The sequence below is a fragment of the Schistocerca piceifrons genome, chromosome 2 (genome assembly GCF_021461385.2).
Source record: "Schistocerca piceifrons isolate TAMUIC-IGC-003096 chromosome 2, iqSchPice1.1, whole genome shotgun sequence".
In the NCBI taxonomy this organism is placed as follows: domain Eukaryota; kingdom Metazoa; phylum Arthropoda; class Insecta; order Orthoptera; family Acrididae; genus Schistocerca; species Schistocerca piceifrons.
Window position 1 is genome coordinate 924,556,079 of NC_060139.1, and position 288,358 is coordinate 924,844,436.

The 288,358-nt window shown below is 41.8% G+C and overlaps 1 protein-coding gene across 1 annotated transcript; it reads right to left on the reverse strand.

Annotated features, from left to right (window-relative positions):
* Window positions 1–10,634: 10,634 nt before the first annotated feature.
* Window positions 10,635–27,525, reverse strand: LOC124775992. The gene is made up of 2 exons (XM_047250834.1): window positions 27,416–27,525; window positions 10,635–11,196 (listed from the first exon to the last, which is right to left on the reverse strand). Exons 1-2 carry the CDS (start codon window positions 27,523–27,525, stop codon window positions 10,635–10,637), a joined length of 672 nt encoding a protein of 223 aa, XP_047106790.1.
* Window positions 27,526–288,358: the final 260,833 nt, after the last annotated feature.

A 288,358-nucleotide genomic window follows, 5' to 3' on the forward strand; every position in this document is an offset into this window, starting at 1 on the left:
GAGGTTCTGGATAAAGATTTTATAGTTAGAATCTGTACCCACCGTCTATGAATATCGGGCGTATGAACACTGAACAACAGTGCCATCTTTGGCTGAATTCTACATGCCTCCAACCTGGCAATGATCTTTCAGTACACTTCATGATGTATTAACAGTATCGTATCAACTTCGTCAACCTACTTTTCTCCTCCTGCTCCTTCAGATAAAGTTGTAACCCTTACTCCCAATAGTCAGGTTTTCTTTATTCTTATACGATGGACGTACTGCTATGGATGTAACATGCTCGGCTTTCTACGGTTTTTGGGTAATCTTTCTTCATAATTTAACACGAGCAATGTGTTTGTGCCTTATGAGTTAACACTCGCGAACAGTTCTGTGGACTGAGATCAGTGCGCTGGATTGAAGGACTGGATATTCAATTGTAAAGACAAACTTAAGTTTCTTGTGTGTCAATATGTACATATGTATATGTAATTTCATGATATGTCTGTATAAGCCACACGCTAAATGAAATAAATAAATAAGACTGCCTCACTTCTGTCACCTCATGCAATATATGTACAATTTAAGTAAAACCGATTAACACTTAAATTACTGTCTTACTGCGGTGATATGACCCTTAACTCTCCAGCAAAAGGAATACTTCATATGACACGAATCATGTGCTGAGCGTGTAGTCAGGCTCAATGTGTAGAATGTATACTCCCTGACTAAAAAGATAAGGAACCAAAAAGGGAGGAGGAAACGGAATGAAATTTAAGTCTTGAGAAGGTGTGTGATGTTATTTCGATGAATACAAAAAGGAGTCAAATATACAAATGACTCGGCAGCATGAGACCACTTATCATTATGATGTATCCATCTCGTCTGGATGCCAGCAACTATTCTAATTGGTCCTTTATATCCTGGATACTGGCGATGGGACAGACTTTCAACCTGGCTTCACACGTTCTAGCAGATGAGCAGATTTGCGAAGCTTGCTCGCCATGGCAGTACCTCAACATCACACAGACACTTCATTTAGATACATGCAATTTGTGGATGAGCATTGTCCTGTAGAAAAATGTGGCATGATCTATATCTATATATATACAGGGTGTTACAAAAAGGTACGGCCAAACATTCAGGAAACATTCCTCGCGCACAAGGAAAGAAAATATTTTATGTGGATATGTGTCCGAAAACGCTTACTTTCCATGTTAGAGCTCATTTTATTACTTCTCTTCAAATCACATTAATCATGGAATGGAAACACACAGCAACAGAACGTACCAGCGTGACTTCAAACACTTTGTTACAGGAAATGTTCAAAATGTCCTCCGTTAGCGAGGATACATGCATCCACCCTCCGTCGCATGGAATCCCTGATGCGCTGATGCAGCCCTGGAGAATGGCGTATTGTATCACAGGCGTCCACAATACGAGCACGAAGAGTCTCTACATTTGGTACCGGGGTTGCGTAGACAAGAGCTTTCAAATGCCACCATAAATGAAAGTCAAGAGGGTTGAGGTCAGGAGAGCGTGGAGGCCATGGAATTGGTCCGCCTCTACCAATCCATAAGTCACCGAATCTGTTGTTGAGAAGTGTACGAACACTTCGACTGAAATGTGCAGGAGCTCCATCGTGCATGAACCAAATGTTGTGTCGTACTTGTAAAGGCACATGTTCTAGCAGTACAGGTAGGGTATCCCGTATGAAATCATGATAACGTGCTCCATTGAGCGTTGGTGGAAGAACATGGGGCCCAATCAAGACATCACCAACAATGCCTGCCCAAACGTTCACAGAAAATCTGTGTTGATGACGTGATTGCACAATTGCGTGCGGATTCTCGTCAGCCCACACATGTTGATTGTGAAAATTTACAACTTGATCACGTTGGAATGAAGCCTCATCCATAAAGAGAACATTTGCACTGAAATGAAGATTGACACATTGTTGGATGAACCATTCGCAGAAGCGTGCCCGTGGAGGCCAATCAGCTGCTGATAGTGCCTGCACACGCTGTACATGGTACGAGCGGTTCTGGCGCTTCAGTCTGGAGCCGCGAGACCGCTACGGTCGCAGGTTCGAATCCTGCCTCGGGCATGGATGTGTGTGATGTCCTTAGGTTAGTTAGGTTTAATTAGTTCTAAGTTCTAGGGGACTGATGAACTCAGAAGTTAAGTCCCATAGTGCTCAGAGCCATTTGAACCCATTTTTTGTACATGGTACGGAAACAACTGGTTATCCCGCAGCACTCTACATACAGTGACGTGGACAACGTTACCTTGTACAGGGTTATCGTCAACTGCACGAAGAATTGCCTCGTCCATTGCAGGTTTCCTTGTCGTTCTAGGTCTTCCCCAGTCGCGAGTCATAGGCTGGAATGTTCCGTGCTCCCTAAGATGCCGATCAATTGCTTCGAACGTCTTCCTGTTGGGACACCTTCGTTCTGGAAATTGTCTCGATACAAACGTACCGCACCACGGCTATTGCCCCGTGCTTATCCATACATCAAATGGGCATCTGCCAACTCCGCATTTGTAAACATTGCACTGACTGCAAAACCACGTTCGTGATGAACACTAACCTGTTGATGCTACGTACTGATGTGCTTGATGCTAGTAGTGTAGAGCAATGAGTCACATGTCAACACAAGCACCGAAGTCAACATTACCTTCCTTCAATTGGGCCAACTGACGGTGAATCGAGGAAATACAGTACATACTGACGAAACTAAAATGAGCTCTAACATGGAAATTAAGCGTTTCCGGACACATGTCCACATAACATCTTTTCTTTATTTGCGTGTGAAGAATGTTTCCTGAAAGTTTGGCCGTACCTTTTTGTAACACCCTGTATATTGCTGCCCAAACTTCCCTCACTCGCTCGCTGTGTTTCCCATGATTCTTCTCGGCTTCGTGTCTTCGGCTTTATCTTGGTTGCCTTTTTGTTTGCCCATATTTCTTTCATATTCACGCTGTGATCTTGTTTGGGTTCTTCGGTTCATTTTATGCCTGTTCGTTTGTCACAGTGTATCTCACGTAGTTTAGCTTTCTAAATTATGGTTCTGAATTTTATTCTGTCATTTATTGTGTCTGGTTTGATGTTCAGTTGCTTCATGTCGTTTTTTTACCACTGCCACCCATTTGTTGTTTCTAGTGGCTTTCCAGTCAAAGATCTGTTTGGTCAGTCTGTATGATGGCATCCTGTATAGGCGTCCATTGAGTTCTAGTCTGCGTTTTCTAACCTTTCCTGTGATTGTCTCCGTATTTTGGTATAGTTGCTCTACAGGTTTCTTGATCCATATTCCATTGCTGTTTGTTGCGCCAAATATTTTGCTAAGTATTTTCCGTTCTACTTTTTCTAGTTGTCTGATACGTGTATGCCCTAGGATTAGTGTGGTCTCTGCTGCATACAGTGCTTCGGGGAGCACCACCGTGTGATAGTGGCGTAATTTGGCTTTTTGTGAGATAGACTTCTTGTTGTACTGATTCCACACTACTTTGTATCCCTTGTCCAGTTTCGTTTTTGTTTCTTCGTTTGAGTCTCTGTTATGTCCGCTCGTATGTACTGTTTTACCGAGGTATTTGAAGTTCGCAATTTTGTAAATCGTGCTACACTTTGTGTTCAGTGATGAGATTTTCTTTGTTCTCCTAAACTGTGTCTTTTCGTGAGAGATCTGTAATCCAGATTTGGAAGCAAATTCGTGTACTTTTTCAATAGCTTCTTTTGTTTCGTTTATACCTTTCGTGACAATCCCCAAATCGTCTGCAAAAGCCAGGCACTTACTCTGTAGGTTTCCTGAGGCCTGTTGTGATATTCCCCATTCTTTTATTACCTTACCTAACACTAGATTGAAAAGGAGAAGTGAGAGGCTATCGCTTTGTCAGACACCTGTGCGAATTTCAAAGGGCTCTGATAGATCCCCACAGAACTTTATTTGGAGGTCTAATTTGTTCCGCACAAGACCGTCCTTTACGGAAGCCTGTTTGGTATTCCCCAATCAAGTGGTCGGTGTGGGATTCTAGTCTGTTTAGTAAAGCTATAGAGAGGATCTTGTATGTGACCGGTAGTAGGGATATTCCTCTGTAGTTGTTCGGGACAGTCTTGTCATCTTTTTTGTGTAGTGGGTGTATCAGGGCAGTTTTCCAGCCGTCAGGAATTTTCATGGTCTCCCAGATATCTTCCAAGGTCCTGTGGATGTCTTCTGTGAGTTCTGGATCTTCTAACTTCCAGATCCGCGATGATGCCGTCTTTTCCTGGTGTTCTACGATTCTGGAATGACTTGATTATTTCTTCTTCTAGAGTTGGAGGTTCACTATGTGGATTGTACGTACTCGTTTCTCTCGTAAGTTCTTCAATAGGAGGGGGGGGGGGGGGGCGTGTTGAGGAGTTTTCCAAAGTACTTTGCCAGAATCTCGCAATTGTCTTTTATATTGGTTTCTAGGGTTCCATCCGGTCTTCTGAAGCATAAGTTGGGTGGTTGATAACCAGTCATATTTTCTCTGAACGTTCTGTAGAAGTTTATTGTTTTGTTCTTCGTGTTGTCCGATTCGATCTCCGTCAGTCGCCGTTTATCATACTGTCGTTTTTCACTGCGAATGATTTTGCTTGATTATGACTGTTTTTTCAGGAATTCCATCCAATTCTCTGGGGATTTATGGCTACAAAATTTTTTTCCATGCACTGATTCGTTGGTCAATAGCTTGGTCACATGTGTAGTTCTACCAACGGTGTTTCCTTGTGCGTGGTGCTTGTGCAAGTTTTATGGCCTCTCTGATTCTTCCTGAAAGTTGTGTCCAGTCTGTCACTTTCTCCGTTTAAATTTTGTCTAATATTTGTGTCTGGTTTAAAGTAAGGTATTATGGATCTGGTCTAACAATTTTGTTCTCCTTGAGATTTTTCTTGGGCAAAAGACGAACTCTGATCTGTAGTACGTTGTGGTCTGAACCGAAGTAGCCCTTACGTATGTCTGTGTTCCAAATTTCTTTTTGTGAGTCTTTCTGGACTTTTACGTGGTCCATTTGTAGTTCTTGCTTTCCAATGGGGTATTTCCATGCGGTAAGTTTCCGTGATGGTTTCTTGAATTTTGTTAACATAATGGCGAGGTCGTGGCTTTTGCAAAAGTCTATCGGGTGTTTTCCATTTTTGTTTGTGTTCTCGTGTGGTGTATGTTTTCCTTTCTTCCGAGTTTAGCGTTGAAGTCTCCCAGTATTATTTAGACTCCATGTGCAGTAATTTTCCTGATAGTTTCTTCCATTGTCGTCCAGAAGTCATCAATTTCGTCCGGGTTTTTCCTGTTGTAGTCATTAGTAGGTGCATGTGCGTTGATTATTGTGTAGGATTTGTTGGTTGATTTCACTGTGATGGTGCTGAGTCTTTCGTTTGCTGACGAAAAGTCGATTATGCCGTCCGTGATGGACCTGTGTACTGCTAAAACCTGTGCCAAAAATCTGTAGGTTTTTCAGTTGTCTCGATGGTTTTCCTTTGTGTATTCTAAAGTTCTCCGCGTTAAATGCTCTTCGTCTGTGAACAGTGTTTCTTACAGTGCACATATTTTGATTAGAAATTTTTCGAGAGTGTCTGTGAGTTATTTCATCTTTACTGTCTTCATCGAGTGTGCCGATGTAGTGTTTGAGTTTGGTCTTGAGGGAGTTTGAGAAGCTCCGATTGTTCTCATGATGTCGGAATCCGATACTCACGACGATCCCTGTCTACTGACTGGGCCTGGGTTAATGAGATTTTTCTCGTTGTACCATCATGATGTTTAGTAGTTGGATATATGTCATGCTGCCGAGTACAACCTGACTTTCCAGATCAGGAGGTAGGTTGAGGTCGCCACTGACATGTGGAATAGACACTTTTGTAGCCGCCCATTGTGGGAACAGACGCTACAAGCAGTTTTGGACCACTCCTAGTATTTCATTACCACGGTGCCACCTGCATCTAGGAGGCATTCTCCTATACAGTACCAGTATGAGCAATTCTTGAGTACTGTTCGAGTGCTCGGGATCACCATCGATATCAAACAATTTAGAGGCGTACTGCTAGATTTTTTTACCCGTAGATTCAATCAGTACGAATTATGGAGATGATCCTTCTCTCTGATGACATTTCACCGCCGAGGACAACGTACTGAATCCTAGTACATAAGCAGTCTTCGAATCACTCACATATCTGGGAACCTAATCCGTATGCTTGACTTGCCGTTAACAGTTCGCGGTGGGGCGCCGTGTTAAATACTTCCCGGATATCTAAGGATGCCTGTTGCCATCCATCCACGGTTTGCAGGATAACTGGCAGGAGTCACTTGGGCTGTGTTCCAGCGCTAGAGAGTTGTCGCTGAGCGAGAGACTCGCGATAAATGCAGGTGAAGTAAGGGGCTAATGCCGAAGACTACTCGCTGTAAAATCGAGTTGGAATTCCATCTGGACCTGGCGATATACTTGTTTTCAACTGTAATGGGAATCCCTGTATGTAAGATGACGTTCTTTTCGCGGAACACCATTGAAAAAACGTAGAGAGCCGGGATCTGTAGTTAACTGATGAACGATTCAACTGCTGCCAGTAAACTTTCCGTTTAAGGGCCACGAAGGTAAGAAGGTCGCTCATCTCTCGCTCTGTTTGTGAGTGGAATAGGGAATGAAATGACTAGCTATGGTAAACGGTCCCCTTCGTCATCGCCTACGAAGTAATTATGTAGAAGTAGAACATATACAGGAAACACGAGAGCAACAAAATGATGGAAGACGAAAAACGGAGACAAAAGATAGATTCTGGTGTGGGATTGAAATTCAGGTTGAGAAGATGTCACTCATAATATTCTCTGAAGACATTGCTATACTAAGTAAGGAAGAGATGTAGGGTCTGTCACGTGGAAAAAATCATCTAATGATGTCATGTTTTACTTTTAAAACGTCAAATGAAGCACCCGATTTAAGTTAGACTGTGATAGTGATCCCGTACGTTGAAGGGAAAATCGTTCTTCAATACTATTGCTCCGAAAACGCAATGTTAGTTGTCATACTCCAAAAATATCTATCATCACTGACAGTGGATTTAAATCAGAACAGAGTTTACTTTCTGTAAGGATGATATCAAACAGGAAAACCATACGTTAAACTTAATTTAACTACTGTTATGTAAGAAAAGTTTGCCAACAGTGCTTTACAGGAAATGTTCCTACAGTAGACGGCATGCCCTTTGCAATCAAACTTGAACTGACTTACCCTACCAATTATACTATTACTTAAAGTTGAATTTTGATTGTGAACGATGAGAAAAATGGTCTTTTTCACGTCAGAAAAACGTTGGCAAAAATGACAGAAACGGTAAGTTACGGAAAAATTCCTGGGGCAGATTGAGGAACAAACCGCAGACGTCTGGAATTGCGTTCAGAAACTTTCGATCTTTTCTGGTTTTCCTAGTTATTATATTTTTGTGTTCGTTGCTCCCTTAAGAATCTCGTTTCTCACCTACAGCTCTTCCTTTTGGTCACCAATTTTTCGGTTTTACACTGGGTTTGTTTGCCATATTCATATGCACCTGGAAACTTAGTACTTTAGAAACGTACCTTCCACTCCTAAGGGAATTAACCTCTCTGCCACTACACCAAAATTTAGTAACACTGTATTTTGAAAATTTTTTATGGAAATCAATAACAGAGAAATGGTAAAATTTCTTTAATTCTAGTTTCTTCATGTTTTGCAACTGAAGTATGCTAAATACAAAACGTAAATAATGGAACGAACTGTTAACAGGTTATTAACAGTGAGTCCTTATTGTATTACTTAGCTACACAGATTATAATGAAAACGCGAAAGACTTTATGAGATATCATGTTGGCATATCGTCAATGTACAATTCGTGCGGTTTTATTATAGCCATTACGGTCATTTCAGGTTCACTTGACTGTTACTGAACCTCTCAGTTGATGTGAGGCATGTGCAATTGTGCGAGTGCTTTAAGTAAATTTTTTTATGCTGGCAATTGTAACAAATTATTAAGTGTAAAACAGAGAATCTTAATCAAATTTGTCTGTTAAACATTGTTACATATTGCTGTTCTGTCAGATACTAGTTTTGCTTTCGAAGTTGAAGTGATCTAATACATCTCAGTGGGATTACTGCATCTAATTGCAGTGTTACATGATTTTTCATCAGTGTTCCATGACTTTTTTAAACATTTAATTAGTATACTACAGTATGTAACTTGAATACATTTTGCAGTTGATACAAACGTAGTTAACAAAGTTTAAAGGGAATTCACAGTTAAAAGGGTACATATCGAGAAGTCCATCTCGATCTTTGATGCGGCGTAGGTGTAGTGACAAAAGTATGTTGTCTTTCATCCAAGGAGCTGGCGGGCAGGGTGTATGAACGAACAGTCCATCTTCCTGGATGACAATCGCTCAGTCCATCCAGACGACAACACCTCTGCAAATGGTGTCCAAGAGCTCTTATGTTGCAGTGTCAGGTGGCGCATTTGAAATGTGTCACTCAACTGAGGGCACTAGCTGGTCATACGGGAATGAACATGTTATTTAATCACAATTATGATCAGCAGCCAATCAGCATAAAACATGGTCATGAACCAGACGTTTGTGGTGACTTACAACTGAGTTGTTCGAAACAAGCTATTCCAAACTTTGAAGGATATGGATTTACTTTATAGAAGAAAAGTGATCATCCAACAGACCTTGACTGACACCACCTGTAAACTCAAATGCAGAGGACAACATTCAGCGGCATTAGAGATCAGGGTTGCTATTAGACTGAGAAATGGACTCTCCTCCCTGCTTTTCTATAGCATCCTGGTGAAAGGCAAAACGGTGTAAATAACTGTGTAAGGAAGGGGTAAAAAGCAAGGTCCTTATGAGCTATGAAATCTAAAAACGGTTATCGCAGTTTTGGTGATTGGGACAAGAATATAATTCAGTCAAGAAACCGACTAATAATAAACAAGAAATGTGTTAATAATGGTATAATATATTTGATACAATAAAATATAAATTTGTTAAGCAAAATCAAGAATTTCATCTTACATATTATATTTTTAAACAGAAAATAAATAAACCAAATAAAATATCACGGAAAGCTCATTAAAAGTGAGTAAAATAGTGTATATGAACGCAGCTGTCAAGGTGCAAAAATTAGCTTATAAAACATAGAAAACGATCTGTAATTAAGTAACGGGGCGACAGTTGCAATTAATTATAAAAGAAATTTAATGCACAATTCACTACTACAATCTGTGGTATGAAGTTACCTACAATAAAAACAAAACTGAGGGGATGAATGCTTGATTTTGTTACAGAAATGACAAAAAAGCTGCAGAAATAGAAAACATTACAGGCATAAGTGTGTCATCTAACGGTCTTTAAGAAAGTGGCATTTTGATATTACATTTATTTCCTACAATTATTTAAGTTTAATTTTCTAAAAGGAAGATCGAGGAGAAAAGGAGTCACCGATGAAAGATATTGAAGGATTAGCCTGTGTAAATTCTGATGATATGATTTGGCAAAATATACTGAAAACAACGCCTTAACACTTCTTGCTTGAATTAAAAACAGACTACAGAAAATGAAGACGTATAGTAGATGCTGTAAATATGTTAAATGATTGGAAGATAACTGCATTCAAAATCCTTATAATGCTTGTAACAATTTTAATAACAAAAGAACTGTGGAATGTATTGTGGAAAGGAGGTTATCCTTCGTATTTCATAGATGATGCGGAAAGCATGCAAAAAGATAGTATCATCGGCTGAAAAGGGAATAGTAAGTTGATGCAGACTCTACTGAGAAGAGGGCACATACCTCAGTAGTTCATCACCTTCTCTTTCTGATATACATCAGTCAAGATACAGCAAAATGGAAAGCTGAATTTCATGTCGGTCTTCTGACAGGTAGGCACACTTTCATAACACAGCTCTTTCACATTGCGCTTCCACATAGATGGCGTTGCTCTTAAGGCAGAAAAATATATTGTAAAAGCAGGCTTTCCTTGCAGATCACAGTGAAAGTAAAATAAAGCTTAACCGCATAAGGGGGGGGGGGGAGGACTGAACGACTGGTATTATTGTAAATAACAACGTTGTAAAACGTAATATAACAAAGAAATATTACAACACATTTAGTATTCAGGAGTTTGCCTTTTGTATATTGTATGTGATTATGATAAGAACAGGTGAATGATACAAAATCAATTCCAAAACATATGGGGCACAAGAGATACATGCCTGAAAGCGAAAGATGCAAAGAGATAAGAATGATGTTTAATAGAAAAAATCGGTGTTCCATTACTATCAGCTGGATATGAGTAATGGGTCACAAGAAAGCATAATTACTTCAGCAGATATGTAAAACTACTGGATATGTGGAAGAGTATTGTATGCAATCCGGAATTCGGAACGAAATTTGGAATGAACTGCAAATTTACAGGCTAAGATGTAAAATTCATGAAACAGGAAGAAGTTATATCAATAATATAGGAGATGGTATGGTCTTAGATAGTGTTTCAAAATACTAAGACAGAAATATGCAAAAAGTTGAAGTAAAGAAAATCTATTTAAAATATTGGTATTAAAATAGGCAAGTATGTGAAGCTCGAAGTGTAGAAGAAAAGAAATAGAAATTTACACTTGTTCACTGCTTTGGGGTGAGCTGTCCCAGGATGATTAAATAAGTAACGACAATAGCTAGTGCTGAGACCAGTAGGCGGCGGTTGACGATGAAGAATCCGGCTGCGGAGAAATGCAATGGTGGCCCGTGTGTGACGAGAACGAGCAAAGACTCCAGGTCAGCACAGCGGCCCTCAGACGCCACGGCAGCCCTCAGGACGAGTTCGCTGGTATTCGCCGCCGCGTGCTCGACTGAACCGCAGGCCCGCGACACCGTGGTCAGCCGGAGCCAGTGGTAGGTGAGCCACAAGAGCGAGTTGCCCACCGAGGGACTTAGTGGCAACTGCTCTGCCCACTGAGGCCGCAGCTGTGTCAGTAGCACTTCGTAGGCGCTGCAAGTGGAACAGCACACCGACTGCGCCACGCTGACAGCCACGGGAGCACCGAAGTGGCTCTGCAGCAGCTGTGTGGCGCGTCTGACGGAAGTGTACGCCTCCAACAGCTGGTGCAGTCTGAAAGGAGATGTCGATGTTGAAACTCCTTCGAGGGACGCTGGCGTGAGTGGCACTGGAGCAGCCTTCGTAAGTCTATCGTTTAGGTAACAGAATCTCACTCACAGCTCTAGTTGCAATATACCGAACTGCAGCGTCGTCAGAGAATCGAAGAAATGGGAGAATATGAGTTTTGTATGTTCATACAGACTGTTAGATTTGGATGCAATAGTCGCGATGACGGCTACCATTAACTGTCATGTGAGTAGCTAGTAGGAAACCACCCATCATCTTCATATTTACTTTTATATTAGACAGTAGTTGGGTATCTGCATACCTCATTGTTTCAGTGTAGTGATGTATAACCTGAACGCCAGTGACAGTGCATATACCCAATGTCAACAGCGCTTTCAGTGCTGATAGAAAATCTGTGACAACGTATGCGAGTGTCATCAGCTCTGAAATGGATCGATATAATGTAATATTTGAGTATGCAGTCTCTGTTTTGACAAGCAGGAAAATGATGAACCACAGGGTAGATGGAGACAATATTTTCTTCACCGTAATGTTCTCCTGAAACTTACAGAAGATCTTCTTTTAGCCTTCTACTGAAAATGGTGCTAATCCAAATGCCACAAACAACAAATGCGCCAGATTGAAGCCAATGTGAAACTGCATCCTCTTATTCTCGTGAAGTACTGGCATAGTTTTCAGTGTTGTATCTTAAATGAAAGCTTGACAAGTGTCATCGTTAGACTGCCTTGCTAACGAAGATTTAGCAGAACGTATCAGATTTCGCTATAATTTCCAATTGGTGTCAAGTCTGTGAGCCAGGAAAATACCAGCGTGCAATTAAAATTGATTGAGTTGGCGTTTGTTGATATGGATCTCACGTAAGTGAATAGGTGCATAGTCCACAACAGGTGAGATATTTCGACGCTTGCTAATGTCCAGCAGGCATTTAAGTGAATTAAAAATGAATTTTTCGATGTCAGTATCATTATGCTGAAATATTTATAGGTGGATAGCAACAAGAGACAAACAATAATACTCAAGACATTCTTTTCTACCTGGTTCCACCAGCAAATCCTCATTATCACTAAAATATGTTATTGATAGTACATCCATATTTGCTGTGGCTGCCCCATGCAGCCTTTCAAATGAGAAAGGTAGTAATTTGCTGGTATACTGTAGATTATTTTCTTTCTCATTTTGTTTCTGAAAGAATCAGAAATTAACGCAAAGCAGCCGTATATGTAACATTGCTTTTGTCATTCACTTACTTCATGTCACTGCTGAAGGTTTTTCACTTAAAATTAAAATATTGTACTGAGCTATCCAATACAATGCCATAAAAAACCATAGACTATTTAGTTCCAATAAGGCATTTCATTACGAGTGCCGATCATAATTTGCTTAATATTTTTCTCGAGTGGCAATCACGTAACGAAACAGCCTGGCCATGTCAGTATGTTACAGAAGAACTACACTCGATACTATTTCTTGATTGTCACATGGTGTAGCAATATAAACTTCTGTAGAATGTGCAATGTATATAAGTACCTTCGAAACAAACTTTAGCCTAATATGTGAAGTGATCTCTTATTTAACTGCTCTATTTGTTTCCAAAATTATGATCATACGTATTGTATGAGATCTGATACAGTAGAAAAGTAATTATATTCTAAAAGAAACTGTTGCTCATTTAACAGAACTGAGAACAACGCTATTATTGACACCTCGAAGGAGATTTTAAGGCACTATCTTGAAACGTGTGTATCAATTTCCATACTAACATTCCACACATGATGTGCAGTTTTTTTACCCCATCATTTAAACAGTTCTTCTGATTTCTTTTCAACTGTGTACAGCATGTTGCACCTGTGTAGTTCTACTTTTTCAATTGCAGATTAGTAAATCGAATCCGAATTCATAAAAAGATTTACTCAACTGCTTGCATCAATGAAGGTACATAAGGAATAGTTTTTAATACAGCAACAACTAGGGAAATAAATGTTTCAGATTTGTCTGATCTCAAGTATTCCAATTACAGTATGAAAAGATTTATCATTTACCTCAGATCAGCACACTTCAAGGATGAACTGTAAGCTCCAACTTAGAACTGGCTCCTCCCATTCCTTCCAAACGCAATAATTACCCTGAGAGGCCAGCAGTATAATACTCAGGCCCCTATGCACTGTAATGCTTGAAACACTTTCCACCGAAAACTGCCACTGTCAGTCTTGTTCCATTCAGTAATGAAATGAGGGGGATACGGCTATTTTCATATCTCTGTAAGTGCTATTAACAGTAGTTTCTCGTGGCTCGACGCTCTGGTGCATGTCCTTCAATTTGACGTCCATTTTGGTGCCTTTGATATCTGTAGCTTACCCCAGAAACAGTGCCAGAAAAGATGACTGACAGATTAACATGGAATCAGAACCACGTGCCGTTCTTAGTGACTCTTTACATCACTGAAAATTTAAGAATAGATTAAATTCGGGTTAAATTATTCCTTGGTCCGGTTAGGATATGATTCCACGTACTTTCGGTTTACGGGTAGGCACTTTATCCTTAGCTCACCAGACCCACGCCGTAAGTGTCAATCTGTCTCTTCGTATTCTCAAAAAGCCTACATGAGACATGTAATGTTACTTAAAATCCGTCTTGATTGCAAATTTTTTATTCATATGACCAGTTTCGGTTCATTCAGAACCATCTTCAGATCCGATATTTCAGTTACAGGAGTAACCCGTCCAAATCCAGCAACTTTCACATGCTACATACACTACATCGGCACACTCGACGTGAACACACTGATGAAGACAGTAAAGATGAAATAACTCACAGACACTCTCGAAAAATTTCAAATCAAAATATGTGCACTGCAAGAAACACTGTTCACAGACGAAGAGCATTTAACACGGAGAACTTTAGAATGCTACATAGCATGTGAAAGTTGCTGGATTTGGACGGGTTACTCCTGTAACTGAAATATCAGATCTGAAGATGGTTCTGAATGAACCGAAACCGGTCATATGAATAAAAAATTTGCAATCAAGACGGATTTTAAGTAACATTATAAATTCACTGATTGCTGTTATCCCATAAGACATTATGTCTGTTTTTGCAAAACGAGACATGTAGTTGTATGTCATGGAGACAGATGGATTACGATCGAATACACTCAAGTTACGACTTCTCTCTAAATACAAAGATCATGATTTACCTTCCATACCACTGGCGTCATGTGTTTATTCCACTTTATACGACGTCACACTGGTTGTTCTAGTAACTTAAACGATGTTACTAACTAAGAATCTGTATAATGTTTTAATTCTGTCCTCAGTGTGCCACACTTTGAAACACACTGCATGCAGTAAATAAAATTCTGCCTTGGCACAACGGTCCTTTACAGTAATATTACCGCTTTCGGAGGATTGAACTTTAAAGTTCAGGTAAATATACATGGGAAAACAGTGCCACATGGCAAAAAGATACGAAACTCCAATTTATATTGTCACAGAAGTTAGTTAAAATTTCTGAAGACTGGCCAATGCTACAAACCTAATGGCAGTATGTAGCAAAAGGGAAGCTAAAACAGAAGTGCAGGGGAAAAACTATCCTCCCACCTTCAAATATAGTGTTAGTGGCGGGCTACCTGGCACAGTCAATCGATTAGATATCTAGGGGTAGCGTTTTAAAGCGATATTAAATGGAAATGGGTCATGAGGTCAGTTTTTGGGGAGGCGACCTGTCGACCTCGGTTAGCTAGGGGAAAGTATGACCGATCTGCATTGAGGAAGAATGTGCATTACATTCGGTTCCATTTCGTCCATCTTAATTTTATCGCTGTTTTGTCGACACATTATAGTCTGGCCACAAGGTGTAGAAGCTCTTGAGCACATCTAGAAACATATGAAACGCATGCAACCAAACATCCAGTTCCCTATCGAGACAGACAAAGAGGCAAGGCTGCCATTTTTGATGTTCTGGTACAAGTCGGACGTCTAGACCAAACAGTGTACCGCGCAAGCCGACGCATACTGAGTTATATCTTAGTGCCCGGAGTCTTCACCATCACTCTAGAATAGAGCAGCTTTAAATACACTGGTGCACAGAACAAAAACCGTTTCTGACGAGGACCACTTGGATTCAAAAATTAATCAGCTACAGTATGTCTTCCGAAAGAGCGGCTATGGGTCACGTGACACGAATTCAGTGTCTTCCAAGAAAAGGAAACCTGAAAATGTTGAACATTCAGGTGATGAGCCACCGATTGCATTCATTCCCTTCTGTGGTGCTCAAATGGTTCAAATGGCTCCGAGCACTATGGGACTCAACTGCTGAGGTCATTAGTCCCCTAGAACTTAGAACTAGTTAAACCTAACTAACCTAAGGACATCACAAACATCCATGCCCGAGGCAGGATTCGAACCTGCGACCGTAGCGGTCTTGCGGTTCCAGACTGCAGCGCCTTTAACCGCACGGCCACTGCGGCCGGCCTGTGGTGCTACATCGAGCAAAACAGACAGAATCCTGGGAATACGAGATATCAGATCTACTTTCCGACCTCAAGAGAAGATAAAACAGATGCTATACCCTATTAAGGACAATCTCGGCCTCAGCATTCCTGGTATTTACAACTTCAAGTGTTAGTGCGGAAGCAGTTACATCCATCAGTCCCTCCGCAACGTTTTGGATAGCCGTGCGGAACATCAACGTCGTATTAAAAATCTAGAACTAGAGAATTCTGCAGTTTCTGAACACAGCCTCGCAAACCAACAAAAAATACTGTTTGAAGAAACGGAAGTTTCCATAGGTTCCCACATATCGGAGCTCTATAATTAGACTATAGGAATAGGAATGTGTGAGACAACCTTCAACCGTGGCGGCGGATATAATCTTAGCGGTGCATGGAAGCGAGCTCTCGATGCAGAGAAGAGCCAGAGATATTTGTCGCAACGGATCGAGCGGTGACGCCACCAGCGCAAACGTCGACACCATCTGCGACAGCATGACGTAATGACCGACCAATCAGAAGCTGTCTTTTGGTTGTACGAAGTGTTAAAAAGCTATCCAATATTTCAGGGGATGACTGTACGCATCAAAACAACAACAAAAATTTTCATAACCTTAAGTCCTGCACAGCATTCATTCTGTCGTATGACCACTTGTTCAGAGGAGGGGCTCAGTCCATGCCTCTGCCCATCGGTGACTCACGCACTCTTTGGAATCGCCCGGGTGGATTCTGAATGTGCTGAGATCCACGGAAGTCGCGTTTGTGCAGTGTCTGTACATGACTTATTGGAGTGGCAAAGACCAATTGCTTCACGTATCCCCATAACCAGAAGTCTACTGGATTTAGGTCCACGGAACGAGCACTCAAGGTATGAGACCTCCCTGGCCAATCCACTGATATTGAATTTTCCTCGTCAGGCGCCGGCGCATGGTGCTCAGAGAATGTGCTGGTGCGCCATCATTCATGAACCACATCTGTAGTCTGTCCTGACGTGGACCATGCTCCAGCACCATAGGCAGTATGTTCTTCAGAAAGCGGTGATAACGAGCCCAGTTAATTTCTGTGGTAGCACATATGGCCCTAGTAATGTATTGTCAATAACCCCTGTCCATATATGAATTACTAATCGATCCTGATGCCTTGTTTCTTGAATCGCATGGGGATTGTCATCGGCCATCTCGTGTAAACCCTGCCTCATCAATAAACAAAGTCTTGGATGCAAATTGTAGATCTGCACCACACTGCCGCAAGAACCACTGGCAGAACTGCACTGAGGCAGGATGATCTTGTGTCCTAAGGGCCTGGGAACATGGTTGCGGGTACAACAATTGCTTTTGAAGTACCACCCAGACCAGAGGATGCCTAACATCTTCAGCTGCTGCTACTAGTCCTACATCGGTTCCAGGATTGTCGTCCACAGTACCTAGAACATTGTCCTCCATTTCGGGCATGGGAACTGAACGAGGCCATCCATCGTCAACTTTTTGGATGCTACGAACCTGTTTCCCCAAGACGCTGGAGCATATGTGCACCCTGCGTGCTGTAAATCGTTCAGTGTACAGATTATGTGCTCTCATATTAACTCAGTCTGTCAAACCATAGCAGTTGTACCACGCTGCAAACATCACAGTAACACGTACTTCAAACTAGAACTTCAAGTAGGCCGAACATCTCGGTAAGCACCTGGAGTTAGTAGGAAAGTACGGGAACGCAAACAGACTCAACGAGAGTACAGACAATCACACAACATAAACGGAACAATTCGAGGCAGATCACTGAACGAACTAATGTTTACATCGATAATGTACGGCTGTAGCCCAGCATGTTGTCGATCCTGGTATGACCCACAGCGCCAATGCAACATCAGTGCTCACATCCGCAACCAAATGTTCGTGATGGCTTGCTACCTCGCAGTATTCCATGCCAGGGGCTGTGAACGTTAATCATCGGGTAGCTGTCTCCAGCAGGACAAATAATGCATTCCCATGGATGACATCGCAAGAGCACCTCCTATGAACATGTGTACATATGCCGCATGTCAGTATGTATGCTTTGTAGGACCCATGGTCGTAAGACACTTTCGTCTTGTTCTGAAGCACACTGTCATCCCCTGAAACACTGGATAGTTTTTTTAGCACCCCATATAAGGCCACTACAGCAGCAGCATAGTCAGTTGCTCCTGATGAAGTCGATGGAGGTAACCGTCTAAAGCTCGAGATTTCACCCTGTATTGATGCTCAAGAGGTCCAAGAATGTTCTCACAAGAACGGCCATTAATTTGTAATTATCAGTTTAAGGGGGACATATCATCGTGCATTTGCTATGGTTACTTACAAAAATAACGGGTCTCGGACAACAGTTCAGCGACTCTTTCGTCGCCATCTCGATTTGAAACGACATGATAAAGTTGATGAAGTCTGCGATCACAGGACGAATGGATGCAACAATTCAGGACTGCTGCATCTTGTGCAGGGAAGTCGAAGGACACAGCGCACCAAGTGGCGAGTGGGGCAGACGCAACAAGTACTCATCTGAAGACCTCAGCATTCTGCAGCCACACTTGCCTAGGAAGTAACAACTCCACATCGTTTCTTGTGGCGCTGCATCCGTGGTAATTTACACGGTCACCTATACAAATTGCAGATCATACAGTAAGTAACCAAAAAGATAATGCAAGCCGATTAACCTTCGTCTTACTGTTCTGTGCACTTATATCATTCTAACATATCGTTATATTGAAAACTAAGGTAAGGGAATGTGTGATATACACTACTGGACATTAAAATTGCTACGAAACGAAGATGACGTGCTGCAGACGCGAAATTTAACCGACAGGAGGACGATGCTGTGTTATGTAAATGATAAGCTTTTCAGAGCATTCACACAAGGTTGGCGCCGGTGGCGACACCTACAACGTGCTGACATGAGGAAAGTTTCCAACCGATTTCTCATACACAAACAGAGGTTGACCGGCGTTGCCTGGTGAAACATTGTTGTGATGCCTCGTGTAAGGAGGAGAAATGCGTACCATCACGTTTCCGATTTTGATAAAGGTCGGATTGTAGACTATCGTGATTGCGGTTTATAGAATCGCGACTTTACTGCTCTCGTTGGTCGAGATCCAATGACTGTTAGCAGAATATGGAATCGGTGGGTTCAGGAGGGTAATACGGAACACCATGCTGGATCCCAATGGCCTCGTATCACTAGCAGTCGAGATGACAGGCATCTTATCCACATGGCTGTAACGGATCGTGCAGCCACGTCTCGATCCCTGAGTCAACAGATGGGGACGTCTGCAAGACAACAACCATCTGCACGAACAGTTAGACGACTTTGGCAGCAGCATGGACTATCACCTCGGAGACCAAGGCTGCGGTTACCCTTCACGCTGCATGACAGCCAGGAGCGCCTGCGATGGTGTACTCAACGACGAACCTGGCAGCACGAATGGCAAAACGTCATTTTTTCGGATGAATCCAGGTTCTGTTCACAGCATCATGATGGTCGCATCGGTGTTTGGCGACATCGCGGTGAACGCACATTGGAAGCATGTATTCGTCATCGCCATATTGGCGTATCACCCGGCGTGATGGTATAGGGTGCCACTGGTCACACGTCTCGGTCACCTCTTGTTCGCATTGACGGCACTTTGAACAGTGGACGTTACATTTCTGGTGTGTTACGACCCGTGGCTCTAACCTTCATTCTATCCCTGCGAAACCCTACATTTTAGCAGGATAATGCACGACCACAAGTTGCAGGTCCCGTACGGTCCTTTCTGGATACAGAAAATGTTCGACTCCTGTCCTGGCCAGCACATTCTCCAGATCTCTCACGAATTGAAAACGTCTGGTCAATAGTGGCCGAGCAACTGGCTCGTCACAATACGCCAGTCACGACTCTCGATGAACTGTGGTATTGTGTTGAAGCTGCATGGGCAACTGTACCTGTACGCGCCATCCAAGCTCTATTTGTCTCAATACCCAGGCGTATCAAGGCCATTATTACGGCCAGAGGTGATTGTTCTGTGTACTGTTTTCTCAGGATCTATGCACCCAAATTGCATGAAACTGTAATCACATGTCAGTTCCAGTATAATATATTTATCCAATGAATATCCGTTTATCTGCATTTCTTCTTGGTATAGCAATTTTAATGGCTAGTAGTGTATAATGGCATATATTTTTCTCTGTAATAATAAATGGCTCTAAGCACTATGGGACTTAACAGCTGAGGTCATCAGTCCCCTAAACTTAGAACTACTTAAACGTAACTAACCTAAGGACATCACACACATTCATGCCAGAGGCAGGATTCGAACCTGCGACTGTAGCAGGCACATGGTTCCCGACTGAAGCACCTAGAACTACTCGGCCATCGCGACCAGCTCTTTGTCATCCATGACTATTTTTTCTCAATATGTTTCGAAGTTCTGCTCTTTTTATACCCTACTATTCATTCTGTCGAACTATGTGTAAGATGAGTGTGTACAGAACGCTCGTGCAAAACCTTCGTGAATATTACTTGAGTGTTTGGAATTCCCAATATGTCCATTTAATGGCAGACATCGAAAAGGTTCAGCGGTGTGTGGTAAATTAATTACAGGTAGGTCTGTTTACGCAATCTCTCCGTGAACAGAAATGGGAATCCTCAAATGGAAGACGCCGTTGTCATAGCGAAACATTATAGAGAAAGTTTAAACAACTGGCGTTTGTAATTGACTGCAGGGTGGTCTTACTCCCACATACATACATCTCGTAGAATGACTTTAAGGACAAGGTAAGATAAACTGGTGCTCACACGAAGGCAAAGAGACAGTTCTTCAACTGTCAGTGCATTTGGGAGTGGAACAGGAAACGGAATGACCAGCTGTGGGACAAGATGCTCTTCGCCGTATAGTGTGTGTGAGCTTGTGGACTATGTACAGTGCACACAGACTATGAAATGTACAGAGCGTGGATCAAAGGAAACATCGGTAAACCTAAAAGACTCCAGACAGCAAATTCAAATTTACGCGCCATGCGCTTCCGTTATCGGCCGTTTGTTCTTTGCACTGTAGCTCTTCTCCTCTCCCTGCCAACAATCAGCAACCATGTACTTGACATCGAGCCTCCACTTGTCACTCGTCAGCTGCGTGTGAGTCTTCTCTTGTAACATCGTGCTGTAGTTCTACCGTTCGTAATAGCGAATAAACGTGAAGGCATTGCCCACTTAAAATAATAAACCAATTGAAGAAGGATGTTAGTGGAGCGCGGTAACGTAGGAAATATGGAGTTGAGGATGTCACAATATCGGATATTAAAAAGTAGAGATACACTATTGCAGTCGTCGTGACAGTGAACACGAAACCTCATACTGAAAACGTTCCAAAAGGTAGAAAACCAGGATTTCAACACAGCTGTCTGCATATGGTTCATGTTGATGCATAGCCAAGGGTAACCAATAAGTGGCCCTTTGATTTGTAAAAAAGGGCATGGGATGAACCATTGATTCTAAGGGATTACCTGCAGCCTTATGCTTTTCAACTCTAGCCACAGAACTAGGATATTTGACACCTAAGGCGAAAAACTGTCTGCTTACACTGAAGCAGTTGAACGTTTTAAAGCATGTTTTAAGAAATCGATAGGTAATGTGAGCTACAACAAAACTCTAAAATGTAGACGAAACTGGTTTGTACTGGAAGAAAATGCTAACAAAATCCCTAGTATACGAGAATGAAATGTCAGTATCTTGTCATAAAACGAGCAAATTTCGCGTTACAGCTATGTTGTCCGGAAAAGTTACTGAAACGGATAGGCTACCCTGTTTATAAAACGTAAGTCTAGGTATGTGCGGTACTTTACGAGATTAAAAAACTGCCCGTCACTTACAAGAATCAAAAGGATTCACGGATGGATAAAAGCATTTCCAGCTTACATCTGGTGATTCCAGAAATGTATCCTAGTTGATTAATAATGTCCCAAGTCATTATTCAGAACTTTCAATGGAAAGAGAAACTGCCAAATTTAAAGTTTTTTTTTTTTTTTTTTTTTTGCCTGTCATTGTTACTTCAGTCCTCCAACCCATGGATAAGGGATCACTGAAAGCTTCAAACGATATTACAGTAAGGCGTTTCTGCTTGTGGTTCTGACGGTGGAATGATGCGAAAAAACAATTCAGGGACGTGTACGCCGAAATTATTTCTAAGGACTCTGTGTACAGAGCAACACAGGTTTGGGGTACTGTGAACGACACTAACTTCTAATCAGATGATCTCAGCATTGAACCTGAAGGCCTATCAAACAAAAACTTGTAACACAGCAGGCTGGGCTGATTAAACAACCAACAGGACCCAAAGACTGTGACCAGTAAAACTTTCAAGACTGACTGGAATGTGATACCTATGATCCCAGTCGCCAGTTACTGGCGGATGATGAAGTCACTGCTAGCGTCATCGACGTCTAAGACACTTGCGGCGACTTGGAAGAGCCCAGAGACCACCGTACTGTAAAAGGACCAACCAGTCACTGCCCTGAGACAGCTATTAAGTGATTCTAAAAACAAGACGAGCATGATCTTCCCCATTTGCTGTACTTAAGATGTGTTTGATTTTTACTGCCAAAAAACAAATTCTCTGTTCTGAAACAGAATTCAGTTTGGGACTTGTTTTGATAAATTTTAGTGCTATTTTAATAGTAAATGACTGCTTTTTGTAAGGTATGTACACTAATTCCAACACATGGGAAACATACGTACACTGATGAACCAAACCTTGTTGCAGTAAAGTATCACACTTACCGTGAAGAATGTCTGGAATATTTGAGTAAGGCCGGAATAATAGAATAGTGCATATCTTTAGGTGTTTCAGCCCACGTCGATATGTAAATATGGGGTTGCGTCGCCTCCAGGCGGAGTTAAACCTGTTGAAATAAAGAAAGGATTCAATAGTTATTTTGATGTATGGATTCACAAATTATTTAGGAAAACACTAACGCAGCTCGCTGGGGAGGGATAGCTAGGCATTGCTGCTTCAAATTGTACAACGTCGTTAGTGTCGTTTCTTATTAGCTGTGTCCCTACCCGACTATGTTTTTAAATTTATTGTTCAGCTGTGCTAAACAACAGGAAAACGATTTAGAATTTTCTACTCCATAAATTTAAATGCTTTGTGATTAGGAGCCTATGAATTGGTCTGACTGCAGTGAGCCTTAGTGAATATGCAAGTTACAGTTACAAACCAACTCAAGATTTTCGAACGGTTTGCTTTGCACTCGTTGGGTAAGCTTTATGTCGTTTGAAATATTATTTGTATTCCAAGTGGCACTTAGAGACGTTAATAATTTTTGTCACTACAAAAATTCTCCCAAATTTAAGCAGCTTCATTTCACCATGGAGGGGGCCTAAGATGCTATTAATTCATGACGCTGTTTACAAGGTGTGCAAGACTTTTCATTATTAGATTATAGTTGTTCCGATGTAAGAGGCTGAAGATGAACGAAAGAAATTAGAGTAATCGTAAGTGAAATTTGAAACACTGCATTTCAAAAGGATCGCCGATAAATTTGAATAAACTTCTACTACAGAAAGTGATATTATATGATCATACAATGTGCCGTGCAAAGTTTTTAATTTATAGTATGAATATTAATTTAAACTAGAGTTTTACGTGAAATTAAGAACCTTTTAAACTGTACTACATACAATAAATCGACAAACGTCATTCGTTTCCGACAGCTGTAATAAGTGGAAACTCCTTACAGAATGTACGCTTTGCATTTAGAACATTTCAGTGAGCTATTTGGTGACATTTAATTCAAGCAAGAGGCAGCCGAATTTTGGCATTATTTCTCCTGGATAAGAAGAGGTGAGTTTATGTCGTGGTCTCATGTTCACATGTGACTATGCACCTTCTCTTAATCATGAATTTATTTTATTGACAAATTTTTAATCGAGTCAAAGAACCATTAACTTCGATAAAAATGAAGGCGAATTATGAAAGTATGGTACATCAAGTACAAAATTTCTTCTTGACTTGATCTGGCCCGAGGTTTAGTAAACAGTCTTCAGTTGTACCTCATCTTAAAGGCATTTTGCTAACAAATCTTCTACCGTGCAGTAATCTGGTTTTAAAGAAGAATCATAACATTCGAAAATAATTCTGGGTGATCTACCAAACATTAGTATATCTTTGCACAAAATCATCAAGTATGGTTCATCTGGAGAAAATTTTTGTTTAAACACAGTTTTTACTCTGCACCACCCTGGCTTTTGTTACGTGTTTTAATTTGTTGGTTGAAAATGTGAAGATGGAATTAGGTCAAAAGGTTCAAAGCAGTTTGAGTCATCGGGGTTTTGCCTTTCTTAATATTCTGTGGCGGTAGCAAACGTGATGTGTAGTAGAATGAGATTTTCACTCTGCAGCGGAGTGTGCGCTGATATGAAACTTCCTGGCAGATTAAAACTGTGTGCCCGACCGAGACTCGAACTCAGGACCTTTGCCTTTCGCAGGCAAGTGCTCTACCATCTTTTTTTTTTCTTTTTTTTTTTACCGAGACTCGAACTTTTTTTTTAAGATACCAATTAAACATATACAAATGAGTATTAGGTAAACAAATTATTAGAATAACATTAAATACAACAAAATAGAACATATCCTGTTTTCCTTTTTTTGTTCTTTTTTTTGTTTTTGTTTAAAAATTTGTATTGAACAAACTAAAAGTACATATATATTCACTATGCAAGAGTTCTTGAAGGTACCATTTAAAAATATACAAATGACTGTTAGTTAAACAAAAAAAAATATGAAAAAAGAAAAACATTAAATACAACAAAATATAACATATTCTGTCTTCTTCCTTTTTTTTTAAAAAAAAAATTGTGTTTGTTTTTGGTCGATGCATGAAAACGTGGATATGGGTGTTGCATCATGTGACAGGTAGGCATGGTACACCCCAACTTTGAGGGGGGTTAAGAAAGACGCTGCGGAGATAACCGGCAAAAGTTTGTCGGTAAGATGGTTTTCGGGTGAGGGTGCTATGCGCGGTCACAACTTTGTACCAGAAGTCAAGGATTGTATGCGGACCACTCTGAAAGAGATATTCTAAAGCTTGTCCTCGAAACCAGATTAGGGTATGGTGCTTAGCAAGAAGGTAGTGAAATGTCTGCGGCAACAACAGGAAATCCGGGGTTACCGTCGTTGGCGGGGCACGGAGGTAAAAGCCCACGATTCGTTGGATGAGGAGCCATACGTTTTGTTTCAGGGAGCACGTAAGACGGTGCTCGTCGGTGTCTTCGAGCTGACAGTCAGGGCAGAGTGGGGAGGTGTCCAGTCCTATGCGATAAAGTCGACTATTAGTCGGGAATTTTCCATAGACTAAAACATACCAGAGTGCAGACACAGACGACGGTAAAAAGGGTGCATGCACACACCCCCAAACCGTGCGCCAGTTAATGTCAGGATGCTGTAGCACCATGGGGTCGCAAGGGTTGGACAGCATAAACAAACGATAATAATCTTTTGTACGGGGAGGACGGGTGACTGGAAGATCGGCCCGAACGTAGCTGAGTACTATGAAACAATTGGCGACGTAGTACAATAATGGACAAATAGGTGCCACATTGATCGGTGGATCGAGAGAAGCTGGGTCGGAGGATATCTAAGAGACTGCGTGTTAAGGACGGGACCGGCCCCTGCCAGTGCCGCAACAGAGTGTGGACAAAGAGTGGAGAAGAGTGTGCCCGCACGTTAATGAGTCCGAGGCCACCTTTTGCAGGAGGCAGTGTTAGAGTGTTGTAGCGGACTTTGAAAAGTACCCCTGCTGACACGAAATATCCAAAGGCTGATTGGATGCGGCGGCCAAGGAGTAACGGCATTGGGAGAATCTGGGCGACGTGTACCAGTTTAGGGGCGACATAGATGTTGACATAGGACACACGTTGGAGTTGGTTTAAGTTACGGTGCACTTGACCGCGGACATGGTGCCGAATCGACCGCAAAAACCGCCGGTAAGCCAGGGCCACTGTGCGGTGTGTGGAGCTCGTAAATTCGATACCCAAGTAACGAAGGGTGGCACTGACTGGGAGTGGGGTCGGCACCATAGCCGGGAGGCCGCGCCCAATGTGCATCGTAGTCGATTTACGGACATTAAGAATGCTACCAGAAAGACGTCCATACTGGTGGATCCATTGGATGGCGTCATTGAGCTCTGTGGAGGAGCAGGTGAGAAAGAGGAGATCGTCCGCATAAGCCCTACAGTGAAAGGTGTGGTCACGCAAAGTGAGGCCCTGCAGTCTAGAGGTAAGTCCAGTGATGAGGGGCTCAAGTGCAATGGCATATAGTAAACCAGACATAGGGCATCCTTGATACACAGAGCGGCGTATAGGAATCGGTCCTACAAGCCTCCCATTGACTTGTACCATCGAGACCGCGGGAAGTAGTAACCGGCGAATGGCGTCGACAAAAAGCAATGGGAACCCCATACGTGTCGCCACCATGAGGAGGAATGGGTGTCGAACGCGATCAAAGGCACTCGTGAAATGGACGGATACCAGTGCTGCACGAAGGCGACAAACCGACGCCAGTGCAATGAGGGCATTCTCCTAGGGCTGTTTGTAAGGTGGCCCCACAACCACGTGCAGTCTGCTCAGGTGAAAGGACCGTAGGTAAGACGGTGCGTATGCGCGCTGCTAAGAGGCGTGCATAGATTTTATAGTCCGCATTCAAGAGTGTAAGGGGGCGATATGCAGAGACATGAGACCCTCCCTTCGGTTTAGGCACAGGTAGAAGAATGCCAGTGACGAATTCAGGTGGAATTGGGAAGGACGGAGTAAAGAGTTCCTGAATCATTTCCGTCCAGCGAGGAAGCATTAACATGGTGAACGCCCGGTAAAACTCCACTGGGAGACCATCTGGTCCGGGTGATTTGTTCTTGGCCCCTTTGTTGATCGCATCTACCACCTCTTCTGCGGTGATTGCAGACATCATGGACGTTGACTCCGCTACGGTGAGGGTCCGATCACGGGAAGGACGGAGATCATCAGGAATGGGCGTCGCCATCGGTTCATCATCATAAAATTGGCGATAATGTTCAGCAAAGGCAGACACAACTGCCGCCTGTGTTGTGTGGTGAACACCATCGGAGGTCATGATGTTGGGGACGAAAAGCCGACGTCGACGACTATGGTCGGATGCGGCATGGATTGTGGATGGGGTTTCGTCGTGGAGGAGGCCTTGTCGTCGGGAACGCACCACGACACCATGCAGTCGTGCACGTTGAAGAGAGAGGAGACGAGCTTTAGTACGTTGTCGTTCCCTGTGGGTGTCTGATGATGGAGGGAGCGCATCGAGCTGAGGACGGCGTAGTGAAAATTTGTGGTGTCTCGATGCCATGCTGCTGCTTCCTTGCCACATTGTATGAAGGTCTTTCTGATCGCAGGTTTGGCACATTTGAGCCACCAATGGAACGTGGATGTGTACTGCGGAAGGCGTCTTTCGCAAGACGCCCATGTAGTGGCAATACATTGTCGGCAGTGTGGATCATTAAGGAGGGAGGTATTAAGCTTCCAGTAACCTCTGCTGCGCCACACTGACTGAGGTGGCAGAGCCAGGGAGCAAATGACGGCGCAATGGTCCGAAAATGCAAGGGTCCATCGTTCAGCTTGGGCGACTTCATTGCCGAGGTGAGCAGAGACATAAAACCGGTCCAGTCTGCTCGCAGAATGTGCTGTATAATGGGTAAAACCGGGGGTATTGCCATGAATTTTCTCCTAAACGTCCACTAGATGAAAATCTTTGATTAAGGTGAGCAGCACCGTGCATGGCGAATAACCAGGCACTTGGTCCTGCGGATGGAGGACACAGTTGAAATCGCCTCCCATGATAAGGCGATCATAGCGTCCAGAAAACAGGGGCGCCACGTCATGTCCGAAGAAAGTGGAGCGCTGCCGACGGTTCGTGGAGCCAGACGGAGCGTAGATATTGATGACGCGCGTGTCGAAGATGGTAACAGCCATGCCTCTTCCACAGGGAAGGATTGTCGTGTCCGTGAGTGGGATTCCTTCGCGTATGTAGAAAGCCGCTCCACGCCCTGATGGATCACACGTGGACGTGTATGAGTCGTAGCCGTAGAGTGGTGGTAGTGTGGCAACGCGTACTTCCTGAAGAAGGGCGACGTCGACGTCAGAGGCCCGAATCATGTCACATAGGAGTTGCAGCTTGGGTGCAGTGCCGATCATGTTGATGTTCAGTGTGGCAAACCGGTACGTTTGTTTCAGTGGTGGTGGACGCGCATCTACCATCACCAAGGGAAGTAAGAGGAGGGCACCGACAGGAAGTCCCGTCCCATCAGCTGAAATGCCTCGCTTTTGATGTTAACAGGCAGCCTCGTCCGGCGGAGGCAACTCATCCGGAGGAGGGGGCGTACCTTCCTCAATGTCGTCGGCCCATGCTCCTGTGCCGTGGGTCTGTCCAATGTCCATGGGACTTGCGTCGTGGTGAGAGAGATCTGGAGTTGTCGGCGGGGAGACAGGCGTCTCAACCGGCGCACCGATCGTTACATGGTGCGTGGCGACCTCCATAGTGCTCCCGTCCTGCGAAACGTCTTGTTCATCGTGAAAGTTGTCCGCCGACCTCTGCGTGGAAATGTCGGCTGCTTGGGTGTCGTCTTCGTCGTCGCGGGTGGCAACGCTCTGAGAGCCCGTGGGTGAACGGCGACAGCGTTTGCGCCTACGTGGCGAGCGTTGTTTGCGCACGTGTTCCTCAGTGTCGGACGACGGCAAGGAGGAGCGTCGATCTGATTCGAAGGCGTCGGTGGGTACAATGAAATTGTCAAACAGGTGTTGTGAAGATGTACTGGTCTCCTCAGCGTCCGGTGCGGGAGCCTGTTCGGCGGCAAGGTTGTCAGGTGGGACGTCTGCACCGTCCGTTGGTGACTGGGACGGTGGGACGTGCCGATCGGAAGGACCGGGCGACGGACTGGACGAAACTGTAGACGTGGCAAGAGCCGCTGCGTAAGTGACCGTTAGGGCGGTCATCGTGGGTGTGACGGACGCTTCCGACAACGGGAGCTGCCCGACACGTCGTTGAATGCATTCAGACCGTAGGTGATCTTCTTTCCCGCAACCGGAAAAGGTCCGAGGTTGGCCGTCGTACATTATAATGGCACGGCAGCCTCCGATACGTAGATAGGAATGCACGTGTTTCTGCAACTCGATGCGGACCTGTCTAACACCGTTTAAAACTGGATAGGTCTGAAATTGGACCCATCGTTCGGCAACATATTCCAGAACGTTGCCATAGGGACGGAGCGCCTCGATGACGACGTCTGCAGGTAGTTCGAACGGTGGTTCGAAGATCCTTATCGTCCGTGTGCCGAGACCTGCGTGATCGATGGTAACGGGTCCGACGTTGCCGTCGGAATGACAGAAGCACAGTCCACGTTTTGCCTCTTGAAGCACCTTGTCGCACGCCGCATCGTTGATCATTTTGACGTAGACGGTACTGCTAACTATGGACAAGTGGATACCAATTAGATTCGTTGGTGGTATTTTAACTTCATCGCGTATAAATCGTTCTACCTCCAGGGCCTTGGGTCGGGCGAAGTCGGAACAAAAGTTGAAACGTAATGTCTTCTTCCGATAGTTGTGCGCCATGGTGGTCTAGAAGGAAAACGGCACTTACAGCGGCCGAAGTATACACAAACACACCGTGCGCGCCTCGCCCGCAGCGCTCTGGCGCGTGACCGCCTCGCAGCACTGCCGGCGGCAGACTGCCATCTGAGCTACCGAAGCACGACTCACGGCCGGTCCTCACAGCTTTACTTCTGCCAGTATCTCGTCTCGTACCTTCCAAACTTTACAGAAGCTCTTGCCCACGAAAGGCAAAGGTCCAGAGTTCGAGTCTCGGTCGGGCACACAGTTTTAATCTGCCAAGAAGTTTCGTGATTTGTAGTGTTATGTAATACGCAACCTTGAGCAGTTGCTAAACGTAATATGCAATCTAGGTGAATCTGTTAGTATATTTGATTCCGATGAGTTACGGCAGCCAGTAGTTTCATGTAAACAGGCTCACAAGAATTACTGTACAAAGTTATGCTCAGACTTGAAAGAAAAATAATGCAAACTTATTGTCCTCATTATGAAATTCAGATTCTCAAGTCGGTGCCGCAGTTTCTCTTGTCTCTCAGTGAGTGATTAAAACAGCGGAATGATGTGTAATGTAAAAGATGTGCTTTCAGCATCAAGGAAAAGCAGCACGAAGTTAATCCTGAATGAATGAAGAATCAAGTACTTGATGAGTTCAGCATGCTCAAATCTGGCATGAATGACTATTTCTATCGGAATTGATGGAGAAAAAGTTCAGAAACTTGAACACCGTTTGCTAAGAAATTTCAAAGGGATGTCCATTGCTAATCAGAAAGGGATGGGGAGAATTTGGGTTTTTAAATTCTGTATTGTGTCACAGCAAGGCTCAGGCGTCCGCTAGTGGTTTGTGTTCACAATTCACCAAATAGTGAAACAAATTCTTGCTACAAACATCACCGATGAGAACTGTACGATTTTCATTTGATTGACCACTTGCAGTAATAAAATTAAAGTTTTCGTGTTGCGCGATTGTGAGGAGAGATACCCTGGAAGAAAAGTAATTGAAGCATACCGTTCAGCTCGGCAGAGGGACATAAATTCTGATAACACTGTTAATCACAAAGAGAGGAACGAAACAGATGGTGTGCAACTGAAAGTTAGTAGCTGCCAGTAGATGTTCATGTCACAATTCTGGAATCCCTCCATGACCACCCACAAAGTCTCGAAAAAAATTTCTGAGTGTCTTGTAACAGTGAACAAAAGCCGCATGCTTGGCGATGTGCATTGTTTTCACTCCTCTGGCCTTCAGGGCGATGTCCAAAGCTTTCATTGAGCTAACAGCCAAACTACTGTGCATCACCACCATTCATATGTAAGGTATCTGCAGTCACTGTAGAAATGTTAGTTTCTTTAACCTACTTACAGAGGTCTAAAGAAAAACAAAGTCTACCATTTTTGGGTATTTTAGGCATCAACAATTTTTGCACATGATAAATTCACCCGTTTGTACTAACTGATTGGAAACGAAAAATGAGTAGTACTTCACTGGAGTTTTAAATGTTGCGAAATCTACAAAATTAACTATGAACTCCAAAAGAATTTGAATTTACAACAAAGCAGCTTGTGTAGTATTTTTCATTTAAGTGTATTTGACGATGGTAGTGGATTGGCTATACTCGCAAAATTTCGTCTGGCGAAACTGACGAACTAAATGCTGAGTAGTTCGAAGTTATATCTCTGATCAACATGTTAAGAATCTATCGGTACCTACTGAAGCATCATTGGAACCTCAGTACAGTTTCACAGAAGCAGTTGTTACAAAATGTTATGAAAAATTTAGCCATTACACAGCAAACACAGCTTTTACTGTTGCAAATGCCAGTTTTTAGGCTTCGGAGGCAAAAAATGCCAAAGCAATATTCTTTGTAACGTCATTTAACTACCCCAGAAATCCCGCTTAAGATACACACGATACTTGGGATCTTTACTCAAATGCCCCAAAATAGTCTATGTTTTATAGTGTTCGAAATGTTGAATGAATTAAGAAATGTGTACTGAATAAAATGAATCGTTTATTTTTGTAGCATATTTTTAAGTCAACGAGAACTTGGTGTATCTCCAAAACGATAACTCGTAATTGAAAGAAGTAGCCGGTTCAATAAACAAACTAGTAGATAAAGAGGTTACAGAAGGTGAGTTCCTAAACCATTTACAAGAAGAAATGAAACTATGTACATTTGGCAGATTTTTGATCCCGATAAAATTTACTGTCGATTTTGAGGTCTGCTTCGAGCGAAGGCTGTGACCCAGATGACATTAAATTTTCCGATCATGCAAAATGCAATCTGCCCAAAGACCATGCAGACTTTTAAAACTCTACCATAATAATTCATTGAAGTACAATATTTCAAAGTGAACAAACTATTATCCAGAGAGAAAGTGACGCCCTTTGCTGCACTGTATGGAGCCGTAATGAGACAGTAGATTTGTGTTTATGTAGTTGCACACTGGAATATAGTACAATTATAACCTTCATCATATATGGATGGGAGCACATTTGGCTTGATACAATAATAATTTCCAGTATGTAACTGCAGAAAGATGGTATATTAATACTGCTTGGAGATAAGACACATACCACTTGGATGGGAAGCAGCAGAAATGTAGCTTGAAGACGTTTTCTCTGGTATGTATGTGCAACGATTGGAGTGGAAGCGGCAGGAAAATTTATAAGAACGAAATCAAACCTTTTTGTTGGTTTGCTTCTGCATCGAATAGTTAACAATATTTCGGTGAGTAAACAAACGTGTGAATGCAGAAGAACTCATGCTAGATGAACGGGACTGATCTCTAAAACATTTCCACGATTATTTATGAAATAATTAATATTGTTGTTTGAGTGGTTAACCAATGTGATACTGTAATTTTAAAACATACGCTGATGAACTTTGAACTGTTACCGAGGTTATACTGCAATTTACACTTCAGTTAAGATAGGATAGAGTTCCGGTTTCCCTTAATTTTGATGCTTCCACACAGTCGGTACGTTGATTTGACGTAAAAAAAGAGAACAATAACATTCATTTGATTTAATTCAAAAGTACTGATAGATGTTGGCTTAATTCTTTTCACCGCCTAATCTTGCCTGTGTATTTAACTACTGAACTTTTGCCAGCAATTATCACGGTTGACTGGGACAAATGGGATCAGGTGGCCCCTAGACAGCAGTGTAGCCAAAAAGGAAACAGCGCATTCTTAGACCCAGTAACAGTGTTTTAGACCAGTATCCATCGATTCAGTCTTCGTTATCACGGTTAATAATCAGTAGAGTCGCATTTGTGGGCTGAAGGGACAGAAACTATGGGGGCACGGACATTTTAAAGATTACTACCTCATACTACATGGCCCATTTAACCTATCAGATGATAGGTAGTAATGGAGAGAAATTAGTGAAATCATTTAATATAGTATACGAGGACATATGAAAGAAATAGTCGCCCCTTCGATTTGAGGAAGAAATTTTCATAAGTGGATACCTCACACGTATCAGTGTTTCTTACTTCAAGCCTCATCTGTATACATGTGGTGAACACCTTGTGTAATATCCTCCTATTGTTTTCAGAAGAGTGAAGGTGTTGCGACGCATCAGGCATTCCCCGCATGTTACTCATAACACTGTGTGAGCAGATGAGACATGCCCTAGAACTGTCTCCATGTACACTCCTGGAAATGGAAAAAAGAACACATTGACACCGGTGTGTCAGACCCACCATACTTGCTCCGGACACTGCGAGAGGGCTGTACAAGCAATGATCACACGCACGGCACAGCGGACACACCAGGAACCGCGGTGTTGGCCGTCGAATGGCGCTAGCTGCGCAGCATTTGTGCACCGCCGCCGTCAGTGTCAGCCAGTTTGCCGTGGCATACGGAGCTCCATCGCAGTCTTTAACACTGGTAGCATGCTGTGACAGCGTGGACGTGAACCGTATGTGCAGTTGACGGACTTCGAGCGAGGGCGTATAGTGGGCATGCGGGAGGCCGGGTGGACGTACCGCCGAATTGCTCAACACGTGGGGCGTGAGGTCTCCACAGTACATCGATGTTGTCGCCAGTGGTCGGCGGAAGGTGCACGTGCCCGTCGACCTGGGACCGGACCGCAGCGACGCACGGATGCACGCCAAGACCGTAGGATCCTACGCAGTGCCGTAGGGGACTGTACCGCCACTTCCCAGCAAATTAGGGACACTGTTGCTCCTGGAGTAACGGCGAGGACCATTCGCAACCGTCTCCATGAAGCTGGGCTACGGTCCCGCACACCGTTAGGCCGTCTTCCGCTCACGCCCCAACATCGTGCAGCCCGCCTCCAGTGGTGTCGCGACAGGCGTGAATGGAGGGACGAATGGAGACGTGTCGTCTTCAGCGATGAGAGTCGCTTCTGCCTTGGTGCCAATGATGGTCGTATGCGTGTTTGGCGCCGTGCAGGTGAGCGCCACAATCAGGACTGCATACGACCGAGGCACACAGGGCCAACACCCGGCATCATGGTGTGGGGAGCGATCTCCTACACTGGCCGTACACCACTGGTGATCGTCGAGGGGACACTGAATAGTGCACGGTACATCCAAACCGTCATCGAACCCATCGTTCTACCATTCCTAGACTGGTAAGGGAACTTGCTGTTCCAACAGGACAATGCACGTCCGCATGTATCCCGTGCCACCCAACGTGCTCTAGAAGGTGTAAGTCAACTACCCTGGCCAGCAAGATCTCCGGATCTGTCCCCCATTGAGCATGTTTGGGACTGGATGAAGCGTCGTCTCACGCGGTCTGCACGTCCAGCACGAACGCTGGTCCAACTGAGGCGCCAGGTGGAAATGGCATGGCAAGCCGTTCCACAGGACTACATCCAGCACCTCTACGATCGTCTCCATGGGAGAATAGCAGCCTGCATTGCTGCGAAAGGTGGATATACACTGTACTAGTGCCGACATTGTACATGCTCTGTTGCCTGTGTCTATGTGCCTGTGGTTCTGTCAGTGTGATCATGTGATGTATCTGACCCCAGGAATGTGTCAATAAAGTTTCCCCTTCCTGGGACAATGAATTCACGGTGTTCTTATTTCAATTTCCAGGAGTGTATTTGGTATACAAGCTCCCGAGGCATCATCAAAGGAAGCTACTAAAATATCTATATGCTGGTGTTACGGAGCGTAAAGGGACCTATTTTCCGTGCAATATAAGCCCAACATACGCTCAAAAGCCTAATTTAATAGGCTTCCAACATATTTCCACACTATTGACTGCTTTCTGTTAGCACTCGAAATGTAGCTCACCTTGACGCTGACTGCTCTTTACTTTAGTTTCCAGTATTTGAAATTTTGCTGTTCAGGCAAGATTTCCATCTGCTGTATCAACCAACGTTCCACCATCAAGATGAAAGGAAACGGCGAATGAATGTCTAGAATTCATACTTACGCGCTGCTGGCGAACGTCGACCACCTGACGGTTTGGAAATGCAGAATTCTGTAATCTTATTACTGACTGGCTTTAACAGAATAGGTTATCTGCCTTATATCGAGACATGTTGAATGCGTTCTCATCGCACCTTATCATCTCATATCGGTCATAGTGCTCTACACAGGAAATGAAGCTATCTGAATCCATGCAAACCAATTTTGGGTCTTCAAAATGAGTATCCGTAAGGGAATATTAGAACCTTAGAACACTAGTCAGTACTTTGTCTGTAGCCAGCCCTGTAACGAAAGTTTTATATAAATTCTTACTTCATTTTGAAATAATATCATTCATTCTGAACGTGCTCTGAACGGGGTAAAGAAGTTCATTTTGAGAAATAAACTGCTCTCATGTGTACTGAGAACGCGGTACACCCGAAGTGCCTAGTTGCTTTTACTGCTCTGAGCGAAATGTTGCAGTTTCCAAAGTTCACCTACCTGCAGTCATCTACAGATCTACAGATGTCCCCTGCACAGAAAACGTCACGCAGGTTGCAGATCCGTTGTCATGAGGCTGTAATGAAATGTTAGCGATGAACTCATACTACTTAAATGACCGATTCTTCCACTTTTTGGATGCCACTTGTATTTATTCAAATAGAACAAAAGCTACTGCGATTATGTTCTGCGAATTAAAATCTGTATTCACCGTCTACTTAACAATTCATACGTCATTAATAATTACCAAATTTCTCTCTACAAATATCGAAAATAGATCATTGTTCTAGTCTTAACATTGCTTTGCAGAACTGAAATACATGCGATCGCACAAAGAGCTCATCTGTGTCTCACGACTGCTCACCCCGGAGTCATTATGCAGCGAAAATCAGTTCGCTAGTGTGTGCAGTTTAGACGCTACCTGAAGTGCTTCGTCTGCCTTTTAGTACAACATATGTTCTCAGTTTTGCTTATCACTATGACTCGCAATAAAAGGGCGATAGCTTGAAATTTAGAAATGCCTATATTTAAATGTCAACGAAATTTAATGCATAGCTTTTATAATATTATCTTTAGACAATTAGCGATTTACTCGCTGCTTTCAAACACAGCAGCTAATCACAGTGACGAAACACAATTTGTTCCGAAAGGGTTTATTGTTACTCTGTACGCTGCAAGTATCACTAATACTACCATAACGAACAATGGCAACAGTCAATCATTCGCTACCATGCGTAAAAGTATCAGCTTTATTAATACAAAAGTTAAGCGCTCTTACAAAAACACCATGTCCATCCATATCAGTGAAATAGCTACTGGTACCTCACACTACTCAGTACGTCACCTGCTTAATGCTGCAGTCTCAACTGCTCACAGGACACACTCTGGGAGCTAGACATGTTGGCTGCAAAACCATGAAATATTGCACATCCCCTTCCTTCAGAAAATTTCCTATAATTAGGATCTTCCCGCAGACAACGCTCAATTTGGAAGTAAGTAAACACAATCGATTTTGAATAAAGTTAAAGGCGAGCATGAATCAACAGCCCTGCTATTCCACTAACATTAATTTTGGTATTAGTTGTTCAAATATAATTTTATTTTATAGATGTTCATCTACATCGATTACTCTGTAATTCATAATTAAATTTCTGGCAGAGGGTACTTCGAACCATCTTTAAGCCACTTCTCTGCCGTTCCACTCTTGCGCAGTGCGTGGGGATAACGAACACTTAAATACTTCCGTGCCAGTTCTGATTTTCCTCATTTTATTAGGATGGTCATTTCTCCCTACGTTGGTGAACCCCAACAAAATATTTTCACAAAATAAAGGGACACTTAGTGACTGAAATTTCGTCAGAAGATCCTGCCGCAGCGAAAATCTCCTTTGTTTTAACGATTGCCACTCTAGTTTGTGTAGCATATCTGTGGCACTCTTTCCGCTATTTCGTGATAACACAATACTACCCGACTTTCTTTGAGCTTTTCTGATGTCCTCCGTTCAATCCGATGTGATGTGGATTCCACACAACACAGCAATACTCCAGAAGAGGGCAGACAAGCACATTGTAAGCAGACTTTAGTAAATCTACATCTACATACACATCCCGCAAGCCACCGTTGGGTGCGTTTCGGAGGGTACCCTGTATCATAGGTAGTCGTTTCTTTTCCTGTTCCATCCCCACAAAAAGCGAGAGAGAATCGACCGTCTATACAGTGTGGTCCACTGATCGTAACCGGACCAAATATCTCACGAAATAAGCGTCAAACGAAAAAACTACAAATAACGAAACTTGTCTAACTTGAAGGGGGAGCCGGCCGAAGTGGCCGTGCGGTTAAAGGCGCTGCAGTCTGGAACCGCAAGACCGCTACGGTGGCAGGTTCGAATCCTGCCTCGGGCATGGATGTTTGTGATGTCTTTAGGTTAGTTAGGTTTAAGTAGTTCTAAGTTCTAGGGGACTAATGACCTCAGCAGTTGAGTCCCATAGTGCTCAGAGCCATTTGAACCACCTTGAAGAGGGAAACCAGATAACGCTATGACTGGTCCGCTAGATGGCGCTGCCATAGGTCAAATGGATATCAGCAGCGTTTTTTTTAAGTAGGAACCCACATTTTTATTACATATTCGAGTAGTACGTAAAGAAATAAGAATGTTTTAGTTGGACCACTATTTTCGCTTTGTGATAGATGGCGCTGTAATAGTCACTAACATATGCCTCACAATTATAGACGAACAGTTGGTAACAGGTAGGTTTTTTAAATTAAAATACAGAACGTAGGTACGTTTGAACATTTTATTTCGGTTGTTCCAATGTGATACATGTACCTTTGTAAACTTATCATTTCTGAGAACGCATGTTGTTACAGCGTGATTACCTGTAAATACCACATTACTGCAATAATTGCTCAAAATGATGTCCGTCAACCTCAATGCATTTGGCAATACGTGTAAGGACATTTCTCTCAACAGCGAGTAGTTCGCCTTCGGTAATGTTCGCACATGCATTGACAATGCGCTGACGCATGTTGTCGGGTGTTGTCGGTGGATCACGATAGCAAATATCCTTCAACTTTCCCCACAGAAAGAAATCCGGGAACGTCAGATCTGGTGAACGTGCGGGCTATGGTATGGTTTCTCGACGACCAATCCACCTGTCATGAAATATGCTATTCAATACCGCTTCAACCGCACGCGAGCTATGTGCCGGACATCCATCATGTTGGAAGTACATCGCCACCCTGTCATGCAGTGAAACATCTTGTAGTAACATCGTTAGAACAATACGTAGAAAATCATCATACATTGCAACATTTAGATTTCCATCGATAAAATGGGGGCCAATTATCCTTCCTCCGATAATGCCGCACCATACATTAACCCGCCAAGGTCGCTGATGTTCCACTTGTCGTAGCCATCGCGGATTTTCCGTATTCCAATAGCGCATATTATCCCGGTTTACGTTACCGCTGTTGGTGAATGACGCTTCGTCGCCAAGTAGAACGCGTGCAAAAAATCTATCATCGTCCCGTAATTTCTCTTGTGCCCAGTGGCAGAACTGTACACGACGTTCAAAGTCGTCGCCATGCAATTCCTGGTGCATAGAAATATGGTACGGGTGCACTCGATGTTGATGTAGCATTCTCAACACCGACGTTTTTGAGATTCCCGATTCTAGCGCAGTTTGTCTGCTACTGATGTGCAGATTAGCCGCGACAGCAGCTAAAACACCTACTTGGACATCATCATTTCTTGCAGGTCGTGGTTGACGTTTCACATGTGGCTGAACACTTGCTGTTTCCTTAAATAAGGTAACTATCCGGAGAACGGTCCGGACACTTGGATGATGTCGTCCAGGATACCGAGCAGCATACATAGGAGACGCATGTCGGGTATTTTTATCACAATATCCACACATCAACACGATATCGACCTTTTCCGAAATTGGTAAACGGTCCATTTTAGCACGGGTAATCTATCACGAAGCAAATACCGTCCGCACTGGCGGAATGTTACATGATACCACATACTTATACGTTTGTGACTATTACAGCCCCATCTATCACAAAGCGAAAAAGGTGGTCCGACCAAAACATTCATATTTATTTACGTACTACACGAATATGTAATTAAAAATTTGGGTTCCTGTTTTAAAAAACGCAGTTGATATCCGTTTGACCTGTGGTAGCGCCATCTAGCGGGCCAACCATAGCGCCATCTGGTTTCCTGCTTGTAAGAGGTCCGAGCAGAAGTAATTTCGATGTACTGCTCATGCACTGCCTGCGATATGCAAGGTCTCTGACCAGAGAGCAGTGTTGACTGCAGTAGGCACTGTGTAGCTGTAGCAGTAAGTTGTTGCTAGTCTGGAGTCTGCCCTGGTCTGGTCTGGTGTATCGTGTTGGCTGGCCCGGTCGCAGTGCAGCGATGCCGGAGCCTGAGTATTATTGTATAAGGTAAAAAAGCAGCCTCGCGCATATGTAGTAATGTTATCTCAAGTCGCACGTAAATGTTTTAAAACTCTCGTAATAATAATCTTCCTCATAAAAAGTAACTTTTAACAACCATTCCTTTCACTTTAAAGAATTTACTAATTTCTCCCATCCATGATCATCCCGATTATTGCAATAGAAAAATCAGTTGCTTTCTTTCATAAATGACAGATAGGTCGGCCATCATTGCACAGAGCTGTGCCGGAAAAATTTATTGTAATAGCAGACATATCCGGCGACTTCATTGAGGTAAGAATTTTTCCTTTTTTTATTCAGAATGATCTTTCAGGGCCATGACGCAGCACTGCCTGTCGTCGAAAATTTACCAGGTTAAATTCACAGAGAATTATTGAAAAGTCATAAGTGAGCGACAATTTAATTGAGAGGTTAGTTACATTGTTTTATTACCAGGTTACTGAATTTATTTTTTTAATGTTACGTTACACTGAATGTGAACGACATAATTATAATTTTTACTGTTGAGAGGTTTAGGAATTTATCTGTTGTGAGGTTACGCTAAATGTGAATGAATTTTGAGCTTAGATTAAATGAGAAAGAATTTTGTAGGGAGGTTACAAATCAGAAAGAATTTTGTGTGGAGGTTAAATGTGAATGAATTTCTGTAGGGAGGTTATAAATGGGAACGAATTTTGTGGGGAGGTTACACTGTGAAATGTTGTGGCGTAACAAGACAGCCACGCCACTCGGAAGTAGCCGAAAGGCACGCGCTAAACTCACGCAGGCTAGAGAGAGGTCTGAAACAGGATACGTAATGAATGCTATAAAGAAAAGTGCGTAGCTGCTGGAATACTTAACTTTAATCCATCATTGTTGTACATCGCTCTTGACGATACAAGTGAGACTCTGTAGATTCAGGCAATGTTACTAATGGCGCCTTGCTAGGTCGGAGCCATTGACTTAGCTGAAGGCTATTCTAACTATCTGCTCTGCAAATGAGCGAGGCTTCGTCAGTGTGCATCGCTAGCTACGTCGTCCGTACAACTGGGGCGAGTGCTAGTAAGTCTCTCGAGACCTGCCGTGTGGTGGCGCTCGGTCTGCGATCACTGACAGTGGCGACACGCGGGTCCGACATGTACTAATGGATCGCGGCCGATTTAAAGGCTACCACCTAGCAAGTGTGGTGTCTGGCGGTGACACCACATGAAAGAATTTTGTTTTGAGGTTACACTAAATTAGAATCATACTTATATTTTTTTTTTTTTATTTTGTGGGGAGGTTACACTTGCCGACAACCGGCTAGGATCGTATTTCTTTGTGAATCTCTGTGAAGTAGTCATATATCTGCTCTTATTTACTTAAATGTAGTTTGTATCTGGCGCAACGCATTTACTAATTTGTCACTCTTTCTTTCACAGATCATCGCAATTTATTGCTCTTTGTTGTAATTGATTTGTTCCATTTTTGCTTTGACTTTGTTTCATTTTGTGCTTAATTTTGATTTGTGAAAAATGCCGCGAAAAAAAAATAAAGAAAATAATAGGAATAAGATTCTAATTTAGTGTAACCTCAAAACAAAATTCTAATATTAGCAACTGACATTATAGTGTTCTGAAAAAGTTGGTAGACATGTTCACAACGTAACATGATTTCAGTTCCACTAGCAATGTTTGTAACAACAACAATTACACTAGAGTAGAAAAGGAATGAAAAGTCTTGTTCCCGAGTGAAGCAATGTGTTTATAAACGAGTATTAGATTATATTCAACGGAAACAATCATCATAAGTGTTACCTAGCGTATCTCTAAATCACAGTTGTACGTCTAAGACAAGCAAAGGAACATACTACGGTCAGATCTATAAACATTTAGTCAGTACTGAAAATACTCGTCTGCGTATCTGAGTGGTAACGTGCTTGCCTACCATGCAAAAGGCCCTTCTTCGATTCCCGGCCAAGTTGGAGCTTTCCTCCTCCTTTGGAGTGGGCGTTGTTTGTGCTCAACATTTCCTTATCACCAACGCGCAAGTCGCCCAGTCTGGCGTAACCTCAAATAAAACTTGATACCTGGCGATCGAACTTCTCCAGTTGGGGCCTCCAGAGGAACAATACCATACGATCATTTTTTTTCAGGACGTGAGACAATATGACGAAATAATGCGAAAAGAGACGATAAAACGCGAGAAAAGATACTTTAGAGATGATTAGCAAAGCAGACACGTAAAGCTGTATGAGATAAAACTTAAAATTAGAAATAAAAAAAGCCCAACACAGAAAAGCATATATATGGCCACTTGAAATGTAATATAGGTAGTAATATTTAGATCAAGCATCGTCGTTCCAGGGAACCACTAAGTAAATAATGAAAAGAGAAGTTAACAGCAACCATCCTTTCTAGAACAGCATACTTTCGTTGTTGCAGGGTATAAGCCTGTTTTGTTTGGCGCCATCTCCAGTCATGCGCGTCCCACATCCACACCTAAAATACCTAATGAAGTTATAATTACTTATTACGTAAAGTTCGAAAACCAATCTGTCTTTAATTAACTTAAAATTGTGAAAGAATAGAGCTACCTTTTTTATATCATATTTTTTACATCATAGTTTCATGCACTAATCTATCGTACGAGGCCAGACTATATCGATGGCATCAGCCATCAGACGAGGATTAGGGGTCATGATGTCATCATAACGACTATGGTTACGAAAGTTAATAAATCAGTCAAGGGGGCTACGACACTTTTCTGGAAAGAGCAGTTAATCAGTTATTAGAATGACATCAGGGAATGAACTGCAATTACTAGGTTCCAGAGTGATGACCACAGAAGAATTATTCGCAACGTCTTATCAGACTGTAAATCGTGGCCTGGACAAGTATGTGCCAGGTTAGTGTATTACGGACGGAAAAGACCCACCGTGGTTTAACAACGAAATTCGGAAAATGCTGAGGAAGCAAAGTCTTTTTCACTCTCGGTTCAGAAGAGGATGTGCAACTGACGACAGGCAAAGATTAGTACATAATCGTTAGTCTGTAAAAAGCTCTATGCGCGAAGCATACAACAACTACCACCATCATACCTTGGCTAAAGATTTGGCAGAGAACACGGAAATATTCTGGTCCTATGTAAAATTGCTAAGCAAGTATAAGGCTTCCACTGAGTCAGTAGTTCGGCAGTAGAAAATTACAAGAGAAAGGCCGAAGTTTTAAATTCCACGTTTAATAAATCGTACATTCAGGAGAATCGTACAAACGTACAGACGTTTGACTATCGCCCAGAGCCCCGTATGGATGAGATAGTAATAAGCGTCCCTAGCGTAGAGGAACAACTGAAAGAGTTGAAAACAAATAAGTCTCCTCGTCCGGAGGGAATACCAGCTCGGTTTTAAAAAGAGCACTCTACGTCCCTGGTCACTTACTTAGTTTGCATTCATCCCGAATGTCTCGACCAGCGCAAAGTGTCAAGCAGCTGGAAAAAAGCGCGGGTGACTCCTTCGCATAAGAAGGAGAAGAGAACGGCCCCGCAACATTACAGACCAGTATCCTTAACATCGGTTTTATAGAATTCTAGAGCATATTTTGAGCTCAAAAACAGTAAATTTCCTAGAGACCGAAAAGTTCGTGATCACAAATCAGCACGGCTTTAGAAAGCATCTCTCGTTCGAAACCCAATTTGCTCTACTTTTACATGATATACTGTGAACTGTTGACGAAAGGCAACGAGCTGGTACCATATTTCTAGATTTCCGAAAAGCATTGGACGCGGTGTCCCACTGCAGACTGTTAATGAAGGTACGGCTTCCAGATATGTGACTGGCTCGAACCTTTCTTAACTACCAGAATCCAGTTTGTTGTCCTTGGAGGCGACTGTTCATCAGAGACAGGGGTAACACCAGGAGTGCCCCACTGGAGTGTGATAGAACGGTTGCTATTTTCTATGTACATAAATGATTTGGCAGACAGGGTTGGCATCTATCTGCGCTTATTCGATGATGATGCTGTGGTGTACAGGAAGGTGTCAAAGATAAGAAGATACGTGACTGTATGTTGATATAAGGTGGTGTAGACAAATTGTCTAGTTGGTGTGGTGAATAACGGCTGGCTCGTAATGCAGAGAAATGTAAGTTAATGGGAATGAGTGGGGAAAAATACCCTGTAAATTTCGAATACACCATTAGTGGAGTCCTGCTTGACACCGTCAAGTCGTTTAAATATCTAGCGCATAGGAAACGGAACGAACAAGTGATGGCTGTGGTAAGGAAGGCGAATTGTCGACTTCAGTTAATTGGGAGAATTTTAGGAAAGTGTGGTTAATCTTCAAAAGGAGAACGTATGTAGGGCAGTACTGCAGCCTGTTCTTTAGTACTGCCCCAGTGTTTGGGATCTGCGCCAGATCGGATTAAAGAAAGGCACCGAAGCATTCAGTGGCGAACTGTTAGATTTGTTACCGGTAGTTTCGATCAACATGCAAGTGTTACGGACAATCCTCGGGAGCTTCAGTGGGAATCCCTGGAGGGAAGAAGGCATTCATTTCGAAGAACACTACTGAGAAAGTTTAGAGAACCGACATTTGAAATCGATTGCAGAACGATCCTACTGCCGCTAACATACATTTTGCGTAGTGACTACGAGGATACGAGAATTTAGGGCTCATACGGAGGCATACATGGTGGTCCATTGATAATGACCGGGCCAAATATCTCACGAAATAAGCATCAATAGAAAAAACTACAGAGAACGAAACTCATCTAGCTTGAAGGATGTAAGAGGTTCGAGCAGAAGTAATTTCGATGTATTGCTCATGCGCTGCCTGCGATATGCAAGGTCTCTGACCAGAGAGCAGTGTTGACTGCAGTAGGCACTGTGTAGCTGTAGCAGTAAGTTGTTGCTAGTCTGGAGTCTGCCCTGGTCTGGTCTGGTGTATCGTGTTGGCTGGCCCGGTCGCGGTGCAGCGATGCCGGAGCCTGAGTATTATTGTACAAGGTAAAAAAGCAGCCTCGCGCAACACAATTTCTCATTTCTCGTAAATAATTGGCCGATTTACACGTCGCCTTATACTGTATATTTCCTTCATCATTTGTGTGTGTGTGTGTATGTGTGTATTTAACACTCACATCCCATATTCACAGAGATACAATCAGGTGTCACAACAACAATGTTCGAATACAAAAAGAGCATGAGTATTGGGGACGGAATTCTTCTCGGAACATCTTAGAGGTCAGCTACTAGCATATTTCTTCTGTTCATTGTGTATGCATCACAGTACACGCCCTCGAATGAGCTGGGATATAATTCATAGTATTGTGTGTGAGGGGCGTCGTTGAGTTTAGTCTGCGAGATTCTTGGAGGTATTTTGGAGGATGGTCGTGTAATGCCCACGCTAAATGGGTGTAGACTTCCTTGTGTGTTTCGCTGTGGTTTGTGGCTAGTGCCCAATGCAATGTGTCTTTGCTGTGGGTTTTTTATTGTTATCGCCAGTGGCGCGATGTATTTGTGGGATGTTTCTGTCTGTTGATGCCGCCTTTGGTTCAAATGGTTCAAATGGCTCTGAGCACTATCGGACTTAACACCTGTGCTCATCAGTCCCCTACAACTTAGAACTACTTAAACCTAACTAACCTAAGGACATCACACACATCCATGCCCAAGGCAGGATTCGAACCTGCGACCGTAGCGGTCACGCGGTTGCAGACTGAAGCGCCTAGAACCGCACGGCCACACTGGCCGGCCCGACTTTGGTGCGATGCTTCTCGAGAATTGGATATTTTATTCGAGTGTGGTTACACAGATGATCACTCGCGTCTAATGCTGTTGTGGTTCACTGTGATTTTTTTGCGCTTGTGGTTTTCGCATGTGGTTTCCGCACTATTGTGCGATGTTTTCGTATAGGTTTTTTCGAGTAAGTTTGCGAAAGCCTGAGTGGTTGATCTTGGGCGATAGTTTGTACTACGTGGCGTGAGCACGAAATGTGCAAGGCACGTTGGTATGTTTACGTAGAGTGAGCGAGGCACAGATCAATTTGTGAGAAAGAGATGAACGGAAGATATGTAGCTTGGTATTTTCAGTTGTCGTTAATATCTTGTGCTTTATGTTGTTTCAGGAACTGGAGCGGAAAATGTTGTACACCTACCTGAGAAAAATTTGTGTCAGTTTCAGCAAAAGAGTAAAAATGAGAATTTCGCAGCCACTGTTTCAGGAAAGAACAGCGAGCAGATTGGTGACATCGGTTCTCATCCACATTCATGCCATACACCAGCGTTAGTGCCACCTTAACATCCACAAGAACGGGAGTACCCTAATTTGTTTATCTTTAGCAGTAATTGGGTAGCATGAATAAGTAGCAGACTTAGATGGAATGAGTATGACTGAAGTGAATGTGTAGTGTAAGCTGGCTTAGTATTTTTGTGCATGAAAGGTTATAGGAAATTAACACTACACTATCATACAGTGCCGGCCGGAGTGGCCGTGCGGTTCTGGGCGCTGCAGTCTAGAGCCGAGCGACCGCTCCGGTCGCAGGTTCGAATCCTGCCTCGGGCATGGATGTGTGTGATGTCCTTAGGTTAGTTAGGTTTAAGTAGTTCTAAGTTCTAGGCGACTGATGACCTCAGAAGTTAAGTCGTATAGTGCTCAGAGCCATTTCAACCATTTTTATCATACAGTATCGTGATGACTGGGTGTTGTGTGATGTCCTTAGGTTAGTTAGGTTTAAGTAGTTCTAAGTTCTAGGGGACTGATGACCATAGATGTTAAGTCCCATAGTGCTCAGAGCCATTTGAACCATTTTATCACACAGTAAAACACCTCACCACTACTTAAGATTATAAAGAAATTTTATCATTTAAAATTATCGCTGTAATAATATCAGTGTTCTGTCAAGGAATGAATGTAGCCATGTGTATAATTGGGCAGGGGTAGTAATTTTTCCAAGCGACAGAGAATCCTCAAGACCACAATATTATATTCAGCTTAGGGAATAACCTTCTCTGACCCCAAATTCAGGATGAATGAGTAGATAAATGTCTGCATAGCCCTGTAACCATTTAATAATTGTTATTTATATCTGGGTCTTCAAGAATGTGAGCCGATGGTATACCCATCACATTTTGGTTTTCATAACAAGCTGTTTATGGAGGGCTGTGCTTCCACCCTGTATTGTGTTAGCAAAAGACATGGCAAACGTGTGGGAAAGAGGCCGCGAAGCTGAATTTTTTTCCGTTTTCTGCCAATTAACTTTAAGTCTCTGATTGGTCAAATCGGTTTGCAGTGCAAAGACCATTCACCGAGCTGAGAAAGCCGGGATCCAGCTCGTGATTGGCTTGTGCGAAACTGAGGGAAGTCAAAAAGAGAAATTTGCTTTTGGAACCGAGCTGAGGAGGCAACACAGAGAAAGGGAGATCGTCTCTGTTGTACAAGTTTCTTGTACTGGCGCTTTGCGTGTAAAGAACTGCAGGTCTCTACCTAAACGGTGAGACTTGTGTCCTTCAATAGGGCGCGACTTAGAGTCTGTGCCAATCACCTTCTGAACCATCAGAGGTACTGCTTATATCATCACGGTCACAACGAGTGACGCGTGGGTGTACTTATTTGTCTTGAGTCGGCCGTCTAAACATTTGACGTATTCCGACACGCACAGTCGTGGCACGGAGTCAAATTGGTTTGGCAGGCCAACAAATGGGTCCACCTGCACACTGGAATCTGTCGGGGTTTCAGAGGCTCTTAGGGAAGTACCTGCGTTCTGAATTAACCGAACTCGAGACCGCGTACTTGCATTTCTCGGGAACGTGCATTTGATAACAGATCTCCTCCGTCCATGACTTCAGTCGCCGAACGCATCGTAGTGTGGCGCCTTGACCAGTAGGATGGTAAAGTTTCGCTCCTGTGAAGTAGGACTATAATATCTATTTCTCAGCACCCTGTTCTTTAGAACCATATTCTTCCTTTTTTCTTTGTATGGTAGACTATAGATGCTTGGTGGTGGCTTAGTATGATGCCATAACCTGGATTCACGTGTATGAAGTGACATAAAGCGAGTAGTGTCGTGTGTCGATCCCCAGCAGATCACTTTGTCCACCATAGATCCCATTTTAGTAAGGCTTTTGTTAAATAAATATTTTTTTGTATGATGATTCTTTATAATTTTGTTGTCTTGTCTTGTTTAAGATCAATAAATCGATTGTGAATTAGACTGCAACTTCTCCCTGAGTTCTGATTAACTGTTCTTTCGCATTTTTATGGCAGTCTAGATCAGAAACATAAGGAGTAGCTTTTTCATTTGGTGTCCACTGTGTGGATTTTTAATTCATTAACCGCAATCTTCTTTCAAGGCAACCGGTAACGCGATATCAGCGAGAGTGGAGAAACATTATTTTATACAGGTGTGTAATCCAAAGCTGGTGCCATCAGAAAACGGACCGCAATTTATATCAAAGGAGTCGAAGGAGATGTTGCAGACGAATGGTGTGGAACAGGTTCTGATAGCTAAATATAGGCCTACCTCAAATGCAGCTAAGAGAGTCATGAAAAAGGTGAACCACATGTGCAGAACATATTGCAGTGGGAAACATAACAAGTGGAAAGGATATATAACAGATTTTGAGGGTGTAATCAATAGCCTATGTCATGCCACAACAGATTTTGCACTGTGTGAAATTATGCTGAACTAACCTCCTGAAAATATATTCTGTAATATCTTGAGCGATTCTCCCACTATAGGTCAATCGTGGACAGGAAAATTCAATTGGCCATGGAGCATTTACGTGATGAGGTCAGCGGCGGAAGAAAGGACATTATATGATTGTGCCATCAATTGAGTATGAACTCAGTGATCTTGTGTTAAACAAGGCCCACACATGTTCTAGCAAGCTGTACCAAGAAATTAAGAACTCCTTTTATGAATACCAGGGTTCATATCGTATGATTGATATCGAATGGCCTGAAACTGTTAAAATTTTTGGTGTGAAGTCAGGTAAACATGAGGGCAAACAGTATGTGGGAAACATTATACCGTGCCATAGTGAGCAAGTTCACTGACTGTGTAATATATGTGATACGTCTCAATCAGTATGTATGTCAGCTGCTATTGTCCTTAATTACAAACATTCATTTCTGATTATTTATAAGGCTTTATGAGGAGTGAAATTTAAATAGGATGTGTTACCACCACATTCAATATTATACTCTTTTAACTTTCTATCTGTTCAATCTAGAGTATATCTATAATATTTCTTCCTTCCCATACAGTGATATGGTTTGAGTGATTACTAATGTCTATAGGTTGTGCTATCCGAAAATTTTTCATTTAAAATTTTCTTATTACTCCTGCGTCGTGATTGTGTGTGTCTCTTTTTTTTTACTTTTTAATTACTTAGTAACGTAATTGAGGAATTGAGCTTAGAGGAGTTCCATATATTCCTTTTTTATTAACCTATGTGTTTATTATGTAAGATAGATTGTTGTTATGTCCACTGTAGCAGCAACACACTTTGAGTAGGTTGAATAGACATTGTTAGGATAACACCGAGACTGTCATTAACCTGTTTCATGTATTCCAATGGATGGATTACCGCGAGTTAAGGATAGCGAGCAGACTACTATACTGCACGTCTGCCTGTCGGCTCAGCATCGACGTTACAACCACTCCTCACACTCTTTCAGTGCAAAGAACGCTCCCTTGTGATGCAGAGTAATGAGTAGTAAAATAATATAACTTTTTTTGCTGGATTCTGATTCTGGCGGCTTAGTGCTGATGGAGGATTTTTCGTTTTTTTTTTTTTTTTTTTTTTTGTGTCATCAGCGATAGTGTCTACCTGGAGTAGTAGCGCACGAGTGTGTTTTCCTACTATTTTTTTGTTTTCTTTTTCTCTCTTTCTTTCAGGGACCAGTATATCATATCTAACTTCTTGTACTGTATTTGTAAACCTTTCTATTTCAGGGACTTAATATTCTTGCGTCGTATTATATTAACTCTGCGTTTATCGATTGTATTGTAATTGTGTTTTCCTGTACAGGTTGCACTGTAGGTAGGGTCTCTTTGTTATATTTCTTCACTATTTGATACCTGTTTACTTACTGTTCTTTACGTTTCTATATTTGTAACTCACGTCTGGACCACAATGTGGCAATGGGTCTATACCTGTGGGATGGAGCAGTACACCGCCAGCGCCATTTGTTTAATCCAATGAGGGGGAGGGGGGGGATTACCTAGATTTCAATATTCTCTTCGACAATTTTGCGTATTGGCATTTCGCTGGCTTGGTTGCGTAATATCTTTGCGAGCGGCTGCATAGCACAGTCGAGCATGGGACACGGAGCTGCTATGTTGTGTTGTGGGTAGCTCTGCGTGGGAAAGGGATTGTTGTGGAATTTAAGTGTGGCTGCAAGTACTGTTATTGTGGAGCAATGAGATATGGGAGTGGATTCAGGGAAAAATGTGGGAAGAAGTAATTAACTATGAGCAGTGCTGCTGATAACGTATTTAAGTATCCGCCCATCTGCGCATCGTACCGTACCACATCAATAACCCACGTCGTGTTCGGCCTCCCAGGCTGAAACTAATAAGAATCAGTAAAATAGTTTACCACAAAGGAGAGCAATCAAGTGCCAGTGTCTTGTAGTGAGCGTGAGAACATGCATTCGGTCATCGCGTTTCCGCTTCATCAATAGTCAGCCGCGTCGCGACGGTTACACCCACGCTAGTACAAGTGAGAACTATGAACTGTAAATTAACTTTTATTAACAGTGTTACATTATTACAAGTGTCAAGACGGACTGGTACCCGATATCTGTGTGTACGTGACGAGCGTAATAATTTTGGTTTGACCATTTAGCTTCTACATCATCAACAATCACCGGCGTAGTGTCAGTTACGCGTAGACTCGTCCAAATGATAATTGTGGACAGATAATTATCATCATTCCCTTTGTATCTGTAACCAGAGATTGGGCCAGAGTAAGACTGTGAAACACGTGTGACGGCGTGAAGTACAATAGTGACAGACATTAACATCGTCAAGAATGCTGTACTGTAATAAGGGAATAATAATTATGACTTCTCATCAAATTATCAAGAATGTTAATTCGTATCAACACTTACGACTCTGTGTGCAAACATTGCAACCTGCGATTTTCTTATTGTCTCAGAATATAGAAGTTCATACCAGACGTAAAACGGTGTTGTTTTTAGTGTTGTGTGTCTCCCCTAAGCCCACTTGCATTTTTATATACAGTACATAATTTCAGGCAAGCCAGCAGCACTGAGGAGCAGAAATAACACGACCACCGAGGGAGTACCAGGTACATGGCGTGGACAAAGTGAGAAAAGTTTAAGGGTTCCTCACCAGTTGCCCCCGAATATATTACATGCTGCAGTACTTTCTTTATATAAACGAGCTAAAGCTGCATATCATGCTGCGTTCTACACTGTGCATAAATTATCGAAAACCACATGTTTTGACTCACTTGTCGCGCCGGGTTGCCGAGCGGTCTGAGGCGTCTTGTCACTGGTCGCGCAGCTTCCCCCGTCGGAGGTTCTAGTCCTCCCTCGAGCATGAGTGTGTGTGTTGTCCTTAGAGTAAGTTAGTTTAAGTTAGATTAAGTAGTGTGTAAGCTTAGGTACCGAGGACCTCAGCAGTTTGGTCCCATAAGACTTCACCACAAATTTCCAAGTTGGACTCACATGTTCTTTCGCTGTGGATTTTTTCTAAAATGATTGCAATGAATTGGATGTAACTTAGGAGATTTGCATGACTCTAACCAGTTATTAAAGCGAAGAAAGGGAAGCTACAGTATAGCGTGTAATCCAGGCCACGTATATCATTCCTGGTGAACCTCCACATCGCTGGGAGGTGAATTCTATGTTTAGAGGCAGAATGAAAAGAAGTAGTACTGCTGGGACTTTATCCTACAACCTTTCGGTCTCCATCAAAATGCTGAACCACTGAATAACCAAAGAGTCCGATATTGTTCACATTTTCCGCTTCCCGAAAGCACTGCAGCCCTCTCGAGTTACGGCGTCTCTTCGCTAGGAGACTCTTTTTCCTAAATTAATTTTAACTAATCACCATTCAGCAATTTCTATGGAATATTTATTTGTTATGTACAAAAACATCTGTTGAATCAGTGTATCGATTCGTTAAAACCGGATGAAAACAACTACAACATTTTCTGAGATGAGCCTGCACACAGACGAGGAAGAGCAGGATGCATCAGTGTATATATTTATATAAAGATTAAAGTTAAGATGTATCATGAGTTACACATCTAGACGAGGAAACAAAAGCATAAGTTTCTCAAAGGTGTGCGGTGTTTGTTCTTGTACTTATTTTATTAAGTGGGAATTTTTACAAGAATAATGACAGGTAGAATGTTAAAATTTCACTGGTAAGTAATTTACAATTACTATAATTGAGCACACAGAGATCTGATATTTCATGATGACACAGCATTGTTTCAGCTTACACAGATTTCGTGGGTAGTTCGATTAGTTATCGCCACAAGTAGTAAATTCGTTATACGTTCGTGCACAAACAATAGCCAAATGTTATTATGTATGTGGTAATACTGCAAACGGTTTGTGTAATAAACAGCAAAATTATATATATTCCAGCAAAATTATATATATTCGATTATTTTTAAATTCATCACTCTTAAATATCATCTATTTGAAACTTACTTATTGGTTTAACACCACACATTGGATTGGCTTATGCAAAGCATTTAAATGTGCGAAGTAACCACACGGGGGAATAATAGCTCATTTACAAGCACAGACTATTATTTCCGGTTCCAGGCTGTACTAGCCCTGTAATTTCTATTTCTAGTTTAAAGTCCCATCTCCGTCACATCAATACCAAACCCTACATTTTCTCCATATAAATAAATCAGAACATTTACAGCTACCGTTTCTGGGAAATAATTAGTTTCCCCTTTACCTACAGTAATGATGTAGTCTGAAACGAATGGGAAAGCGATGTACACATTTAAAGAAGGTGGTAGCATCGTGTACATAAGGTATTAAAGAGCGGTGCATTGACGGAGCTGTCGGTTGTTCTCATGTGATTCATGTCAAAGACTTTCCGGCACGATTATGGCCGCCGGACGGGAATTAAGACTTACCGCGGAATGATAGTTGGAGGAAGACGCACGAGACATTGAGTTTCGGGAATCATTAGGGAATTCAATATTCTGAGGTCCACAGTCTCAATAGTGAGCCGAGAATACCACATTTCAGGCAGTACCCCTCACCAAGGACAACGCAGTTGCCGACACTTTTCACATAACGGCCGAGAGCAGTGGCTTTTGTGAAGAGTTGTCTGTGTTAACAGAGAAGCAACACTGCGTAAAATTATCGCAGAAATCGATACGGGACATACGACGAACGCATCCGTTAGGACACTGCAGCAAAATTTGGCGTTAATGGGCTATCGCAGTAGACATCTGACCGCACTAACAGTACATCGCCTGCAGTGTCTCTTCTGAGCTAGTTACCATATCGACAGGACCCTAAACGACTGGAAAACCGTGGCCTGGTCAGATGGGTCCTGATTTCATTTGGTAAGAGCTGATGGCAAGGTTCGAGAGAGGTTCAGGCGCCACGAAGCCATGGGCCTTAAATTGTCAATGAGGCCTTGTGTAAACGGATGGAGTTTCCATAATGGTGTGGGTTGTGTTTACATGTAATGGACCGTGTCCTCTTGTTCAAATAAACCTGTCACTGAGTAAAAATGGTTACGTTCGGCTACACAGATACCATTTGCGGCCATCCGCGAACTTCATAGTCCAAAATAACTATGGAATTTTTATGGATGGCAATGCGCCATATCGCCAGGCCGAAGTTGTTCGCGATTGGTATGAAGAACATTCTGGACAACGCTATCGAATGGTTTGACCACTCAAATCAGTCGACTTCAATTAAATCGAACATTTATGAGACATAACCAAGAGGTCAGTTCGTGTCCTCGCAACACTTTCAGAATTATGGACGGTTATAGAAGCAGCATGTCCCTATATTTCTGTAGGGGCCTCCAGACGACTGGTTGAGTTCATATCAAGTCAATACTCTGCAATACACTGGACGAAATAAGGTCTGAAACGATATTAGGAGCTAGCCAATGACTTTTTCCACCTTAGTGTGAAATTTGCGCCAGTGCCAGGATTCAAACACAGGTCTCCTATTTTCTAGGCAGATGTGTTATCTGATGTGGCACCCTGGCACTCCAACTACCGTAGCTGCGCGGGAGAGAGTACTTGGCCACCTACACAGAACACGCATGCTCGAATCCTGGTCTCGTGCCAGATATTAATTCACTGCTTCAGCATGCAGCATTATCGTATTCACAGTACCACAAATGACTGTAATTAAGTCACTGAGCAGTTTTGATGAACAATCTCGTGTAGCTCTACGTTTTTATCCAATAAAGAAGGATGATTTGTGTTCATCTCCTCAATGGAAGTGCATGGTGGAGTCATGTACCCTCGAAGTGGCACACATAATACTAGATTGGATGAAGCTCAGAAAATATATAGTAATCATGAAACTAATTATCGGTCGATGGTTCTCATATCTAAGATACATTCATGTTGAACCACATGTCTTCCCAGTTTTTTCTCATATTCATGAAAGACCACTGTCATAGTTTATTCTAAATTCCCTGTCAGTCGATCTAATACTATGTAGCATATTCGCAACTGGGATTCCGGAATAACTCGTTTCTCCATTATTCTCTGTGGTCACTATAAACTGATCTACGTTTTTGTCCATGCCAGTATGTGATGAGCTGAACTCCCTTGTTGAGGCTATACTTCTGTATTTTATACGCCTTCTTCGGCTCCTGAAGGTGTGATAAAGAGGGCACACTACTCCATAGCAAACTGCAGCAGGACGACAGCGTACGTGACGACTGCAACCACGTAGCCTGTGAGTAGCCGGCCGTCCACCCTGAACAGGGAGCATGCGTTGAACGAGACAGGACTGCAGCGAACCTGGTGCGACAGCTGCCACAGCTGCCGGGTCAGCTGTTCGCTGCCACCACCTGCAGGAAACGTTCATCATGTACAGTAACAACTAGGTGAAGCAGCCTTGTAAATAAAGTTTACATATGCATGGTTTTCATTGACGTTGTTACTGCAGAACAAAATTTATTAATAGTAATTGAGGGGCTGAGAGTACAAGTGGCACAAGTGACATTTCACAAGAAAGTGATCTGTGGCAAATGCACATTTCGAAAGTTGAAATGCGGATCTCTTCTAAGTAAAAGAAGTGCAAACGACTTCCTGCATTATCGCCGCATTCTATGATGAGGAAGCTTAAGCTCCAAGTCAATGCCTGGAGTTCATTTAGAATATAACTAGTACAGGTGAAATGACAGAAAGAAGGAGAATTGCTAGTTTCTTTAATTAAGGATCCAGTACATATTTTCTGAAAGTACAGCAGTAGTGTAACGTGTATGCTATGAAGAGTACTTACAGCAGTTTTTAATGCATGTTCAAATTGACCATGTTTCATTTACCGTTTCTTCATCTTGAGGAAAAATAAGCATACTGACACATTAGGTGATAAAGCCTCTGAACCTGATCGTATCATATTTGAAATGTATTAAATATTTCTGTATATCTGTAAGGCCAAGGGAACACTTCCAATACGAGATATAATGGAAGCAGTGAAGCATTTCGGCAAAATCTTTCCAAAGTGGATACAAAAGCCAGTTATGCCCTAGCAAAGGACAAAGGAGCTAAAGACAGGAAAGGAAACGGAATTAAATGGAGAACGGCAGGTGTATCTGAATCAGCAAAAAAAAAAAAAAAAATCCTCTAACTATGCAGTTCAAGTATTCACTAAACTATTGTGATCAGTTTTTGGAAGCGGGTTGTAGGGAGCCCAGTACTAGTCCCCTTTTATGCAGCTTTACAAGATGATCTTGAAATAAAATTGGGGAGACGAAAAATTCAGCATATCAAGACAGTAGTTAACATGGGTGTAAGAAGATTGAGTGGAGAAAGAAGAAGATGTGGTCGAAGAACGGGACGAGGAAGAATGAAAAATGTACAACGCAATCGTTCTGTGTCACAAGTATTGCCTCTGCAAGGACAGTCTTCAAGAGATGCCAAAGAAGGAAATACTACGATTCTATAGCAAATGACTGTCAGGTAATTATACAATGTAACTGAAAAATCCCTCACATGTATTAGAAATAATATATTTTCCTTTATGTAATTCAGTTTTATTTGCTATTGGCCAATCGTTTTTCAGCTTATTATGTTAATTTCATTTGAGTTAGTCATTTTGCCTTGTTTTATAGTGAACATGTCTTGTAGTACGTATATCACATATATTGTACCAAAAAGCTAACGAAAATATAGCACAATAAATCAAATGTGTTTGCACTTGTACCTGTTTTCCTCTAGAACATTTTAGATGCAAGGAGTATAGGTATTTTTAATATATTATAAAAATAATGCAGGGACACTACAATCTCTAACTACACAGACAACAACATACAATTAGGAAAAAATATCTGTGAACTTTCAGTTATACACAGGTGCCTCTGTAACTTTGCTTAATCGCGCCACGTACAAACAGTTAGGCCCACCACGCCTTTCTAAATGTAGCAAGCACCTCACTAATTACAAGAGAAAGGGAATTCCATTGTTTTGACAGTGAAGGTGGCCTGCCACTTACAAAAATCACACAAGGACAGTGAATTTTACTGTGTTGAAATCAAGAGCCAGTGAGGACATATTCTGTATAGATACCTTTGATTTCTTTGGACTTAGCGTCCAAGACAATGTACTTTCAGTATCAGTCTTTGCACCAAAAGACAGTGTCGATAGCTTGCTTAAAGAATTTCCTCAACTATTCTCAGAAGGAATGGGAAATAACTTCGTAACGCAGATACATTGAAATAAAATGAACAGCGTAAGTTTTTCCGGGCCAGCCCTGTTCCAATTGCTTTAATAGGGAAAGTAGCTAGTGAATTGAAAGAATTACAAGATAATGGTGTAAGTGCTCCAGTTCAAACTAGTCGATGGGCAAGTCCTCTCGTTTTGTTGCCTAAGCCTTCTGGCCGCATTCGCATTTGTGTTGACTTCAAGTCTACAGTCAATCCACAGACGGTAAGTGACACTTATCCGTTACCTCCCTCTGAGGAACTCGTGGAGAGGCTTGGTGCAGGATGTTACTTTTCTAAGACAGATTTGCGTGACGCGTACTTGCAAATTCCATTGGATGAGGAATTACAGAAAGAGTTTGTTGCAAATACACACTTATGAATATTCAAGTATTTGCGTTTGCCCTTCGGCAGTGCTTGCGCTTGTGCCATTTTCTAACGTTACTTGGAACAGCCGACTGTAAAAGTGCCATTTTACTCAAATTACAATATTTTCGTCTCGGGTCTTGCACCACAGGAACACATTGCCAAATTGCATACTCTTTTTCGAGTGTTGTCAGAAGCAGAACAAGTGTTGCCTCGAAAATTGTGATTTTTTTCCGGACTGAACTACAGTACTTAGGTCATGTGATAAACTGTCGGGGTGTGCACCCCCTGTAATCTCACTTGCTGGCAATCCGTGACCTGCGTGATCCTCGCAATGTGTCTGAACTGCAGTCATCACTAGCCAAGATAACATACTACATTCGGTTCATATCGAATGCCGCTCAGATCGCGGCTCCATTGCATCGCTTGCGTCGCAAAAATGTAACTTTTTTGTGGACCGAAGACTGTCCAGACGCATTTCTGAAACTCAAAAATGCTTTGCTTAGTGTCAGATGTTCAGTGCATTTTGACCCTGCCAAATCAGTAGTTTTGCAAGTCGATGCTTTTCCAGACGGAATCGGCGTTGTGTTTTCGCACAGAATTGGTGCACAAGACAGAAATATTAGTATTGGCTCGAAGTTTTTAACTCAAACGCAGTGTCATTATTCACAAATTGAAAAAGGAGCCCTCGCTATAGTGTATGGTGTGACCAAATTTCATTACTATTTGTATGGTCGCGAGTTCTATTAGTGACAGATCCCAAGCCTTTGCAGTCCATTTTTCAAAGAACTGAGCAAAAATTGCAACTTTGTGCTTTGTTGCTCTCGCAGTATCAGTATGAAATTGTGTACAGACTTACAGCAAAGCATGCCATTGCAAAGGCCTTATCTCGCCTTCCGATGGACTCTGATTTTGATGCATTTGTCGCATCTCGTGAGATCGATGCGCAAGACTCTGAATTTGTGGTATCCTTTCCCTTGTACTACAGAAAAATTGCACAGGCCACGGGAGCGGACCCAGATCTCAAGATTTTGTTGCATTACATTCGTATGTCATTGGATAGTACCCACAACTCAGTTGGGCGCCGATATTTAGCACGTCGGGATAACCTTTCAGATCAACAAAGTGTGAATCTGGTTCAAAATGACAATGGACAATCGCGTGTGCTTGTACCCAAAGTATTTCAAAAGGATGTTTTTCGATTGCTCCACATAGGATATTGGAGAACTGTTCGCAATAAACAGCGCGACAGCACTATACTAGGCAGGGCACTGACGCCCATATTAAACAGATGACGTCACAGTGTCGCGCTTGCGCGGAAAACCAATCCGCCCCGCCAGAGACATTCCCGGCTTGGCCTAAGACTTAATCACCATGACAGCGAGTGCACATTGACTTTGCAGGACTTTTCTTGAACACTCGTTCGCTCCTAGTGATAGAATCTTTTAGCAAGTTCCTATTTGCGGTGCCTATGGCTTGTACCATATCACGTAGCACCATTTCAGCGTTGTCCTCCAGAAGTACTTGCGTCGGACAACGGACCACAGTTCACTTCACATGATTTTGAACAGCTTTGTGAACAAAATAGCATTCGTCATCTAACAAGTGCTCCGGTTGCAACAGACAAGCAGAACACTTCGTACGTGATTTTAAACAACAGATGGCCAAGCGTCGCATCACCCACACACGGGAACAAGCTCTGCTGCTCTTTCTCGCCACCTATCGCTCCCACCCACGAGTCGGAGCATCACGGACGGAACTTGTTCATGTCCACTGCCATCGGACGCTGCTACATTTGTTACACCCACCGCAGCATCCGGCGCCGCGAATGGTCCCCAAGTATCGCTTTGCGCCTCGCGATCTTATTCTTTTCAAGTGTTATGGCAATCGGGGGCCGGAAAAGGAACGTGATCCAGAACGCTTTGGCACTTTTATGTGCTTGATTGTAAGTCCCGATGATTTGCAGCGCCAGCACCTGAACCAAATTAATTAGTGTCATTTGCCCAGCGGTTTTGCTGCTTTTCTTCCCCCAGACTCACGGTCTCACAGGACAGCGCGGCCTTTGAAGCCGTACACTGGTGCCACCAGGGCATATCAGGAGGAGTGGATGGACGATAAGTCCTCGCCTCGTCGTCCCCTCTCGCCGACCCGATGGACCTGGACCCGCCAGCGCCGTCGCCATCGCTGGTGTGGCCCCAGGACACACCCTCAGGCCGGGACGCGTGCCCTGGCAGCAGTTTCCCGGAGGATGTTCCTGTTGTCCTGAAAGCCAGATGACGAGGACCGGCCAGGAGTACACCGTCCTCCACTGTCATTATTCCCAGCTCATCTCTCCGTCCAGCGTCCCACGTCCCTCCCCATTGTCATTCGTTTCTTCCCTAGATGACAATAGTGCGGCATTTTGGGGGTAGGAATGTCCTGGCGTAAGCGGTCGCGCCAACACGCCGGACAGCAAAGACGCAGCAAGAAGATCGATAGCAGGTGCTGGATCAAACGTGCCAGGCCAGGAGAGACCAGACTCGCAACGAGCAAGCCACCAATGACCTCTCGACTGCAGGTATTCAGATCGCCGCTGTGGACTGGAGGGCTCAGTGTCAGTTACTAGCTCACAGTCTAAGTCACTAGCGCAGCCGCTCAGTCGCTAGCTCAGTCACTGACGCACCAACTCGCACTCCGGTTCGGCCTCTGTCTTTCATTCCATAGCAGGACTCGTGGTTCACCAGCAGTGAGGCTACCGTGGACTATTATGGAAGAACTCTTACCGCAACACATGGACTCTTTTTAAAAATAAGTAGCTTCCTGTGCATGTAAATGAAGAAGCCTGTGGAAATACCCTGAGACATGAAGCAGAATGTCATAATTCCAGTTCTAAGAAGGCAGGTGCTGACAAGTGCGAAAGATACAGTTCAGTCTGTTTAATAACTCATGGTTGAGTAATACTGATACAATACTCGTAGACGATTACCTCAGGGAAGAACATTTGACGAACATGTGAATTAATATGTAGTGTCCTGCGGTCGGCAGAAAAGAACTAACGATCAAGCACGAACACACTTTACTTAACCAAAGGCCATCTTGGCATGTACTAATTTCCAAACGCCAGAACAACCAGAAACTCAACAGCTTTTGTGGTGGCAAAAGCCACATAAGAATACAAGACAATGAAAAGAAACTGGTATCGTAAATACTACGCCACACAATTACAATGTGGCGTTACGCCCAACGAGGTACAAATCCCTACTGACAGCTACAGCGAGTGTCTACTATGCTAAACCTGGCATAGGCACTGGGTGGAGCTGTCCTAGCTGTAGCTACACACTGCTGGTCTGACTCTCCTGTAGTGCTTGTAACACGATTTCGGTGAAGTGCTACACATAGTCACATTAGTTCCGTTGTGGATCTCTGTCAAATGGCTTGTCACGAAGTAGTGCCGCGTATATGCAGAAAGTCTGTTGATTTTTACATCCACTGGCGAGCCCCTGAAAGGAGGTCGGCAGCCCAACTTACTTGTCTGTTGTGCTGGATCTCTAACAGATAATGGGCCTCTACGACATTTCTCCCCGTGAAAAAAGAATGCACAGCGCCTCAAACGTCTATAGGAGTAGGGGCGTCTTGGTCGACGTCAGTAGGTTAGTGGCTGGCAGGGACTGGAGGTGGCGACGCAGTAGGGGCAGCCGGTAGCCGGCGGAGGCGGAAGTGAGGGTTCCGTCACAGAGTGGCCGGCGACAGGCACTGGCAGCTCCCCCTGGAGCGTCGTGGTCCACCAGATGGGAGCAGAGCCGGTTGAGGTGCAGCTGGCGGCAGAACCATCGGCCCACCAGAGAGACACAATCACCTGGCTGGAGAGCTTGGTGATGACAGCAGGTGCCCAGTGTGCCTGTGGATTAGAGAAGATCCGCTCCCAGAACTCCTGCCTGATGTGGAAGGAGTGCACTGGAGTGTGGGCGGGAGGGAGAGAAGTCTCAGGAACGAAGACAAATAAGGGAGAGCAGAATGTAGCACCACAAAGAATCTCCACTGGACTTTTACCAGCATTGGTGGTGGCACCATATGTAGCCAAAAAAGAAGCACGGCCTCCTCCAGTGGGTGGGGGCTCAGCAGCTTATCGATCTGGGTCTTGAGCCTCCACTCTAAACGTTCTGCATGGCCGTTTGACGCCAGGAGAAACGGGGTGATGTGGATGAGGAAAATCTCATTCGTCGCACAGACTTGCTTATACTCACTCGAAATAAACTGTGGACCATTATCTGTAACGATCGTTTTGGGGAGTCCCTAGACAGCAAAGAGGCGTTGGAGAACTTCGATAGTGTCAGCAGAAATGTTGTTCATCATGCGGGATAAATAAGGATATCCCGACCTGGAGTCGACTGGGATGAGCCACTAGGAACCAAGAAATGGCCCTGCAAAATCCAAGTGGAGGCGTTCTCAGGGAGCAACTGCACTTGGCCACAAATTGCTGGCCCAGGGCTGGTGCCTGACGTCTTTGGCGTGTGCTGAAGGCTGTCATGAGGGAGGCAATGTCTTTATCTAATCCGCGCCAGTAAAGATGATGGCGGGCCAGCTGTTTGGAGAGGACGATTCCCCAATGGCCAGCATGGTGGAGATCAAGGACATGGCGGCGTAATGCATGCCGTATGACCACCTGGTGAACGTGAAGATCACTTTGCAAAAGGAGGACGCCACTGCAGAAAACCACACTGTGCCAATGATCGCAAAAATGCTGGTTTTCCGCATCGTGGACGCTACGATGGCTGGTCGGCCAACCAGCAGTGATTTGGCGGCAAAGAACTTGCAATGTCTGGTACTGATTGGGAGCCCGCCGGATGGCATTGGCATTCAACGCAAGCCCGTCCAGAGCTGCGTCCACGTTCGGTTCCACAATGAGACAAACCATGGAGGGAGTGGGCGGGGGGGGGGGGGGGGGGCGTCAAACTCACGGTCCGCTCCGGTAGGCAGCTGGGAAAGGAAATCGGCGTTTGCGTGCTGTTCAGAGGTGTGACAGACAATACCAAAGGAAGAGCGCCCAATGCTGGAGATGGCGCACTGTCTGGGTGGGCACTGCAGCACCTGGGTGAAACAAAGAAACCAAAGGTTTGTGGTCGGTCTGCAGCTTGAAATGACGACCATACACGAAGTCGTAGAACTTCGTCAGGGCAAAAACCAGCGCCAAAGCTTCCTTTTCAATTACTTTTGGTTTGAGCTTCGGACAATTTTTTGGATGTGAAAGACACTGGCCTCTCAACACCGTTGACAACTTGCGAGACGACCATACCCAATCCATAGTTCGATACCTCGGCGGCGACGATGAAAGGCAGGGAAGAATCGTAAGCGGCCACACAAGGTGGGTGGGAGTAAACCGACTTGAGACTTGTGAAAGCCTGCTCACACTCTGCGTCCCAAACCCAACCCACACCCTTGCGCAACAACGCGGTCATGGCCGCCAAAATCTTGGCGGCGTGGGGTATAAAACGCCGTTAATAGTTAGTTTGACCCAGGACGGATTTCAGTTGCTTCACATTGATGGGAGAAGGCAGGTTTTGAATCACCTCGACATACTCCTTAGAGGCATGTAGGCCGCAGGCATCAATTGCGAACCCGAGATAACTTACCTCGCGCGCAAGAAAGCCCCACTTTTCTTTCCGGCAATGCAGGTTAGCCTCGGAAAAACCTGAAACAGCCTATCCAGGTAGTCCACGAGGTCCACTGTGAACGAGCCATCGACGATGATATCGAGATGTTCCAAATAACGTTGGAAAATGGCAGCTGCGCTGGCAATGCCAAACAGGAGGTGGTTGTACCGGAAAAGGCCACACTGGGTATTGCTGTCTAGGACCTGCTACGATTCCTCGCCCAACGGCAGCGGCAAATAAGCGTCACGCAAACCAGTTTTTGTGAAAACGTTTGAGCCCGCAAGACGGGTGAGTATGTCATTCAGTGATGGGACATGTTATACATTGATGATGGTCTGAGAATTGACCTCCCTTTAAAATCACCACAGATGCGTAAAGTATCGTTCGGCTTCTCGACTAACGCTATAGGCGTCGCCCAGCGACTGTGTGCGACGGGAGAAAGGATGCCTTCGTCTTGTATGCGGCAAAGTTCCACCTGGAGCCTGTCTCGGAGAGCAAAGGGGACCGGGCGGGCCTTAAAAAAAAACGAAGGACAACAGGGTGAAGAAGCTGAACATGTGCAGTGGAACCCGTCATCCCTGGTGGGGAGGATGAAAACCACATATCGTATTTGCCGAGGAGGTATTCGAGGAGGAGATCCAAACCATCTGTACCTCATCCTACACTGGCAAACCCAGACAACTACTAATCTCCACACCCAGAAGGTTAATAGCGCCGGGGCAGCCGAACACCGAAAACTGAGCGGTGAAGGAACGACCGTTGTAGAAGACTTGTGTTGGTAAAAACGCCTTCGACTAATATATGGTGTTTATTTAAATTACCCAAGGTGCAAGCGTACGGAGACGAAGGCTGGCGAGCCCAAGCGTTGGTATGTTGCACCATCCACAATATAAACTGAAGATGCCGTGTCAATTTGGAATACTACAGGAATATGCGCGGCCTCTAAGATAGGCCAGCAGCGACGATTCGTGACGAACCTGTGCGACCGCAGGAAGCGTGGCATCTACGGGATGTTTTTGTGAAGCCAGACGCACGACGACGATATGGCCCGTTCGGCTGCACCTTGCTCGCCGATGGGGCACTCCGACCGTTGGTGAGTCCGGAAACAGTCTTGACATGATGGTAAACGGACAAAAGACTTTCTGTCGCGGGATGTACCAACGGACCGATGAGACTTCCGCTCCGCGCTAGGCAATTGGGGAGCCGCGAAAACAGCCGAATCAAGACGCGGTGGTTGTAGCCGGTGAGACTGTTCAAACGCGCGAATGATCGGCAGACTGGTGTCGAGGGACGGGTCCTGTAACTTCAGAATGTTGCCCGAAGACCCTGGCCTGATGCGTGAAACACCACCATATCGCGAATCAACGAAGAGGCATAAGACTACTTGCAGGCAACGTCTGTGTACCGGAATTTGCAATCGCTCGAGGGACCCTGGAGCATCGTAACCAGTTCCCGACACGTTTCACCTGGGTACTTTCGACAAGAAAGAAGAAGAAGAGGTGACGTGTATTTGTGCGTCAAAGCACTCAAAAAGGCAGCCCTTGTTATGGATAAACGAGAGATGTCGAGGGGACTGCTTAGGGTTCAACTGCCGAATTAAACGATACACCTATTGAATGACTGATGTTAAAAAAAAGAAAAAAAAAGCTCGACCTCGATTTTCGTCGACGGACCTATCGGAAGCTGGAAACGTCCGTGGAGCCACGTGCAGAGTGTTCAATTTACCAGTGATGGAATCAACTCTACGAGCTACCTCTTGCAATGCTGGGAGGGGGGGGGGGGGGGGGGGGGGGTTAAGGGCGATGTTCTGGCCTTCTGAGCGCTGCCTGAATCTGCTGTAGAGTTTCCGTCAGGGACTGAACAAATTTATCTAAGGAACCCAAAGTTTTATCCTAGTCTCCAATAACTTAGTGTCCTGCGGGCGGCAGGAAAGAACTAATGATCAAGATTGAACACATTTATTTAACGAAAACGCCTTCTTGACTTGCACTAATTTCCAAACGCAAGAACAACAAGAAACCCAACTGGTTTCGTGGTGGCAAAAGCCAGATAAAAGTACAAGAGAGTGAAACGAAAATATTAACGAAAATACTACGCTACACAATTACAAAGCGTGCTTACATCCAAAAAGATACAACTTTCTACCGACAGCTACGGCGAGTGTCTATTACGCTAGAGCCGACGTAGCTATTGGCCGTAGCTATTGTAACTACACACTGCTGGTCTGACTCTGCCGGCGTGCTTCTAACACCGATTAGGGATAGTGCTACACGTAGTCACATTAGTTCCGATTGGTGGATCTCTGTGACATGGCTTTTCGTGAAGTAGTGCTGTGTTTATGGTCTGTTGATGTTTACATCCACTGATGACTCTTGAAAGGAGGTCGGCAGCCCCCCAATCTTGTCTGTTGTACGGGCCCTCTAACTGATACAACATAACACTGGCGCAAAAATTAATGTCGGAAGAGCGACGAAAATAAGTGAACCTATGTTTGTAGAATTTGGAGTCTACAGAAAGCATTGAACGACTGGGACTGGAACATACTTATCAAATTTCTGAATGTATCAGAAATATAATCAAGGTTCAAAACAATGGTTCAAATGGCCCTGAGCACTATGAGACTTAACTTTTGAGGTCATCAGTCCCCTAGAACTTAGAACTACTTAAACCTAACTAACCTAAGGACATCACACACCCGTGGCAGGATTCGAACCTGCGACCGTAGAGATCGCGGGGTTCCAGACTGAAGTGCCTAGAACCGCTCGGCCACCCCTGCCGACTAAGTTCAAGGAAGCCACTACAGACACCCAAAAGGAAATTAAAGTATTAGTTGAGGAGAGAGTGAGCGATGGTTGGAATCCACCATGTTATTTAATCTGAACACTGAGCAAGCAGTAAGCGGAACCAAGGGAATTAAACTTCAGAGGCTCACTACAATTACTTACTTGACAAAGTGAGTAATACTCAGTTACTTCCTGAATAGGAAATAAACAGTATTAAAAGAGTCTCGTCTCAAGTAGTGACATAACAGTAATATAACAGCCACTTTTTGCAACAATAAATAAACACCAATTTTGTCTGAAGGCTGAATGCCTTTAAGAAGGAAAAAAAATCTTTTCTAGAAAACATCACTAACTTGTATATACAGAATGCACTACGCTAGCTGAAGTTCAATCCGTGATGGGAGATTCCAAATCTAAAATTTTTTAACCTTGGACACAGTAAGAGCTAAGGTCTCAGAATGAATGTTCAGTTGCAAATTCCCAGTATGATGAAACACAGTAAAGTCCGGGGAAGAAACAACGACAAGACACGTTACAGGTTCACTACCCGATCACTGACAGGAAATTCTGATACCGTCGTAGCGGCGGCTCCTAAGTGAGTTCCTGATTGATGGAGGTGCAGCATTCAGCGTCTGTCCAACAGTTCCTCTCTATCTGCTCATTGTGGCTCGAGTGACATCCTGATTATAGCCCAGGGGTTAGGATAACATAGGCATACATTCAGTCCAATGGCTTCCAAAGGAGAATAGGTCCGTGGAGCCAGGGAGCTCTGGCGGTACCTGAGATGCCGCCTGCTGGCTAGGAGGATCATGGCTGAGTTGTCTCTCTCTTTGGGAAGGCTGGTCCCTACGATTTATGTGACCGCTTCACACAGATGTATTGTTGGTAGCTAACTGAGTAGTCACTAGGCTTACCCACAACAGCTAATTAAGTCATAGATGGAAAACGACCTCTGCCAACAGTTGACAGTTGAAAAGAGGTTGTAAGATTGACAGCAGCCTAACTATGATAAGAGTACTTTCAATATAGTCGGATACGAATCATTAGGCAGACAAATACGAATGCGACCGCAAATTAATTTCCAAAAAACAAAAATCACCAAGAATGCAGAGGCGATTAGATTAGAACATGAGATGCCAAACGTAACTCATGAGTTTTTCCATTATGACAGCAAAGTCACTGACGATGATCCAAGTAGAGTCTATATAAAATGCAGATTGGCGACAGAAAGGAAAGTGTTTCTGAATAAATAGTTAGCACCGAAAGCAAATCGAAGAGTGCGACCTTCATTCCCGAAGGTATTTTTATGGAGTGTAGCTTTGTATGATGGTTAAACGTGGGTGACTAACAGTTCATATGGTTTGCTGCACTCTTACTGCAAAAACAACAACACTGTAATCATCTGCTTTTAAAATAAACGTATTTTAATGTTGGTGCAGAAATCAGACAATACTGTCTGCTAAGCCAGTGCATGTTTTCAACATCTCTGTATCGCTTAAACTCTTGAGTTTCTTTTCTCAAATCAACGTTGTCAGAATTACAAGAACATCTACTAGTAGCAAGTAATTGTAGATGAAATCATTATGATCATATTTGACAAAAGGCAGTACACTGAAGAGCCAAATAAACTTGTACATTACTACGTGACACATGCTAATGTCGTGTAACCCCCCCCCCCCCCCCTCCGAGCACGCACAAGTGTCGCAACACCATGTGGTATGGACTCGACTAACGTCTGACATGGTGCTGGAGGGAACTGACACCACGAATGCTACAGTGCTGTCCATAAATCCGTAAGAGTACGAGGGGGTGGAAATCTCTTCTGAACAGCATGTTGCAAGGCATACCAGATAAGCTCAATATTGTACGTGTCTTGACAGTTTAGCGACCAGCGGAAGTGTTTAAACTCAGAAGAGTAATCATTGAGCCACTCTGTAGCAATCCCAGACTTGCAGAGTGTCGTATGGACCTGCTGGAATTGCCAAAGTCCGTCAGAATGCACAATGGACATGAATGAATGCAGGTGATCACACAGGATGCTTAGGAACGTGTCACCTGTCAGAGTCGTATCTAGACATTTCAGGGGTCCCATATAACTCCAACTGCATACTCCCCACACCATTACAGAGCCTCCACCAACTTCAACAGTGCTCCGCTGACATGCAGGGTCTATGGATTCATGAGGTTGTCTCCATTCCTGTACTCATTCATCAGCTCGATACAATTTGAAACGAGACTCGTTCGACCACGCAACGTGTTTTCAGTCATTAACAGTCGAATGTCGGTGTTGACAGGCCCTGGCGAGGCACAAATCTTTGTGTCGTCCATTAGTTCGAAAATTCCCGTACGCCCAAAAATGCAGAAAATTATCTTAAGAAACAATGCCGCATCATAAACATTCATAGGTTCTCATGTATTTGACATTGATTTTGCTATAGCTATGCAGGAACTCAGCGCAAAATATCTGCATCAACTTACAGCAGCAATGCTATTCAGTACATTGTAGCGACAGAATAATTCACTAACAAAGCATTGGAATTCGTTCTTTGAAGATGCACACATCAACCATTAGACGATATGGGTATGACTGACTTTATTAGTTTTCTCGAAGTTCCATGGCCAACCGGAAAACGATTTACTTTTCAGTGGTTTGGTTTTTCATAGTTTGCTTATCGGGTACGTGATTGAAATATTTTAGAAAAGGAAAGAATATCTTCTCCGCTGGAACTGTTGTAGTATTTTAATTAAAATCGGGATTTAAACAGATTCGTTCCAGGAGTTGGAAAGGTCGCCCGTCATGCAAAGTGCTTTAAATAACTAAAGGAGGACCTCTGTCGGCTGCGGACCCAATTGTTTGAACACCCCGTACGTTATCAGGTCGTGACTGGCCGCAATAAAACGAGCTACTTGACAGTGCAGTTTGCAGGTCCCAAGGGGAGTGAGTCTGGTTGTTGATCGAGCAGAAATTAAAACTAACCCTCCCCTATGTCTCTCGATAGCGAAGGAAAGCTGGATTCTGGTTATAATCGGCAGTGGTAGTCTCATACCTCTGAAGAAGCCTCTGCTCTCATACAGCTGCTATTTGTGGTCGTGAGTTCCACCTGGAAATCCTGCCAATGGCTCCCGTACTTTCTTTCCGTGTGTATTGAAGGACTTCAGGAACGGATGACAAAACGTCTGTCTACCTTCACGAATTATTTCATTTGTGTTTGCTCTCTCCATTTGAAAAGATGCAAGTTTCGTTTCTATCGGCATCTGTAGCGACCGACTGAACTGTCGCAAAGCTGCCCTTCTGTCCCTGATTGCAGAACGATACTCATTATTTTACTAAGAGACAGGCTGCCTCCCAATTTATACTGATGACCTGGGGATGGGTGCAACTCCCGATTGGTGAATCACGGCTGTAATGTGACCGATCCAGTCCTGGACGCCTTCCACTTCCCTAAAACAGCAATCTGCCTGCATGGCGTTAACGTAGAATTTCTGAGAAGCCAGGGATCGAACTAACTCCATTAGCTATCGTAGCGTCAGTCTCACAAGGTGCATAGGAAAGACACTGGAGAATGCCTAGCGTGTGTTCTTGGTACCAGGTAATTACTCAATGGCTCCCTGTGCAGTTTCAGGAGATGTTTCTTCACACACGGTAACCTAACCTCGCAATTCAACAAGCTTTCCTTAGTAAGTATTATTTGATTAGAAAAAACGCTTACGATCGTGCCTGGAGGCACAGTATTTTGTGGCAGCTCTACGAGCTGGGTTTCTGTGGACGTTTCCTTACAGTCATACAGTCCATCCTATCCGAGAGGACTGGTAATGCCACATCTGAGGGTTTCTACTCTAAGGCCTCCTGTAGAGCGACCATCGTTCGAGAACAGCTTCTCTGTCCTCTGTACCGCCTCCAACATTGCAACGGCTACTCGGCAACTGAATTTGAAGATGAGGCGGCTGGAGGATTGGCGAAACACCAGTGATTTTAAATTCTCTTTGGAGACATCTGTGTATGTTGCTTTTAATCGCATGCACACACTTCCACACTGTTCTCACTTTGAAGGAAACGGTGAAATACGTGAACCTCAGTTTTGATGAGATTCTAACTTAGCTGCCTCATGGCTGAAGGTCCAGAGCCAGGGGTGGAGCAAAGGATTCCTCTGGATCCTCAAAAGGCTCAGGTTACTTTCCGCTTTGACTAAATACTGGAAGAATTGTAGCCGAGGCTATATCTTTAGAATTAAATTTAACGTGATTTCATGTCAGCTAGATTTTATTAGTGTATACCCAGGTGGATCGAAGCAGAGTGATTTTATCAGCTGCTCCGTGGTGTTTCCTGACATTCCCCTCAAGATAGGGCTCCCTTATCAGTTTTCTGTGTAGATCGCGGAATTCATCGCAGTCTTGAAGGCAGTGGACCGGATGAGACCCCTACGACGTGACAAGAAATTCCTCATCTGGTCGGATTCTCGAAGTGCCCTTGTTGCAGCTGGTCAGTACCCAGCACATGTGATGCTGCAAGAAACGCCAGAATATTTCAGAACGGCTGATGAATATCTTCTATAATCGTCACATATGAGAGGCGTAGTGTGCTAGACAACTATAAAACAGTGATCCCTCTCTTATTGTAAGTTAGTTGCAGTTGTAGATATCAAACACCACCCAATAAGAGTCTTATTTTCAAAGTACACTACTGACCATTAAAATTGCTACACCACGAAGATGACGTGCTACAGACGCGAAATTTAACCGACAGGAAATGCAAATGACTAGCTTTTCAGAGCATTCACACAAGGTTGGCGCCGGTGGCGAAACCTACAACGTGCTGACATGAGGAACGTTTCCAACCGATTTCTCATACACAAACAGCCGTTGACCGGCATTGCCTGGTGAAACGTTGTTGTGATGCCTCGTGTAAGGGGGAGAAATGCGTACCGTTTCCGACTTTGAAAAAGGTCAGATTGTAGCCTATCGCGATTGCGGTTTATCGTATCGCAACATTGCTGCTCGCGTTGGTCGATATCCAATGACTGTTAGCAGAATATGGAATCGGTGGGTTCAGGAGGGTAACACGGAACGCCGTGCTGGATCCCAACGGACTCGTATCACTAGCAGTCGAGATGACAGGCATCTTATCCGCATGGCTGTAACGGATCGTGCAGCCACGTCTCGATCCCTGAGTCAACAGATGGGGATGTTTGCAGGACAACAACCATCTGCACGAACAGCATGGACTATCAGCTCGGAGACCATGCTTGCGGTTACCCTTCATGCTGCATCACAGACAGGAGCGCTTGCGATGGTGTACTCAACGACGAACCTGGCAGCACGAATGGCAAAACGTCATTTTTTCGGATGAATCCAGGTTCTGTTTACAGCATCATGATGGTTTCATCCGTGTTTGACGCCATCGCGGTGAACGCACATTGGAAGCGTCTATTCGTCATCGTCATACTGGCGTATCACCCGGCGTTATGGTATGGGTTGCCAATGGTTACACGTCTCGGTCACCTCTTGTTCGCATTGACGGCACTTTGAACAGTGGATGTTACATATCAGATGTGTTACAACCCGAGGCTCTACCCTTCATTCGATCCTTGCGAAACCCTACGTTTCAGCAGAATAATGCACGACTGCATGTTGCAGGTCCTGTACGGGCCTATCTGGATACAGAAAATGTCGACTGCTGCCCTGGCCAGCACATTCTCCAGATCTCTCACCAATTGAAAACGTCTGGTCAATGGTAACCGAACAACTGGCTCGTCACAATACGCCAGTCACTACTCTTGATGAACTGTGGTATCGTGTTGAAGCTGCGTAGGCAGCTGTACCTGTACACGCCATCGAAGCTCTGTTTGACTCAATGCCTAGGCGTATCAAGGCCGTTATTACGGCCAGAGGTGGTTGTTCTGGTACTGATTTCTCAGTATCTATGCACCCAAATTGCGTGACAATGTAATCACATGTCAGTTCTAGTATAATATATTTGTCCAATGAATACCCGTTTATCATCTGCGTTTCTTCTTGGTGTAGCAATTTTAATGGCCAGGAGTGTAATAAACAGAAGCAGTTTCAATACTAATTTGTACAAAATAGTAAAATTGGCTTTCATACTGTCTGTGTCTAATTTGTTAGTTATGGGAAGCTTACATTAGACACAATGCAGAACAGCCAGCAGGCCGCTGTTGCCGAGCGGTTCTAGGCGCTTCAGTCCGGAACCGCGCTGCTGCTATGGTCGCAGGCTCGAATTCTGCCTCGGGCATGGATTTGTGTGATGACCTTAGGTTAGTTAGGTTTAACTAGTTCTAAGTCTAGGGAGCTGATGACCTCAGATGTTAAGTCTCATAGTGCTTAGAGCCATTTGAACCATTTGCAAAGCAGTGCAGCCAGTAACAAGGATAACTTGAAATTCAGTTATAATAGAGAAGCACACGTCACAAACCTGCACAATTCAGTGTGAACAACTCTTCAGCGATTACTGCTGTTCTCCTTGCTTCTGAAGATGTAGACTGACAGGTAACCACTACAGACGCTATTTGTAGAACTAATGCAGTTATGTTGAACATACAAGTTATTTTTTCTGTCATTGTTACATTAGCGTTATACAAAACAAATGTAATGGCACAGAACACACATTGTATTGTAACTGCGAGATTTTGTACTACAATCATTGCAATGATCGGACCGTATACATCATTCAGAGATGAAGCTAATTTTCTTAATTTCAAGTGAAATACTTGAATCTCCACAATTCGATCGCTTGCGGATGTTAATATTACGTTTGTAGGGCGTACGTGGCTCATTGTGAAAAAAGAATGAGCATTACATTTGCAGAGCAGTGTTGTTAAATCTTGTGATCCGATCTCTAAGAACTCATAACGGAAGTTGGCCCTCACTGATTCGTTAACTGAATTGAATCTTCGCCCTAGCATCAAACAAAGTGCTATGAACTGTAGCAAGGCCATAAATGTTATGAAATTGTCAATGGCGACAGCTAAGAAGTATTTATCTTGATAATACAGAGAATGAGTAGCACAGGCAATCGTAAGAGTAACATAGAATGCTGGCATTACAGTGAGGAAAAGCCTTACTTTCTCATCACCGCGCCCTGGGCAACGTCTAAGCATTCTGTCCACACGCTGTATGTCATCAATAAATTCCACAAACGCTTTCTTGCGTTGACTAAGCAAGAGGAGGACGGACCCAGCTGTCATGAAAGTCATCAATGCGCTGATAACGACACATGGCACTATAAGGCGGTGCCAAAATTTGTCATTGATAATAGAAATCGCTTGTTGCAGTGCTCTGAAACCTAGGTAGAGAACCCCCATCATGACGGCTAGGCTGTAGGCGCATCTGCAGGTAGCGAGTGGGGAGCTGCGCCAGTGACACAGCGGAACCCCGGAAACAGCAGACAGCAGCAGCACCGGCCTCAGGTTCTTAGCGGCGGCGCTCTGTCCCCACACCCGCAGAGGCGGAGCCATGAGACTCGGTTGCCTAATGCGGACTGTCGTGGACCCAGGCGATTTAGCAGCACTGTCACTCGAGTTGGTAAATATGTTTAATGAAAGACTCTGCGTTGGTTATGTATGATGAGCAGTCGTTGCCAGAACTACGACCAGCAGGTTGTTAAGTTACATTAACACACTGTCCTTGGTATAACTTCTTGTGAAGCACGCGAATGCTTCCACTTTACTTAATCACTTACTGCTTCCTTCATTAGTTGATGACAAAATCGATTTGTGGAGGTATAATTCTTGTAATGGCCTTCTATTTCTTACTCTGTCACTGGAATTCAGAAGTCCGTTGAAATATTGTGGTAGTAACTGTCGTAACAAGTTATAAACAGATTTCAGTGCTCAATATAAATCACCAAAATAGCCATTATCTGTGTCTTTCGTGTTTCTAGATAATTTTTTGTGTATGAAAACATGGCAAGAGAGGTACTAAACCCAGCAGAACATTATGAGCTTTTAAAAACTCTAAAGAAGTTTAATGTCATATGGTATAATATTTTGGGGTAACTCTTCAAGTCAAACAAAAGTTTTCAGAGTCGAAAAGCGTGTAATACGTATTATTTGTTGAGTAAATTCACGGACATCCTGTAGAAACCTCTTCAAAGAACTGGGTGTACTAACTACTGCCTCTCAGTATATTTACTCCTTAATGAAATTTGTCCTAAATAATATATCTCTTTTTCCAACAAACAGCTCAGTTCATACATACAATACCAGGAACAAAAATGATCTGCACAAGGACTTCAGAGCACTTATTTACTTAAAAAAGGGGTCCACTACTCAGGAACACTCATCTTCAATAATTTGCCAGCAAACATAAAAAAATTTGTTACAAATAAAGATCAGTTTAAAAGGAGCCTGAAAGACTTACTAGTGGCCAACTCCTTCTACTCCATCGACGAATTTTTTAAGAGAAACAAATTATGTATTGTATATATTCATACTATTAGTATTGTTATTTCAGCTTTAAAAAAAAAAGAAAAAGAATTGACATATTCCACATCCACGAGGATCTCCTCAGCACGGATCTATGGAACGAAAAAGTAATCTAATCTAATCTGTAATTGCAATATCAGACATGATATCAGCGAATAACATACTGTGCTCCTTTTAAAAAAAGTACTATACTTTTTTTTGGAAGATGGATGAAGTGTCTCTTTGCCTTAAATCGACGCAACGTGCACCGTGACGGATGTGGAGTGGAAGGCTGGATGAGAAAAATGCGCAAGGGGACCAGTGTTCATAGTCACATACACTGACTTCATTTTGAGTCAGATTAAAATTAACGAACAAACTTCCCAGTTCATTAGAAGGCAGGTTTATAGCGCAAAAAAGTTTTTTCTATCTCCAAGACAATGAAATTTCGACTACAGTTATCGAACTGCAAAATAGTTAATAAGGAGGTAGTCAGACAATCAGCCATTTTAACTAGCCCGCCGGCCGGAGTGGCCGTGCGGTTCTGGGCGCTGCAGTCTGGAACCGAGCGCCCGCTACGGTCGCAGGTTCGAATCCTGCCTCGGGCATGGATGTGTGTACTGTCCTTAGGTTAGTTAGGTTCAATTAGTTCTAAGTTCTAGGCGACTGATGACCTCAGCAGTTAAGTCGCATAGTGCTTAGAGCCATTTGAACCATTTCTAAATAGCCCGAGGTTATCGCCACAGTAAACTGTTAGTGATTCTGTCCCACAACAAGAAATGACTCACCTTACTCAAATTACTAGGTTTTAAAGTTATCCAAAAACAATAATAATTATAAGGCTACAATTAAACAGTGTGGCTGAAGTAATTCATTATTTTACATAACACAATTGCGCTGACAATAGCTTAGGCAAAATCACTTTTTTAAATAGTTAGAAATGTTATCCCAGAACAATAATACTAAGAAAGCCGCACTTGAACAGCAGGGCTCAAATAATAATTGATCTTAGCCGCACATAATAGTAATGACAAAAGCTTCTGCAAATCAGGTTTTAAATAGTTGAAATTATTTATCCCAGAACAGTAATAACAACAAGCTGCACTAACCAGCAAGGCTCAAATAATTAATGATCTTACCCGACAAAATAAAAGGTAGGTGAATGTGAACATGGCCCGTGGCCCCGCTGAATGGCACACCAAGACCCTCGCCCACAGACGAGATACACGACGAAGCGCCACTAAACAGGATATTTGACGGAAATTTCAAGTAAAACCATATCTATAGCACATTAAGATCGGCCATGAGCGACTGATAATGGAACAGATACAATCACAGCTCCATCTAATACCACGGCAGGTTTTCCCCGACGTCTTAACAGACGTCCTATCATCCTGTCCCTTCGTCTTGTCAGTGTTTTTCTTTCGCCGGCGATTCCGCGGGAAACCTCCTCATTTATCTGTCCACCTATTTTTCAACATTCCTGTGTAGCACCACATCACAAACCCTTTGATTGTCTTCTCTTACGACTTCCCCACGATCCAAGTTTCACTTCATATTATCGTGCACTCCAACGCACACTTCAGAAATTTCTGATGTGTGTTGATGTAAAAGTAGGGTTAGTGTGATATCTTGGCTGTTGAGAGATTACCTATCAAAATTTGGTTCAGTTTATTTATATATTTCCAAAATTGTGTGTTGTCTTCGAGAACATCCCATTTTTTGGAAATCTCAGAAGTGAGGGGATGTGTAATACTTCTGGCTTAGTCAGCCATCATATTAGGCTCCAAGAAGCTGTTCCGAGAGCAGTGGAGATGCAAGAAGTATATAGATGACGGAATGTGGTGTGAGGTACCTCTGACAGATGTTAGATTCGGTACCATTCCCGTGAGAAAGACCGCCTGCATAATGCTACTGCTCTGTGATTGGCTGCTGTGTTCGGAGCAAGAGCGCCAAAACGTTAAAGTATAGTTATTATTATTAGTTACACTACTCATTGGGATGACTTCACTTTTCAATATAAATATCTCGCAACAGCTGACTATCAATCAGTCATTTTAGAATTATTAAAAACAATATAAATCAAAAACAAAGGACTGACGAAAGTGCAGACGAAGCAGTTCGGGTCACGCCTTTTCTGGTATGGCACGTGCAGTGGTTCGGGCTGTTCGTCACTCTGGATTAGGCAGTCGAGATGTTGTGGCAGGTTGTGCTTACCAGTATTCAGTATTGACACGTTCACTCTGGTAGTCATGAGGCACAGACACGTGCCACAAATAGTGTAAAGATACATTTTCGTAAACAATGTGTTTGATCATGTACTTTGCTGTATCAGAAGGTGTTGTATTAAGATCATGTAGGCTTCTCGTGTGGCTATATTAAAAAACGCGAGTGGCATCCCAAAGAAGTGATACATCATTTCAGAACAGAACCTCGCTAAAAGTCAGTTTCAGCCTCAAGATACAGAACCTACGACCTGCGTGCTGTTTTCTGCGCTGGGGACATCAACTTGAAGACAGCTGGTTAGTGAACTATAACAGAACCTTCGTATTCCACACAGTGCAGTGGAAACAACTAGGCGCCTCACGTGTACTGCATGCACAGAACAAATGTGCTCAGTGACACGTCATCTGCAGTAATGCAGAGGAAGTAAAGGAGGATGATCGTTATTAACACCAACAATCAATTCATTCACCATTTCTTGCCGTACCTTGTTCCAAGTAAAACATAAACTTTTGGAGCTTAGCCTCCAGCTCGTCTAATGAACACTTAGCCTCTGCTGGGGACAGGGAACTTGATGCGCAAGGCACCTGGCCACGATCACCGCTCTTCTCCAGCGGCGGTATGGCCGGTGCACCAGATCTCGAAGCCTCAGATGGAACAATAAACCCTCAAAGTCCGGGACCATTACGAGAGCGGTATTACTCAGTACCGAATTCAAGGCGTTGAAAGCAGCTGGTTAGTACACTCCTGGAAATGGAAAAAAGAACACATTGACACCGGTGTGTCAGACCCACCATACTTGCTCCGGACACTGCGAGAGGGCTGTACAAGCAATGATCACACGCACGGCACAGCGGACACACCAGGAACCGCGGTGTTGGCCGTCGAATGGCGCTAGCTGCGCAGCATTTGTGCACCGCCGCCGTCAGTGTCAGCCAGTTTGCCGTGGCATACGGAGCTCCATCGCAGTCTTTAACACTGGTAGCATGCCGCGACAGCGTGGACGTGAACCGTATGTGCAGTTGACGGACTTTGAGCGAGGGCGTATAGTGGGCATGCGGGAGGCCGGGTGGACGTACCGCCGAATTGCTCAACACGTGGGGCGTGAGGTCTCCACAGTACATCGATGTTGTCGCCAGTGGTCGGCGGAAGGTGCACGTGCCCGTCGACCTGGGACCGGACCGCAGCGACGCACGGATGCACGCCAAGACCGTAGGATCCTACGCAGTGCCCTAGGGGATCGCACCGCCACTTCCCAGCAAATTAGGGACACTGTTGCTCCTGGGGTATCGGCGAGGACCATTCGCAACCGTCTCCATGAAGCTGGGCTACGGTGCCGCACACCGTTAGGCCGTCTTCCGCTCACGCCCCAACATCGTGCAGCCCGCCTCCAGTGGTGTCGCGACAGGCGTGAATGGAGGGACAAATGGAGACGTGTCGTCTTCAGCGATGAGAGTCGCTTCTGCCTTGGTGCCAATGATGGTCGTATGCGTGTTTGGCGCCGTGCAGGTGAGCGCCACAATCAGGACTGCATACGACCGAGGCACACAGGGCCAACACCCGGCATCATGGTGTGGGGAGCGATCTCCTACACTGGCCGTACACCACTGGTGATCGTCGAGGGGACACTGAATAGTGCACGGTACATCCAAACCGTCATCGAACCCATCGTTCTACCATTCCTAGACCGGCAAGGGAACTTGCTGTTCCAACAGGACAATGCACGTCCGCATGTATCCCGTGCCACCCAACGTGCTCTAGAAGGTGTAAGTCAACTACCCTGGCCAGCAAGATCTCCGGATCTGTCCCCCATTGAGCATGTTTGGGACTGGATGAAGCGTCGTCTCACGCGGTCTGCACGTCCAGCACGAACGCTGGTCCAACTGAGGCGCCAGGTGGAAATGGCATGGCAAGCCGTTCCACAGGACTACATCCAGCATCTCTACGATCGTCTCCATGGGAGAATAGCAGCCTGCATTGCTGCGAAAGGTGGATATACACTGTACTAGTGCCGACATTGTCTCCATGGGAGAATAGCAGCCTGCATTGCTGCGAAAGGTGGATATACACTGTACTAGTGCCGACATTCTGCATGCTCTATGTGCCTGTGGTTCTGTCAGTGTCATCATGTGATGTATCTGACCCCAGGAATGTGTCAATAAAGTTTCCCCTTCCTGGGACAATGAATTCACGGTGTTCTTATTTCAATTTCCAGGAGTGTATGAGCCCACCTAAACGGATCGCCCTTCATGAGCTGCTTGTTTAAGAAAGCAGTAAGCTCTCCATAACTTGTGGACAAATTCCCTAAAACAGTTTCACATGCCGACAAAGCGAACTGTGCCCTTTTTTTGCCTTAGGTGGTCGTAATATGCGGATGACCTGGGAGTATGACTGATCGATCTTAATACCAGCAGCAGAGACTAGTTAGCCTTAGAAAGAAAATCCCAAGTTAGCAAAACTGACCCTAAAGTTTTTGGTGGTAAGGTCGGTCTCCTATAACCTTGCCATGACTTACCGTAAGTGTTCAACGTGTTCAGAGAAGATATACTACAGAGGATCACATCATCAAGATGGCTATAAACGAAGTTGATTTTGACATCAAGCAAAGCAAACTCCAGAAGCCTGGACAAAACTGCGGCACTAGCTCATAACGAGGAAGGGCTCCGTGTTATATTCGTTCAAATTCCAGTACATCGAAAAAGCTGTCAGCGCCTTGGAGTCTGCATGTGGAATCTGATAATATGCCTGCTCTAACTGAAGCATGGTGAAATATGATGGCCGGTGAACTAAGTAAAACGACGGTACATTCCGGAAAGAGACACTCATTCCAAAATGACTTTATGGTTGAAAGCACGGTAGATGACACCAACCTGTAGCCTGACTCATTCCCCTTAGCTTCGAAGAAGATCAGAGAGAGGTGTGGCGAAGTGAATGGTCTAATTAACCCGTCGCATAATGTTTTCTCAACAAGGTCTTCAGTTTGGGAGGGGAGATTCTGAAAGGCGACTGCGTCGATAGTCACCTTGTGAATTAAGCTTTTCCTCTCCCATGTTATCTAGACGAATCCTTGCCGTCCAATAACTGTGAATAAAGCACTTGACTGAACATTGCAATTTACATGGTTAGATCAGCCTTCTGACACTGTGAAATTGTTACTTCAACTGTGAAATTCAAGTCGACCTGTCAACACAGACACTGTTCTGGGTCTTCGTGGCACAGTTATATCATTCACACATTCAACAGGGTAATATAACAGCTATTTTTTTTATTTTCCCTTCTTTTATGTAAAGCATATTATTATACATTTTATAGATTTACTCAGTTTACTTTCTGTAACTTTGTTATAATGTTTAATTTTTTTTTTTGTAATTTTAGTCACTCATCCTGATACTTATGATGGCTAAGTTTTTACAAATATCTGTTATTTCTTTCCCCCCCCCCCCCCCCCCTACTGATCCGAAATAGTTTATAGAGATTTATGTTAACTTTAAACTTTGATTTCTCCCTTTTAGTAGTCTAGACAATGCATACATGACACAATTGTTAGATCCCTTTACTTATGTAAGGAGTGTATGTTTATGCTTCACAGTCATTTCTCTCATATCGGTGCCTTCTTGGGACTGATGACCTCAGATGTTAAGCCCCATAGTGCTCAGAGCCATTTGATCTCTCTTCAAGTGTCTTAAAACTGCCTGTGTTTGGGTCACAGGTCCGACTGGATTGAAAAAGCGTACGTCCAGTTCACTTGACCCTGTGAGAAAATACTGCTCCATCAGCACGACTTCGGTCAACAATTTGTAATTATGGGTCGTCACCCACCAACCATTAGCTGTTGTAGGATTTCAGTCAACATATTTCACGTCAACAAATTGCAGGCTTGTTCACGTCAAGCTGACAGGAGTTTCTACAAAAAATACCTTGACTTCCTCCACTGCTGAAAGTAGGAACACGTATTCATCACTTCTCAGTGTTCTGCAAGGTATTATCATCCATAAGCTGCAGTTTGCTAATCTCAAGGACGACTACCAGTACTGTATTGAAGTTCTTATAGGTGCAGACTAATATTGGCAAAAAATAATAGAGGATGACCCAGAAATACGCCTTTCTGATTCGTCAGTTCTTCTTCCTTCTAGATTTTAATGGATTTTCAGTGTATGCAGGTCAAATATTGTTTTTGTTACTGTTCGCCATGTGCACTTCAAGAAAGATTCTGCGTCCTTAGACAAGGACACTCTTCGCTTCTGGGACTTGAAATTTATGGGGATTCAAGAACAACAAGAAGGATCACTCTCACCAAAACATGCCTCCGTTTTGTAGAACTTCCTTGATGCTGGGAGGGAAGAGGATACTAAGAAAGAAAGATATGATCCTTTCTTCAAATCGTTGCAACGCGGAAAGACGTTTTACGTCGTTACAAAGAAAATTTTCTAGTATTGATAATTTTAGGGAGATGTATTAATCACAGATGTTGCCTTATATTTAGAATGAGCACGTTAAAAGGATCAACGTACCACAACACATCGAATGGTATATTCTTTCTTCTTCATAACGGAGTTCAAAAGGAGAGATCGGGAATTTCAAAATGGAGAATTTTATTAGATGTTCTTCACGATAAAACGATTCACCGTCAGTTAATGACGCACTCGATTCAGGGACGAATTTGTAGCCTGAAATACTGATAACTTCGAATTGTTTCAGGATGTATCAAAAGGCCATTGCTGGAGATGGCACTCAAGGATTCTTACAACTGCCACTGCTGTCACTGAATGAAAGGGATAGAGATGTAACGCAATTTTTCTGGTTTCGTGTCGAGAAGAAAGAAGGTGCAATTTGGCAAACTACAAATGACGTCGTCATCTATAGATGTACACGTTTAACACAAAAACTAGTACTGAGTGAATAACTTTGGGTAATCACGTCAGACATTTTGTCAGACATAATATGCTTAATCGTTTTCGTCGCAATATTTGTGCTTTTTTTCATCCTCAATATTCTAACCCAAGTATCAAATTTATCAACCGTTTTGGGCACGCTCCCACGCTATCCATCATCGATCCCTTCACTGCTACTGCTAGACCGACTCTGAAATGACGTCACTCCCCTCAGGTGTGTCCACCTGCGTTGCAAAATGGTTCAAATGGCTCTGAGCACTATGGGACTTAACATCTATGGTCCTCAGTCCCCTAGAACTTATAACTACTTAAACCCAACTAACCTACGGACATCATACAACACCCAGTCATCACGAGGCAGAGAAAACCCCTGACCGCGCCGGGAATCGAACCCGGGAACCCGGACGCGGGAAGCGAGAACGCTACCACACGACCACGAGCTGCGGACACCAGCGTTGCACGCTGTAATCATGTGAACATATCTCAGAGGTTGGCGCCAAGCAGCAGGAAAACATACCCCTCTCACGTAATCAACCGAGGTGTTTGACATTCCTCTGAACCATTTATTTTCTTTATGGTGCTTTTATAATCGAACAACTTCAACAAAGGAGAACTGAGTTCAAGGGAAATGTAGATATTCATTCATTCACATGTAAATAATTTTAGTATTGGTACATTACAAGAAACGTAAGATATACATGCTCTACAAGAATATTGTCACCTTACTTATCCCTCCCCTTATAACTAAAGGAAATTATCTTTAAAAATTAAGATTGTTTATAGACATTTGTGACAGTTCAAGTTCTGAAACAAACGAAACCTTTTATTCTGAACTTCACACAACATGATGGAAAAACCGGAAAACTCAATTAAATTACACTTGAAAGAAACCGTAGAAATCATTAAAATTACACATATTTCAGTGACTGTGCCTGACCAGAAACTATTCTATATAACCTAACTTCTGTACCCAAAGAACTCGTGCACTAGAGTAAAACTTCCATTGTAGTTGTAAACACAAAATTCGTGATTTGAGGCTAGCTTACTTAATCATCAATAAACATGGCGCAAACTATTTGATAAAAAATTAACACTTACAAAATCTTCATGAAAATGCTGTTGATTCTGAGGCGTAGGTACTCATGATTTATGCAATCTGGTGGTAATGTTATGGCCTTCAGCTAAATCCTCGTCCCAAATGTTTATAAACTCTTCATAATTTGTGTTTAAAACTGGATATGCTCACGCATCCACTGCAGGTAAAGCAGGAAACAGAAGAAACGGAATTAGAAAAAAAGAAAAATGGTTCAAATGGCTCTAAGACTATGGGACTTAACATCCGAGGTCATCAGTTCCCTAGAACTTAGAACTACTTAAACCTAACTAACCTAAGGACATCACACACATCCATGCCCGAGGCAGGATTCGAACCTGCGACCGTAGCAGTCGCGTGGTTCCGGACTGAAGCGCCTACAACCGCTCGGCCACCGCGGCCGGCCGGAATTAGTAAAAACCCAACTATACAAAGTGGTGTACACTATATCATAATTCTCATTAATTATAACATGTTCAATTTCGCATATTCATACACTGCAAGCAGCAGGAATTTTTAACAAAACTATCACTCCCACAAAAATATAAGTATATTTAAGATAAAACCCAAATACTGCAAAATTCCCACATCATGGGGCAAAAGGACGTAATGTTAATCAAAAATTTGAAAAATGTAAACATGTAAACATTCTCCACAGGCACTACTATACCGTTGGTATCGACTGACCGTTGTGCCATCCTCTGCAAATAATGTCACTAGACGTAGTATGGAGGGGCGTGTGGTCAGAACACCCTTCATCTGCGCGTTGTCAGTTTTAGTGACCTTGGGGCTACCCTGGCAAGTAGCTCCTTACTTGCCTCACGAAGTTGAGTTCACCCCATTCCAGTCCTTCCACGATGGAGAAATCCCTGGCTCTGCTGGGAATGGAACCTGGGGCCTCTGCAGGGCAACCATCCACGCTGACCGCTCATCCAGTGAAGATATATATCGAGATTGCAGCTCAAAACTGCCGTTCCAAATTTTACTCCTGAAATGAAATGACGTCAGAAGTATGGTATTTACTTATATCATCAGGGAACATAGCGCTTCCATTTCCACAAAATTTGGAGGAGGAATACTTTGCACTTGTACAGGATCTTTACATATGCTACAGAAATTCATATTTTTAATTGTAAGTTTATTGGAAAAGTTATGGGTTTTCAGTAAATACACAAATAACGAAACCCTCTTGTTCTTCCCTTCATAGGCCTTGCAGCGACGACACACTGATGCCGTCACGTCAATAGTAGGGCCGACATTCAGTGAAGTCATCCAAAGACCTTGTTGAAGAAAGTTTTTGATATGAAGATTTCCGTTCCTCTATCGTCATCTTAACTGTTCGCTATCCTCTTTCCACAGTAGCACATTTAAATTTCAAACGTTAGTTGAATTTTTTTAGTTTTCAGATTTCATCTTCCCCTTTGGCTCAGCTCCAGCATAACTTGTAAATCGATGATAAAGTGCGATGCATATCCTGACGTTTTGAGACTTCTTCTGGATCACTGTGATCACATAGCTCAGTTTCTACTCGTTTCTGTTAGACTCGCATATCCTCTCAATACAAATGTTCTGGCGCTACTGTTTTCACAATATTGGCGATTTTCAAACTTGCTACTCGTCCTTGTAAATCTGTTTTGTGCTGAACCAAAAAAACTACCAATTTCTTCAGATAAATATTCAAAGTCTTCTTATCCATACCACAAAAATGAACACTTCAGTTTGCTGTTCTGGTATTCCTTAATCCAAAACACCATTTTTTACCATTGATCCAAAACACGACGCTTTCACTGCTTACATCTATTCTTCCTTTATGTATGTGGTGTCTCTTATTTCGGACAACACTTTTCTGTACTTAACACTCCATGTTGTTGTTGTTGTTGTAGTCTTCAGTCCAAAGACAGATGTGATGCAGCTCTCCATGCTACTCTGTCCTGTGCAAGCCTCTTAATCTCCTAGTACCTACTGCAACCTACATCCTTCTGAATATGCTTAATGTATTCATCTCTTGGTCTTCCTCTGCAATTTTTACTCTCGACGCTTCCCTCCAATACTAAATTCGTGATCCCTTGATGCCTCAGAATTTGCTCTACCAACCGATCCCTTCTTCTAGTCAGGTTGTGCCACATAGCTCTCTTCTCCCCAATTCTATGTGGTACCTCCTCATTACTTACGTGATCTACCCATCTAACCTGCAGCACTCTTCTGTAGCACCAAATTTCAGAAGTTTCTCTTCTCTTCATGACTAAATTGCGCATCAACCAGGTTTCACTTCCACACATGGCTACACTCCGTACAAATACTTTCAAAAAGTACTTAACGACACTTAAATCTATACTCGGTGTTAATAAATCCCTCTCCTTCAGAAGAGCATTTCTTGCCATATCCAGTCTTCATTTTATATCCTCCCTACGTCGACCAACATCAGATATTCCGCTTCCCAGATATCAAAACCCATCTACTACTTCAAGTGTCTTGTTTCCTAATCTGACACCCTCAGCATAGATTGTTTTAATTCGACTACATTCCATTATTCTCGTTTTGATTTTGTTGATAATGATCTTGTATGCTCCGTGGTCTAGGGGTAGCGTCTTTGATTCATAATCAAAACTCCTTCGGTCCCGGGTTCGATCCCCACCACTGCTTAAATTCTGATAAGTAATCAGCATTGGCGGCCGAAGACTTCCGGCATAAGAAGTCAGCATCATTCTGCCAACGGCCTTGTCAAAGAGGGCGGAGGAGCGGATAGAGGTTCAGGGCACTCTCTTGTCCTAGGGGTGGGAAATTGCCCCTAAAGGAGGAAGAATCAGCAATGATCAACGACATGAGGATGCAGAAGGCAATGGAAAACACTGCATTAAAGACACGTAACGTGTATCCACAGGACATGTGGCCTGTAATTGAAGAAGTGTCATGATGATCTCTCCATTGGCAAAAGATTCCGGAATAGTCCCCCATTCGGACCTCCGGGAGGGGACTGCCAAGGGGGAGGTTACCATGAGAAAAAGATTGAATAATCAGCGAAAGGATAACGTTCTACGAGTCGGGGCGTGGAATGTCAGAAGCTTGAACGTGGTAGGGAAACTAGAAAATCTGAAAAGGGAAATGCAAAGGCTCAATCTAGATATAGTAGGGGTCAGTGAAGTGAAGTGGAAGGAGGACAAGGATTTCTGGTCAGATGAGTATCGGGTAATATCAACAGCAGCAGAAAATGGTATAACAGGTGTAGGATTCGTTATGAATAGGAAGGTAGGGCAGAGGGTGTGTTACTGTGAACAGTACAGTGACGTGGTTGTTCTAATCAGAATCGACAGCAGACCAACACCGACAACGATAGTTCAGGTATACATGCCGACATCGCAGGCTGAAGATCAACAGATATAGAAAGTGTATGAGGATATTGAAAGGGTAATGCAGTATGTAAAGGGGGACGAAAATCTGATAGTCATGGGCGACTGGATTGCAGTTGTAGGGCAAGGAGTAGAAGAAAAGGTTACAGGAGGATATGGGCTTGGGACAAGGAATGAAAGAGGAGAAAGACTAATTGAGTTCTGTAACAAGTTTCAGCTAGTAATAGTGATTACCCTGTTCAAGAATCACAAGAGGAGGAGGTATACTTGGAAAAGGCCGGCAGATACGGGAAGATTTCAATTACATTACATCATGGTCAGACAGAGATTCCGAAATCAGATACTGGATTGTAAGGCGTACCCAGAAGCAGATATAGACTCAGATCACAATATAGTAGTGATGAAGAGTAGGCTGAAGTTAAAGACATTAGTTAGGAAGAATCAATACGCAAAGAAGTGGGATACGGAAGTACTAAGGAATGACGAGATACGTTTGAAGTTCTCTAACGCTGTAGATACAGCAATAAGGAACAGCGCAGTAGGCAGTACAGTTGAAGAGGAATGGACATCTCTAAGAAGTTCCATCCCAGAAGTTGGGAAGGAAAACATAGGTACAAAGAAGGTAGCTGCGAAGAAACCATAGGTAACAGAAGAAATACTTCAGTTGATTGATGAAAGGAGGAAGTACAAACATGTTCCGGGAAAATCAGGAATACAGAAATACAAGTCGCTGAGGAATGAAATAAATAGGAAGTGCAGGGAAGCTAAAACGAAATGGCTGCAGGAAAAATGTGAAAACATCGAAAAAGATATCATTGTCGGAAGGACAGACTCAGCATACAGGAAAGTCAAAACAACCTTTGGTGACATTAAAAGCAACGGTGGTAACATTAAGAGTGCAACGGAAATTCCACTGTTAAATGCAGAGGAGAGAGCAGATAGGTGGAAAGAATACATTGAAAGCCTCTATGAGGGTGAAGATTTGTCTGATGTGTTAGAAGAAGAAACAGGAGTCAATTTAGAAGAGATAGGGGATCCAGTATTATAATCGGAATTTAAAAGAGCTTTGGAGGACTTACGGTCAAATAAGGCAGAAGGGATAGATAACATTCCATCAGAATTTCTAAAATCATTGGGGGAAGTGGCAACAAAACGACTATTCACGTTGGTGTGTAGAATATATGAGTCTGGCGACATACCATCTGACTTTCGGAAAAGCATCATCCACACAGTTCCGAAGACGGCAAGAGCTGACAAGTGCGAGAATTATCGCACAATCAGCTTAACAGCTCATGCATCGAAGCTGCTTACAAGGATAATATACAGAAGAATGGAAAAGAAAATTGAGAATGCGCTAGGTGACGATCAGTTTGGCTTTAGGAAAAGTAAAGGGACGAGAGAGGCAATTCTGACGTAACGGCTAATAATGGAAGCAAGGCTAAAGAAAAATCAAGACACTTTCATAGGATTTGTTGACCTGGAAAAAGCGTTCGACATTATAAAATGGTGCAAGCTGTTTGAGATTCTGAAAAAAGTAGGGGTAAGCTATAGGGAGAGACGTGTCATATACAATATGTACAACAACCAAGAGGGAATAATAAGAGTGGACGATCAAGAACGAAGTGCTCGTATTAAGAAGGGTGTAAGACAAGGCTGCAGCCTTTCACCCCTACTCTTCAATCTGTACATCGAGGAAGCAATGATGGAAACAAAAGAAATGTTCAGGAGTGGAATTAAAATACAAGGTGAAAGGATATCAATGATACGATTCGCTGATGACATTGCTATCCTGAGTGAAAGTGAAGAAGAGTTGAATGATCTGCTGAACGGAATGAACAGTCTAATGAGTACACAGTATGGTTTCAGAGTAAATCGGAGAAAGACGAAGGTAATGAGAAGTAGTAAAAATGAGAACAGCGAGAAACTTAACATCAGGATTGATGGTCACGAAGTGGTTGAAGTTAAGGAATTCTGCTACCTAGGCAGTAAAATAACCAATGACGGACGGAGCAAGGACGACATCAAAAGCAGACTCGCTATGGCAAAAAAGGCATTTCTGGCCAAGAGAAGTCTACTAATATCAAATACATTGTATGGTAGTGAAACATGGACTGTGGGAAAACCGGAACAGAAGAGAATCGAAGCATTTGAGATGTGGTGCTATAGACGAATGTTGAAAATTAGGTGGACTGATAAGGTAAGGAATGAGGAGGTTCTATGCAGAATCGGAGAGGAAAGGAATGTGTGGAAAACACTGATAAGGAGAAGGGACAGAATGATAGGACATCTGCTAAGACATGAGGGAATGACTTCCATGGTACTAGAGAGAGCTGTAGAGGGCAAAAACTGTAGAGGAAGACAGAGATTGGAATACGTCAAGCAAATAATTGAGGACGTAGGTTGCAAGTGCTACTCTGAGATGAAGAGGTTAGCACAGGAAAGGAATTCGTGGCGGGCCGCATCAAACCAGTCAGTAGACTGATGACCAAAAAAAAAAAAAATCCTCTTTTCACGACACTGTCCATTTCGTTCAACTACTCTTCCAAGTTCTCTGCTGTCCCTGCCAGAATTAAAATGTCACTGCGAAACCTCGATGTTTTTATTTACTCTTCCTAGGCTTTAATTGCTGCTCCAAATTTTTCTTTTGTTACTGCTTGATCAATACATCAGGGATAAGCTACAATCCTGTCTCACTCCCTTCTCAACAACTGCTTCCCTTCCGTGCTCCTCGACTCTTACATTTAGTTTCTGCACAAATTGTAAATAGCCTTTCGCTCCCTGTATTTTATCCCTGCCATCTTTAGAATATGAAAGAGAGTATTCCAGTGAACATTGTCAAAAGCTTTCTCTATCTCTACAAATGCCATAAACGTAGGTTGGAATTTAGTAACCTATCTTCTAAGAGAAGATGTGGGTCAGTATTGCATCACGTGTCCCTACATTTCTCCAGAATCCAAACTGATCCTCCTCGTAGTCGGCTTCTACCAGTTTTTCCATTCTTCTGGAAATGATACGTTTTAGTGTTTTGCAGCCATGACGTATTAAACTGCTCGGTAACTTACACAACTTTCAACACCTGCTTTCTTTGGTATTGGAATTATTTTATTCTTCATAAAGGCTGATGGTATTTTGTCTGTCTAGTACACTTTGCTCAACAGATAGACGACTTGTGCCATGGCTGACTCTCCAAAGGCTATCAGTAGCCCTAACGGAATGCTGTCTACTCCTGGGGCCTTATTTCGACTTACGTCTTTCAGTATTTTGGGAAATTCCTCACACAGCATCATATCTACCTTCTTATCTTCATCTGCATCCTTTACCATTTCCATAATATTGCCCTCAGATACGTCTCCATTGTATAGATCCTCTGTGTACTCCTTCCACTTTTCTGCTTTCCCTTCCTTGCTTAGGTCCGGTTTTCCATCTGATCTCTGGAATTCATGCAGTTAGTTCTCTTTTCTCAAAGATCTCTCTAATTTCCCTGTTGGCAGTTTCTATCTTATCCCTACAGATATGTGCTTCTATATACTTACATTTGTCCTCCAGCCACTCCTGATTAGTCATTTTGCACTTCCTTTCTATTCCATTTTTAGGCATTTGTATTCCCTTTCACCTGCTTCATTTGTTGTATTTTTATATTTTCTCCTTTCATTGATTAAATTCAATATCTCTTGTGTAACCCAAGGATTTGTACTAGGTCTTGTCTTTTTGTCTACTTGATGTTATCCTGCCTTCACTATTTAACCTCTTAATGCTGTTATTCCTTTGATCTGTTCTTGTCGATCGTTCTCTAATGCTCCATTTGAAACCCTCTACAACCTCTGGTTCATTCATTTTATCTACGTTCCATCTCCTTAAAATCCTGCTTCTTTTTAGTTTCTTCAGTTTAATCTGCAGTTCAGAACCAATAAATTGTGGTCAGACTACACATCAGTCCCTGGAAATGTCTTACAATTTAGAACCTACTTCCGAAATCTCTGAATTACCGCTATATAATCAATCTGAAAACTTGCAGTGCCTCCAAGTCTCTTCCACGTATATAACATTCTCTCTTGATTCTTAAACCATGTGTTCCCTGTGATTTAATTATGCTCTGTGCAAAATTCTACTTGATAGCTCTTCTTTCATTTTTTCCCTCTTCTGTACAAATTCACCTACTACTTTTCCTTCTCTTCCTTTTCCTTCTATGAAATTCCAATCTCTCATAACTATTAAATTTTCATCTGCCTTAACTCTCTGAATAATTTCTTTCATATCATCATACATCTTCTCAATCTCTTCCTCATCTGCGGAACTAGTTGGCATATAAACTTGTACTACTGTGGTGGATGTGGTCTCCATGTCTATCTTGGCTAGAATAATGCGTTCACTCTGCTGTTCATAGTAACTTATCCGCCTTACTATTTTTTATTCATTATTAATACTGCTCCTGCGTAATCCGTATTAGATTTTGTATTTATAGACCTCTGTTCACCTGACCAGAAGTCCTGTTCCTCCTGCCATCGAATATCAATTATTCTCACTGTATCCAACTATAACCTATCGATTTCTTTTTTAAATTTTCTAACCTACCTGCCTGATTAAGGAATGTGACGTTCCTCGTTCCAATCAGTAGACCTGCAGTTTTGTTTCTCCTGATAACGACGTCTTCCTGAGTAGTCCGGCCTGGAGATCCAAATGGGGGGGACTATTTTACCTTCAGAATATTTTCCCCAATAGGATGCCATCATCAGTTAACCATACAGTAAAGCTGCATGCCCTCGGGAAAATTACTTCTATAGCTTACCCTTGCTCTCAGCGTTGTATTGTATTGTACTGTATGTTAACCGTTGGCCTAGAAACGACGGAGAGGCTCCGTTCCCGCCGCAGCCTCAGTGGTCCACAACCCCACGAAGACTACAGAAGTCCTCTTCAACCCTCCGCCGCCCACACCAAACCACTCTTTCCGGGTTATTGTGTGGTTCGCCCCTCCCCCCCCCCCCCCTCCCCGCCTGCCCAGGGAACGTCTCACACCAGACGAGTGTAGCCCCTATGTTTGCGTGGTAGAGTAATGGTGGTGTACGTGTACGTGGAGAACTTGTTTGCGCAGCAATCGCCAACATAATGTAGCTGAGGCGGAATAAGAAGAACCAGCTTGTATTCGCCAAAGCAGATGGAGAACCGCCTAAAAACCATCCACAGACTAGCCGGCTCACTAGACCTCGGGCGGACGGATTCGTGCCGGGGACCAGGCGCTCCTTCCCAGTCCGGAAAGCCGTGTGTTAGACCGAATGGCTAACTGGGCGGGCTTGCTTTCAGCATACTATGCTCGGATCTCTATAAACTTTTCTTTCTCCTTTCAGTACTTCCATTACAAGGCTGGTGTGATGTGGCTCTATTTCAAAGTTTACTGCACACATGACTGGATCAGTTATTGAAATGGGGGATAGTGTTTTATCTGCACGTAGCACAGGAGGTTGCATTCCAACATTACTGAGTTTTGGATCTTACCTTGTCCACTTTTCAGGCCTGTTGTAAAAATGATCGTCTCCTCGATAACCGTTCCGATTCCTAATCTAATCGTCACTAAATCTATTCCACTTATTCTTTTTACCTGTGATATAATTATTTCACAACTTTAAATTCTGGTGTGACTGTTCAGAAATTCTTTCAGGCGGAAAGTGGTCCCTGTTATCGGTACAGTTACCGTCAGTTTGACTACGATTCTACAAATCCTCCAATGTGGAAATTAATCGTTCTCTTCTGCATGTGATGGCAGTTGCCTGTACGTGCTGTGGCTGCTTGGAACCAATAAGCGATTCAAATTCTTCACTTGCAGTGTCTGGGACGAAAGCAATTTTCTTTAATGGCATTTAAAGAATTCAGCCATGGTTTCATATTTGTCCCCGTAAGGATAATTACAAACATTGAATATCTCAGCCTTCTCTTCAGACTGTCGACTTCGTGAACAGAATCTTACTAGAAATTTCACTCGGAATTCCTCTGAAGTATGGAAATTTTGATCCACGGATTATTTTGGAGCGTCGTGGATCCATCTATATGGTATCAGATAAGATCAAGCTTTCTACCTTCCATCTGATTTGATGTAAGTACACTGTCGACCTGACTCAGTCCTAGTACTGGATGAATCATTCCCTCACTGCTGCATGTAAACATCACTGATGTTACCAAGATTTGTACCTGTCAATTTGTTGATCATCACATGCATTATCTGCATATTTAGTTCAGCGGTGGTATTGAAAAAAAATTCTTTCTGTCTGAATGGCGTCCACATCAGGAACTTGACTCAACTTATTCCTGAAATTCGCAGAACTGTTCTCACTATATAATTCGATCTAGAATCTTACAACCGAGGTTAAGTGTTTATATCTTCCTGTCTGGCTCCTTAACGTGTTGCTGTCTCCTCTGATATTCAGCATTGTCTGCAAATGCTCCTGTTTCCACAGGAGTGTGTGCCAAATGGTATTCTCGACCTGTGTTGGAACTTCCTTTGCACGCTTTGTAGTTCTTTCGTTGAACCAGAGAACTGAAATATTAATAGAGTCTACCAAATAGTAAAAGTAATACAGAATTTTGTTTGCTGTAGATGCCGCGTCAGTTGCTAACAACAGATGTGAGTGTTGAAATACATACAGATACAATGTCGTATAGTTCAGTCAGTCTTTAACACGACTATTCCGTAGATAACGAGCGCCGGCCGCTACGAAAGTCTGTGAATCTTATTAAATTGGAACCACACAAAATGGCCTCTGTGCATCGACGTTTGAACACCGGAGAGGGGATGCTTGCACTTCATTGGCTACGGCGTGTGTGTTCGTGGCAGCGCCGTCAGGCGTCATTAGAAGTTGCGGCGTGACTGGCGACGCACGTATTTTGAAGTGCGGGCTGCAGGATAACGGCTGATACCTCATTCTGGTCCCGCATATCGCACAGTTTCTGCAATTATTCGCTGACGTCAGTGAATTGCTGCTTTACATTACCTTCAGCAATCTTAAGAAATTTCTCTAATGAAGTAGATCATCCTTCATGTTTAGCACCTTATACTACTTAATGCTGAATTTTACTGTCTATTTGACTTATATTTTCACTTTGTCATTTTTGTAATGGAAAGTTCAATCGTATTTTGCTATTCAGTAAAATTTGTCCTGAATCAATTTTGTTCGAGAAATCTTTCGTCTAAAGTTGCTTTTGTGCAGTTTCGCATCGTCTGTCACACTGTTCATACTGTCTTTGTGGAAATTCACCTTGTCTGTCACCCTGTTTTTAAGTTATTTGTAAAAGTAACTGGAACTGGTCAGCTGTAAATTGTCTACCTGGCGTGTCATGCACCTTGTACATCAATGGATGTATTTGCATGGCACACCGACTGAGAAAAGACGTCTGTACTCTTCACCAACACCAGCCTTATAAATAAACAGTTCTGCACCCGAAGATGTTGGTGTGATGCATCGAAACACGTCGTGGCAAAATAAACAACTGATTCTCGTAGAAACTGTTTTATATGTCTTGATCAACTAGTGCAACCCTCATAATACAGTCCCTTGTGGAAGAAATATTCATTCGTTTCAGCACGTTACAATCCTCATGAAACACTTCTGGTTTATAATGATCTGGGTACTTAAAATGATTTTGCAATTTATGATGCTTGTGCTGTTTTCCATTGCAGGATGTCTGTAATTAATTTATGACCTTCAATTACAAGAAGCAAAGATAGCTTCTCAGATTATAAATAAAAACCTATAGCGTATTCACATTGTCTTCCTTCACTAGCAATTAATACTTGCAATAAACTTAAACGAAAAATAGACTGACACTATCACTTTTGTTTTTTTGCTATGACATGAGATACACATCTTGCCAATTCTCACAACGTGGTTTATATCTGAGGTTTTCGTCGATGTACTTACTGCAGAAAGTTGATCGTACCGTTACATAGTTTTTGCTTGGGAATTGCTCTCTGCCCCTTAGAGGTTTTCAGAGACATCGCTCGCATATGAAACTGGTGAAACATTTGGTCGGGACCCGCTGGGTCCCCGAGGCACACTCCGTCAGCGGTCAGTACCTGTCACACGCGTAATAAACTTGGTTCTGAAATAAATTCAAACATCATGCCTTGTTACGCGAAAGCTTTGTGTAACACGACGACGGAAATGTTAGTTTCCGTGATACGCTACACTCCTAGCGGGAAGTGTATTCTAGCTAAGCGATCCGGGTTTCATGAATGGTTATAAATGTGTAACTCAGAACAGTAACGAAGTAACTTTGAATCACTAGATTCGATATCACAGACTGTGATATATCTCATTTTAGCAGTCTTCGTATCTACCTCCAAGATTCTTTCTTTAGAGTAAGAGCTTACAGCATTACATGTATGACGTAATCAGCTGCGTGACGTACCAGTAGCAGATGGTATCTTTCTCGTGGAGAAGACCGCCAGAATTGTAGTCTGTTAATGTGACCGGCTAATATGTCTGGAGGCTGGGAGCAAAAATGATTACTTTCTTTCATTAACATTTTAATGACAGTGAATTAAACTTGCTTAACAGGTTTCTCTAACAAGGGGAGGCCGCCAATTGTGAAATTCAGATTCGATTCATACTGTGCATAATAAAAGCTCATGGCCAGAGGTGTAATATGGCAAAGCACCAATATGCACTTCTCAGCCGTTGTCGAGAAAATCGACAGTTAAAAGAAAGCGTTGCGGTGAAATACTCTCTACGATTAATAGTTTGACACAGCGTCGTGGCGCAGCGGTATGCGCTCGAGTTCGTATTCCGAAGGTTGCCGGATCGAATCTCGTGCCATGCAACTCTTTTTTATTATTTGCTTTTTGTAATTCAAATGTACACACACACACCCGGCAATCAGTTGTAACAATTATGCATATAATAAGTTGTTGAAGGTCGTTTGTCGTGGAAAAATAAAACTTGAAATAAAACACAATATCACAAATAATATTCAAGTGGATACAATTTATTGATAAGTTCGGTATACACTCGCACATAATTAACAATTAGTGACCAGAAGTAGCTGGAGTATCGCACGAACCAGAGTGATAGTCATCATAGAAACATGGAGAGCAGAAAACAGCACGACATCGAGCACATCTGATAAACGGTGCGTTTTTGCAAGAACAATTGTTTTTTTAAATTATCTGTTGGGAAGCACACCTGATTGACATTCGTATCGTGTCGTATCGTATCGTATCGTATCATATCGGCAAAAATCGGAGAAGACAATTGGTGGTGGACGATGGATTGGATATATATATATATATATATATATATATATATATATATATATATATATATATATATATATATATATATGTATAATGTGTGTGTGTATATACATTTGAATTACAAAAAAACAAATAATTAAAAAAAAGTTGCATGGCGCGAAATTCGAGCCGGCTACCTTCGGATTACGAACCCGAGCGCTTACCGCTGCGCCACGACACTGTAGCAAACTATTAATCGTAGAGAGTATTTCACCGCAACGGTTTCTTTTAACTGTCGATTTTCTCAACAACGGCTGAGAAGTGCATCTAGGTGCTTTGCCACATTACACCTCTGGCCATGAGCTTTTATTATGCACAGTATGAATCGAATCTGAATTTCACAATTGGCGGCCTCCCCTTGTAAGTAGAAAACTGTTCTCTACTTATTTCTAAAATCAGAATTACATGGGAAAATAAAAACAAGAGGTTAATGAAAAGTCAGATGAAGCTATTCTGTGCCTTTTGAGCCCCGCCTAGACTACGTTTCCAAGCCAAGTAGCGCCGCTGCCCAATCAGATCGGAAAGCGTAGTCGTTGGAGACAGACGTGTTGTCCAAGGGCGTGGACAGTTATATTACAATTTTATTGCACTTCGGTAAAGCGTTAACGACGTCGGAAGGGTCAGTAATGATGGACAGACGTGTTATCGGGCACCGACAGTTACATTGTAATTTACGAAAATACAGTAAAGTGTTAACCAGATCAAAAGTGGCGGTCATGGGGCACGGACGCTTTGTCTGGTGCTGTCGGTTGCATCTCACATTTTAACAAAAATGTCAAGTCTCGATCAATTTAAATACAAGTAAACTGTAATCAAGTATTTGTGCTGAGAAAGAAAGTTTGTGAATTTATAAATAGCTTCTGAAGTGTTGAAAACACGGTGCTTCAGTTTGTAATTTGCAGTAGCTCCTGTTCTGATAAAATAAATAAGTGTAGAACACATTATTTATATAACATCAGTTTCTCACTAACAGTCCACTACAGCCTAAAGACAACGGATCTATGACCTACGTCTTGCTGTCTGCTCAGGAGACACATTTAGAGGAATGCAGGTTGGTCAAACTTAACAGAACTCTGTACATTTCACTCAGGATGGTGAAAGCAACTAGGCACGTAGTGTGTCATGCATTCTCAAAACAAATGGGATTATTAACACATCGTCTGCGGCAACACATAAGAGGTTTATATGACATTCATAAACATATTATTAAGCTGTAAATTATTGTAAAAGTCACATTAGCATTTTGTTAACAAACCTCCAAAAAATATAAATCATGAAAATCCCATGAATACCTTTGAAAAATAAGCCAAACAAGTTGTAATATTGCTCATAAATAATTGCGAAGTTAAGTAAGTTTACTCGAGACTTCTGAAATGATGCAGTATGAGGAGTTCCAGAACGCGAATAAGAGATCCTGTCATCAAACAACTGTTAAATTTGAAATTGCCAATAAATTCTGATACAGCTCCACTGACAAAATAAATACTTTCTTCCGATTGGTCGGAGCCAGAAACACAGCGGCGGCCGCCACAACTTACGCATGTTTTATGAATTTCAGCTTCTGCACCGTGAAATGCTCTAACAACGAAATACACGTATACAGCAACCTCCAGAAAAGACATAAAGGTGCACATAATGGCAAACAAAAGCAAAAATTGTCGAAGTGGAGAATAGGTGGTTTCTATGAAATCCTAAAACTAACAGTGTAAACACAGGAACTTGAATTTAGCTTCTTCAAGTCGACATTTTTTGAAAACGTATCTGATGAATTAAATGAAAATAAAATCCTATTGAAAATGGTTCGAACTGCTTTCAGTCTTTCATGAGAGTCAGTTTTATAGTAATGTGGAAATACGTTACATATCTGAACGTGACATAAAGGGTACTTATATTCAAACTCGCTACTAGAGCCAGTGTGGACGGACAACAATTTACGGTAAAGATACCAAACATTGAATGAATGATGTACAGATAGTGTGCTGCATAATTTGAATTTTTAATAGTGTTATACTAGCGTTAGTATCGTGACTTGCAATTACACGCCCGTGCCGGTTCGGCGACGTAAGGACAAAAGGCAAGAACCGGTGTGCTGTACAGTTTTAGGCAGGTAACATGGATCTGCACAAGGTGAGATGGATTTTACCTATAAAGCTCTTTTATCAAAACAACAGCGATAGTGCTACTGCTGTTCGTGAGTTCCGACGCGTTAAAGGAATACAGAGAGGTCCTCTTTCCGCACCGGGAAAGAACATGATTCGCAAGTTTGAAATAACTCGCGTGTTGGGAGAGGCCGACAGGCAATTGCACAATAAATAGTTGAAGTTACTGTTGCCATGGGTGAGAATGCTGGACGCACTGTCCGATCTCGAAGCAGTACATAAGCTGCGTCATGACAGCCGAATGGTCCATATTCCACCGTTGTTTCGGGCAGCTGTGGAACAACCTCTTCTTCAGTTCCAGGCTGTCGCGGACGTAGATGGTCGTCACACTGAACAACGTTTGTAACCTGTAACGTAACATGGTATGCAATAAAAAAACGTTACCCTCACATGCAGGCATTACATAATGTTACTTACAGGAGTTTATTCGTTATTTCTCTTCTGCATGTCCTCATCAATTTTCTACAAAGTTTCATTATCATACGATTACTCTCGTTTTTTATGGGGGCCCTCTCAAGCAGAAAAAGTATAATAACTGTAACCGGGCTGCGTCATTTACGGCGGGGAAGTAGTGGTGAAGCTGTAGCGAGTCCGTTAATATGGAAATAAAAATGTTCCTGTTAAGGTATGTGTAATTCGTACAGTGACGATAACATTCGTCTGCTGACTCCCGATGGATATGGGCTAGCTGGAAGCAGTTAGTAGTATACTTCATTTGTGTTCGCATCTGTACTGCGACGGCATTTTTAGCACACGACGGAATTATTCCTGCCGTGTTCAATTTTTTAAGTGTGAAAATCACACCAGCCCGCGGAATACGAAAATGCGGTAGGTCCGTTTTTGTCTCACGCGTCACATTCTCACATTAATACAGTATTCGAAATGTAAGTGTACGCCAGTATTTAGCATATTTTGCGTTCCCACACATACACACCCACACCCACCCACCCACCCACACACACACACACACACACACACACACACACACACACACACACACGCTCGACTCCCTCACTGCGGTACCATTAGTTAGTCTCTCCTTCGCTTTCTCCTACGATTCCCATTTTCGTCATTACATTTACCGCAGTTATCATAAAAAATTTTGTAAAGTCAATGTATTACATACCCAAAAAACAACAAAAACGTATTATAACGTAATAATAGCCATTCACAGTTATACATTTTACTGTAAAACTAACACGTGAAACTGCAAAGACTTTATAATTTAGCCATATTCCAGTTTCGCAAAAAGTGAAGAGAAAGTAGCACTCTTAACAATGTCTTCCCATGCACATCTAGCTGCAAACCCAGTGACAATCGGTATAACGATGAAAGTGAAACCTGTCACAGTTCCTTCATCTCCACGACGAACTAGCCTTATGTCAGTGGGACAGTTAAAAACAACAGTGGGTTACATAATTGGGCATAGCGAAAAACCCCTTTGTTCACCTAGTCTAAGGAAAGAATAGAAATCTAGGACAAGGAACGATTGTCTTGAGCTTATATAGTGAGTATTTAGAGAGTTACTTACTTTCTCGCTTCCCCGATGGTTCTCGATTCTGTTGTACAGACTACTATATGACCTTTTCGGCATGCGTTAAACACTAGTAAAACGAATGTCTCAATACAGTCTCCCGGTTACTACGCTGGAGAATTCATTTCAGGCAAGATGTGTGAAGTACTAGAAAACGCAAAGACTTGCCACTGTTCGTGCATTATTATGGTAAGGAATATGTTTGGTGCTTGCGAGAATAAGACAACTGAAGGAAGTAAACAAATCAACTCGTCTAAATGCAATCTGTGTTCTGTAGGTGTAATGAACAACTACTGCCTCAGCGGAGTAGGAGCTACCTATATACCTACATCCCTGCCGCCTACATCGCGAATCATTGTCTTACGTATCAGCTGGTTTGGTGTAAGGGATTCGGGCAATAGCTTGGAAACAACTTATAGCTCTTATAAATTAAGCACGAGACATATGCGACTTGAAATGAACACTAACGGCACATGTAAATAACGTTATCACTTCTCCTTGTCACTTTTGATGTAAATGGAAAAAGATGGAACGACCAGTATCTCAGAACAGAATAGTAATTGTTAGTACAAAAATATTTATAATAGTGCCACAATAAGACTGAAACTTACAGTGAACAACATGTCCCAGTGTTGGGTTGTAGTAGTGACAACAAGAAAGTGAGGGATGTGTCGGTCAAATGGCAGCGATGAAGCCGAGTGAAGGCTGTTAGAAACATTAACGTTGGACGTGTATTGATTAATGTAGCTGCAGAACTGAAAGCTTAGTTTGCATTTCACTGTAGACATCAATAGGCCATTAGTAAATGAGACTGCGGCATACTGATAAGTCTGTTGTCGATTGCAAATTTACACGCCAATGTTAGGGCTATTTACACATACCCTAGCGTGCGTTGAATTTACGGATTCAGTGATGTTCCTCCGATTAGAAAACGTTTCACTGGCAGGGAGGAGCAACGACGTCCTACAAAGTCGTTTCTTGCTAACACTTGGTTCAAGAATCATAAAAGAAGGTTGTACACATGGAAGAATCCTGGAAATACTAGAAGGTATCAAATAGATTATATAATGATAAGACAGAGATTTAGGAACCAAGTATTAAATTGTAAGACATTTCCAGGGGCAGATGTGGACTCTGACCACAATCTATTGGTTATGAGCTGTAGATTCAAACTGCAGAAACTTCAAAAAGGTGGGAATTTAAGGAGATGGGATCTGGACAAACTGAAAGAACCAGAGGTTGTACAGAGTTTCAGAGAGAGCATAAGGGAACAATTGTCACAAATGGGGGAAAGAAATACAGTAAAGGAAGAATGGGTAGCTCTGAGGGATGAAGTAGTGAAGGCAGCAGAGGATCAAGTACGTAAAAAGACGAGGGCTAGTAGAAATCCTTGGGTAACAGAAGAAATATTGAATTTAATTGACGAAAGGAGATAATATAAAAATGCAGTAAATGAAGCAGGCGAAAAGGAATACAAACTTCTCAAAAATGAGATCGACAGGAAGTGCAAAATGGCTAAGCAGGGATGGCTAGAGGACAAATGTAAGGATGTAGAGGCTTATCTCATTACGGGTAAGATAGATACTGCCAACAGGAAAATTAAAGAGACCTTTGCAGAAAAGAGAAACACTTGCATGAATATCAAGAACTCAGATGGAAATCCAGTTCTAAGCAAAGAAGGGAAAGCCGAAAGGTGGAAAGAGTATATAGAGGGTATATACAGGGGCGATGTTCTTGAGGACAATATTATGGAAATGGAAGAGGATGTAGATGAAGATGAAATGGGAGATGTGATACTACGTGAAGAGTTTGACAGAGCACTGAAAGACGTGAGTCGAAACAAGGCCCCGGGAGTAGACAATATTCAATTAGAGCTACTGACGGCCTTGGGAGTCACAGTCCTGGCAAAACTCTACCATCTGGTGAGCAAGATGTATGAGACAGGCGAAATATCCTCAGACTTCAAGAAGAATATAATAATTCCAATCCCAAAGAAAGCATGTGTTGACAGATGTGAAAATTAACGAACTATCAGTTTAATAGGCCACAGCTGCAAAATACTAACGCGAATTCTTTACACACGAATGGAAAAACTAGTAGAAGCCGACCTCGGGGAAGATCAGTTTGGATTCCGTAGAAATATTGGAACACATGAGTCAATACTGACCTTACGACTTATCTTAGAAGAAAAATTAAGGAAAGGCAAACCTATGTTTCTAGCATTTGCAGACTAGAGATAGCTTTTGACAATGTTGACTGGAATACTCTCTTTCAAATTCTAAAGGTGGCAGGGGTAAAATACAGGGAGCGAAAGGCTACTTACAATTTGTACAGAAACCAGATGGCAGTTATAAGAGTCGAGGGACATGAAAGGGAAGCAGCGGTTGGGAAGGGAGTGAGACAGGGTTGTAGCCTCTCCCCGATGTTATTCAATCTGTATATTGAGCAAGCAGTAAAGGAAACAAAAGAAAAATTCGGTGTAGGTATTAAAATCCATGGAGAAGAAATAAAAACTTTGAGGTTCGCCGATGACATTGTAATTCTGTCAGAGACAGCATAGTACTTGGAAGAGCAGTTGAATGGAATGGACAGTGTCTTGATAGGAGGATATAAGATGAACATCAACAAAAGCAAAACTAGGGTAATGGCATGTAGTCGAATTAAGTCGGGTGATGCTGAGGGAATTAGATTAGGAAATGAGGCACTTAAAGTAGTAAAGGAGTTTTGCTATTTGGGGTGGAAAATAACTGATGATAGTCGAAGTAGAGAGGATATAAAATGTAGACTAGCAATGGCAAGAAAAGCGTTTCTGAAGAAGAGAAATTTGTTAACATCGAGTATAGATTTAAGTGTCAGGAAGTCGTTTCTGAATGTATTTGTATGGAGTGTAGCCACGTATGGAAGTGAAACATGGACGATAAATAGTTTAGACAAGAAGAGAATAGAAGCTTTCGAAATGTGGTGCTACAGAAGAATGCTGAAGATTAGATGGGTAGATCACATAACTAATGAGGAGGTATTGAATAAAATTGGGGAGAAGAGGAGTTTGTGGCACAACTTGACAAGAAGAAGGGACTGGTTGCTAGGACATGTTCTGAGGCATCAGGGGATCACAAATTTAGCATTGGAGGGCAGCGTGGAGGGTAAAAATCATAGAGGGAGAGCAAGAGATGAATACACTAAGCAGATCCAAAAGGACTTAGGTTGCAGTAAGTACTGGGAGATGAAGAAGCTTGCTCAGGACAGAGTAGCATGGAGAGCTGCATCAAACCATTCTCAGGACTGAAGACCACAACAACAACAACATGACTAAAGTTTTTTCTTAAGGACTATAGAACCTACTTCTTAATGCAGACACATAGTGCATCAGTCCCGAAACGCTTCAGTATGTAAATATACTTACCTATAGTCACAAAGAACTGTATTGTGGCCCATAGTTTGCCTTAAAACACAAATTCTGTGATGCAAAACATGAGGTGTAGATTACTTCATATAGACGAAATTTAATAAAAATAACGTAAACTCTGTGATGTAAAACATGAGGTGCAGATTACTTCACACAGACGAGAAATAATATAATAATGTTATTACTTATTGACACTTCATTGCTAGTGTAATACACATAATTTGCTACAGTGTATGACCTTTAGAATGTAAATTTTTTTATGTCTGACTGTCAGAAATGCTTCAGTTCACCGATACACAACATGTACAACCCCAAGGAACTACTGGAATCGTAGCGGAAATATCGACTTTCTTTACACTACACTGTATCTTATCTGGTTGGATCCGTAAACATGTATTATCTGTATAGTCTCCAGTATGTAAAAAGCCTCTACGAGAAATGTTGGAACCCGATGGTAATTAGATCAAGGTTAAGAGTAGTGGTTCCTTTCATTACTGACGATATAGTACATTTTACGACTTGACTTATACAAATGCATTGGTTTTACGTTTTTAGTTATATATATGTACGCTGTCAGTCACATTTCGTTACGTTTTGTACTTTTAATTTGAATTATGTAGTATAGATTTTAAGTTCTTTGACGACACACTTTCAAGAGTGCCGCATAAATTGTTACAATAACGATGTGAGTATGCGATTTCTGCGTTATTTTTTGTGCTCACTGAATTTGGAATTTTATAAGCTACACATTAATTAAAACTATGTATATGGAGGCACATCCATTTTCATACCACGAGTTACACAGATACATATTATTCACAGTCAGACAAATCACAACTTCTTATTCCGGCCGTTACAATTTAAAAAAGATACAGCAAACACTGCTTCTTATAAAATTATTCAATGTTTTCAAATTCCAGTCCACCCACAAAATACACTGTTTTCCTTAAATCTATGTCAAATGTTTCACATTTTTAATGACACAGTAATCATTTATCCCTTAATATTATTCAGAAAAATGTATTATGGTAATTGATTCATAACAGCGTTTCTAACTTTCTCAAACCTAAAACTCAGCAGAGCTTTGGTAAGTATGCCACTTGCTTTGCAGTACATTACCTCAAGAGGACCTTCTCTGTATTGTTCACGAACATAATGGGTTTTTGCATCCATATACGCTCTTCTTTCCTTTTCTGGACAGCTCTTGTAATAGGGCCTTACTGTGTACTATTTCTTGGTCACACTCTCCCGTTGGCAGGTATTCTGCTTCAGTTGAAGAAGTAGCTGTTACGTTTTATTTCCCAGAACATCAACCAATGAGAACATTATTATAAAGAATATAAGTATAAGTAGCATCACAGTAGACATTTAGATGAGTAGTGTCTCCTTTATATTATTTCTTCTTTTAGGAAAGGCCATAATACTTGGAATCTTGTAGTCATGTCAGAGTTCTTTTGATATTGTAGTGATCCCTTTTATTTTGGTTTTTGTGAAGCGGCTCACACGATTGACAGTGAATCCAAGACATGGCCAGGATTTACATGACAAGTACAGAAGACTTCCTACGGCTTCATGATATGGAATTCTAACGTGTTCAGCCTACTGATCTTCGTAACTTCTCTTCCTCTCTGGAACTAAAGGAGTCATCACAGCCTTGCAGTCAGTCATATTGAGTTTTCACAGTACTTTCTTCATACACTGTTTTAATGCAAATGTAATCCATTCTTTGACTCGATTTAATGTATGTCAATGTACATATTGGGACTTTCTGCTAAACACATTTCAAATTTTTCCTAAAGTTTCTTCAAGACGGTTCCAGCTATGTCTAAGGCTTTTCCTGTTATGATTGCATCATCAACATGTATAGCAATAAATATTTCTTTAACTACATCTTTAAATATGTACTGACATGAATACAATTAAATTAGTCCTCACGTTTCTAGGAAACCTCGCAGAGTTTTATTCCATCTGAATGGAGGTTGATATGGCCACACAGAGGTGAGTTCTCCAAGGTAGCTTCATAAAAGTCGTCATCCAGTTTCCTATAAAGAAAGGCCGTTTTCTACACACAACGCTCTCGTATGTAAATGTTTCTCTGTTGCCAGAACAGACAAGAAGCTTTTGTTTCTTCATTCCACCTTCCACCATACTGACTTTGTTCTTGTCATTTTCAAAATTTTGAATTTTATTGACGTGTTGTTAGTATCATTTGATACTTCACCAGTAAAAAAATTTTTCTCTACAGTTCCCTTAGCAAAAACTTTTTGGCCAAAAATATGAAGTTTGACAGATTTGTCCTTCTCCCAAATCACTTTACTGGAGGTGTAGCACTTTGATTGATATCTGAGCTCCTACTGAATTAATACATACCTGTGAGCAGTGCTTCTACTAATAGCTCTTTCTTTAGTTGGTTATCAAAGATTGTATCTCTTGTCTTGTTCATTAATGGTAGAAGTAATCTCTCTACTTTTCCTCTGAGTTGAGCACCAGAAAGGAATATTATATTCTAGTGCAGCTCGTTTTCCTCCACACCACTTCTTGGCCTATGACTGGCATACTAACCATATTGTTTTTGATGCTTTAAGGCTGAACTAATTTTCGCTGTGTAACACATATTTTCTTACAAATCTTGCAGCCTCTGGAGTAAAAGCTTAACAACTCTGTTAGAAAAAACGATTGAAATAAACTAATACTATTATGTAGCCTCTGTGTCCATTAAAGAGTGGAGGTGAGAGGTCTATCTCTCTAAAGAGATCAGTGTGTGTTACTTCAAGTGGTTCTGTCTGTGTTTCTCTCACAGTAGAAAATCTCTTTCTTGTTAGATAAGCTCTCACTAAAGCTTCACCCGACTTTTCTTCTAAGCGCATTCTGTAGATGTTTGAAGTACAGTTTATGCCTTGAGGGTCCAAGCTTTTTATACTACTGTTGTTTTTGTTATAGTATCAGAACCACATTCCTGGTTCAATGTTTTCTAGTTCTTCTTTTTCATCATTTAAAAATGAGTCTTTTATTTTTCCTGATTTTAACGCGATGTTAACTAAACATAACCGCGCAACCAGTTTCAGTGACTGTATTCACAGACCACAATGGTTCTTGTTGCTACTTATTTCATTGATCGACGTTGTTTGGCGGTTTTCACAGCACTATCCTACTCTTTCATATTTATTAACTTGTCGACTTCTTTACACACATGTCCAATACATACAGTATCAACAACCATGGCCATTGCTTTCTTCTCGTTAGCTTATGTGATACCTTATATTTGTTGTATTCATAAGCAATAAATTCTTGTTTTCTTCACTGATATCTTGTCTTGTTCTCTACAGTGATGACTTCTCTCTTATTTTCTTCATTGACGACCACTGTTTTTTTCTTTTTCATGAGTGAAGTCTTGTTTGTTGTATCTTTTCCAATATGTGGATCTTCTTTGATGAATTCTAATTCCAAAAATGCCCTTTTTATGCTGTCCTAGTTCTTAACACAACAATCATCTTCTTTGTGGTTTACTCTTTTGCAATGAGGACAGAACGTGAAGCGTGTCTGTTTCAGTTTTCGAATTCCATTTTTGTTTTTGGAGTAGCCAGCTCCATCTCTGAGTATATTTTTATTACATACAGGATAGTGGTCACCTTCTTAGGCTTCTTGTGCGTTATTTCAAAATTTACACGTCCATCACAGTTGTTACAAATTAGATCAAGATGGTTCAAAAGGCTCTGAGCACTACGGGACTTAACATCTGAGGTCATCAGTCCCCTAGAACTTAGAACTACTTAAACCTAACTAACCTAAGGACATCAAACACATCCATGCCCAAGGCAGGATATGAACCTGCGACCGTAGCTGTCACGCGGTTCCAGACTGAAGTACAAATTAGATCCTTTCTTATATTTTTGTTAAAATGAACAACTAAAACAATTCTCCCTTCTTGATTATTATCTTTCAGTTGTCCCTCTTCTCATATGAGCCTTACAATTAGATTTTTCACCATGCTCTCAGAATTGGGATGACAAATCCCATGATGGGGAAAAGTGTTTGACACCATCTTCCAAAATAGGCAGTCTCTTGAGTGTAGTATCTGACAGAATTTCTGACTAGAGACGATTCTGTTCTGAACTGTACTCCTAAGTGCACTTTTGATGCTTGCTACGTTTTTAGTTTTATCGTATTTGAAACTACAAACTCCTTGAAGCAACTGCTGAGAACCTGAGAACATTCTCTTTTGTATGTTGCTTTAATTTCTCAAATATAGCCTTGGATGAAACTTCCTGGCAGATTAAAACTGTGAGCCGGATCGAGACTCGAACTCGGGACCTTGGCCTTTCGCTGGAAAGTGCTCTACCGACTGAGCTACCCAAGCACGACTCACGCCCCGTCCTCACAGCTTTACTTCCACCAGTACCTCGTCTCCTACCTTCTAAACTTTACAGAAGCTATCCTGCGAACCTTGCAGAACTAGCACTCCTGAAAGAAAGGATATTGCGGAGTCATGGCTTAGCCACAGCCTGGGGAATGTTTGCAGAATGATATTTTCACTATGCAGCGGAGTGTACGCTGATATGAAACTTCCTGACAGATTAAAACTGTGTGCTGCACCGAGACTCGAACTCGGGACCTTATGGCCTTGAATGTTCTGCAACACAACACTCGCGGCTGTACCTTTATTTCAGTTGTACTCATGATATAATGATTCATCATGTTGTCAAGTTCCTGGCATTGCTTCTTTGTTTTCTACAGATTCATATTTTTCTAGTGATTCAACACCATCCAAAACATCACAGAGATCTAGCGCGTTCAACAGTATTTTAATGCTGACTTCCCACATACCGAAAGTAATGTTGGGTTTGAACACTTGCATGCCACGATATTCCTATCTATCTTGAATCTTTTCGAGTGTTTCCCTGCCTTTCATCTTGATTATTTTTAAGACACCTCTTTTTTTATTCACTTCCTCTGATTTCACCTTCTTACTTTTTGAACTTTTGGAAAATATCCTGTTGTACTTTTGCTTTTCTGTGTTTACTTTATTTCAAATAGCATAATATATAAGCTTTATAAAACTACTTGTGAGACCACAGATGTATATTATTCACAGTCTTGCATATCCCACATTCTGATTGTTATTCTAGTTTCCAATATTTCAAAAACAATAGCAAACTTTGCGTCTTACCAACCCTTGAACTGTTTCAAAAGTGACTTTGTAGTATGAGAGTTTTCGTGTACATGTACATCGTATAGCATTGCACTAACAGTTATAAATTAAATTGTTGTTGTGGTCTTCAGTCCTGAGACTGCTATGATGCAGCTCTCCGTGCTACTATATCCTGTGCAAGCTTCTTCATCTCCCAGTACCAACTGCAGCCTACATCCTTATGAATCTGCTTAGTGTATTCGTCTCTTGGTCTCCCTCAACGATTTTTACCCACCACACTGCCCTCCAATACTAAACTGGTGATCCCTTGATGCCTTAGAACATGTCCTACCAACCGATCCCTTCATCAAGTCAAGTTGTGCCACAAACTTCTCTTCTCCCCAATCCTATTCAACACTTCCTCATTAGTTATGTGATCTACCCATCTAATCTTCAGCATTAACCTGGAGCACCACATTTCGAAAGATTCTATTCTCTTCTTTTCCAACATATTTATCGCGCATGTTTCACTTCCACACATGGCTACACTCCATACAGATACTTCCAGAAACGACTTCCTGACACTTCTATGCTCGATGTTAACAAATTTCTCTTCTTCAGAAATGCTTTCCTTGCCATTGCCAGTCTACATTTTATATCCTCTGTACTTCTACCATCATCAGTTGTTTTGCTCCCCAAATAGCAAAACTCCTTTACTACTTTAAGTGTCTCATTTCCTAATCTAATTCCCTCAGCATCACCTGACTTAATTCGACTACATTCCATTATCCTCGTTTTAATTTTGTTGATGATCATCTTATATCCTCCTTTCAAGGCACTATCCATTCCGTTCAACTGCTGTTTCCAGTCCTTTGCTGTCTCTGACAGAATTACAATGTCATCGGCGAACCTCAAAGTTTTTATTTCTTCTCCATGGATTTTAATACCTACTCCGAATTTTTCTTTTGTTTCTTTCACTGCTTGCTCAATATACAGGTTGAATAACATTTGGGAGAGGCTACAACCCTGTCTCACTCCCTTCCCAACCACTTCTTCCCTTTGATGTACCTCGACTCTTACAACTGCCATCTGGTTTCTGTACAAATTGTAAATAGCTTTTCGCTCCCTGTATTTTACCCCTGTCACCTTTAGAATTTGAAATAGAGTATTCCAGTCAACACTGTCAAAAGCTTTCTCTAAGTCTACAAATGCTAGAAACGTAGGTTTCCCTTTCCTTAATCTAGCTTCTAAGATAAGTCGTAGGGTCAGTAATGCCTCACGTGTTCCGATATTTCTACGGAATTCAAACTGATCTTCCCCGAGGTCGGCTTCTACTAGTTTTTCCATTCGTGTGTAAAGAATTCGCGTTAGTATTTTGCAGCCGTGACTTATTATACTGATAGTTCGTTAATTTTAACATCTGTCAACACCTGCTTTCTTTGGGATTGGAATTATTATATTCTTCTTGAAGTCTGAGGGTATTTCGCCTGTCTCAAACATCTTGCTCACCAGATGGTAGAGTTTTGTCAGGATTGGCTCTCCCAAGGCTGTCAGTAGTTCTAATGGAATGTTGTCTACTACCGGGGCTTTGTTTCGACTCAGCTCTTACAGTGCTCTGTCGAACTCTTCGCGCAGTATCATATCTCCCATTTCATCTTCATTTACATCCTCTTCCATTTCCAAAATATTGTCCTCAAGTAAATCGCCCTTATATAGACCATCTATACACTCCTTCCACCTTTCTGCTTTCCCTTTTTTGTTTAGATCTGGGTTTCCATCTGAGTTCTTGATATTCATACAAGAGGTTCTCTTTTCTCCAAAGGCCTCTTTAATTTTCCTGTAGGCAGTATCTATCTGGCCCCTGGTGAGATAAGCCTCTACATCCCTACATTTGTCCACTAGCCATCCCTGCTTAGCCATTTTGCACTTCCTGTCGATCTCATTTTTGAGACGTTTGTATTCCTTTTTGCCTGCTTCATTTACTGCATTTTTATATTTTCTCCTTTCATCAATTAAATTCAGTATTTCTTCTGTCACCCAAGGATTTCTACTAGCCCTCGTCTTTTTTCCTACTTGATCCTCTGCTGCCTTCCCTACGTCATCCCTCAGAGCTACCGATTCTTCTTCTACTGCATTTCTTTCACCCATTCTTGTCAATTGTTCCCTTAAGCTCTCCCTGAAACTCTCTACAACCTCTGGTGCTTTCAGTTTATCCAGGTCCCATCTCCTTAAAATCCCACATTTTTGCAGTTTCTTCAGTTTTATTCTGCAGTCCATAACCAACAGATTGTGGTCAGAGTCCACATCTGCCCCTGGAAATGCTTACAGTTTAAAACCTGGTTCCTAAATCTCTGTCTTACCATTATATAATCTATCTGAAACCTGTCAGTATCTCCAGTCTTGTTTTATGATTCTTGAACCAAGTGTTAGCTATGATTAAGTTGTGCTCTGCGCAAAATTCTACCAGGTGGCTTCCTCTTTCGTTTCTTACCCCCAATCCACATTCACCTACTACGTTTCCTTCTCTCCCTTTTCCTACTGACGAATTCCAGTCACCCATGACTATTAAATTTTCGTCTCCCTTCACTATCTGAATAATTTCTTTTATTTCATCATACATTTCTTCAATTTCTTCGTCATCTGCAGAGCTAGTTATCGTATAAACTTGTACTACTGTGGTAGGCGTGGGCTTCGTATCTATCTTGGCCACAATAATGCATTCACTATGCTGTTTGTAGTAGCTTACCTGCATTCCTATTTTCCTATTCATTATTTAACCTACTCCTGCATTACCTCTATTTGATTTGGTGTTTATAACCCTGTAGTCACCTGACCAAAAGCCGTGTCCTCCTGTCACCGAAGTTCACTAATTCCCACTATATCTAACTTTAACCTATCCATTTCCCTTTTTAAATTTTCTAACCTACCTGCCCGATTAAGGGATCTGACATTCCACGCTCCGATCCGTAGAACGCCAGTTTTGTTTCTCGTGATAACGACATCCTCTTGAGCAGTACCCGCCTGGAGATCCGAATGGGGGACTATTTTACCTCCGGAATATTTTACCCAAGAGCCATCATCATTTAATCATACAGTAAAGCTGCATGCCCTGGGGAAAAATTAGGACTGCAGTTTCCCCTTGCTTTCAGCTGTTCGTAGTACCAGCACGGCAAGGCCGTTTTGGTTAGTGTTACAAGGCCAAATCAGTCAGTCATCCAGACTGTTGCCCCTGCAACTACTGAAAAGGCTGCTGCCCCTCTTCAGGAACCACACGTTTGTCTGGCCTCTCAACAGATACCCCTCCGTTGCGGCTGCACCTACGGTACGGCTATCTGTATCGCTGAGGCACGCAAGCCTCCCCACCAACGGCAAGATCCATGGTTCATGGGGGGGGGGGGGGGGCATATACATATATATAATTTTTTTATAAATTAAATATATACACAAAATCGTATACATAATATCCGACGATATTCTGGAGGTTGAACTCGGTTATGAGTAAAAACGTGTGTGTGTTGGCAGGTGTTGACCTTTAAAATATGTAATATACAGCCCTTTTTTAATACTTAGGATACCTGCAGTACCATCTTCACAAAAATATGTTAAAGAATTTATTTTATAAATTTGCGCTTCGATCCATGCTACTACTTCCCTTGTGTGTTACTATCGGCCAATAAATTGGACGCACTGGTGTACAGAACATCTTGGTATATTGGCCTCATCACTTTCTAATAAAGGTAAATATGTTTGGTGAAAAATATATCCCAAAGAGAAGCATGGAGTTTAGCATAAGACTCCAGGGAACGTATTACATAAAATGGAGTACAAAATGGGGTGCATTTGTGACTTGATTTCTTTGTAATACAAGTGCACGTTTATGCAAAAAAATAGATAAGAAGCTGAACAGAGTTCAACTGAATACTCCATTAAACGTACAGAGTGTAATATCCCATTTCACATGGTCTTCATAGACTGTCAGACTACGTTCATATCTATCGAAACCTGGACAGTATTGAAGACGATGAACAGTACCGGCTCAACATGCGACACTAAACAAAGGCTAGGTCAATGGAATGGTTCCCTATAGAAGAGGCGTCACACAGAGAGACACACTTATTTATTCATCTTAGTACTGGAGAATGTGTACAGCTGTGTGTCCAGAAGACAGAAAGGTATCAACATATCGGGTGATCAAAAAGTCAGTATAAATTTGAAAATATAGTAAACCACGGAATAATGTAGATTGAGAGGTAAAAATTGACACACATGCTTGGAATGACATGGGGTTTTTATTAGAACAAAAACAAAACAAAGTTCATAAAATGTCCCACAGATGGCGCTGGATACCAAAACGTCAGTGACTGCGTATGACAATCGTGTATAAAAAGAGCTGTAATGAGAGAGAGAATCAGATGAGCCAGCAGTCGCAGCATGTTGACGTTACCTGAAAAGGCGCTTTTAGTGAAGCTGTATTATCAGAATGGGAAATGTGGCTAGTTCAGCGTTACGACTCTATCGCCATAGGAAGGGGATTCGAACGGGTAAAGGTCCGTTGGCGAGAATGATTTCGAAGTTCGAAGCCACGGGTTGTTCAGACGATAGACACCGTAGTGGGCGACCGAGCACAAGGCGTAATGCTGCTGAGACAGTTCAGGAAGAAATGGAGACTGTGGCGGGTTCGTCTACGTACGAGGAAGTCAGCGCTCGTGCAGTCGCACGTCGCACCGGCATTCCGTACACTACTGTTTGGTTGGCACTTAGGCGTATCCTCCTATGCTATCCGTACAAAATCCATCGGCATCATGAACTGTTACCTGGCGATTTGGTGAAGCGGAGAGCATTTGCGGTGTGGGCGTTTCAAAAGATGGCGGAAGATGACGATTGGTTGAGTAACGTGTTGTGGACCGACGAAGCTCATTTCACGCTCCGAGGGTCTGTCAACGCCCACAACTGTAGAATTTGGGCTACCGAAAGTCCTGGAACTGTCGTGGAAACTCCATTGCACGACGAGAAAGTCACGGTATGGGTTGGATTTACCACACCTTATCGGGCCTTTTCTCTTCGAGGAAATGGGTGATTCTGGTTTTGTAACTGCTACCGAGACGAGTGAGAGGTACGCCGATATGTTACAGTATCGCATCATCCCCATCCTGGCTGGAACGTACGATGTTTATGCAGGATGGCGCTGCACCCCATATTGCTAAACGCGTGAAAGATCTCTTGCGCCCGTAGTTTGGTGATGATCGTGTGCTCAGCCGCCACTTTCGTCATGCTTGGCCTCCCAGGTCCCCAGACCTAGGGCCGTGTGATTATTGGCTTTGGGGTTACCTGAAGTGGCAAGTGTATCGTGATCGACCGACATCTCTAGGGATGCTGAAAGACAAAATCCGATGCCAAAGCCCCACAATAACTCCGGACATGCTTTACAGTGCTCTTCATAACATTATTTCTCGACTACAGCTATTGTTGAGGAATGATGGTGGACATATTGAGCATTTCCTGTAAAGAACATCATCTTTGCTTTGTCTCACTTTTTTATGCTAATTATTGCTATTCTGATCAGATGAAGCTCCATCTGTTGGAAATTTTTTGAACTTTTGCATTTTTTGGTTTTAATTAAACCCCATGTCATTCCAAGCATTTGTGTCAATTTGTACCTCTCCATCTACATTATTCCGTGATTCATTCAGTTTTCAAATTTATACTGACTTTTTGATCACCCGGTAGTTGAAAAAAGTCTTGACCATCTTCACTTTGCAAATAATATCATCTTCTTTAGCAGTGAAATAAATGGTCAAAAGTGATACGAGGACTCATAGATGCTTCCCAAAGTATAGCCCTCAAAAATAACCTTCAAAAAATAAGAGTCACAAGCACTGTCAATATTACGGTTTCCATCGAGAACTATGCTCTGGAAGTAGTAAATAAATACAGTTAAGTGGAAGAAAAAATCCAACTTGGAAAAGACAACCAGACAACGGAGATCTCCAGGTGAAATGGACTAGCCTCGATGACATTCGGCAACTTTGGTTACATAATCCGTAATCCGAGGATCCACATAATTTCGAAAAGGAAGGTTTATGACTCATACATCTACCCAGTAACAACAAATGGGCTCGAAACAGAGACACTTACAACAATCAGCGCAAATCGGTTCTGGTCCGTCCGTGGACAATAGTGACAGTAATGCTTGGAGTGAGCCTGAAAGACAGGACCGAAAATAATAGATGAAAAGAAGGACGGGATTCTATAACGCTGTCGGCCACACAGCGAGACATAAGTGGCGTTGTGCAGGAACTGTGACCAGGAAAAATTTAAAATGGACCAAACCCTTATGAAGTGGCGTCGGATGGGGTCAAAGGAAGCGTCGGATATCCTATAATCCATCCAAAGACACGTGGGAAGACCCTGCATCCAGGATCCTCAATAAATATTGACTTGGATATGTTTGGAAGCAGCCTATGTCCAGCAGTGGTTAGGTAGAGACTGGAAAAGAAGCGAGACGTCCTCCAGGTTAGAGAACATTAAAGTTAATCTGAAAATAGGAGCCCCGATAAATATAATGATGTTATTAATGTAAGGAGTTTCCAAAACACTCACGTTTATTTAGTGATAAAATAGCGTTTCGAGAAAGCAATTCTTCAGTTGGTTTATAACCAATTTCATCGTCATGAAGTTCCCTGGGGTCTGTTCTCATTTTAACGGAGACATGTGATAAGTAATTATTACAATAAACGTGACTTTGAAATAGACGGACGAGGTTTAATATGGTGTATTTAGTACAGTGAATACTTTAGATATTCATGAGGTAACAATTAAATTTGGTCACACAACATGACGTCTTTAAGAATTCAACACCAACAAGTGCCACAAACAAATTCTACAGTTTCGAAAAAAAAAAAAAAAAAAAGATCGAAATTCACAACTGAAGAAACAAACACGTCATGAACTCCGGTACCAAAAATAATCCTAAACACAAGAATATCAGACTTTTTGAATAATCCTATAAGTTCTTCACATTTCTCATGCAGCCATTTCGTCTTAGCTTCCCTGAACTTGCTATTTATTTCGTTCCCCAGCGACTAGTATTTCTGTATTTCTGAATTTCAATTAAAATTTTTGTACTTCCTTCTTCCATCGATTAACTGAAGTATTATTTCTTTTGTTCTCCACAGTTTCTTCGCACTTACCTTCTTTGTGTCTATGTTTTTCTTTCAGACTTCTGTGATTTCCCTTTTCATAGATGCCCATAATTCTTCAACTGTACTGCCTACTGAGCTTTTCCCTATTGCTGTTTCTGTATCCCTAGAGAACTTCAAGCGATCTCGTTTTTCTTTAGTAATTCCGTATCCCACTACTTTGCGTATTGATTTTTCCTGACTAACCTCTTCAACTCCAGCCTACTCTTCATTACTACTATATTGCGATCTGAGTCTATATTTGTTCCTGGGTTCGTCTTACACTCCAGTATCTGTTTTCGGAATCTGTGTCTGTCCATGATGTAATCTAACTGAAATTTGCGGAATCACCCGTCCTTTTACAAGTATATGAGCTCCTCCTGTAATTCTTGAACAGAGTATTCTCTATTACTAGGTGAAGTTTATTACAAAACTCAGTTAGACTTTCCCCTCTCTCATTCATTATCCTAAGTCCATGTTCTCCTGTACCCGTATCTGCTACTCCATCCCCTACAACTGCATTCCATTTCCCATGACTGTTACATTTTCATCTCCCTTTCAGTATCCTCATATACCTCCTCTATCTCTTCATCTTCAGTTTGCGAGATCGATATGTACACCTGAACCATCGTTGACCGTGTTTCTTTGCTGTCGATTCAAATAAGAACAACCCTATCACTGAACTGTTCACAGTAACACACTCTCTCCACTAGTTTCCTGTTCATAGCGAATCCTACTCCCATTATACCATTCTCTGCTGCTTTTGATATTATCCTACACTCATCTGACCAAAAATTCTTGTCTTCTTTCCATTTCACTTCGCTGACCCCTGCTAGATCTAGATTGAGCCTTTACGTTTCCCGTTTCAGATTTTCTAGCTTCCCTACCACGTTCAAGCTCCAGACATTCCAACCCCCAACTCGTAGAACGTTATGCTTTCGCTGGTTATTCAATCTTTTTCTCATAGTCAGCTCCCCCTTGGCAGCCCCCTAACGGTAATCCGAAGGGGGGACTATTCGGGAATGTTTCGCCAGTGGAGAGATCGACATGACACTATTTCAATCACAGGCCATATTATGGGTACACGATACCATAATATGGATACACGTTATGCCTCTTTAATGCAGTTGTTCCCGTTGCCTCCTGCATGCTCATGCCGTTGATCATTCCTGATTCTTCCGCCTTTTGGAGCTGTTTCCCATCCCAAGAACAAGAGAGTGCCCTGGACCTGATCCACTCCTCCACACTCTTTACAAGACCGGTGGTCGAATAAGGGTGACATCTTATGCCGGAAGTCTTAGGCCGCCAATGCAATTAATCAAAATTTAAGCGGTGGCGGCTTTTGAACCGGGATCAACGACGTTTTGATTGTTATTCAAAGACGTTATCTCGAGACTATGAGTGCTCTGCATTTATGGCCCCACATTTATCTAGATCGCTGTTCTTTTTCACCTCCGCTACGAGTCCCTGGTTACAAGCTCCCTTCAGGGTATAAAAGCGGTTACAAGAACCTTCTTTCCACAGTTTCCTCATGTAGAAAAAGTCATTAATCACAAATAGGAAGTGTAGTACCGGGAGAAGTGAGACCATGTCCTATAATATTAATGTTAATCTTACTGGCCACGTTTTTAAAGCTAGAAACTGGTGTGCTATCTCTGAAGCCAAAAATGGTAGTCAGTGATAACTGACATAAACTATAGTATTCCTCGACTTAACGTTTCAAATATCTGATGGAGCATATCTATTGACTGACGCTAAACAAATCAACTAACCATGAAACAAAGAACGCAAGTGATTCTTAATGTGGAATAACAAACGTAAGTAGCAAAAAAACTGTTGTCTCAAATTTATTAGTTCAACAAGTGGTGCATGGATAGATGGAAGTATTTGTGAAGATTTGCGTCTTTGCGTAGACATCATATATTTTCTTTTCCTATGAATAGTGTAAATTAATATAAATAATTATAAACCTCAGGAAGAACATGCGTAAAAGTGAATATAGCTTAAACTTAGAAACATGGACATACATCATGGAGACTATAAACGCTATAATTGAGCTAAAGAAACAAACAATGTTCTTTTTCTTTCGACCCATGTGCAAAAATGGTTTTTTCTTTTTTTTACGAGAGGTCGATCTCGTTTGTTGAAGCACTTCCGGAGATTCCGTTTAAATCTAATATGTCTTGATAACACGCATATGCAGTATAATAGTTCTATTAATTCACACACGGAAGAACACAAAACTGATTGTAATTGGAAATGCCAGTGTGGACAATGGAATTCAGGGAAGAGTGTCTGGGAAAAGACGTACCACAGAAGTAAAGTCATTGTGGGCAGATACGACATATTCATGTACTGTTAGCAACTCAGACCCTTAGGTGCAAGAAGATCTCGTAGTCGGCTCGTAGTTACAGCTGTTGTGGCTGTGACTGAGTTGACCTAGCAGGGTATCTGCGGCTCTCTGTGTTTATCTTAAGGTTGTTTTCAGGCAAAATGTATATACGGTCATCAAAATATTTGTGCTCTCCATTTTGGAGATTGGGCACGTATAAACTATTTGCTTTTTTAACTTTTACTTCGAAAGTGAAAGAATACGCAGTAAGTACGATATTAAGAGCGTCCTCTTGCCGCTGGGTAAAACTAGAGCCCTTCCTGGATCTGTTAAGATGATTTCGGACTCAGGAAGCTGGAGTATATAAAATTCCGTGGCATTACACAAAGCTGATATCGGACTGATTATTCGTATAGTTCATGACTGACGCGTGGAACATGAGTGTCACGCACGTTTGCTCAAGTCTGAAAAATCTGCCGTCCCTCTGCATTGTCTCCATGAAGGGCATATAACACTTCCGTCCGCTACTGCTATACCATAACCTTTAAGTTGGAGGCAGTTCGCGAAATAAAATTATGTTGTTAAAGCAATTATGGTATAAAACAACAGAGCAGTGTTAGCCTCTGAGAGGAATTTTGTTATGTTGGCCGTGTCGGAAGTGAAAGTCGGAGTTACGTAAACATTTAAACAGTAATAAACAATATTTTACCTATCTACATAGTTCAAAGAATAAAGAAAACGGTCGCCAGCCTAATTAGGCAAGAGAATGATTGACATTGTTGTTCAAAAAAAATAGGTATGCGTAATTTTACCGGACAAACACAACCTATACTTTGCCACCCGAGAGTGCAATGAACTCTGGCACCTGCATACAGTATCTTCACGTTAAGGTTGGAGCTAACAGACCAGAACAAACAATTTGCATAAATATAACACATAACAAAACACACTATTACGTTGAGGACTTAGTCAAACTAAATGGTCTCAATAATGTTACTATTAATATTCACTGCAGAATCGTAAATTGGACATAGGTTCAATATCACTTTTCAAACATAGTCCTATCTGACATGAAATATGGATATGGTTCAGAGCAAAATTAGTTATTGTGCATAGATTAAGTCTCTCAATACTAAACACCTTTCTGCTTAGAATGAAAATTAAATGGAATTCACTAACAGATTACTTCTCACTGTCTTTTAAATAAAGAAAGTATTGTTTTCATAGATAGTGGTCTTTCTGTTAATCGTTATCTAGCAAGAGCACAATAGACAAACTGTTGATCCTGTTACACCATTAATATTCACTTTTAATACACAAGAGGACCCAATATTGCACAGAATTTCACTTCAAAATCAAGAGTAATTAAAATTTCCTATAATTAAGTAACTTTGTGCATTTGAACTACTATCAATAGAGGGGGCCCCTTAATCTTGACCACTCTAGCCGAGAAAACTAGACACACTTTCAATACACTAAAGAAACAAGCCCTGAACAAGCATGAACATATAACTTTCGACAGTAATAGTTATCAACTTTTACTGCAGTAGAACACAACTTGATGTGGTTATAAGACAATAGCTCACCTTAGTGTGATTTTCAGCAGACTGTACTGTGATCCTTTAATTTGCAAAACTCTGTAAGCCACATTTTTCAGAACAGTCACTTTAGAAAGTTGGCATTAAAATGTTAATAAACAGTTTTAATAGAAAAAATTATTTTCAACAAGCATCACTTACTATATTACTCAGTTCTGCTCCATAAACTTTAACTCTCTTTTTACTATGTTCAAGTGGCATTAATTAGTAAAACACTGGGCTTTCCTATTTTCACAATATGGACACTCGGTAAGCATTTTTGACATGGGAAGGATCCTAAGTGGTTGTGTGACTAGGGATAAAAAATCAAGGTAGGTATAAGAGTTCTAGTATAAGTTACCTTATATTTGCGCACACTAAAACATCCAATGAGCTGATCCTTCACATTACATATTTACAGTTCCTTGGTTCCTTTTTCGGCGATTGCGCAACGTGGTGGCGAGTGCATGTCGGTGGGTGGATTAGCAGGCGGAAATGCTGGACCATGTCATTTCTTGGTGGCGATAATACAGGGTTATTACAAATGATGGAAGCGATTTCACAGCTCTACAATAACTTTATTATTTGAGATATTTTCACAATGCTTTGCACACACATACAAACACTCAAAAAGTTTTTTTAGGCATTCACAAATGTTCGATATGTGCCCCTTTAGTGATTCGGCAGACATCAAGTCGATAATCAAGTTCCTCCCACACTCGGCGCAGCATGTCCCCATCAATGAGTTCGAAAGCATCGTTCATGCGAGCTCGCAGTTCTGGCACGTTTCTTGGTAGAGGAGGTTTAAACACTGAATCTTTCACATAACCCCACAGAAAGAAATCGCATGGGGTCAAGTCGGGAGAGCGTGGAGGCCATGACATGAATTGCTGATCATGATCTCCAGCACGACCGATCCATCGGTTTTCCAATCTCCTGTTTTAGAAATGCCGAACATCATGATGGAAGTGCGGTGGAGCACCATCCTGTTGAAAGATGAAGTCGGCGCTGTCGGTCTCCACTTGTGGCATGAGCCAGTTTTCCAGCATGTCCAGATACACGTGTCTTGTAACGTTTTTTTCGCAGAAGAAAAAGGGGCCTTAAACTTTAAGCCGTGAGATTGCACAAAACACGTTAACTTTTGGTGAAATGCGAATTTGCTGCACGAATGCGTGAGGATTCTCTACCGCCCAGATTCGCACATTGTGTCTGTTCACTTCACCATTAAGAAAAAATGTTGCTTCATCCCTGAAAACAAGTTTCGCACTGAACGCAACCTCTTCCATGAGCTGTTGCAACAGCGCCGAAAATTCAAAGCGTTTGACTTTGTCATCTGGTGTCAGCACTTGTAGCAATTGTAAACGGCAAGGCTTCTGCTTTAGCCTTTTCCGTAAGATTTTCCAAACCGTCGGCTGTGGTACGTTTAGCTCCCTGCTTGCTTTATTCGTCGACTTCCGCGGGCTACGCGTGAAACTTGCCCAAACGCGTTCAACCGTTTCTTCGCTCACTGTAGGCCGACCCGTTGATTTCCCTTACAGAGGCATCCAGAGGCTGCGCATACCAATGCCGAATGGAGTTAGCAGTTGGTGGATCTTTGTTCAACTTCGTCCTGAAGTGTCGTTGCACTGTTATGACTGACTGATGTGAGTGCATTTCAAGCACGACATACGCTTTCTCGGCTCCTGTCGCCATTTTGTCTCACTGCGCTCTCGAGCGCTCTGGCGGCAGAAACCTGAAGTGCGGCTTCAGCCGAACAAAACTTTATGAGTTTTTCTATGTATCTGTAGTGTGTCGTGACCATATGTCAATGAATGGAGCTACAGTGAATTTATGAAATCGCTTCAATCATTTGTAATAGCCCCGTAGATACCAATTCCAGAATAGTTCAAGCTCTTTATCCGTCCATCCGAGACACTGGAAAGTGGCACGGAAAGCCTCTCTTGGCAGCAGCACAATACACAACTTTTACGTTAGCAGTTGATAGTTTGGTAGCTCGTCTCCAACTGACTCTTAATTCCACATTTTCTACATAGGCCAACCACAATTTGCGCGCGCTGGATGCTTCCGTTCCCAAGGCGAACCACAACACCTTTTACATACAGAATAACTAAGAACCTTAAGTGAGGCTCAGCAATTACATAATAACCACCAAACATGTTAATTAAACAGAACCTTTTCACATATTAGTATTTCTACAAAAAATTATTTAAACAAAATTACAATTATATGCAGTAACTTTTGTCTCCCTCCAAATGAGACAAAGAATTTCAATGATAAGAGTGTATACATTACGTTGCATAGAATCAAACCAAATTTTTTATACAGAAAGGAATAACCACTCTCATGGTATCGATTCAATCCAACAACATTTACAGCAACTCAACTATGTATCATTAAATAAAACAAAAGGCAAAATAAATCAGTAGAGCATTAGAGCTATGGTGTTACAGGCATTATATGTCAGTTAAAGGAACACATATTTACTACAGCTTCCTGTTATTGGGATTATATGTTTGAGGTACCCATAGAAACATGATTATGTTATTACATTATGAACAGTGATAAAGGTTTTCCTTCAAGGAAGGTGTGGGATCCCATTTTGTTACATGTAAAATAATGTCTGTTTTTTGACCAGCTGCATCTTAATATACGACGTGCACGGAAAGCTGCCTATTCCCATGGTATAAATGTACCTCTGATTAGGCGTGACTGTGCACTTGCAGTCTAACCTGAAGATGAAGGCCAGTTGGACCATCGAAATATCGTATCGTAAGGACGATGAGTTCCGGCTCCATACTTGTGAAGAGTGAAGAGCATCAACATTCATTACGCAGGTTAAAATCTACTCAGCCACGTGATTAAACGAAGCTGTGCAATCGGCCGTAGTTTTATATACTGGCAGCTAGTGCCGACAAATGAAGTGAAAAGTAATATGTACGAATCCTAAACGAGAAGTTGTGGGTCTCTTCCTTCACTTTATTATTTTCTCTAAAACTGTCACCATGCAATGAGTAATGCGAACATCTTGAACGTAAAACAGACCGCATTATTGGCATGCTTCAGAAACCATCTTTTCAAGTATAGAAAACGGATCACACTGGACTTCTGGCATAAAGGCTGTGTGAGTCAGTGCTCTCGCGTATAAGTGTTGCATATCGCAGACTCTTTCAACATCGTTTCATTTTGCTGTCAGATGAGAACATACAAAAAGTAAAACCATGGCACAGATAGAAGAAGTAAGTGTCACCGACAGGACCATAAAGTTTAACAGACAGTTCTCATATGACAGAAAAATGTAACTATTGTGTAGTTAGCTGGTGGGGTGAGGCATTACTCCTTTAATCTTGTACACAGTTAATTGATAGTCATAGAACAGTTCATTAACTATTATGAGATTAGAGGGTTTACAGCATATGTGTCTCATCCTGCCAGCAAACTGTATAGTAGTTGGATTACAACCTAGAGCTCTATTTGACTTCCAGTCTACACGAAAGACATTAACAAGTTTGGGCAATTCTGTATTATACTCCTCCTTTCTTCATTACAAATGATTTTGATTTTTATATGTACCTTTAGCTGCTAAGACAATACCATGTATTAGAAACACCACAGTAACAGTTTCAGGGACACAGATCATGGCAAATAGTTGTACACTCCACACATGCGATGCTTCAGTTTAATGGAGAGGAGCTTGTTAGCATATAGTTAGAATGACATATGAAGTGTCTTCTTGATACAGAGAGCAATGACTCGAATATTGTGAGTGAAACGTTGGAAATGACAGATTCTGTTTGAAATTTGCAGAGATTTATAATGCCACATATTTAATCAAGTTTGGAGTTATCCCTGTCAAAAGAAAGAAGGTAAGTCAAGTAACATCAAGTTACTCGTTAATAATCAATGTTCAGGTTATATGTGAAGCGTAAATCAGAAACATCAGTTTGGAACTTGATCTTGGAGGTAAATTATACGAATCTTACCTTCGAACTGACGATCCAACGAGGAATCACTGCTAAATTGCTTTTTCTGTTGTTTTTACGAGATTTTAATGCACATCAAGAACAGTACAGTTTATTCAATGCCATTTATAATTTACTGTAATGATGTTCCTATTAGCGAAGTACAATTAAACTGTTGTGTCACTATAAGTTTTCTTCGGATAAAGTACGATTGTTACTTTTATTTCTCGCTTGTCAGGTCATCCAAGTGCAAGGCTGAGGCATCACAGAAAAACACTGACTTGTTTTGGGTTATCTGATGATTCCTATAAAGCTTTGGTAAGTGTTGTGTTGACGTAACCAATGTAGCGTTAGTTTTTTAGTGAATATGTTAATTTCTACTGAAGATTAAAAATCTCTAATCTCTGATCAGAGCGTTTCTTTGCACTGAAATTTCTTCATGCACCTTTAAGGAAGTATTACACCTCCAAATCTGATTCTTTCGCTTTTTCAGTATTCCTCACCACTATAACGGAACTCCATAGATGTAATTAATCGTATTTAATTTCAAGAGTTTGCAGTAAAATAAACGCCCATAATCAGTGGATACTTTACGTTTTTCTGCTTTCTATATTATACATTGACTTTTTGTAGAAATAACTAACATGTTGAAACGAAGATTAAATCTGGATTTACACTTACAGCTTTCTCCGGTCTTGGGTAATGCACTGTTCTAATGTCAGCCCCAACGTGCTATGTTGATTTTAGTGAAGTCGCTGTGTGATTCGCTTTAATACAAATTTTAATAATTCAGTTTATACCACCATCAGCGATTATATTAAATTAAAATTTGTTTTCATTTCGTTTTGAAGTTACAGTATCTTGTATACAGAAACATAATCACCTTGTTACGTTATTCCATTTGGTCTATCCAGGAAAAGCTTTATCCACTTAACTACATTCAGTGACTGTTACATATAGAGCTTGCTTTTTTTAATTGCGGATTCTGGAAAACACACTATATTATTATCTCTATTTACCCGGACATATTTCGGTACCTGTGAGTAATCTTACCTATGTCGCCATTTATTACCTCAAAAATATTACACAAAGTTCGTGGTTGTGTTTCTATTTTAGACCCAAAACTACAGCGCAAGCGAGTTTTGACTTTGGCTTTCATCGCTCATTGTCCATAAGATTATCGGTGATTGTGAAATTCAATTTGTACAGAAAAACATGAATTTATTCTGTTTATGGTTTGACAGCACATAATCCGCAAGGTTGTTGGGAGAGTTTGCTTATAGAGTTATAAATCGCGATTTTTTTTCTTAGAGCAATAATGGTGCATATACCGTAATGGGTTTTCCGGCCTGCTTCATATCACTGGTGGGTTCCATTTTTGTTAATTTTTTACTGTCATACTTAGTGTTTTTTCACACATTTACATGTCTCCCTAATCTGCCACACGTTTTCTTATAGAAAACAGTATTTAGAACTAGCTTAAGAAGCCCTACTCAGCGAGAGACGCTGTGTTGTTGTTGCCATTCAGATGTTTATCGCTTCTTTATGTCCAGGGAGGCACAAATTTAGAATATTTCTATGAGATTCTGTTGTGCATCTCATGTGGGATGAACTTAAAAATGGTTCAAATGGCTCTGAGTACTATGGGACATCTGAGGCCATCAGTCCCCTGGACTTATAACTACTTAAACCTAACTAACCTAAGGATATCACACACATCCATGCCCGAAGCAGGATTCGAACCTGTGACCGTAGCAGCAACGCGGTTTCGGTCTGAAGTGCCTAGAACCGCTCGGTCACAACGGCCGGCGGATGAACTTATTTCAGTGGTGATTGTACGAGCGTGTGTGTGTGTGTGTGTGTGTGTGTGTGTGTGTGTGTGTGTGTGTGTGTGTGTGCAGGAGTGTCGAAGAGAAAAGGATCGGAAGGGTGTTGAGAAATATGGGGTCTTTGATAATCGAAGTTGTTTAATGTACTATATTTCATTTTAGGAAGTGACTTTGTATAACTGGTTAATCATTGCACAAAGTGTGTTTCATTGTGTTCTATTTCGGATTAGTCCAAGACTTTCTTATCCTGTATCACTCATTTCTGTATGCGGTAGTTCCACTCTACTGTATCTCAACTCTACTGTAATAGAGACCATTTCCGTCTTGTAGAATCTTGAGACGAGTTTCAAATAATCTGCTTGACGGGTTTCCTCAGTGATGCCATCTTTAATAGACAAGTTTGTACTATCGCTTTTTAAGGGGCTGAGTTGTTCAGAATAGCTAGGTTTAAAACTATTTGGGCAATATTGACAGATTTGCATGAACTTTAAGATTCCCACACTTTAAACTTGCCTGTGGAGTTTTTCTTAGTTTTGAGATTTCTATGTACTGTGTTGTATGTGTGGAACGATATTTGTAGTTCCTGTTTCTGCCGTAACCCCCCCCCCCCCCCCATACTTTTTGTTTCTGTATTTTAGTATGTGCCAACAATGTATTCGTAATGTGTACCTCTTTCCTGTGTACATATTGGACAGGTGTTCTTGCCTTTTTATTACAGCTGGTGATATATCTTTGGTTTATTGTTTCTTAATGCTTACTGGCTTAGCTGCTACTAAAGAAAACGCTAATCTAGAAGACGTAATAATGACAGAACTAAGGAGGTGAATCGTGTTTCTTATTTACAGAAGAAAGTCGCAGTTCACATAAGCGATTGCTGTAGGAATGTAATAGCGGTGTCTTAGTTTCGCAACAAAATATTTACTTACTCTGTCTCCTTGAATGTCCGTGACACTATTGGCATCAATGTAGAAACACCCATTCAAAGGTAATCTCTTGGGGTTTAATTTCACATAATACGGCACATACGAGTTGTAGTAGTTGTTACATTGTCACGTTCCATTCATTGCGGAGCTACACTGTCTTTTATGTTACTTGTATTAATGCGAAAATTCTAAGACGGCTGCTACTGTCAATACCATAGCTTTGTTTGATAATTGTTTTCAAGGCATTCATTACTACGTACAGTTCAGGATTCCAACCAGAAACATATTTTCCTTGAAGACTAGAATTTAAAATATTTCTGACAGTTTAAACAAATGGTGAGTAGAGAAGAATAGTTATTGAAACAAATTGCGATTTAAGTAAAGTTCATTGATTTTAGCAGTTCTCGTAATTGTTGTATCATAACGTGGGTGATTACAATGGTTACATAACATGAATTTTATTCTTGATTTACAACACTGAAGTTTAACTGTCTGGGTTGTTTATGCTATTGTTGTAGGTTGAAGATTTGACAGGATGAGCAGATGCGACAGGCCGAGGCTTCAGTAGAGGTTGCGTTGTCGGATGAGATAGGTCCCAAGGTGAACGATAAGATAAGGGGAATTGACCACCGAACATTAGGCTGAATAATTAACACAAAGATTCTAGTCTCTCATATTGTCTCTTTCGGGAAAGCAAAGTTGGAACACATGAAACAGTTTTATTATTGGGTTACTGCTACGTAGAGGATAACTTTCACAGGTTATTTTAAAATAATGTTTAATTAGAATGTAAATAATAAGTTTTTCCGTATATGATACACTATAATAACATGAATTCCTGGTACATGGAATTGGTGCCTTCATGTATCCATAGAGACAATTCGGATGAGAGCTTAACACAGCGGTGGTTAGACGCAGCCCAGGTTGCATCTACTGCATATCCTAACAGTACGTCCTTCAGTATGGGCATTTATGAACCATGCGATTACACGTCGCATTCCAGTCATAATCAACAGTTACAACAAGTACTAAACACTAATTCAATAAGGATAAGCGCTATTCTCATTTCAGAAAGTATTTCTGCAGATCGTGACGGGGATGTAGCTCCTTAATCTCATTGGTTCTAAGTTTCACCAGAAGATGGCTCACTTCATGTGGAATTCTCCTTAATTTGTAGGGACCTGTGTATAAAAGTTGCCAATTGCTGTTGTTCTCTCTAAGAAGAGAGTTGAGTTTTCAGCAAAATAAATTCTCCACCCAGATATTTGTGAGTTCGTCGTAATTTTTTATCGTAATATTTCATCCTCAGACATGCTTGGTCGGTAAGAAAAACTATAATTCTCCATACCTAATAGACAACCTATGCTCTCTTGTCGTTCTGGGAGATGGTGTGTATGCTATGGCAAAAGATTTGGGGAGAGGAACAGACTTCCATGTTATAGTCGTACATTTTAACTGCACCACATTTACTTACAAATATAAGAACATAGTTTTACTACAAAACTCTCAGTTATTCTTGTTACAGTTGTGGAGGCAGTGGTCTTACCTTTCACTAAACCGTCTTTATCTTCATCTAGATCGGCGTATAGATGTGTCTCTGGGACACTGTGTCTTTGTCTTAAGTAGACTGTTTCTCAAAGCCTTGTAATATTCACCATGTGCTATCTTGGTTTTTACCAGATCAACTATGATTTCTTGGCCATCAATGTTCAAAGCTCATCATGCCTTACAGAATTCGTAATTGCATCTTTCTCACGCAAGAAATCTATGCCAAAATATAATCGACTAGCATTTTATTCATGAATAGGGGCGAGGATTTCATTATTCCATTTGCTAATTTCATGTCCATATGTGCCTGCATCATGATACTTTGTCGTTTCTCACCAGTAGGCTCAGTAATCCTGCGGTTTTGCGATGGCAGTGTTGATGCTTTACTAATCTCACGTATTTCATTCAATAAATAGCACCTGTCTCGAATATTAATGTGTTCGGTATTTCACCCACTACTGTCGCCTGTGCAACGCTTTTGTTAATTCCCTCGGATGTCTACATCGTCTTTATAACGTAACAAGTTTAATTCATTGTGTTGGTTTCCCCCACCACACCCTTCGGTTTAATCTTCATGGTCACACTTAACGTCGTGAGGTACTTTGTCAGTTCGCTTTAAAAGATGCCATATCGAATAGATTTCTCAGTAAATTTCAGCTATGTGCATGTTCGTTTGTGTTTGTCACTACGACATTCTTTATTTCTGTCAAATCTTATCTTATTAACATCCGGAGGACCACAGTCCGCGTGTCACGTGTAACACAGCGGTGGCATCTTCATCAGTTGCGTCACTGGACTGATGTTTTCATCTTGTGATATGCCATGACAACAAAACTCTAAATGCTACGGGACGTTGTGCATCACAGTTGTTATTACAATTCTTGCTGTTGCTGTTAATTTTTGTAAGTTCGAAGAGTAGAAACTGTTCTTCGCCTGACGAGTGTGAACGAATTAAAATTAAATGTAACTGTGTGCCAGCCCCTCCCCTAAAACTCACATGTGTGTACCAGACCTGCGGTTTCCATCCTGCTACTGAATGTTACTGCGTCGCCTTACCAAAAGGTAATGATAATATATTTTTCAAGTGAAGTGAGACATAGAAAAATTATGTAAAGAAGGTTGTACTACTATGAAGTGTGGGAAGACAGTGTTCTTTGTGAACAATTACGAAAATATTAGTTTGAAAAACAAAGACAATAGTAATGTATTTGAAAAATAAACAGAATCATAGTAGTGATGAGTGTTCATCTGTAGTCTTCAACCGATCTACATCCATAAAAGTTCTCTCTGTCTCTCTGTCTCTCTCTTTCTCTCTCTCGCACTCTCCCCGGTTGTGTTCCGAAACGTTATTTGTATACGGCTTATTTAGGTCTGAAATATAATGTAATATAATCTACCGAGCTGATGTCAAATACACTCCTGGAAATGGAAAAAAGAACACATTGACACCGGTGTGTCAGACCCACCATACTTGCTCCGGACACTGCGAGAGGGCTCTACAAGCAATGATCACACGCACGGCACAGCGGACACACCAGGAACCGCGGTGTTGGCCGTCGAATGGCGATAGCTGCGCAGCATTTGTGCACCGCCGCCGTCAGTGTCAGCCAGTTTGCCGTGGCATACGGAGCTCCATCGCAGTCTTTAACACTGGTAGCATGCCGCGACAGCGTGGACGTGAACCGTATGTGCAGTTGACGGACTTTGAGCGAGGGCGTATAGTGGGCATGCGGGAGGCCGGGTGGACGTACCGCCGAATTGCTCAACACTTGGGGCGTGAGGTCTCCACAGTACATCGATGTTGTCGCCAGTGGTCGGCGGAAGGTGCACGTGCCCGTCGACCTGGGACCGGACCGCAGCGACGCACGGATGCACGCCAAGACCGTAGGATCCTACGCAGTGCCGTAGGGGACCGCACCGCCACTTCCCAACAAATTAGGGACACTGTTGCTCCTGGGGTATCGGCGAGGACCATTCGCAACCGTCTCCATGAAGCTGGGCTACGGTCCCGCACACCGTTAGGCCGTCTTCCGCTCACGCCCCAACATCGTGCAGCCCGCCTCCAGTGGTGTCGCGACAGGCGTGAATGGAGGGACGAATGGAGACGTGTCGTCTTCAGCGATGAGAGTCGCTTCTGCCTTGGTGCCAATGATGGTCGTATGCGTGTTTGGCGCCGTGCAGATGAGCGCCACAATCAGGACTGCATACGACCGAGGCACACAGGGCCAACACCCGGCATCATGGTGTGGGGAGCGATCTCCTACACTGGCCGTACACCACTGGTGATCGTCGAGGGGACACTGAATAGTGCACGGTACATCCAAACCGTCATCGAACCCATCGTTCTACCATTCCTAGACCGGCAAGGGAACTTGCTTTTCCAACAGGACAATGCACGTCCGCATGTATCCCGTGCCACCCAACGTGCTCTAGAAGGTGTAAGTCAACTACCCTGGCCAGCAAGATCTCCGGATCTGTCCCCCATTGATCATGTTTGGGACTGGATGAAGCGTCGTCTCACGCGGTCTGCACGTCCAGCACGAACGCTGGTCCAACTGAGGCGCCAGGTGGAAATGGCATGGCAAGCCGTTCCACAGGACTACATCCAGCATCGCTACGATCGTCTCCATGGGAGAATAGCAGCCTGCATTGCTGCGAAAGGTGGATATACACTGTACTAGTGCCGACATTGTGCATGCTCTGTTGCCTGTGTCTATGTGCCTGTGGTTCTGTCAGTGTGATCATGTGATGTATCTGACCCCAGGAATGTGTCAATAAAGTTTCCCCTTCCTGGGACAATGAATTCACGGTGTTCTTATTTCAATTTCCAGGAGTGTAGATAATAAGTTAAAGTTTGAGTAATTTTTATAGGTAGAAGTGTTAAACCTAAGTCAACTATCCCCAGTTTTCAGAATTACAGCATTGTGCAGCGAAAACAGCGTCGCCGGAGCGCTGCAGCCCGCCGCCATGACGCGGTATATTTAAAATTTATATTACTGTACTACACGCGCGTTACCTCAGAGCAGATTATTAAATAATTTTTCTTCTAGAATGGAGGAGACCTGGACCAGGGAGGTTAATGAGGAATTTGCCAGTCTTTTTAATATGCTGTGTGGAATTATTCACTGGCTTGTACTACGTATAAAGGAGGACGACTTTCATCACAAAGAGAGAACATCATATTTAACATAGCACATTGAAAAGGAAAGTGCCCACTAAAAGTATATTTATTTTCACGAATAATTATCAAGATGCCTGTGGCTGTGTTTTAACGTGTTCGTAAGATATCGATTATATGTAGCTTACAATTAGCAAAGCCTTGCTGTATTGTTTTTACGGTTTTATCAACTGTAGTAATATTACGCCCCATGCAGACAATTTCACTGAAATAATAATATCAGTCTTTAACCAACATAATAGTAACAAGCTAAAGTATTATCAAATTTTCAAAGAATGCATGAAACATAATTTTAACACACTATGGGCACATTGAAAGGTTTTTTTCAGGTAGTATGTTACCTACATTTTCACTGCGAGCAGGAACGGTAGATGACACTGTGTCTGATGTTACTTGTTTTTCGACAGATAGCTCTGGCTGCGCATTGCTTGTTTGCATTGTACTGTACACAGAGAAGAATTTCTGTGCGTTACATTTATTAAAACTGTTTCAGAATGGCATAACTGCTCGGACAGCACTGCCACTGATGTCACTGGTGCAGCGACAGTAGATGATTGTTGGTAGTGAGCAACACTTAACTGCTATTGCGAATTGTTAGAAGTACTTGATTAATTTGTAAAAACTCAGCCTTGTACGATATCTTGTCTTGTACTCTATCATATGTACGTATCAGAGCAGAAATGTTTTATAGAAATTGAAATGTGTTTGATTCTCATTAATTTTAGCCAGGAAATCAATGCCAAAACATTTGTGTGACTAAAAGAGGAATATATCTCTACTGATTGATGCTTTGACTCTATTGAAGTGGTTTCATTAATGGGCTCGTTTTATTCAAGTTTTACCTTTAGAAGTGAAAATATTTACGTCAAATTTACAGACTCTTATTCCTTGAAGCAACTATAGGCTCCGGGGAAGGTTAAACTTTTGCGTAATATTCATTTCATAACACTTTCTGCATACACGACGTCATTTTGACGTCACGCCCAATAGCGACAACCAAAGGATTTCTTAGTTCCTTAAATTTGGGACATGCACCCGCGCAAATATAATTTCTTCCACTGATGATGTTCCGGGCGCGTATCGTCCGGCCAACTTCAGAGTAAGGCGGCAGTCTTACTCTGAAGATGGCTGGACGACACGCGGCCGAAATATGATCAGTGGAAGAAATTTTATTTGCGCGGATACATGACCGAAATTTAAGGAAATACTCATTACTCCACGAAAGGAATTCTCATCTACTTTCGTTAGTGTTCGATGTAGGCCTCTCACAAGACCTGATGCACACATCTCGGAGATTTATAAAAACACGTCGTTCTTGGTACGACTGATTTTACTTATCCTTGTAATTAAATGGTTCAAAAATGGTTCAATTGGCTCTGAGCACTATGGGATTTAACTGCTAAGGTCATCAGTCCCCTAGAACTTAGAACTACTTAAACCTAACTAACCTAAGGACGTCACACACATCCATGCCCGAGGCAGGATTCGAACCTGCGACCGTAGCGATCTCGCGGTTCCAGACTGTAGCGCCTAGAACAGCTCGGCCACTCCGGTCGGCTATAATTAAATGTCGTTCATGGAGGCAAAGGACATAATTTTACATACCACTACATCAATTTTTTTCATCTTAACGTTGTTAATCTACAGTGTTCGATGACATTTACATCTCTGTGTGATTAGAGAACAAGGGCGAAGTAAATACGAGTGTCTGGCTATATCCGAGTTTGTGGCGCTAATAGGACAGCTTAAATTGCTGCAAGTGAAACGAGGAGCAATAACATTGATATTCTCCCTTGTCACAAAGTCGATAGTAGTTCTTGCGATTGTCGATACCGCGCATGACGTCAAAATGACGCCATGATAGAAAAAAAAACCTTACGAAATAAGTGCTGGTCACAGTTTTTAACAGTCAATATAATTTTGCTCCCTCCCCACATTGAGCACGAAGTCAGGTAATTGGAAAGAATATCCAAGGGTAATTACCTGAGATACATAGCACATTATTAGGGGATTATGTTTCTAGGACTCTCCTCGTAGCGTCCACTTGAATCGATGATTGTGACAAACTTAATCCAATTTCGTATGGGCTGTTAGAGAACTAAGAATAAGACCTAATCACTCAAGACGAATTAAAACCCATTCATAGGAGGAACGCCACTAGAGTTACTGCATTTCGTTTGGTTTGTTGCCCATGTTAGCTTAGTATCTGTATTGCGCTGAAAATGATGCACAACTATGAAAACGTCGACAGTATGCGCTGTATTTCTTTTTTAGGAAACCGATTGTTCCATTGGCTCATGGTGCTAGTTGTTGACAATAACAACGCCCTCTGTACTCTCCGGCCTCAAGTTTGCTTTCAGAATATCTATATTTGCTCTCGGAATTGTTTTTGTGCAGAATTAGTTATACGTTCACGGTGATACACAGCACTATGAATAGGTTTACTGATGAAGAATTGACGGTGTGCACATCGTGGAAGAGCAAAGTCTATGTTGTTGATGATGTTTGGTTTGCGGAGCGCTGAACTGCGCGCCCATCAGCTCACATACGAAGTCCCAATTTTTTCAAAGTCCAATTTTTTTCACAGTCCAACCTATCCACTGTCACAGATGATGATGATGATGAAATGATGAGGGCAACACAAAAACCCAGTCCCCAGGCAGGGAAGATCCCCAACCCAGCCAGGAGTCGAACTCGGGACCCCATGATCCAGGGCTAGCAACGCTAGCCCCTAGTTCACGAGCTGCGGATGATTCTATGTTGAGCTGAGCCAGCAGTGGCAAAAAACCAAGTCAATGTAGTCCTTTTGCATTTGTAAGTAGGCTTCTACGAGAAACTGGATGTGTTCTACGTTTTGGTGATTGCATGTTACAGTCTCATTCTTTATTTCGACGGTACTTGCCCAGAAACGAAGGCAAATAGGGTAAAAAATTGAGCAAATCATAATTACGTTATTGCTCTGTATTGAGAGCCCAGAGAGCACCGGTCTCATACAAAAATAGTGAGATAGTGAGAAGGTTTCCCAAACAAGCTCTGAGAGCTTGTCTGTAGACTCGGGGGTATATGCAAGAACATTCAGGTTTTGAATGTGAAATGTTATTCTTCTAAGTTTTGAATGTTAAATATTATTATAATTTGCTTTGGAACGGGCATTTACTGTCTATTGTGGTGAGGTAAGGTGGTAGGGATTGATTCCTTCCTTGCTGTTTGATTCGAAAATTTAGTTTAGTTACTGGGCAACAATCATGAATCCAACCCCAGCTGATGGAATCACAATTTAGTTAAGTGGATTGGTAGTCAAACGAGTCGGCAGTGTAAGAATGAATTGTGCAGTAACATCCAGAAAATATTCGTAACATGTGACTAAGGTAGGTGACGAAGTATTGAGCTAGCTGGATTGGGAAGGACCGAGGATCAGATCCCCATCTGACCATCTGGATTCAGATTGCACATTTTTTTGGATGGTACCGTTGAGAAGGATACTCCCCATCCCTTTCCCTATCCTCATTCCAGTGTGAGCTCAGACCCGTCTCTAATGTCCTCTTCGGCTATGGAACGCTAAATCCTAAACGTCCTCGTGCATCATGTGGAGCATCTAGGTTCTGCAGTAGCCTTAACCCATTTGTCGCTGTTGAGAATTATCGAAAATTGTGGCAGCGCACATTTTCTATCCTGCCCAACAGCACCATGCTGTATAAAGCACTATTGAGCAAGCAAAGTGTGTTCAAAGAAGAAGTGAGACATCCGGAAATAAATATAACACAATAATTGTCTATCAGTTTACAAATATCTGCACTGTTAAACCTCGTATTGCCAGACACATTTCTACTTTGACATGAAGGGCGTGCTGTGCAAAAGATTATATTTCACATAGCGGCCAATGCTGTAGAAATATGGGAGCAAAATCCATACAAAACTATTAGCTTGTGCGCCCTCTGATATTTGTAAGTATTTTTCACTGTTTCGTGGCGTTGCATATTTTTCTGCAATGTTGGCTACATTATTCCGTGATTTATTCAGTTTTCAAATTTATACTGACTTTTGATCACCCGGTATAGTTCAACACATCGGTGAATATATATATATATATATATATATATATATATATATATATTGTCCACTGCAATCTGTTTTTCTCTTGTTATGGCAGCCACCAGTAAAATATATCAAGTGACTTCTGAATTTCACAGTTGACTGAGGACGTAACGAATAGAAGGCCATTACCAGGATTACACTGCCACGATTCAATGTTATTAACAATGCATGAAGTAGTAAGTCATTAACTAGAGTGGAAGTACTGACGTATTTCCCAACAAGCTGTATGAGAAATATTAGAGTTAACAGAGCTTAACATTTTACCAGTCATAATGCCCCTCACAAATTACTGATAAACAAGCCTTCATCAGACAGTTTCATCGGCTTTAGTGAGACTACTGATCAACTGGTTCCAAGTCAGTTCACGCTATCCAGCTGAGTTCGATAGCTCAGCCTCTACAAATGTGGTTACAGAGCGGCGTTTCTAAGAGCCTGCGGCCAGTGCTGCTGCTGTCTGCTGTTTTTGGAGTTTCGCTGTGTCGCTGGCGCCGTTCCCTGCTCGCTACCTGCGCACGTGCTTACAGCGTAGCTATATTGACAGGAGTCTTGTACCTAGGTTTTGCTGCGGGACACGAATCGATTGTTATCAGTAAAAACCAATTTTGGCACCGCTGGTTCGTGCCAGGTGTGTTTATCAGCACGTTGACCACCTTTATGACAGCTGGGTCCATCCTTCTAATGTTCACTTACTGCAAGAAGACATTCGAGGAATTCGTTGAAGACATCCACCATATGGACAGCTTGCTTAGTTTTGCAAAGCGACGTGATGAGAAAGTAAGACTTTTCCTGTCTATAATACCAACATTTATTCTTATTCTAACCTTTGCTAGTGCCACTCATTATGTGTACTCTCAACAGAAATTCCTCTTATCTGTCACCATTGACAATCTCTTAATATTTATGGTCTTGCTACAGTTCGTTGCACTTTGTCTGATATTAGGGCAAAGATGCAGATCAGTGAACGAATCAATGAGGGCTGATTTATGCTGTGAGTACTTCGACAATACATCACAAGATTTAGTGATGCTGTTCCGGGGAAGTACTCGTAATGTCCACTCTGTTTGTGTAATGAATCAACTATACACTACCAACAGGACCTTAATATTCTTACGTAATCGGATTTCCGAGCTTCAGGTACTTCATATGAAGTTAAGGAAGTTAGCTTCATCCTTGAATGATGTATATGGACCAATCATTGCAATGCTACTAATACAAAACCTGGTGGTTACCATACAGTTTGCGTCCTACGTCATTACACTTTTTTTATATGACTTAGAAGATTCAGTGATAGATAAAATAATTTGCATACTCAGCATTGTTGTATCAGTTGCACAAATAGCTTCTCTAGTGATTACCTGCCAGTCCACATCTTCAGAAGCAAAGAGAACAGGAGAAATCGCTGAAGAGCTCTTCACATTACATGTTGCAGGTTTGTAGCATGTACTTCTTTATTTTAACTGAATAGAATATGTCTTTTGTTGCTGAACCGTATTACAAGAAGCCCGAAGTAAATTGTTCAGAGCCAACAAATTAGAGATTAATCATGTGCAAGGGACTTCTATTCATTTTCATAAGTCAGTCCTCCAACTACTTTGGCTCGTTTTTTTTTAGAGTATAAGACTTCTATTGGACAGCACTTGGATTTTTGGACTGTAGCTGATTTACAAGAAAAGTGACAGCCGTGTGTAATCGTTATCCAGTATGCTTCATTTCTCTTTGTAATCATGGCAGAATGTATTAACCGGTCTTTGCTAAGTATTCTGCAAAACGTTAAATGCTTTAACAGCCATCATTATTCTTATTATTTTCTCATATTACCAAAATGGAAGTCATAGTAATATAAACCAATATCAGGAGGAATATTCGTCATATTGTATGTCGTGAACATAAATCTCTGTAACTGTATCGTCCTTACCTGCATATTTGTCATACGCAATTTGAAACATGCTCTTAATACTAGTGCTGTTTGCTTTGGGAATACACATACCTTCTTAATAAGTCTGTTATCGATCCTGACGTGGAGGATAAAGGGCGTTTATTCTGACTTTGATGTTGCATTGTGTTTTTTTGATGTCCAGTTTTTCGCTATTCGAGAAAATTGTTTACGACATATTAGAGAACCGATTTAGCATATGCAGCTGACCATCTACATCGACATATATACTCCGCTAGCCACCAAGCGGTGTGTGGTGGAGGGCACTATTCGCGCCAAAGTCATATTCCCCCCACCCTGTTCCACTCGCGGATCGCGTGAGGGATAAACGAGTCTGAAGGCCTCAGTACGAGCTCTGGATTCCCTTATCTTTCAGTGGTCATCACTGCGTGATTTGAAAGTTGATGGTAATGATATATGCTCTACATCCTCGGTGAAGATCGGATTTTGGAATTTAGTAAGCAGCCCCTTCCGTTTAGCGCGCGGTCTATCTGCAAGTGTGTCCCACTTCAAACTTTCTATGAGATTTGTAACGCTCTTGCGATGGCTAAATGTACCAATCACGAATCTTGCCGCTCTTCTTTGGACCTTCTCAATCTCTTGAACCAGACCCAACTGGTGAGGGTCCCATACAGATGAACAATAAGACTGGACGAACTAAAGTATTGTAAGTTATTTCCTTTGTTGAAGGGATGCATCTCTTCGGGGTTCTACCAATAAACCGCAATCTAGAGTTTGCCTTACCCGTTACTTGTGTAATCTGATCATTCCAGTTGAGATAATTTCGAATAGTCACACCCAGGTACTTGACGGATATTACCGCTTCCAAAGACTGGGCATTTATTTTGTACTCGTACATTAATGGGGATTTTCGCTTTGTTATACGCAATAGGTTACACTTACTAATATTGAGAGATAACTGGCAGTCATTACACCACGCATTTATTTTCTGGAAATCCTCATTGATTTGTTCACAACTTTCGTGCGATTCTACTTTCTTGTAGACTACAGCATCATTGGCAAACAGTCTAATGCCGCTGTCAATACCATCAACCAGATCGTTTAAGTAAATCGTAAAATGTGGCGGACCTATTACGCTGCCCTGAGGCACACCTGAAGTTACGCTTGTTTCTGTTGAAGTCACCCCGTTTAGGACGACATACTGCTCCCTGTCTGTTAGAAAACTTTCCATCCAACCGCATATGTCATCGGATAGACCGTAAGTGCGCACTTTTTGGAGCAAGCGACAGTGCGGAACTGAGCCGAACGCCTTTCTTCCAGTGCCTCGGAACTTTCCGCTATTCCAGTGATCTCTAATAAATGATGGATGAGAATGGTGCTATATTTGTAGCATAGTCAACATATAATCTTACGGGGATACCGTCTGGGTCAGATGCCTTCCTGGCATCTAAGGATATTAACTGTTTTACAATCCCAGATACACCAAACACTATGTCAGCCATCCTTGCGTTTGTTCGATAATTGAAAGGGGGAATGGTGCTGCAGTCGTCTATCTTAAACGAGTTTTTGAAAGCTACATTTAGAATTTCGGCCTTCTGTTTATCATCATCAGTTACAGTACCCTTACTGTCTGCAAGAGAAGGTACTGAAATATTTGTAGCGTTCATAAATTTTACGTACCACCAATGTTTTTTGCGTTTATTTTTAGAATCTCAAGATAAAATATTGCTTTCAAATTCGTTAAAAGAATGTCTCATTGTCCTTTTGACAGCTGCTTTCATTTCACATGATTTCTGTTTGTCAACGGGGCAGTGACTACGTTTAATACGACTGTGCAAAATTCTCTGCTTTCTCAGCAACTTCCTAATATGGGTGTTGTACCAAGGTGGATCCTTTCCCTCCCCTATATTTTTGCTAGGCACATACTCCTCTAGCACATGGTGCACAATACCTTTAAATTCCGACCAAAGATGCTCAACAACTTTGTGTCCCGCGGTGAATGCTTGGAGCTGAGTATGAAAATATTCATTAATGACACTTTTAATTGCTTTCCCAAACAAGAAAACTCTACGCTGTTTCTTTGGGTCTTTTTTCTACTAGATTAACTTCCTCAAAATGATCTGCTCTGTTTGTCACCAAGATATGTAATATGTTCCCATATCGAGTTGGTTTTCTAACCAATTGCTCAAGGTTGTATGTTGAGAGTGCTCTTAGAATAACTTCACTCGAGTCTTTCATCTGCCCCCTGTGATAAACGTGTAATTTTCCCAGTCAATGTATGCCAGATTAAAGTCTCCACCTATAACTAATAGATAATTTGGATATTTATTTCCTACGTACTCAAGAGTTTCCCTGAAACGTTCAGCGACGTTCGTTGCGGATGCCGGTAGTCTATAAAAACATCCTAATACAATGGTCAATCCTTGTCTAATTGACAGCTTTATCCAGACTAACTTACAGTCCGACCCAGTATCGATCTCAATTGCGTTTAGACAGCTTTTAACTGCAACGAACACACCACCTCCCATAGCATCAGCCCTACCCTTCCTAAACATTGTCCAATCCGAGTTCAAAATTTCACTGCCATTTATATCTGGTTTCAACAAGCTGTCATTACCTAATACAATAATGGCATTACTACTGTTTATTTCGGAGAGTAACTCGGGGATCTTGCTACAGACACTTCGACAATTTCCTAACATGAGATTAAGCATATTTAAATCCTTTGGAATGATCTGTTTAGGCGAACTAACAATTTTTACGGTAGGCACACCCACATCAGTGACATGAACTGGTTTTTTTTTTTTTCAGGCAAACGGTTTGTTTCCCGTGGGGAGGAACCTAATCTATAAAAACCATGTGCATGCCACAATTACTGTGGTACCCATGTAGCTGCTTCCTGTGTGTAGTGCAACCCTGATCTATAGAGGGGCGTCCTACAACCTTCCACCCCATAGCGTAGGTCGAGGAATCTACAACCATTTTCGTCACAGAGTCGACGTAGCCTCTAGTTTACATTCTCCACTCGACTCCAACCCAGAGGACCCCGTTCCACCCAGGGTATGGTGCTGCAGATCGTCAGCGTGGCTTCCACGCCTGGAGGGAGGAGGCCGCCTTCGCCAGTTTAGCTAGCCGTCGAAAGGACCCAAGAATTTCCTCGGACCCCGACGACAGGCATCGTTGGTACCGACATGGGAAAAGAAATATCCTATAAACAGTTTCTGTGGAGAATATTTTCATTTTCTACCTAAAATGTTTCAGTTACAAATCAAACAATCATTTTCTGAAGAAAATATCTTTACAAGATAAATAGTGTTTTGGATGATCGTAGATCTGCAAGAAAACTAGTATTGACACTTACGTCTGTATTCTCTAATGATCGAGCTGTACATCTTCAGTTAGTGAATTCAGATGCCTATTCAGTGAAGTATTTCATCACTCTAATTCATCTGTATATTGAGCAAGCAGTAAAGGAAACAAAAGAAAAATTCGGAGTAGGTATTAAAATCCATGGAGAAGAAATAAAAACTTTGAGGTTCGCCGATGACATTGTAATTCTGTCAGAGACAGCAAAGGAATTGGAAGAGCTGTTGAACGGAATGGACAATGTGTTGAAGCAAGGATATAAGATGAACAGCAAAAAAGCAAAACGAGGATAATGGAATACAGCCGAATTAAGTCGGGTGATGCTGAGGGAATTAGATTAGGAAATGAGACTCTTAAAGTAGTAAAGGAGTTTTGCTATTTGGGGAGCAAAATAACTGATGATGGTCAAAGTAGAGAGGATATAAAATGCAGACTGGCAACGGCAAGGAAAGCGTTTCTGAAGAAGAGAAATTTGTTAACATCGAGTACAGATTTAGGTGTCAGGAAATCTTTTCTGAAAGTATTTGTATGGAGTGTAGCCATGTATGGAAGTGAAATATGGGCAATAAATAGTTTCGACAAAAAGAGAATAGAAGCTTTCGAAATGTGGTGCTACAGAAGAATGCTGAAGATTAGATGGGTAGATCACATAACTAATGAGGAGGTATTGAGTAGAATTGGGGAGAAGAGGAGTTTGTGGCACAACTTGACAAGAAGAAGGGACCGGTTGGTAGGCATGTTCTGACGCATCAAGAGATCACAAATTTAGCACTGGAGGGCAGCGTGGAGGGTAAAAATCGTAGAGGGAGACCAAAAGGTGAATACACTAAGCAGATTCAGAAGGATGTAGGCTGCAGTAGGTACTGGGAGATGAAGAAGCTTGCACAGGATAGAGTAGCATGGAGAGCTGCATCAAACCAGTCTCAGGACTGAAGACCACAACAACAACAACAATTCATTTATTAGGACTGATATTTTTGGTGGATCCTGCTCACTGCTATTGAGATCCTGCATAGCATTTGCAAACTTGGTGCCAAAACCAAAGATATTTCTGATGCAACATTTATTTCTTACAGTAATTCTATGGATGTTAAAATGTGCAAGAATTTTTTGACATTATAGGCAATAATTGTCTTTAGTACTGGGAAAGTGACGTATTTCTTTACATACTGTTCTGGGTCGGGGATGCAAAGTCAACACCAGTACCAGTACCTGCAGGACAGCCGCTACAAGAGTGCCTACTCAGTAATAACGTTCTTTATTGAGCGTTGCTTCCAGCGAGGGGTGTGCCAGGTGCTGAAGCCAAGTCAGCACAACAACGGATGCCTGTGTCCGCGATCTTTCTGATGCAGGACAGTAACGTGTTTTGCAGAAGCCTGGTGCGTCTGCCGAGAGTTGTACACTGCATGCGACCTGAAAAGGCAGCTTTTCACAGGCAAATGCTCTGGCGACTGCACTTCCCAATAGAGTCAAAAGTTCCAGGATACAGTCCAGGCCCTTCATAAAACACACACGTATCTCAGACAGCTGGATGAATGGGAGAGAATTCCTTGAAAACTTCAGCATTGCTTATAACTGACACATATACAAAGGCCTTGTCGAATCTGTGGTAAGGCGTTTGGTTTCACGGTTCACCTTCGCAGCTGCAGGTAATGCGTAAGAGGAAATGCCTTTGACCAGACACTGTTGTGCCTTTACAGTAAGATGGAAACAGCTCCTTATTGAAAAACTGCATTATTTTATGATTCATCACGATCATTACTCACTCATGCTCAAGATGTAGAAATATCCCAAAAGCCCAAGTTGTGCTGTCTTGCAGGAAATAGTTAGCTATCAGCAGACTAAATTTGAGATCTGATACACATTTAAAGCTACGACAACCCGATTTGGAATATTTGTGTTAGGGATGTAAAAATACCAACAAACTCAAAATATTTCGCTCTTGCAATCTATAATACGGAATTTATAAGAAGTTCAAAGCTGTTTAGATGAAACTGAATTCGGATATACAATTAAAGTTACACCCGCCAATTTGGTATGAGGTTTCAACAATTGGAAAATTTTCAATGCCCCATTATGACAGTTGGCGTTGAATGTTTTAATGAAGTACCAAATAACAGTTTCAGACTTCCGCCGTCTAATATTCTACTGATACGTATATCTTATAATTGGTTCGATCTACGATTTCCTCTGCTGTGACTATGTATTCATCTCAGGCGACTTCTTACTGTTTTACAAAATCTAATTTGTGGTATGAAGTATTTAGTTCTTCCTAAAATATCCACCAATAAAAATTATACATTTTTGCGCGTGTCCATTGTCAAATTCTAGAAATACCTTAAATGCGTGTGTTGTCCTTGCAATCGTATTTTAACGCTTTGGTTTGAAGTTATTCTACTAATTTAAGTATCCAGAATGAGATTTTCACTCTGGAGCGGAGTGTGCGCTGATATGAAACTTCCTGGCAGATTAAAACTGTGGGCCACGCCGAGACTCGAATTCGGGACCTTTGCCTTTCGCTGGCAAGTGCTCTACCAACTGAGCTACCCAAGCACGACTGACGTCCCGTCCTCACAGCTTTACTTCTGCCAGTACCTCGCCTCCTACTTTCCAGACTTCACAGAAGCTCTCCTGCGAACCTTGCAGAACTAGCACTCCTGAAAGAAAGGATGTACGGAGACATGGCTTAGCCACAGCCTGGGGGATGTTTCCAGAATGAGATTTTCACGCTTCAGAGGAGTGTGCGCTGATATGAAACTTCCTGGCAGATTAAAACTGTGTGCCGGTCCGAGTTCGAGTCTCGGTTCGCAGGAGAGCTTCTGTAAAGTTTGGAAGGTAGGAGGCAGAAGTAAAGTTGTGAGGACGGGGAGTGAGTCCTGCTTGGGTAGCTCAGTTGGTAGAGCACTTGCCTGCTATAGGCATAGGTGCCGAGTTCGAGTTTTAATCTGCCAGGAAGTTTCACTAATTTAATTAATCTGATAACTGACTGACAATGTTCTCAAGGATAATACAAATCAAGTTGTACATACATATAATTAGCAAATACTGGCTGAATTACCTTGACGATCTGTTAAAACTTATGACAAAATTATAGTTAAGCATGAAAAAAACAGTGTACGCAGTATTATTGGTGACCGTTATGAAAGATTACAAATATTCGGATAACAATGAAGTAGCAGGAAATGGGAAGAAGACCCGGTACTGCTAGATGACCAATGTTACGCTCACCGTCTCCAGCACGATTTTATTAAAATCACAGCATAAAATTAATTGTACACAGTGCAGCTACCCCCTCTCCCTTCGCAAACAGCAAAGAACACTTCCTCTGCTGAGAGCAGGCAGTGATCCACCGGCCTACGGGTGGTGAATGATATGAGCCTGTTATCCGAGTGCAAGGCTTCCTTATCACTATGGACTGCTACGTCAGGGAGCATGAGTCAATTTTCGGTGAGAAATTGTAGTTATTGCTATGTAACCAGTCAATGTAGGAATTTTTGTGTGTTATGCTGCATACAAGTGAAGAGGTTATACAAGTTGCATTTTAGACTGAGTTACCAGTTTCTGGAATGTGTGTGCTTGTGTGTGTATGTGTGTGTGTGCTGAGGGCTACACTTGCATCTGAGATTGGGTTTTCCGTTTCTTGACTGAGTCCTGGAAGTATACGAGCATTGAAATTGGTTCAGCGTACAATTACGATTTCCTCGATTGAAGATGTTGACAAGTCAGGACTTGTTCCACATGTCAAAACTTTCTGATTAATAGCTTTTGCTTCTTGGAAGAATTTTTAACTAGTTGTAACTAACCAGAACTTCTTGATACAGCCGGAAGGGAAGTGTTAAAAGTAAGTTTGACACTTGTCGTGCGGTACTGATGTTGTGTCATTATAGGCATCATTGTTTTTCAACACCTCTCTTCTTCTTAGACATGAGTACATCAAGAAATGTAAGTCTGTCATAAATAATTATTATCTGTTTTACGTCTTTCATCTATTGATTATTTGCTGTAACTCGCAAATGCTTTTGTCTGATTGAGTTACCGAATGTGCATGCAACTGATAGTAATGACATTTAGCTTCTTGAAATGTGAAACTCTTGGAAGAAATGTCAGTCTGACTTGTATTAGTATTAATAATTCTACATCTTGCTGCTAGTGATTGCTTCCTGTAACTCAGTCAAGTGTTATAGATTCAGCAAACAGAAGAGGGGGAAGGGGGAGAGCGGCAGCAGGAACTGTCATCTTCCAAACAATATTCGATCATAACCACCGGAGGTAGGAGGAGCAGCGGTCAGAGACCGAAGACTGACTAGAAAGACTCTGTGGGTTGAATAACGTGGACATCCTCGACTGTTTACATGAATATTAACCTTGCAATATTATTGCCTAGTGATACGTCTAGCAAAAATTAGGGAAAGGGCACTGAATTTGTGTTAGTAGACTGTCAAGACTACATTTTGGTTGTTGTTTTAATAATGGCTGAAGTGCCTTCAAAGCACATTAAATTGAATCCAGTCAATGGTTTGCAATGAGCTGGAGCTGAATGTTCTGTTAAAAGTTGAGTACATACATATATAGCAGCGATTCAGGTAGGAATTAAAGAGCCTAGACATTACATGGATGAGTGCTTTTGAGACTTTCAGAACACCGTGTGTCAAATTAACCAACTTCTTAAAATAAATTTTCCACTGCTCTGCAACTTTCCGTTGGCCAAGTCAACTAAAGTAAATCTTATACACTAAAATACAAAAAATGTAAGTTTCATCCATCTCAAATTAGTGGTAAGTGGCACTCAGTTAATGTTACTGACAAGTTTTCAAAGAAGCCGGATACTTTTCAAGACAGAGATTCCAGCTGGGAACACAACGCAATGAAAAGCGGTAACAAACGAACATGCAATAATAAAAGTTCACTCACATAATAATTCCTCTTTCGACCAGTTCATTCTGCCAGCTTTCTATCCCGTAAATCAGAATACAGAATGCACGTCTAAATATTTTCCATGCACAAGAAAATTAAACTTCTCTAAGATACAATTTGTACTCAGCTGTGAAGGCTGTTGACATACACAAAAAGTAAAACGAAGATATCTCTGTCAACACCTGTGGTATCCAGTAGTCTCCTCATTATTAGTGGATGAGTGTGCAAGAAAATAAAGATGAGGAAGAATTTTGGGTTGTACAGTTATATGCAGCACGAAGCACCATTGCAAGAAACATAAATTTATTAATTTTGCATTGTAATTCAGACACATGTTACGTCTATTACAGAAAAAGGTTTTCTAGGCCAGCATGAATTAGCATTACTGCTCTTTCTAGGTCAATCACAATCTGTGTCTGTAGTCTAAATCATTTCTATTCTGAAGAAAAGTTAGATGCACACACAGTTGACTGTATAGCTTCAAAGCAATCAACAATACGATGCTTAGTGATCAGAACACGTTTGCAAAACTTATACCAACCTTATATTATTTATAGTGACATGGAATATATTTTAGAACCAGTGGTCACCTGCAGTCATAGTACTATGGCCTGGCAATCTGATCAAGTACGTTGGCATAACCAATCAGCAGGTGTTATAACATACAATGATTTTTTGATGGAAGATATTCTGAGTTCAAATTGTACGCAGCCAGTGATTGCATGAATGAGTTTTTATTGCAAAATCGAAAGATGCATACAAACCTCCAAACACTACTACTTCACTCTACATGGGGCTGTCATTTTTACTGAGAACTCTTTGTAGAAGCAGAAATTGAAGATAAACACCACTGCCGTCTCACAGGTGCAGCGTGAGCTGTAGGCCATAATTTACAGCGTCAGTTGTATTTCACAGGTGGAACAATTCAAATGCTCATTTCTTGATCACAAACATAAGTGAGCAAACAATGATAGGCAGTGCTGAACAAGTTAAATGAAATCTGGTCACATTCCTTTGGTCCAATCAAAAATGGAGAAATATAAATCATTCATCAAGAGAAAGGATATAATACAAATGTCCAATTCATAGATTTGCTTCATATTTTGACATCTTCCCTCGAAAAGTGTACATGGTACCTGAAATCAGATGATCTCAAGATGGTATAGGCCTATTTTCATGACTATAACGAATTTAATTTACTTAAATGGGAAGGCATTTCTCTTTGTGCGTACGTGATTAATGAATCACTTTTACTTATAGATCATTTCACTCCAACTGAGAAGCTTACGAATTTATGAACTGGTGAAACATAAAAGGAAGTGAGTACCAAAGAGCTTGCAGTATATGGAACTTCTTTCAGTGTAAGCCAGTTGGACAATATTTTGATTGCGCTTTGAAAGCTGCTTATGTGTTTGAAAGCTTCATAGTCTATGCCTTGAAACATTTGAACTGCCTCATGCTTGTTGTACACTCCTGGAAATTGAAATAAGAACACCGTGAATTCATTGTCCCAGGAAGGGGAAACTTTATTGACACATTCCTGGGGTCAGATACATCACATGATCACACTGACAGAACCACAGGCACATAGACACAGGCAACAGAGCGTGCACAATGTCGGCACTAGTACAGTGTATATCCACCTTTCGCAGCAATGCAGGCTGCTATTCTCCCATGGAGACGATCGTAGCGATGCTGGATGTAGTCCTGTGGAACGGCTTGCCATGCCATTTCCACCTGGCGCCTCAGTTGGACCAGCGTTCGTGCTGGACGTGCAGACCGCGTGAGACGACGCTTCATCCAGTCCCAAACATGATCAATGGGGGACAGATCCGGAGATCTTGCTGGCCAGGGTAGTTGACTTACACCTTCTAGAGCACGTTGGGTGGCACGGGATACATGCGGACGTGCATTGTCCTGTTGGAAAAGCAAGTTCCCTTGCCGGTCTAGGAATGGTAGAACGATGGGTTCGATGACGGTTTGGATGTACCGTGCACTATTCAGTGTCCCCTCGACGATCACCAGTGGTGTACGGCCAGTGTAGGAGATCGCTCCCCACACCATGATGCCGGGTGTTGGCCCTGTGTGCCTCGGTCGTATGCAGTCCTGATTGTGGCGCTCACCTGCACGGCGCCAAACACGCATACGACCATCATTGGCACCAAGGCAGAAGCGACTCTGATCGCTGAAGACGACACGTCTCCATTCGTCCCTCCATTCACGCCTGTCGCGACACCACTGGAGGCGGGCTGCACGATGTTGGGGCGTGAGCGGAAGACGGCCTAACGGTGTGCGGGACCGTAGCCCAGCTTCATGGAGACGGTTGCGAATGGTCCTCGCCGATACCCCAGGAGCAACAGTGTCCCTAATTTGCTGGGAAGTGGCGGTGCGGTCCCCTACGGCACTGCGTAGGATCCTACGGTCTTGGCGTGCATCCGTGCGTCGCTGCGGTCCGGTCCCAGGTCGACGGGCACGTGCACCTTCCGCCGACCACTGGCGACAACATCGATGTACTGTGGAGACCTCACGCCCCACGTGTTGAGCAATTCGGCGGTACGTCCACCCGGCCTCCCGCATGCCCACTATACGCCCTCGCTCAAAGTCCGTCAACTGCACATACGGTTCACGTCCACGCTGTCGCGGCATGCTACCAGTGTTAAAGACTGCGATGGAGCTCCGTATGCCACGGCAAACTGGCTGACACTGACGGCGGCGGTGCACAAATGCTGCGCAGCTAGCGCCGTTCGACGGCCAACACCGCGGTTCCTGGTGTGTCCGCTGTGCCGTGCGTGTGATCATTGCTTGTACGGCCCTCTCGTAGTGTCCGGAGCAAGTATGGTGGGTCTGACACACCGGTGTCAATGTGTTCTTTTTTCCATTTCCAGGAGTGTATGATTTCACCTGGCTTGGCATAGGATGCTCTACTTAAAACTACTACAAAGAACTGCAGCTTATTACCAGGCCATATTGTTCATTGCTCATACAGACTTGCCATTGCAACCAACAGGTTCGTGGATAGTTATGGTGATGAAAATAACGGATCTAACATTATATATGTTAATGTAAATAGCCTTCACGGTTGGGCAATATCACAGTATGTTCCAGTGTAAAATTTTGTGTGAGCACTTACTGCGATATCAGAAGATGTATTCACACAGCAAGAGCACTTACTCAAGTTGCTTACTAAGTGGAAGAAGGTAGTCATTTTGGCAAATTTACTGGTCTGGAAACGTTACTTCAGGAGCTGACTAAACAAGAAGGAAAGAATGAATGAAGTCACCAATACTCAACGGTGACGCCCATCTGCTACGACCTGTTGTCTCCTCGGGGATGGCGTGATGTTGTTGGAGAAGTATTGGCCAGCATACTATCACAAATACAACCCTAGGTCACACCCTCAGTCTCTGATGTACTCAGTTGTTCTAAGATGTTCGCCAATGTTCTCATATACGGCTATATGGAGGTATGTCCATAATGTCATCTCAATTTTGAAATAGACTATTTCAGCACCTTATGGGATATCCAGTCATCAATCATTGACTTTGCGAGATTAATGCACAGACACAAATGAGTGGAAGAAACGATTTTCTGAAAAAATTTAAAACCGATCATCTTTGTGTTTCGTAAAACCATGCAAAATGTGTGAAAGATGAGAGACACACAACTTGCGACATTCTGCGAAGATACTTACAGAGGGGCTGCATTGATAGGAACACCTAATTTTCAGAAGAGTGTAATTTTTTACGAAAATTTAGCTGCTATTGAAATAAATAAACAATGTAATGTATGATAAGCCCATAGCTGTTGGATCAGCTATTTTGGATATTGCAAAGGACCTCCTTAAATACTTTCATTATGAGTAGATAATAAAGAGATTCCAGCAAAGCATCAAACATTGTATTACAGAGATACTGTTAAATTATCATAAGAAAACTTCAAATTTTTACGAGGGTTATCAGGAGATGTGCATACATGGATTAATACTTCATATTCGTCTGTAAAAAACAGCTATAACCTTCTACCTTTAAATGCAGAATAGGTGGGATTTATGAAAGACGAGTTGTGTGGTGAACCTACTTCTTTGTCTAGGAGATAAGATGTATGCACTCGAGACTGGGTAAGGACACGTAATGCACTGGGCAAAGAGTGTGAAATAGTCTTTCATTAAGGAGTTAAGCATCGATGATTGCTGCAAATATGTGTTCATTTCTGGAGTTGAGGCATCTGTACAATACATAATTCGGTGAAAATTCCATGTAATTTCTACTGTCAAACAGCACAAGCTATGTTTATCAGCACAAGATGACAAATGCTCTATACTTCCAGGTGTAAAAATAAAAACAAAAAATGTGATTAGTAACTGATTTTATTGTATGTGTAGGCAATGTAAAATCTTTAATAGTGATTTGTAACTGTTTGTAGTGTATGTGTGGAAATGTAAGTGATGTGGTTTGTACTTTATGTCACTACTAACTGAAAAATGAAAAAAAAAACATTAAATATAGTTTGTAACGCATTTTAGTACATATGTGTGAAAAATGTAAAGACATTAAATGTGATTTGTAACTGATTTTAGTGAATATCTGAAGATATAAAGAAAATTGTGTAACAATAGCCAGAGCTGCTAGTATGACTGCAAGTAGCAGCCACTTCTATATGTCAAGTATTTTTGTTCAGTTTTATCTCTTTTGTTCTCTAATATTTGTATGGAAGGCTTATTCCAGAAATCATTAGGGAGAGATAAAGGGACATAGATGAAATTTTACATAAACACTTCTTTTGTGGAGTACAGACAGTAAGATCCATGTAATTTACTGATGGGGCTGGAAGTGACACTAGTAACGGCAATTAGGTCGACTACTTCAGTAACAAAACATATGGCAAAGGACTGTATCCTAAAATCATTGACTGGATGATCCAGCAGTCATCAACAGATCTTGGAGAATGTACTTTCATTCACCACATCCTGAAACACCTTAGAATAGTAAGATCATATAAAATATGGAAGAAATAGATGTTGTAAAAGAGGTTACACTATAGTAGATCGTGATGAATACATTAAAATTTCCAAGTCATCCGATGGTTCTTCTAATTACTTTCTTGCTTTTTTTTAAAAAAAAATTCCGTCACTACCATCATGGACTAATGAACTACCGTTTTGGAAAATTGCAACTTTCACCACATCATCTTATATACTTGGACAACCGTAGTTCTAACTTCAGCTACGCAGCAGAACAAACATACCACTTCTATCACGCAGAGGTATCATTTTCTCCATTTAAAGTCTCTAACATGTCATCCGAACTGAGTGATATAATAATCCATGGTCTGATTCTGGAACATCAGATTTATTATGTTTGATGACTATATCTATCTTATAAGCTTCACACTAAAGACCAGAGCGAGTACCTTTTTTATCTTCGAAATGTTAGACCGAAAATGAAGTTTTTTCATTAGATTATAGAGCGGAACAGCATTTCTTTGTGAAGTGAAATGAGTGTAGTATCTCGTGTCCTACAGTTGTTTACATTGTCAACTTAGCAAGCCCAAGTTGTCTACTGTTATAACATTAATTAATCATCTATGCTGTTTCCCCTGCAACTAGTGAGAAACCTACTGCTTCTCTTCAGGAACTGTATTATGTTCTCATGTGGGATTGGGATATCTCTATTGTTGAGGCATACAAGCTATTTAGTTTAAAATAGTTAAAGGAAAGAGGTATTATCACTACCACATTGCAGGGAGATGTCACGGAATCGTGGTGCAACAAATTATGGCAGCAAACATTAAATATAGCCCTAGTTTTTTTTCATTTAATATTCCACCACTTGGCAAATGATTATGGCACCACCTGCAGCGTCATAAAAAATATGTACAAGTGATAGTGGTAGAAGAGACAGAAAAGAAGAAGAAGTAGAGGTGTATGAGTGGCCTTAGAGGATGAAAAGAAGTTCCCCAGTACCTGCAACTGCATCGACCACTTCAGAGACAATGCATACGGCAAAAGATTGTATCCAATGCTGGGCGATTGGGTGATCGAAAAGTCATCAACAGATCTTGGAGAATATACTTTCAATAATCACAACGTCATACACCGTAGAATAATTAGATCACATAAACTATCGCAGAATTAGAATTGTAAAAGAAATTACACTACGCTAGATCGCGATAAATGCGTTAAAATTTTCAATACAACCATTGATTTTCGACAGAACTACTTTCCTCCTTTACTGTAGATGTATGTGTTGCTGTTATGGTTTTCAGTCCAAAGGCAGCTTTGCTGCACCTCTTCACACAACTCCCTCCTGTGCAGGCTCCTTCGTTTTCCAACTACTACTGCAACCTGCATCTCTCTGTAGCTGCTCACTTCATTCTACAGTTTTTATCCCCCACTCTTCCCTCCAATACTAAATCGATAATTCTTTTATGTCTCAAAAATTTGTTACGCGATCTATCTATGTAATTTTCAGCATTCTTCTGCAGCACCATATTTTTTAAGGTTTCTGTTCCCTTCTTGTCTGAAGTCATCGTCCACTTTTCACTCCCATAAAAGGCTACGCTTCAGACAAGCGCTGTCAGAAATGATTCCCAAACTTTAAATTTATACTCACTGTTAAGAAATTACTATCCTTCAGAACTATTTTTGTTGCCATTGCCAGACTATGTATTTCATTGCTTCTATTTCGTCCATTAGCAGTTATTTTTCTACCCACATATCTAAATTCTTCTACCTCTTTTACTGTCTTATTTCTTAATCTGACTCCATCAGCATCCTTGGCCTTATTTGTAGTACATTCAATACCCCACTGTTTTGCTTTTGTTATTGTTTACCTTATAACCCCCTTTCAAAACATTTCCATTCCATTAAATCCCTCTTCAAAGGTCTTTGCTACCTCAAAAAGGCCTAAAATTACGTCGTCAAACTTCAAAATGTTTGTTTCTTCCCCGTGAAATTCAGTTCCTTCACATTTTTCTTCTGTTTACTTTACTGCTTTCTTATATCCAGATTTACTTACATATTGGATAGGCTTCAATGATGTATTTTAACCCTGCAAACCGTGCAGGACGCTCAGCTGGCTATCCGCTCTTAAGGAAAGCGTATACAATCTTATTGGTGTGACTCGGTGATGAGAACTGATAGAATGTATTTTTGTGATGGCATGTAAACAAAGGCAAAAGTCTGTCGTGGAGCATATCGTGAAAGTGCCCATCCTTCAATATATAGCTGCGGATAGTGCGATTAGATGTTTTATAGACACGGAAAGTAACAAAAACCAAGAGACTGAATTTTTCCAGTGGTTCCATATGGTTTAAATTACAGTGTCACACACTTTTCAGGAGGGATAGTTTGTTGAAAAGGCGTACGATATATTTGCTCAGATCAGGAATAAAGAAAAAGCAATTTATTTTGACCACATATTGGCATAAATCAGTGCTCATAACATATGTGTTTTTCCAATGTTGCTTGCTATGACTTAAATATCGCGTACTGTCCTAACAAAATCATGCACATCTACATCTACATGGATACTCTGCAAATCACATTTAAGTGTCTGGAAGAGGGTTTATCGAACCACCTTCACAATTCTCTTATTATTCTAATCTCGCATAGCGCGCGCAAAGAACGAAAGTACGAGAGAAAATAGTAGGGGACAGAGTACCTCCAAGCACAATAAATACCCTTCCGGCCAGTTTACTATCTTTCCTGACAAAAATTCAATTTTAGCAGATGTTTTTTGTAGATAGAATGCAATGTGTTTTGTTTCTCGTTGTCATTGCTCTGCTTTGTATCAATATGACTAGCAGTGTAGCTCTCTTGTGAGTTATTCGTCGACTGGCATTTCACCTGCGCCCTGTAGCCTCATGCTGTGCTCCTATTGGATACGTACAGGTCCACCTCCTGTTGCCATCGGCAGCCAATATTGTGGTTCCATGATACACAATATGTGGGGCGTCACATACCGTAAATATCATTTGTCTTGTGCGATCTCATATTCAGAGGGTTCCTAGATAGTATGTCAGTGCTCTGTTCGATAATTCTACCAATGTCACACCTCCCATCTCTTTCCTTTCTATACTGCTGTCATAATGTAAATTTCTCTCTTGTATCCTCTTTATGTGGGGTGTAATGCGTGTAAGTTCAGATATTTTTGTATGTGGTACGTAAATGTGCGCGCACGTCAATATTTGCTTGATTCTTTTCTGTGTCGAGCAGTCTTCCCACAACACGTCACAAACTTTATGATCTGAAGTTTTCTGCGTGGTCATAACTGCACCATTGCACTACACGTGTCAGTATAAACTAACCATTTTTCATAAAAGTGATCACTCTACAACACCTCACCTAATGCCCAGGGAAAATAAGCATTAATGGCTTGCTACTGACTTACAAACTTGTAGGTACCAACCAAAATAAAACATATCATTTGTAATATCGATAGGCATATTTATTGGCTGCAAATGTCATAAATACTGATGAAATGTTGTTCAATACATCATCCTCAGTCTCCAACAAAATCACCTGCACTTTTAAGCATTACACTCTATATAACGCTTCCTTCTTTCATGTTTCCCTTCTTTACATAGCACAGGTTTTTCATCTGAGCTCTTCACATTCACACAGCCGCTTCCCTTTCCTCCAAAGACCTCTTTACATTTCCCTTAGGTGAAATCTATCTTTCCCTTAATTACTCATCCTTTTACACCACCTTCAGTGGTCTTCTAACCATTCCTGCTTAGCCATTTTGACTTTCTGTCAGTCTCTTTTTCTATAGGTATATATTCCCTTTGCATGTTTCACTTGTTACAGTTCTATATTTTATGTGTTGAAAAAACAAACTGAATACCTCCTGTATTAATGAAGGATGTCTATTAGGCCTCTTTTTCTTCACCTACTTGCTTCTCTGCTACCTTCAGTATTTCATCTCAGAGTTACCAAAACGTCTTTCTTTCCCCTGTTTCACTCATTTGTAGCTAAAAGCTGCGTTAGTAATTCTTAATATCCTCAGGTTGTTTTAACTTACACAGCACCCATCGCCTTTATTTCTTATCTTTTTACAGCTTCTTCAGTTTCAACCAACAAATTATTGCCCCTGAGAATGCATTAGAGTTTAAAATCTCATTCCCAAGTATCTGTCTTACTGTTACGTAAACAATCTGAAACCGTCCAGAACCTCCATTCTCTTCCATGTATACGATTAAAAATAAGTGTAAACGATGCTCTGTCCAAAATTCTAATAGGTCGATTCTTGTTTCATTCCTCTGCCGAAGTCCATATTTTCCTACTATTTTTCATTCTCTTCCTTTTCTCACTATCAATTTACACATCTATCGCAACAGAAGTTCGCTGTATTTTATCTATCTGAACAATTTCTTTTACTTCATCACACATTCTTTCAACATCCCCAACGCTTGTGGTGATTGTTAACCTATTAACTTGTATGACTTAGGTGAGTGTTCGTTTTGTGTGTATGTTAGCTATGATAACGCATTCAGAACACTGTACATAGTAGCGTACCCGTAGTTCTACTTCCATATTGGTTATTAGACATCTTCCTTCTGTACACGTATTTGAGTTTTCCTTATAACCCTGTACACATATGTCCAGACGTCCTGTTCATCCTTTCACCAAACTCGCTAATTCACACTATACCTAACCATGGTTTGAGTTGTACAGTGGGAGGGACTGCACATAGAGTATACAAATAGCATGTAACATTACGACAGGACATTTCACATCAGAAATTTTAGTCTTATAATTGTCATTTACATAAGGAGGAGATGATAGTAACAGTAACAAGAGTGTAATGTACTCTAGCAGTAGTAAGGACGAACCAAACCTTAGAAAAATAATGGATAGATCCATAGAGGGAAATGCTAAAGAAAAATTGTTGAAGATGAGATGAATATATCAGGTCATACATTTTCATCAGCTCTACCTCTGTACTCCACTCCACTCATATGTATATAAAATGTGTGTGTGTGTGTGTGTGTGTGTGTGTGTGTGTGTGTGTGTGTGTGTGTGTGTGCATGCATGTGTGTGTGTGTGTGTGTGTGTGTGTGTGTGTGTGTCTGTGTGTGTGGTTCAGTGCTACAATACACTGATGTGCTGTTCTGACCTACTGAGTGAGTGGAGTGAACTACAGAGGTAGAGCAAATGAAACAGTATGACCTGCAATGATGCCATATCTCATGATAAAATGCTGAGCTGTGATTCGAGATAGCGAGTGGTAGATGAACATCAGCTGCTCCCTGTCATATTTTTCATTAGTTGCATTGCATTTTTATAAATTTCCACTTTTGTCATTTATGTGATTCTTGTTGTAAGAAGTCTTGGTCCCTGCCTTATGCTGAGGTCTGCAGTTTAGAGAGAAAAATGTGGTTCGAGGTCTTGCCATACTTAACATTGCCTTCTTACATAAGCTACGTATGTTTCCACTGATGTTTTTTGTTTACAGTGTTGAGTTGTTTTACCACATCGATCTATACCGGAAGTATATAGCATGAAGTTCATGTTACACATAAAAGTATATGTACTTGCAAAACAGGTAGGCTGAAGACTTAATGTGTAATAGATGGACGACACAGTTCGAATGATTCATTTCTGCTGTATACTGAAGTTAAGTGAAAGGCAACATGACTCATGAGTCCTTGTAGTATTATATTTGAGAAAGCTCTAACTATGATTAACTATTGACTAAAGTAGACATATATGAACATTACTACACATTCTAGTGCCAATAAACATTTTCTTCCTGGATGCTAATTTACCCATGGTGGATTTCACTGAAGAGTTACAACAAAAGCCCAGATGCATCAGTGAGTTGACTTAGAACAAACAAAACATCACTTTGCCATTAGCACATCACTAAATTATAAGTCAGAAAAAGATATTAATTTCCAATAGGATTCCATTAACTGAATCTGCTTTGTAAGAAATGTTAAAGCAAAATATGAAAATAAAACTGGAAATCCAGAAGTTTAAAAATAGCTGAAAATAATTAGAAGAGAGATTAGCATCTGATAATGCATGTCTTGAGATAGGCTTACCTTAGAATAAAATTTATATTTGTAGTATGCTAACGTTACTTTAACGGTTTAAGAGTTCTAAGCATTATCCTGCACCTTTCAGATCCAACAGAGGGCAGTTACAGTTACATTGTGAGCCCTCACCTGCCCTGTACAGATGTACTTTTCCCAGTCATCTATACCTCAAAAGAACGATATAAAACACACCATTGTTTAAGTTTGTTACCAATACTATCGAAAATTTTGTGACCAGCATGTATGTAGAGAAAGAAATCGTCAGCTAAAAAAACTGTCAGTCTCTATCTCGAAATGTTCTGAAGTGATTTACTTCAAATTTGTAATGGTTCTCCGATAAACTTTTGATTGGACAGAGAGTAAGTATTTTTTCATGTATATATATCCTGCTCTAAAGCCAAGAGGTTGTTGCCAAAACTCTCGAAAACTTCTTTGCCAATTTACTGTAGATTTTCAAGATGCACTAGTAAACTTTTGGAAAGACGTAGCTGTATATGTTTTAAGAAATATTAGTGTATATTATATAAAGGGAAAAAGTTGTTTCCAAAAGTGTCTACAGGTTTTGAGTGATTTATTTCAAATTTTTAAACATTACTATAATAAATATATGTACAGACATAGGTTATATTTTTACTACATGTAATATATAAATATAGGTATAAATATATAGAAGGTAAATGTTCTTAGTAAAGATGATGAGAAGATTAATTCATATTTTCCATGATAGCCTAATAAACGTTCAGACACATAGAATCCACATATTTTAATATACACCTTATATTTTCAGGGGAAACGTTGTTAGCAAAAATCTTGAGCATTTATTGATCAACGTAACTCTAATTTTTACGCAATGCTCAATTAACTATTCAGACAGACTAGACCTAAGTATTTAAATACATACATCACATAAATATTCACAGATTGTGATGGATATAAGTGCAAATATTGTTGTATGTAGTACATTAATATCTAAACAGGTCAATGTGTTGATTTTTTTCTCAGCATCTAACGGTCCATACAGAAACACATCACAGACTTTACGACCTGATGTTTTCTGCATTATTGTAACTGCATTAAAATATGGACTACCCCTGTCCATATAGAAGCGGCGTTTTGCGTTCACACATCCACGTCACGTTACATGGCCCTATCCGCAGAGAAAATAAACATTAATAGCTTCCTCTTGCCACACGCAATTGGAGGTACTAAAAAACCTAAAAACATATGAGCTGTAACAGCTATAGTCAATAGTCTGCAAGTGTCGTAAATAGTGAAGTAATATTGTTCAGGACACCATCCTCAGTCAGCAAAAGACATATCTGCACTTATAACCGTTAAACCCTGTATATGTAATATAAATCAGAAATGTTGTTAGCAAAAAGGCTCGCAAAGTTCTTGGCCAATTCACATCCAAATTCCAAATTTTACATGATGACCTAATGAAAATTCATTCAGACATAGACTATATACCTCTGGATGGAATGTTATCTATCACTTCTGCCTTATTTGACGTTAAGTCCTCCAAAGCTCTGTAAAATTCTGATTCTAATACTGGACCACATATATCATCTAAATCGACTCCTGTTTCTTCTTCTATCACGTAGACAAATTTTACACCTCATAGAGTCTTTCAATGTATTCTTTAAAATAGTTTCTCTCAAATTTAGTCTTCGTCTTTATATATAATTTTAAACAAAAACTATGTACACAACAGTGAGCTGTTGCGTTTTCTACCTCACAAACGATTTTAACACAAAATTCTAAAACAGCTTTAATGGCTTATTGAGAATACTACTATGGACTCTGAATCTTCCAAATCATTGTAATCCTACCCGTTTACAGACTAAAACTATGCGAAATATAGTCACTGAAGCTGATGTCCTCACAGATCCAGCAGCTGGACAGGTTCCCCGTGTACCAATGACACCTACCATTTTCCCATTACATGGAGAGGGGAAAGTAGACAGAGAAGAAGGGAGAACGAAATGGAGGCAAAAGGGGGAGGAGTTTAGGGATACAGAAGAAGGAGTTAGAGGGGTGAGGAGGACATTCACAGAGAGAGGGGGAAGAAGGAGATTTGGATACAGATCCAACTCGCTTACATATTTAACAATTCCAATGAATTACTGGTTGCGCTAGTTGTATAATGTTTTCAAGTGCATGTAGCTTTCTGTAGAAGTATGTTTGAGACGTTAAATTTATTTGCTGGCAATTTACTACTTTTATTTGTCTTTCTTTTGAAACAGATTATCTGGCGATGATTCCCTCAATAGGAGAAATTAGCTGATCTGAGGCTACAAAAATAAAAATAAACAAAATAAATGGGGAAAATGAAATACATATTAATCAAAATTAACGAATTATGCTCTGTAGCCACAGCCGAAATGAAAATCTTCTTTAATATAATGTCTATATAACAGCCTGTGCCGTGTTGATACTCACATACCTGACAACCGTTTGCCACAGGTGGCGGCAGCGAACAGCTGACCCAGCAGCTGCGGCAGCTGTCGCACCAGGTTCGCTGCAGTCCTGTCTCGTTCAGCGCGTGCTCCCTGTTCACGGTGGACGGCCGGCTGCTCACAGGATACCTGGTTGCCGTCGTCACGTACGCCATCATCCTGCTGCAGTTCACTGTGGAGTAGTGTGACCATTACAGTACACCTCGAAGTGTTGCAAAAAGCATGTGAAATTAGGAGTATAGCCTCAAAGAAGGAGTTCATATTTTCGTAGCATAATTGTATGACTAATAAAAGAAGACCATTATGTAGTGACTATAGAAATCAGTGGAGCAATGGGTACTTCAGAATCCCAATTAGCAAATTTCTACAAATAGGGGAGTGGGGTGTTCAGCAGGTAATGAAACACATTCTTTTTTTCTGAAAGCAAGCTGTTTTTCATGTTAACAGAATCTTCCGTCGGTTCTTGGTAGAACAACATTATAATAAATGAAAAGCACCAGTTTGCTTTTTTTCTACAATAATACTCTTATCGTTAACCGGTTTTCGGCTTACAAGGCCTTCTTCAGATATTTCAGTCCGTTTTTCTTAAGGATTTCTATTTACCATATTATTCCCTACACTTTTGCCTACAAAACCCTAGTTTTCAACGTAATCTCAATGCGACGGCCATTCGCCACCTTACTTTGATTGTGTGTATACCCGCTTGGTATCACTCTACTAGCCAATGTTGGTGTGAACGTCTTGCTGCATCAGTAATCTCCCGTCATCTACGTTCTGTTGCCCATGGATTCCATCCTTCACTGGGTCACAGAGAGGGAAAGCGGAAGGTGTGCGATCCAGGCTGTCCAACGAAGTATTCTGAGCTCCTTTCAGGTGCACAGACTCCTTTGAGGCCTTGTGTTGCCGTGGGGAAGGAGAAATTCGTTTGCTTTCTTGTGGCGACAAAGATGCTGAAGTCATCTGTTGAATTTCCTTTGGATAGCGCGAAAAATTTCAGAGCAGTTCGTTGCACTGTGGGGAAGGACGTCAAGCAGAGTATCCCCTACACATTCGTAGAATGCCATCTCCATGACTTTACGAGCACAGGGCGCGGCTTTGAACTATTTCTTCGGAGGAGAAGCAGAATGGCTCCACTCCATGGATTGCCGCGTTTCTACAGTTCAAAGTGATAAAGCCATGTTTCGTCGCATGTGACGACGTTCGACAAAAAATTGCCACGATCAAACTCTCAATGCGTAAGAGATCATCCACAGATGGTCCTTTATTGCTCTTTATGGTCATTTTTTAGGTAGCGAAGAACGCGTCAGGTACACACCTTTGAGTACCACAACTGGTGGACGAGTGTGTCAGCGCTGCGAACAGAGAGATCCAGTTCAGCAGTGAATCGTTTGATTTTGATCCGTCGATCGTTTCGATGAAGAGCGTCAACACGTTTCAGCATTTCAGGAGTCACAACTGTGTGCGGTCAGCTGGCTAGTGAGATGTCTGGCTGGTTTGTGCGACCTTATTCTGGTGATGACCTCGCCCAAAGACTCACTGTGCTTTTGTTTATTTCCAAATGTCCATATTTAGCAAGCGCAGTGCTCTGTTTCTCCTCCAAGAGGGCTCTGCTTTGAATGCTCTTCCGTCGCAGATGTCATTTTGAGTGCTACGTATAGCGCAACCACCGGTCGGAAATTTATGGCGCTATAGAGGTTGAAGCATAAATATTCCACGATAACTCCCAACAAATTACGCATTTCTCTTAACCGAAACTGTCTCAGAAAAAGTGTGTTGCATTTCCAATTCAAGGCCCCTGGTAGAATTAGAACGGCTGACAGTGAATTGTCCTTCATTGATAATCCATCACCGATTTGAAAACTATCGGTCTTCATTTAGTTTCAAAACTACCCTTTCACTCGTAAGCTTCGTTAGTAGCCGAAGCGGTATCTTCCTCATCGAGGATACATCATCCTGCTTTGTATTTGCGATGAGGAGGAGAACACTAGTCGTACTATTTTATTTTATGTTTTATAAGTCTACTGAACAATTAACTGAGCAGTGCAGTGTCTATTTTATTAAACTAGGTATCAGTTAAAAATTAAGAGGTACAGAAAATAAAGGAACATTAGGTTTTATCTTCGTGTCAACATCGAAATCATTAGAGTTGGAAGAGATACATGAGGTGGTTCTCCATAAGTCCTTAGTTTCTTAATTCCTGTATAGTGTGATATTAATGCGTTGCGTTCTGTTTATATGAGTGCAATGTAATATTCAGTATCGATGTAATTGTATCTGCCAGCCTATATGAGAAACAGAAATTACACAGGTAACACAACTTCCAAATCATATGCTGTACATCTAAAAGAATTGTCATCTCATGTAATTAGTAAATTTTAAATGCTGTATACAAACTTATCCAGTTACAGGAAACTAAAAAGAAATAAACTGAAAGTATCGGAATATAGAAAACTGTGCTGTTTATAAGACACAATTACCACTAGTGCGCATTTGCCCATAAACGCTCCTTAAGCGCACGCTAGCCCAACAAGAAATTATGTTACTTAAAAATTAGGATGTAAGTTTTTAAAAAACCTTTTATAAATATCTAACATCTTTATTTTTATCACATTTACACATAAAATTAATGACACTTTGCTTTTTAACTATCGTAAACGACGAAATAAAAAACTTTGTATTAAACAATGTTCAAGCAATGATTATGATGATGTTCACATAATTTTAATTTCAAAAATACTACGTATTAGTTTCCTGTATTCAGATCTTCTAGCGGAACCGATAAACAACTCTTCGCGATCATCATAATTCAGCTGGTGTACATGCGGGGCTCACCATAGCCTGATGATCGCTACAGATGTATCTCGCACATCTGCTGCACTGCTTATGCGTTCTACGATCGCGAGCCTTACTACAAAAAGAACAAAGGCCAACTCCTCCATAAGTAAGTGTAACAGGGTGCATTGGTTATTGTGTAAGTTCAAGAAGTGGTCTGGTCTTTCAGTTTCATACCTCTGGGTACGTTTTGCTACGACATTTGACTCTCAGTAGAAGGTTCTCCTAGCGCGAATTCAACTTCTTGTAGTAGTGACGGCGGACGACTTTCCTTTCAGAGTTGTTCGTCTGATACATCACAAGCCATTAATGCCCACCATAACGACAAAATTTTAAAACAGTGTGAGGGCCATCGGCCACTGTTTCGAGTAAGTCGTGTTGTCTGCACACTTCATCAAAAATATCGACGCCACACTCTGTTTGCTAATAAACTGTGTTGATTTCTGATTTTCTAGCATGACCACTAGCAGCATCGTTTTTGCCATAATTCTAAAGTGTAGATAGCAATAAAACTACTTTACTTCGCTTTGGCATACAACTGACTAGCGTACAATCAGGTTGAATCTTGAAAATGGATTCGTTTATTTCTCGGTTTTGTGTTGTTTTGAAAAATTCTGTTATCTCTGCTTTATTCTTTCCTAGTGTTCCTACGCCGTAATCTTGTGAGGCAACAGTTAGCAAACAAGTTGTAAATAGTGTTATTGTGTCCCAGGCAATATAATTTTTTTTTTTTTTTTTGTCGTCAGTCTACTGACTGGTTTGATGCGGCCCGCCACGAATTTCTTTCCTGTGCTAACGTCTACATCTCAGAGTAGCGCTTGCAACCTACGTCCTCAATTATTTGCTTGACGTATTCCAATCTCTGTCCTCCTCTACAGTTTTTGCCCTCTACAGCTCCCTCTAGTACCATGGAAGACATTCCCTCATGTCTTAGCAGATGTCCTATCATCCTGTCCCTTCTCCTTATCAGTGTTTTATACATGTTCCTTTCCTCTCCGATTCTGCGTAGAACCTCCTCATTCCTTACCTTATCAGTCCACCTAATTTTCAACATTCGCCTATAGCACCACATCTCAAATGCTTCGATTCTCTTCTGTTCCGGTTTTCCCACAGTCCATGTTTCACTACCATACAATGCTGTAGTCCAGACGTACATCCTCAGAAATTTCTTCCTCAAATTAAGGCCGGTATTTGATATTAGTAGACTTCTCTTGGCCAGAAATGCCTTTTTTGCCATAGCGAGTCTGCTTTTGATGTCCGTCCGTCATTGGTTATTTTACTGCCTAGGTAGCAGAATGCATTAACTTCATTGACTTCGTGACCATCAATCCTGATGTTAAGTTTCTCACTGTTCTCATTTCTACTACTTCTCATTACCTTCGTCTTTCTCCGATTTACTCTCAAACCATACTGTGTACTCATTAGACTGTTCATTCCGTTCAGCAGATCATTTAATTCTTCTTCACTTTCGCTCAGGATAGCAATGTCATCAGCGAATCGTATCATTGATATCCTTTCACCTTGTATTTTAATTACACTCCTGAACCTTTCTTTTATTTCCATCACTGCTTCCTCGATGTACAGATTGAAGAGTAGGGGCGAAAGGCTACAGCCTTGTCTTACACCCTTCTTAATACAAGCACTTCGTTCTTGATCGTCCACTCCTCTTATTCCCTCTTGGTTGTTGTACATATTGTATAGGACCCGTCTCTCCCTATAGCTTACCCCTACTTTTTTCAGAATCTCAAACAGCTTGCACCATTTTATATTGTCGAACGCTTTTTCCAGGTCGACAAATCCTATGAAAGAGTCTTGATTTTTCTTTAGCCTTGCTTCCATTATTAGCCGTAACGTCAGAATTGCCTCTCTCGTCCCTTTACTTTTCCTAAAGCCAAACTGATCGTCACCTAGCGCATTTTCAATTTTCTTTTCCATTCTTCTATATATTATTCTTGTAAGCAGCTTCGATGCATGAGCTGTTAAGCTGATTGTGCGATAATTCTCGCACTTGTCAGCTCTTGCCGTCTTCGGAATTGTGTGGATGATGCTTTTCCGAAAGTCAGATGGCATATCGCCAGACTCATATATTCTACACACCAACGTGAATAGTCGTTTTGTTGCCACTTCCCCCAATGATTTTAGAAATTCTGATGGAATGTTATCTATCCCTTCTGCCTTATTTGACCGTAAGTCCTCCAAAGCTCTTTTAAATTCCGATTCTAATACTTGATACTCTATCTCTTCTAAACCGACTCCTGTTTCTTCTTCTATCACATCAGACAAATCTTCACCCTCATAGAGGCTTTCAATGTATTCTTTCCACCTATCTGCTCTCTCCTCTGCATTTAACAGTGGAATTCCCGTTGCACTCTTAATGTTACCACCATTGCTTTTAATGTCATCAAAGGTTGTTTTGACTTTCCTGTATGCTAAGTCTGTCCTTCCGACAATCATATCTTTTTCGATGTCTTCACATTTTTTCTGCAGCCGTTTCGTCTTAGCTTCCCTGCACTTCCTATTTATTTCATTCCTCAGCGACTTGTATTTCTGTATTCCTGATTTTCCCGGAACATGTTTGTACTTCCTTTCATCAATCAACTGAAGTATTTCTTCTGTTACCTATGGTTTCTTCGCAGCTACCTTCTTTGTACCTATCTTTTCCTTCCCAACTTCTGTGATGGCCCTTTTTAGAGATGTCCATTCCTCTTCAACTGTACTGCCTACTGCGCTATTCCTTATTGCTGTATCTATAGCGTTAGAGAACTTCAAACGTATCTCGTCATTCCTTAGTACTTCCGTATTCCATTTCTTTGCGTATTGATTCTTCCTGACTAATGTCTTGAACTTCAGCCTACTCTTCATCACTACTATATTGTGATCTGAGTCTATATCTGCTCTTGGGTACGCCTTACAATCCAGTATCTGACTTAGGAATCTCTGTCTGACCATGATGTAATCTAATTGAAATCTTCCCGTATCTCCCGGCCTTTTCCAAGTATACCTCCTCCTCTTGTGATTCTTGAACAGGGTATTCGCTATTACTAGCTGGAACGTGTTACAGAACTCAATTAGTCTTTCTCCTCTTTCATTCCTTGTCCCAAGCCCATATTCTCCTGTAACCTTTCCTTCTACTCCTTCCCCTACAACTGCATTCCAGTCGCCCATGACTATTAGATTTTCGTCCCCCTTTACATACTGCATTACCCTTTCAATATCCTCATACACTTTCTCTATCTTTTCCTCCTCAGCTTGCGACGTCGGCATGTATACCTGAACTATCGTTGTCGGTGTTGGTCTGCTGTCGATTCTGATTAGAATAACCCGGTCACTGAACTCTTCACAGTAACACACCCTCTGCCCTTCCTTCCTATTCATAACGAATCCTACCCCTGTTATACCATTTTCTACTGCTATTGATATTACCCGATACTAATCTGACCAGAAATCCTTGTCTTCCTTCCACTTCACTTCACTGACCCCTACTATATCTAGATTGAGCCTTCGCATTTCCCTTTTCAGATTTTCTAGTTTCCCTACCGCGTTCAAGCTTCTGACATTCCGCGCCCCGACTCGTAGAACGTTATCCTTTCGTTGATTATTCAATCATGGTAACCTCCCCCTTGGCAGTCCCCTCCCACAGATCCGAATGGGGGACTATTCCGGAATCTTTTGCCAATGGAGAGATCATCATGACACTTCTTCAATTACAGGCCACATGTCCTGTGGATACACGTTACGTGTCTTTAATGCAGTGGTTTCCATTGCCTTCTGCATCCTCATGTCGTTGATCATTGCTGATTCTTCCGCCTTTAAGGGCAATTTCCCACCCCTAGGACAAGAGAGTGCCCTGAACCTCTATCCGCTCCTCCGCCCTCTTGGACAAGGCCGTTGGCAGAATGAGGATGACTTCTTATGTCGGAAGTCTTCGGCCGCCAATGCTGATTATTTATCAAAATTTAGGCAGTGGCGGGGATCGAACCCCGGACCGAAAACGTCTTGATTATGAATCGAATACGCTACCCCTAGACCACGGGTATAATACGGACTTACAATTCGATGGACAATATCAGGCTCTCTATTTGATTCTCTAAATGCTCCCTCTGGTTGCATGCCTATGTAAATCTCAAAATTATAGGCATATGGATACTTGACGTCCTCCACCACAATGATCTTTATATAGAACTTTGCTGGTTCGTTTGACATGTACATCACGAAACCGCAACATCCCTTGAAAGCGACTAACTGTTCGTCAGCCGTAAGATTTTCGCTTGGAGCGTAATACTTCTTAAAGATCTGAAGCATTCTGTTAGTAATTTGGAGTACTGCAGCCAGTTCTTTCCCTTTCGGAGTATTTGAACAGACGCAAAATCCCCAAGATTGGCGATCTTTTACAGAAGCTTGAAATTTAGCGCGGACTTCAATGTGAGATGCCGATAACAGTTTCCACAACGAAACTTTGTCTCGAAACCTGGCTGAATATCCAAAGAGATTCTGGTCGTATGTGAAGTATGTTAGCGGCAAGAAGCAATCAGTGCCTTCTCTGCACGATAACAATGGAGATACTATCGAAGACAGTGCTGCCAAAGCAGAGTTACTAAACACAGCCTTCCGAAATGCCTTCACACAACAAGACGAAGCAAATATTCCAGAATTCGAATCGAGAACAGCTGCCAACATGAGTAACGGAGAAGTAAATATCCTAGGAGAAGTGAAGCCACTTAAATCACTTAATAAAAGAAAGTCTTTTTTTGGTCCAGACTGTATACCAATTAGGTTCCTTTCGGAGTATGCTGACGCATCAGTTCCATTCTTAACAATCATATACAACCGTTCGCTCCACGAAAGATCCATGCCCGAAGACTGGAAAGTTGACAGGTCACATCAATATTCAAGAAAGGTAGTAGGAGTAATCCACTAAATTACAGGCCCATATCATTAACGTCGATATGCAGCAATATTTTGGAACATAAATTGTGTTCAAACATTATGAATTACCTCGAAGAAACTGTCTATTGACACACAGTCAACATGGCTTTAGAAAACATCGCTCCTCTGAAACACGACTAGTTCTTTATTCACATGAAGTGATGAGTGCTATTGACAATGGATTTCAGATCGATTCCGTATTTCTGGATTTACGGAACGCTTTTGACACTGTACCACACAAGCGGCTTGTAGTGAAATTGCGTGCTTATGGAATATCGTCTCAGTTATGTTAATGGACTTGTGATTTTCTGTCAGAGAGGTCACAGTTCGTAGTAATTGACGGGAAATCATCGAGTAAAGCAGAAGTGATTTATGGCGTTCCCCAAGGTAGTGTCATAGGCCCTTTGCTGTTCCTTATCTATATAAACGATTTGGGAGACAATCTGAGCAGCCTTCTTAGGTTGTTTGCAGATGACGCTGTCGTTTATCGACTAACAAAGTCATCAGAAGATCAAAACAAATTGCAAAACGATTTAGAAAAGATATCAGAATGGTGTGAAAATTGGCGGTTTTTCCTAAATAACGAAATATTAGAGGTCATCCACATGAGTGCTAAAAGGAACTCGCTAAACTTCGGTTACGCGATGAATCGGTCTAATCTAAAAGCCGTAAATTCAATTACATACCTAGGAATTACAGTTACGAACAACATAAACTGGAAGGATCACATAGAAAATTTTGTGGGGAAGGCTAACCAAAGACTGCCTTTTGTTTGCAGGAAACTTAGGAAATATAACAGATCTACTAAAGAGACTGCCTACACTACGCTTGTCCGTCCTCTTTTTGAATACTGCTGCGGGGTGTGGGATCCCTACCAGATAGGACTGACGGAGTACATCGAAAAAGTTCGAAGAAGGGCAGCACGTTTTGTATTATCGCGAAATACGGAAGAGAGTGTCACAGAAATGATACAGGATTTGGTCAGGACATCATTAATAGAAATGCGTTTTTCGTTGCGACGAAATCTTATCTCGAAATTCCAGTCACCAACTTTGTCCTCCGAATGCGAAAATATTTTGTTGACACCAACCTACATCGGGAGAAATGACCACCATGATAAAATAAGGGAAATCAGAGCTCGTACGGAAAGATATAGGTGTTCGTTCTTTCCGCACGCTATAAGAGATTGAAATAATAGAGAATTCTGAAGGTGGTTCGATGAACCCTCTGCCAGGCACTTAAATGTGATTTGCAAAGTATCCATGTAGTAGTAGCAGTAGTAGTAGTAGATTCAGTAGTGGTAATAGTAGAATCGGTCGTTTTCTTGAATAGTCTGCCTGTCTCTTACATCACCAAAGCGGAGAGCACGCAGTACGAATCGGGACCTACTCTATGACATAGTTGTATATACTAATCCAATGCCAGCATCTTTCAGGTTATGTAAAAGTCATTTAGATTTCTTCGCCCAGCACGTACAGCTCCAGTTATTAATAAAATGTCTGTAAGCGCCGTAATATCTATCAAATCCCTATGAGATGCATCTCTGTCTCTTGGATATATGCTTTTTATGGTGTCATTGTAAATGTCTGTCGAATCAACTACAACGTTCAAAACATAACCATCTAAAAATAGCAGGTACGATAGGAGAGCTGTTTTAGCCTCTACAGCCAAACCTATTGGTGTGGTGGAAGAGCCAAAATGTTGTGAGATCTGGTTCTTGAAGTGAATGGTAGGAACTAGGTCCATTTCGTGCCATTACGGCACTGAAAGGTGGGCAAAGCCGACAAAGGCAAATCTTCATCACCATCGTCTTCCTCGCCTTCGCGTTCCGTACCATAGTTGTGAGGAGACACAGACGGGAAATTCTGTTCCACGAGCCATTCATCCTCCTCACTTTCGCTCAAAACGTCACCATTTTTGTCATCCTCCAATAGCCATCTCTGAAACTGTTCATCCATCTTATTTATTTAGCCCCCATTTAAAAATACAACACAAAGAATAAGAAATGACTAACTGCAAAAAAGTGTGCACACGACAACATTATAAAATGCGCAATGCTTTTGTAGTATTAATTACAGCATCATATTTACCTCAGTTTCTCGACTCATGCAATCAGAAATTTAACAGGAACGGTCGCGCGGGATATAGATGTAGCCCACAAACTTCAGTGACAAATTATATACACATCATTGCGCCGCGAGAGTCGGCAAGCTACGGGCGACAACTGGGTTTCATACTTGAGGAATACACGAAACGGCCTCATTATATCGTGCTAATTGTTAGAAATAAACGACTGTTTTCCTCGCTGGACTACACATGTAGCCCGCGCGTGAGGTCTAGTATTATATATCCTATAAAGCGAACTGTCTATAATTTATTGTTGTTTGTGTAGCATCATAGGAGAAACAACTAAAGGAACTGCTTGTGAAACCATTAGAAACCGAAACACGCCAAGTTATCTTGTAATATTACGTATCTCTATGCACTATAACAGACTTGCAAACAATTTATCAGTGACGTTAGACGATTTTCAAGCTCATTTCCATTGGTAAGAATTCACGCGTATTGAAATCTGTGCAAGAATATGCCAACATACCTTCGGCAGACTAGTACTTTGGTTTCCTTGTCCATGAAAACCTCACAAATTTTTAAAAAATGAATGCCACTAACGTTTCTCGCTCTTTCACATTAGGAATCATTTGTTGTAGTCACTGAGCTCCAGCAAGCCTGATTAACAGGAGCGCATGGAAGGGCTAGATCCCACGCTATGACATAAACATTTGTCAGAGGATGCATATGTATTAAACAATTTTTTAAAGAAAACAACGGTAATAGAATACAATGAAATAATCTTTTAGAAATCAGCACTTCTTAGAACAGTGAGCGGAATTCTCTGAATTCAGAGGACACAATGGCTTAACCAATTTAACAACGAGAGCTAAATGATACAAGGCTACCACAATGGTTTTAAATTACAGATCGCCGCGCGGAGTGACCACGCGGTTTGAGCCGGAGCAGATGGCTTACCAGTCGACTTCTATGCAAAATTTTGGAATGTGACTGGATAGGAACTAACAATAATGTACAACTAATTTTGGCAGACAAGGGCTTTCCGGCAAATTTCGCCAAAGGTATGATTGTGCCCATCCCAAAAAACACCACAATGGATGACTTTCGCAGCGTGGAGTGGCCGCGGGGTTTGAGGCGCCATGTCACAGATTGCGCGACCCCTCCCGCCGGAGATTCGAGTCCTCCCTCAGCCATGGGTGTGTGTTTTGTTCTTAGCATAGGTTGGTTTAAGTAGTGTGCAAGTCTAGAGACCGATGACCTCAGCAGTTTGGTCCCTCAGGAATTCACACACATTTGAACGTTTTAAATTACAGATGCATGATTTAGCGCAGCCCTTTAACAGACTAACAAAATTCAAAGCAAAATTTTTGAAGGTCAGCTGTAGCAACGACTATCACAAAATTAATAAACTAAACTTAGAATTTCAAGAATAGTACAATTTAAACATTGGCGAGATCAATAATAAATATATAAATATAACCAAGCTACAAACACAGTTCAATCAGATTTAAAAAAAACTATTTTCAACTTGGCTTCCGGGTTCAATCCCTGGTTCTGTTACTAATACCATGGTCAGACAGAAGAGCAAAATGGCCTGCAGACCCAGTCAGGCTCCGAGAATCATCCAAGTGCGCCCAAGCAGAAAATTTCACAGCAACTGGTGTACTAATTAATCTGGTCATAACAAAACCTAACACACAATTAAAAGAGCACATTCATCATAAATGTTCATGACAGCAACAGTAGCATGAGGGACCGCCGTCACATTAGCACCTTTGCACAGACGGTGCCGATAATAAAGTTAGGCATTATTTGGCAAGGAGAAACGCTAATAAAACCAATGAATAAAAAACTGTCACCACAATCGAAGACCCGACGATCACAACAGAGTTACTTTCAGAAAAGCAACACAGGGCGCTCAGCGAACATAGAGTTAGGCAGGCTCAGTCACTATGGTCGATAGAGACAACACTAGCGGCGGATCCAAACTTCCCAGAAAGCACAAATTCACAAGAATCACATGGGCAGGGCAGTAACAACAGAGCCTCTCGACGCCACCAACTAGATCACATAACACGAATCGACAACAGGAAAGAGGAATGAAATTACAATGAAATCCAGACCATTAGCTGCTTACAGGCGTTGATAAATATCAACGACGACAGTCGAAAATGTGTACCCCGACCGGGACTCGTACCCGAGATCTCCTGCTTACATGGCGGACGCTCTATCAGACGGAGCCATCGAGGACACAGAGGATAGTGCGAATGCAGGGACTTATCTCTGACACACTCCCCGTGAGACTCACTTTTCCAACTAATTGTCCACACACTACATTTGTAGTGCCCCTGCCCACTATACTCATTACTCACGACAGTCAGTCTACCGATTCCCGTAAGAGTTTGAGCAATGTCAGTGCATCCACACGAATTTCATTGGCCGGTAAGCCTTATCTATATGAAGATGACATCTGTTCTTTCGGACATGTCCAGCACGACGTATCCTTTAAGTGCCTTGTGATCCTCAACCGCTCTGTAATCCTTGTACTGTCTCTGAGGATCCAGAAATATAAGTACAATAGAATGTGAAATCTGTAAGGCGTCGGCATGGAGTTTAAAACAATCAACCACAACATCTTCTCAACTAGAGCCAACTGATTGATGAATAGTTCCGACAAACCTTGAAGCAAATGCGTAATTGGATTTGGTAACTTGTCAAACAAGTCGGGGATTGACCTATTCAGAACCTGAATATTTATGTCCTCGACAGCTTGATCAAACCGACTCGCAGTGGAACTGCCGTAAGTCCATGCCGCTCGATTTCTCATCTGAACCCGACGTACTTGTGATAACTTGTAGTCCTTCACCTGACCGAGCAATTCATTGAGCTCATCTTCTAGTTTCTTATCACGTTGTAGATACCTCAAAGTGGCGAGACGTATGTCCCAATGACAAAGTTTGGCCTGAACACATCTTGTTACGGATATGTTGATTACCCTCTAGAAACTGCGAAACAGTTTGCCCAAAGCAGATGATCAAGTGGCACCTACCTCGCCAATGGTATCGTGGGATATATGAACAGGACTGTTCAACGATGCGCATAACTTTGGTACCAACTCCGCAATGCCACCCTCAATTGGGTACCGTAGAGTTGCTTCACACAAGACAACATCTGCTCCATCCCCCTGCATTGTTTCCCTGTAACAAATCCGTTGAAATTTAGAAACAGGCAAATAATAATTAAGACAATTCAGATTCGAATAATTAATGATGTCGCCTATGGAAGAAAACTCTACGACTCCTCTGTTAGCCAGTAAGACTTAACCACGCTCTGGGTTACCAATTGAACTCCAACAAGCCAGGTTAACAACAGGTCATGGAGGAGCTAGGTCCCTGGTTACGACATCAGTCATTATTTGTCAAATGATTCACATTAAATTTTTTTTCGAACAACAGTAATAAAACACAAGTGAGTAGACTTCTCAGAATTCAAAGGAGCGCAATTGCTTAACTAATTTAAAAATAATAGCAAAATATTACCACGCTAATATAATGGTTATAAATTACAGACCCAAGATTTAAGGTGGTCTTTTAAGAGGCTTGCGGTATTTAAAGTAAACTTTTGAAGGTCAGGGATACCGTCTATTAGCAAAAGTTTAGTAACGGAGGAAATGTTTAAAATTTACCTATCTCCAGCTAACGAAATGGTTTTAAATTACAAACTAAGATTTAACACGTTCCTTTCAGAGATCTGACCATTTTAAACAATAAGCGAATGGCCCGACTGACTAGTGAAAACTTGATACACTAGCAGTACAGCACCAAAAGGAAACCAAGCCAAAAATACGCTGATTCTGAGAAGATTTAGCTCCACATGAATCAGGAGAAGCTTGAGAACCAGTCGCCGTACCGTAGGGTTGCTTCACACAAGGTAATGGCCAAAGCGAATTGCAAATGCTGCCAGAAACATTGTGCACTGACCCTTGTCGAGCTGGACCAAACGCACGCATAGACTGCAGAAGCACTCGCTGACCCATCAGGGAACAGCATGACGATTGTAAAATAAGAGTCATGCGTGAAATGATGCTTAGAAGCACCAACAGTTCAGTTAGTACGATAACACACTAGCAGTAAATAGCTGTCTGAACAAGGTATCTAGGCTGGCCGAAATGGCCGTGCGGTTCTAGGCGCTGCAGTCTGGAACCGCGAGACCGCAACGGTCGCAGGTTCGAATCCTGCCTCGGGCATTGATGTGTGTGATGTCCTTAGGTTAGTTAGGTTTAACTAGTTCTAAGTTCTAGGGGACTAATGACATCAAAAGTTGAGTCCCATAGTGCTCAGAGCCACTTCAACCATTTGAACCAAGAAATCTAGAATAACATACAACAACAGCCGATAAAAAGCGATTAATGGACTAAAATATAAATTTCAAGAATAGTAAAATTTAAACTCTGAAGAAAACCAAGAAAAAATATATTACTGTAACTAAGATACAATCATAGTTCAAGCTGATTTTAAAAAAGCAGTTTTAATTTTTCAATCTGGGTGGTATCCGGGTTCTGCTAACAATATAATGGTCAGATACCAGTACAAAAAAGGCCTGCAGACCCAATCAGGTTGCAAGAATCAGGTAAGGAATCTAACGTTACAACATCCAAGGGAGCTACTACGGAAAATTTCACAGCTCTCCGGCAACACACACGGTTTTCCAATAGATCTGGACGGAACAAAACCTAAAACATAATTAAAACGCCACATTAGTCACAAATGTTCACGACAACACCATTAGCAACCGCAACAGTCGTCACATTCCCACGTCTTTCACAGACCGGGACGGTAATAGTGTTAGGCATCATTTGGCAAGGAAAAACACTATTAAAACCAAACAGCAAAAATCCTTTTACCACGATCGTCAGAAGTGGGGATCATAATTAAGTTACCTTTCAGGAAAGGAACACTGGCCGCTCAGCGAACACCGTGTTGGGCAGGCTCTAACAGTCACTATATTACACTCCTGGAAATGGAAAAAAGAACACATTGACACCGGTATGTCAGACCCACCATACTTGCTCCGGACACTGCGAGAGGGCTGTACAAGCAATGATCACACGCACGGCACAGCGGACACACCAGGAACCGCGGTGTTGGCCGTCGAATGGCGCTTGCTGCGCAGCATTTGTGCACCGCCGCCGTCAGTGTCAGCCAGTTTGCCGTGGCATACGGAGCTCCATCGCAGTCTTTAACACTGGTAGCATGCCGCGACAGCGTGGACGTGAACCGTATGTGCAGTTGACGGACTTTGAGCGAGGGCGTATAGTGGGCATGCGGGAGGCCGGGTGGACGTACCGCCGAATTGCTCAACACGTGGGGCGTGAGGTCTCCACAGTACATCGATGTTGTCGCCAGTGGTCGGCGGAAGGTGCACGTGCCCGTCGACCTGGGACCGGACCGCAGCGACGCACGGATGCACGCCAAGACCGTAGGATCCTACGCAGTGCCGTAGGGGACCGCACCGCCACTTCCCAGCAAATTAGGGACACTGTTGCTCCTGGGGTATCGGCGAGGACCATTCGCAACCGTCTCCATGAAGCTGGGCTACGGTCCCGCACACCGTTAGGCCGTCATCCGCTCACGCCCCAACATCGTGCAGCCCGCCTCCAGTGGTGTCGCGACAGGCGTGAATGGAGGGACGAATGGAGACGTGTCGTCTTCAGCGATGAGAGTCGCTTCTGCCTTGGTGCCAATGATGGTCGTATGCGTGTTTGGCGCCGTGCAGGTGAGCGCCACAATCAGGACTGCATACGACCGAGGCACACAGGGCCAACACCCGGCATCATGGTGTGGGGAGCGATCTCCTACACTGGCCGTACACCACTGGTGATCGTCGAGGGGACACTGAATAGTGCACGGTACATCCAAACCGTCATCGAACCCATCGTTCTACCATTCCTAGACCAGCAAGGGAACTTGTTGTTCCAACAGGACAATGCACGTCCGCATGTATCCCGTGCCACCCAACGTGCTCTAGAAGGTGTAAGTCAACTACCCTGGCCAGCAAGATCTCCGGATCTGTCCCCCATTGAGCATGTTTGGGACTGGATGAAGCGTCGTCTCACGCGGTCTGCACGTCCAGCACGAACGCTGGTCCAACTGAGGCGCCAGGTGGAAATGGCATGGCAAGCCGTTCCACAGGACTACATCCAGCATCTCTACGATCGTCTCCATGGGAGAATAGCAGCCTGCATTGCTGCGAAAGGTGGATATACACTGTACTAGTGCCGACATTGTGCATGCTCTGTTGCCTGTGTCTATGTGCCTGTGGTTCTGTCAGTGTGATCATGTGATGTATCTGACCCCAGGAATGTGTCAATAAAGTTTCCCCTTCCTGGGACAATGAATTCACGGTGTTCTTATTTCAATTTCCAGGAGTGTAGATAACCGGGTACTCGTTCCCTGGCCAACAGACGTCATTTAATGGATCCCAAAAGTATGTCCTGGTCCTGTTTAGACTTCAGGTCGGTAAAAAGCTCTATTACCTCGGCCAAGACACCACAAACACGAATAATGGACGACGAGTGACTACTCCTTCGGCAGCTTCCTCGAACATGCGAGTAAGTGCGTCGGCCACATTACTTTCAGACCCCTCACTGTGCCGAAATCAGAAACGGAGTGCAAATATCCGTACCGCTCATCTGGCGATCATACCGGTATTGTCCGTCCTCAAATGGTACTCCATTTGCTCGAGGTAGAATTGAAATTTCTGAAGGGGGAAGAAGACGGTCAAGTCCTAACACTCGTAAACGCAATACTTTTATCCATCAGCAGTTAAACTGCTAAGGGCGTAAGCGATTTGACGCCTTTCCCCGGAACATTCCTGCAAGAGGTCGGCCGCGACGCCAGTATTAGACTCGTGAGTCTGGACAATGATGGGATGGCCAAGACTGGGAGATTACTCAATGTGGCTTTGGTAGCCCCAAAAGCAGCCTGCTAGCTCCCTCTCAAACAAAGGCCTCTACCTTGTTATGCCAACTGTTAATCGGGTGGGGAGGAGGGAGGTTGGTTCACGGGGAGTGGGGTGGTGGGGAGGGGCTGAGCAAAATTAGAAACCCTAAAATAATTAGCCTCATCTATATCCTAGCTATTCGCTTTTTATTCCTTGGGGCAGTACCCCAAGGTAGCGTAGTCAGTGTAACCATAGAGAAGCTAACGGTTAATCCAACTGCCCGAATCTGTAACAACACTTCCTTGAGATGACATAAATGTTTCTCAAATGAACGGCTGTATACAAGAAATTCATCAAAGTAGTTATAGACGGAGTTGCACAGAACATAATCAAACACCCAAAACAGCACTGCGGCCCCAGTAGAGCCAAAGGGTACCCGCTTGAATTGAGGAGGGCGTCAAATTAAACGGTATATGGATGCCGGTGTTAAAGAAGATGTGTACCACTCGTCCACTACTGGGTGACGGCAACGGCGATGGACGGCGACGGACAGCGGCCAATTGCACTGACGTTTTCAAAACACGTGACGTCACACCGCGGCGCGGGGGCGCGCGGACACGGAATTTAGCGGCAGTCAGTAGCGAGCCAGTGTGTGTGTTGGACCTTCCGTCAAGCTACGGACCCCCTTGACGATGTCTCCCGCAGTCGAAGACGAAACTTTGGGAATCACCACAGAATTCATCAACCGACCACGGCATAACAGCCCGGATGATTATAATGGACATAAAATCAGCTTGTAGGCTTCGTCAAATTTTTTTTTATTTTTTTTATTTTGTTTTTTGTTTTCTGTTGTTTTTCTGTATTTTTTAAGATTGACATTTACATTTCATAAATTTTTTATTTATATACATATTCTGATACATTAGTTAGACTATGTTTTGAAGTAGGAGATAGCCTTCAAGCAAGCCCTTATCTCGCCGGCCTCCTCGTACGTTTTCAATATTTTCTCCAACCTTTCATCCCGTTTGATGTACACTGTTTTCTTTCTTTTACCTTCCATACTCAGCTCTGTTCTCATTAACGCGTACGCTGAATTTTCTGCTTCTGTTTTCATGCAAGTAATTACACCACTAATTTCAGGATTTGGTTTGGAAAGCATATTACTAATTTCGTTATGTCTGCCCTCTACGGAGTTAGTTGTCCGATTGAGCCGTTTGTAACAGCTCTAAAGGCTGATAGGGTTTTCTTCATTTTCCAACCATCTCTCTACGAAATAGTCGAAAAAGTCAGAAAGCCTAGGAACATACGGTGCCTGTGAATGTATCTCCAGCCAGCCATCACATACATCTTCAGGCCGTAGAAACGCCAGAGCAGCACAAATGCGAATTTGTTGTCTCACTTCTTCAATGTCCTTTATATTTGCGAGTGAGTCCAAGACCCTGTAGTTTCCTCCAGAGAGACTTTCTCATGTGGAAATAGCATCCATGCACTGAGGAAGTTGGTAACATATGTATAATTGTAGAAATCGTTGTTGACTCAAATTCTACAGTCACACTTGCACGTTCCATTCTGGAATATTTTCCAGCACATTTCTGAAAAGTCGGATGTAGGGCTCTTTCCTTTTATTTGGTAATAATGCAAATGCAACTGAGTAGATATTAATCTCATTTTTATTACTTCCTGAATCTCCATGAACTGTATATGGCTGTGAAAACTGTTTGCTGCCACACTTTAACGTACCATCCTTAAAAAATTGTCGTTTACTTCTTAGAGCCTCTCTCCCTGCTTTTCCACAAAAAACTAGTATGCTGTCTCCTGATTTATCGTCGCTGAACACGAAACTGCTACCATCATTCATAGTTAATAGCTCTGCCTTAAGTTCAATCTCTTCTCTTGTCTCTGGATCCCTCTCACTTCCCTGCGACTTTGCCCATTGCTTATATAACGTCCTCTTCGTTGTTTGCTGCTCTGGCATTTCTGTCAGAAAGTCGTACCCTCTATTATGTAGTCTAACTAGCTCCTCTGAATAGATTTTAGAAATAGACGTATTTTCCTCTCGTGCCCTCTCCTTTGCCTGGTTCAGAGTCCTCTGTACTTCCAACCTAGTGTCATCCGGAGCTCCACATCGATGCTCGTGCGAAAAGAGCACTGTAGAATCTCTTTCTGTTTTGAACAGCGCCAAATCACAGTCCCATCTTCCTTCGTTTTCTTCACTATGTAAGAATAACCTTCATTGTGGAAACTAGGCTTAACACGAATTGTTGTTGAAACTTCCATATCACAACTACTGAGATGGTAATATCCAAGTGGCACGATGTGAATTCTACGAAAACTAGAACAATACAAACAGGCAGACGGGACTGTGCGGGCGGAGTTCGGCCGAGTCCAGGGAACAGGTGGAGCAAGGTGATTAGGACGGTCCGGCTGCAGATAGGACGGGACACAATAGATGCAGGTACGAGGCGCAGAGTTCGCAGATTTCTAGTGGGGTGGAAAGTTCGCAGGGCGGAGAATTCATATATTCCAATTCTAGCCTTTGCACCGGTCACGCTGCTCGCCGGTGTACCTAAACTTCTCCACAGAGGAATTCAATTCAATCAACTCAAGAAAGGTGGTGGACTTTCAAGCGAATGTGAAGCGCGAGCGATCTTCTGGCCTCATTCCCTGCAAAATATGTAAAACACTATCATATTCCGTGATTTCAATCTGTAAATTGGAGACAGCTGTGCGGACACGCTCGATATTCTCGACCAAGATCTCGGTAAGTGGTTGTACCTGCCGAAAATGTTCATGCTCCAGTTTATTCCGAATGCAGGACATTAATTTCAGTTGTATTATGCGACTCCTCAAGTCACCCATGGCGCCTTGGCTCATAAGTACTCAACAACTCCCGAGTCAAGAGTTGTCATATATGAAATGTAACAGAATGTGAAATCTTAAAGGCGTCGACATGGAGTTGCAAACAATAAATCACAACATCTTCTCAACCTGGGTCACTTGATCGATGGATGGTTCTGAAATACCCTGAAGCAAATGAGTAATGGGAACTGGTAACATAGAAAACAAGTCGGGGACTGACCTATTCTAAACCTGAACATTTGTGTCTATAGACTGATCCAACTGACTCGTAGTGAGACTACTGTCCTCCAAAGCACAAATTAAGTAACGGGTAATATTTCTAAACAAATTTAAATGTCCAAGCTAACTGAATAGTTTTAAATTACAGGCCACAGCGATATGACTGAGAACTTCATTCTGAATGCGAAAAAAAGGTTTTTAAAGAAACGTGGCCGTGCACCATTTCTCCCTTCTTATAGTCGACCTGCCAATCTACTGTCACTTAAAAAACTTCTGCCAACCACATTTAGATTCCTTCCCCACTCCTACTCGATAGGTAGCGATGCTACGGTATATTATATCAACGAACTCCCAGTTTGGTATCAACAACGTTCAGATGAAAGCTAAACTTCACTGGTAATCCTATTGTGACCAACAACAATAGTGTTTTACGTCACTTGGCCCCACCCTCCGTCCTTTCGTTGGTAGAGGGCTGATATAGTAGCATTCTAACCTTGTGTCGACCCACTAACGTTGCATTTCGCAGGAGTAGGTATCAAGCTTCTTGCCTCTGCTAAGAGGTGGCTTTTCGTGCCCTCTTCTCCGTGAGGCCTTACAACAGCGTCTGGACGGTGGATGGAGTGACCAGTTAGTTATCTGAAGTGAAACCTCTCCCCTGAGACAGCTGCCCAGAACGTCTGCAATATGAAGGTGTCTGGTGCTGCTGTATAGCTTCGGTAACCTAAACGCCACCACTTTTACCTGCTCCCTGCATTGCGTCTCTGATTTCCTATTTTGGAGAGGCATTGATACCTGCCAACAGTCTTAGGCGTAACAACATACAAGTGATTAAGTTGTCAATGTATGACATGTCCCACCATGGGAAAAATTTGTTTACAGTTATTTGGCAACAAATCTGTAATCTAGCTCTAGGAATGAAATTATTGACATTCTCAAACATTTAGCACTTTTTTCGGTTCATACTTCACTTAACTTTTGCAGGCATGTAAACATCAATGTAAAAAACTGATTCATTTGTCATTGCACATACATATCCATAGACACATGCGTATAGAAGCATCATTGTAAAACACTGGTCTATTTTTCATTAAGACATACATTACATATAACACAAATTTAAATCACTGGATAAATAACTTTTCCATTGTTTCATTATTCATACAAATACACAACAAATTCAAGTAATTTTCTCTCCTGCTTTTTTTTCGTTACATACACACGTCCATATTTATTTGTTTATCTCTCACCATATCACCTGTACATGAATACTTCAATACGTCGTATTACATATCATCATTACAATAATGAATCAGAAAGAGAATACACAATCTTGCAAAATTCTTCTTTGTATTTCACTTATGTGCTTCACAACAGTAATTTCTTTCGTACTAAGGATGTTTTGCAGTGCCCTGCATCATCTTTATGGTGGAGGCAGAAGTGATGCAGCTCTTTCCTCATTGCGTTCAGAAGTAACGGAGACTTCATCACGCTTTTCGCTATTTCCCCTGCTTGACCGAAGAGGCCGTCTAGTAGGAATATGTGTCATTTCCAACACTTCCCTTGTGTTTACAATGGTCGTCCTCACACACAATCTCCCACAACAATCATCGTCTGTGCCTTTCCATAAGTACCTAAAGCAATCTCCAAAACATTTGCAGTACCTGTACAAACAACATATAAACCCAACGGTAAGTATGACAACACATAGGTAAGACCAGTACGAATAGTGACACTAAGGTATTTCCAAGAAACTACGCTGCTCTAGGAAAGTTGTTTTCTCTTCTATTTATGTTATTTTATGACCTGCTGCTTTCAAATCATCCAAATGCCGTATTACACGTTCCAACGGCAAGTCCAACTGTAATTTAGAAGTGTTTCTCTTTTTCTTATTTATAATTCAGTCATCAATCTCCATATTTAAAATTGGCACCATGTCTTCACTGATCACATTAATTCTTATGGTTTGTTTGCACTGTATGAACACTTGTGTTCCATACCCTTTACATTTTTCAAAAAATGTTATTTTCCCTTTGACAGAATTGTCAGGCCTCCTTATTCTCCAGAAAATTGTTAAAAAACAATCCTTTCATTTTTGGAATGAAAATTAACGGGAAGTCAGAGAGAGTTCGTAAAAAATTATTTATGAGTATTCATGGCCTACAAAATCACGGAGACAGTACAACAATATAACATCGAGAATACAAATTAAAGATGGGACACCTCCTTCTGATAAACGAGGTAAACGTGTCAAAAGGCCTGGTGCTTACACTAGTGATGCAGTGAACGGTGTCCATGGCCACATTAAATCCATTCCCAGGTACTGCTCTCATTACAGTAAGTCAGAAAACCCTGAAAGAGTCTACTTAGTGATACGAATATCACACAGCTGTATGTAAATTTCTGTCAGTACTGGAAGGATACAAACAGACACTCAGTATCACAAAGTAAGTACAGAAAAATATTCTGTGAAGAATATAATATAGGCTTTAAATTACCAGCAGCAGATACATGTAAAACACGTGAGTCCTTCCAGATAAAGATAGAAAATGGGATAGAAGAAGAGAAGTCAGCTACACACATAAAAAACTAAATGCACTTGAATTATGCTGAATCTTTTAAGTCCAAACTTCAGAGTTGTCCAAGCAGAATCCTAATGTACATGTCATCCCCATAGATTTGCAGCAAATATTGTCCACTCCCAAGCTCAGTTCCTCTGTTCCCTTCTACTCCAGAAAACTGCGGACGTACAATGTTGGAATACATGATTGTGGCCAGAATATTGGACATTTGCTTGAATGGGATGAAAGTACAGCAGGCAGAGGTTGGGATGAGACTGGTAGCTGTGTCATCAAATATTTGAAAACAACACCCATCTCTGCAAAAATGTTATTGTACTTTCTGACAACTGTGGGGATCAGAATAAGAATGGGAATGTAATGGCAGTTTGGAGTTATCTGACACACACAAAGCGTTTTGAAGAAGTTGAGCATTATTTTCTTATTCCTGGACAAACTTTCCCTCTGATAGAGACTTTGCTAAAATTGAGACATATCAGAGGGGACAACCTAACTTATACTCTCCGCCACAATGGAGAGAAATAATTGCTGCTTGTGGCCATAAACGCAACTTCAGTATCATAAATATGGAAAGTAGTAATTTCAAATGGTTCAAATGGCTCTAAGCACTATGGGACTTAACATCTGAGGTCATCAGTCCCCTAGACTTAGAACTACTTAAACCTAACTAACCTAAGGAAATCACACACATCCATGCCCGAGGCAGGATTCGAACCCGCGCCCGTAGCAGCAGCGCGGTTCCGGACTAAAGCGCCTAGAACTGCTCGGCCCATGATTAACATTTCTTAAGAGTTGTCTTCAATAAACTAAAAAAAAAAAAAATTAAATATGCACTGCGCTTATGCAAATGAATTACAACTGGCCAATATAACTTTACAATTAAAGACTATGCTAACAAAACATGAATCAAAGGCAAAGGTCCCGAGTTCGAGTCTCGGTCGGGCACACAGTTTTAATCTGCCAGGAAGTTTCATATCAGCGCACACTCCGCTGCAGAGTGAAAATCTCATTCTGGAAACATCTCCCAGGCTGTGGCTAACCCATGTCTCCGCTATATCCTTTCTTTCAGGAGTGCTAGTTCTGCAAGGTTCGCAGGAGAGCTTCTGTAAAGTTTGGAAGGTAGGAGACGAGATACTGGCAGAAGTAAAGCTGTGAGTGCCGGGCGTGAGTCGTGCTTCGATAGCTCAGATGGTAGAGCACTTGCCCGCGAAAGGCAAAGGTCCCGATTTCGAGTCTCGGTCGGGCACACAGTTTTAATCTGCTAGGAAGTTTCATATCAGCGCACACTCCGCTGCAGAGTGAAAATCTCATTCTGAAAATATGAATCTGTAACAGGCGCATGACTAAATCGATACGAATTAGCCAGATATTAAGTGATTTTAACTTCAAAATGATCTTTGTTTTTATGCCGCCCTGTGTAATGTATAATAAGCATGGGAGACGTCTCTATTGAGGTCGAAGTTGAGCGTGACAGTGACGTCGTCTGACGCTCATAACAGGTGTAAGTGAAACTGAATTAATTGTTGGATGTTTTTACCGGCCACCCGATTCTGCTGTAGCAGTTCTAGACTCATTCAAGGAAAACAGACAGTCAGTAGCACGCAAATACTTAGATCATGCAATACTAGTTGGCCGTGATTTTAACCTGCCGAGAGTATAGACTGCGATGTCTATGAATTCATTGCGGGGAGGGGGGGGGGGAGGGGCGGGGAGGGGGTGCAGTCAGACAGTCATATGAAATAATTTTGAACACGTTTTCTGAAAACTGTCTTTAGCTAGTTCGGCAACCCGCACGCAATGGGAATATATTAGACCTTATAGCTACAAGTAGGCGAGACCTTATCAACAATGTCAGTATAGAAACTGGGATTAGCGAGCATGATGTTGTTATAGCAACTGTGATTACGAAAGTTAATAAGTCAATCAAGAACGACAGCAGGGTGTTTCTGCTAGGTACAGCAGATAATCAGTTCTTAACGTTTAAGCTAGGCAGTGAACTGGCACCACTTAGTACCAGTAAGATGGATTTAGAAGAATTATGGGCAGAATTGTGGGCAAGGTTTAAGCAGACTGTAAATCGTGGTCTAGAGAGTTACGTGCCTAGTAAGTGGATAAAGGATGGTTCAATAACGAAATTCGTAAGTTGCTGAGGAAGCAGGGGATGTTGCACTCTGGTTCAAAAGAGGACACACAATTGGCAACAAGCGAAGGTTAGTTGACATTCGTGCGTCTGTGAAAACATTTATGAGCGAAGCATGCAAACTACCACCGTCACACCGTAGCAAAAGATCTGGCAGACAACCCCAGAAAATTCTAATAATATGTAAAATCGCTAAGCGGGTATATGGCTTTCATTCAGTCCCTCGTTGGCAAGTCTGGTGTGACAGTTGAAGACAGCAAAACGAAAGCCGAACTTTTAAATTTCACGTCCAAGAAAGCGTTTACGCAGGAGAATCGTACACACAAACCGTCATTTGACCATCGGACAGATTAACGTATGGAGAACTAGTAAAAAGGATACCTGGCGAAGAGAAGCAACTTAAAGATGTGAAAATAAATAAATCACCAGGTCCGGATGGTATACCAGTTCGATTTTACAAAGAGAACTCTACGGCGTTGGCCACTTACCTAGCCTGCATTTATCTTGAAGCTCTCGCCCAGCACAATGACCCAAACGACTGGAAAAAACAGTACGTGACTCCAGTATATAAGAAGGCTAAAAGAAAGGACCCACAAAATTACTATCGAATATTCTAAACTTCTGTTTGCTGCAGAACCCTGAACACATTCTCAGTTCGAATATAATAGACTTTCAAGAAAGTTAAGCAGCTTATGTCCACTAATCAGCATGGTTTTAGAAAACATCGATAGTTCGAAACTCGACTTGCCCTTTTCTCATATGATATATTGAGAACTGTGGATGAATGGCAACAGGCAGATTCCATATAAGTACATTTCCGGAAAGCATTTGACACGGTGCCCCATCGCAGGCTGTTAACGAAGGTACGAGCATATGGAACAGGATGACAGAAATGTGAGTGGCTCGAAGGCTTCTTAAATAGCAGAACTCAGTATGTTGTCCTCGACGGCGAGTGTTCGTAAGAGACAAGAGTATCGTCAGCAGTGCGCAAGAGAAGTGTGGTAGGACCGCTGTAGTTCTCTGTATTCATAAATGATTTGACGGACTGGGTGGGCAGCAGCCTGCATTTGTTTACTGATGATGCCGTGGTGTACGGTAAGATGTTCCAGTTAGTCTGATGAATGGCAGCTAGCCCTAAATGTGGAAAAATTTAAGTTAAGCGGATGAGTAGGAAGAATAAACCAGTAATGTTCGGATGCAGTATTATTAGTGACCTCCTTTACACAGTCGAGTAGTTTAAATATGTTGGCGTAACTTTACAAAGCGATTTCGGGTGGAACGAGCATGTGAAAACAGTGGTAGGAAAGGCAAGTGGTCGACTTCGACTCACTGGGAGGATTTTAGGAACGAGTGATTCACCTGTAAAGGAGACCGCATATAGGAAGCTGGTGCGACATATTCTAGAGTGTTTTGGATCCTGACATTGACGGAAGCATACAACCAATTCAGAGGAGGGCTGTTAGATTTGTTACCGGTAGATTCGAACAAAACGTGTTACGGAGATGCTTCGGGAACTCAAAAGGGAGCTCCGGAGGGAAGGCGGCGTTGTCGTGAAACCCTATTAAGGAAATTTAGAGAACCGCCATTTGAAGCTGACTGTCAAACGATTCTGCTGCTACCAAAGTACATTACGCGTAAGGACCACGGAGGCGTCCAGACAGTCATATTTCGCTCGCTCTATTTGCGAGTGGAACAGGAGGGGAAATGACAAGTAGTGGTACAGAGTACCCTCCGCCACGCACCTTACGGTGGCTTGCAGAGTATGTGTGTAGCTCAGAATGCAGATCTACATTTCTACAGCGTCGAAGTAATAGGCGTTGGCGCCTGTAAATGTATGCATACATGAAGAATGCTTCAGTCATGATGTTACGAACTTAGTAGGAAGGTGGAGAAGGACAAATATATCAGCCTCAGGTAAGGGTCCCTGTGCCGGAACTGAACGAGTCGCAAGTTTTAAGCGAAAACCGTTCTGATATCTCTGACAGTGGAATGTATGTACAGGCCCGCTGTTGGTATGGTTGCAGGGTAGCCAACATTCAGAGGTGGTAATGTGGATCAAAACAAAACAAAAATGTCCAGTAAACATGGGCTTTAAAATGAATACCTTAAGAGCTACGGGCACTTGTTCAAAAGATGAGATGTGTTTCACAGCAGTGAAAATGAACAAGCGCTCGTAGCTTCTCAGGTAAGAATTTTCGAACCCTTTTTTTCTTCTTTTTATCCATCCTCATAAAATTTCTTACCCTTCAATCTTACCAAAAACTTTACCAGCACGTGTACTGCACTGTCAGAGATAACAGAACGGTTTTCTCTTATAACTTCCGAGTTTTTCGTATCCAGTACATGAGCCCTTATCCGACATTGATACATTTATTCTTCTCTACGGTACTAGAAAGTTTGTAACACCATCAAGGAATCACTCTGTCTATACATACCTTCAAATGACGCCGGTGCTTACAACTTCGACGTTCTTACGCGTCGTTGGATGACGTTCCCGGAAAGGGTTTATATGTAAAACTTGATCTACTAAGTCACCTCTACAACCTCTAGAAGTGTGTAACATGGACTGTGAACACCCTGTATCAAAGACAATTCTGGAATGTCTGACGACGTAGTGTCTACTAGAGTATAACCAGTTCTCGTGAAGAACTCCCGCTAATAACATTTGTTAACATTCTACAGAGAATTCTGTAAGCAGAGGACAGAACATAGTGTCAAGTCCGGCAGAAATAACCAGAGCAAAAATTATCTTGTAGATGTTCTCCTTAGCCACGGCGAAAGCAGTGTTTGTGGAGGCGCTGTATGTACTTGAGAACATAAAAAAAGCGAATGCGCCAGGTGCCTTAACCTGATATTTTACATTACTTACTAGCTACTGTTCTGTTCTTATTACTTAAAAAAATCATAATCCTGATGTAGTGGATGCAAGGCCCTCTTCGTTCAAATGGCTCTGAGCACTACGAGACTTAACTTCTGAGGTCATCAGTCCCCTAGAACTTAGAACTACTTAAATCTAACTAACCTAAGGACATCACACACATCCATGCCCGAGGCAGGATTCGAACCTGCGACCGTAGCGGTCACGTGGTTTCAGACTGAAGCGCCTAGAACCGCAAGGCGACGCCGGCCGGCCAAGGCCCTCTTCTGCGCAGGTATGGGTAGGAGCTGTGTTTGCAATGAGGTGCTGAGCAGTTGGAAGCTCAAGAAATAGTTATAGATTAACAATGAGGCTCCGCTCTTCGGTAACCACGCGCCTCTCTTCGTGGCTATGATGGCCCGCGGTGGCCATTGCTGATGTCAGTCTTCCCTCTGCTGCGTCGAAGCGTCTCCACTGTTGACACCAGTTCCGCCGCTCTACTCCTTACGGCAGTTTGACTGAGGAGCCATCGACGTGTACGGAAGGAGACAGAAACTCTCGTAGCGACGTGCTGTCTCTGGTGCAAAAACACGCATCTGCAAGTGGCGGTGGGTAGCACCTGTGTTGCGGATGCCGTCACGTAGTTTAGCTGTTCCTTCAGTACAGCAGGGGTGCGCCTGGCCCCGATTTAGCTAGCATCGGGTCGGCGAACATTGCAATGATATTATGACTTCGTTTGCGCTCGTGGCTGTCTTACGTCTACTGTGGCTGTGCTATTGTTTCCTGGGCGTGCCCCAAATTTATGGGTGTCGCTACACTGGCTCCCCTCTTCGGAATATCCGCACCTGGGTTTCAACCCCGGACATGTCTGCCACGGAGCTCAACAAATTTGTGCAGAATAAATAATAATTACCACTTAGTTTCTTAATTATTATGCATTTTTAACCTCAAGAAGACCTTATTCTGCACAACTATGCTATTCCGCAATTTTAGGCCTCTGGCTCCAAGTTCTTCCCCTATAGTAGAAAGATATACTATTTATTTGTACGTTTTACGACTAAACAATACTTATAAAAACTATTAACACGTTTTCAACCATCATGATTACGGTATACGTGCCACCCGGCATCACTCCTTCCATCACTTATGTTTCTCAAGAAATGCTCGTGGGTCACTGGTTTGCAATTCTTGCGTCCTAAGTACTAGACAACACATCCTTAATTATAGGCACGTACTTGTACACAACAATTCCCTACTTCACACTTCTGTTTTGTTTGTTTTGCTCACAATCATCCATTCAGACCAGTGTGATTGGTATTACCAGTGATGCGACTGGACGGATGACTCTCCACCTCATGTAGATGAAGGGTGTACTGACCTATATCAGAGCTAGTATAGTAACACTCAAGGGTATGACTCCACTGCCTTGCTTTTCTTGGTAGAGCCGAACACGGTGGAACATCTGTTCTACCGAAATACGCCCTTCTTGGTTATCTTTGAGTCGGTGCAGGGAAAGGACTATGTCTGGCTTCAAGGTGTTGTTGAAGTAAATCAAATTCTTCTCTGCTATTACCGCTAGGGACTTCTCTGGTCAGTACAGAAGTGCCTGTATGACACTCAGCTAATGTGCAGTTCCAGACACTACGCTCCTGTGAGCCTACTCTGGTCGCAGTAATTCGTTATCTCTACTAAGGAATTGTATATTGGTGCGGACCAACTTGCTAATAATATGGCTGCGGCCCCAAAAGTCCTGACGAGCAACTTGTCAACCTGTTTTGCCAACGCACAACTGAATTCCACATGTGTCGCGTCACTACGAATTGCTCTAGTCGGGCAGATTTTAATTCTGGAATTCATCTGCTGTCGTAGCTGGGTGTCGAACCCCATCCGCTGATGTTAGCAGGATTACTCCCATTGTTTACCTGTACAATCTTCTCTAAAGTTCACGATCTTATTATGTGCGTGTGGATGGTGAAACACTTAAGCTTTCTGTATTGTCCCGTCACTGCAGACGCAAAACACATGTTTAGTTGCGCCTGCTCTGTCCTAACTTCCACAGTTCCTACGTGGTAGTATCACAGTAAAATTACGTTCATCCGGTTCTACAATAAACTCCAGCTCTGGTAGCAATTAATTCCGTGCTTTGCGTAATCCGACCTATACTGCCCCGGCTTCGTTAGCGCTGGGCTGTTCGTATACAGAATGAAGAACGGCTTCTTGAAAACTTGCCGTTATCTTTCATGCGCCCCACATGCTTTCAGCTAATGTCTGGAGCAATCTTGTGACTGTTAATTTTTTTGCATGAGACATCGACACGTGACTGTATGATTCCAAGATCTTGGTTAACCGTATCCGTTGATGACTTTCCATAAAGCATCACCTCTGTTGTTAACCTCCATACCGATCTGATACTAATAAAAATTTCTTGATCGAGACTCAGGAAATGGATTGAATGCCATTCTGAGACTGCCGTGATACTTTTTCTTGTTACTATTTCACGGTTCTGTTTAGCTCTCTGATGTCGTTATCAACAGCCGTTCCGAACGCTATCTCCAATGTCATCTCCCCCCCCCCCCTCGCCCCTGCTCCAGCGAATAACCAACCACCACTGCGTTTACCTCAACAGCCACCTATGTACACTACGAACGACTGTGATGTGCATGGTGGAGAGTACTTCCCAGTGTAGCATTTATTAGTGTTTTTTTCTCTTCCGTCTACAAACGGAGTGCGGGAAGAATTACTGTTTAAATGCGTATCTCCGTGTTGTCGTTAATATAATCTTGTCCTCATTATCTCTCTGTCATCGATATTACGTGGAGGGGTTTTGTATATTCAAAGAGAGCTCATTTAGAGCTAGTTTCTTACACATTGTTAGTAGACATTCGCAGGATAGATTCCGTCTTTCATCAAGACTCTGCTAATTCTGTTCCCTCAACATTTCTGTGACACTCTTCTGAAATCAAACACACCTGTGACCAATCGAGCTTCCCTTATCCCTATACGCTCAATATCCCATGCTGGTCCTATCTGGTACGAGTTTCACACATTTGAAGAGTATTGTTGGATGGGTCGCACGAGGGATTTGTAAGAAATCTCATTTGTAGACTGGGATAAAGGGACAAAGCTTTTTGAAAATAGGAAGATGCATAGCCATTATATTGTTAAAATTTGTTACGCTTATTTATTATTTAGATTTCACCTCACGTCGCATTTTTCGTGGGTATTTTACATGTACAAGTAGTGTAACTTTGATCCCTGGAAAGGAATAAAGATACCAAAAAAAAAAATTCGAGGTAATTCGAGATCGGGATCTAACGAATACATGATAAAAATTTTAGCCATTTCCTGTGCATAGCTATCTTGGAATCTGCGGCTCGGTTTTGGTACCCAAAAGCCAGGTATTTCGGTTGTTCTGAGGAACCGTTCATCAACTAAATGGTTACTCCACAAGCCTCTTAAGGCGCACCATCAACCACATATGATGCAAACAACCATTACCAAATTTGCTTCACTGCTCAAGATGGAGAACGTTCTTAGTATTTAAGCTGTGACCCTGTGCTGTAGGATATTAACTTTACGACGACTCTTATGTTGGGTGTACAAAATGGTCCCCTGCCCAATGGCCATCCAAAACACTTGAACTTTGCCTTTCTTTCACCAAGTGAATCACAAATATGAGCTCCGGTGATGTTTTTGTGTGCCGCGCTTTAGAACGGACTAGATACATCATGTGACCAAAAGTATCTCGACACCTCCAAAGAGATATGTTTTTCATATTAAGTGCATTGTGCTGCCACCTACTGCCAAATACTCCATATCAGTGACCTCAGTAGTCATTAGACATCGTGAGAGAGCAGAATGGGGCCCTCCACCGAACTCACGGACTTCGAAGGTGGTCAGATGATTGGGTGTCACTTGTGTCACACGTCTGTACGCAAGATTTCCACACTCCTAAACATACCTAGGTCCACGGTTTCCGATGTGATAGTGAAGTGGAAACGCGAAGGCAGACGTACAGCACAAAAGCGTAGAGGCCGACCTCGTCTGTTGACTGACACAGACCGCCGACAGTTGAAGTGGGTCGTAATGTGTAATAGGCAGACATCTATCCAGACCATCACACAGGAATTCCAAACTGCATCAGGATCTACTACAAGTACTATGACAGTTAGGGGGGAAGTGAGAAAACTTGCATTTCATGGTCGAGCGGCTGCTCATAAGTCACACATCATGCCGTTAAATGCCAAACGACGCAACGCTTGGTGTAAGGAGCGTAAACATTGGACGATTGAACAGTGGAAAAATGTTGTGTGGAGTGACGAATCACGGTACACAAGGTGGTAATCCGTTGGCAGGGTATAGCTATGGCGAATACCCGGTGAACGTTATCTGCCAGCGTGTGTAGTGCGAACAGTAAAATTCAGAGGCGTTGGGGTTATGGTGTGGTCGTGTTTTTCATCGAGGGGGCTTGCTCCCCTTCTTGTTTTGCGTGGCACTATCACAGCACAGGCCTACATTGATGTTTTAAGCACCTTCTTGCTTCCTACTGTTGAGCAGCAATTCGGGGATGGCGACTGCATCTTTCAACACGATCGAGCACCTGTTCGTAATGCTCGGCCTGTGGCGGAGTGGTTACACGACAATAAAATCCCTGTAATGGACTGGCCTGCTCAGAGTCCTGACAGGAATCCGATACAACACCTTTGGGATGTTTCGGAATGCCGACTTCATGCCAGACCTCACCGACCGACGTCCATAGCTCTCCTCAGTGCAGGACTCCGTGAAGAATGGGCTGCCATTCCGCAAGAAACCCTCCAGAACCTGATTGAATTTATGCTTGCGAGAGTGGACGGTGTCATCAGGGCTAAGGGTGTGCCAACACCATATTGAATTCCAGCATTGCCGATGAAGGGAGCCACGAACTTGTAAGCCATTTTGAGCCAGGTGTCCGGATATTTTTGATCACATAGTGTAGTATGCGTACTGATTTCGAGTTCCATCATGAATGATAAACAACACTGTAAACTTGTATAAAAGACAGTTAGTACGAATTATGGGCTACACTAGGATGTAAGTCAGTTTTACTCTTTCCATAAATATGTTTCGCCTGTGATAAGCTTTAGTCCAACATAGTCTGTATGTGGTGTAACGATGCTACAGAGGTTCAAACTTACAGGCGTCGGCATACACACAGGATGCTTCCATGCTGATGTTACAAACTTAGTAGGGTGACGCAGAAGGAGGAATGAATTTGTGGCAAGGGTTTCTGTACCGGAAGAGGACGACACACAAGTTACACGCGAAAACCGTTCTGCTATCTCTGATATTGGATTATACATACTTCTGCTGTTGTTGCTAAGGTTGTAGGGTGGGCAACGTCCGAAAATGGTAGTGTGGATCAAAAGAAGAAAAACTGTCCAGTCAGGTAAATGATTACCTGAAGAGCGACGTGCACTTGTTGAATAGAGGAGATGTGTTTCTCAGTAGTGATGATGTGCTAGTGCTCACAGCTCCTCAGGTATGCATTTTAGAAGCCTTTTTGTCTTGTTTTGGTGGTGTGAACCATTGGCAGCTCAAAAAATAATCATAGATTAACATTGCGGCTCCCTTGTTCGGTGCCCCCCCCCCTTCCCCCTCTTTATGGCTAGTATGGCCCGCGGTGCCCACTTGCTGATGTTAGCCTTCCCTTGGCTGCGTCGAAGCATCCAGCGTTGTTGACACCAGTACTACCACCCTGACAACCACCGCCTTACGGCAGTTTGCGTGAGGAGTCATCGACACAGACGTAGGAGACAGAAACTCTCGTAGCGGAATCCAGCCTCTGGTGCAAAAACACGCCCCGTGCAAGTGGCAGCAGGGGGCACCTAAGTACCCTCGGGGTAACTGAGAAATGCCCGTGTGCACCACGAGTGGTCCGAGCAGATTCTCTTCAGGACAGGCGTTTGGCAGCTACTGTGTGGTGCTGGTGGATGTCTACAAGTGGTGAGCACTATGTCCAGGAAGACGAACATGGATGTGGTCTGGAGGAGGCCGAAATGTACCAGCTGCGTGCTGTTCGTTCTATGCCCGGCAAATGGTGCAGTCGTCACGTCCTGATGGGTACTGCTGGAATGATCCTGCTTAAGTGAGGGAGCATTTATACACACATGTTTTGCTGACGTACCGTTTTCCATTACGCCCAGCATTTAACCAACTCGTCCTGCATCTATGTCAACGTCTACATCGGTTATCTGCGAACCACTGTGAAGTTCCCGGTATAAATGAAATGATAATGTGGCATTCATGGTCGGGAGGCCCCGTCTGAGGAAGTTCGGTCGTTTGGTTGCAAGCCTTATGTCAGGTGACGCCACACTGGACATATTGCGCTTCGGTGATCACGAATGATGATAAGGACAATACAACACGCAGTCGATGAGCGGAGAAAATCTTCAACCCGGCCAGGAATCGAACCAGGGCCAGTTGCGTGGTCGGCAAGGACGTTACCACTCAGCTAAGCAGGCGAACTGTAGCATTTATTAGGGCTTTCTTCTTTTCCATTCACGGATGAAGTGCAGGAAGAATAAGTGTTTAAATGCGTCTGTTAGTGATGTAATTAAACTGATTTTTTCTTCACTGTCCCTTTGTGAGCAATATGTAGAAGGATTTAGTGTATTCATACAGACATCGTTTCAAGAAGGTTCTTCACATTTCTTTATTAGAATTATTCCGAATAGTTTCCGTATTTCCTCAAGAATATGCTAACTAAGTCCTTTGAACATTTACAGTATGTGAAACACTTCTGCTGATCAAACACACCTCTGACAATTTTTGGTGGCCTTCTCTCCACACGTTCAATATCCCCTGCTAGTCATATTTGGTACGGGTCCCACACACTTGAAAAATATTGTAGGATTCGTCGCCGAGTGATTTGTCAGGAACCTGATTTGTAAACTGATTGCATTTCCCTAGGACTCTACCAATAAACCGATCTCAGCTACCTGCTTTACCTACGACTGAACCTATATGATCGTTCCATTTCAAGTCCCTAACAAAAAGCTACTCCCAGGTATTTGTATGAGAAGACGACTTCCAAGTTGTGATACTCTGATATTACATAAATAGGATACTATGTTCTTTACGTTTTAAATAATTACTATTAAAAACAGTCTTGATCACGATTTATTTAACAAGGTGACCGGTTTCGACCACTACTGTGGTCATCTTCAGACCATTGAGTAGGAACCTCTTTCTGTTGGAGAATCACTACGTTTTAGTTGTGCACAGTTTTACATTGAAGGTAAGTTGCCAATCATTGCACGATTATGAACTCAAGTTATCTTTCTCCCTTCTCATTCCTGGTACCTAGCCCATTTCTCCCGTAACTCTTTCTTCTATTCCTTCACCTACAAACCCATTCCAGTCTCCCAGGGCTATTAGATTTTCATCTTCTTTCAAGTACTGAAATACTCGTTCAATAGCTTCATATACTCTCCCTGTCTTTCCATCTTCAGCTTGCAACGTCGGTAGGTATATTTGAACTGTCGTTGTCGAGGTTGGTTTGCTCGCGATACTGATGAGAACAGCCCTATCACCGATCTGTTCACAATAACACACTCCCTGCCCTATATTCATATTCATAACGATGCCATTTTTCCACTGCTGTTGAAATTACCCTGTACTCATATGATCAGAAATCCTTGTCTTTTTTTTTTCATTTCACTTTACTGACACTCACTATTTCTAGATTGAGCCTTCACATTTTCCTTTACAGGTTTTCTAGCTTTTCTAAAACGATAAAACTTCTGATATTCCTCCTACTGAACACTAGGACGTTATCCTTTCGGTGGTTACTCAGTCTCTTTGTCGTCGTCACGTGCTCATTGTCTATTCCCTCCAGGATATCCGAATGGGGAAAAATTCAAGAATTTTTGCGAATGGAGACGTCGTCATGACACTTTTTCCAATTACAGGCCATGTATCCTATGCATACACATTATGTGTTTTTAATGCTGTGGTTCCCATTGCCTTTTGCATTCCCATGCCATTGGTCATTGCTGATTTTGCCACTTTATGGGTAGTTTCCCACCCCAAGGGCAAGAGGGTGCCGTGAACCTCTGCCCGCTCCTCCGCCCTCTTTGACAAGACCGGAGGCAGAATGAGGATGATTTCTTATACCGGGAGTAATCAGCAGGAAATGCTTATGTGTTTCATTCAGAATCCAAGCGGTAGCGGGATCGACAGCGGAGTCGAAGATGTTTCAGTTACTAGTCAAAGACGCTCCCCCGCACCACGGATTAGATCCGTTACACAGCTACTACACATATAACCTAGGTACAACTACAAAAACTGCGACTTGCAAGCTTATTCTGTACATGTTTCCACAAAATCACACTGCTTTTCGACACGGAAAGCTTCCTTACTTTAATGCTGCCTAGCTTTTTAATACTAACACAATACAAAATACACAATATTATATACACAGTATTACTTCTCATTTCGTCTCTCTATAACCATATGGTATGTCTCTTACCGGTCGAGACACCTCTTAGCTCCCATACTTCTCCTTATACACCTTGCTCTTCTCCTTCGTTACGGGGTTTGGTACTGGTGGAAAAGCGCCATTCGGTGCTCGTGGAAGAGGATGTCCGACGTAAACTGCCGTTCTTCTCTTCGGAAAGAGGAATTTGACATTGAGCGCTGATGTTGTCTAAAACTTCATACGGTCTTTGACTTCAAGGACAAATGTTAAGGTAATTTCAGGTGTCCTGCAAGATAGTGTTATAGGTAAATTACTCTCTACACTACAATACATGAATGATCAAGTGGATGAAGTCGGACGTTTCATGAAGCTATTGCCATTGTACGCTGTTGTCTATAGAAAGGTGACAAGATCAAAGATTCGAGTGAAATGCCGAATATCTGCAAAGGATCGACGATTGGCAATTGGCGCTGAATGTAAATAAATGTAAGATACTATTCACAAACAGAAGAAGAAGAAATCCACTGTTGTTCGATTGTTTCTAATCAGTTCCATTAAGACAGCATTGTAGTTATTTTCCCCTACCCATGATATTGTGTAACCCATGGCATCTTAAGCGGATTAAAAGTGCTACACTTTTATTGGTTTCGCGGAAAAACAACATTCATTTCATACGTTCTTCCATCACGTTCCCTGAGTTTCACAAAGACAGAGATCCTCCAAGGATGTAGAACGAATCTACATACACACTTACCCGGAGGAGGAACCACTGCTGGCTACATCTGTGAAGTACACTACTAAGATGCTATTATTATCTAATATTTCAGACGTAGCATCACCATTAGCTGTCCATATATTGGCAAAATTGGTATCTGATTTGGACAAATATTACAGTTACACAGCCGTAACATTCCTAAATCTTCACATATACAATAAAAACTAAGTATTCTAAGTCTTGTTTTTTTGTTACTTTCGTGCCTGACGTCCGCTACATAACCGCTATAAGCTTTTGCACAAAAATATAAAACTCCATTCTGAACCTATATGGAAAGATTTCTACTTCCAATTTCTGCTCGGACTGTGTTGAAAGATCGACCACTTTCACTCGTAGGGTTCACAGTCGAGCGGAGAGAGACTCATTCCCACGTTCAGTGCCTGCGACAACTCACTACAAAAGCAGTTAACATCGGAAACGCCATATAGTTGATTGACCATTTAAAGCAAACAGGTGGAGAAGTGGCCGCCTGGATCTAAGTAACTGGGAGAATCTGTTGGAAATGTTTTCACGGAAGAAGTCACTTGCAGACCACTTGTTCATGGTTTATGGCTAATGCTTATCATTGGGTGTTCCCTATCAGGTTTGATTAGTAATGGAGATGGAGAAGATCCAGCGGAGAGCTGCGCGCTTAAGCGTGCCATTGATCAGTCGGCGAGGGGAAATTCACTCAGATGGCCAACAAACGCAAGTGGCAGCGCAGAAAGAGAGGAGTTATGCATCACAGTGAGGTTTAGCGTTTTGGCACTTGTCCTCGATTTATTGCTATGCTTTATCATTTGAAACCAACGATGACGTTGTAGGGTTTCTTTACAACTTTCACAAAGAGCAGACTGCAGGTAAAGGAGTCCGAAGGTATAAATGTGATTCGGTTTGAAGGGAATGAGACAAGGCTTGCAGCATATTGTCTACATTATTCTGTCCGTGCACTGAGTAGGCTGTGACGGAAATAAGGAGGAATTTGGAAGAGGAATTAAATTTTAGGGGCAAAAAAAAATCTAATAGGTTTTCCAATAACGTTGTAATTGTGTCAGGATAGTCAGAGGACTTGGAAGAGTAGTTGAACGGAATGGTTAGAGTCTCGAACTGAGGTAAAGCAAGGATAATAGAATGTATTCGAACCAAATCAGATGATACCGGGGGTATTAGACAGGGGTATAAGACAGTGACAGTAGTAGATCAGTTAGGCTACCTAGCCGGCAAAATACGATAATTACCAAAGTTGAGAGTCCATAAAACGCATACTGGCAATAGTAGGGAAAGTATTTTTTAGAGAGAGAATTTGCTAACACGTAATATTAATTTAAGTGACATGAAGTCCCGTATTTGTTGGAGTGTAGCCTTGTACGTGTGTGAAACATAGGCAATATGTATCTCAAACAAGAAGGGGACAGAATCATTTCGGATGATGTATTACACAAGAAAATTAAAGATGAGATGGGTAGGTCGAATTACAAAACGGAATGTACTGAATCGAACAGGGGAGAAAAAGAAATGTTTTGCATAACATCACCAGGAGAATGAGTCAGTTAATAATGCACATATTGAAGAATCGAGGAATTGTTAACTAGGTAATGGAAGAGAAATGTGGGGGTGAAAAAAGTTTTGGACGGAGACTAAGGCTTGAGGATATGAAACAGGTTATAATGTATGTAAGCTGTGGCAGTTATTCAGCGATGAATATGCTGTGAGAGGAACTCGCTACTGTATTTATTTACAATCATGCCACACACTACAAAGAGTTGTGAAGGCAGATCTATGGAAATGTATTAACAGAAAGCTGGGGACACGTGGGACAAACACAGAATAATATTTAACAACGTGAGCTTCACAAAGCAATGTTAAAATACCTGAGATACTTATTATTGGTGCATCCACACCATAGCTGGCACGCACGTATGTATCACCAACATTTCACACTGCAGCTTTTAAGGCTTTTGATGTAGCCGTTACTTTCAAAATGGTTCAAATGGCTCTGAGCACTATGGAACTCAACTGCTGAGGTCATTAGTCCCCTAGAACTTAGAACTAGTTAAACCTAACTAACCTAAGGACATCACAAACATCCATGCCCGAGGCAGGATTCGAACCTGCAACCGTAGCGGTCTTGCGGTTCCAGACTGCAGCGCCTTTAACCGCACGGCCACTTCGGCCGGCGCCGTTACTTTCAAAACGTTGTGTTCACCTGCAGTCATCATCGCATAACCAGTAATGTAACTTGTCATACGCAAGAAGTGAAGAATTTCGTACCATGCTATACTGTCACAGTGTTTTTTCACCAGTACATTAACCACTTTCGTTTGTCATATGTAATACTGGTTTTCGTTTATCTGTGGCGCCATTTCGAAACCGAGGGGCTCTCTGTTAACGTGATAACTCATGAAAGGTAAATATAAACAAAAAGTGATATTGGTAGTTCTCAAAAGTAAAATCATCGACATTGCTGTTGAAGGCAAATTCCCTCATGAAGAGACCAGTTCATGGTAATTACCGCAAATAAATCCAATACTACGTTGAAAACACCTGTGTGAATTTAAATTTATCTTTTATTCTGTTCACTAAAACAATATTACTGCATTCATAAATGTACAACTGCGGCCTGTAACTTGTGGATTAGAAAGACCTTCTCCTTCGGTGGAGACGAATTCTGTCCACTGCATAACCTCAACGGTGAGCGAGATCGTCAACAATAGGTAACAGCTCGAGACAACGAGAGCCGTTCCCTAGCAACAGTCTGAGGCGTTATTCGAAGGACTGTGATTCGCTACTAACGAATCTCTTCGTGCTAGCCGAGGAAGATTACGCTACGTACGCGGTAAGTGTCAACTGTACGTCGTGTTATTGTCTGCTTATGCAGGCGATATGTTTTCATCACTTAGGGGCCTCAGATAAGGACCGGTGTGACAAGGCACGCAATGCACTCAGAGGTCTATGATACTTCTCGCGATTGCCGTAATTTAGAACATCGTTTCGTACATCTAGGGCTTTCAAGGGGGGTATGACGTTTTAGAAACCTCTGTAATGTTGGAGTCAGCATAATTCTTGTATAAATTAAGAAAAGCGGTCAACGGCTCCTTTAGCTAAGATGAAGGCGATCTTGAAATCCAGTTTAGCTTCATTTCCAACACATGTAGCGAAAAGCAGCTGAATTTACACCATCGATGTGGCAGCTCCCTGTACCTCCATGGTGGCATATGGTAAAAACGTGTATTGAATCTTGAGGCTGCAGTAATGTTTGGAAGTCATAATTAAAATAACATTGCCGAGTGCGGATATAATTCCTTGTGCACAACTGGCATGTATTCCTGAAGACACACTGTTTGCTAATGTGACGCATGTGTGAGGTAATCTACCGTTATGGTTATCAGATCTTATGTCAATTACAACTTTTATCGCCTGTATTACGGATTATATTTGGAAATACAGAAGCGTCCGATCTTACCCGTCGGCTTTGACCCATGACGTCACAAATACCGCGGAAATGACTATAAACAATTCCAATATGGCGGATATAAAAACATCGCATACGTATTGTAAACACTGAAATACACAAGTTTCACAAAAAGCCTAATGACTGTAACGGGACAAGCGTGGGAAATTAGTGGTTTTTGGGTGCGGAGAAACTAAATATACAGAAATGTAGCCACCGACCGCCATTCAAAACCACGCAAAACAACGAAATAAATCAACATCACAAAACTGACCAAATACCAAAAATCACATTCCTATCCACAATCGGACACTTCCCTTAACCTATATAGCTCAACAGAACCTACCGATCACATCCCCCAATAGAAAACTAAGAAACGAAAGCTTCCCTTACACCTACATACATCGGCACTTATGCAGTTTAGCAGGTACGGAAAAAATTTTTCATTTTTTTTCAAAATTTGATCATCATGTGTCGTTATGCGGTGGGGGGAGTCTGCAGTGCCCCCCCATCCCCCCACAGGCTTCATTAGTGTCAAATCAATATTTTCGAATCATTCCAAAAAAAAACTCCCAACCTAACCTCAAGTGGGCTACGCTACAGATCAATATGTTCATCAAATTGCTTCATATTACGTATACATGTTCATTAGTGTCAAATCACTATTTTCGAATCATAGGCGGCCGCTGCCGCGGCCGCATTCCAAAAAAAAAACTCCCAACCTAACCTCAAGTTGGCTACGCTACAGATCAATATGTTCATCAAATTGCTTCATATTACGTATACATGTTCATTAGTGTCAAATCAATATTTTCGAATCATAGGCGGCCGCTGCCGCGGCCGCATTCCAAAAAAAAACTCCCAACCTAACCTCGTATTCAGGGCTACGCTACAGATCAATGTGTAGGTCCCTTACGTCACGGGTCAAAGCCGACGCGTGAGATCGGATGTTTCCAACCTATACCCAATACACAAAACATACATAAATAACCAAAAAAAAAACGGAACTTACCTCAAAAAAGTTCCAGCTCCACAAACTAGATTGGCCACCACAATCACACACAAATGCACACACGCACGCACGCACACACACACACACACACACACACACATACAAAAACACACACACACACACCAACGAAAAAATACTGAACTAAAATAAAAACCCAACCCACCCAAACGTCAACCCCCTCCCCCACAACTCCAAAATACAACACACAAACACTATACAACAAAATAAACCACCCACCCACCTACCCAGCCCACCCTAACTAACCACTTTCGGTCTATACATTTTACCCACAGCCCTTAAAAAAACCCGAAGAATGCAATAGCCCTCTGGGACACTCTTCTGCCAACAGTACTCATCTAAATGAGACTGAAGGTTGGAAGAGCGCCTCTTCCCCCTCCCAAGAACTGACTTAACCGCTCCCCACATCCCCTCAATTGTGTTAGTGCAAGCCCCAGTATCATAATTCTTAAACTCTAGACTGTGGTTCACTACTAAATGATTAAATCCCCTCTCACCCAACCCCCTATATGAAGAAAACGCATCTGAAACTACTGTGGACCCCGGCTCTACATACTCCTCAATTAACCCCACTAATTCAGGCTTCGACCTCCCCTCCACAACCCTAAAAACACATTCAGTACCCCCACCCCCCTGAACAACAGCCCCCCACACCCAAAGACCAGCCACAGACTTCCCCCTCCCATACTTCCTTTTACCAAACTGCGACTCATCCACCTCCACAAGCACCCCATGCCCACCCAACTTACCCCTGTACTTAATAAATTCGGAACACACCTCACGACAAAAGGAATACCTGTCTAAAACAGTCCTCTCACTCACACCAGTCTCAAACGCGCAAAAACTCTGCCCGCAACTATAACAAAAATAATACGTAATAAGCACAATCTCACGCATGGCCAATCTAGACTTCTCGAACCAGGTACCACGCCTTACAGAACGCCATACGCCATCTTTCCGGCAACACCACATGTATCCGTCCCTGGTCCGAGAGTCCGGAACTTTAACCAATTTCATAGGTTCACGGCACACACCGCACTTCACGACCTCGGCAATTAAGCCAAATAGCTGAAGAAATTTAATCAGCTCTAAAGCTGTCTCCCCCATCATCGCCCTCAACCGAACACTGTTAAGGCGGTCTTTCATATCCATTCCTGAACAAAAAACCACAACCAAATACACTCAATAACAAACTCACCCGACGTACAGCAATGAGCATTAAATTAACCATTAACTCACTAATAGAAATTCCGCTTCAAATCCAACACCTGAGCAACAGAAAACTGACCCCACCACACGAAACAAACGAAAACCATGAACACACCACCAGAGAGCACGACAAACAAAAACAAGACATCTACAAACACGCCACAATCGCAAATCAAACTCCGCGCCGTAATGACGTCACACACCACAACACGCTTACGTCACGGGTCAAAGCCGACGGGTAAGATCGGACGCTTCTGTTGACCCTTATATTTATTTATTTTTTGCAGATTCCTTTCTCACTTTTGATTAATTAATGTGTTAGGTGATAGACTTATGCGCCATGAATAATTATCAGTTGTGGCGACAGACTGCATATTGTTTAAAATCGGTTAACAGGAAAAAGTTTCAGAATTAAAAATCGGACTGTGGGACATTCAGTACCGTTCAACAAAGCTCTCAGATAGAATGTGTTTTAATTGTCAAGTTTCCTGAAATATTATGCCGATTGGATGTAATGGAAACATCATCTAATGCAGCTGATGCGCACTATGCTTTTTAAGGGTGAAATTTGCTCGCCTTTTGTTTTGCAGTCATTGGAAATGTTAAGTAACCTGCATTAAGGACACTGAATTATTGGCATTACAACAACAAATCACAGAAAGTTTCTGTTAAAATGCAAAGGAGAAATTAATTTTCTTTTTTACTTCACATTATCAGAAACACATGCATCATTCGTTTCCCCCTGTACCATGATAAATGAGCCAATATTGTTTACTTTTGGCTTTGGTGACTGAAAGAAAATAAAGCGCCAGCAGACCTACAGCGGAAAGTAAGAAATAATACCGAATTCCAAATGATTGCTGAAAGTTGTTGGAAGATATAGAAGCAGTTAGAGTTACTTTCCGTTGAGTAAGCAGAAAATACTTCACAGGACACGGAAATTAACCTAATGTATTCATTTTTAATTACATCTAAACAGGAAGAGTATATGTAAATTGTTGTGGTATTCTTTTATACAAAAAATATAAAATACACAAATATAAAATACACTCAATGGAAGAAAATCTTCTTTCCTTTCATTACATTCCTTTGTATGTCCAATTTAGTACATCTGGCAATATAAAAACTTGAATATCTCTGAAGTTAAAATTTTATGTGATGTCATGGAACTGATACTTCATTAAAAGCAAAACTAATTCCTTATGGTTTGAGGGTTCCATTAAATTATAGTAAATTTTTATTATCTTCTTCAGAGAAGGAAAACTTAAGTTGGTTCCATCAGTTCTCAATGGTGTCCAACTGTTTGGAACTTAGTTTACTGCTTTGTTAGTCTTCTTCTCAGAGAGCTAAGATCTTTGCCTGTCAGGCCACTTGTGACAGTTTCTTATTTCTGCACAGACCAGTTTATTGTAATAACTGACATGGAAGTTTAATAGAACAAAAGCACATTCTCTTGCAGGTCTACATAATTCCGTAACTATTGCATCATTAATATTTCACATATCACCATGAGTCAATGAACACACTGCACTCCCTGGACGCACGACACACACACACACACACACACACACACACACACTCATAGACATTCTTTCGAATTATGTCTGGTCTGTGGAGATACTCGGCACATCCTAAGGTATCAAGAAGTTAACTAGGTAATCGAAGAAGATGTTAAAGTGCATGTGCATCCAAGTTACCACACAAAGTCTTACAGTAAGAAATGAGGTACACATTATCGTTGCATCTCCCCCGTAACTGGTGCGTATGTGTTAAACCCACACTCACACGGCGGTTGTTAAGCCCTCTGATTTATCTGTTATTTTAAAAACTTCGTGTGTAATGACAGCGAGAACTGGATGAGCGGTAATGAAACGTCAATCACGGAAGTTGTGAAGGGTTCGGAGAAGCTTGTATAGTCACAGACTGTATTCTCCAATACAGTAACCAGTTTTGTTTCTTATATTTGCCTCTGATTTCTCCCTGCTTGTGGCAGCATTTCGGGACCACAATGAACAGATAAAAAATAAGCAAAAAGAGAATTTATTAACTGTCAGAAGGAAAATCATCGTCTTTGCTTTCGAATTCCAATTCTTTCAAGCCTGACGTCTGAATCACAATGATCACATGAGTTCATGGGTCGTTACTGCAAATAGGGCCAATGCTTTATAGACAACACGAATGTGAAGGAAACTGAAGTTTGTTATACATTCTGTTGTCTCAATGTACATTACTGTGTTCAATATTGTTGTACAAACACATTCAGTAAGCTTGTGGATTACAAAGACTTTCTCCTTCGGCGAAGACAAATTCTGTTTATTGTATAACGTCAACGGTGAGCGAGACCGTCAACAATAGGCAACAGCTCGAGACAACGAGAGCCGTTCCTTAGCAACAGTCTGAGGCGTTATTCAAAGGATTGTGATTCGCCACTAACGAATCTCTTCGTGCGAGCCAAGGAAGACTACGTTATGTACGCGGTAAGCATCAACTATCCTTCGTGTTACCATATACATACACTCCTGGCAACTGAAATAAGAACACCGTGAATTCATTGTCCCAGGAAGGGGAAACTTTATTGACACATTCCTGGGGTCAGATACATCACATGATCACACTGACAGAACCACAGGCACATAGACACAGGCAACAGAGCATGCACAATGTCGGCACTAGTACAGTGTATATCCACCTTTCGCAGCAATGCAGGCTGCTATTCTCCCATGGAGACGATCGTAGAGATGCTGGATGTAGTCCTGTGGAACGGCTTGCCATGCCATTTCCACCTCGCGCCTCAGTTGGACCAGCGTTCGTGCTGGACGTGCAGACCGCGTGAGACGACGCTTCATCCAGTCCCAAACATGCTCAATGGGGGACAGATCCGGAGATCTTGCTGGCCAGGGTAGTTGACTTACACCTTCTAGAGCACGTTGGGTGGCACGGGATACATGCGGACGTGCATTGTCCTGTTGGAACAGCAAGTTCCCTTGCCGGTCTAGGAATGGTAGAACGATGGGTTCGATGACGGTTTGGATGTACCGTGCACTTTTCAGTGTCCCCTCGACGATCACCAGTGGTGTACGGGCAGTGTAGGAGATCGCTCCCCACACCATGATGCCGGGTGTTGGCCCTGTGTGCCTCGGTCGTATGCAGTCCTGATTGTGGCGCTCACCTGCACGGCGCCAAACACGCATACGACCATCATTGGCACCAAGGCAGAAGCGACTCTCATCGCTGAAGACGACACGTCTCCATTCGTCCCTCCATTCACGCCTGTCGCGACACCACTGGAGGCGGGCTGCACGATGTTGGGGCGTGAGCGGAAGACGGCCTGACGGTGTGCGGGACCGTAGCCCAGCTTCATGGAGACGGTTGCGAATGGTCCTCGCCGATACCCCAGGAGCAACAGTGTCCCTAATTTGCTGGGAAGTGGCGGTGCGGTCCCCTACGGCACTGCGTAGGATCCTACGGTCTTGGCGTGCATCCGTGCGTCGCTGCGGTCCGGTCCCAGGTCGACGGGCACGTGCACCTTCTGCCGACCACTGGCGACAACATCGATGTACTGTGGAGACCTCACGCCCCACGTGTTGAGCAATTCGGCGGTACGTCCACCCGGCCTCCCGCATGCCCACTCTACGCGCTCGCTCAAAGTCCGTCAACTGCACATACGGTTCACGTCCACGCTGTCGCGGCATGCTACCAGTGTTAAAGACTGCGATGGAGCTCCGTATGCCACGGCAAACTGGCTGACACTGACGGCGGTGGTGCACAAATGCTGCGCAGCTAGCGCCATTCGACGGCCAACACCGCGGTTCCTGGTGTGTCCGCTGTGCCGTGCGTGTGATCATTGCTTGTACAACCCTCTCGCAGTGTCCGGAGCAAGTATGGTGGGTCTGACACACCGGTGTCAATGTGTTCTTTTTTCCATTTCCAGGAGTGTATGTAGGTGATACGTTTTTATCACTTAAGGGGCTAAGGTACGAAATGGTGTGATGAGACAAGCAGTCCTCTTAGTGTTCTATGATCCACGTTGTGACTGTTGATACACACGACTTCGTTTCCCAGGTCTACGATCCTCAAGGAGGGTGGGATATGTGTAGGGACCGCTATAACGTGGGCGTCAGGATAACTGCGCCTCTCCGTCACGGTATCAGACGTTATATCAAATTAAAATTCTGAACACGTGCCTTACTTTTTTTCAAATTCCTTTCCCATTGTCGTTTGATTAATTTATTAGCGGCCTGATTTATACGTTAAGTATCATCATCAATTGTGAAAGAGTTCTTTTGGGTGTGATTCATAGTATTAAGCGAAAAACTCTGAGGGCAGATTGATTTGTGAATCACCGCGTATTGTTTGTACCTGGTTGGTATGAAAACTACACTCATGAATTAAGGATAATTGCAGAATGTGGTACCACACAACGTGGCACAACACAAAACTAGCGCTGATAGCATAGGCACATAGGGAACAGAGATGACACAGATCTGTAAGTCCACGGTATTGGTGATAAGTTGAGAAAACCGTCAACGAAACACATGTGCTACAAAACGCCACTGTTTCCTGCGCATTTGCCCCGACATCAGTTTTGGATATGATCACCATGCACACTTACACAGGCCGCACAACGGGTTGGCATACTCTGGATCAGGTGGTCGTGCAGTTGCTGGGGTATAGCCTCCGGTTCTTGCACCAGTGCCTGTCGGAGTTCCTAAAGTGTCGTAGGGATTTGAAGATGTGCAGCGATACGTCGACCGAGAGCATCCCAGACGTGCTCGATGGGGTTTAGGTCTGGGAACAGGCAGGCCACTCCATTCGCCTGATATCTTCTGTTTCAAGGTACTCCTCCACGATGGCAGCTCGGTGGAGCCGTGCGTTGTCATCCACCAAGAGGAAGTTGGGACCAACTGAACCTCTGAAAAGGCGGACATACTGGTGCAAAATGACATCCCAATACACCTGACCTGTTACAGTTCCTCTGTCAAAGACATGCAGGGGTGTACGTGCACCAATCTTAACCCCACCCCACACCATCAAAACCACGACTTCCATTCAGGTCCCTTTCAAGGACATTAAGGGGTTGGTATCTGGTTCCTGGTTCACGCCAGAAGAAAAAGTGGCGAGAATCACTGTTCAGACTATACCTGGACTCGTCCGTGTATATAACCTGGGACCACTGTTCCAATGACCATGTACTGTGCTCTTGAAATCAGGCTTTACTGGCTCTCCTGTAACCAGCGGTCAGTGGAATGCACCTTGCATGTTTCCGGGCGAATAAACCATGTCTGCTCAGTCGTCTGTAGACTGTGTGTCTGGAGACAGTTGTTCCAGTGGCTGCGGTAAGGTCCCGAGCAAGGCTACCTGCCGTACTTCGTGGCCGTCTGCAGGCACTGATGGTGAGATATCGGTCTTCTTGTGGTGTTGTACACTGCGGACGTCCCGTACCGTAGCGCCTGGACACGTTTCCTGTCTGCTGAAATTGTTGCCATAATCTTGAGATCACACATTGTGGCACATGATGGGCCCGTGCTACGACCTGCTGTGTTTGAACAGCTTCTAGTCGCCCTAGTATTCTACCCGTCATAACATCATCAATATGTGTTCTCTGAGCCATTTTCAACATACAGTCACCATTAGCACGTCTGGAAACGTCTGAATACTTACTCGCTGCACCGTACTCTGACATGCACAAACACACCTCTGCGTATGTGGACTGCTGCCAGCGCCACCGTGCGACGACAGCAGGTCAAAAGCACCGCATGGTCATACCCCGAGGTGGTTTAAACCCACAAACCGGTCACCAGAGGGTTGTTTCACCATGTATCAGCATTATTCGTAATTTATCAGCATGAGTGTATTTCAAAATTTCAAATCGGGGAGTGAAACATTGTAAGTATCGTTCAACAAATCTCTCAAGTATGATGTGCCTTGACTGTAAAGTGCTTTTAAATATATGCCGATTAGGTGTAATGAAAATATGATCTACTGCAACGAATGTGCGAAATGCTTATAGAACCAAATTTAAGTGTCAAAGTTCGAGCTTTTAATTTTTCAGTCATTGAAAATGATATACACCCCATATTAAGATCACGTACTTACTGGTATTATCACCCAAAATCGTAGTGAGTTTTCTGTATTGAGTGTACAATAGGAACTTTTTTATATTCTCCATCACTCATTTACGAACTAATTTATTCTTGTTGTCTTCTTACATCATGATAAGTGGCTACTCAATTTGGTTTCTGTTTTGCTTTGATGACTGACAAAAACCTACAGTGTCAGACGAGACATAAAACGGAATGTAATAAGAAATACGGATTTGAAATGATTGCTGAAATTTGTTGAAAACTTTAGAAACAATTGCAGTTACTTTCCACAGATCCAACCGGATAAACTTTTCAGTACACGGAAATTAATCCAATGCATTCCTTATAATAACTTCTAAACAGAAAGCCTATTTATAAATCGAGGTATCACTTACGTACAAAGAATACAAAATAAGCTCATTTCAAGAGAATGTTCTTCCGTTTCATTACATTTCTTCGCCGGTTCTACCTGACACAACCGATAATGTAGACGAATTTAATCTGTCTCAGTGCAATATTATATTGATATTGTACAACTGATAATTATTTCCCAGAAACATGATTCTCTTAAAGAATTAGAGCCTCATTTGATTAGACTGAATTAGTAATTTCATCTTCAAACAGGGGATTTTTAAGATTTTTTGGTTTCCAACTATTTGGAAACTACTTCATCGTTTGTTTCCATCCTCAGAGGGTGAATATCTTTGTCTGTCAGAACACTTGCGACAGTTTCTTATTCCCCCAAAGGCCAGTTTACTATATTAACAGACATTTAAGTTTAACACGAAAAAATGTAACAAAAACACATATGTACTATTGTTTACAGGACTACATAATTCCGTAATTGTTGTTTCACTATTATTTCGCATTTCAACACGAGGCACTGAACACATTAAACTCATTGATCGTGCGACACGCATATCATTTCAACTTATTCCCGGTCTGCTGAGACGCCGTAGCTTCTCCATTACATGCATTGTATGATCCCGCGTGTTTTTCCTGCAGTGCTGATTCAGCGTATGTTCCCAGGTCTTGGGAAAACCACATACCAGCTCCTCGAATTTTGCTCTGACACTATGCTGCCGAATGACAATTACTTTTCAATTTTTTATAACCATATCATTTCTAGCAACTCCTGTTTTGCATACAAAATTGTTGAGGCTTTCGTGGCCACTTGTTGACAAACTGCCTATTGGCTTCTGTCTCCGGTTCTTCGGCCGACGTTCATCTAATGATTTTTCTGACGTTTCGCCAGCACGAGTGGCTGGCGTTGTCAAAGCTTCACCCTCCATTGCCGGTGGTGAACTGGAGGCGAGCTCGCGGCCGCAGACTATATGTACCTGGCGCGCCAACGTCCGAGGGCTTCTCCGCGGTCGCAGGTACCAAGAGGAGAACCGCACCGGAAATGACCGCGGAGAAGCCCTCGGACGTTGACGCGCCAGGTACATATAGTCTGCGGCCGCGAGCTCGCCTCCAGTTCACCACCGGCAATGGAGGGTGAAGCTTTGACAATGCCAGCCACTCATGCTGGCGAAACGTCAGAAAAATCATTAGATGGCCGAAGAACCCGAGACAGAGGCCAATATGCAGTTTGTCCTGTTTTGCATGTTTTATGGAATTCTTAACGATGTACTATCAGACAACCATGCTGATTACTTAACCACATTACTTCCCGTTAACTGTTTCGTTTCCTTGGGACCTTTACGGAATAGCTTGACACTATCGTAGGAAATAAAGTTTTGAATATTTTGTTGACTTGTTCTAAGGAAAACATGCCCAATAAACAGGGGCTTTAAAATGCATACCTGAGGAGCTTTGAGCACTTGTTCATATTCGCTGTTGTGAAGCACATCTCACCTACTGAACAAGTGTTTAGAGCTCTGAAGCTATACATTTCAGATTCCACGTTTACTGGATATTTTTTGAAGTATTTGTCCATTCTACCACCTCTGAAAGTTGTCTACTCTGCAATCTTAGCAACAACAATGCCATGTATTCCACTGTCAGAGGTATCAGAACGGATTTCGCATATAGCATTCGACTCATTCGTTTCGGGTATAGCGACTCTTGCCTCAAATTGATACATTTATCGTTCTCCATCATCCCAGGAAGTTTGTAAAATCATGACGGAAGTACCCTGTGTATTCATACATCTATAGGCGCCGGTGCTTATAACTCTGACGTCCTTTAGCGTTGCTGGATGACATTTCCCGACTTGGGTTCATATTCAAAATATTATGTACTCAGTCCCTACTACATATCCTACAAGTCTGTATCGGGTATTTCAGAACGCCCTCAATATCGTCTGTAGCAAACAACTTTCTTCTGTAACACAACAGACGTTGGTTTTACTTTTTGCGATGTTGTGTAATTAGGAATTTAATGCAGACTTTTAATTAGTAATTCTTCCCTCTATTCGCATGCCCAACTGATTATCTGATGTTCATGTGGCAGTTATCTCATTTTCTATACGCTAATTCAAATTCATACTTTTCAGTCCAGTATTTCATTCCTCGCTATGATTTCTTTTTCCTGACTCGCTCGTATATCTCGAATCATCAAATCTAGCAGAATTTGGAGAAAAAGTGCTTCTACAGCACTCCAGTGTTTCTATCTGCCGACCAGAAGATCAGCATCTGTTAGCTGATGATCGTGTTTTTAAGCATGAAATATGAAATATTGTCTACTTAACAATTCTTGATGGTCAGCCGGTCAACATTTTAACAGATATGCGACACGATGAAGATCGCATTGGATAAGAGCTTCTCTTGCTGCCCCTTTCATTTGTTTGGTATTGAGTGAGATGCGCTGAACTGGAATCATGTTCCACTCGCAGAAAACTGGACTTTCTTTAGAAACGTTCTAACTCGAAAAACTGTAAATGCATCAGCAAGAATTACGAACTGCAAAGTTTCATGCCCCTGCGGTAATTATTATGTTCCACTACATTTCTTTCGAGTGTGGTAAGTGACAGGACTATTTCTGCATTTCGGCCGACTTTGGCAGTTACTGTAGAATTAGACAGCTCTTGGCACTAACTTTTTTTCGGCCGCAGATGTTTCGTCGCTTTTGGAGCCGTCTGTTCCCTAAGGAGCTCGACTGCTGTTTTTCTTGCCTCTTCAAGAGGAGGAGACACACTGATGAAGATCTAGAAGAAATGTGTGATAAGGAGGTGGCAAGGAGTGAATCGCAGGTGAGCAGAGACCTCTTATCTGAAAAGATGTACCAACATACTAGTATGTCATCACTGTAGTCACCAAAGACACTACTAACTGTATTACACTAAGATGTGCTGTACGTCGTAACAAGTTCTCAACGAAAAATGTCCTTATCAGTTATGAAATGAGTAGAAATATCTATACATTTTTGCTAATAATAATATTGGTTTCACTATCTTAAAGAGTTGTTCCGACATTAGTGTATAAAAGGATGATTACTCACATATTGGCTGAATTGTTCCACTAATTCGTCCACTTGTTTTCGCAGCCACCTGCGATGTTGATGTCTGGATTAGAGAGAACAACTGACCCGAAAAATGCGCACAATTGGGTCAAGATTTCAACTCTGCACCAGAAACCAGAAGATTCTTATGACAGCTATGTGCCGTTTGTTCAAACTTTGGCCACATCGGAATCTGTAGCGTCAAAAATAGTTGCATGCAGAATTATTTACGCGTTTTATGCACGTTTTCACCCCAAACTAAAGGTAATTCCCTTACAATGATGAAATTAACTATTTAGGATAATTGAAAGTGTGTGCGAAATGTTAGTGTTTTATTTCATTAGTAATTTTCGAAACTTATTCCATGACTCACATTTCACAAAAGAACGGTAATGTTAAAGTGAAGTGAACTAAAGGAAGATATGCTGAAGTGAGTAGCTTTTAAGATGTTCCACGAAAAGAATGACTGTGCTGTTCCATACATCAAAACATTTAACTTGATCGCAGCCGTGTGGCAGCATCTGGAACAGAATCACATCTCTAGTATGTGGTTATTACAACAGAGAATAAGCAAAGACGGTCACCATTAAAAATCTGAAATCGACCCAACGGCAATCAGAATACATTAAGCTCTACGATAATACTTTTTATAGTGCAATTCCCTGAATATGCATATGTCAAAGAAGAATGTGCTTCAAAGCGGGGAGGTAGTGTGTATCGAAATAGCAGCACTTCATTAGCTACCCATAAAACAGAAGTGCTACTAACGGCGAGTTTCTGGGCTGCTTTTGAGTTCAGGCTTTGAAACTTTGGATTCCCGAAATAGGGGCAGTTCGGAGGCGCAGTTAATGAATTAATGTAAGTTATAGGCATTCTTAGATCATTCCCGTCGATCGTTACACCCCGTGTGTCAAGAGAATTCAAGAGCTTCGCCCATCCGTTCAGTCAGCACCTCGAGAAACGTGGAAGAACGCCTGATACGTCGGAACACCTTCGCTGTTGTGAAGAAACAAAAAGATGAAGTGCGATATTTCCGAAGGTGTTCATGCCGTGTATACAGGAGGCGCTTCTGGGACTGTAAGAAACAACTGATTGTCAGACAAGACTTTCAGAGATCGTTCGATTCACAGTAAACGAATATAGAGCTGTTAACTATCGCAAGTGTGGTACAGCGTCAAAATGCATACTGGATGCCACTATAATAGATCTGGAGAACATATGGAAATGTGAAGTCTTCTGTTATGAGCAAAACATAGGCAATGTGTTAACAGTGAAGTGGAGAAAACAGACAGTCATGTCTCTATCAAAGTTCTCGTAAAAAATAATAAATATGTCTCATAACACAAACCTTTGTTTGCAACATACAGTGGATGTTTCACGAATTGTTAATTGGTATTTTCAAGTATAACAGAGAAAAACTCTCGTTAGACAACAAAGACACACAAATGATATTAAAACGAAACTAACATCTGCCACCACAACAGCTGGAAACCCATCTAGGGACTTCCGGTTTTCGTTTTGAACTCGAATTACGACATCAAACACCATAAATAAGGCCATGTTACGAGATCGCGAAAGGATACATTACTTTTGGTAGTATGAGATATAACAGGGCGCCATACTCACAACCATTAGCATTTGCTACTGCTATGGATAGCACGGAGTATCGATTAGGACAAGGAGAGGACTCTTGTAAAGTAGTTTACCCACGATCTGAGTGTATAGTACTGAATCATTTTCGTTTACTCAAAGAAACGTATAACCACTTCAACACTCAATCTTACGAAATGTTTCGTTTTTACGCCATGTTTAGTTACATGAATTTCAGTTTGAGTGGACAAAATTAATCATATGATAGATGTGTATTGGTAGCTAATCGTTAACATTCTGCATTAGATATTATTTTCTAGTAACTAATGCTCCATCGTAATTTATCATATACCTTAATCCAACTTTATGAGCCATCTTCACTCCCAATGAACATAAATGATAAACCTCCAGTATTTTTCTATTTCATTTGTTTTCAGATGAGATGTGGAAAATATTGAATCGTCTTAGCGTCGACGATGACTTACGTGTGAGGAGAATGGTCATAACAGTATTGGCTAACTTCGCAAAAGAAGCAGATATAGCATCGTATATGTCTTACATCATACCAGTTCTGGAGAAGATGGCAGAAGATGAAAAGGTACAATAATTTTAGATAACACGTTTTCAAATTAATGTTGATTGCATGGTGACACAAAGTATTTTTTTTTTTTTTTTCACGCAAGGTATTTGACAGAAATGCCATAATGGTTTTTAAAATTGTCCGCATTTCGTCTGCTGTCGGAAACATCTACTTCCAGGAAATGTTTATGTCTTTTTAGCGAATAAATGTAATAATCAGATAATTAGAAGTCCATCTAAATAGGTGCTTGTTTGACACAGGGAAAACAAGTGATATATGTCCGGATGTACGTAATCATATTCAATTATGTATGAAATGTCATAAATTTTCCCAGCTGTGACTCAGTGGTCTTCACTTCTATGTGTCTCCAGAATAATAAATTCAAGCCTTTCTTTATTTCAACAGGATGACCCCTGCGTGGAAGTTATACAACTGTTGATTTACATTTCCACGTGGCCACACGTTCCTGAGGAAGTGCGACAAGCTGTAATTCCGGTCTTACTGAAGTATGCAATACACCCTTCGTGGGAGGTGCGATACGTGATTGCTAACAACTTCAACGAAGTACGTATGTTAAGCACATTGATTACAGTGCAAAATCATTACTTAACAATGCACCATTCTGTTTGCAATTTCAGCAGTATTATGTTGGTATCTCTGTGTAAGGACAACCGATTTGTCTAAATCTTGTGCTTGAAAAGTGCGTAATGCTGAATCTGCAAGCGTACAATGAAATTCCAACAGCTCAAAGCACGATTACATCATTTAAGAAATATGTTAGTACACTTTGCACGCGGTAGGGGAAAGCAGAACATAAAAATTAGATGAGAATGTTATACTAAATCGTGTAGATATTATGAAATTTGGTCTGTAAAATACAAGTTTATAGTAATCTTACAAGGCGAATAACTTACGGTTCGAAATGGTGTCATTGGTATAACTTTCTTTCTCTCCTTTTTTTACAGGTTCAGAAGGCACTAACACCACATACCTTTGAGTCAGGTCTGATCACTGTTCTTCCAAATTTATTGAAAGATCCTGAGCCCAAGGTTCGAGAAGCAGCGGATGATCAGTTTGAAGCTTACTGCGAGTATTTAACAGAAATTAGAAAGAAGAATCTGTCATAAAAAGAAATTTGGCACATGGGAATATTCAACGACGCAGATTTCTATATCAAAACTATGCACAACCTTTTTCTAACTAAACTAAAACCAAACTAAAACTAAACTAAACTAAACTAAAAGTAAATAATTAAAAATTGTTCATTTCACAATTTATACGAAAATAAAAACTGTTTTAAAATTCTTAGAGTTTTTCATTTTATAGAAGTATTGTTGTACACTGCAACTCATTACAAGTAAGTGAAGTGTTTTCCTCTTGTGTTGAGTTACTGGTCGACATCTGTAGATAAAATTTAGACAGTATGAGAGTATTGCATTAATGCTTTACCTTATCATGCAACAAACGGGGGTGGTGTGGCGGGGGGGGGGGGGGGGGGGGAGAGAAACACGTACACACGCAGAACAAATGATGATCGTCTTTGTTTTTGAACCTTAAAATTAAAACAAAATGTCATGAACAAACAAGCGACTAAAATCGTACATACGAGATTTGTTATTTTGATGGCTACAACAATTTAGGAAGTTGGAAAAATTTGTAATAGCCATGATGAATGTGAGAGCTTTGACCCAAAGAAACAGAATTAAAACCGGAAGAAACTAAAGTTTTCATTAAAATATTAGTATCACATGATGATATGTAATTGACTACCGCAGAAATTACATTATTTAGAAAATTCCACCGTCGCTATGCGATGCCTTATTATACATTAATCATTCTTTATAAACAAATATTTGCCTTCTGGCCGAAAGTATTAACTATTTGCTGTTTTAATGAAGCCAAAAATAGCGAATATCGCAAACCGTCAGGCGTAGCTTAACTCATAAAGAATTAAAGAACCAGATATGACTGCCTCAATATATATAAAGTTGGACAGAAAATTGGGAACAAAGCTTGAAATGAGTATTTTCTCAGTCACAGGAGAGTAGAAATCGGAAAACGCAAGTGAGAACTCAACGTAAGACTTACATGACAGAAGCTAGGGATCTCTTAACTTTATTATCATAAAAATATCACGTTCTTAGAGCACTATATTTGGAGCTATAGTAGAGAATTATATTTCCGATATACGATTACGCGTTCTGAATTGTGTATGTCTTGAGATGGAAGAGCACTATATTTGGAGCTATAGTAGAGAATTATATTTCCGATATACGATTACGCGTTCTGAATTGTGTATGTCTTGAGATGGAAGACCTTTAATAAGCATTTGTAATTTTAATGGCACAAAAAAAGTATTTGTACACTTAATATCTCCATGCATATTAGAAAAATGAATGTATGTGCGTGTGTGTGTGTGTGTGTGTGTGTGTGTGTGTGTGTGTGTGTTCCACATGTGCTTTTAAACCACTCGACCGCTTTCAGCCACACTTGGTGCACATATTTCACTCTCTCAGGCAACAATCGGTGTGGGGTAGGAACACCCTACGTATCACAGTACAGGAGGTATGATGTCGTAAAGAACGAGCTGCGTGAAAAACATGTGCATCATGCACGTCATTTAAATTTATCACTTCTCTGCTACAAACGCTGTTCGCAATAATTTTTGCAAGCAGTTTTCACATATGTCGCTAAATGGGCCTACAAAATTGTTTTATGGTATCACATAGTCCATGAGGCATGACCACATAAACTCTGAGATGCCAGAAAAACTGCCTCATTAAGCATGGCTTTTAAAAGTATTACTTATTTCCTATTAATTCTATCCGCAACACATTTTGCAGACAATAACCAGATATGCTGCTGATGTACGTACAAAATTGTATCGCTGAATGACACACAGTTCAAAAGATGTGACGTCATAAACACAGATCCGCAAAAAATACCGCATGATGCATGATGTTTTAACGCGTTTATTCTTTACTGCTATGACTCTCCAACTCACGAGGCAACTTAAGGAAATCTTTGGCACTTGTCCTTGGTTTTGACCGCTGTCAAAGGCGGATTCATAAGCCTAACGAAGAAACTAGTGGCTCCTCCGGAGACCCAGACATAATTTAGATTTGACTAATTTTAAGAAAGATAGTACACCATATTCTTCATTCCAATCTCAGATTTTTTAACATTTTAGATGCGCATGACGGTTTTACCGTCGTTTACACTGATGGCTCCAAACAGGAGAATATCATTGGCTGGTCTGTAGTGTTCCCTGATCATGTCACCCGGATCCGCCTCCCTGATGAATATACCGTTTTCGCAGCAGAGCTCCACGCGATCCTGAAGGCCCTGGAGCGGATGAATCGTGTTCGGGGCAATCGATTTCTCCTTGCTCCGATTCTCTTCGTGCCTTGCAATCATTGCAGAATCTGTACCCAACTGAGGAGATGGTCCAGCTGAGACATGACCAACTGTACTTGCTCCAACGACGGGGTAAGGAGGTGTCCTTCTGCTGGGTGCCTGGTCATGTCGGAATATGGGGCAATGAACAGGCCGATCGGGCTGCCAAGGAGGCCTGCAGAGAGCAGGATGTGGTCCAGTGTCCTATTCCCGTGCAGTCTGTCATTTCTGCACTCCACAAGAAGTGCATGGAGTTGTGGGAGGAAGAATGGCTGGCGGTGACGGCCAATAAACTGCGGTTGGTGAAGTCAACAACTCGGCCGTGGCGTACCTCCTACCGGTTGAGGCGGGAAGAAGTGACCCTCACGCGTCTTCGGATTGGGCACCGTTCTCTCACACACAGCTTTCTATTATAGCGGGAGGATCCCCCGATTTGTGATTCTTGTGGTGTGCACGTCTCTGTCCGGCACATTTTAACAGACTGCATTTTATACCGTGATGCAAGGGCAGAAGCACAAATTGATGTGGATCTGCCCTGTGTTTTAGCTAATGATGAGACGTGTTTGTCTAGGGTTTTAAAGTTTTGTGAGGTGTCTGGACTCTGGCCTAAACTTTTAGGCTGGAGATTTTAGTGTATTGCAGAGTGGCTGACCCCTCCCCTTCTCCTTGCTGTCAGCTACCATCTGCTGAATTGTTTTAGCTCCCTCTACCAGTTTCTTTCTGCGTTGTCCATGTTTTACTGCTGGCGGCATGCTTCGTCCCACGCTTCGGTGTGGGTAGGCACATATTTTTCCAAGCTAGTTTCCTGCGTCTTGCGTTCTGTTTCATCTTATTGTTCTGAGTCTTTTCTTGACACCCATTTCAACCTGTTACTGAGCGGGCGCTGAAGACCTTGCCGTCATGCTCCCTTTAAACCCTCTCCATCCATCTATCCACTTAATAGTGGTTACACTGAATATTATTCATTGGAAATTGAATAGTGAAATGGAAAATAGTTATCAAGGAATGGTAGAGATATCTAGTACACACTGTGTAGCTCTTACTGGGAAAAAATTAGGAAAAACCCCGTAAAAGACTGCTGAAGTAGCTTTAACTGTCATAATGATGGTTAACGTCGAATGCTCCAAGAGGCTGTTTGCGTATGCTGCTGTTCTAGTGGGTGTGTCGCAACGCTATAGAACTGTTGAAAAATGTATGTAGGGCCACAGATAATCTAACAAATGTAACAAACTGCGCATAAATACGTGAAAATGCTTGTATTTCTTTGACTACATATTTTCTGAACGTTCACGGGAAAGTGTTATATAATAATTGTGGACACTGTGCTGTTTAAAAGGGGAACGACTATGCAAAACTTATCTCACGGAAACGAAAAAACAGACAGATCCATTCGATTAATCCACGGGCAGAGTACACGAGCAACAAAGTGTCACTTTACGAAGCCCTCTTCCGATCGATGTTTGTATATTACACCACTGTCCGGAATCCTTTCTAAATAGGATAAACAGAAGATCCTAATAAGAGCTCCGCATTTGGAGACGGTTTCATTTAACAACCACGAAAGCGTCACGTAAGTGTGTTCCCTTAAATTTCGGTTATGCTTTAGATCACACTAATGTCAAGAGCATCAGTTAGTAAAGGCGTAATACTCAGAAGACGCGTAAAATCTGATAAAGGTCCTGTGTAAACTATGTCTGTCCGTTTCGCTCTGGACTATTTTTGAGCCCCATGGTATCCATACCTCATACAACTGATCAAAGACATCGAAGACATTCGAAGAAGGGCAGCTACATTTGTATCGTCGAGTAATAAAGGAATAGAGTGTAACGGGTATCATAAGGGACTGGAGGTATCGACCACTAAAAGAAAGGTGTTTTCCGTTGTCAGGAGATTTTTTCAGGTTATCGAAGGACCCACTGCTCAAGAATCTATCGTCACACTTAAACTTTTAATAGATATCGACATATTTTTCTTTACTGAGTGTGGAATTCGTGGATACCTTTGCCCACGCACCCATACAGGGTGAAAAGTATTTAAAGCGACAAACTCTGGGAGGTTGTGGGGGACATCAAAACAAATATTTTCCCCTAATGTTATTTTTTCCTATGAGGATTATTTAAATCGGTGGAGGCCCTATTACGATCTTCAGTTGTAGGCAACTGCTGTCCACCAGTGTAGTAGTGGATTGCCTCAGTTTACTAATGGCGAGATACACCTGGAGTGAGTACACTGATATGGTTGGTGTGTACTACATAGCGCACCACAGCGGACGAGCTGCACAGCGGGTTTATCAACAACAGTATCCTAATCGCCGTAACCAGCATCATACAACCTTTGCTGCTGTGCACCAACGTCTGCGTGAGACCGGGTCATTTAGCAGATTACCTGGACAGGGACGTCGTCGCACGGTAAGAACGCTGCAATTTGAGGAAGCTGTCTTGCAGCACGTGGAGCGGAATCCTTCAATCAGCACTCGTGCAATTGCACGTAACATGGGAACGAATCAGACGAATGTACGAACAGTCCTTCGAGAGCAATTGTTACGTCCATTTCACTTAAAGCGTGTCCACAACCTGGATTCAGTTGATTATCCACCCAGAGCACAGTTTTCGCAGTGGAATATTCCCGACATGACAAGTAGGTCCCTTTTCTCCTTTGCCGATCTAAGACACTCTTTGGTCTTCCTTGTCGGTTTGAAAATCCTCTTTACGCCGTGTCTGCGCAATATACGGCCGATTCTGCCATATATTTGCCCGCATCTCGTGGTCGTGCGGTAGCGTTCTCGCTTCCCACGCCCGGGTTCCCGGTTTCGATTCCCGGCGGGGTCAGGGATTTTCTCTGCCTCGTGATGGCTGGGTGTTGTGTGATGTCCTTAGGTTAGTTAGGTTTAAGTAGTTCTAAGTTCTAGGGGACTGATGACCATAGATGTTAAGTCCCATAGTGCTCAGAGCCATTTGACCCATTTTTTTTTTTTCAGCCATATATTTGTCCTGCTGGCGTTACGAGCTGGGACACAGCGTGTATCGAAAACTAACACACACGGACCGATACCTGCACAAACTATCAAACTACCACCAGAGCCAGAAAAGAGGCATGATTAATACGCTTGTAAAGCGAGCAGGACGAATATGTGAGCCGCAGCAACTCAGACGCGAAATGCAACACCTGGAAAGTGTTCTGAGGAGCAATGGGTACTACACAAGTTATATTAGCAGTGTAAAAGAGCCAAACACTCGGCGAAGTAAGGAGTCAGAAAAATAAATGTCGGGTACGGTCTTTCTGTCATACATTCTCAGAGTGACGGACAGAGTCGGCCGTATATTGCGCAAACACGGCGTAAAAACGATTTTCAAACCGACAAGGAAGATCAAAGAGTGTCTTAGATCGGCAAAGGAGAAAAGGGACCCACTTGTAATGTTGGGAATATACCGTATACCATGCTCATGCGGAAAAGTTTATGTCGGAATGACTGGACGATCAATCAACACCAGGATCAAATAACCTAAGCGACATTGCAGGCTGGGGCAGGTGGAGACATTGGCCGTGGCAGAGCACGTACTGAGTGAGACCGACCACGTAATAAAGTTCGCTGACACAGAAGTTCTGGCTGCAGAGAAGCACTATCACACGCGCTTGTTCAGAGGAGCTGTAGAAATACAAAAACACGCGAACAGTTTCAACAAGAAAGATGAAAGCCTTAAGGTAAACTGATCCTGGCTACCCGTACTGCAGCGAACGACCGTCGCAGGTAGCAAGAGGAGAACCGCACCGGAAATGACCGCAGAGAAGCCCTCGAACGTCGGCGCGCAAGGTACATATAGTCTGCGGCCGCGATCTCGGCTCCAGTTCACCACCGGCAATGGAGGCTGAAGCTTTGACAATGCCAGCCACTCTTGCTAGTGAAACGTAAGTAAAATCATTGGATGAACGTCGGCCGAAGAACCCGATTCAGAAGCCAATAGGCAGTTTGTCAATCCTGTGTGTTGTTTACCGATGAAGCAATGTTCGGGCGTGATGGAGTCTTCAACATGCACAATTCGCATGTTTGGAGAGGATAATCCACATGCCACAGTTACTAGCGCTCATCAAGTGCGGTTCTTCGGTAATTTGTGGGTCAGTGTTGTTGGGGACTGTTTAATTGGGCTGTATCTGCTACCTAGGCCGTTAAATGGCAGGCACTGTTACAATTTTCTCGCCAGAGCATTGCCAGAATTTCTGGAAGACGTCACACTCCCTACAAGACAACGCACGTGGTACCAACATGAGGGGGCGCCGCCACATTTCAGTCGTCGTGTCCGTCGATTCCTGGACCGACGGTTCCCAGTAATGTGGATTGGCAGAGGTGGTCCAGTACCATGGCCTACTCTATCCCCAGATATGTCCCCTCTGGACTTTTTGGTGTGGGGAGAGATGCGTAATCTTGTTTACGCAACTCCTGTAGCATCTGAAGAGGATCTGGTTTCCCGCATAGTAGCAGCAGCAGGAAGAATCCAGGACATTCCTGGGGTTTTTGCCAGCGTCAGACACAACATGATCTGACGGTGTAAATTTTATTTACGTGTCAATTGAGGCATTTTTGAAAATCTACCGTGATTGAAATTGGGTTGTGTTAATGTTTTGTCTCTTGGTCATAAAAAAATGGAAAAGTGTTTATTGGTTTAATTACTTTTCCGCCAGAGAAATCTTCCTCTACCGGTTTAAATACTCCTGATACGAAAAAATGACATTAGGGAAAAATATTTGTTTTGATGTCCCCTACAACCTCCCACAGTTTGTCCGTTTAAATACTTCTCATCCTGTAGAAACAGGAAGACAAAGAACACGCCAGTGGGTGAATGGTTCAACACCTCCGTAGATTTATCTCACGCCTTGTACTTGCAACTTGTAAATTAATCTGGGTTTGACATACAACTGTTCCTATTTGAGACTAGTACTGAATTCGATGAAACTGATTTTTTTACTCTGACAGATAATTCTGATGTCTGATATGTGTTTAAGATAGTCTTGTCATACAATAATATTCTGCATGTCGAGCACAGCAATTTTTCACTGCACCCAGAGCACCACGTTCTGCGACAGTGTACTCTCCACGTATTTGAGCATGTAACTGATCCAGTTCGAACATAGCCTCTGATAGAAGGAACACATAAGTTTAAACACACTTAAAACGATCTTCTGAGTCATGTTTATTTGAGATATCAATAAACTAAACGAATTTTGGCAACACAATAGATAGAATTTGAAAATATCGGAACACTGACCAATTTAATCGATGGGATAGGTGTGAGTTGGGAGACTATTGACGGTCAAACCCGACCTTAAACGGGTTACCATAATCCAGGATTACGTTTTGGTTCGGGAATGGCGAAGGCTGAAATAATGTTCAGGAACCTTGTTAACGTTGATATGTGATCAGAGACAGGAGACAGTGTTGTACCTGGAGGATAGTGAACCTAGAAAAACGCCATGTTTCCTGGTCGGTGTTGCAGTCTGGTGACTGATTTATGAATCCAACGAAGGAATGCGTATTAGGGACCGCCTAAAGCAATTTCCGAGATTCTCCAATGTTTTTGTTGTAGTGAGACATGAGGGTTTGTAATAAGCGACGTTTGTAAATCTTACGAGTTCTTCACATGTTCTTCTGTATATCAGCGCTATCTGGAGCGAAGTGTCATTTCTTCCGTTACATTTACACACATACACACATTGACGTGTGTTACTTTATATTCACCACAGCTTCACTCACGTATATTCTACATTATACTGTGCACATTTCCTCCTCTCTGTGTCCATACCTTGCTCCCCTTGTCTCTGTGCCCATCCCTGTCTGTCTATCTCCTCCTCACCAATCCATTTGTCTCTCCATCTCCTCCTCCCCATCTTTTGGTCCATCTCCCCTGTCCCACCACTCCAGCCATACCTTCCTTCTCCCTCTCCCCATCCATATCCTCTCCCTTACTCTCTGCACATCTCCTCCACCCTTATCCTCTTGCTTAACCCCTGCACATCTTCTCAACACCATCTCAATCCATCCCCTTCTCACCCATTTCTCTCTCCCCACCACAATCTCCCCACTCTCTCGTCATTCATCCCCTTCTCTTCTCTATCTGCTCGGCTTTGCCAATCTGTAACTGCGGACCTTCCAAAGGATGCCAATAATATGTGCACAAAATGACTCCTCCCCTTCCCAATCTGTCCATCTATTCCTCTCCAGCCTCAGTGTCCATCTCATGCACTTTCTATTTCTCTGTCTATCCCGAACCATACCTTACTGTGTTCCATTCTGTCTGCCCATCCCCTCCTTCATTCCTTCCCACTATCCATCTCCTCATCCTGTCTATGCCTTGCCACGTCCATCAATATCTTTATCCCCTGAAAAAGAGGTAGATAAACCAGGCCAAATTACTCCCACAACACGCCTGTCGTGAAAGCAGTCTATCAGAGGCTTTAGAACTCTGTGTTATGCCTAATGTAAGGGTGCTATGCAAGGCAGATCGATACGGAATGTTACTATTTTAATGCATCATGCCTGCTGTGTAAGGCATGCTGCAAATCAGGCCATGGAAATTTGCTTAATGCCCATGACCCCTAGGCTGGCTTGCAAATCACGTGAATAAGGCAGGTTGATGGTACCTCAATACATCTCAACTACAATGAACGGCAGCCTACAGACTATAGGCTGAAAAGAATGTTTTCTGCCCATATCTGTGTTCCCGTTGCAGCTAGTAGGTTGCAAATCCCACATCACGATCCTTCTGCGGCAACCAGTAGGCATGCCAAATTTATTGAAATTGATCTAGGCTTTGGTAGGATATGTCAAACATATATACATACTTACACATGCTTTGCCTTGTAAATAAAATGAAATTTAAGATTCGAGAAAACGTAAGTATCAGGGATAATTTTATAAAAAAATGTTGCAGCAAACCTTTCTACAAAATGATTTAATGAGATGAAAACTCCATTCAGCTGTTTCTGAACTAATGATGGTTACTGAAAAATTACGTCTTCTCACATAGTTTGACTCCCTCCATGAACCATGGACCTTGCCGTTGGTGGGGAGGCTTGCCCGCCTCAGCGATACAGATAGCCGTACCGTAGGCGCAACAACAATGGAGGGGTATCTGTTGAGAGGCCAGACAAACACGTGGTTCCTGAAGAGGGGCAGCAGCCATTTCAGTACATGCAGGGGCAACAGTGTGGATGATTGAGTGATCTGGCCTTCTAACACTAACCAAAACGGCCTTGCTGTGCTGGTACTGCGAACGGTTGAAAGCAAGGGGAAACCACAGCTGTAATTTTTCCCGAAGGCATGCAGCTTTACTATATGGTTAATGATGATGGCGTCCTGTTGGGTAAAATATTCCGGAGGTAAAATAGTCCCCCATTCGGATCTCCGGGCGGGTTAAAGTTAGATACAGTGCGAATTAGTGAAGTTCGGTGGCGGGGGGAACAAGACTTTTGGTCAGGCGAATACAGGGTTGTAAATACAAAGTCAAATAGGGGTAATGCAGGAGTAGGTTTAAGAATGAATAAAAAAATAGGAATTCGGGTAAGCTACTACAAACAGCATAGTGAACGCATTATTGTGGCCAAGATAGACACGAAGCCCACGCCTACTACAGTAATACAAGTTTATATGCCAACTAGCTCTGCAGATGACGAAGAAATTGAAGAAATGTATGATGAGATAACAGAAATTATTCAGGTAGTGAAGGGAGACGGAAATTTAATAGTCATATGTGACTGGAATTCGGTAGTAGGAAAAGGGAGAGAAGGAAACGTAGTAGGTGAATATGGACTGGGGGTAAGAAATGAAAGAAGAAGCCGCCTGGTAGAATTTTGTGCAGAGCACAACTTAATCATAGCTAACACTTGGTTCAAGAATCATGAAAGAAGGTTGCATACATGGAAGAACCCTGGGACCAGGTTTTAAACTGTAAGACATTTCCAGGGGCAGATGTGGACTCTGACCACAATCTATTGGTTATGAAGTGTAGATTACAACTGAAGAAACTGCAAAAAAGTGGGAATTTAAGGAGATGGGACCTGGATAAACTGAAAGAACCAGAGGTCGTACAGAGTTTCAGGGAGAGCATAAGGGAACAAATGGCAGGAATGGGGGAAAGAAATACAGTAGAAGAAGAATCGGTAGCTTTGAGGGAAGAAGTAGTGGAGGCAGCAGACGATCATATAGGTAAAAAGACGATGACTTGTAGAAATCCTTGGGTAACAGAAGAAATATTGAATTTAATTGATGAAAGGAGAAAATATAAAAATGTTGTAAATGAAGCAGGCAAAAATGAACACAAAAGTCTCAAAAATGACATCGACAGGAAGTGCAAAATGGCTAAGCAGGGATGGCTACAGGATAAATGTAAGGATGTGGAGGCTTATCTCACGAGGGGTAAGATATATACTGCCTACAGGTAAATTAAAGAGACCTTTGGAGAAAAGAGAACCACTTGTATGAATACCAAGAGCTCAGATAGAAAACCCAGTTCTAAGCAAAGAAGGGAAAGCAGAAAGGTGGAAGGAGTATATAGAGGATCTATACAAGGGCGATGTACTTGAGGACAATATTATGGAAATGGAAGAGGATGTAGATGAAGATGAAATGGGAGATATGATACTGCGTGAAGAGTTCGACAGAGCACTGAAACACCTGAGTCGAAACTAGGCCCGGGAGTAAACAACATTCCATTGGAGCTACTGATGGCCTTGGGAGAGCCAGTCCTGACAGAATTCTACCATCTGGTGAGCAAGATGTATGAGACAGGCGAAATACCCTCAGACTTCAAGAAGAATATAATAATCCCAATCGCAAAGAAAGCAGGTGTTGACAGATGTGAAAATTACCGAACTATCAGTTTATAAGTTACGGCTGCAAAATACTAACGCGAATTCTTTACAGACGAATGGAAAAACTGGTAGAAGCCGACCTTGAGGAAGATCAGTTTGGATTCCGTAGAAATATTGGAACACGTGAGGCAATACTGACCCTACGGCTTATCTTAGAAGTTAGATTTAGGAAAGCCAAACCTACGTTTCTAGCATTTGTAGACTTAGAGGAAGCTTTTGACAATGTTGACTGGAATATTCTCTTTCTAATTCTGATGGTGGCAGGGGTAAAATACAAGGACCGAAAGGCTATTTACAATTTGTATAGAAACCAAACTGCAGTTATAAGAATTGAGGGGCATGAAAGGGAAGCAGTGGTTGGGAAGGGAGTGAGACAGGGCTGTAGCCTCTCCCCAATGTTATTCAATCTGTATATTGAGCAAGCAGTGAAGGAAACAAAAGAAAAATTCGGAGTAGGTATTAAATTCCATGGAGAAGAAATAAAAACTTTGAGGTTCCCCGATGACATTGTAATTCTGTCAGAGACAGCAAAGGACTTGGAAGAGCAGTTGAACGGAATGGATGGTGTCTTGAAGGGAGGATGTAAGATGAACATCAACAAAAGCAAAACGAGGATAATGGAATGTAGTCGAATTAAGTCGGGTGATGTTGACGGTATTAGATTAGGTAATGAGACTCTTAAAGTAGTAAAGGAGTTTTGCTATTTGAGGAGCAAAATAACTGATGATGGTCGAAGTAGAGAGGATATAAAGTGTAGACTGGCAATGGCAAGGAAAGCGTTTCTGAAGAAGAGAAATTTGTTAACATCGAGTATTGATTTAAGTGTTAGGAAGTCGTTTCTGAAAGTATTTGTATGGAGTGTAGCCATGTATGGAATTGAAACAAGGACAATAAATAGTTTGGACAAGAAGAAAATAGAAGCTTTCGAAATGTGGTGCTACAGAAGAATGCTGAAGATTGGATGGGAGGTGTTTAATAGGATTGGGGAGAAGAGAAGTTTGTGGCACAACTTGACTAGAAGAAGGGATCGGTTGGTAGGACATGATCTGAGGCATCAAGGGATCACCAATTTAGTATTGGAGGGCAGCGTGGAGGGTAAAAATCGTAGAGGGAGACCAAGAGATGAATACACCAAGCAGATTCAGAAAGATGTAGGTTGCAGTAGGTACTGGGAGATGAAGAAGATTGCACAGGATAGAGTAGCATGGAGAGCTGCATCAAACCAGTCTCAGGACTGAAGACCACAACAACAACAACAACAACATAGTTTGAGAACTACTATTTCGTTAAAAATCAGTATAATTCGGTACATATTAAGAAAAGACCGATAATTAACTCGCAAATGGTGCGAAAGTAAATAAGTAAAGGCTTTTATAAAAGTAGGAGTATTGTTAGAGCTTTTCTAACGATTCTTTGCAATAACAGACACATACTTACTTTTGGTGAAGAAAAAACGTTATTTACTTTCTAACACAAGACACGCTGCTTCTGTTGAACGTAGGAGTGAGACTAGAAACTCGAGAAAACCTCGGAATATTCTGAGTTGAAGCTGAACTTCTTTATGCGGTGACTCGAGAAGAGATGGTCCAGTAACGAGACTAGGTGTTGATACCGATTCGAATGTTCTAAGTTCACACAAGTCATCAAGTGCGAGGTGCGTTCAGAATAATATATGGGGATCCTAACTAGTAGATAATTTGAAGTGATTTAACAGACTGAAGGTAGGATTACGAGGAAATCAGTGGCAATGAGTTACTGACATAATCACGCAGAGACAAATGTGAAAAACAATGGACGATTATTTCTTCAACTTCATCTTGTATTCTTTTGGTCTATAATGTTGGATATGCAGATGCAGAAAGGGAAAGAAAAGGCATTTAATCGTATGTGTTCGTTTTTCAACTGATTTTTTCATCCAGTTATATTTCTTATATTTTAATTAATTATACAACTATAAGTTTCCACATTTTAGAACGCTGGATGAAAAGATGATGTACACTAAAGGACGATTGAAACAATTATTACAACCATGGAGCAGTCTAGTAACCCTCTGTGTCAGAAACAATGTGAAGGCATGGACAATAATTAAGCATACACGCTCGTTAGGAACTGGAAGAGTGACTTGAATGCTAGGACCGTTAATAGAAATTGTAGCAACCAAATGTCCAGTACAATTACTACAAGAATTACATATATAGGGGAAATAATTCTCATATATAAGGTGTTTGTGAAACGATATGCTAAAGAAAAGGGTAACTCTTCATAAATTAAGTAAGACTGGAGTGAAAAACATGGTAGCTTTTACAGTAATTTTCATTTTGGATAGAATTACATAATTAGTTCGAATTAAATGAAATATTTATATAATGAAGGTCAGTTTCCTAACACAAACAATATCCTCGCATTTTTGCTTGACGAATAGAGAGGAGTACGGTTTCCTTACCAGAAATTAGAAATGTCTTTGCTTTCAGGCTAATTGACATTCTGTCACATAATAGAACACATCTCTTCAGATCCACGAGGTTGGGTTAGAAAGAAAATGGAAGAATGTGTCGAAGATTATCACTTTGGTTTCAAAGAGGATAATTTTAGAATTGCACTTTACTCTAGAAAAATCTTTAGTGATTAAGGAGGGGTGATTTATTTTTGTATACCTAGAACAAATTTTTGGCTTGGTGAGCTGAGAATACACGTATAGCATGCAGCAGGGTGTTGGGTGTACCTTCAAAGATGGAAATAATGTGAAATTTTAAGAACAATGGAAAAGAGACTGGATGTGAAAAGAAACTCATGATTAAGAACTGAATGGGACAGCATCAGTCTTTTTCAGATTTACTTATGTAGCTATGCAAGCAAACACCTTCAACGAAAATAAGAGAGAAAACAAAGAAACTGCAGGAGTACAGGTTTAGTATGGTCTACATAAAATTTACAAAAAAATAGCAATTTCGGTACACTATCGAAATTAAGTGCATAAGAACTTCCAGATTTTTCTCCTAAACGGGATACAACTGATGACCAAATTCATGGTAGTCTCAAGAGAAAAGAATAAAATCAAGTCAAACATGCTACCGAGTAACACCAAGATTGAATAGCTAATTAAGCACCGTAGCGTTATTGCGTGAGGCAATAGATGCGTTCAGTAATTCCAAAGGAGGACGGATTTTGCAAATATGGATTATAGCATAAATGTAAAATATGTATTAGCTTGAGTACACAAGCCAAGAGACTAGTTGGTATTAGTCTAAATTGGTGGTGTTCAGTTGCAGTAAAGGAAAATTAAATTCATGGCTCAGTTTACGATACTAAATTCAAGTTATGAGATACATTAAAAGACAACGACTGCATTACGGAGAAAGAAGGGGAAGTTACGAAGAAACTTCCTATACAACGTCGAGACTGGCATGGGATTGTCAACATAGATGCATCTACAAAGAGGTGACAATAGGGAGCTATACGTTATCTTTAAAACTGTGGAGTTGTATTACACTCTACAGTCATGTTAATGTGACGGCTTGTCAAAAGCCTGAATAATCAGATTATGAAGTGCACGCTGCTGCGAGACGTGCAGGAAGAGACTCAGTGAGTTCCTGGAGGGCATCGGCAGCGATGTGGAGCCATGCTGACTCCAGTAGCGTGGCCAGCTGTCCGAGGTTTCTCAGCTGAGGATCCATGACGCGAACAGTCCGATCGAGGTGGTCGTGCACACGCATACAATAAGTAACAACAATGTAAACTGCGTATGCGGATGTATGTGTGTTTGTGTGTGTGTGTGTGTGTGTGTGTGTGTGTGTGTGTGTGTGTGTGATGAAATGTCAGCAGCTCTCATATGTAGCGAGTAATTAGGAAATAATCAATGCCCTTCAGAACAAAATTAGTAATGCGATGTGACTCGAATTTACAAGAAAAATAGTCTCACACAACTCACTTAGATATATTCAGCGCAGCCAAAGGAAGAATGGCATCCGAATATCGAAGCATCGTATGAATTTCGTAAATGAATAGTTTCATGAAAGCAACAGATTATTTGAGATGTGTCTTAGTTTTCCTATTACAGCGCCCAGTTATGTAAAAGGGTGGTTCAAATGGTTCAAATGGCTCTGAGCACTATGGGACTCAACTGCTGAGGTCATTAGTCCCGTAGAACTTAGAACTAGTTAAACCTAACTAACCTAAGGACATCACAAATATCCATGCCCGAGGCAGGAGTCGAACCTGCGACCGTAGCGGTCTCGCGGTTCCAGACTGCAGCGCCTTTAACCGCACGGCCACTTCGGCCGGCTAAAAGGGTGGTCTCCCACGTTGTGTACACATAAATTCAGGAAGCAGAAATATAGCTAACTAGCTGAAAGATCATTTAATAAATAATAAACCTTCTAATTGACATGTTATCACAGCAGTCCAGTGAAGTGGTGAAACTACAATTCTCAAATCAGCGTCCAGCAGCACACCGTACGTAGCCTTACCTTACTCATTTACAAAACGCTAACATGCTTAGATGTTGTGCTGATTATTGTTTATAATTCTCATTTAGTGTCATCAGAAGTTGGCTGCTCGCTACCGTGCCACATTCTAATAAAGGAGGTACACAGGATAGTTCGTATTTTGCCAGACATCTTGTAGATTAACAGTGGTCGATAGTATAGCTCTTCTTCGAACAAAGGACACTTCATCAGAACACCAACAGACCTTGAAAGTAGCTCTCCAGCTTATAAACCCAACCAAATTATTTGTACTAACTTATACAGTGACTTACCAAAAAGTTTTCGGTAAGGCTTCAATCGATATATTTTGGAACTGGTTTACTTATCGCATTAACCCTCCATCGCTATTAACTGCGAAGCGGAAAAAATACAAATATGATATGTTTACAAATCGAAAAATATAAACTTGGTAATGGAACACTAATTCTCTCCTCCCGGCCAAACGACTTCTATCGCTATGCCTGCGTTTACCTTACTGGTACGTCAGCGGCAGTCAAAAATCTTATTCCACGATTTCTACGAAAATATGTATTTTTGAACTCCATAAATTATAATGAAAAGTCTTCAGTTTTCAGATATCTACTGATTTTTTCAACTTTTTGTCGACTGCGCGACATGAAATGTGGTGACAGATTCCTCCAAAATGGCGGGTTGGTTAAGGAGCTGGGGTAGGGGTTGCTAAGCCAAAATAGTCTTTCATTTTACGTTATACACATACGATCAACCAAATATGAACCGAATTAGTTGGCCGTGTATGAGGCTTTCCCCTTGTCAGTGCTGCGGCACTGGTTGAATTTCGCAACCGAAAGCTGGAAACTGTGCTGCTACCTGTCAGTTTCTGTATCCGTGAGTACACATACTCCATTCCAGTGGGATTGCCCGAGCAGCAGGTGCTAGGCGGAAAGAAGACAACATCGCATCGGTCGGGTGTACAATGACACCGTCCTGTGTACTAGTTCGCAGCGCTGCTCAGTATTCTTTGGCCCATCGGGTGTTTAGGGGGCTGCACAGCCCGAAACCAGCAGAGCGGAATGGAGAGTCAACTGGAGTTGAAATGGAAAGTCAGCGGGTCTACTTGTAGGGGTGACATCCTGCCAGCTAGTACTGCTGTTTGTGTTTATGGTCACTCAAGCCTCCAGGATCAATGACAGCTCGTTGCAAGATGGTGTACAATCTAAAATAGATTTTTGGATGCCAATAGATATGGAATTCAAAGCACATAAGAAACTTTTGAGATATACTGTCACGTAGTGAACTGGGATTCACACTGAATGATGAAGAAGACTATAATATGTATAGTCAGTCTTGTCGCTATATCAGAGTATTTTGTATATAATATACATGATTATATCTAAAAATGTAATAATATGATATTTTATTTTGCTGCAAGTTAGAATATCTGTGTTTATGAAATACCCAGTGATCCATCAGAGCAATGGAATGAGATGTGTATAGCATAGTTTTGTTCATATAGTTCCCGAATGTCTTTCAGTCTTATTTAAATACAGTAATGGCATATACACTACTGGCCATTACAATTGCTACACCACGAAGATGACATGCTACAGACGCGAAATTTAACCGACAGGAAGAAGACGCTGTGATATGCAAATGATTAGATTTTCAGAGCATTCACACAAGGTTGGCGCCGGTGGCGACACTTACGAGTGCTGACATGAGGTAAGTTTCCCACCGATTTGTCATACACAAACAGCAGTTGACTGGCGTTGCCTGGTGAAACATTGTTGTGATGCCTCGTGTAAGGAGGAGAAAGGCGTACCATCACGTTTCCGTCTTTGATTGCGGTTCATCGTACCGCGACATTGCTGTTCGCGTTGGTCGAGATCCAATGACTGTTAGCAGAATATGGAATCTGTGGGTTCAGGAGGGTAATACTGAACGCCGTGCTGGATCACAACGACCCCGTATCAATAGCAGTCGAGATGACAGACCTCTTGTCCGCATGGCTGTAACGGATCGTGCAGCCACGCCTCGATCCCTGAGTCTACAGATGGGGACGTTTGCAAGACAACACCCACCTGCACGAACAGATCGACGACGTTTGCAGCATATCAGCTCATACATACAGCTATACATACTTTGCCTCCAGCCCCACCCCAGGGGGCTCGGGAGGCGGGCAAATTTTAGCACCAGCAGATGTCTCCCTCGAAAATAATCAACTTTGTATTCTACACATTTTTTGTGTGAAGCTTATTTTTTGAGTTATTCTGGTTTGTCAACTTAAAATTTACGCCCTGTATATTACTCTTCTCAGCAATTTGGAAAGCATGTGCTGTTAAGCTGATTATGTGACATTTCTCACACTTGGTTCTTCCAGTCTTCGGTATTGTGTGGATGAAATTTTTTCGAAAGTCGCCAATCCCGTACATTGTACAAACCAATTGTTTTAAGAATCCTGATGCAGTGTTACCTATCCCTTCTGACTTATTTAATCTCAGGTCTTCCGAAATTGTTTTAAATCCTTGTGTAATACACTCCTGGAAATGGAAAAAAGAACACATTGACACCTGTGTGTCAGACCCACCATACTTGCTCCGGACACTGCGAGACGGCTGTACAAGCAATGATCACACGCACGGCACAGCGGACACACCAGGAACCGCGGTGTTGGCCGTCGAATGGCGCTAGCTGCGCAGCATTTGTGCACCGCCGCCGTCAGTGTCCGCCAGTTTGCCGTGGCATACGGAGCTCCATCGCAGTCTTTAACACTGGTACCATGCCGCGACAGCGTGGACGTGAACCGTATGTGCAGTTGACGGACTTTGAGCGAGGGTGTATAGTGGGCATGCGGGAGGCCGGGTGGACGTACCGCCGAAGTGCTCAACACGTGGGGCGTGAGGTCTCCACAGTACATCGATGTTGTCGCCAGTGGTCGGCGGAAGGTGCACGTGCCCGTCGACCTGGGACCGGACCGCAGCGACGCACGGATGCACGCCAAGACCGTAGGATCCTACGCAGTGCCGTAGGGGACCGCACCGCCACTTCCCAGAAAATTAGGGACACTGTTGCTCCTGGGGTATCGGCGAGGACCATTCGCAACCGTCTCCATGAAGCTGGGCTACGGTCCCGCACACCGTTAGGCCGTCTTCCGCTCACGCCCCAACATCGTGCAGCCCGCCTCCAGTGGTGTCGCGACAGGCGTGAATGGAGGGACAAATGGAGACGTGTCGTCTTCAGCGATGAGAGTCGCTTCTGCCTTGGTGCCAATGATGGTCGTATGCGTGTTTGGCGCCGTGCAGGTGAGCGCCACAATCAGGACTGCATACGACCAAGGCACACAGGGCCAACACCCGGCATCATGGTGTGGGGAGCGATCTCCTACACTGGCCGTACACCACTGGTGATCGTCGAGGGGACACTGAATAGTGCACGGTACATCCAAACCGTCATCGAACCCATCGTTCTACCATTCCTAGACCGGCAAGGGAACTTGCTGTTCCAACAGGACAATGCACGTCCGCATGTATCCCGTGCCACCCAACGTGCTCTAGAAGGTGTAAGTCAACTACCCTGGCCAGCAAGATCTCCGGATCTGTCCCCCATTGAGCATGTTTGGGACTGGATGAAGCGTCGTCTCACGCGGTCTGCACGTCCAGCACGAACGCTGGTCCAACTGAGGCGCCAGGTGGAAATGGCATGGCAAGCCGTTCCACAGGACTACATCCAGCATCTCTACGATCGTCTCCATGGGAGAATAGCAGCCTGCATTGCTGCGGAAGGTGGATATACACTGTACTAGTGCCGACATTGTGCATGCTCTGTTGCCTGTGTCTATGTCCCTGTGGTTCTGTCAGTGTGATCATGTGATGTATTTGACCCCAGGAATGTGTCAATAAAGTTTCCCCTTCCTGGGACAATGAATTCACGATGTTCTTATTTCAATTTCCAGGGGTGTAGTTATCCCCCTTCTCTTTTACATAGATTCCGCCCAACCCCCCCCCCCCCCCCCCCGCTCCAGAGTTTAATCGTGGACTTACCTTTGCACTTTTAATGTTACCACCCTTGCTTTTAATTTCACCGAAGGTTCTTTTGACATTCCTATAAGCTGAGCGAGTCCTTGGGACAATAATTTCTTATTCGTTTTCTCCACACTTTCCATACAGCCATTTCGTCTTAGCTTCCCTCCACTTCCTATGTATTTCATTTCTGTATTCCGAAGTATCTCTCCTGTTATCTATGCTTTCTTCACAGTTATCTTATTTGCATCTATGCTTTTGTCTCGGTCTTTCCCTTTTTAGAGATCTTATAGTCTCTTCAACCGAATTGCCTAAGAAGCTGTTCTTTATTGCAGTATCAATAGCCTCAGAGAACTTCAAGTGCATCTATTCATCCTTGGTATATCTGTACCCGACTTCCTTGCACATTGATTCTTCATGACTAGTCTTTCAAACTACATCCTTCACTTCATCACTACTAAATTGTGATCTGAGTCTACATTTGCTCCTGGATATACCTTAGAATCCAGTATCTGATTTTGGAATATCTGTCTGATGGTGATATAAAGTAACTGGAATCTTCCCGTATCGCCCGGCCCCTTCCACGTATACCTCCCCCTCTTGTGATTCTTAAGTATTCGCTAATACCAGCTGAAATTAATACAGAACCCAAGTTATCTTTCTCCCTTCTCATTCCTAGTACCAAGCCCACATTCCCCCATAAGTATTTCTTCTATTCCTTCACATACAAACGCATTCCAGTCTCCTATGGGTATTTGATTTTTATAGCCTTTCACGTACTGAAATACTCGTTCAATATCCTCATATAGTCTCCCTATCTTTTCATCTTCAGCTTGCAACATCGGTATGTATGCTTGAATTATCGTTCTCGAGGTTGGTTTGCTGCCGATACTATTGAGAAAACCCTATCACCGATCTGTTCACAATAACACACTCTCTGCCCTATATTCAGATTCATAACGAATCCTATTCCAGTTATGCCATTTTACGCTGCTGTTGAAATTACCCTGTACCCATCTGATTGGAAATCCTTATCTTTTTTTTCCATTTCACTTTACTGTCGCTCACTATTTCTAGATTGAGCCTTCGTATTTTCCTTTTCAGGTTTTTTTGCTTTTCTACAACGATCGAACTTCTGATATTCCTCCTACTGACTAGTGAGAAGTTATCCATTTGGTGGTTACTCAGTCCCTTTGTCGTGGTCACGTGCCCACTGGCAATCCACTCCAGGAGATCCGAATGGGGGACTGTTCATGAATTTTTGCGAATGGGAGGTCGTCATGACAATTTTTCAATTTCAGGCCATATAGCCTATGCACACACATTATGTGTTTTAATTGCTGTGGTTTCCATTGCCTTCTGTATTCTCATGCCATTGGTCAATGCTGATTTTTCCGTCTTAGGGGTAGTTTCCCACCCCAAGGGCAAGAGGGTGCTGTGAACACCTGCCCACCCCTCCTCCCTCTTTGAGAAGACCGGAGGCAGAATTAGAATGATTTCTTATGCCGGAAGTAATCGGCCGCAAATTCTGATGAGTTTTATTCAGAATTTAAGCGGTAGTGGGGATCGAACGCGACTCGCAAACTTATTCTGTACATGTTTTCTCAAAATCACACTGCTTTTCGACGGAGAAAGCTTCCTTACTTTAATGCTACCTAGCTTTTTAATCCTAACACAATACACAATATTATATACACAGTATTACTTCTCATTTCGTTACCCTATAACCACATGGCATGTCTCTTACCGGTCGTGAGACCTATTTGCGCCCATACTTCTCCTTATACACTTTGCTCTCCTCCTTCGCTGCGGCGCTTGGTACTGGTGGAAAAGCATCATCGGGTGCGCGTGGAAGTGGATGTCCGATGTAAACTACCGTTCTTCTCTTTGGTAAGAGGAATTCGACAATGAGTGGTGATGTTGTCTAAAGCTCCATACCGTCATTGACTTCAAGGACAAATGTTAAGGTCAATTCAGGTGTTCTGCAATAGTGTGTTAGAGGAAAATTACTGTCTACAATACAATACATGAATTATCAAGTGGATGACGTCGACGTTTCTTGAATCTGTTTCCATTGTATACTGTTGTCTATAGGAGGCTGACAAGATGGAAGATTGGAGTGAAATGGCGAATATCTGCAAAGGATCGACGATTGGTAATTGGCGCTGAATGTAAGTAAATGTAAGATACTACGCACAAACAGAAGAAGAAGAGATCCACTGCTGTCCGATTGTTTCTAATCACTTCCATGAAGACAGCATTGCAGCTATTTTCCGTTTCCCATGATATTTTGATTTATTTTGTAACCCATGGCATCGTTAGTGGGTTAAAAGTGCTACACTTCATTGCTTTCGCGGAAAGAAAACATTTATTTCATACGTTCTCGCACACCGGTCCCTGAGTTTCTCAATGACAGAGATCCTCCAGGTATTTGGAACGAATCTAGATACACACTTACCGGCAGGAGAAACCACTGTTGGTTACTGTGAACTACACTACTAAGATGCTATTATTATCTAATATTTCAGACATAGCATCACCATTAGCTGTCCATATATTGGAAAAATTGGTATCTGTTCTGCACAAATATTAAAGTTAGACAGACGTAACATTCCTAAATCTTCACATATACAATACAAACTAAGTATCCTAAGTATTGCTTTATTGTTACTTTCATGCCTGACGTCTGCTACAAAACTGCTATAAGTTGTTGCAGAAAAATATAAAACTCCATTCTGAACCTTAGACGGGAATATATAGCCCATATGGAAGATTTCTACTTCCAATTTCTGCTTGGACTGTGCTGAAGGAGCGACACTTTCACTCGTAGGGTTCACAGTCGAGCGGAGAGAGTCATTCCCCACGTTCAGTGTCTGCGACAACACACTACAAAAGGACTAAACATCGGGAACGCCATATAATGGATTGACCATATAAAGCAAACAGGTGGCGAAGTGGACGCCTGAATCAAATTAACTTGGAGAATCTGTTGGAAATGATTCCACGAAAGAAGTGGCTTGCAGAACACTTGTTCATGGTTTATGGTTAACCCTAGAAACACCAACGCGGGCAAAAATTAAAAATGTCATGGGAAATATCCTTCTATGTTTTTGGGTCTTTTTCTATTTGTCTGTTACCTTATAATACACTATGCTGTAGGTGTCTATGGTAATATTTTTATAACTGCAGGTACAAAACAGATTATCTTCCTTACAACCACCAAGCATGGGCAAAATTTGCCCGTACGTTTTTCTTTCTTTTATTCAGTTGGCAACCTCGAACATGAGTTTTACAGTGGTTTGTTGAGCGTCTAATTGTTGAGTTTCACTTTCATTGTTCATTTTAGACTTTCCATTATTACTATTAGCAGTTTGTCACAGTAGAGCGACGCCTTTATTGTAAAGTAGATTTTCTAAGATGAGTTATAGAGGCTTGAAAGACGCAGAAGTTCTTGCAGAACTGTTACTCGACGACGATATTGAGTCAGATCATACAAAAGTAGAAAAGGATTCCAGTGAAGAAGCGGAGGACAACGAAGAAGAAACAAACTATGCAGATAACGCTCCAAATAAATATGTTACACGTTCTGGCAGAGTGTATCTTGCAGAAGCTCCGAGACATAGTAAAAGGGATTTTGGTAACATATTCCGTGAACGTCAAGGAATATCCAGTTCTGCGAAAGTAACAAGCATATGTGAATCATTTAAATACAAATGAAGAAGCTGAAAGAGAAAACATATCCCCCGTTAGCGATTCTGAAATATATGCATTGCTGGGAATTTTAATTCTAATGGGAGTTTACCAGGACACCAATATTTCTTTATCTGATTTACGGCCAAATTTATTGGGAAGAGCGATTTATAGAGGAGCTATGGGTATGACAAGAGCATATCAGCTATGAAAAATTCTTCGCTTTGATGTTAAAGCACCAGGTGAGAAAGATGTGTACGTGACAAATTTGCGCCGCTGCGTGAAGTATTTGAAGTATTGAATGGAATATTCCCTCAGTATTTCAGAAGTGTACCTGACAATACAATTGATGAAATGTTGTGTCTTTTGAGAGGTCGTTGTCCTTTCAAAGTTTTCCTCAAAGACAAACCTGGAAAATATGGTTTATCAGTCAGAATGCTTTGTAGTGCAACTGAACGATACATAATAAAAATGGAAGTGTATGCTGGAAAAGATAGTAGACCTGACAGTGAACGAGGTCCTCTTGAGATTATGAAGAGACTGGTGGAGCCAATAAGCAATACAGGCTCACAGCATCGTAATGCAGGAGTAGAATTTGATACACTAAAATAGAAAACACACATAAACCTGTACTATAATTCCACTAAGGGGGGAGTGGATGCCGTAGATCAGATGGTTAGGACATACTCTACAGAAAGGGGTACGAGAAGATGGCCACTGTCGATGTTCTACAGCCTACTTGATACAGCTGCAGCTAACTCATACACACTGTTGCCCTTGGTTGGTGCTCCGTGTAACCTCAAATACCTTGGTTTTTCTAGGGTTTGCTTATCATTTGGGGTCCCTTATCAGGACTGATTAGGAACAGAGATCGAGAAGATCCAACGGACAGCTGCGCACTTAATCATGGGATCGATCAGTCGCAGCGGGAAATCCAAGCAGTTGCTCAACAACGCCAGTGTCGGACGCAGAAAGAAAGGAGTTATGCATCACAATGAGGTTTAGTGTTGGTATTCTGGGCCTTATGCTGTTTTCACACTTGTCCTTGATTTATTGCTATGGCCTATCATTTGAAACCAGCAGTGATAACGTAGTAGGGTTTGTTTACAACTTTCACAGAGAGCGGACTGTTATTAAAGCAGTTCGAAAGTATAAATGTGATGCGGTAGTAAAGAAGGGAGTGAGACAAGGATTGCAGCATATCACCGACATTATTGTATCTGTGCATTGATAAGGCTGTGAACGAAATCAGGAGGAATTTGGAAGACGAGTTAAATTTTAGGAGCAAGAAAAAATCTGTTAGCATCTCCAATAACGCTGTAACTGTGTCAGGATCGTCAGAGGACTTGGAAGAGCAGTTGAACGGAATGGTTAGTGCCTCGAATAGAGGTCGTAAAATGGACTAGCATGCGTAAAGCAATGGTAGTGGAATGCACTCGAACCAAATCAGGTTATACTGGGGGCATTAGACTGGGGTACAACATAGTGACAGTAGTAGGCCAGTTAAGCTACGTGGCCAGCAAAATATGATAATGACCGAAGTTGACAGTCCACAAAACGCATACTGACCATATTAAGAAACGTATTTCTCAAAGAGAGGGTTTTGGTAAGTCGTAATATTAATTTAAGTGTCAAGAAGTCCTGTATTTGTCTGGTGTGCAGCCTTGTACATATGTGGAACATAGGAAATATGTATCTCAAACAAGAAGAGGATAAAATCATTTCGGATGATGTACTACAGAAGAAAGCTAAAGATGAGACGGGTAGACCGAATCACAAAAGGGAAGGTGCTGAATCGAACAGGGGAGAAAAAGAAAAAGAAATGTCTTGCATAACTTGATCAGTAGCATGAGTCAGTTAATAGTGCACATCTTGAGGCATCAAGAAATTGTTAACTAAGTAATGGAAAAATGGGGGGAGGGATAAAAGTTTTAGACGGACACTAAGGCTTGAGGATATGAAGCAGGTTAAAATGTATGTAAGTGGTGGCAGTTATTCAGCGATGAAGAAGCTTGCAAAGACTATTCTGGCATGGAGAATATGCTGTGAGAGGAACTAGCTTCTGTATTTATTTACAATCACGCCACGCAGTAGAAAGAGTTGTGAAGGCTGTTCTAGGGAAATGTATGAACAGAAAGTATGGGACACGTGGGAAAAACACAGAATAATATGAAACAACGTGAGCTTTACAAAGCAACTCAAGAAGAACTGAGATACTTATTATTGAGGCACCGCTACGGTCGCAGGTTCAAGTCCTGCCTCGGGCATGGATGTGTATGATGTCCTTAGGTTAGTAAGGTTTAATTAGTTCTAAGTTCTAGGCGACTGATGACCTCAGAAGTTAAGTCCCATAGTGCTCAGAGCCACTTATTATTGGTGAATGCACACCATAGCTGGCACGTATGTATTACCAACATTTCACACTGCAGCTCTTAAGGCTTTTGATGTATCCGTTACTTTCAAAACGTTGTGTGCACCTGCAGTCATCTTAGCATAATCAGTAATGTAACTTCTCATACGCAACTTGTGAAGAATTTCGCACCATGCTATACTATCACACTGTTTTTTCACCAGTACATTAACCGCTTTCGTTTGTCATATGTATTACTGGTTTTTCTTTATCTGTGGCGCCATTTCGAAATCGGAGGTTCACTGTTAACGTGAAAACTCAGCAAAGATAAATATAAACAAAACGTTATATTGTTAGTTCTCAAAAGTAAAATCATTGACATTGCTGTTGAAGGCAAATTCCGTAATGAACACATCAGTACATGGTAATTACCGCTAATAAGTTCAATACTACGTTGAAAACACCTGTGTGAATAACACTGAAATTAATCATTTATTCTGTTGACAAAAACAATATTACTGAATTCATAAATGTACAACTGCAGCCTGTAACTTGTGGATTAGAAAGACCTTCTCCTTCAGCGAACACAAATTCTGTCCACTGCATAACCTCAACGATGAGCGAGACCGTCAACAAAAGGTAACAGCTCGACACAACGGGAGCCGTTCCCTAGCAACAGTCTGAGGCGTTATTCGAAGGATTGCGATTCGCTACTAACGAATCTCTTCGTGCAAGCCGAGGAAGACTACGTTACGTACGCGGTAAGGGTCAACTGTACGTCGTGTTATTGTCTACTTATGAAGGCGATATGTTTTCATCACTTAGGGGGCTCAGATAAGGACCGGTGTGACAAGGCACGTAATCCACTCGGAGTCTTATGATACTTCTCGCGATTTCTGAAATTTAGAACATGGTTTCGCACGTCTACGACCTTCAAGGGGGGTATGACATTTTAGGAACCTCTGTAATGTTGGAGTTAGCACCATTATTGTATAAATTAAGGAAAGTGGCTCCTTTAGTTAAGACGAATGCGATCTTGGAATCCAGTTTAACCTCATTTCAAAAAGCGGCTGAATTTACACTCTCGATGTGGCAGCTCTCTGTACCTCCATGACGGCATAAGGCTAAAACGTGTATTGCATCTTGAGGCTGGAGTTATGTTTAGATGATGATGATGATGTTTGGTTTGTAGGGCGCTCAACTGCCTGGTTTTCAGTGCCCGTACATATTCCCAATCTTTGCTTAGTCCAAACTCGCCACATTCATGAATGATGATGAAATGATGAGGACAACACAAAGACCCAGCCATCGTTATGTGTGAAAGTCATAATTAAAATATAATTGCCGTGTGCGAATCTCATTCCTTGTGCACAACTGCCATGTATTCCTGATGACACACAGTTTGCTAGTGTCACGCACGTGTAAGGTACTGTACCAATATGGTTATCAGATCTTATATCAATTGCAACTTTCATGGCCTGTATTACGGATTATATTTATTTATTTATTTGTTTATTTATTTATTTTTTGCAAATTCCTTTCCCACTTTCGATTAATTAATGTGTTAGGTGATAGACTTATACGCTACAAATAATTATGAGTTGTGGCGACAGACTGCGTATTGTTTAGAATCGGTTGATAGGAAAACGTTTCAGATTTTTAAATCGGATTGTGGGACAGATTCAGTATCGTTCAACAAAGCTCTCAGATAGAATATGCTTTAATTGTCAAGTTTTCTGAAATATTATGCCGATTGCATGTAATGAAAACATTATCTAATGCAGCTGATGGGCACTGTGCTTTTTAAGAATGAAATTTGCACGCCTTTTCTTTTGCAGTCATTGGAAATGTTAAGCAACCTATAGTCAGGACACTAAATTATTGGCATTATAACAACAAATGACTGAAAGTTTCTGTTTAAACTCAAAGCAGAAATTAATTTTCTTTTTCTCGTCACATTATTAGAAACACAGGTATCATTCGTTTACACTTGTACAATGATAAATGACCGTATATGGTTTACTTTTGGCTTTGGTGACTGAAAGAAAGAAAGTGCCAGCAGACCTACAGCGGAATGTAAGAAGTAATACCGAATTCTAAATCACTGCTGAAATTTGTTGAAAGATGTAGAGGCAGTTAGAGTTACTTTCCGTTGAATAAGCAGAAACAAACTTCATAGGACACGGAAATTAACCAAATGCATCCCTTTTTAATTACATCTCAACAGGAAGGGCATTTGTAAATTGTTTCGATATTATTTTATGTAAAAAATATAAGATACACAAATATAAAATACACTCAATGGAAGAAAATCTTCTTTCCTTTCATTACATTCCTTTGTAGGGCCAATTTAATACATCTGACAATGTAAAAAACTGAATATTTCTCAAGTTAAAATTTTAATGATCTCATGGAACTGATACTTCATTCCAAGCAAACGAAATTCATTATGGTTTGAGAGTTCCATTAAATTACAGTAAATTTTTCATATCATCTTCAGAGAGGGAATATTTAAGTTGTCTTGGTTCCATCAGTTTGCAATGGTTTCCAGTTATTTGGAACCTAGTTTACTGCGTTGTTTTTCTTCTTCTCAGAGAGCTAAAATCTTTGCCTGTCAGGCTACTTGTGACAGTTTCTTATTCTTCCACCGACCAGTTTATTGTAAGAACTGACATGGAAGTTTAATAGAGCAAAATATAACAAAAATACATATGTACTTTCGCTTGCAGGTCTAAATAATTCCGTAACTGTTGCATCATTAATATTTCACTTATCACCACGAGTCGGTGAACACATTGGACTCACTGGTCGTACGACGCACACACACACAAACACCCACACACACACACACACACACACACACACACACACACACACACACACACACACACACACACACATCCTTTCGAATTATGTCTGATCTGTAGAGATACTCGGCACGTCCTGAGGTATCAAGAAGTTAACTAGGTAATGGAAGAAGATGTAACAGAGCATGTGCAACCAAGTTACCACACAAAGCCATACAGGAAGAAATGAGATACACATTATCGTTGCATCTGCTCCGTAACTGGTGCCTATGTGTTACCATCACTCATACGGCGGCTGTTAAGCCCTTTGATGTATCTGTTATTTTAAAAACGTCGTGTGTAATGGTAGCGAGAACTGGGTGAGTGGTAATGAAACGTCGATCACGGAATATGTGAAGGGTTCGGACCACGTTGTGTAGTCACAGGCTTTATTCTCCAATACAGTAACCAGTTTTGTCTGTTATATTTGCCTCTGATTTCTCTCTGTTTGTGGCAGAATTTCGGAACCGAAATGAACAGATAACTCGGAAAAAATAAACGTCGGGACAAAACATTATCAAAAAGTGAAATAATTAACTGTCAAAAGGAAAAGCCTCGTCTTTGCCGTCGAATTCCAATTCTTTCAAGCCTGACGTCTGAATCACAGTGGTCACATGTGTTCATGAAACGTTACTGCAAATAGGGCCAATGCTTTATAGACAACACAATTGTGAAGGAAAGTGAAGATTGTTATACATTCTGTTGTCATAATGTCCATTACTGTGTTCAATGTTGTTTTACAAACACCTTCAGTAGATTCTGGATTACAAAGACTTTCTCCATCGGCGAAGACAAGTTCTGTTTACTGCATAACCTCAACGGTGAGCGAGACAGTTAACAATAGGTAATAGCTCGAGACAACGAGAGCCGTTCCCTAGCAACAGTCTGAGGCGTTATTCGAAGGACTGTAATTCTCCACTAACGAATCTCTTCGTGCTAGCCGAGGCAGACTACGTTACGTACGCGGTAAGCATCAACTATCCTTCGTGTTGCCATCTACACATGTAGGTGGTACGTTTTTGTCACTGGTGGGGGGGGGGGGGGGCTAAGGTACGAAATGGAGTGATGAAACAAGCAATCTTCTGAGAGTTCTATGATCCATCTTGCGACTGTTGGTACACACGACTTCGTTTCCCAGGTCTACGATCCTCTAGGGGGGCGGGATATTTGTAGGGACTGCTACAACGTGGGCGTCAGGATAATTGCGCCTCTCCGTCATGGCATTGGATGTTACATCAAATTACAATTCTGGACACGTGCTCTACTTTTTTCAGATTACTTTCCCATTGTTGTTTCATTAATTTATTAGCGTCCTGATTTATACGTTAAGTATATTCAGCAGTTGTCGTGAAAGAGTTTTTTTTCGGGTGAGATTCATAGTATTATGCGAAAACTCTGAGGGCAGATTGATTTGTGAAGGACTGCTTATTGTTTGTAGCTGATTGGTATGAAAATTACACACATGCTCATAAAATAAGGATAATTGCAGAGTATGGTGCCACACAACGTGGCACTACACAAAACTGGCGCTGAAAGCATTGGCACATAGGGAACACAACACACAGATCTGAAAGCCCACGGTATTGGTGATAAGTTGAGAAAACCCTCCTGAAACACATATGCTACAGAACTCCACTGTTTCCTGCGCATGTACCCCGACATCCGTATGGGACATGATCACCATGCACACGTTCACAGGTCGCAGCGGGTTGGCATACTCTGGATAAGGTGGTCGAGCCTCCCATTCTTGCACCAGTGCTTGTCGGAGCTAATGAAGTGTGATAGGGGTTTGAAGATGTGTAGCGATACGTCGACCGAGAGCATCCCAGACGTGCTCGGTGGGGTTTAGGCCTGGAGAACAGGCAGGCCACTCCATTCGCCTGATATCTTCTGTTTCAAGGTACTCTTTTTCGCGTTTTTGTCGGCGAAAAATATATATATATATTGAGATCTTATTGTTCTGTATCTGGCCTACAATTAAAGGAACGTTTTTTCGTGACTGTAACTCATTCTAAAAATCAACATATCTTCCCAACTTTATAGTTATTGAAAATTGAAATTACTTGGTTACGAACACTGATGTTACAGTTCGTATGATCGTTCAACAACAAAATTTTGCAGTGGATTTTGTTTCTCGGTAAAACACCATTCAATGCCACGACTAGCACAAGAACATGAGACTCTTATTAAAAAAATACGTTTTCACTATAAAGTTTGCCAGACCAGAACGGAGCACAGCAAGATTTCTATTAGATTTTGACGGTACATTAACTTATTTGTACTGTGAGTTATATACTATCAGCAGCCCGCGTCAACCTGCAACACATCATAAAATCTGCTGATCTGCACTGCAAGTCTGGAAGCTAAAAGAAATAATATTATTTTACTGTTACTTTACCGCTTCCTTGCGGTATGATAGACGATATTGGAAGTCGTTTGAATACGCCGCGGCAGCGGCTCTTTCGTTCGCCACGCAGCTCAGCACCACAGATAATATTTATATAACTGAAAAATGTCTCAACAGGATGGGATAATAGTCAAGCAAGCTTTAACAATTAATAATGCAAGTTTTCATTTACATAACTCTATTAAAACATTTAAATATTTCAATTGTTACACACCTTTATGAATTCACACGTAATGGCGTACATCTCTTAGTCTCGACAAAAGAATGCTACACTAGCGTTCGCTACTACGACACAGGATATCTTACTTGCTCGACTCCCAGATGAAGAAGACAAAGAAATTGATGTTCGTCACGTATTATATACTAGTTACTTATTTTAATCTTTGTTCGACATTTATCGTCTGTGGCGGTTTCATTACTCGCCGACGCAGATATTCTCAAAAATAAATAATAAAAAAAAATACATATTTCTATACAATAACACAATATGATACATATAATTTTCTCGTTACTACATAAGATGTTGTTTTTGTTTCTTACTAGACGTTACAATGCCCCCTGGCAGCAATTGACTAACGTTAAGAATGTTCGGCAATATGCTGCCACTAACGTCTGTTTGGTTATTGTCTGTTACCTTGGTTGGAACATTCACTTTAAACTTCTTAGTTCTTTTACACTGTAGGTTTAATTACACTTTTTTTACTGTTCTTACACTTTGCGAGGTGACCATAAACCTAGTCCCAGGGTCATTACATTTATCTGGCTCCCCCATTCGGGCTACGTGCGATCAGAAAACCTGGGAAAACTGCGCCGGAGCCATAGTCATCTCGTCTGGTTTGTTTTAATACCCAGTTTGATCACAAAAGTTCAGACTCTATCCAATGTTCACAGATAACAAAGGCTATTTATGACAACATGTTAAACTTTTAGTCTCTTTGTTACCAATATACCTTCTACCCTTTTTCACATTTGTGTTCTGTATTGCAATGAAAGTCACTCATTAAACAGTTTTACAGTGGTATAATGAATCGTCTCTGCACTTACTCACGACAATTGTTTTAAAATGTTCTAGTATTCGTGCAAGTTTACTTCATTAACATGACGAAAACATATATCTATACGTCACTGAACCGATGAATACTTTGAGTCTGCATCGAGTAACTAAAGAAAAACACAATGTTTGTCACGTCACTTCGTGTCCAATATACCGTTTTCATATTAGTGCATTAACCACATAGTTGATAGTTCATTTGAATGACAACAATGTTGTACGGAACGGGCGGCGCGAAGCAATTGTTGAGTCGCGTCGTTTGGAACGCCGCGTGCCGACGGCCGCTGGGTTCGACGACCGGCTCTCAGTAACAGCGACGTCGTGCTGACGTGACGCAAGCAGTCGCGAACCGCGCCGAACCATTCGCCGATGTCGGCGAGTTGCCGTGATTTACCGCGACCGGCCAGCTGGCGGCAAGACACTCGTCTCTGCTTCTCCGCATGGCTCCCCGTCGTAGTGCATGAAACAAACATTCCACAACGGTGTACTGTCTCTAAGGACACAGATTACTAGCTGTGGAAGAAAATGCAACTTGTTTAAAAGTGTTTATTGTTCATTACGCCGTCGCTTCGCTGGTATGCACAGAATGTTTTGGCATGATAACAGGTTTCTTGTGGCATTGTGACACTGGTATTCAGGGTTCGTCACACGCACGTTGTACTACACACCTTCACTTGTTCTCACGGTTGATACACTGCCAGAGCGTCTTTCAACACGCGAAAATATTTCGGTACACACATACTAATTGTCTCCGTCGAGCGATGTTTGTTTGAATCGACTCCGAACGGATCACTAACTACCGTTTTTACTCACAGTGTACTACTGTTCGTTGCGCACTGCACTATGACAGTTAGTCACTCAACACTTAACTTATACCGACGTATATATTGGTGCAGATACAACAGTCATTTTCTGTCCCTACTACACACAATATTCCGTCCTTTCCTAGGTTGTTTATGCACACAGTTTATTTTTAATGCATAACAACTGTTCTTAGCATAATCACTCTCATCTACATTGAGTCCATTGTGTTACCTTCTCATTACACACTTCTAATACTATTACTAGGCATGTATTGCTTTTTTGTAATTATTTAAAGGTGTGTGATTTTTTTTTTTTTACATAGCTTTCTTTTCCTCTTTTAGTGTAGCTTGCCAGGTTATCACCCATCTAGCAAACAGATTTTACCATGTGCATGACAGCTTGACTTGGGCATATTGTTCAATAAATACTTCATTTAGTACTAGTATTATTTTTAACGGTCCGTCCTACAGGACTACAGTGTAGTTTCCGCGTAACTTGATTCGCGTACCGCGTAATTAATATTCAAGAACGTGTGCCAAGTACACAGGCTTCAATTGAAGCATTCATACATACAAAGCATAGGTTACACGGAACGGTATTGTTTTTTATTGGATTCTGCTCCAGTGTCGTTCTCAGATCACTATTGGCAGTAAACATTACATCACATAATTATTTCGTACTACAAAGTCAATTTTTGGCTAGTATAGACTCTCTCTCAGGGTTCCTTGATTCTAACACAATTACATCTGCTACATATTTATATGAGATTTCATCATTAATTGTACTTACTTACTACAAAATGATTCAAGAAATTAATCCTTATTTTATCAACAAAAGATTATTCATTGCTTGAAGAGCATGTAGTATTTTAATGACACTAACTGTCTGTAAACAAAGTCTTCCATTTGCATAATATTGCTCAGTTTACTGATTCTACTTCCTCAAAATTGTAACTATACATAAATTCTTTCTTAAAACTGACATACTTATACTCTAAAACACAATTGAAATCTTCTTAGCACTACTATTTACATCAGACATGTCACTGAATAAATAACTTTACATCTTTACGTGGATATAGTCCTTTTATTTTTCCCCGTCTGGTGATGTGCTAACAAATAGCTACATTCGTGTGCCAACATCTTCCGAATCTCTTTAGCCACTACTTCCCTCCTCGACCAAGGGATGGAGTAAGTTGCGCGACAGTATGTTTCGTGGGGCATCACCTCTATGTGATAGTGGTACCCTTTGATTATTCCTGGTCGATCGGTAAATACCATAGTATATTCCGATAGCAGCTGCGTCAACTGTTGCTTTTGGATACCGCTTAAACCTTCAGATTCCTGCACTTTGGTTTGAAATGTCTCAACATTTGTTTCAAAATTTCGATCCTCTAAATTCGGGTAGTAGAGGTCTGCTACATGTGAAAAATCATCGAGGTGTAGTACCCAGGGGTTCCTACATTTGATATTAATTCGATTACAACATGGCGCAAGTACCTCCTTCGATTTCATCATAGACAACTCATTCCTCCTACCTTTATTAACTATGCTTAGTTTCCCCAAGGAGAGGTCGATCACTGCATCCCTCTCACGGAGAAAATCTACTCCCAGAATGCAGGCCACCTTTAGTCCTTTAACAATGAGGAACGAGCTCACTATGGCTTCGCCCTCCTTACAAATCTCTACCTGCACCTGGTATTTAACTAATTGGCTCTATGCACTTATGGCTCCAGACACCTTACAATTATTAACCGGGAAAGTCGGTATGCTACGTCCTTTTCCCAGTGCTTTAAATAACTCTATACTCATTACACTGACTGAGGCACCTGTGTCGATGATTATATTCACTGCAACATCATTGATTTTCGCTTCTATTATGGCTTGCACATTTTCGTTATTATCTTTTTTACATTCGTGTGGTTCGTTCAGTAGATCTTTATCCATACTGATACCGTCGTTGTATCGCAGCATACATATTCCAGGTATATTATTATCATTCGTGTTGCTCTCACTCCACCCCTCGGCCAGCGATGAAGAGCATATCGAGGCCGATCCTAGTTTGTTGGATTGCTTACTTGGGAGGTACTTGGACGGCTATTGTCCGTGACCTCCACTATGTGTACATTCTGATTTGTAGGCCGCCACGGCTGCGCAATAGGCGCGTTTTGCGGTGGGGGTCTATTGTTGTCATACCGGTCATTACCCTGTCGCTCTGGGCTTGTTCTCTGATTCTGATGCCCATTTCGATTACTATCACTATAATTGCTATGCCACTGACCTCGCGCATTTTTCCAGCGGTTGGTCCCTGACATTCCGGATTCGTACCGGTCGTCAAATCGACGCTTTTTGTTATAAGTTGGTTGCCCATACCCGTTCTGGCTTCTACCATTACTACCATTTTGCGAATGCTCTTGCCGCTTGTTACCACCCCCACCATTCCCATGGTTGTGGTTTTGTGCACTATTATTTCTGTCATGGTTACACCCTGATCCATTATTCCGCGAGTGATCGCACGCTGATTTTGCGTCTTCCTCGATCAAGTTTATTGAATCTAGAACAGACAGGAAATGTTCCATGTCGCATTCTGGTACGTGTATTAATTTCTCTTTGATATGAATGGGTAAATGTGATTTTAGTAGTCTTATTATGTCTCTTGGTGATATAGGCTCGTCCCAGTAGCGCGTTTTGTTTATATACTTTTCAAAATACCGTCTCAAATTCCCAAGACGGGGTGAGTACGGTTCGGGATTATATACTTCTTTTCTTAGCCGCTCTTGTATACAAGGCGACCAGTATTTCGACAGAAACGCCCTTTCGAACTGTTCATATGTCATGCAGCTGTCTGCTACTTCCGTAGCCCACAACGCTGCATCACCCTAAATGTATGACATTACGTATTGAATTTTCTGTGCTTCATTCCACACACTAGGCAAGATATTTTTAAAGCTTTTTATGAATACTACTGGGTGTACTGACTTCCGTTCAGTAGTAAACGTTTGAAACTGCCTATTTTTGATTAAACTTTCTTCAACTAATATTTTTGAACTATATGAATTTGCTCCTGGGACATATGTTGTCTGCTCCGAACCGACGCTACAGCTCTTCGCATTATCGACTACAGATTCACCATTGTTGCGTCGCGTATAAGTTTGTGCGTTGCCAAAAACATTGGCTGTTGGCGACATAGTTTCATGTTCAAGATGTTTGCTACTTTGTGTTAAACCCTTTTCCAAGTCGGATATCCGTTTGTTAATATTCACTTGCCACTGCGGGATATCCTCACTGAGTATTTGTTTAATGGTTTGCACATCGTTCTGTACCTGACTATTTACTGCGGTACTGAACGATTCGGAATCTCTATCTGCTATTGCTGCTTGTACCTTAGAATTAATATTTTTTTCGATCTCACTCTCCTTCACTTCTAGCTATGAGTTGAATTCGGTTTCAATTTTAGTCGCTTGTTCGTTCCACTTCTGCTCTACAAGCTGTGTGGAATCTACCTCTAGCTTTTCTAACCGGTTGGCTAAGACACCTATCTCATCTACCATGTTAGTGTTTGCTACTTGCAGGTTGTTGACCTGTACAGTCAACTCCTGCACGGCCTTAGGTATCGACTCATAATTCTCTTTCATACAGGCAATCTCCTTTTTCATATGTTCTAACGCTTGCACAAGTTGCTGGTCCCGCTCAGCTTGCTGGCGATCTCGCTCCGCTTGCTGGGCAAGAAACTTTTCCTCTAACTGGCGATCTCGCTCCGCTTGCTGGCGATCTCGCTCGGCTTGCTGTTGCGCAAATTTTGCCTGGTAATCCAGCACGCGCTCTAATATCGCCTGAAGTGAATATCCACCAGGTAGATTACCACTCTCTGGTTCCTGCTTTTCTGGAGGTGGTGTAATTTCTTTATCTACCTCTCCTTGAGCACTGGTGGGCGGTGGCATCACTTCCTGTGCCCCTGCCCCCACATTTTCGCATGGTATATCCTCAAAGAGAGTACTTGTACTGCTTAATGCACCCGTTTCTACATTTCCTGCACTAACTAATGGCTGTTCCTCAGTATCCATATTGCTCGGACATTGACTACGCAATTTAACCATATTCATAAATTACCTACTCGAACACAAGATCTGACAGTTTTGCCACTTGCACACAAAATACGTTAATTTATCTACACTACACTGCCCACTAAAAATTACTATCTACCATCAACTTTGTCCTGTCATAACACTAACATCAAACTACGCACAATATGCACACCACTAGCGATATGAGATCACTTCACTGGAGCTCAGCTTCTACAAACAGGACAACTACACTGTAGTCTTACCTTTAGTTTATCTGATCTCGGGGTTCGGCTGCCCCCGGATTACGTAGTCGTTACAGTTTCTCAGTACTATCAGGATCGTCTTCTCTGACTCGCTTGCAGTAGTACGTTTTTTCATGAAAGAGTGGTTGCACATTCATTAATACATTGCATTAATCATGATACACAGACATACATCTATCACTAAATACATATATATATACATATATAACAATAGACACTGAAAGGAAAATACATAAAATTTTTGTGGCCACTGCAAATTCGGGCCCCGCGTTTTTTGATATCGCATATACGAAAAGAGCCGCGAAATATCTGTTAATAATGCCGTGCTTTGAATTTCTTTATCATCATTACCTTTTAACAAAGCAAAATATATGTATTGAGATCTTATTGTTCTGTATCTGGCCTACAATTAAAGGAACGTTTTTTCGTGACTGTAACTCATTCTAAAAATCAACATATCTTCCCTACTTTATAGTTATTGAAAATTGAAATTACTTGGTTATGAACACTGATGTTACAGTTCGTATGATCGTTCAACAACAAAATTTTGCAGTGGATTTTGTTTCTCGGTAAAACACCATTCAATGCCACGACTAGCACAAGAACATGAGACTCTTATTAAAAAAATACGTTTTCACTATAAAGTTTGCCAGACCAGAACGGAGCACAGCAAGATTTCTATTAGATTTTGACGGTACATTAACTTATTTGTACTGTGAGTTATATACTATCAGCAGCCCGCGTCAACCTGCAACACATCATAAAATCTGCTGATCTGCACTGCAAGTCTGGAAGCTAAAAGAAATAATATTATTTTACTGTTACTTTACCGCTTCCTTGCGGTATGATAGACGATATTGGAAGTCGTTTGAATACGCCGCGGCAGCGGCTCTTTCGTTCGCCACGCAGCTCAGCACCACAGATAATATTTATATAACTGAAAAATGTCTCAACAGGATGGGATAATAGTCAAGCAAGCTTTAACAATTAATAATGCAAGTTTTCATTTACATAACTCTATTAAAACATTCAAATATTTCAATTGTTACACACCTTTATGAATTCACACGTAATGGCGTACATCTCTTAGTCTCGACAAAAGAATGCTACACTAGCGTTCGCTACTACGACACAGGATATCTTACTCGCTCGACTCCCAGATGAAGAAGACAAAGAAATTGATGTTCGTCACGTATTATATACTAGTTACTTATTTTAATCTTTGTTCGACATTTATCGTCTGTGGCGGTTTCCTTACTCGCCGACGCAGATATTCTCAAAAATAAATAATAAAAAAAAATACATATTTCTATACAATAACACAATATGATACATATAATTTTCTCGTTACTACGTAAGATGTTGTTTTTGTTTCTTACTAGACGTTACATCCTCCACGATGGCAGCTCGGTGGGGCCGTGCGATATCAACCATCAGGAGGAAGATGGGACCCATTGTACCCCTGAAAAGGCGGACATACTGGTGCAAAATGACGTCCTGATACACCTGACCTATTACAGTTCCTCTGTCAAAGACATGCAGGGGTGTACGTGCACCAATCATAATCCCACTCCACACCATCAAACCACGACCTCCATTCAGGTCCCTTTCAAGGACATTAAGGGGTTAGTATCTGACTCCTGGTTCACGCTATATGAAAAACCCGGCGAGAATCACTGTTCAGATTATACCTGGACTCGTCCGTGAACATAACCTGGGACCACTGTTCGAATGACCATGACTCTTGACAACATGCTTTACAGGCTCTCCTGTGACCAGGGGTCAGTTGAATGCACCTTGCACGTATCTGGGGGAATAAACCATGTCTGTTCAGGTGTCTGTACACTGTGTGTCTGGAGACAGCTGTTACAGTGGCTGTGTCAGGTCCCGAGCAAGGCTACCTGCAGTACTCCGTGGCCGTCTGCGGGCACTGATGGTGAGATATCGGTCTTCTTGTGGTGTTGTACACTGTAGACGTCCCGTACTGTAGCGCCTGGACACGTTTCCTGTCTGCTGGAATTGTTGCCATAATCTTGAGATCACACTTTCTGGCACACGGAGGACCCGTGCTACGACCTGCTGTGTTTGACCAGCCTGCAGCCGCCCTAATTCTACCCCTCATAACGTCATCAATGTGTGTTCTTTGAGTCATTTTCAAAACACAGTCACCATTAGCACGTCTGGAAACGTCTGCACACTTACTCGCTTCACCATACTCTGACGTGCACCAACACACCTCTGCGTATGTGGACTGCTGCCAGCGCCATCGTCTGACGAACACAGGTCAAATGCACAGAACGGTCGTACTCCGAGGTCACCAGAGCGTTGTTTGACCATGTATCAGCATTATCCTTAATTTATGAGCATGAGTGTACTTCAGAATTTCAAATTGGGGACTGAAACGTTGTAAGAATCGTTCAACAAACCTATCAAGTATGATGTGCCTTGACTACAAAGTGTTTTTAAATATGTGCCGATTTGGTGTAACGAAAACATGATCTAGTGTAACGAATCTGCGCAATGCTTATAGAGCCAAATTTAAGGGTCAAAGTTCGAGCTTTTAATTTTGCAGTCATTGAAAATGATATACACCTCATATTAAGAACATGTACTTATTTTTATTATAACACAAAATCGTAGTGACTTTTCTGTATTAAGTGTAGAATAGGAACTTTTTTATTTTCTTTATAACTTTATTACAAACTCATATATTCTTGTGATCGTCTTATATCATGATAAGTGGCTACTTAATTTTGTTTCTGTTTTGCTTTGGTGACTAATAAAAACCCCGCGACAGTAGAGACATAAAACGGAAAGTAAAAAGAAATACAGATTCGAAATGATTGCTGAAATGTGTTGAAAACTTTAGAAACAATTGGAGTAGCTTTCCACAGATCCAACCAGAAACACTTTGCAGTTCACGGAAATTAACCCAATGTATTCCTTGTAATAACTACTAAACAGATATCCTATTTGTAAATCGAGGTACCACTTACGTAAAAAGAATACAAAATACGCAAATCAAAATACGCTCATTTCAAGAGAATGTTCTTCTGAAACTTCCTGGCAGATTAAAACTGTGTGCTGGACCGAGACTCGAACTCGGGACCCGCGAAAGCTAAAGGTCCCGAGTTCGAGTCTCGGTCCGGCACACAGTTTTAATCTGCCAGGAAGTTTCATATCAGCACACACTCCGCTGCAGAGTGAAAATTCATTCTGGAATGTTCTTCTGTTTCATCACACTGCTCCGCCGGTTCTACCTGACACATGTGATAATGTAGACGAATTAAATCTGTCTCAGTATAATACTATAATGATATTTCACAACCGATAATTCCCAGAAAAATTATTCTCTTAAAATTTTAGAGCCCCATTTGACTAGACTGAATTACTAATTTCATCTTCAAAGAGGGGATATTTAAGATTTTTTGGTTTCCAACTATCTGGAAACTACTTCACCGTTTGTTTTCAGCCTCAGAGGGCGAATATCTTTGTCTGTCAGACCACTTGTGACACTTTCTTAGTCCCCAAAGGCCAGTGCCTTGACTGTAAAGTGTTTTTAAATATATGCCGATTAGGTATAATGAAAATATGATCTACTGCAACGAATGTCGAAATGCTTATAGAACCAAATTTAAGGGTCAAAGTTCGAGCTTTTAATTTTGCAGTCATTGAAAATGATATACACCTCATATTAAGATCACGTACTTACTGGTATTATAACCCTAAATCGTAGTGAGTTTTCTGTATTTAGTGTACAATAGGAACTTTTTTATTTTCTCCATCACTCAATTACGAACTAATTTATTCTTGTTGTCTTCTTATATCATGATAAGTGGCTACTCAATTTGGTTTCTGTTTTGCTTTGATGACTAACAAAAACCTACAGTGTCAGACGACACATAAAACGGAATGTAATAAGAAGTACAGATTTGAAATGATTGCTGAAATTTGTTGAAAACTTTAGAAACAATTGGAGTTACTTTCCACAGATCCAACCGGATAAACTTTTCAGTACACGGAAATTAATCCAATGTATTCCTTACAATAATTTCTAAACAGAAAGCCTATTTATAAATCGAAGTATCACTTACGTACAAAGAATACAAAATAAGCTCATTTCAAGAGAATGTTCTTCTGTTTCATTACATTTCTTCGCCGGTTCTACCTGACACAAGCGATAATCTAGACGAATTTAATCTGTCTCAGTGCAATATTATATTGACATTGTACAACTGATAATTATTTCCCAGACACATGATTCTCTTAAAGAATTAGAGCCTCATTTGATTAGACTGAATTAGTAATTTCATCTTCAAACAGGGGATATTTAAGATGTTTTGGTTTCCAACTATTTGGAAACTACTTCGCCGTTTGTTTCCATCCTCAGAGGGTGAATATCTTTGTCTGTCAGACCACTTGTGACAGTTTCTTATTGCCCCAAAGGCCAGTTTACTATACTAACAGACATTTAAGTTTAACACGAAAAAATGTAACAAAAACACATATGTACTACTGTTTACAGGACTATATAATTCCGTAATTGTTGTTTCACTATTATTTCGCATTTCAACACGAGGCACTGAACACATTAAACTCATTGATCGTGCGACACGCACATCATTTCAACTTATTCCCGGTCTGCTGAGACGCCCTAGCTTGTTTTTCCTGCAATGCTGATTCAGCGTATGTTCCCAGGTCTTGGGAAAACCATATACCAGCTCCTCGAATTTTGCTCTGACACTATACTGCCGAATGACAATTACTTTTCAATTTTTTATAACCATATCATTTCTAGCAACTCCTGTTTTGCATACAAAATTGTTAAGGCTTTCGTGGCCGCTTGTTGACAAACTGCCTATTGGCTTCTGTCTCGGGTTCTTCGGCCGACGTTCATCTAATGATTTTTCTGACGTTTCGCCAGAACGAGTGGCTGGCATTGTCAAAGCTTCACCCTCCATTGCCGGTGGTGAACTGGAGGCGAGCTCGCGGCCGCAGACTATATGTACCTGGCGCGCCAACGTCCGAGGGCTTCTCCGCGGTCGCAGGTAGCAAGAGGAGAACCGCACCGGAAATGACCAAGGAGAAGCCCTCGGACGTTGGCGCGACAGGTACATATAGTCTGCGGCCGCGAGCTCGCCTCCAGTTCACCACCGGCAATGGAGGGTGAAGCTTTGACAATGCCAGCCACTCATGCTGGCGAAACGTCAGAAAAATCATTAGATGAACATCGGCCGAAGAACCCGAGACACAAGCCAATAGGCAGTTTGTCCTTTTTTGCATGTTTTATGGAATTCTTAACGATGTACTATCAGACAATCATGCTGATTACTTAAGCACCTTACTTCCTGTTAACTGTTTCATTTCCTTGGGACCTTTACGGAATAGCTTGACACTATCGTAGGAAATAAAGTTTTGAATATTTTGTTGACTTGTTCTAAGGAAAACATGCCCAATAAACAGGGGCTTTAAAATGGATACCTGAGGAGCTTTGAGCATTTGTTCATATTCGCTGTTGTGAAGCACATCTTACCTACTGAACAAGTGTTTAGAGCTCTGAAGGTATACATTTTATATTCCACGTTTACTGGGTATTTTTTGTTGTATTTGTCCATTCTACCACCTCTCAAAGTTGTCTACCCTGCAATCTTAGCAACAACAATGCCATGTATTCCACTGTCAGAGGTATCTGAACGGATTTCGCTTATAGCATTCGACTCATTCGTTTCGGGTATAGCGACTCTTGCCTCAAATTGATACATTTATCGTTCTCCATCATCCCAGGAAGTTTGTAAAATCATGACGTAAGTACCCTGTGTATTCATACATCTATAGGCGCCAGTGCTTATAACTCTGACGTCCTATAGCGTTGCTGGATGACATTTCCCGACTTGGGTTCCTATTCAAAATATTATGTACTGAGTCTTCACTACATGTCCTACAAGTCTGTATCGGGTATTTCAGAACGCCCTCTATATCGTCTGTAGCAAACAACCTTCTTCTGTAACACAACAGACGTTGGTTTTACTTTTTGCGATGTTGTGTAATTAGGAATTTAATGCAGACTTTTAATTAGTAATTCTTCCCTCTATTCGCATGCCCATCTGATTATCTGATGTTCATGTGGCAGTTATCTCGATTTCTATATGCTAATTCAAATTCATACTTTTCAGTCCAGTATTTCATTCCTCGCTATTATTTCTTTTTCCTGACTCGCTCGTATATCTCGAATCATTAAATCTAGCAGAATTTGGAGAAAAAGTGCTTCTACAGCGCCCCAGTGTTTCTATCTGCCGACCAGAAGATCAGCATCTGTTAGCTGATGATCGTGTTTTTAAGCATGAAATATGAAATATTGTCTACTTAACAATTCTTGATGGTCAGCCGGTCAGCCTTTTAACAGATATGCGATCACGATGAAGATTGCATTGGATAAGAGATCCTCTTGCTGCCCCCTTCATTTGTTGCGTATTCAGTGAGCAGCGCTGAACTGGAATCGTGTTCCACTCGGAGAAAACAGGACTTTCTTTAGAAACGTTCTAACTCGACGGAAACAGTAAATGCATCAGTAAGAATTACGAGCTGCAAAGTTTCATGCCCCTGTGGTAATTTTTGGTGCCATTACATTTCATACTAGTGTGGTAAGTGACAGGACGATTTCTGTTTTTCGGCCGACTTTGGCAGTTAATGTAGAATTATACAGCTTGTGGCACTAACTTTTTTTTGGCCGCAGATGTTTCGTCGCTTTTGGAGCCGTCTGTTCCCTAAGGAGCTCGACTGCTGTTTTTCTTGCCTCTTCAAGAGGAGGAGACACACTGATGATGAAGATCTAGAAGAAATGTGTGACAAGGAGGTGACAAGGGATGAATCGCAGGTGAGCAGAGGCCTCTTATCTGAAAAGATGTACCAACACACTAGCATACCATCACTGTAGTCACCAAAGACACTACTAACTGTATTATACTAAGACGTGCTGTACGTCGTAACAAGTTCTCAACGAAAAATGTCCTTATCAGTTATGAAATGTGTAGAAATATCTAAACATTTTTGCTAATAATAATTTTGGTTTCACTATCTTAAAGAGTAGTTCCGACATTAGTGTATAAATGGATGATTACTCACATATAGGCTGAATTGTTCCACTAATTCGTCCACTTGTTTTCGCAGCCACCTGCGATGTTGATGTCTGGATTAGAGAGAACAACTGACCCGAAAAAGGCGCACAATTGGGTCAAGGTTTCAACTCTGCACCAGAAACCAGAAGATTCTTATGACAGCTATGTGCCGTTTGTCGAAACTTTGGCCACATCAGAATCTGTAGCGTCAAAAATAGTTGCATGCAGAATTATTTACGCGTTTTATGCACGTTTTTCACCCCAAACTAAAGGTAATTCCCTTACAATGATGAAATTAACTATTTAGGATAATTGAAAGTGTGTTCGAAATGTTAGTGTTTTATTTCATTAGTAATTTTCGAAAATTATTCCATGACTCACATTTCACGAAAGAACGGTAATGTTTAAGTGAAGTGAATTAACGGCAGATATGCTGAAGTGAGTAGCTTTTAAGATGTTTCACGAAAAGAATGACTGTTCTGTTCCATACATCAAAACTTTTAACTTGATCGCAGCCGTGTGGCAGCATCTGGAACAGAATCACATCTCTAGTATGTGGTTATTACAACAGAGAATAAGCAAAGACGGTCACCATTAAAAATTTAAAATCGACCCAACGGTAATCAGAATACATCAAGCTCTACGATAATACCTTTTATAGTGCAATTCCCTGAATATGCATATGTCAAAGAAGAATGTGCTTCAAAGCGGGGAGGTAGTGTGTATCGAAATAGCAGCACTTCATTAGCTACCCATAAAACACAACTGCTAGTAACGGCGAGTTTCTGGGCGGTGTTTGAGTTCAGGCTTTGAAACTTTGGATTCCCGAAATAGGGGCAGTTTGGAGGCGCAGTTAGTGAAATAATGTAAATTATAGGCATTCTTAGATCATTCCCGTTGATCGTTATACCCCGTGTGTCAAGAGAGTTCAAGAGCTTCGCCCATCCGTTCAGTCAGCACCTCGAGAAACGTGAAAGAACGCCTGATACGTCGGAACACCTTCGCTGTTGTGAAGAAACAAAAAGATGAGGTGCTATATTTCCGAAGGTGTTCATGCCGTGTATACAAGAGGCGCTTCTGGGACTGTAAGAAACAACTGATTGTCAGACAAGACTTTCAGAAATCGCCCAATTCACAGTAAACGAATATAGAGCTGTTAACTATCGCAAGTGTGGTACAGAGTCAAAATGCATACTAGATGCCACTATAATAGATCTTGAGAAGATATGGAAATGTGAAGTCTTCTGTTATGAGCAAAACATAGCCAACGTGTTAACAGTGAAGTGGAGAAAACAGACAGTCATGTCTCTATCAAAGTTCTCGTAAAAAATAATAAATATGTCTCATAACACAAACCTTTGTTTACAACATACAGTGGATGTTTCACGTATTGTTAATTGGTATTTTCAAGTATAACAGAGATAAACTCTCGTTAGACAACAAAGACACACAAATGATATTAAAACGAAACTAACATCTGCCACCACAACAGCTGGAAACCCATCTAGGGACTTCCGGTTTTCGTTTTGAACTCGAATTATGACATCAAACACCATAAATAAAGGCATGTTACGAGATCGCGAAAGGATACATTACTTTTGTTAGTATGAGATATAATAGGGCGCCATACTCACAACCATTAGCATTTGCTACAGCTATGGACAGCACAGAGTATCGATTAGGACAAGGAGAGGACTCTTGTAAAGTAGTTTACCCACGATCTGAGTGTATAGTACTGAATCATTTTCGTTTACTCAAAGAAACGTATAATCACTTCAACACTCAATCTTACGAAATGTTTCGTTTTTACGCCATGTTTAGTTACATGAATTTCAGTTTGAGTGGACAAAAGTAATCATATGATAGATGTGTATTGGCAGCTAATCGTTAACATTCTGCATTTGATATTATTTTCTAGCAACTAATGCTCCATCGTAATTTATCATATAACTTAATCCAACTTTCTGAGCCATTTTCACTCCCAATGAACATAAATGATAAACCTCCAATATTTTTCTGTTTCATTTGTTTTCAGATGAGATGTGGAAAATATTGAATCGTCTTAGCGTCGACGATGACTTACGTGTGAGGAGAATGGTCATAACAGTATTGGCTAACTTCGCAAAAGAAGCAGATATAGCATCGTATCTGTCTTACATCATACCAGTTCTGGAGAAGATGGTAGAAGATGAAAAGGTACAACAATTTTAGATAACACGTTTTCAAATTAATGTTGATTGCATGGTGACACAAATAATTTTTATTTTCACGCAAGGTATTTGACAGAAATGCCATAATGGTTTTTAATTGTCCACATTTCGTCTGCTGTCGGAAACATCTACTTCCAGGAAATGTTTATCTCTTTTTAGCGAATAAATGTAATAATCAGATAATTAGAAGTCCATCTAAATAGGTGCTTGTTTGACACAGGGAAAACAAGTGATATATGTCCGGATGTACGTAATCATATTCAGTTATGTGTGAAATGTCATAAATTTTTCCAGCTGTGACTCAGTGGTCTTCACTTCTATGTGTCTCCAGAATAATAAACTCAAGCCTTTCTTTATTTCAACAGGATGATCCCTGCGTGGAAGTTATACAACTGTTGATTTACATTTCCACGTGGCCACACGTTCCTGAGGATGTGCGACAAGCTGTGATTCCGGTCTTGCTGAAGTATGCAGTACACCCTTCGTGGGAGGTGCGATACGTGATCGCTACCAACTTCAACGAAGTACGTATGTTAAGTACATTGATTACAGCGCTAAACCATTACTCAACAATGCACCATTCTGTTTGCAATTTCAGCATTATTATGCTGTTATCTCTGTGTAAGGAAAAGCGATTTGTCTAAATCTTGTGCTTGAAAACGGCGTAATGCTGAAACTGCAAGCGTACAATGAAATTCCAACACCTCAAAGCACGATCACATCATTTATGAAATATCTTAGTATCCTTTGCATGCGGTAGGGGAAAGCAGAACATAAAAATAAGATGAGAATATTATACTAAATTATAAATTTGGTCTGTAAAATACAAGTTTATAGTAATCTTACAAGGCGAATAACTTACGGTTCGAAATAGTGTCATTGGTATAACTTTCTTTCTCTCCTTTTTTTACAGGTTCAGAAGGCACTAACACCACATACCTTTGAGTCAGGTCTGATCACTGTTCTTCCAAATTTATTGAAAGATCCTGAGCCAAAAGTTCGAGAAGCAGCGGATAATCAGTTCGAAGCTTACTGCGAGTATTTAACAGAAATTAGAAAGAAGAATCTGTTATAAAAATAATTTTGGCACATGGGAATATTCAACGACGCAGATTTCTATATCAAAACTATGCACAACCTTTTTTCTAACTAAACTAAAACCAAACTAAAACTAAACTAAACTAAACTCAAAGTAAATAATTAAACATTATTCATGCCACAATTTATATGAAAATAAAAACTGTTTTAAAATTCTTAGAGATTTTCCATTTTATAGAAGTATTGTTGTACACTGCAACTCATTACAAGTAAGTAAAGTGTTTTTCTCTTGTGTTGAGTTACTGGTCGACATCTGTAGATAAAATTTAGACAGTATGCGAGTATTGCATTAATGCTTTACCTTATCATGCAACAAACGGGGGTGGTGGCGTGGGGGGGGGGGGGGGTGGAGGGAGAAACACGTACACACGCAGAATAAATGATGATCGTCTTTGCTTTTGGGCCTTATAAGTAAAACAAAATATCATGAACAAACAAGCGACTAAAATCGTACATACGAGATTTGTTATTTTGATGGCTACAACAATTTAGGAAGTTGGAAAAATTTGTAATTGCCGTGATGAATGTGAGATCTTTGACTCAAAGAAACAGAATTAAAACCGGAAGAAACTAAAGTTTTCATTAAAATATTAGCATCACATGATGGTATGTAATTGACTACCGCAGAACTCACTGGTACCGTCAGGCGTAGCTTAACTCATGAAGAATTAAAGAACCAGATATGACTGCTTTAATATATATAAAGTTGGGCAGAAAATTGCAAACAAAGCTTGAAATGAGCATTTTCTCAGTCACAGGGGTGTAGAAATCGGAAAACGCAAGTGAGAACTCAAGACTTACATGACAGAAGATAGGGATCTCTTAACTTTATTATCATAAAAATATCACATTCTTAGAGCACTATATCTGGAGCTATAGCAGAGTATTATATTTCCGATATACGATTACGCGTTCTGAAGGGAGTATGTCTTGAGTTGAGATGGAAGATCTTTAATAAGCATTTGTAATTTTAATGGCACAAAAACAGAAGAAGTATTTCTACAATTAATATATCCATGCATATGAGAAAATGGATGTATGTGCGCGTGTGTGTGTGGTGTGTGTGTGTGTGTGTGTGTGTGTTTGTTTGTGTTCCACATATGCTCTTAAACCACTCGACCGCTTTCAGCCACACTTGGTGCTCATATTTCACGCTGGCAGGCAACAATCGCAGTGGGGTAGGAACACCCTCCCTATCACAGTACAGGAAGTATGATGTCGTAAACAAAGAGATGCGTGAAAAACATGTGCATTTAAATTTATCACTTCTCTGTTACAAACGCTGTTCGCAATAATTTTTGCAAGCAGTTTCCACATATGTCGCTAAATGGGCCTACAAAATTGTTTTATGGTACCACATAGTCCATGAGGTATGACCACATAAACTCTGAGATGCCAGAAAAACTGCCGCATTAAGCATGGCTTTTAAAAGTATTACTTCTTTCCTATTAATTCTATCCGCAACACATTTTGCAGACAATAACCACGTATGCTGCTGATGTACGTACAAAATTGTATCACTGAATGACACACAGTTCAAAAGATGTGACGTCATAAACACAGACCCGCAAAGAAACACCGCATGATGCATGATGTTTTAACGCGTTTATTCTTTACTGCTATGACTCTCCAACTCACAAGGCAACTTACGGAAATCTTTGGCACTTGTCCTTGCATTTGACCGCTGTCAAAGGTGGATTCATAAGCCTAACGAAGAAACTAGTGGCTCCTCCGGAGACCCAGACTTAATTTAGATTTGACTAATTTTAAGAAAGCTAGTACACCAGATTCTACATTCCAATCTCAGTTTTTTAACATTTTAGATGCGCATGACGGTTTTACCGTCGTTTACACTGATGGCTCCAAACAGGAGAATATCATTGGCTGTTCTGTAGTGTTCCCTGATCATGTTGCCGGATTCGCCTCTCTGTTGAATATACCGTTGTCGCAGCAGAGCTCCACGCGATCCTGAAGGCACTGGAGTGGATGAATCGTGTTCGGGGCAATCGATTTCTCCTCTGCTCCGATTCTCTTAGTTCCTTACAATTATTGCAGAATATGTACCCAACTGAGGAGATGGTCCAGCTGATATATGACCAGCTGTACTTGCTCCAACGGCGGCGTAAGGAGGTTTCCTTCTGCTGGGTGCCTGGTCATGTCGGAATATGGGGCAATGAACAGGCCGATCGGGCTGCCAAGAAGGCCTGCAGAGAGCAGGATGTGGTCCTGTGTCCTATTCCCTTGCAGTCTGTCATTTCTGCACTCCACAAGAAGTGCATGTAGTTGTGGGAGGAAAAATGGCTGGCGGTGACGGCCAATAAACTGCGTGCGGTTGGTGAAGTCAACAACTCGGCCGTGGCGTACCTCCTGCCGGGTGCTCAGGCGGGGAGAAGTGACCCTCACGCGTCTTCATATTGGGCAGTCCTCACACACACAGTTTTCTATTACGGCGGGAGGCTCCCCCTATTTGTGATGCTTGTGGTGTGCACATCTCTATCCGGCACATTTTAACAGACTGCATTCTATACCGTGATGCAAGGGCACAAGCACAAGTTGATGTGGATCTGCCCTGTGTTTTAGCTAATGATGAGACGTGTTTGTCTAGGGTTTTAAAGTATTATGATGTGTCTGGACTCTGGCCAAACTTTTAGGCTGTAGGTTTTAGTGTATGGCAAAGTGACTGGCTCCTCCCTCTTTCCTTGCGGTCAGCCAGCCACTACCATCTGCTATATTGTTTTAGCTCCTTCTACCACTTTCTTCCTGAGTTGTCCACGTTTTACTGCTGGCGGCATGTTTCGTCCACGCTTCGGTGTGGGTAGGCACATATTTTTCCAAGCTAGTTTCCTGTGTCTTACGTTCTGTTTTATTTTAGTGTTCTGAGTCTTTTCTTGACACCCGTCTCAATCTGTTACTGAGCGGGCGCTGAAGACCTTGCCGTCGTGCTCCCTTAAAACCCCTCCATCCATCTATCCACTTAATAGTGGTTACACTGAATATTATTAATTGGAAATTGAATAGTGAAATGGAAAATAGTTATCAAGGAATGGTAGAGATATCTAGTACACACTGTGTAGCTCTTACTGGGAAAAAATTAGGAAAAACCCCGTAAAAGACTGCTGAAGTAGCTTTAACTGTCATAATGATGGATAACGTCGAATGTTCCAAGAGGCTGTTTGCGGATGCTGCTGTTCTAGTGGGCGTGTCGCAACGCTATAGAACTGTTGAAAAATGTATGTAGGGCCACAGAAAATCTAGGCATGGAGCGGATACTGGCAGTTGACCCTCTACATAAATGTAACAAACTGCCCATAAATACGTGAAAATGCTTGTATTTCTTTGACTACATGTTTTCTGAACGTTCACGGGAAAGTGTTATATAATAATTGTGGACACTGTGCTGTTTAAAAGGGGAACGACTATGTAAACCTTATCTCACGGAAACGAGATAACAGACAGATTCATTCGATTAATCCACGGGAAGAGTACACGAGCAACGAAGTGTCACTTTACGAAGCCCTCTTCCGACCGATATTTGTATATTACACCACTGTCCGGAATCCTTTCTAAATAGGATATACAAAAGATCCTAATAAGAGCTCCGCATTTGGAGACGGTTTCATTTAACAACCACGAAAGCATCACTTAAGTGTTTTCCCTTAAATTTCGGTTATGCTTTAGATCACACTAATGTCAAGAGCATCAGTTAGTAAAGGCGTAATACTTAGAAGACATATAAAAACTGATAAAGGTCCTGCGTAAACCATGTCTGTCCGTTTCGCTCTGGACTATTTTTGAGCCCCATGGTATCCATACCTGATAGGACTGATCAAAGACATCGAAGACATTCGAAGAAGGGCAGCTACTTTTGTATCGTCCAGTAATAAAAGAATAGAGTGTAACGGGTATCATAAGGGACTGGAGGTATCGACTCCTAAAAGAAAGGTGTTTTCCGTTGTCAGGAGATTTTTTAAGGTTATCGAAGGACCCACTGCTCAAGAATCTATCGTCACACTTAAACTTTTAATAGATATCGACATATTATTCTTTACTGAGTGTGGAATTCGTGGATACCTTTGCCCATGCACCCATACAGGGTGAAAAGTATTTAAAGAGACAAACTCTGGGAGGTTGTGGGGGACATCAAAACAAATATTTTTCCCTAATGTTATTTTTTCCTATGAGGATTATTTAAATCGGTGGAGGCCGTATTACGATCTTCAGTTGTTAGAGGGCGTATTACGATCTTCAGTTGTAGGCAACTGCTGTCCACCAGTGTAGTAGTGGATTGCCTCAGTTTACTAATGGTGAGATACACCTGGAGTGAGTACACTGATATGGTTGGTGTGTACTACATAGCGCACCACAGCGGACGAGCTGCACAGCGGGTTTATCAACAACAGTATCCTAATCGCCGTAACCAGCATCGTACAACCTTTGCTGCTGTGCACCAACGTCTGCGTGACACCTGGTCATTTAGCAGATTACCTGGAGAGGGACGCCGTCGCACGGTAAGAACGCTGCAACTTGAGGACGCTGTCTTGCAGCATGTGGAGCGGGATCCTTCAATCAGCACTCGAGTAATTGCACTAACATGGGGACAAATCAGACGAATGTAAGAACAGTCCTTCGAGAGCAATTGTTACGTCCATTTCATTTAAAGCGTGTCCACAACCTGGATTCAGTTGATTATCCACCCAGAGCACAGTTTTCGCAGTGGAATATTCCCGACATGGCAAGTAGGTCCCTTTTCTCCTTTGCCGATCTAAGACACTCTTTGGTCTTCCTTGTCGGTTTGAAAATCCTCTTTACGCCGTGTCTGCGCAATATACGGCCGATTCTGCCATATATTTGCCCGCATCTCGTGGTCGTGCGGTAGCGTTCTCGCTTCCCACGCCCGGGTTCCCGGTTTCGATTCCCGGCGGGGTCAGGGATTTTCTCTGCCTCGTGATGGCTGGGTGTTGTGTGATGTCCTTAGGTCAGTTAGGTTTAAGTAGCTCTAAGTTCTAGGGGACTGATGACCATAGATGTTAAGTCCCATAGTGCTCAGACCCATTTGACCCATTTTTTTTTCAGCCATATATTTGTCCTGCTGGCGTTACGAGCTGGGACAAACTATCAAACTATCAAATCACCACCAGAGCCAGAAAAGAGGCATGATTAATACGCTTGTAAAGCGAGCAGGACGAATATGTGAGCCGTAGCACCTCAGACGCGAAATGCAACACCTGGAAAGTGTTCTGAGGAGCAATGGGTACTACACAAGTTATATTAGCAGTGTAAAAGAGCCAAACACTCGGCGAAGTAAAGAGTCAGAAAAATAAATGTCGGGTACGGTCTTTCTGTCATACATTCTCAGAGTGACGGACAGAGTCGGCCGTATATTGCGCAAACACGGCGTAAACACGATTTTCAAACCGACAAGGAAGATCAAAGAGTGTCTTAGATCGGCAAAGGAGAAAAGGGACCCACTTGTAATGTTGGGAATATACCGTATACCATGCTCATGCGGAAAAGTTTATGTGGAATGACTGGACGATCAATCAACTCCAGGATCAAATAACCTAAGTGAAATTGCAGGTTGGGGCAGGTGGAGAAATCGGCCGTGGCAGAGCACGCACTGAGTGAGACCGACCACGTAATAAAATTCGCCGACACAGAAGTTCTGGCTGCAGAGAAGCACTATCACACGCGCTTATTCAGAGGAGCTGTTGAAATACAAAAACACGCGAACAGTTTCAAGAAGAAAGATGAAAGCCTTAAGGTAAACTGATCCTGGCTACCCATACTGCAGCGAACGACCGTCGCAGGTAGCAAGAGGAGAACCGCACCGGAAATGACCGCGGAGAAGGCCTCGAAGGTCGGCGCGCAAGGTACATATAGTCTGCGGCCGCGAGCTCGGCTCCAGCTCACCACCGGCAATGGAGGCTGAAGCTTTGACAATGCCAGCCACTCTTGCTGGTGAAACGTAAGTAAATTCATTGGATGAACGTCGGCCGAAGAACCCGATGCAGAAACCAATAGGAAGTGTGTCAATCCTGTGTGTTGTCTACCGATGAAGCAATGTTCGGGCGTGATGGAGTCTTCAACATGCACAATTCGCATGTTTGGAGTGAGGATAATCCACATGCCACAGTTACTAGCGCTCATCAAGTGCTGTTCTTCGGTAATGTGTGGGTCAGTGTTATTGGGGACTGTTTAATTGGGCTGTATCTGCTACCTAGGCCGTTAAATGGCAGGCACTGTTACAATTTTCTCGCCAGAGCATTGCCAGAATTTCTGGAAGACGTCACGCTCCCTACAAGACAACGCACGTGGTCCCAACATGAGGGGGCGCCGCCACATTTCAGTCGTCGTGTGCGTCGATTCCTGGACCGACGGTTCCCAGTAATGTGGATTGGCAGAGGTGGTCCAGTACCATGGCCTACTCGATCCCCAGATATGTCCCCTCTGGACTTTTTTGTGTGGGGAGAGATGCGTAATCTTGTTTACGCAACTCCTGTAGCATCTGAAGAGGATCTGGTTTCCCGCATAGTAGCAGCAGCAGGAAGAATCCAGGACATTCCTGGGGTTTTTGCCAGCGTCAGACAATTGAGGCATTTTTGAAGATCTACCGTGATTGAAATTGGGTTGTGTTAATGTTTTGTCTCTTGGTCATAAAAAAATGGAAAAGTGTTTATTGGTTTAAGTAATTTTCCGCCAGAGAATTCTTCCTCTACCGGTTTAAATACTCCTGATACGAAAAAATGACATTAGGGAAAAATATTTGTTTTGATGTCCCCCTACAACCTCCCACAGTTTGTCCGTTTAAATACTTGTCATCCTGTAGAAACAGCAAGACAAAGAACACGCCAGTGGGTGAATTGTTCAACACCTCCGTAGATTTATGTCCCGCCTTGTACTTGCAACTTGAAAATTAATCTGGGTTTGACATACAACTGTTCCTATTTGAGACTAGTACTGAAATCGATGAAACTGATTTTTTTACTCTGACAGATAATTCTGATGTCTGATATGTGTTTAAGATAGTCTTGTCATACAATAATATTCTGCATGTCGAGCACAGCAATTTTTCACTGCACCCAGAGCACCACGTTCTGCGACAGTGTACTCTCCACGTATTTGAGCATGTAACTGATCCAGTTCGAACATAGCCACTGATAGAAGGAACACATAAGTTTAAACACACTTAAAACGATCTTCTGAGTCATGTTTATTTGAGATATCAATAAACTAAACGAATTTTGGCAAGACAATAGACAGAATTTGAAAATATCGGAACACTGACCAACTTAATCGATGGGATAGGCTATAATTCTGATGTCTGATATGTGTTTAAGATAGTCTTGTCATACAATAATATTCTGCATGTCGAGCAAAGCAATTTTTCACTGCACCCAGAGCACCACGTTCTGCGACAGTGTACTCTCCACGTATTTGAGCATGTAACTGATCCAGTTCGAACATAGCCACTGATAGAAGGAACACATAAGTTTAAACACACTTAAAACGATCTTCTGAGTCATGTTTATTTGAGATATCAATAAACTACACGATTTTTGGCAACACAATAGATAGAATTTGAAAATATCGGAACACTGACCAATTTAATCGATGGCATAGGTGTGAGTTGGGAGACTATTGACGGTCAAACCCGACCTTAAACGGGTTACCATAATCCAGGATTACGTTTTGGTTCGGGAATGGCGAAGGCTGAAATAATGTTCAGGAACCTTGTTAACGTTGATATGTGATCAGAGACAGGAGACAGTGTTGTACCTGGAGGATAGTGAACCTAGAAATACGCCATGTTTCCTGGTCGGTGTTGCAGTCTGGTGACTGATTTAGGAATCCAACGAAGGAATGCGTATTAGGGACCGCCTAAAGCAATTTCCGAGATTCTCCAATGTTTTTGTTGTAGTGAGACATGAGGGTTTGTAATAAGCGGCGTTTGTAAATCTTACGAGTTCTTCACATGTTCTTCTGTATATCAGCGCTATCTGGAGCGAAGAGTCATTTCTTCCGTTACATTTACACACATACACACATTGACGTGTGTTACTTTATACTCACCACAGCTTCACTCACGTATATTCGACATTATACTGTGCACATTTCCTCCTCTCTGTGTCCATACCTTGCTCCCACTGTCTCTGTGCCCATCCCTGTCTGTCTATCTCCTCCTCACCAATCCATTTGTCTCTCCATCTCCTCCTCCCCATCTTTTGGTCCATCTCCCCTGTCCCACCACTCCAGCCATACCTTCCTTCTCCCTCTCCCCATCCATATCCTCTCCCTTACTCTCTGCACATCTCCTCCACCCTTATCCTCTTGCTTAACCCCTGCACATCTTCTCAACACCATCTCAATCCATCCCCTTCTCACCCATTTCTCTCTCCCCACCACAATCTCCCCACTCTCTCGTCATTCATCCCCTTCTCTTCTCTATCTGCTCGGCTTTGCCAATCTGTAACTGCGGACCTTCCAAAGGATGCCAATAATATGTGCACAAAATGACTCCTCCCCTTCCCAATCTGTCCATCTATTCCTCTCCAGCCTCAGTGTCCATCTCATGCACATTCTATTTCTCTGTCTATCCCGAACCATACCTTACTGTGTTCCATTCTGTCTGCCCATCCCCTCCTTCATTCCTTCCCACTATCCATCTCCTCATCCTGTCTATGCCTTCCCACGTCCATCAATATCCTTATCCCCTGAAAAAGAGATAGATAAACCAGGCCAAATTACTCCCATAAAACGCCTGTCGTGCAAAGCAGTCTATCAGAGGCTTTAGAACTCTGTGTTATGCCTAATGTAAGGGTGCTATGCAAGGCATAGATCGGTACGGAATGTTACTATTTTAATGCATCATGCCTGCTGTGTAAGGCATGCTGCAAATCAGGTCATGGAAATTTGCTTAATGCCCATGACCCCTAGGCTGGCTTGCAAAACACGTGAATAAGGCAGGTTGATGGTACCTCAATACATCTCAACTACAATGCACGGCAGCCTACAGACTATAGGCTGAAAAGAATGTTTTCTGCCCATATCTGTGTTCCCGTTGCAGCTAGTAGGTTGCGAATCCCACATCACGATCCTTCTGCGGCAACCAGTAGGCATGCCAAATTTATTGAAATTGATCTAGGCTTTGGTAGGATATGTCAAACATATATACATACTTACACATACTTTGCCTTGTAAATAAAATGAAATTTAAGATTCGAAAAAACATAAGAATCAGGGATAATTTTATAAAAAAAAGTTGCAGCAAACCTTTCTACAAAATGATTTAATGAGATGAAAACTCCATTCAGCTGTTTCCGAACTAATGATGGTTACTGAAAAATTACCTCTTCTCACATAGTTTGACTCCCTCCATGAACCATGGACCTTGCCGTTGGTGGGGAGGCTTGCGCGCCTCAGCGATACAGATAGCCGTACCGTAGGCGCAACCACAATGGAGGGGTATCTGTTGAGAGGCCAGACAAACACGTGGTTCCTGAAGAGGGGCAGCAGCCTTTTCAGTACATGCAGGGGCAACAGTGTGGATGATTGACTGATCTGGCCTTCTAACACTAATCAAAACGGCCTTGCTGTGCTGGTACTGCGAACGGTTGAAAGCTAGGGGAAACCACAGCTGTAATTTTTCCCGAGGGCATGCAGCTTTACTATATGGTTAATGATGATGGCGTCCTGTTGGGTAAAATATTCCGGAGGTAAAATAGTCCCCCATTCGGATCTCCGGGCGGGTTAAAGTTAGATACAGTGGGAATTAGTGAAGTTCGGTGGCGGGGGGAACAAGACTTTTGGTCCGGCGAATACAGGGTTGTAAATACAAAGTCAAATAGGGGTAATGCAGGAGTAGGTTTAAGAATGAATAAAAAAATAGGAATTCGGGAAAGCTACTACAAACAGCATAGTGAACGCATTATTGTGGCCAAGATAGACACGAAGCCCACGCCTACTACAGTAGTACATGTTTATATGCCAACTAGCTCTGCAGATGACGAAGGAATTGAAGAAATGTATGATGAGATAAAATAAATTATTCAGGTAGTGAAGGGAGACGGAAATTTAATAGTCATATGTGACTGGAATTCGGTAGTAGGAGAAGGGAGAGAAGGAAACGTAGTAGGTGAATATGGATTGGGGGTAAGAAATGAAAGAAGAAGCCGCCTGGTAGAATTTTGTGCAGAGCACAACTTAATCATAGCTAACACTTGGTTCAAGAATCATGAAAGAAGGTTGCATACATGGAAGAACCCTGGAGATACTAAAAGGTGTCAGATAGATTATATAATGGTAATACAGAGGTTTAGGAACCGGGTTTTAAATTGTAAGACATTTCCAGAGGCAGATGTGGACTCTGACCACAATCTATTGGTTATGAACTGTAGATTAAAACTGAAGAAACTGCAAAAAAGTGGGAATTTAAGGAGGTGGGACCTGGATAAACTGAAAGAACCAGAGGTCGTACAGAGTTTCAGGGAGAGCATAAGGGAACAATTGGCAGGAATGGGGGAAAGAAATACAGTAGAAGAAGAATCGGTAGCTTTGAGGGAAGAAGTAGTGAAGGCAGCAGACGATCATATAGGTAAAAAGACGAGGACTTGTAGAAATCCTTGGGTAACAGAAGAAATATTGAATTTAATTGATGAAAGGAGAAAATATAAAAATTTTGTAAATGAAGCAGGCAAAAATCAACACAAACGTCTGAAAAATGACATCGACAGGAAGTGCAAAATGGCTAAGCAGGGATGGCTACAGGATAAATGTAAGGATGTGGAGGCTTATCTCACGAGGGGTAAGATATATACTGCCTACAGGTAAATTAAAGAGACCTTTGGAGAAAAGAGAACCACTTGTATGAATACCAAGAGCTCAGATAGAAAACCCAGTTCTAAGCAAAGAAGGGAAAGCAGAAAGGTGGAAGGAGTATATAGAGGATCTATACAAGGGCGATGTACTTGAGGACAATATTATGGAAATGGAAGAGGATGTAGATGAAGATGAAATGGGAGATATGATACTGCGTGAAGAGTTCGACAGAGCACTGAAACACCTGAGTCGAAACTAGGCCCGGGAGTAGACAACATTCCATTAGAGCTACTGATGGCCTTGGGAGAGCCAGTCCTGACAGAACTCTACCATCTGGTGAGCAAGATGTATGAGACAGGCGAAATACCCTTCCGATTTCAAGAAGAATATAATAATCCCAATCGCAAAGAAAGCAGGTGTTGACAGATGTGAAAATTAGCGAACAATCAGTTTAATAACTCACGGCTGCAAAATACTAACGCGAATTCTTTACAGACGAATGGAAAAACTAGTAGAAGCCGACCTTGAGGAAGATCAGTTTGGATTCCGTAGAAAAATTGGAACACGTGAGGCAATACTGACCCTACGGCTTATCTTAGAAGTTAGATTAAGGAAAGCCAAACCTACGTTTCTAGCATTTGTAGACTTAGAGAAAGCTTTTGACAATCTTGACTGGAACATTCTCTTTCTAATTCTGAAAGTGGCAGGGGTAAAATACAAGGACTGAAAGGCTATTTACAATTTGTATAGAAACCAAACTGCAGTTATAAGAGTTGAGGGGCATGAAAGGGAAGCAGTGGTTGGGAAGCGAGTAAGACAGGGCTGTAGCCTCTCCCCAATGTTATTCAATCTGTATATTGAGCAAGCAGTGAAGGAAACAAAAGAAAAATTCGGTGTAGGTATTAAATTCCATGGAGAAGAAATAAAAACTTTGAGATTCGCCGATGACATTGTAATTCTGTCAGAGACAGCAAAGGACTTGGAAGAGCAGTTGAAAGGAATGGATGGTGTCTTGAAGGGAGGATGTAAGATGAACATCAACAAAAGCAAAACGAGGATAATGGAATGTAGTCGAATTAAGTCGGGTGATGTTGACGGTATTAGAATAGGTAATGAGATTCTTAAAGTAGTAAAGGAGTTTTGCTATTTGAGGAGCAAAATAACTGATGATGGTCGAAGTAGAGAGGATATAAAGTGTAGACTGGCAATGGCAAGGAAACCGTTTCTGAAGAAGAGAAATTTGTTAACATCGAGTATTGATTTAAGTGTTAGGAAGTCGTTTCTGAAAGTATTTGTATGGAGTGTAGCCATGTATGGAATTGAAACATGGACAATAAATAGTTTGGACAAGAAGAAAATAGAAGCTTTCGAAATGTGGTGCTACAGAAGAATGCTGAAGATTGGATGGGAGGTGTTGAATAGGATTGGGGAGAAGAGAAGTTTGCGGCACAACTTGACTAGAAGAAGGGATCGGTTGGTAGGACATGTTCTGAGGCATCAAGGGATCACCAATTTAGTATTGGAGGGCAGCGTGGAGGGTAAATATCGTAGAGGGAGACCAAGAGATGAATACACCAAGCAGATTCAGAAAGATATAGGTTGCAGTAGGTACTGGGAGATGAAGAAGCTTGCACAGGATAGAGTAGCATGGAGAGCTGCATCAAACCAGTCTCAGGACTGAAGACCACAACAACAACAAAAACATAGTTTGAGAATTATTATTTCGTTAAAAATCAGTATAATTCGGTACATATTAAAATCGTAGAGGGAGACCAAGAGATGAATACACCAAGCAGATTCAGAAAGATGTAGGTTGCAGTAGGTACTGGGAGATGAAGAAGCTTGCACAGGATAGAGTAGCATGGAGAGCTGCATCAAACCAGTCTCAGGACTGAAGACCACAACAACAACAAAAACATAGTTTGAGAATTATTATTTCGTTAAAAATCAGTATAATTCGGTACATATTAAAATCGTAGAGGGAGACCAAGAGATGAATACACCAAGCAGATTCAGAAAGATGTAGGTTGCAGTAGGTACTGGGAGATGAAGAAGCTTGCACAGGATAGAGTAGCATGGAGAGCTGCATCAAACCAGTCTCAGGACTGAAGACCACAACAACAACAACAACAACAACATAGTTTGAGAACCACTATTTCGTTAAAAATCAGTATAATTCGGTACATGTTAAGAAAAGACCGATAATTAACTCGCAAATGGTGCGAAAAGTTAATAAGTAAAGGCTTTTATAAAAGTAGGAGTATTGTTAGAGCTTTTCTAACGATTCTTTGCAATAACAGGCACATACTTACTTTTGGTGAAGAAAAAACGTTATTTACTTTCTAACACAAGACACGCTGCTTCTGTTGAACGTAGGAGTGAGACTAGAAACTCGAGAAAACCTCGGAATATTCTGAGTTGAAGCTGAACTTCTTTATGCGGTGACTCGAGAAGAGATGGTCCAGTAACGAGACTAGGTGTTGATACCGATTCGAATGTTTTAAGTTCACACAAGTCATCAAGTGCGAGGTGCGTTCAGAATAATATATGGGGATCCTAACTAGTAGATGATTTGAAGTGATTAAACAGACTGAAGGTAGGATTACGAGGAAATCAGTGGCAATGAGTTACTGACATAATCGCGCAGAGACAAATGTGAAAAACAATGGACGATTATTTCTTCAACTTCATCTTGTATTCTTTTGGTCTATAATGTTGGATATGCAGATGTAGAAAGGGAAAGAAAAGGCATTTAATCGTATGTGTTCGTTTTTCAACTGATTTTTTGATCCAGTTATATTTCTTATATTTTAATTAATTATACAACTATAATTTTCCACATTTTAGAACGCTGGATGAAAAGATGATGTACACTAAAGGACGATTGAAACAATAATTACAACCATGGAGCAGTCTAGTAACCCTCTGTGTCAGAAACAATGTGAAGGCATGGACAATAATTAAGCATACACGCTCGTTAGGAACTGGAAGAGTGACTTGAATGCTAGGACCGTTAATAGAAATTGTAGCAACTAAATGTCCAGTACAATTACTACAAGAATTACATATATAGGGAAAATAATTCTCATATATAAGGTGTTTGTGAAACGATATGCTAAAGAAAAGGGTAACTCTTCATAAATTAAGTAAGACTGGAGTGAAAAACATGGTAGCTTTTACAGTAATTTTCATTTTGGATAGAATTACATAATTAGTTCGAATTAAATGAAATATTTATATAATGAAGGTCAGTTTCTTAACACAAACAATATCCTCGCATTTTTGCTCGACGAATAGAGAGGAGTACAGTTTCCTTACCAGAAATTAGAAATGTCTTTGCTTTCAGGCTAATTGACATTCTATCACGTAATAGAACACATCTCTTCAGATCCTAAGCGGTTGGGTTAGAAAGAAAATGGAAGAATGTGTCGAAGATTATCACTTTGGTTTCAAAGAGGATAATTTTAGAATTGCACTTTACTCTAGAAAAATCTTTAGTGATTAAGGAGGGGTGATTTATTTTTGTATACCTAGAACAAATTTTTGGCTTGGTGAGCTGAGAATACACGTATAGCATGCAGCAGGGTGTTGGGTGTACCTTCAAAGATGGAAATAATGTGAAATTTTAAGAACAATGGAAAAGAGACTGGATGTGAAAAGAAACTCATGATTAAGAACTGAATGGGACAGCATCAGTCTTTTTCAGATTTACTTATGTAGCTATGCAAGCAAACACCTTCAACGAAAATAAGAGAGAAAACAAAGAAACTGCAGGAGTACAGGTTTAGTATGGTCTACATAAAATTTACAAAAAAATAGCAATTTCGGAACACTATCAAAATTAAGTGCATAAGAACTTCCAGATTTTTCTCCTAAACGGGATACAACTGATGACCAAATTCATGGTAGTCTCAAGAGAAAAGTATAAAATCAAGTCAAACATGCTAACGAGTAACACCAAGATTGAATAGCTAATGAAGCATCGTAGCGTTATTGCGTGAGGCAATAGATGCGTTCAGTAATTCCAAAAGAGGACTGATTTTGCAAATATGGATTATAGCATAAATGCAAAATATGTATTAGCTTGAGTACGCAAGCCAAGAGACTAGATGGTATTAGTCTAAATTGGTGGTGTTCAGTTGCAGTAAAGGAAAATTAAATTCATGGCCCAGTTTACGATACTAAATTCAAGTTATGAGATACATTAAAAGACAACGACTGCATTACGGAGAAAGAAGGGGAAGTTACGAGGAAACTTCTTATACAACGTCGAGACTGGCATGGGATTGTCAACATAGATGCATCTACAAAGAGGTGACAATAGGGAGCTATACGTTATCTTTAAAACTGTGGAGCTGTATTACACTCTACAGTCATGTTAATGTGACGGCTTGTCAAAAGCCTGAATAATCAGATTATGAAGTGCACACTGCCGCGAGACGTGCAGGAAGAGACTCAGTGAGTTCCTGGAGGGCATCGGCAGCGATGTGGAGCCATGCTGACTCCAGTAGCGTGGCCAGCTGTCCGAGGTTTCTCAGCTGAGGATCCATGGCGCGAACAGTCCGATCGAGGTGGTCGTGCACACGCATACAATAAGTAAACACAAAGTAAACTGCGTATGCGGATGTGTGTGTGTGTGTGTGTGTGTGTGTGTGTGTGTGTGTGTGAGAGAGAGAGAGAGATGAAATGTCAGCAGCTCTCATATGTAGTAGGAATAATCAATGCCCTTCAGAACAAAATTAGTAATGCGATGTGACTCGAATTTAAAAGAAAAATAGTCTCACACAACTCACTTAGATATATTCAGCGCAGCCAAAGGAAGAATGGCATCCGAATATCGAAGCATCGTATGAATTTCGTAAATGAATAGTTTCATGAAAGCAACACATTATTTGAGATGTGTCTTAGTTTTCCTATTACAGCGCCCAGTTATGTAAAAGGGTAGTCTCCCACGTTGTGTACACATAAATTCAGGAAGCAGAAATAGCTAACTAGCTGAAAGATCATTTAATAAATAATAAACCTTCTAATTGACATGTTACCACAGCAGTTCAGTGAAGTGTTGAAACTACAATTCTCAAATCAGCGTCCAGCAGCACACCGTACGTAGCCTTACCTTACTCATTTACTGAACGCTAACATGCTTAGATGTTGTGCTGATTATTGTTTATAATTCTCATTTAGTGTCATCAGAAGTTGGCTGCTCGCTACCGTGCCACATTCTAATAAAGGAGGTACACAGGATAGTACGTATTTTACCAGACATCTTGTAGATTAACAGTGGTCGATAGTATAGCTCTTCTTCGAACAAAGGAGACTTCATCAGAACACCAACAGACCTTGAAAGTAGCTCTCCAACTTATAAACCCAACCAAATTATTTGTACTAACTTATACAGTGACTTACCAAAAAGTTTTCGGTAAGCCTTCAATCGATATATTTTGGAACTGGTTTACTTATCGCATTAACCCTCCATCGCTATTAACTGCGAAGCGGAAAAAATACAAATATGATATGTTTACAAATCGAAAAATATAAACTTGGTAATGGAACACTAATTCTCTGCTCCCGGCCAAACGACTTCTATAGCTACGCCTGCGTTTACCTTACTGGTACGTCAGCGGCAGTCAAAAATCTTATTCCACGATTTCTACGGAAATATGTATTTTTGAACTCCATAAATTGTAATGAAAAGTCTTCAGTTTTAAGATATCTACTGATTTTTTCAACTTTTTGTCGACTGCGCGACATGAAATGTGGTGACAGATTCCTCCAAAAGGGCGGGTTGGTTAAGGAGGGGGGTAGGGGCTGCTAGGCCAAAATAGTCTTTCATTTTACGTTATACACATACGATCAACCAAATATGAACAGAATTAATTGGCCGTGTATGAGGTTTTCCCCTTGTCAGTGCTGCGGCACCGGTTGAATTTCGCAATCGAAAGCTGGAAACTGTGCTGCTATTTGTCAGTTTCTGTATCCGTGAGTACACATACTCCATTCCAGTGGGATTGCCGGAGCAGCAGGTGCTAGGCGGAAAGAAGACAACATCGCATCGGTCGGGTGTACAAAGGACACCGTCTTGTGTACTAGTTTGCAGCGCTGCTCAGTATTCTTTGGCCCATCGGGTGTTTAGGGGGCTGCACAGCCTGAAACCAGCAGAGCGGAATGGAGAGTCAACTGGAGTTCAAATGGAAAGTCAGCGGGTCTACTTGTGGGGGTGACATCCTGCCAGCTAGTACTGCTGTTTGTGTTTTTGGTCACTCAAGCATCTATGATCAATGACAGCTCATTGCAAGATGGTGTACCTACTAAAATAGATTTTTGGATGCCAATAGATATGGAATTCAAAGCACATAAGAAACGTTTGAGAAATACTGTCACGTAGTGAACTGGGATTCACATTGAATGATGAAGAAGACTACAATATGTGTAGTCAGTGTTGTCGCTATATCAGAGTATTTTGTATATAATATACATGATTATATTTAAAAATGTTATAATATGATATTATTTTATTTTGCTACAAGTTAGAATATCTGTGTTTATGAAATACCCAGTGTTCCATCAGAGCAATGGAATGAGATGTGTATAGCATAGTTTTGTTCATATAGTTCCCGAATGTCTTTCAGTCTTATTTAAATACAGTAATGGCATATACACTACTGGCCATTACAATTGCTACACCACGAAGATGACATGCTACAGACGTGAAATTTAACCGACAGGAAGAAGACGCTGTGATATGCAAATGATTAGCTTTTCAGAACATTCACACAAGCTTGGCGCCGGTGGCGACACTTACTAGTGCTGACATGAGGTAAGTTTCCCACCGATTTCTCATACACAAACAGCAGTTGACTGGCGTTGCCTGGTGAAACGTTGTTGTGATGCCTCGTGTAAGGAGGAAAAAGGCGTACCATCACGTTTCCGTCTTTGATTGCGGTTCATCGTACCGCGACATTGCTGCTCGCGTTGGTCGAGATCCAATGACTGTTAGCAGAATATGGAATCTGTGGGTTCAGGAGGGTAATACTGAACGCCGTGCTGGATCCCAACGACCCCGTATCACTAGCAGTCGAGATGGCAGACCTCTTGTCCGCATGGCTGTAACGGATCGTGCAGCTACGTCTCGATCCCTGAGTCTACAGATAGGGACGTTTGCAAGACAACATCCACCTGCACGAACAGATCGACGACTTTTGCAGCATATCAGCTCATACATACAGCTATACATACTTTGCCTCCAGCCCCACCCCAGGGGGCTCGGGAGGCGGGCAAATTTTAGCACCAGCAGATGTCTCTCTCGAAAATAATCAACTTTGTATTCTACACATTTTTTGTGTGAAGCTTATTTTTTGAGTTATTCTGGTTTGTCAACTTAAAATTTACGCCCTGTATATTACTCTTCTCAACAATTTGGAAAGCATGTGCTGTTAAGCTGATTATGTGATATTTCTCACACTTGTTGGTTCTTCCAGTCTTCGGTATTGTGTGGATGAAATTTTTTCGAAAGTCGCCAATCCCGTACATTGTACAAACCAATTGTTTTAAGAATCCTGATGCAATGTTACCTATCCCTTCTGCCTTATTGAATCTCAGGCCTTCCGAACTTGTTTTAAATCCTTGTGTAATAGTTATCCCCCTTCTCTTTTACATAGATTCCGCCCCCCCCCCCCCCCCCCCCCCCCAGAGTTTAACCGTGGAATTACCTTTGCACTTTTAATGTTACCACCCTTGCTTTTAATTTCACCGAAGGTTGTTTTGACTTTCCTATATGCTGAGCGAGTCCTTGGGACAATAATTTCTTATTCGTTTTCTCCACACTTTCCATACAGCCATTTCGTCTTAGCTTCCCTCCACTTCCTATGTATTTCATTTCTGTATTCCTGTATTCCTGAATTTGCCTGAACATTTTTGTACTTCCTTCATCCATCGATCAGCTGAAGTATTTCTCCTGTTATCTATGCTTTCTTCGCAGTTATCTTATTTGCATCTATGCTTTTGTTTCGGTCTTTCCCTTTTTAGAGATCTTATAGTCTCTTCAACCGAATTACCTAAGGAGCTGTTCTTTATTGCAGTATCAATAGCCTCAGAGAACTTCAAGTGTATCTATTCATCCTTGGTATATCTGTACCCGACTTCCTTGCACATTGATTCTTAATGACTAGTCTTTCAAACTACATCCTTCACTTCATCACTACTAAATTGTGATCTGAGTCTACATTTGCTCCTGGACATACCTTAGAATCCAGTATCTGATTTTGGAATATCTCTCTGATGGTGATATAAAGTAACTGGAATCTCTCCGTATCGCCTGGCCCCTTCCACGTATACCTTCCCCTCTTGTGATTCTTAAGTATTCGCTAATACCAGCTGAAATTAATACAGAACTCAAGTTATCTTTCTCCCTTCTCATTCCTAGTACCAAGCCCACATTCCCCCATAAGTATTTCTTCTATTCCTTCACATACAAACGCATTCCAGTCTCCTATGGCTATTTGATTTTTATAGCCTTTCACGTACTGAAATACTCGTTCAGTATCCTCATATAATCTCCCTATCTTTTCATCTTCAGCTTGCAACATCGGTATGTATGCTTGAATTATCGTTGTCGAGGTTGGTTTGCTGTCGATACTGATGAGAAAACCCTATCACCGATCTGTTCACAATAACACACTCTACATCTACATCTACATCTATACTCCGCGAGCCACCTTACGGTGTGTGGCGGAGGGTACTTATTGTACCACTATCTGATCCCCCCTTCCCCGTTCCATTCACGAATTGTGCGTGGGAAGAACGACTGCTTGTAAGTCTCCGTATTTGCTCTAATTTCTCGGATCTTTTCGTTGTGATCATTACGCGAGATATATGTGGGCGGTAGTAATACGTTGCCCATCTCTTCCCGGAATGTGCTCTCTCGTAATTTCGATAATAAACCTCTCCGTATTGCGTAACGCCTTTCTTGAAGTGTCCGCCACTGGAGTTTGCTCAGCATCTCCGTAACGCTCTCGCGCTTACTAAATGTCCCCATGACGAATCGCGCTGCTTTTCGCTGGATCATGTCTATCTCTTCTATTAATCCAACCTGGTAAGGGTCCCATACTGATGAGCAATACTCAAGAATCGGACGAACAAGCGTTTTGTAAGCTACTTCTTTCGTCGATGAGTCACATTTTCTTAGAATTCTTCCTATGAATCTCAACCTGGCGCCTGCTTTTCCCACTATTTGTTTTATGTGATCATTCCACTTCAGATCGCTCCGGATAGTAACTCCTATATTCAGATTCATAACGAATCCTATTCCAGTTATGCCATTTTACGCTGCTGTTGAAATTATCCTGTACTCATCTGATTGGAAATCCTTATCTTTGTTTTCAATTTCACTTTACTGTCGCTCACTATTTCTAGATTGAGCCTTCGTATTTTCCTTTTCAGGTTTTTTTGCTTTTCTACAACGATCAAACTTCTGATATTCCTCCTACTGACTAGTGAGACGTTATCCATTCGGTGGTTACTCAGTCTCTTTGTCGTGGTCACGTGCCCACTGGCAACCCACTCCAGGAGATCCGAATGGGGGACTGTTCATGAATTTTTGCGAATGGGAGGTCGTCATGACAATTTTTTCAATTTCAGGCCATATAGCCTATACACACACATTATGTGTTTTAATTGCTGTGGTTTCCATTGCCTTCTATATTCTCTTGCCATTGGTCACTGCTGATTTTGCCGCTTTATGGGTAGTTTCCCACCCCAAGGGCAAGAGGGTGCCGTGGACGTCTGCCCACCCCTCCTCCCTCTTTGACAAGACCGGAGGCAGAATTAGGATGATTTCTTATGCCGGAAGTAATCGGCCGCCAATTCTGATGAGTTTTATTCAGAATTTAAGCGGTAGCGGGGATCGAACGCGGGGCCGAAGATGTTTTGATTACTAGTCAAAGGCGCTCCCCCGAACCACGGAATGGATCCGTTTGCGACTCGCAAACTTATTCTGTACATGTTTTCTCAAAATCACACTGCTTTTCGGCAGAGAAAGCTTCCTTACTTTAATGCTACCTAGCTTTTTAATCCTAACACAATACACAATATTATATACACAGTATTACTTCTTATTTCGTTACCCTATAACCACATGGCATGTCTCTTACCGGTCGTGAGACCTCTTTGCGCCCATACTTCTCCTTATACACCTTGCTCTCCTCCTTCGTTGCGGGGCTTGGTACTGGTGGAAAAGCATCATCGGGTGCGCGTGGAAGTGGATGTCCGACGTAAACTACCGTTCTTCTCTTTGGTAAGAGGAATTTGACAATGAGTGGTGATGTTGTCTAAAGCTTCATACCGTCATTGACTTCAAGGACAAATGTTAAGGTAAATTCAGGTGTTCTGCAATAGTGTGTTAGAGGAAAATTACTGTCTACAATACAATACATGAATGATCAAGTGGATGACGTCGACGTTTCTTGAATCTGTTTCCACTGTATACTGTTGTCTATAGGAGGCTGTCAAGATGAAAGATTGGAGTGAAATGACGAATATCTGCAAAGGATCGACGATTAGTGATTTGCGCTGAATGTAAGTAAATGTAAGATACTACGCACAAACAGAAGAAGAAGAGATCCACTGCTGTACGATTGTTTCTAATCACTTCCATGAAGACAGCATTGCAGCTATTTTCCGTTACCCTTGATATTTTGATTTATTTTGTAACCCATGGCATCGTTAGTGGGTTAAAAGTGCTACACTTCATTGCTTTCGCGGAAAGAAAACATTTATTTCATACGTTCTCGCACACCGGTCCCTGAGTTTCTCAATAACAGAGATCCTCCAGGTATTTGGAACGAATCTAGATACACACTTACCGGCAGGAGAAACCACTGCTGGTTACTGTGAACTACAGTACTAAGATGCTATTATTATCTAATATTTCAGACATAGCATCACCATTAGCTGTCCATATATTGAAAAAATTGGTATCTGTTCTGCACAAATATTAAAGTTAGACAGACGTAACGTTCCTAAATCTTCACATATACGATACAAACTAAGTATCCTAAGTATTGCTTTATTGTTACTTTCATGCCTGACATCCGTTACAAAACTGCTATAAGTTGTTGCAGAAAAATATACAAATTCATTCTGAAACTTAGACGGGGATATATAGCCCATATGGAAGATTTCTACTTTCAATTTCTGCTTGGACTGTGCTGAAGGAGCGATACTTTCACTGGTAGGGTTCACAATCGAGCGGAGAGAGTTCAGTGTCTGCGACAACACACTACAAAAGGACTAAACATCGGGAACGCCATATAATGGATTGACCATATAAAACAAACAGGTGGCGAAGTGGACGCCTGAATCAAATTAACTTGGAGAATCTGTTGGAAATGATTCCACGGAAGAAGTGGCTTGCAGAACACTTGTTCATAGTTTATGGTTAACCCTAGAAACACCAACACGGGCAAAAATTAAAAATGTCATGGGAAATATCCTTCTATGTTTTTGGGTCTTTTTCTATTCGTCTGTTACCTTATAATACACTATGCTGTAGGTGTCTATGGTAACATTTTTATAACTGCAAGTACAAAACAGATTATCTTCCTTACAACCACCAAGCATGGGCAAAATTTGCCCGTACGTTTTTCTTTCTTTTATTCAGTTGGCAACCTCGAACATGAGTTTTACAGTGGTTTGTTGAGCGTCTGATTGTTGAGTTTCACTTTCACTGTTCATTTTAGACTTTCCATTATTACAATTAGCAGTTTGTCACAGTAGAGCGACGCCTTTATTGTAAAGTAGATTTTCTAACATGAGTTATAGAGGCTTGAACGACGCAGAAGTTCTTGCAAAACTGTTACTCGACGACGATATTGAGTCAGATCATACAAAAGTAGAAAAGGATTCCAGTGAAGAAGCGGAGGACAACGAAGAAGAAACAAACCATGGAGATAACGCTCCAAATAAATATGTTACACGTTCTGGCAGAGTGTATCTTGCAGAAGCTCCGAGACATAGTAAAAGGGATTTTGGTAACATATTCCGTGAACGTCAAGGAATATCCAGTTCTGCGAAAGTAACAAGTATATGTGAATCATTTAAATACAAATGAAGAAGCTGAAAGAGAAAACATATCTCCCGTCAGCGATTCTGAAATATATGCATTGCTGGGAATTTTAATTCTAATGGGAGTTTACCAGGACACCAATATTTCTTTATCTGATTTACGGTCAAATTTATTGGGAAGAGCGATTTATAGAGGATCTATGGGTAAGATATTGAAAATTCTTCGCTTTGATGTTAAAGCACCAGGTGAGAAAGATGTGTACGTGACAAATTTGCGCCGCTGCGTGAAGTATTTGAAGTATTGAATGGAATATTCCCTCAGTACTTCAGAAGTGGACCTGACAATACAATTGATGAAATGTTGTGTCTTTTGAGAGGTCGTTGTCCTTTCAAAGTTTTCCTCAAAGACAAACCTGGAAAATATGGATTATTAGTCAGAATGCTTTGTAGTGCAACTGAACGATACATAATAAAAATGGAAGTGTATGCTGGAAAAGACAGTAGACCTGACAGTGAACGAGGTCCTCTTGAGATTATGAAGAGACTGGTGGAGCCAATAAGCAATACAGGCTCACAGCATCGTAATGCAGGAGTAGAATTTGATACACCAAAATAGAAAACACACATAAACCTGTACTATAATTCCACTAAGGGGGGAGTAGATGCCGTAGATCAGATGGTTAGGACATACTCTACAAAAAGGGGTACGAGAAGATGGCCACTGTCAATGTTCTACAGCCTACTTGATACAGCTGCAGTTAACTCATACACACTGTTCAAGATGAATGCGCCTAAATGGAGTGAAGAAGGCCAGAAAAATGTATCTCCATGAATTAGGCCACGAACTTTTGAAACCATACGTAGAAGAGCGAGCCATGGATTTGAAAGGACTCCAGTTGCCTATTATTTGCGCGATGGGAGACATCCTAGGAAAGAAACTAGAGGTAAACAAAATTGCTGCAAATGAAGAACCAACTAGGAAAGCAGGGTGCTACTTATGCTTGAAGAATGCAAGTAACCAGAGAGCAAGAGACAACATCACAGAAACCAAGTTAACATGTGGAAGCTGTGGCCGCCATCTGTGTAAGACTCATTCAGAATCAACCATTTTGTGTGTAGGAGGTAAATGTCATCTGTAAGTGAAAATATTCTCTCCAAGTGAAAAGTGTATTCCGAGAGTTTTCAATGTACAATAACATGTATTTTAGCAAGTGTTTTCATTTCTGTTTTTGAAACTCTCTCTCAATGACAAAGCTGTATTATTCAGTTAATAGATCAAAGAGTGCATAGAAACTTTAGACAGCCTTTGTATTCAATTACAAACCGTCTTATCTTGTTTGCACAAACTTTCATTGACCAAGATTTGACCATTCTTGGTTGTTATATTCACCCGATGAGCGAAAAAAAATTAAGCTTTCAATTATGTTGTCAATATTTCCTGTTAAACTAATATCTCAATGGAAACAGAATTACATAAAATAAATACATATTAGAACAAATTACAAGATTTACAACTTACAACTTATTGTATCACGGGCAAAATTTGCCCTTGGTTGATGCTCCGTGTAACCTCAAATACCTTGGTTTTTCTAGGGTTTGCTTATCATTTGGGGTCCCTTATCAGGATTGATTAGGAACAGAGATCGAGAAGATCCAACGGACAGCTGCGCACTTAATCATGGGATCGATCAGTCGCAGCGGGAAATCCAAGCAGTTGCTCAACAAACGCCAGTGGCGGACGCACAAAGAAAGGAGTTATGGATCACTATGAGGTTTAGTGTTGGTATTCTGGGCCTTATGCTGTTTTCACACTTGTCCTTGATTTATTGCTATGGCCTATCATTTGAAACCAGCAGTGATAACGTAGTAGGGTTTGTTTACAACTTTCACAGAGAGCAGACTGTAATTAAAGCAGTTCGAAAGTATTAATGTGATGCGGTAGCAAAGAAGGGAGTGAGACAAGGATTGCAGCATATCACCGACATTATTGTATCCGTGCATTGATAACGCTGTGAACGAAATCAGGAGGAATTTGGAAGACGAGTTAAATTTTAGGGGCAAGAAAAAATCTGTTAGCATCTCCAATAACGCTGTAACTGTGTCAGGATCGTCAGAGGACTTAGAAGAGCAGTTGAACGGAATGGTTAGTGCCTCGAATAGAGGTCGTAAAATGGACTAGCATGCGTAAAGCAATGGTAGTGGAATGCACTCGAACCAAATCAGGTTATACTGGGGGCATTAGACTGGGGTACAACATAGTGACAGTAGTAGACCAGTTAAGCTACGTGGCCAGCAAAATATGATAATGACCGAAGTAGACAGTCCACAAAACGCATACTGACCATATTAAGAAACGTATTTCTCAAATAGAGGGTTTTGGTAAGTCGTAATACTAATTTAAGTGTCAAGAAGTCCTGTATTTGTCTGGTGTGCAGCCTTGTACATATGTGGAACATAGGAAATATGTATCTCAAACAAGAAGAGGATAAAATCATTTCGGATGATGTACTACAGAAGAAAGCTAAAGATGAGACGGGTAGACCGAATCACAAAAGGGAAAGTGCTGAATCGAACAGGGGAGAAAAAGAAAAAGAAATGTCTTGCATAACTTGATCAGTAGCATGAGTCAGTTAATAGTGCACATCTCGAGGCATCAAGAAATTGTTAACTAAGTAATGGAAAAATGGGGGGAGGGATAAAAGTTTTAGACGGACACTAAGGCTTGAGGATATGAAGCAGGTTAAAATGTATGTAAGTGGTGGCAGTTATTCAGCGATGAAGAAGCTTGCAAAGACTATTCTGGCATGGAGAATATGCTGTGAGAGGAACTAGCTTCTGTATTTATTTACAATCACGCCACGCAGTACAAAGAGTTGTGAAGGCTGTTCTAGGGAAATGTATGAACAGAAAGTATGCGACACGTGGGAAAAACACAGAATAATATGAAACAACGTGAGCTTTACAAAGCAACTCAAGAAGAACTGAGATACTTATTATTGAGGCACCGCTACGGTCGCAGGTTCAAGTCCTGCCTCGGGCATGGATGTGTGTGATGTCCTTAGATTAGTTAGGTTTAAGTAGTTCTAAGTTCTAGGCGACTGATGACCTCAGAAGTTAAGTCCCATAGTGCTCAGAGCCACTTATTATTGGTGAATCCACACCATAGCTGGCACGTATGTATTACCAACATTTCACACTGCAGCTCTTAAGGCTTTTGATGTATCCGTTACTTTCAAAACGTTGTGTGCACCTGCAGTCATCTTAGCATAACCAGTAATGTAACTTCTCATACGCAAGCTGTGAAGAATTTCGCACCATGCTATACTATCACACTGTTTTTTCACCAGTACATTAACCGCTTTCGTTTGTCATATGTATTACTGGTTTTTCTTTATCTGTGGCGCCATTTCGAAATCGGAGGTTCACTGTTAACGTGAAAACTCAGCAAAGATAAATATAAACAAAACGTTATATTGTTAGTTCTCAAAAGTAAAATCATTGACATTGCTGTTGAAGGCAAATTCCGTAATGAACACATCAGTACATGGTAATTACCGCTAATAAGTTCAATACTACGTTGAAAACACCTGTGTGAATAACACTGAAATTAATCATTTATTCTGTTGACAAAAACAATATTACTGAATTCATAGATGTACAACTGCGGCCTGTAACTTGTGGATTAGAAAGACCTTCTCCTTCAGCGAACACAAATTCTGTCCACTGCATAACCTCAACGATGAGCGAGACCGTCAACAAAAGGTAACAGCTCGACACAACGGGAGCCGTTCCCTAGCAACAGTCTGAGGCGTTATTCGGAGGATTGCGATTCGCTACTAACGAATCTCTTCGTGCAAGCCGAGGAAGACTACGTTACGTACGCGGTAAGGGTCAACTGTACGTCGTGTTATTGTCTACTCATGCAGGCGATATGTTTTCATCACTTAGGGGGCTCAGATAAGGACCGGTGTGACAAGGCACGTAATCCACTCCGAGTCTTATGATACTTCTCGCGATTTCTGAAATTTAGAACATCGTTTCGCACGTCTACGACCTTCAAGGGGGGTATGACATTTTAGGAACCTCTGTAATGTTGGAGTTAGCACCATTATTGTATAAATTAAGGAAAGTGGCTCCTTTAGTTAAGACGAATGCGATCTTGGAATCCAGTTTAACCTCATTTCAAAAAGCGGCTGAATTTACACTCTCGATGTGGCAGCTCTCTGTACCTCCATGACGGCATAAGGCTAAAACATGTATTGCATCTTGAGGCTGGAGTTATGTTTAGATGATGATGATGATGTTTGGTTTGTAGGGCGCTCAACTGCCTGGTTTTCAGTGCCCGTACATATTCCCAATCTTTGCTCAGTCCAAACTCGCCACGTTCATGAATGATGATGAAATGATGAGGACAACACAAAGACCCAGCCATCGTTATGTGTGAAAGTCATAATTAAAATATAATTGCCGTGTGCGAATCTCATTCCTTGTGCACAACTGCCATGTATTCCTGATGACACACAGTTTGCTAGTGTCACGCACGTGTAAGGTACTGTACCAATATGGTTATCAGATCTTATATCAATTGCAACTTTCATGGCCTGTATTACGGATTATATTTATTTATTTATTTGTTTATTTATTTATTTTTTGCAAATTCCTTTCCCACTTTTGATTAATTAATGTGTTAGGTGATAGACTTATACGCTACAAATAATTATGAGTTGTGGCGACAGACTGCGTATTGCTTAGAATCGGTTGATAGGAAAACGTTTCAGATTTTTAAATCGGATTGTGGGACAGATTCAGTATCGTTCAACAAAGCTCTCAGATTGAATATGCTTTAATTGTCAAGTTTTCTGAAATATTATGCCGATTGCATGTAATGAAAACATTATCTAATGCAGCTGATGGGCACTGTGCTTTTTAAGAATGAAATTTGCACGCCTTTTCTTTTGCAGTCATTGGAAATGTTAAGCAACCTATAGTCAGGACACTAAATTATTGGCATTATAACAACAAATGACTGAAAGTTTCTGTTTAAACTCAAAGCAGAAATTAATTTTCTTTTTCTCGTCACATTATTAGAAACACAGGTATCATTCGTTTACACTTGTACAATGATAAATGACCGTATATGGTTTACTTTTGGCTTTGGTGACTGAAAGAAAGAAAGCGCCAGCAGACCTACAGCGGAATGTAAGAAGTAATACCGAATTCTAAATCACTGCTGAAACTTGTTGAAAGATGTAGAGGCAGTTAGAGTTACTTTCCGTTGAATAAGCAGAAACAAACTTCATAGGACACGGAAATTAACCAAATGCATCCCTTTTTAATTACATCTCAACAGGAAGGGCATTTGTAAATTGTTTCGATATTCTTTTATGTAAAAAATATAAGATACACAAATATAAAATACACTCAATGGAAGAAAATCTTCTTTCCTTTCATTACATTCCTTTGTAGGGCCAATTTAATACATCTGACAATGTACAAAACTGAATATTTCTCAAGTTAAAATTTTAATGATCTCATGGAACTGATACTTCATTCCAAGCAAACGAAATTCATTATGGTTTGAGAGTTCCATTAAATTACAGTAAATTTTTCATATCATCTTCAGAGAGGGAATATTTAAGTTGTCTTGGTTCCATCAGTTTGCAATGGTTTCCAGTTATTTGGAACCTAGTTTACTGCGTTGTTTTTCTTCTTCTCAGAGAGCTAAAATCTTTGCCTGTCAGGCTACTTGTGACAGTTTCTTATTCTTCCACCGACCAGTTTATTGTAAGAACTGACATGGAAGTTTAATAGAGCAAAATATAACAAAAATACATATGTACTTTCGCTTGCAGGTCTAAATAATTCCGTAACTGTTGCATCATTAATATTTCACGCATCACCACGAGTCGGTGAACACATTGGACTCACTGGTCGTATGACGCACACACACACAAACACCCACACACACACACACACACACACACACACACACACACACACACACACATCCTTTCGAATTATGTCTGATCTGTAGAGATACTCGGCACGTCCTGAGGTATCAAGAAGTTAACTAGGTAATGGAAGAAGATGTAACAGAGCATGTGCAACCAAGTTACCACACAAAGCCATACAGGAAGAAATGAGATACACATTATCGTTGCATCTGCTCCGTAACTGGTGCCTATGTGTTACCATCACTCATACGGCGGCTGTTAAGCCTTTTGATGTATCTGTTATTTTAAAAACGTCGTGTGTAATGGTAGCGAGAACTGGGTGAGTGGTAACGAAACGTCGATCACGGAATATGTGAAGGGTTCGGACCACGTTGTGTA

What these genes read in the sequence shown, in the direction of transcription:
- LOC124775992 (XM_047250834.1), bottom strand. Translation starts at nt 27,525, where the DNA reads ATGACGTGGCGCCCCTGTTTTCTGGACGCTATGATCGCCTTATCATGG. An exon ending in CTGGTTATTCGCCATGCACG is followed by an intron (nt 11,197 to 27,415) that starts GTGCTGCTCACC and finishes CCTAAACGATAG; the next exon opens with ACTTACGAAGGCTGCTCCAG.